The 288,358-nt window shown below is 44.8% G+C and overlaps 1 protein-coding gene across 1 annotated transcript; it reads right to left on the bottom strand.

The window, feature by feature from the left end:
• Nucleotides 1-82,101: 82,101 nt before the first annotated feature.
• On the bottom strand, nucleotides 82,102-285,631 carry SKI (SKI proto-oncogene). Its single transcript, XM_030185936.1, has 8 exons — nucleotides 284,249-285,631; nucleotides 102,553-102,675; nucleotides 100,856-100,971; nucleotides 99,161-99,241; nucleotides 96,436-96,701; nucleotides 94,310-94,611; nucleotides 89,191-89,421; nucleotides 82,102-82,869 (listed from the first exon to the last, which is right to left on the bottom strand). The coding sequence occupies exons 1-8, from the start codon at nucleotides 285,131-285,133 to the stop codon at nucleotides 82,681-82,683; spliced, it is 2,193 nt and encodes a 730-aa protein (XP_030041796.1). The 5' UTR covers nucleotides 285,134-285,631; the 3' UTR covers nucleotides 82,102-82,680.
• Between the last annotated feature and the right edge of the window lie 2,727 nt (nucleotides 285,632-288,358).

Genomic DNA, 288,358 nt, shown 5'->3' with positions numbered 1-288,358 from the left:
ATTGCGCCAGGGGGGTGTCATGCTGCACTCTGGGGGGACAGACACTGCTGCACCCGGGGGGTGTGCAGCGGCGATCCGCCCCGGGTGGCAGCCGACCAAGGATCATCACTGATGTCAGGAAGTATTTTTTCACAGAGAGGGTGGTGGATACATGGAATGCCCTCTCGCTGGATGTGGTGGAGTTGAAAACAGTAACACAATTCAAACATGCATGGGATAAACACAAAGGAATCCTGTTTAGAAGGAATGGATCCACAGAATGTTAGTGGAGATTGGGTGGCAACCCCTGTAATTTGGAAGCAAAACCAGTGCTGGGCAGACTTCTACGGTATGTGCCCTGATTGTGACTGCTTAGATATGGATGGGCTGGAATGTAAATTTTAAGGGGCTTCGACGTTAACTTCAGAAATTTTAGTACAAGAACAGTGCCGGGCAGACTTCTACAGTCTGTGCCCTGAAAATGGCAAGGACAAATCAAACTCGAGTATACATATAAAGTATCGCATACTATGTATAATAAGTTTATCTTTTTGGGCAGACGGGATGGTCCGTACAGGTCTTTATCTGCTGTCATTTACTATGTTTCCACGTTACTATCATATCACTCCATGGTGCGACTTCACCTTGAGTATTGGGTTTAGTTCTGGTCGCTGTATCTCAAAAAGGTATAGCAAAATTAGAAAAGGTTCAAAGAAGAGCAGCCAAAATGATAAAGGGGATGAAATTCCTCCCATATGAAGAAAGGCTAAAGAGGTTAGGACTCTTCAGCTTGGAAAAGAGAAGGCTGAGGAGGGATATGACTGAGGTCTATAAAATTCTGAGTTGTGTAGATCAGGTAAAAGTGAATCGATTTTTCACTCTTTCAAAATGAAGAAAGACCAGGGACACTCAATGAAATTACATGGAAATGCTTTTAAAACAAATAGGAGGAAATATTTTTTCACTCAAAGAATAGTTAAGCTCTGGAGCTCCCTGCCAGAGGACATAATAAGAGCAGTTAGCATATCGTGGTTTAAAAAAGATTTGGACGAGTTCCTGGAGGAAAAGTCCATAGTCTCTTATTGAGATAGACATGAGGAATCCTGCTTGTCCCAGGATTGATAGCAAGGAATGTTGCTACTAGTTGGGTACTTGTGACCTGTATTGGCCACTGTTGGAAACAGGATACTGGGCTAGATGGAGCATTGGTGTGATTCAGCATGGCTATTCTTATGTTCTTATGGTGAAATGAACAAAAATATCACAAGAGACCTGAACTTCCAGGAACTTATCCAAGGTCCATCAAATATGGTTTAATATAGCATCTCAATGCCCTCTCCTGGTTCTGGGGAAGGAGAGCCCCCCCCCCCCCAGTCTTTGCAGTGGCGTTCCTAGGGTGGCTGACACCCATGGAGGATCGCTGATGCGCCCCCCCCCCCCCCCGGCAAAAGGACACCCCCCGGGTGCATTTTTACCCGCTGAGGGGCTTGTTCCATGCTCCCTCTGCCCCGGAACAGGAAGTAACCTGTTCCAGGGCAGAGGGAACACGGAACGAGCGGAGCCGACAGGCGTATGGCACCCCCCCCCCCCCAGCGGCCTGCACCCGGGGCAGACCGCACCCACCGCCCCCCCCTAGGAACGCCACTGAGTCTTTGCATCATAGATCTGAATTGAAGCTAAAGGTCAATAGTGGAAATATTGACTGATAATCACAGAATATTGACTTCATCAATATCAGCAGAAGGCAATGCTGCTCTGAAAGTCGATATTTCTCTCCCAAGGGATCCCATTTCTTTTTCCATTGTTCAACATTTGGCATGTTTTCTCCTTCACTCTGGCTCCATAGAGTTGTCCCTGGCTCAAATTGTCTATTTTTTGTACATTTCTGTTTTACTTTCAAACATCTTGCAATGAACATAGCATTGACACGTGAGGAGAAATAATCAGTCTTCTGGACGACTTTATTCAATTGGGCAGGCTTTGACAGATCACGCCAACTGCAGTCATGGATGGAGAAGCTGGAAAGCTTCCCACCTAGTTGCGATGTGCGAGCCGTAAAGATGTTGCTAATGATAGCAGACTGTTCTTCCCATACACTTCCTTCACCACGTAAGCCGGTCCTCTTCACTTCCTTCAAAACAAAGCATAAGCCAGATGCCAGTTTATCAGTTTCCATGGTTACTGTTACTATCATGTGCTAAAGCTGTGACCTCTATAATTAAAGCAAAACCTAGGGAAAAAAAAAAAAAGCGAAAGTCATTTCCCAGTGCCCCACCCCCTCTCTTATCCCCACTAGAAACATGCACGATTCAGCTGATGAAATGCAAGAGGCATTTTTGGATCTGACAGACCAGGGCTGTAAAACATCCCTAAATAAGTTTCATCTGTGCAAATTCAATTAGAGCTGCAGACTGAGCCATTCCTGGTCTCGCCCCATTGCATGAATAGAAATGCCCAGTAGGCCCAGCTTCAAGACCATTCCTACTACATTGGGGTAAAATCAGGATTGGATGAACCTGTCTCACATGGTATGGAATTGCTGGCCATCCAGACATATTCTCTGTCTCTCTCAAAGCATATGTTGCTGGAAACCAAGAAATAATGGTGGCCTGAAGCAGAGATGGGGGACAAGCTTCCATAAGTACATAAGTATTGCCATACTGGGAAAGACCAAAGGTCCATCAAGCCCAGCATCCTGTTCCCAACAGTGGCCAATCCAGGTCACAAATACCTGGCAAGATCCCAAAAAAGTACAAAACATTCTATACTGCTTATCCCAGAAATGGTGGATTTTCCCCTAGTCCATTTAATAATGGTCTATGGACTTTTTCATTAGGAAGCTGTCCAAACCTTTTTAAAACTCCGCTAAGCTAACCGCCTTTACCACACTCTCTGGCAACGAATTCCAGAGTTTATAGGTTGAGTGAAGAAATATTTTCTCCTATTCGTTTTAAATTTACTCCCTTGTAGCTTCATTGCATGCCCCCTAGCCTTAGTATTTTTGGAAAGCGTAAACAGACGCTTCACATCTACCCGTTCAACTCCACTCATTATTTTATAGACCTCTATCATATCTCCCCTCAGCCGCCTTTTCTCCAAGCTGAAGAGCCCTAGCCGCTTTAGCCTTTCCCACTTAGCATTTCCTCTCACTTGCATTCTTTAAGAGGATTCCCAACCATTGGGTCTCCCTAGATACTCTCCCTCCATCCTACACCCACCACACCCAGGGCTGGATTTACATATAAACTAGACAAGCTACACCTTAGGGCCTCAAATTACAAAGTACCTCATGCTTCACTAAAAAAAAAAAAAAAAAATTAAATTAATGTATATGTAAATAATGAAAACGACAATATAAAATATTCATAATTATTCTTTTTATTATCTACTGTTCTTGGTTGTTTTATATATATATTTTTTACAATCATAAATGCTACCAATACACAACAATAGAGTAAAGCAGGTGATAAAAACTATTAAAATTAAAATTTACTTAATCGGGGGGGGGGGGGGGGGGGGAAGCTCTTAAACATTACAGCTTAGAGGCCACAGTGGACTAGATTCGATATATCACTCCTAAAAATTCTACGCCAAAATGAAATTCGCTTAGGTGTATTCTATAAAGTATGTTTTCATTTAGGCGTATTTTATAGAATACGCCGAGCGCTGGTCCACGTGACGAAATTTAGTCATAGTCAATTATGCCAAGTAAATCCCACTGCCTAAATTAGGTGTGGAGCAGGTGTATTCTATAACAATGTGCATAGATTTTAGAAATGCACATGACTCACTCATTCCACACCCACTTTTCAGCTATGCAACTTATATTTACTTGTACCACGTTACAGAATACGCTTAGCAAGTAGTGCGCGTAAATTCTAATTAATGCCAATTAGTGCTGATAATTGGTTGCTAACATCTAATTATCAGCACTGATTATTCAGTCCCCGGCACTTCCAAGCATCAGCACTGAATATCCAAGGCTAATTCTGGATGCCCTGGCCACCAGAGCTTATGCGGGTCCTGGCCAATTTTCAGCTGGGACCTGCATAAGACACTTATGCAGGTCCCAGCTGAATATCAAATGGACCCGCATAAATTTTAAAAAGCAGATCAGGCACACACACCCCCCTCATTCCAAACTCCCCTCCCACCCTCCTCCAAGGAAATAGAAGGCTGCCCCAGACCTCCCCCCACCTCTGTAGACCCCTCTCCCCCAAGGTCCTACCTGAAGATGTCCCTGATGGTCTAGGGGCAAATTGAACATGAGCAATACCCACTTGTTCCTGCCCAGTGACGGCTTGCAATCCAAAATGGTTGCCAAGACCTCAAATGGCAGCCTCGCAGTACTTCAAGTAAGGATGCTTTACATTCATTGTGTCATGCATTTGTAAGTTCCCAGTATGACTATTGCAATGAGGTTTATGCTGGTGCTTCCAGAGTGAATTTAAAATGATTACAAACATTACAGAATACAACAGCCGGGATATTATGTCAAGCAAAATAAAGACATCATATAACTCCTCTGTTATTACATTTGCATTGGTTGCTCCATTGAATATAGGGTCAAATTTAAAATTCTGATCATGGCCCATAAAGCGTTTTACAGTAATACTCCCAGTTATCTGATAATTCCTTATGTTCCAACACAGTATCTTCATTCTCTAAATGACTATAGACTTGTCCTTCCGAGTCCTGCACAGCCTAGCAGAGAATTTACTAGGAACAGTGCCTCCTTTGGAATGGTCTACCCTGCTATCTGGCAGAAAGTTCTTATAAAAGATTTCAAACAGCTTTAAAGACATATTTTTGGAGGCTGCATTTGGGGGCAACTAGTTTCCAGAAATGTACTGAATTTATAGTTCCTTGCCTAGATAGCTTCTTAATTTTGTTAAGGTCTGTGGCCAAAATGCACTCCATCAGTGTGTTTCAAAAATTTGTTGAAAAAACATTATTTGTTTGTTAGGGTGTATTATTGAAACAGAAGGCAGATGTTAGGATGTTAAGAAGGGGAGAATTCATTAAGCGCCAATATGGCCTTAACACATATTAAAGGAATTAGCACACATTAAATGCTAAAAGTCTATTCTATACCTATGAACATTTAACATTTAGCACACGCATTAAGGCCCTAATGCAGCTTAGTGATGGAAGTGGTTATTCTTATCTACCCTGGACTGCTGTTTATTGTATTTTATTGATGCTATATTTTTTATTATTTGGTTGTGTATTGTTAGTTGTTTTTATTGATTATGTATATTGTTGTATATTGATTATGTATATTGTTGTGTGGTCCACTTAGCTATAGGCAGAATATGACTTAATAAACTAAACTCCAAAACTCTTCTCACCATGCAAACAATCTACTGATGGTCCCTATGTGGAAGGCTTAAAATGTAATCTTAAATGATAGGCACAATACATTCAAAGGCAAAAGGTAACTGGGAGACTTAATTGTAATAAAATTCCCATTTATTGGGCTCTCCAATAATGTACCAGTATATACAAAAGTAAGAATAAGAAAACAATGATAGAAGTCGCTCATAAAAACAAACCACCCAATATTCTGCTGATGGCACTCAGTATGTCTTTAAACACTGACCACAACTAGCTAAATTAGACCTGAATATTAAGTGCCAGGCCTATCCGGGCACTGGCACTGAAAATCCATGCCTTTTGTGGTGCCCTGAAGTTACTGGGATGGTCCCAGGAAGCAAACAGGCATATGGTTTACAAGGGCCAGACCGGTGAGAAAAAAGAGCAGACTGACGAAACAGAGGACAGGAAGCTCAAACTGTAGTCCAAACAATTTATTAGCAACAACAGCAACGAAAGGGGTAAAAACAGCACTCAACCTGGCCAAGTTTCACCCAAAAGGCTGCTTCAGGGGCCTATCTCTATATATAAAAGGCACCACCAACGTTCTAAATGAAGCCTCCAGCCGGAAGTGTGAAGGGGGAGAGATATCCGGTTTCCCCATGAGTGTCTGCCCCACCCTCGCTCTCTCTGTAACACAAACAGTGAAGGAAAACACAGCAAAGCACGAAATCAAATCGCTCTCTCTGTAACAGTGAAGGACTCAGAGGGGGGAGGGGAGAGAGGGCAGAAGCCCTCACTATCTCTGTAACACAAACACAGCACAGCAGGAAACTTAACACTGAAGGACTGGACTCCGAGGGGGGAGGGGACAGAGAGCATAGGGGACAGACAGCACAGGGGAAGGGAGAGAGGGCAGAGGGCAGGGACACACACACTCCCACATGCACACAGAAGAAAACCTTGCTAGCCCCCGTTTCATTTGCATCAGAAACGGGGCTTTTTTACTAGTAGTACTATAAAACAGAAGTTCCACATTCAAGGCTAAAATCACAAAAAGCATAAATAATTACACAGATTAATTAATGAATACTTAAAAACAGAAATAAACATTTTACCCCTTTTGCTGCTGTTGTTGGTAATAAATTGTTTGGACTATAGTTTGAGCTTCCTATCTTCGGTTTCATTAGTCTGCTCTTTTTCCTTGCTGAAGTTACTGGATACAGCCAATATTCAGAGTTAGCCAAGCATACTTAAGTCTACTTTTTATGAGGTCCAATATGCCCAGCATTTAAAATCCAAACAATAAAACAATAAGAACCCATAAAAACCATCACCTGCCAATAGCTCCAACATACAGATCTGTTTCGTCCTACTGCCACCTTACTGCACACGTTCTTATCAATTACTCACTCAAGCAATAGAAAAGCCATGTCTTGATTATCTTCTGAAAACTTTTAGAATTAAGTTGATTTCAAAGAAAGAGACTCTTGTAGAGTTAGTCCTGTTTTGTTTTTTAAGCAATTTATTACAGCTCGGAGGCAAGTATGTGAACTCTAAGTGGGCAATTCTTTAACTTGATGCTACAACTTAGCTGCCCAAATTACAGGGGCTGTGAGCCTATTCTATAAGATCATTTGCACGCACAAGTGCTCTTATAGAATACTAGCATAAGTCGCCAACAGTGCATTAAATTTAGGCCTTCACTCTTATGCCATGTCAATTACAGCTGTAAATGCACATGCCTAAACATGACAGTCACCCATGTAACTTCTATAAGTTATGCATATAAATGTTGGATATTCCCAGATTCCCATGCCCCTCCCCCTTGCATTTCTACACTGAGGCAGTTGTGCGCATAAGTTATAGAGTACCATTAAGTGCACGGCTCTCACTTACTCAGGTAACTGTAATAGTCACATGAATGTTACTTGTATTCTTTAACTTACACGTGCAATTGCGCCTAACTTTAAACAACCTGTAGAAGAATGAAGGGTTAGTATTTTCCAGTTCTCTAAGACTAACAGGACTACAAGTCCATAGAAGCTGCCATTACAATCTGGAGCTACCAACTTGAGAGGCATGAGGAGAGATGTGAGGCCATATGCAGAGACCCATTTACAGGGCCGCCGAGAGGGGGGGACTGGGGGGACAAAAGTCCCCGGGCCTCCGGAGGGGGCCCAGCCACACCGCAGTCCGACCCGCCCTCCCTCCGTCGCTCCCAGCACTAACCTTAAATGCCTCCTTTCACCACGTTCGCAGCAAGCAGCAGCAGGGCAGGCCACTCCTTCCTTCCATGTCCAGTCCTCGCCTGACGTAACGTCCGCGAGGGCAGGGCACGGAAGGAAGGAGAGGTCTGCCCTGCTGCTGCTTGCTGCAAACGTGCTGAAAGGAGGCGTTTAAGGTTAGTGCAGGGCCCGGCCCGGTAGCGGGTGGAGGGGGGCCGGCGACCTCGGGTGGGGGGGGCCGGGGGCGACGACGACGACCTCGGGTGGTGGGGCGGCCTTGTCCCCGGCCCGGCTCTGACTCTCGGCGGCCCTGCCCATTTGCATATATCAGTAACGACTGAGATTAGTGCCATGTGCAGAAAATACAGTTGCTCAACAGAAGGGTAAGGGTCATTTGATGTACTGCCTTTCTGTGGTACAACAAAAGCAGTTTATATATGGGGGGGGGGGGGGTATGATCTTGAGTCTTGCTCCATCTCTAGCAATATTCATATCTAGACTAAAAGTCCACTTTTTTAAGACTGCTTTTGACTCTTAACCCCCTATTCACCTGTCCCACAATAAATAAGTCCCTTATTTGTCTGTCTTGAGTAGATTGTAAACGATTAGTAATAATAGTATGTTTATACATAGGTACTTTTGCTATCCCTAGTGGGCTCCCCCTCTAAGTTTTACATATGAAGCGATGCAGGGTTAAGTGACTTGTCCTGGGTCACAGGGAGCTGTAGTGGGACTTTGAACCCAGTTCTCCAAGTTCTCACTCCATTGCACCAACTATTAGACTCCTCCTCCACTCCAACAGTACTCTTGAGTTATATCCTACATAAGTACATAAGCACTGCCACGCTGGGAAAAGACCAAAGGTCCATCAAGCCCAGCACTCCGTCTCCAACAGCGGCCAATCCAGGCCTCAAGAACCTGGCAAAACCCCCAAATTTAATAACGATCAATGGACTTTTCCTTCAGGAATCTGTCCAGACCCCCTTTAAACTCAGCAAGGCCAGCTGCCGTCACTACCTTCTCTGGCAATGAGTTCCAGAGTCTAATCATGCGCTGAGTAAAGAAAAAGAAGGAATGGATCCTCAGGAGTTTAGTCAAGATCGGGAGGCAGGGCTGGTGGTAGGGAGGCGGGGATAGTGCTGGGAAGACTTATACGGTCTATGCCAGAGCCGGTGGTGGGAAGCGGGACTGGTGGTTGGGAGGCGGGGATAGTGCTGGGCAGACTTGTACGGTCTGTGCCAGAGCCGGTGGTTGGGAGGCGGGGCTGGTGGTTGGGAGGTGAGGATAGAGCTGGGCAGACTTATACGGTCTGTGCCAGAGCCAGTGGTTGGGAGGCGGGGCTGGTGGTTGGGAGGCGGGGATAGTGCTGGGCAGACTTATACGGTCTGTGCCCTGAAGAGCACAGGTACAAATCAAAGTAGGGTATACACAAAAAGTAGCACATATGAGTTATCTTGTTGGGCAGACTGGATGGACCGTGCAGGTCTTTTTCTGCCGTCATCTACTATGTATGTTACTGTGTTAATTTGTTTTAAACCTACCACATTCTAATTTCATCTTGTGTCCCCTGGTTCTATTATTGTTAGAAAACTTATCTTGCCAACCAGGAAGGACAATGAAGAACCAGCTTGCAGAGCCCAAAGCGACACAACGTTCAACTTCATTGTTTAAAGTTCTCAGGTCTTGGATATGTCTTCAGGCACCTTGCTGGATGCAAATATATCATTCTTGTGCATTTCGAAATTGCTTTAAGCTTAAATATGCACAGGAATAAAGTCTGTCCCTGCCAGCAGTTTGAGAGTTAATTGAAATATGGTTGAAGATTTGTGTGTGTGTGTGTGTGGGGGGGGGGGGGGTTCTGACAGATTTCGCCACAAGAGAAGCAGCAGTGCTTTACAAGTGTGTTCTTATCTTGGCTCTGCTATCTCATAAACAGACACAAAGATTCATTTCCAGCTGGCACAGATACAGCAGCCATAGTACACCATCTACTGCAGGCAACATTTTGCCCACAGTATGACTTTTGACAGGCCACCAGAGATACCCTGAAATCTGAATTCATTCAGAAATCGACCGAGGCTTTGGCATTGCAATCCTTGGATGAATTACTGTTCTATGAAGTGGTAGAATGCAAGAACAGAACACATCAGAGCCCCGGGGGGGGGGGGGGGGGGGGAGGAGTATAGAAGCTACTTAGAGGGGCATAATTGAACGAAAACGTCTATCTCCATGGGCGTTTATCTCCGAGAATGGGTCCGTGAAGGGGCGGACCGAACCGTATTTTCAAAAAAAAATAGATGTCCATGTTTTATTCGACAATTTGTGAGCTGGGCGTTTTTGTTTTTCAGTGATAATGGAAAATGAAAGCGCCCAGCTCAAAAATGAATAAATCCAAGGCATTTGTTCATGGGAGGGGCCAGGAGTCGTAGTGCACTGGTCCCCCTCACATGCCAGGACACCAACCGGGCACCCTAGGGGGCACTTTTACAAAAACAAAAAAAAAGGTAAAAGAGCTCCCAGGTGCATAGCACCCTTCCCTTGTGTGTTGAGCCCCCCAAATCCCCCTCAAAACCCACTGCCCACAAGTCTACACCATTACTATAGACCTAAGGGGTGAAGGGGGGGCACCTACATGTGGGTACAGTGGGTTTGGGGGGGTTGGACAACTAAGCATTAAGCAGCACAATTGTAACAGGTAGGGGGGGATGGGGCTGGGTCTACCTGCCTGAAGTCCACTGCACCCCCTAACAACTGCTCCAGGGACCTGCATACTGCTGCCAGGGAGGTGGGTATGACATCTGAGGGTGAAAATAAAAAGTTGTGAAACATCATTTTTTGTGGTGGGAGGGGGTTAGTGACCACTGGGGGAGTCAGGGGAGGTCATCCCCGATTCCCTCTGGGGGTAATCTGGTCATTTAGTGCACTTTTTGGGGCCTTATTCGTGGAAAAAACAGGGTCCAGGAAAAGTGCCCTAAATTCTAGCTACAAACGCATACTTTTTTTCCATTATTGGCGAAAGGCGTCCATCTCTCCTCGGCCGATAACCACGCCCCAGTTCCACCTTCGCCACGCCTCCGACATGCCCCCATCAACTTTGTACGCTTCCGCGATGGAGTGTAGTTGAAAACGTCCAAAATCGGCTTTCCATTATACCGATTTATTCGTTTTTGTAAGATAAACGTCTATCTCCCGATTTGGGTCGAAATCTAGGCGTTTTTCTCTTTCAATTATAAGGTGGTCAGCAAACCTGTGTTGCCTACTACACAATCCTTAATCCCCTTGACCTGAGATGGTTGAGGTTAATCTTGGGTCTAGCTCTTTCAGAAAACTAAAAATGAATGACAGCACCATAGCTGAGCCCTTTGATTCTTGCCACATTATCTGTACCACTGATGCTACTCAGAGGATTAAATCCCCAACACATGCCACCACCAAGCGCACTGTGGTGCAACCCATGAAGAAGCCCTCATCCTTGCTGTGTGCTTCGCAAACTTAATGATCTGTGTCCAAATGCAAAAGCTGGAAGCTATGTAATGCAGACCCTTTTCTTAACCTCATTCTCAAACCTGGTAGGTAGGTGTTGGTGTTTCCTCTTAGTGCTGTGCTTAGTTCTATTGACTTTGTTCTCTGGGGATGTTTTGTCAGACGGCTGGAAGCTCAGCTCTGGCTGGTTCTGCCTAATGGTGTTGCTTAGGGGATATTCAGTAGAAGCCAAAAGCCCTCAGACAGCTGTGAGCTGTTGTCACAGCAATCATTAATGCTACCTGAACGAATGCTTTCAGCTCCAAGGTATCGGAAGTTCAGTGCACCAGTCACACAGCATTAATGTAGTAAAGCAAAGCTTAGCTCTGTTTTTCCACAACACACTGTACAGTATATATTACAGGAACCTCCATTCCTTTAGTTCTTCCAAACCAGTTATTTTGTGCTCCACTTTGGCCCTTCGGACAAGTGGAAATACTACAGAAACACTCATTCCTGTGACAAAAAGTCATTGCAATTTCATATGGAGAAGGGAATTAGGACTTGAAATACGGCTTTTCTTTTTTTTTTTTTTTTTTTGCAACTACATTCAAAGTGGTTTACGTGGAGGGGCATAATTGAACGAAAACGTCTATCTCCATGGGCGTTTATCTCCGAGAACGGGTCCATGAAGGGGCGGACCGAACCGTATTTTCGAAAAAAAATAGACGTCCATGTTTTATTCGACAATTTGTGAGCTGGGCGTTTTTGTTTTTCAGTGATAATGGAAAATGAAAGGGCCCAGCTCAAAAACGAATAAATCCAAGGCATTTGTTCGTGGGAGGGGCCAGGAGTCGTAGTACACTGGTCCCCCTCACATGCCAGGACACCAACCGGGCACCCTAGGGGGCACTTTTACAAAAACAAAAAAAAAGGTAAAAGAGCTCCCAGGTGCATAGCACCCTTCCCTTGTGTGTTGAGCCCCCCAAATCCCCCTCAAAACCCACTGCCCACAAGTCTACACCATTACTATAGCCCTAAGGGGTGAAGGGGGGGCACCTACATGTGGGTACAGTGGGTTTGGGGGGGGTTGGACGACTAAGCATTAAGCATTGTAACAGGTAGGGGAGGGATGGGCCTGGGTCCACCTGCCTGAAGTCCACTGCACCCCCTAACAACTGCTCCAGGGACCTGCATACTGCTGCCAGAGAGGTGGGTATGACATTTGAGGGTGAAAATAAAAAGTTGTGAAACATCATGTTTTGTGGTGGGAGGGGGTTAGTGACCACTGGGGGAATCAGGGGAGGTCATCCCCGATTCCCTCTGGGGGTAATCTGGTCATTTAGGGCACTTTTTGGGGCCTTATTCGTGAAAAAACAGGGTCCAGGAAAAGTGCCCTAAATTCTAGCTACAAACGCATACTTTTTTTCCATTATCGGCGAAAGGCGCCCATCTCTCCTCGGCCGATAACCACGCCCCAGTTCCACCTTCGCCACGCCTGCGACATGCCCCCGTCAACTTTGTACGCTTCCGCGATGGAGTGCAGTTGAAAACGTCCAAAATCGGCTTTCCATTATACCGATTTATTCGTTTTTGTGAGATAAACGTCTATCTCCCGATTTGGGTCGAAATCTAGGCGTTTTTCTCTTTCAATTATAAGGTGGATAGTATGTACAGGTACTTATTTTGTACGTGTGGCAATGGAGGATTAAGTGACCTACCCAGAGTCACAAGGAGCTGTAGTGGGAACCAAACCCAGCTCCCTAGTGTAAAGGGTTAAAAAGTATATAAAATTAAAGTGTGTCCCCTTTAAAAGGGGCTTACTTGTGATCCTGGGCTGCTCCGGGGTCTGGGAGGCATTTTGGTTTTTTTTAAATGCTTCGTGTTCTTGTGACCCTTCTGTGGGTCCGACGATCTTTGGGCCATTTTGGGCCCATCCAGGGCTCTCTCATTGGTGGGCAGTGCTTTTCGAGTGGCCCCAGGCTTGCTCCGATGGTCTTGGGTCCCATTTCGGGACCGGAGCAAGTCCTGGGGCTGAAGAGGCAGAGGGAGCAGCTAAAATCGCGGGTGCACCGCGATGCCGCGATCGCGATCGGAGCCGGGAGGAAAAAAGACTGGCCGGCCTCGAGCTTGTTTCCCTGCATGTGCGCTGGTTCGGCGCATGCGCAAATGCAGGGAAACGCCGGTAGGCCGAAAAATGAAGCCTGGGCCTCGATTTTGAATTGTGGCCCGAAGAAAAGCAGAGGAGGCGTCGGAGGACCGTCGGGGCACCGGAAAAGCAGATTGACCCCAGGATGGACATTAGAGGGGTCGGGTAAGAGGTCCCATGGCCTTGTTTTGATTTAATTTAATTTAATTTTTAGCTTTTTAAGGTGTTTTGTTGTCGGGCCTTCCCTAAATTTTTTTAAATTATTATTTTAATGGTTGGGGGTCTGGGGGGTCTGTTTAGATAAGTTGTGTACTTTAAAATTTTGAAAAGTAATTTTAAAGGGATTTTTGAGGTTTTTCCAGTGCGGAGAGTCGTGCGCTGCTCTGGAAGTGTTTTTTAAAATTCCGATGACGGGGTTTGAGAGCGCACCTGTGACTTTATACATGTGGAAATTTTGGTAATTTTTGGTAAAACTTTTATGGGGTTTTTGGGTGAAAATATGTTAAAATGATGTATATTAATGGTTTAACAAAAAGAAAACATGGACTGGATTCAGAAAAATGTGACTGGGATGGTGGTACAATTTTTGTTAAAGTATAATGTGATTTATTATGTATTTTGTATGGAAATTCATTTTTCCCATATACTTTAATGGGAAAAATGTATTTCAAGATGGAGAATGTGCCTAGATTCTCAACTGAAAAAGTTAGCTGACATTCTGAAAGTCAGCAGCTGATTGGTCCGTTTGGGTCAGATGGCCAAGCTGTGATGCTGTTGCTAGGGGAGACGAGTCTGTAAGACAGTGAGAAGAGCTTGTGTCACTGAGAGAGTCAGACCTGTGTGCTAGGGGTGCTGCAGGTGTGTGAAAGGTTTGAGATTTAATGTGGGAGAAGAACTTGTGTCACTGGAAGAGACAGACCTGTATGCTAGGGGTGCTTCAGGTGTGTGGAGAATTGGGAGTTTAGAGTGTGAGAAGAGCTTGTGTCACTGAGGGAGTCAGACCTGTATGTCAGTGGTGCTGCAGGTGAGTGGAACTTGGGTGCTAGTGAGTGAGAGGGGTTACTGTATGGCAGGCGTGCTGCAGGGGTGTGGAAGATTTGAGTGCTAAAGGGTGAGAGAATCTGCAGACGTGGGTTGTGTAAGGGAGAGAAAGGTGTATGGTTTTGAGAGTGAGTGGATCTGGCTATGAGAGAGCAATTAAAGTCATCAATAGCCTTCTCATTATTAGTGAGGGAAAAACAGTGAGATCAGAGTAGAGAAAGGGAATAATACTTACCTGTTACTTTTAAATTAGTGAATTGGCCACCAGTTTTGACTTAAATTCCCAGAATTTCTGCTTATATTCATCAGGGAGCCAGGGTTTTTGTTCCTTTTTATTTAATTAAAGATCAGGTATCATCCACTCCATAATCACCTGGACCGGGAAAGCGAGCTCCAACGCAAGAAAGAGAAGAAGGCTGAGGAAGGTTTGCGGCTGTCTTGCAGCTAAGTACTTACCAACACGAGCTTTGGACAAAAGGTTTAATTCAATTAAAAGATTACATGCATACTTACCTTTGGGTTCTTGACTGTGAGACCTGGAAAGAAACAAAATAAACAACACAAAGAATCAGTCCTTTACATAGAAAAAATAATTTTAACATTATTGTTCAATATTTTAGGTAAAAAAAAGGTGAATACTTATCTGATGTATTGTTTGAAAGTAGTTCCAAGCTGTTATTGATTGCTATTAAAGAAAAGAAATAGAATTTCTGTTAACACCTGAAAGAAATTGAAATGCTGAAATAATTTGAAATTAGTTTAAATAAATTTTGATTTGTAACAATTTCCTTGGTTTGGCAAAGGCTCTGATCATTTTGCGGGGAAAACACTGTGACATCTTACAGAGCCTGTTCCTTCAAGTGAGCGCACTTATGACATCATAGTGCGGGTTTACACTAGGATCAAAGTCTACTGCACTAACTTCTAGGCTACTCCTCCATAACTATGAGAAGCCTGAGCCTTCTGTGGAGTCTTTACAGTTCTACAGCATATGGTAAATTTATCCAGACTGATCGTTAATGCCTTAAAATGGAAGAAACTCAGTTAAGAGGATGAGTGTTCAGACAGTACCACAAGTCTGCTGCTAGCTAGCAGTTAATTTGTAGAAGAGTTGAGATCCCTTAAGCGTAAACTCTTTGATGGTGCACAAATCCCGACACCCCTCTTGAAAAATGATTGACAGAGAGTAACACAGATGGGTACAGGTGTCTATGGTGTTGGCAGTTTGCAATCAGAAATGCAAAAAGCATAATTGTGTCCATAGGAGCCGACTCTGTGGATGCTATGGGTACTTGAGCACCCCCAATATTGAGAAAATTCCTTGTATGTGTCCAGGGAGGGGTTATTTCCACTGGGCTTAGCACCTCCAATAATTTTGAAAAGTTGACTCCTATGATTGTGTCTGATAGTTAACAAAAGTTGAGCTCCTAAATAGGAAGGCCCCATTTTATACAGAATGTCGAGATTGGAATTGAGACATCAAAGTCAGGACATATTCTATTCTGGTGGTATTTTATTATTATTATTATTATTATTTATTATTATTTGTTACATTTGTATCCCACATTTTCCCACACATTTGCAGGCTCAGTGTGGCTTACATAATACCGTGAAGGCATTCGCCAAGTCCGGTATGGGATTAGTACAAAATGTTATAGTGGGATTGGGAAGATAAAATTCAATCAAGTTGGGTTTGAGGTAAAAGGGTTTGTCAGTGTTCAATACGATATTTGATAATGAAGTGTTGCAGGGTTGAGTCACCTAAGTTGGGTCATTCGGATATGCCTTTCCGAATAGGTGAGTCTTTAATAATTTTCTGAATTTTAGGTGATCATAAGTTGTTTTCACCATTTGTGGCAGTGCGTTCCACAGGCGCTTGCTTATGAAAGAGAAGTTGGGCGCATGGGTTGTCTTGTATTTTAGTCCTTTGCAATTAGGGTAGTGGAGATTCAGATAAGACCGTGATGAACTGGTACTATTTCTGATTGGGAGATTGATTAGGTCAATCATGTAACCTGGGACTGCACCGTAGAGCCTTTTGCAAAATACCTATAAGAACCTGCAGAAGTGCACATATATTTGCTGGTTCACACAGCGGGAGCAGCCATTTTACAAATATGCATGTGGAAAAAATGAGCAGCACCAACCCGGCAGTTTCCATGTCTAGCTGTCCCATTTTACAAACCAATACAGATTAAGGCCACCAATTAAGTAGAGATGAGGCAATTTTTTTATTATTAATTTTATTTGGAGGTGGAAATAAACAGGGGATTATGAAGAATTACTCACTTAGGGTCCTGTTTACTTAGCCACGCTACAGGCACATTAGCATTTTTAGTGCACGCTAAGCATTAGCATGTGCTAACCGTATAGATGCCCATAATATTCCTATGGGCACCTACATGGTTAGTGCGCACTAATTTTTAGCATACGCTAAAAACTCTAGCGCACCTTAGTAAATAGGGCCCTTAATCTTTCAGGCAAAGCCCTAGTCTAAAGGAGCACTTGTTTAAAATCTGTGTGTCTCTGAGTTGGTGCGTATTTTATATATATGTGCATTCCCATTCCCATCCAAACCATGCCCAAGCCATGCCCCCTTTAAATCTGTATGGTATGAATCTTCACGTGTAAATAATTCTGAAATCACCACATGATGCTGGGTTTTATTTTGGATTCTACACTCTTTTGATCCCCAAGTTGTATTGTATCATGTTTAGGTACTTCTATTCCACCTTTAACATACGTTACAAAGCAGATTACAATAAGAACATTTCTACATTTAGAAGGAATTTACAACCAAACACGTACTCTCGACAGTAAAATCTATTTTAAAAAATACAAAATTGCAATTAAACAAAAATTACACACTCCGCCTAGAAAACAGAAAAAGTTTCAAAGACTTCCTAAACAAAAAATATGAATCAATCTGATGCTATTCCAAAACGTAATGCTTTGGAAATCAATAGAGCGTACTCTAATAAGTTTACAATTAACTTTCTTCGAAGATGGAAAATCTAACATTAATCTTTGTCTGCTTTTTAATCATATTGTTAAGACAGTATATTTTAAGCTTTGTCAGCTACATAATGAATGTCACCACGTTGATAATAAACATTTTTCAGTTTTGGTCCAACATTTGCCTTATCCCGTTTAGACTATTGCAATAGTTTATATTTTTCTATTACAGTCAAACTACATACTAAACTTCAGATTCTTCCAAATATGGTTGCTAAACTTATTTTTCATTTGAAAAAAATTGATAGCATTACTCCTGTTTTGATTTCTCTTCACTGGCTCCCTGTACATGCCAATTGTTGTTAGCATGTATAGTATTTAAGAAGTTTAATGGCTTAACTCCAGATTACTTACCAAATCTAGCTGTTTTTCCTCTTCTTAAGAGGTCATCAAGGTCTAGAGATCCTTGGAGAAAAGGATCTCTAGACCTTGATGACCTCTTAAGAAGAGAACAATAAGAAGGAGCAACACGTAAATCTACAGGTAGTGAAAGCCATGACTGTACTGCTTGATAGCCAAGAGAATTTTCTAGAATTTTCTTATATATGACTCTCACAAAAGATGGAAAAAGTAGATCTTTTGTGAGAGTCATATATAAGAAAATTCTAGAAAATTCTCTTGGCTATCAAACAGTACAGTCATGGCTTTCACTACCTGTAGATTTACGTGTTGCTCCTTCCAATTGTTCTTTTCATAAAGATAGAAAATTTTACACTTAACCTGCTTTTGACAAAGTTTTAGAAGTGCTGTGACCCGCTTTGAACCACCATGTGGCAGGAGTTAGTGGGATACAAGTGCCATATCATATCATCATATCATATCATATCATATCATGGTGATGCTTCTGAAATAACCACCTTGGGCTCTTAAGTTAGGTTCCTACATTTGCCCGCTATTTTCAGGCAAACATAGGAGCCAAAAAGCCCCATTTTTCATAGGACATCAAGAAAGGAATAGGAATGTTCAGATCAGGATGCTCACAATTCTCTCATTATTTTATAAAAGACTCTGCTAAACATGGAGCCTTTTGTAAAATACATACATAGAGGGGCAGGGGAGGGCCAAGATGGTGGCATGAAGTGAACCTTGAGAGGCAGCTCCATGAAAACTTCTACTGTTCCCTAATAAGTGGAATTGATTACTTTTACTTATACCTAAAACAAGAGGCAAACAGAGGGCTTAGCCTGCTGTTCCTCTGGTGCCTTTGAAAAGGCCAATGGACCGCTTTGCCATATCGAGGAATGAATCAAGACAGAAAGCCTTGCTGCAATTTGGTGCGGTGGGAGGTGACCCACACCATCTGCCTGAGGCTGACACCACCTTTAGTCTCAATAGCTGCAATGCCAGCAGTAAGAGACAGTATCCAGGCACTCTCTCCTCCCCAGAAGTTGGAGTATCAAGTTTGGCAGCAGGGATGGAAGTGGTAGCTGGAACACCGACAGTTGCCGTAGAGTCGGTCACAGAACGGAAAGAAGATCTTAGCAGATCCGATGGAACAAAGACTGAGGCAAGATTAGAGCAGGTTATACAACCGATGGATATTACAGTGCTTAGTAAGTCTTTTCTTCCTCCCAAACCCTCCAACGTTACTTTACAAACATTATGAGACGCCTTACTGATTTTGGAGACCTCATTTTCACAGAAATTTCAAAATTTAGCCACACCTATTCAGGGTTCCTTGGGATAAATTCCAAAGTTTGGAAATGCAATCAGATTTGGATGGTCAAAATAATGAAGGGATGGGATTTGATATACTGCCTTTCTGTGGTTACAATCAAAGTGGTTTTATATATTATATACAGCTGCTTATTTTGTACATGGAGCAGGCTTGCCCAGAGTCACAAGGAACTGCAGTGGGAACTAAACCCGGTCCTCAAGGAGGGAAGGTACGCTGGAGGACCGGATACGGGGAAAGTGAAAAGTGCTCGCTACGGACCCTGAGAAAGAATAGATACCTGAAACTCTGGCCATAGTCGGCCGTGGCGGTCTGGAGAAGATGAAGCAGCATACATAGATAAGTTACATTATTATCATGTTACGTTAAACAAAAAAGTTAAAACCACAAAGTACAGCAATTGAACGTGAGAATAGCTACTCTAGGGGGGACGGAGGTTTTATGCCTATGATGAGACAGTGATACTCCTTAGCAGAGTTTAAAAAGGGGTTGGACGGTTTCCTAAAGGACAAGTCCATAAACCGCTACTAAACGGACTTGGAAAAATCCAAAATTCCAGGAATAACATGTATAGAATGTTTGTACGTTTGGGAAGCTTGCCAGGTGCCCTTGGCCTGGATTGGCCGCTGTCGTGGACAGGATGCTGGGCTCCATGGACCCTTGATCTTTTCCCAGTGTGGCATTACTTATGTACTTATGTCCTCTACTTGGCTCACTTTTATTACATAGAGCAGTGATTTAACCTATTGTGATGTCATAGTGGCTCATTCCACCAATAAGAGCCAACCTCATTAGTGATGTCACAATGGCTTGATTGTATAGAATGTTTGTACGTTTGGGAAGCTTGCCAGGTGCCCTTGGCCTGGATTGGCCGCTGTCGTGGACAGGATGCTGGGCTCGATGGACCCTTGGTCTTGTCCCAGTATGGCATTACTTATGTACTTATGTACTTTGTACAGACGGCTGTAGTGCCATACTATACAGGAGTTGTCCCTTGAGGCTTTTCCCTCCTTAGTAACATTATACTTGGTTTTAAAATGTCCAAGTATATGCAATAGTCAAAGTGGGAAGAGGATTAGTATGTTTGATTAAGATATATTATATACCACCATTTTCATTTATTTATTTATGACATTTATATCCCACATTATCCCAAACGAGTTAGAATTCAATGTAGCTTACAATAAACAGTATAGGATACATAACAAAGAATAGAATCCAATTTTACAATACAGTATCATAAACATACTGGGATAACTATGGATATTAACATTTAGAAAATCTATTATGAATAAGAAATTGTACATGAAGCAAAGAGAAAGTTAATGGTAAATAGAGTAATAACTAAATCAGATAATAATTAGTTGTTTGAGATATGGTTGTTCTTTGTGAGGGTTTGTTTGAATAGGAACGATTTGAGGATTTTGCAGAATCTAGTATATTCCTGTATACTTTCTTATTTTGGGTGGTAAAGAGTTTGGTTCCTAGGTAAGTGAAGTATGCTGAGTGGACAGTTTTGTAGATCACTTTTTTGTAATTTGGGAGGTGTAGTCTGAGATAGTTTCTTGCCTCATATTTAGCATTTCTTTGAGGTAAGTTTATTAATGGAACCATATAGTCTGGAGCTGTGCCATTTAGGATTTGAAAGACATAATTTGAAGGTGATTCTTGCTTTGATGGGAAGCCAGTGTAATTTGATTAATAAAGGGGAGGCACTTTCAAAACGAGAGGTTTTGTATATGAACCTGGCTGCAGTGTTTTGAGCTGTTTGGAGTTTTTTTCAACAGGTACTCCTTACAGCCAGCATATATGGTATTACAATAATCGAGTTGGGATAATGTTAAAGATGTGTTGAAAATGCATCTTTAGATTGACAGAGGCAGGAAAATATTCACAGAAAGGCTCTGGAAAGCTTTCGTACAATATTGACTTTGGATAATTCTTCCATTGTTCCAATTAAAGATTTCATCTACACCTGCAAAATCAGTGTAGAGGGATAAAGAAAAAGTGTGTATGTCAGAGAGAGAGAGGTGAATGAAATGCTCTAGGATAATTTGTAAGGTTGACAAGCACCGAGGCAAACTTAACTGCCATTCTGTTCCTACTCAATCTGCTAAGGAAATTCTCAGAATTCTGGAACAGGAATTGCATTCGCAGACTCAGAACATCATGTTCTCTACAGGAATTAAAATTCATCATCCAAGCTGAGGCTATTCTCTGACATGGAGCTGCCTGATCACCTGAAATCAGGGAAATAATTGCCTCCCCATAAAGGGAAGAGTGCTCATTGCATGTACATTGTCCTATTGATTTTTTTCTTTTAAACAAATAAAGTTTTTTATTTCAATTATGCACACGGCCTCAAGGAGTCCAGTATAGGCAATCTTTGTGCACTGAAATACTTGTCTCAAAGTCAGGGCCACCGAGATGTGGGGCGGGGAGGGGGGGGGGTGTCAAGATTTCCTGGGCCTGGCCTCTAAGGCTGTGGACGGCAGAGCCAGTCTCTCTTGATCACCAGCGTCGGGCCCAGAGAATTTTGCCGCCACCCTTCTCAGTCGCCCTGCATAGAGCTGCAGTTGGAATTAAACCCGGGAGCGGCGAGGGCTCTGAAGATTGTTTGCCCCAGGTCTAGTTTTGTCTCTCAGCAACCATGCTCAAGATGTGTCATTTGTTCCTATTATAAAGACTGAATGTACCCTTAATGCATGCAGTCCAGCTGCCGATGTGACTAAAATGAAGACATATCTAAGAATTGTTAAAGGCAGAGAACTTTAAACATTGAAGTTGAATGTTGTGTCACTTTGGGCTTTGCAAGCTGTTTCTTCATTATCCTTCCTGGTTGGCAAGGGTCTATCTTTGTGGGTCCCTGATGGTCTGGGGGAAACAGGTAGGTGCGATGCCCATTCACTCCTGTTCAGCACAGCTTCCTCTCAAAATGGCTGCCATGACCTTTAGCAGCAGGCCTCATGGTACTTCCTAGGGCCACCTTACATTTTCTTCTGGAGGTAGGCAGGAGGGGGGATCAAAGGGAGAGGTTGGAAGTAGCCTGAATTTTTTAGGCAGGTCCCAGTCGATATTCAACCGGGACCTGCATAAGTGTCTTATGTGAGTCCCAGCTGAACATTGGCTGGTACCTGCATTAAGACCCGGCGGTTAGCACGTAATGAATTAGCTCTAGATATTCAATTCTTGTGCCTAGAAATGAACTGACATTAAATATCTGGGACTAATTCTCCTCATAGTGGTCAGCGTTTGTAAAACCACAGCAAAGCATGTGACATCTTCCTAGCCTGCTACATGTTCACCATCAACCACTGGATACCTGAACTGGAGGTACAGATGCAGGCAAACCAAGGCAATGATGAGGAGGGGGAGGTTGTATAGCTCAGGCATCTTACACCCCCACAGGCTCACCAGCATGCAATATATTTCTTGAGCATAAGTGAAAATTTTATTACAAGTGCCCACGGGAACATCACAAAAACCAAAATAGTGTGTATAACAGTGTCAGAATGCTTCTGATAAAACCCTTCCTCGTATGTCACTGTCCTCTAGTTTTTAAGCCACTGACAACTGCGGACAGCCTCCCCAACATAAAGAGCCTCCAAGTGATGAACCCTCCCCCTAGAAGTTCCCCCCCCACACTGGAAGTTCTCCCAGATCTTGATCCCCCTCCTCCCCCCCCCCCCCCCCCCACCAAGGCCTCTCCTACCCTCCCAAAAGCACCGTAGGCCTACCTTTGTAAAATCTCTGGTCCCTATAGGTCTAGGCAGCAGCAATTCTCCGGTTGCTCCCGCCTTTGTTGGCACTGTCATCCAAAATGATGCCAGTGACCTCTAGTGGTAGTCTCATAGTACCTACTACTAGGGGTCATGTTTCCATATAAGGGTTAATGGCACTGGTAAGGACAGGAGCAACTGGGGACCACTCCTGCATGGACCACTAGGTACAAGTGATTTTACAAACATAGGCCTAGGGGAGCCTTGGAGAGAGGGTTCAAGTCCTGGGGTTCCACAAGAGGGAGTTATGCTGAGGGCTCTTTCTGACCACAACTATATTGTAGGGATGCCGGCCTCTTTAAGATATGGCCCAAGAGCATCGAGCTGTGGCTTGGTGACCCGATGCTCCCAAGTGGTAAAGTATCCCCAATTTTTGCAGGGGTTATTTTACCGGTCATAACATAGCTTGTTGTATGCACCTAGAGTACACCACAATAAATGAAACCGTGTTTAACCAAGGACTGCAGTCCTTTGGTTTCTGAGAGCTTTTCTCCAATATTATAGAATAACAGCTTTTTTGAATGTTTCATACTAGTGCACTTTGTTGTTAGTATTAGATTTCCTGAATTAAGCACTAGCATTTACTGCATTCATTTGGTTTTATAAGAGAAATATGGCAGAAGCAGCATGGTGGTGCAAAACTTATTCAGAACCCTTATTTTATCATCCTCACTTTAATATTCCTTTATCTCTTGTTTGTCTGATTGTAAGCTCTGTCAAGCAGGGACTGTCTCTTCATGTTCAAGTGTACAGCGCTGCTTACATCTAGTTGCGCTATAGAAATGATAAGTAGTAGTAGTGTTTTGGATTCTGGAATCTTGCTACTCTTTGGGATTCTGCATGGAATCTTGCCATTCTTTGGGATTCTGGAATCTTGCTACTCTTTATCCTTATCCCTTATGTGTGCTGTTTGGCTGTCCTGATTAGATTGTAAGCTCTGTCGAGCAGGGACTGTCTCTTCATGTTCAAGTGTACAGCGCTGCGTACGTCTAGTAGCGCTTTAGAAATGATAAGTAGTAGTAGTAGTAAAACCAGGCACCACCGTTGGAAGGTCTGCAGAAGCTGGTGCAAGCCATGGAAGTGGCATGCTAGCTGGGAACCCTGACCCCACCACAAGATGGAGGAGCCGACATGGAACACCAAGATTCCTCTGTGTCTATCCTAGGCCACTTCTATGTTTCAGAACCCATGCTCAGAAGAGTGCTGGCATGTATCCTAGACTTTCTTTCCTACCTGTTCTAGTTTGTTTTCCTCTATTTTCTTGCAGCTTCCTAAAGCTACAGCATCTGTTTATGGCACACCTTCCTGGCATCTTGCCTCCTCTGAAGGTATGTTGAGATGTGAAGAGAAATTAGCAGAGGGTGTTAAATAAATGGACAACACTGTATAGGCGTAGGATAGTATTAATTAACTTGATTCTCTTAATTTAAACACAAAATTTTCATACTTGTTAAAGCAACTGAGATATTATCACTGTACTGAAAATCCACAAATCCATTTTTTTCTCCGATTCAGTTAGCTTGGTAAAAAGTGCTATCAGGTTGAAATTCGAAAGCATGTATGCAGTCATTGGAAGACCCAAGTACGTAAAAAAAAAAATTCAGATTACTTGAACAGTTCATTTTGAACATCTATTGAAAATCATTATACAGCCCAAATTGTTTGAAAATGGGAATGGACTTTGAGGAATTCTAGGAGGGATGACCAGGGCTAGATTGAAGCCAACTGATGCCTCTCAGCCCTTCCATTGCTTAACTAACAAAACATTAAGGGCCCTGTTTGCTAATATGTGCTAGCATTTTTAGAATGAGCTAAAATTAGCGTGTGCTAAACGCTAGAGACACCCATATATTCCTATGGACATCTCTAGCGTTAGCACACACTCATTTTAGCATGTACTAAAAATGCTAGCGCATCTATAGTGCAACAAACAGGGCCTAAAGGACCCTGTTTACTAAGCTGAACCAGGGGTGTAGCCAGACTTCGGTGGGAGGGGGGTTCAGAGCCCAAGGTGAGGGAGCACATTTTAGCCCCCCACTCCAGCGCCGCCGACCCCCCCCCCCCACCATTGCTGACTCTGCAGCCACCACCAACTTTGCCCCCGCCCCGCCAATGACCCTCTCAACCCCCCTCCTGCCGCCAACTCGCCGTCACCTGCCTTTGCTGGCGGGGGAGCCCAACCCCCACCAGCCGAGGTCCTCTTCTTCTTGCAAAAGGCTTCCGTGCAGGACGTCAGAAACAGAAGGAAGCCTTTTGCGAGAAGAAGAGGACCTCGGCTGGCGGGGGTTGGGGTCCCCCGCCAGCAAAGGCAGGCGACAGCAATGGCGGGTTGGCAGCGGGAGGAGGGGTTGAGAGGGTCGTCGGCAGGGGGGTCCAGGGCCAAATCTACGGGGGCCCTGGCCCCACGTAGCTATGCCACTGAGCTGTACTAAGGGCACATTAGCGTTTTTTAGTGCACGCTAATGATTAGCATGTGCTAAATGCTAAAGTCACCCATAGGAAACATATGGGCAACTCTAGTGTTTAGTGTGGACTAGTTTTAGCATGAGCTAAAAACGCTAGATCACCTTAGTAAACAGGGTTCAAAAGACTCAGTAAGCGCTGGAAATATCATATTGTACAAAACAAAGCATCATATGTACTTATCATGATTAGAAAAACACTGAAATTCACGTTGGATAATAGGTAAGGGAGACGGCAGTGAAAGAGTTAAGGGCAAAAAAAACTATGATGTCGTCCTTCCCTTGGTGCCCTAAGCATGTGCTTATTTTGCTTAATGGTTAATCCAGGGCTGGAAGTGACACATCTGTCTAACTTAGGGCTCCTTTTACTAAGCAGCAGTAAGCCCAATGCTAGCTTATGGCTCGCTATACAGAAAGTACCGCCGGGCTACCGTAGCGCACTGTCATTTCCAGCGCTATAAAAATGTATTTTTGTAGCGCCGGTGTGTACCCGGCGGTAATCCGGCAGTTCTGCATGCTGCCCAGTTACCGCCAAGTTAGCGCAGGAGCCCATACCGCCACCTACAGGTATGGGCTCCCCATGAAATGGCTACACAGCAGGTGCTTTACTTGCCGCACGGCCATTTCCTGTAGAAATGTAAAAGGGGGCCTCGGCGAGCATGAGAAACATGCACCGACACCAGCACAGGCCCCCTTTTGCCACAGCTTGGTAAAAGGGACCCTTATACTTGTAAGTGGCAGTATTCAGCCACTAAAGATGAAGTTCGAAGTCTAAGAAGCTCACTTTAATAGCAGGTATAACTTGGATATTCAGTTGTGGTAGTTATATGGATAATGTCGCTCAATATATGAACAATTAGAAACCACCTCATTTAGGGCCTCTTTTACCAATCCGCACTAGCGATCCCGGTGCAGCAATGCCGATAAAGCCCATTCACTTTGAATGGGCTTTGTCAGCATTGCTGCATGGGAATCTGACTCTGGGCAAGTCACTTAACCCTCCATTGCCCCAGGTACAAAAATAGATTATGAGCCCAGTAGGGACAAAGAAAGTACCTGCATAGAATATGTAAACCGCTATGGTTGTACCACAGAGAGGCGGTATAGCAAGTCCATGACCCTTTATCCCTTTACTTAGAGTGGAGGAGTAGCCTAGCGGTTAAAGCACTAGGCCAAAAAACAGGGAAGTCTGGTTCAAATCTCACTGCCGTTCCATATGATCTTGGGCAAACCACTTAACTCTCCATTGCCTCAGGTACAAGGCTTGGGGCCCTTTAACTAAACAGCACTGAAATCTGGGTTTAGCGCATTTTACAACAGGATTTTCCCGTGTACAAAGCCCAGATTTTATACAGCATGTTTTAGACTTTTAATTTTACTTTTTTTTTATGCAGGTCATGAACTATGGTAGGCATTAACCTCTGCACGACTTGCTGGGGTTAACGAGAGAGCACTTACCACCTCCCAGTGGCATAGCCACAGGTGGGCTGAGGCCCACCTAGTTAGGGCTCAGGCCCACCCAACAGTAGCACACGTTTAGCGGTAGCTTTTGGGGATCCCAAGCTCTGCCAGCTGAAGGCTTCTCCCTGAGGGTAACAAAAATGTTGCTCTCCATGATACTGGCACCTGTGCATGTTCTGTTTTCAGCGCAAGCCTGCTGCAGACTGCCAAGGTGGAGAGACGCATTTTCCCGCCAGCTTAGATATTTTTTGGGTGGTGGGGGAGAACACTTGGTGCCCACCCACTTCTTGCCTAGACCCACCCAAAATCTGCTGTCTGGCTATGCCCCTGCCACCTCCTATTTAGGAGGTGCGAAATACTCCAGAGTTGACTGCTTTATCCAGTTACACCCACTCTCCACCCATCACACAACCCTTGAAAAAAATTTATCGAATCAATATTCAGTGCTATTTAACCTGCCAGAAATGGCTCCTGGCTGGTTATATCTCCTGTTTGAGGTTAACCCAGTGCCATTCCCAAAATCCCCAAAGATTCCCAACCCTCACCCTGCCCAATATCATCCCCAAGTTCCTCGACCACTGTTCAGCCCAATGGCAACCCAAGACAGACAATCCCCTTCTGCCCAGTACCATTTCCAAAATCCCCAGTGGCCTCCCAAAGATTCCCAACCCCCACCCTGCCCACTGGCACTCCCAAGATCCCCACTTCACCCTACTCATACTGTACTCTATCTACCCTAGAAGCTTTCACTGCTGCAGGTTCAAAACACCATGGAGACAAAGACACAATGTTGGCGATTCAAGCTTATGGGACTAAGCAGCAGTCAAGCAGCAATGTTTTCAGCCTCAAGCTTCTTCTACAACTGTGCAGGATGAGTCACTGTAACAATTTCAACAGCCAGGCAAAAAAGGTGCTGGTTCTCAATACCAGCATTGAGCCACCAGGCAAAAAGCCTGTGGTTCTCAGCCCTGTCCTCGGGATACAAATAGCCAGTCAAGTTTCAGGACATCCACAATGAATATACATGAGATAGATTTGCATACCAAGAAAGCAGTTAGTGGGGTTCCTCAGGGGTCTGTGCTAGGACCGCTGCTTTTTAATATATTTATAAATGATTTAGAGATGGGAGTAACTAGCGAGGTAATTAAATTTGCTGATGACACAAAGTTATTCAAAGTTGTTAAATCGCGACAGGATTGTGAAAAATTACAAGAGGACCTTACGAGACTGGGAGACTGGGCGGCTAAATGGCAGATGACGTTTAATGTGAGCAAGTGCAAGGTGATGCATGTGGGAAAAAGGAACCCGAATTATAGCTACGTCATGCAAGGTTCCACGTTAGGAGTTATGGACCAAGAAAGGGATCTGGGTGTCGTCGTCGATAATACACTGAAACCTTCTGCGCAGTGTGCTGCTGTGGCTAGGAAAGCAAATAGAATGTTGGGTATTATTAGGAAAGGTATGGAAAACAGGTGTGAGGATGTTATAATGCCGTTGTATCGCTCCATGGTGCGACCGCACCTTGAGTATTGTGTTCAATTCTGGTCGCCGCATCTCAAGAAAGATATAGTAAAATTGGAAAAGGTGCAGCGAAGGGCGACTAAAATGATAGCGGGGATGGGACGACTTCCCTATGAAGAAAGATTAAGGAGGCTAGGGCTATTCAGCTTGGAGAAGAGACGGCTGAGGGGAGACATGATAGAGGTATATAAAATAATGAGTGGAGTGGAACAGGTGGATGTGAAGCATCTGTTCATGCTTTCCAAAAATACTATGACTAGGGGGCATGCGATGAAACTACAGTGTAGTAAATTTAAAACAAATTGGAGAAAATGTTTCTTCACCCAACATATAATTAAACTCTGGAATTCGTTGCCGGAGAAAGTGGTGAAGGCGGTTAGCTTAGCAGAGTTTAAAAAGGGGTTGGACGGTTTCCTAAAGGACAAGTCCATAAACCGCTACTAAATGGACTTGGGAAAAATCCACAATTCCAGGAATAACATGTATAGAATGTTTGTACGTTTGAGAAGCTTGCCAGGTGCCCTTGGCCTGGATTGGCCGCTGTCGTGGACAGGATGCTGGGCTCGATGGACCCTTGGTCTTTTCCCAGTATGGCATTACTTATGTACTTATATTTATCTCATACACATTAATTCTGGATATTCTGAAAACCTGACTGGCTAGCCTAAAACAGAGGACAACAGTGTACAACCTCTACAATCCACATTATCAGAGGTCAGCAGAGGTGGCCAGAGTTTAGGGTAAAGAAGGGATGAGACAATGGTCAGGTTGAGGGGGAGGGGACAAAGATGGGAGGAGGATGCTAAGTCCAGGCTGATCAAAGGAGCCAGTACAGCTGTTGACTTTTTCCTCATCATACTGTACGAAGAGCTTTTTGCTGTCCCAGTGGTGTCTCGCTGGTTTAAATGTTCACCAGTATTTTAAAGCAAGGGGATGCTGTTATAATAGATCGTGAACACCAGCATGATATGGGTTCTGCAATATTTCTCTGGAATTATTCTAGTTACTTCCTTTAAAGTTCCACTTCCCCTTTGAGATCCACTGACCTGGCCAGCAATCTCCCTTTCTACAGTGCTAAGCTAGTGAACACAGTAAGAGTGTACTTGTGGTTTCTGACCTACAGTTGTTGTCAAAAGTTATGGGCTTTCTTTAGCCTTCCAGAACAGCCTTGGCCGCAAATTGAGTAATCACATAGCAAAGATTTTGTTCTCAAGGGGCTAGACGTCTGCCACCTCAGCAGGAACACAGGCTGAAAAAAATCCCTCAGTTGTCAGTTAAGTGTCTACCTCACTCGCCTCAGTGATTAGAGAAGTGATGACAGGGTAAGTCCTGCTTTCAGGGCACAGAGCAGGTGACTTCCCCTTCCTTTTGCTAAACAGGTGTTCTTAGTGTCAATTGTAGAAGCCATGTCTACAGCTTGGAGCATCAGCAGAAGAAACTTTGCCTCTTCTGCAGTTCCAAATGTATGGGCTTTCTCCCATTTACGAGGTCATTTTAAAACTTTTTTTTTAATGCTGCAAAACCTTGTTTTACATGCATGTAACCCCAGATTCCATATATTGCACCCAGATTGGCACATCCAAATTTGGGCGCGAGCCAATGATGCACATGCAAATTAATTGTTTAACAAGCTAAATGACACCAATAATTGGGTACTAACAACCAATTACTGATGTTAATTGGCACTCATTAATATTTGTGTGCACCTAACTCCCATTCAATGTATCTCAAAAGGGGGTGTGACCATGGGAGGAGCATGGGCGTGTCAGGGGCGGGCTGACCATTGGAACAATAGGGCAGTTCCCAAGGGCCCACAGCAGTAAGGGGCCCACTGTCCCCTACCTTCCATCTAATTTAATCACTTGACAGGTGGTTAGGGGCCCTTGGCCCTTATTGCCCGAGGGCTCAGAACACTGTCAGTCCGTCCCTGGTCAGGAGCATTCCAAAAATGTGCACTGGGTCAGTGCAGCTAACTTGAGCACCAGCATTTACAGCAGGTTTCAGCAGGTGTAAGTCTGGTGCCCAAAGTTAGGTGCGAGATCTGCACTTCAACGCTATTCTTTGCAGGGCATGCACCCTTTACAGCATAGCACTTAGCGCTGATTCCAGCGCTTAATTTTGACCATCATTTATAGAATTCGGCCTCTTAGAGTTTTTAGAAAATGTGGTACAAACATAATGGACTTAGATACAAATCAACTTATACATCCAGCTTTTCTTACATAAGTACACACCTGTGGAACGCTTTGGCCAAAACCGTGAGATCTATCCATAACCATCTTAACTTCAGGAAACTATTGAAAACCAACTTGTTTAAGAAGGCCTACCCCCCCCCCCCCCCCACCCCGATCCAAATTAACTTCCTACTTCATGCGACACAACAAAATATGGACCGTACTAGATTTCTATAACTTCCCTCTTTTTATTTCCTTGTTGTTTTATACTGATGTTTGTTACATGCTTTCTACTGTACTATGTATTTGTATTATTGAACCGGAGTCTACCTCTATGGAATTGTGTAAGCCACATTGAGCCTGCAACTAAGTGGGATAATGTGGGATATAAATGTGTTAAATAAATAAATAAAAAGCATGAACAGTGCTAAGATGGTATGACCTTTCACCTGACATGCATGCTGTCAGCTTCAGAGCTAGAGAGAGAGAGAGATGCAGAAAGGCTCACGATACAGCCGCGCGCAGATGTCTGAGCATGTGGCATCTACCGCGAGTGTAATATCAGGGAATGCAGCAAGTTAATCATATGCAAATTTTATGTGTGGCAAATCTGCAGCAAAAATGGAGGAGGGGGTAAGTCAGACACATGCACACAAGGTTTCACAGTAAAAGTGCAGCTTCTTGTGTGCATGTCTGAACCAAAATCAAAAGTGTCAATACACATCGACACCTGTTCTTCAGCGCTTAAATATAAGCCTTTCAAAAATGATCTGCACTTGAAATTTTTAAAGGCTTATAGTTAGACACATTTAGCTTTGTTTAGACACATGCAAACATTTCTTACTCACTATCTGCCTTTAAACATTATACAAGCTCTTTTGGTTTGCATAAGACAAAAACCAACACCTAAATGTGAAAGATTGACAAGAAATCTCTGTAAAACTTTCTATGCTACCCCTGGACTCTCGTGGTAAATTTCTCACATTATGCGCACGTCAGCATTCACTTTAATACAACTTGCGGCTGTGTGTTTCTGTGTGAGTTAATACCCTCACACAAGTCCTCTCTGCATTGCTCAGCACATAGAACTGACATTCAGCCGTCAGTAATCCTGCGGCTAAGCCCATGGTTGGTTTCTGCTTCAGCTCCAGAGTTTGGGTGGAACGGAGGTGGAGTTGTGATTTAAGAGAGAGGTATTGGAGTTGCCTGTCCCATAGAGAAAGAAGTTTACCGCTGAATAACTGAATTATTTAACATCCGCACTGCAAGCACCTTATGTTATGCATTTATTTTATGTTATGTTTCTACCCTGTCTTTATTAGATGGGTTATTCTGTATTTGTTTTAGTTTTTTGCTGACTGCTGATTGGAATGGGAGGGGGGATGAGGGTGCAGTTTGGGTCGTTAAGGGGTTAGACTTAAAATAATACAAAAATTCGGTCAAACTATTTATTTATCTTTCAGAATGTTAATGTTCCTACTTTGATTGTTATGCATTTATGAGTATTCAAGTTTTTAACCTTCATATTACCTTGGATTTTGTATGGTCTATTATACGCTTATACATCTGTAACAGATTGCATGGCGTAATTCAATCAGATAGCGCAGATAAGAAACACTTCCCTATGAGGAAAGGCTGAGAAGGTTAAGGCTCTTCAGCTTGAAGAAAATGCGGCTGAGGGGGTGATATGATAGAAGTCTACAAGATAATGAACGGATTAGAGCGGACAGATGTGAAGCGATTGTTTACGCTTTCAAACAACAACAAAACCAGGGGACACAAGATGAAGCTAGAATATGGTAGATTTAAAACAAATATGAGAAAGTTTTTCTTTACTCAGCGTCTAGTTAGACCCTGGAACTCGTTGCCGGAGAATATAGTGACAGCAGCTGGCCTTACGAAGGGGGTTTGGACAGATTCCTGAGGGAAAAGTCCATTGAACATTATTAATTTTTTTTTTTTGGGGGGGGGGGGTTGCCGGGTTTTTGAAGCCTGGATTGGCCGCTGTCGGAGACAGGATGCTGGGCTTGATGGACCCTTGGTTTTTTCCCAGTATGGCGGTGCTTATGTACTTATGTACTTATTACCTTGCGTTGTGTTGTATTGTTCATGGTTATTCTTTAATTGCTTGTACTTGCATTTGGTTGATCTTGATAAAGATTTTTAAAAGCACATATGGAAATACTTTACACATTAACATTTATGCTTTCTCTTGAGCAGGTGTAAATGTCCACATTGTCAATCTAGCTGTGATTACTGCTTGTTTACCCCTAGTGCTTATTATTTGTTTGGATGTAGATGACATCATTTTCACCAGTGGCCAACAGTGAGTTGCATTCAGGTACATGGCTTACAAACTAAGGGGCCCTTTGACTACGGCTTAGCATGGCTAATGGATACTGGTGAAGGCGGTTAGCTTGACAGAGTTTAAAAAGGGGCTAGACGGTTTCCTAAAGGATAAACCACTACTAAATGGACTTGGGAAAAATCCACAATTCCAGGAATAACATGTATAGAATGTTTGTACGTTTGGGAAGCTTGCCAGGTGCCCTTGGCCTGTATTGGCCGCTGTCGTGGACAGGATGCTGGGCTCGATGGACCCTTGATCTTTTCCCAGTGTGGCATTACTTATGTACTTATGTACAATGCTGAAGGTGCCACGTGATCCACAGGTATAAAGTAAGACACAAAGCATTTAGTGTACACTAATGTCCATTAACACATGCTAAGCTTTAGTAAAAGGGCTTCTGCATTTGTACCTGAGGTAATGAAGAGTTAAGGACCTCTGTTGCTAAACCGTGTTAATGATTCTCAGTGTGGCAAATGCACCATAGCCCATTCAATTTGAATGGGCTGCATCGTATTTGCAGCACAGGAATTGCTAGTGTGGTTTAGTAAAAGAGGCCCTAAGAGGCTCCCTTTTTGAAGCCGCAATAGTGATTCCCGGTGCAGCAAATGCAATGAAACCCATTCAATTCCTACGGGCTTCATTGCATTTGCTGTGCAGGAATCACTACCATGGCTTAGTAAGGAGCCCTAATTGACTTGCTCAAGATCACCAGCAGCGGGATATGTGGTTGTCAGCCTGTCCAGTAACCCACTAAAAACTGCTCCAGGGACCTGCATAGTGCTGCGATGGAGCTGGGTATGACATTTGAGGCTGGCATAGAGGGTGGCAAAAATGTTTTACATTTTTGGAGGGGGTGGGAGGGGGTTGGTGACCACTGGGGGAGTAAGGGGAGGTGATCCCCGATTCCCTCCGGTGGTCATCTGGTCAGTTCGGGCACCTTTTCAAGGCTTGGTCCTGAACAAAAAGGGACCAAGTAAAGTCGGCCAAATGCTCATCAGGGCCGCCCTTCTTTTTTCCATTATCGGCCGAGGCCAGCCATCTCTTAACCACGCCCCCGTCCCGCCTTCGGTACACTGCCGACACGCCCCCTTGAACTTTGGCCGTCCCTGCGACGGAAAGCAGTTGAGGATGGCCAAAATCGGCTTTCGTTATACCGATTTGGCCGCCCTTAGGAGAAGGGCGCCCATCTCCCGATTTGTGTCGGAAGGTGGGCGTCCTTCTCCTTTGAAAATAAGCTGGATAGACACATATGTGTCTTTATAACCCCCCTCCCTTTTACAAAGCCACGTGGCAATGCCAACACAGCCCATTCACTTTGAATGGGCTATGTCAGCATTACCACACCAGCAGCCCCTAGCATGGCTTTGTAAAAGGGGGCCAAAGTACGCTAAAACTAGGTACACTTTGGTGACCTGTTCTAAAATTACTCTTTGTGTGTTTGGGAAGTATGCATAGGACACAGAGCCCATAAATGTTTCTGATCCTGGAAGGGGAAGGGATTTGCAAACTGTCCCCAATGGGACAAAGACTGAAGGTGCTTTTCACTCTCGGAGTCTCTACCAATTTTCAAAGAAACAATACTCACATATTTTCCCTTTAAAACTTGCTGCAGTTACAGAGTACCTGAAGATGTTTACACCCTGCTTTTTTTTACACAGATTTTCTTCAGACAATAACACACAGATATGAAAATACAATCCACACACATTACTTTTCTGTCCTGCGCAACAATGTGCATGAAACACCTCACCTAAATGCAGCTAAGCCTATGTCTCCATGTATTTGTAGCCCTATTGAGAGAAAGCAATTTTCAGACTTTGAAAACCATCTTTATAGTCTGTGGCACTCACTGCCGTGTTGATGCTGTGAATTCTGTGAATCCTGAAAGTTTAACTGTGTTCATTTATGGATTAGACAAGTTTATGGAAAGTAGGTCAATTACAGGATGTTACAAAAGAGTTAGGTGTCACCCTAGAATGAGTACATACCTAACTGATGACTGAGTATGATCACCCTGCAAATGTTCTTTAAAGTAGGGCCAGATTTACATATAAGCCAGACAAGCTATACCTCAGGGCTTATGTTACAAAGGGACTCTTGCTTCACTAGCATGAAAAACTATTAAACCTAAAAGGTACGTCCTATTTAATAGAGGGGGGCAGTGGCATAGTCAGACAGCAAATTTTGGGTACGCCAATAGGTAGCATGGATAGGCATGATACATTTCCTCTCCACCTTGCCGCTCAATCCTGCTCATCTTAAAAATTAAATACCTTAGCTGATAGGGGAACCCAAGCCCTGCTAGCTGAAGACATCAGCAGCCCGCCAAAACACACCTCAGCAGGCTCCTAACCACCTACACCAGTGCCCTGTGCATGCTCAGTTCAATCCACCTACACCAGTGCCCTGTGCATGCTCAGTTCAATTCAGTTCTCATGCATGAACTGAGCATGTGCAAGAATTAAGAATGCCTGGGGTGCTGGCATTGGCAGCTCAGGAGCGCTACCACTGACTGCTGAGCTTGAAGAGTTATGGTGGGCTGGGCTATTAAGAGGTTCCCAAATTTTTTTGGTTCACAGCACCCTTAGTGTCTGAGCAATTTTTCGCGGCACCTCCCCCCCCCCCCCCCCCCCCCCCAGCCACATGAGTCTCCGCACACATCCCCCCAGCCACATGGGTCTCCGCACCCTCCCGGCCACATAAGTCTCCACACATACCCCTGCCACATAGGTCTCCATTTCCCTGCCGCCCCCTCTTCCCAAAAGGTTATGTTGCGCAATTATAGCTGGTTAACGGCTAGTCCTTGAGGGGTCCTTTTACTAAGGTGCGCTGAAAAATGGGCTGTGCTAGTGTAGGCGTGTGTTTTGGACTTTTTAAATTTTTTGCCGAAAATGGACGTGCAGCAAAATAAAAATTGAGGCGCGTCCATTTTGGGTCTGAGACCTTACCACCGCCTATTGAATTAGCAGTAAGGTCTCACGCATCATCTACGTCCGTAGAATGATGATTATCGCCCGGTTTCTGCCGCGCGCAGGAAAATAAAAATTAGTTTCCGATGCGCGTAGCGGACGCATGTAAAAAAAATGAAATTACCTCCCGGGCTACTCAGTAGTCGGCTGGTAGCTCCAAATTGACGCTCATAGGACACACATATGCGCCTACGCAGCTAAAATATAAGACAATCTACGCCTCTTTCTTCTCATTCATCAGCCCGCGAACCTGGATTGCTTTGCCGAGATTCTTGAAAAAGGCATCAGATCATCAAACTTTTAAAAAACCGCTAAAAATTTATTTGTCTAACAAAGCCTACCCCGAAGCTCCCTTATTCTTTTCCCGTTTTGTTAGTTTATCTGCTCCTTTCCTTCTGTTAGCTTCTCTTGTCAATTTTTGCTATTGTATAATGTAATTTTATTGTAACTTTGTTAGCCACATTGAGCCCGCATAAGCTGGGAAAATGTGGGATACAAGTGGACCAATAAATAAATAAATAATAAAAAGGCCCCTAACTGCAAATATTCAGCAGGACATAACTGCCACACATTCAGTAACAGGACATGTTTATCCATTCCTATCCTAGTAATTGTCTGCCTCTCCATACATAACGCACGAATTAAAGGCTTTGGACCCAGAGTTGTATGTGCAGGTATCTGCTCCACTTCAGCTCATCACATGAGCCCCTCTAATCATTTCTATCCATTCTTTGATAACTAGTAAAAAAAGGCCAGTTTCTGGAGCCAATGAAACGGGCGCTAGCAAGGCTTTCCTGTGGCCCCCTGCCCCCCCCCCATCGTCGATGTTGGTGAATTGGTCCGCCTCCGCCCTCAACGTCATAACGTTTGACGCGAGGGCGGTGAATCGCTCCGCCTCCGCCCTCAACGTCATAACGTTTGACGTGAGGGCGGGGCCCAGAGACTGTGTTTTTCGACCCGTCGTCGATGTTGGTGAATTGGTCCGCCTCCGCCCTCAACGTCATAACGTTTGACGTGAGGGCGGTGAATTGCTCCGGCTCCGGCTCCGCCCTCAGCGTCATAACGTTTGACGCGAGGGCGGGGCCCAGAGACTGTGTTTTTCGAGGCTTCAGAGCTTTGAACATACAAACCTTGGCTTCAGTGACGTCAGAAGCCAATAGAACGTTGAGGGTGAGTTTTATAGGGAGCAGATGGGCGTGGCTGAGTACTGAGGGTGAGTAGTCCCAATAGTAGCCTAGCCTACCAGGAGGACAGGAGTTCAGGGCTTCACTGCCACAGATGGAGTGAGCTTCAGAACTCTGAGGGAGGATTTTATTTATATAGATTTGCAGTTTAACCGTTTCCTATAACTGCCTCTTCACCTACTGAGATGCTGCCTTTCAAACTGGATTTTGATGTAATGAATTGAAGGTACCACCAAACCCAGTTGTGTGCAGCGGCCTAGAGCTGCTGACTCTCCCAGCTCATTCCTCATGTCATATTTCCTCAGAAAAACGTACTTCTGTTTCTTCACGGGTCAAAAGACTTCTCTCCATCGGCAACCACAAAATGCACCAATGCATGTAAAGGCTTTTGGTTATGTGTTCCACAAACAACACGTTAGTTTTTCTTTTCAGTGGCATCTCTCAAATTTCTCCCATTGTGCTATGTCTGACTGGATGGTTGCCATTAATTGGTCTTACAGGCTAAATCAGATAGATCATATTTTTATTCTCTTTCCTTGTATGACATGCACAGCTGGAAATAATCCACAACGTTTCCTCATATAGAGCTTACTGTCACTTACTGCCTAAATTTAGAGGATGGTGACCTGAAGGACTTGATCATTTCTGTTAAGTCTACCTGAAAGATGTTTCTACTACTGGACAAATCAAACTCGGGTGTATATATATACTGTATAAAGTATCACATACCGTGTAAAATGAGTTTATCTTATTGGGCAGACTGGATGGACTACTTTTAAATGTATCTTCGGTTTTATTTAAATATCAAGATGCTATTAATACATTTTATTCAATTTCAAAATTATTTGTTGTACATGCACACCAATTATTCACTATGATTTTCAATATGATTTTTAAATATATTTTTCTTGTTATTTTCATATCTAAATGTATGTGATATTTTAATATATTGAAGAAATATACATTGTGTATGAACTTAAATATTCCAGTTTTTATATATTTCTCTTACTTTTTGATATTTATCTGTTATTTTGTGTACATGTTTTTAAATTTAATTTAAGTAAAATATAGGTATATTTAAAAACACATATATATATATAATTTAAAATTTTTTATGTATTTCAAATGCGTGTAACTTATTTGTGTATTTTTTTATTATTTATGTATTCAATTTTATTTTAGACCCCTGATGCAGGCCTAAAGGCCGAAACACAACGTTGTGTCGAATCTTTATACGTCAATAAACTTCTCTACTAATATACATCTTCTCAGTCTTTGGTATCCTTGGTCGTCCTGCCACTTTTACTCTATATTGTTGTTTTCCATGGGGTGTCTTGAGTTCTCCGTCTCTTGGTGGATTTTTTTTTCTTTTTTTCTTACATTTGTACCCTGCATTTTCCCACTCATAGCAGGTTCAATGCGGCTTACATATTATATACAGGTACTTATTTGTACCTGGGGCAATGGAGGGTTAAGTGACTTGCCCAGAGTCACAAGGAGCTGCCTGTGCCTGAAGTGGGAATTGAACCCAGTTCCCCAGGACCAAAGTCCACCACCCTACCCTAACCACTAGGCCACTCCTCCACTGTTGCTACTATTTGAGATTCTACATGGAATGTTGCTATTCCACTAGCAACATTCCATGTAGAAGTCAGCCCTTGCAGATCACCAATGTGGCCGCGCAAGCTTCTGCTTCTGTGAGTCTGACGTCCTGCACTCACAGAAACAGAAGCCTGCGCAGCCTTCTACATGGAATGTTGCTAGTGGAATAGCGCTCTTCACAAATCCAAAGACAAGAACCGTGTGTGTGCAAACAGCCTGTCTACAAAACAGATTTCTTAAATTTTTGATTGTGGTTTTTATAGAAGAAATATTAGTTATATATCTTTTAGGAGCCCTCGGTAGAAACCACTTTAAGGCAACTTCATTGTATTTTGCCTAGTGGCATAGTCTCTCTTCATTGGGTCATCCTTTAATTAAACTATTTAAAAGTGCTGTTGCAAACACTCGCTACAAGGTGCTAGAAAATATGTATACGTGCTCTCAGTGAAAAATAAATAAAATAAAAACTTAAACTTATCTTAAATGCTACTGCATATCTCTTGCTGTTGGAGTCCACTTAGGCTTCCCCTAAATTGCGCCCGACGCCGCGGGTTTCACTGCTTTCATCAGGGACTCGGGTTAGAATGGCCCGTTTTGAATTCTCAACAGACTATGCACGCCGCTTCTCATAGCGTTCTCTGTTGTTCTTCATAGGCGCTTTTTAATGACTGCGAAATACTGACGCATAGCGTCGACGTCACTGTGAGAATAAAAATCTGGCATTACTAAAATAAATTCCCTCAGTGCTTGTTACAAAGGCATGAAATGAATGCACATCTTACTATGTATACATGTTTATAACGTGCAACTAGACCAACTCTCTACTGCTTAGATCTAACATGTAACAGATAAAAGGGTAGTGCCAGCAATGTGGATAAATGACCTCTAGGAGTCCAATTAAATCATGGTATTCCATTCCACAGATTCATTCAGTCCATAAGGGTTGATTGTATGTAACCTGTGTATCCACCACTGTTCTCTCCTCGTTAATGCTGAAATCCTGTCACGTCCTCCGCTTGACTCTGGTACCTGTTCTATGATGAACCATTTAAGGTCCATAAAAGTATGATGATGTTGCAAACAATGTGATACTAGAGGAGCCGATAACGTTTTAGTTTTCAACTTGCTTTTATGTTCTATGAGTCTTACTCTCATGGTTCTCATGGTGCGCCCAACATACTGCAAAGGGCACGGACAATATATGATATACACCACATAAGATGACAGGCAAGTGGTGTGTTGTTCCATTTTGTACGTGCGTTGAGTATTGACATGAGTCCACTGAGTCATCGTGCTTGTTTGAGCACAAAATTGGCACTGTCCACATGGTTGATGACATCCAAATGTTGTTATTGGGGGCTCCAGGGAAAAATGTGTATGTACCAATTGATCTTTAAGATTTCTACCCCTAGTATAGGCAATACAGGGGTGTTCTTGAAACACTGGATGAAATGTAAGCACCTGCCAATGCTTGAAAATTAAATGAGCAACCGCTGGGGCCAAAGTGGAAAAACCCAATACACAAATAATTTTATCCATTTGTTCTTTTTCTTTATTCAATAACAGTAATGTACGCTGAGCATACCAAGCTCTTTTATATGCTTGTTGTATACACTTCTGAGTGTACCCTCTTGCTTGTAACTTCAAGGTGAGCATACGAGCTTGGTCTTTAAAGGCTTCATCTGTAGAGCAGATTCTACGAAGACGTAAAAACTGACCTATCGGGAGAGACCACTTCAATTTGTGTGGATGATGGCTATGCCATGACAACAAGGTATTACGGTCAGTGGGTTTGTGGTACACTGTAGCATGTAATTTGCCCGATGCCTTATAAATCCACGAGTCCAGAAAAGAGATATTGGTAAGACTACTATTGAGCGTAAATTTTAGATTACTATCTAAATTATTAAGCCATTGTAAAAAATGGTCTAGTTGTTCTTGGGTCCCAGTCCATAAGAAGAAGACATCATCAATAAAACGAAGCCAAATGGTGATATTATCCTTATACCATAATGACTGGTATAAGTTGTCTTCCTCAAATTGGCTGACGTACAAGTTGGCCACGCTAGGAGCAGCTGCAGTGCCCATTGCTACGCCCTTCTTCTGTAAGTAAAATGTCTGGTCAAATACAAAATAATTGTTCTTAAGTACCAACGCCGCAAAAGCCACCAATAAATCAGTGGAAATTCTATCATCTGCACCCCGATCACTGAGGGTCTTCCGTACTATCCCTAAGGCAGCCTCCTGAGGGATATTTGAATATAAAGCCTCAATGTCTAGCGTCACAAGGATAACTGTCGGGGATACATACCCTATACTCTCCACGTGCCTCAAAAAATGAGCTGTGTCTTGTATGTATGATCTTGCCAATTTAACATACGGCTGGAGAAAATGGTCCAACATCTTAGACAATGGTTCCAAGACTGTGCCCGTGAGAGACACTATCGGACGCCCCGGGGGTTGTGTTAGGCTTTTATGTACCTTAGGTACCGTGTAAAACACTGGAGTCCGTGGTTCGGATAGTTGTAAAAATCTTGCTTCAGCCTTTGTTAACATTGCCTGTTGGACTGCTTTTTCTACTAGCTCAGAAATGGTAGTTTGTAAAGTCTCTTTAGGGTCCATTGGTAACACATGGTAAACTGTTGAATCCTGAAGTTGTCGGCTTACTTCCTGAGCATAAGATTGTGTATTTTGAATAACAATCGATCCGCCTTTGTCTGCCGGACGTATGATGATGTCCGGATCTGTGGATAATTCCTGCAAAGCTGCTCGTTCTTCCCGGGATATATTGACAAAATGCTTGTGCCTACGTGTAGCCCCTACTTGATTAGATTCCAGCTGGTCCAGATCTCTTAAAACCAAAGCTTTAAACATGGCAATATGAGAATCCATCGGCCCCGGGGGGACCCATCGCGATTTAGGGCGAAAAATAGAGATATCCCTTGTAGTGCCCGTGCCCTGAGAAAAAAATAATTTGACTTGTAAATTTCGAAAAATACGGGCCAAATCAATTCGAGTGTTAAAGGGGTTATGTAACACCGTAGGTACAAAAGACAAGCCTCGTTCCAATACCCGAGCTTGTTCCACTGTCAATTGTTTATCGGATATATTAATCACATTTGACTGCGCGACTGGCCGGACCTTGTTACCGGACCTGTGCCCCCTAAAAAAGGTTGCGTGGGAGGTAAAGAAGACCCTCCTACACTACTCAAAGGTATACTTGACCTAATCGATGAAAACGATACTTGAGGTAATGTAGTAGATGGAAGTGGCAAAGAGAGGGATGGGGGTAACGATACAGAGGGGGCCACACCCGGAGCTTGAGGTCGAACATTAACCGAGCCCGTGTATATGGGCCCTTGTTGACCATAGGAAACTGGTGTCCACGTTGATGACTGATAATTTGGTTGTTGATAATACTGCTGAATATATTGTTGACTATCCCAATTACCTCTTCTACGGTTTCCCCTCCTACGTGATCGGCCCCCTCTTCCCCTCCTTCGGGTCTGAACACTGTACCCGCCGTCAGAATATTCTTCGGAGCTGCTCAACACCTCCGGTATATTCTTAATGGGACTCCGTTGTTGAACCTGTCCCTCTGGTTTAAGCCATTCATATATTGGGCCCAATGCATAATCATGTTGATCCCGCTGGAATTTTTTCAATTTATTTTGTCTCAATGAAAGATGATATTGATCTAAAGATGCCAGTTCAGTGCTCAAATATTCCTCTGGTCGGGACATGCTTTCAGAAACGTTTAGTGCCACCGTTTGTAATTGGGTAAGCACTTCGTCCAAATTCACTTGTAGTGCTTTCATATCTTCTTGGGCCGTTTCTACCACCAGAACCATGAGATCTCTAGAGCAACGATTAAGAATAGCTGCCCAATGTTCCAAAAATTCAGTCTTGTCCAGAAAAATCTTTGGTGCTTTATTGAGGCGCAAACCCCTAGGGATCAACTGATGTTTGATGTATTCTATCAGCAATTGTTCATGCAGTTGTAAACGGATCATATTGCGTCTGAGTTGGACATAGTGATTCTTTAAAGTATACAAATTCAAATCACCCTCCTGCTGGCCCCCTTGCCCGAGGAGGGAAGATCTTTGTAACATTGACGTCACATGTTCGTCTGAATACCCGAACATGGATTGCCATTTAGCTGCCATGGAGACAAAAAATCCCAAAACCTGAACCCACTTAAATCTCCACACTAAAGAATCTTTGGTAAATATAATCACGCTCTTCACAAATCCAAAGACAAGAACCGTGTGTGTGCAAACAGCCTGTCTACAAAACAGATTTCTTAAATTTTTGATTGTGGTTTTTATAGAAGAAATATTAGTTATATATCTTTTAGGAGCCCTCGGTAGAAACCACTTTAAGGCAACTTCATTGTATTTTGCCTAGTGGCATAGTCTCTCTTCATTGGGTCATCCTTTAATTAAACTATTTAAAAGTGCTGTTGCAAACACTCGCTACAAGGTGCTAGAAAATATGTATACGTGCTCTCAGTGAAAAATAAATAAAATAAAAACTTAAACTTATCTTAAATGCTACTGCATATCTCTTGCTGTTGGAGTCCACTTAGGCTTCCCCTAAATTGCGCCCGACGCCGCGGGTTTCACTGCTTTCATCAGGGACTCGGGTTAGAATGGCCCGTTTTGAATTCTCAACAGACTATGCACGCCGCTTCTCATAGCGTTCTCTGTTGTTCTTCATAGGACTGAATGAATCTGTGGAATGGAATACCATGATTTAATTGGACTCCTAGAGGTCATTTATCCACATTGCTGGCACTACCCTTTTATCTGTTACATGTTAGATCTAAGCAGTAGAGAGTTGGTCTAGTTGCACGTTATAAACATGTATACATAGTAAGATGTGCATTCATTTCATGCCTTTGTAACAAGCACTGAGGGAATTTATTTTAGTAATGCCAGATTTTTATTCTCACAGTGACGTCGACGCTATGCGTCAGTATTTCGCAGTCATTAAAAAGCGCCTATGAAGAACAACAGAGAACGCTATGAGAAGCGGCGTGCATAGTCTGTTGAGAATTCAAAACGGGCCATTCTAACCCGAGTCCCTGATGAAAGCAGTGAAACCCGCGGCGTCGGGCGCAATTTAGGGGAAGCCTAAGTGGACTCCAACAGCAAGAGATATGCAGTAGCATTTAAGATAAGTTTAAGTTTTTATTTTATTTATTTTTCACTGAGAGCACGTATACATATTTTCTAGCACCTTGTAGCGAGTGTTTGCAACAGCACTTTTAAATAGTTTAATTAAAGGATGACCCAATGAAGAGAGACTATGCCACTAGGCAAAATACAATGAAGTTGCCTTAAAGTGGTTTCTACCGAGGGCTCCTAAAAGATATATAACTAATATTTCTTCTATAAAAACCACAATCAAAAATTTAAGAAATCTGTTTTGTAGACAGGCTGTTTGCACACACACGGTTCTTGTCTTTGGATTTGTGAAGAGCGTGATTATATTTACCAAAGATTCTTTAGTGTGGAGATTTAAGTGGGTTCAGCTAGTGGAATAGCAACATTCCATGTAGAATCTCCAATAGTATCTATTTTATTTTTGTTACATTTGTACCCTGCGCTTTCCCACTCATGGCAAGCTCAATGCGGCTTACATGGGGCAATGGAGGGTTAAGTGACTTGCCCAGAGTCACAAGGAGCTGCCTGTGCCTAAAGTGGGAATTGAACCCAGTTCCCCAGGACCAAAGTCCACCACTCTAACCACTAGGCCACTCCTCCACTTTTCTTATTTAGACTGGATGGACCGTACAGGTCTTTATCTGCCGTCATTTACTATGTTACTATATAGTTATGTTACTACTATTTCTACAGAACTGCTAGTCATCCTCAGCATTCTATACAAATACACGATACAGTCCCTGCTACATGGAGCCTACACACAAGGCAGCCGGGGGGGGGGGGGGGCAAGGGAGGGGCAAAATTCCCCGGGCCTGGCCTCCAAGGGGCGCCGGCAAGCTTCTTCCTGCCTGCTTCTGGATCTGTCCTCTCCTGCTCCTGCGTGCCAACCAGGACCTGGATGATTGCATTAACACGATATCACATTAATGCAATCATCAGGGTCCCAACTCCCAGCACACACAGGAGCAGTGCAGGAGAGGACAGATCGAGCGAGCAGATAGAAAGGTGAGGGGGCGGCAGCCTGAGTATGGTGGCAGGGGCGCAGCGGCCCAGGTGGCGGGTGGTGGCACGCACGTGGCAGTCCAGTCCTGCCACAGTCCCAGACGTATCTCTCAGCAGCCCTGCCTATAAACAGACAGGACAAATAGAGGGTTGCAGGAAATGTATTTATTATAAAGATGGTTAAAAGATGCAGAAAATAGTCCTCTGGCATATCAATTCTATTCTTCCGAAACTATTTATGACCTTACCCCCATTATGGTGGACTTTTGTGGTTAAGATATAGAATTATTATATTATTTTATAATTTTTCCTTTTAAAGTATATCGGATTAACCTCTTTACAGTACAAGCGGATTGTGCTTGGTTATGAATTGTTTCTAATCATAATAATACAGCAAATAAAAATAAAAATTAAATGCACTGATGGTGGGCTGGCATTACTGGCTCAGATGGCACAGCGGGGCCCTGATTTGAATCCCAGAGTTGGGCTTCTGCTGTCTAACTCAGCTGGAATTGGGGATGCTGCAAGGACTATGTTCATAGCATTCTTCCATGGTGCTAATATTCCTTAAATCACTTTTTCTAATTCAGTAACATTTTAGCACATCTTGTTGCAAAGCCTTGAAAAAAGAAGGTAAGGAAATTATAATTTACTTCTAGACCAGGGGTCCCAAACTATGGCCAAGGGGTTGAATGCAGCCCAAAGACACATTTTCACTGATCCATTTTGTCAGATTGCATATTGAAGGGTCCTTTTACAAAGGCGCGGTAAAAAGTGGCCCGCGGTAGTGTAGGCGCAGGTTTTGGGCGCGCGTAGAATTATTTTTCAGCGCACCTACAAAAAATGCATTTTTAAAATTTTTGCCGAAAATGGACGTGCGGCAAAATCAAAATTGCCGTTTGTCCATTTTGGGTCTGAGACCTTACCGCCAGTCATAGACCTAATGGTAAAGAATTTGGGTGGTAATGACCTACGCACGTCAGATGCCACTTGGTGTGCGTCCGCTACGCATGTCCGAAAATAATATATTTTTCAGATGCGCATAGCGGACACACGCCAAAAATGAAATTACTGCAACAGCCACACGGTAGTCAGGCGGTAAGTCAATTTTGGCACACATTGAGTGCGCATAGAGCCTTACGCAGCTTAGTAAAAGATGCCCTGAGGTTCCTAAATTTTATGTTGATTTGTCATTCTCCGAGCTGGCATATAGAAGGGAGAGTGAGAAGATCGTCCAGCTTATAATTGAAAAAGAAAAACGTCTATATTGCGACCCAAATCGGGAGATAGACGTTTATCTCACAAAAACGAATAAAGCGGTATAATCGAAAGCCGAATTTGGACATTTTCAACTGCACTCCGTCGCCGATGCGGACAAAGTTGATGGGGGCGTGTCGAAGGCGTGGTGAAGGCAGAACTGGGGCGTGGTTATCGGGCGATCAGAGATGGGTGCCTTTCGCTGATAATGGAAGAAAAATATGCGTTTTTAGCGAGAATTTAGGGCACTTTTCCTGGACCTTGTTTTTCCACGAATAAGGCCCCAAAAAGTGCCCTAAATGACCAGATGACCACCAGAGGGAATCGGAGATAACCTCCCCTGACTCCCCCAGTGGTCACTAACCCCCTCCCACCACAAAAAATGATGTTTCACAACTTTTTATTTTCACCCTTAAATGTCATACCCACCTCCCTGGCAGCAGTATGCAGGTCCCTGGAGCAGTTGTTAGGGGGTGCAGTGGACTTCAGGCAGGTGGACCCAGGCCCATCCCCCCCTACCTGTTACAATTGTGCTGCTTAATGCTTAGTCATCCAACCCCCCCAAACCCACTGTACCCACATGTAGGTGCCCCCCCTTCACCCCTTAGGGCTATAGTAATGGTGTAGACTTGTGGGCAGTGGGTTTTGAGGGGGATTTGGGGGGCTCAACACACAAGGGAAGGGTGCTATGCACCTGGGAGCTCTTTTACCTTTTCTTTTGTTTTTGTAAAAGTGCCCCCTAGGGTGCCCGGTTGGTGTCCTGGCATGTGAGGGGGACCAGTGCACTACGAATCCTGGCCCCTCCCACGAACAAATGCCTTGGATTTATTCGTTTTTGAGCTGGGCGCTTTCATTTTCCATTATCACTGAAAAACAAAAACGCCCAGCTCACAAATTGTCAAATAAAACATGGACATCTATTTTTTTTCAAAAATACGGTTCGGTCCGCCCCTTCACGGACCCGTTCTCGGAAATAAACGCCCATGGAGATAGACGTTTTCGTTCAATTATGCCCCTCCATGTCTTCCTCACAAGAAGGACACATCAAAAAAGAAAAACTTGCACTTTTACTAAACATCCAGGACTTCAGAAAGTCCAAGCGCTCTACGAGGTGTTCTAGAAGACAAATAGTAAGACATTGAACTATACTTTCATCATTGTAGATTCAGCCTAATATCAACATACATCCAGTCAAAGAGACTCTTGAGGAAGGCTGAAACACGACTCGTGTCGAGTCCTAGATGTTTAACAAAGGTGCAAGTTTGTACATTGTCTGCTGCTCTCCCCCTTTTTTGTCACCCTTGTTGTGACTGATTTGTCTGTGTGCCTACAAAGATCATATCTTCACCATCATTACCACTGCCACTAGTGAAGCTTTAGCCCAGTCCCCACTCTCCTGTGGCAGTTCTGTGGAAAGGGTCGCTTCTGTGGCAAGGGGCAGAACCGTGGTAGACCAGCCAATCAGAATGTTTCCATGCTCATGTAATTCTACTCAGTATCTGCACAATGAAAACATTTGCTAAGGGCAGGCTGTGGATCAAGACCCGTAAAGCGATTTCTAATCAGTAACATAAGCAAATATTAGCAAAACATCTCAGGGCAGCCACGCTTACCAGCAACCAGTTTTGAATTTGTTTTTGTTTTGAAGCAAATTGAGGGACTCTTTTACCAAGCCGTGCTAAAACGTGGCCTGTAGTAATGTGGGTGCATGGGATTACTGCTCGCCATTCTTTACCACAGCGGGAAACCCTTATTTTTCAATTGAGGTCCTTAATGGCTGTACATAATTTTCCAATTGGCGCATGGCCATTTAATGCCTGAGCCCTTACTCCCACCTATTTCGCAGATGTAAGGGTTCACACACCTACTCCCACAGTAAGAAGGCTCCTAGGAATGTTATCAGCTCAGGGGAGAGGATCCTGCCCAAATCAGCCACGCTGAGTCAGTCACTGATATTCAGTGGCTCTTAACCAGACAGTATCACGCAGCACAATCTGGTTAGAGCTAGGATGGTCCAAATGCAGAGCTGGGGGCAACTCCAGAGTTATGCAGGCATTGGCGATGTTCTGTGCCAATGCCTGCACACGTAACCTGGCAGATAAGATTACATAAAACTTTGTCCAGTTAGGTAGGTGGGTACTGGAACTGAAAAGTGTCCAGCACCCAGATATTTTCCCGAGGTTACCAAAGACTCAGGCGTTCAATGTTGATTCCCAGAATGTGACCCAGTATTGAATATCTAGGTTTAATTTATTATTTTTTTTTTTTAGTCGCCATATTGGGTCAGACCAATGGTCCATCTAGCCCAGTATCCTGTTTTCCAAACAGTGGCCAAGCCAGGTCACAAGTACCTGGCAGAAACCCAAATTGTGGCAACATTCCATGTAGAACCCCAAAGAATAACAAGGTTCTGGAATCCTAAGTGACAAGATTCCATGCAGAACCTCAGAATAGCAGACTATAGACTTTTCCTACAGGAATTTGTCCAAACCTTTTTTAAACCCAGATACACTAAATGCTGTTACCACATCCTCCGGCAAAGAGTACCAGAGCTTATCTATTCATTGAGTGAAAAAATATTTCCTCCTATTTGTTTTAAACGTATGTCCATATAACTTCCTTGAGTGTCCCCTAGTCTTTGTACTTTTGGAATGCGTAAAAAACGATTTACTTCTACTCATTCTACAACACTCAGGATTTTGTAGACCTAAATCATATCTCCCCTTATCCGTCTCTTTTCCAAGCTGAAGAACCCTAACCTCTTTAGCCTTTCCTCATTTATCTGGCAGCGGTCAGAATAAAAAAACAAAAACAAAACACTGACTGCTACTGGCTGAATATCGGCCAATCATATTTACCTTTATTTGTATTTAAAGATTGCATGTGATGGTAGCCAGAGCCTATAGAACAGAGCATTAACTTTTGGCTACCTGCTAGTCACCCTATCTGAATGAATATTTATACAGTGTCCAACACACTCAGAATTATCTTCTCAGGCTGACAGTGACAGAGTGGCTTACACCAGACAAAATGTTCAGACCAGCTTCTGTCTGTTCCTATCTCTGTGAAATATCAGAGGAGAGCGCCAAGACAGCAGGTAGCTGCTTATATTGAACAAGAACGCTGACAGAATTCCAGGAAATGAAAATAAATGCATTTATTTTGTTTGTACGTAGGTTATCTGACCGGTAAGTTCTGTTTCTACTGAAAATTGCAAGCAGGTCAGAAGACTTCAGAAATATAAGAGTCCATTTACTAAGGTGCACTAATGGATTTAGCATGCACTAACAATTAGCACGCGCTAATTGCTAAGAAGCCCATAAAATGGGCTTTTTAGCATTTAGCACACACTAATCATTAATGCATGCTAAATCTGTTAGTGTACCTTAGTAAAAGGATCCTGTAGACTCTTGACCTGCAATCTTGGCAAGGTTGATGGCACACCTATTTTGCTTTGAATAAGATTTTCCATGCATTAATCAATCTAAATTATTTTTTATTTTTCAGGTTAGAACCAGAAACCCACAATATAAATGTACTTAATCCCTGTCAGAATGGGAAAGTGATTTTTTTTTATTATTATTATTATTTAACAAAAGCTAGGCCTTTATTCCACTGCCTCCTACACTCAGACTTGTTCCAACAAGCAACATAGCTGCTATTTACCTTTGTGCACTGTGCCCAAAATTTGTAACCCTGTCCCATCTGCAAAGCAACCACCTCGGGATTTAGCCATCCAGAATAAATGCAAAGATGTCCCTTCAGTAGCCACCCTATTCCTTTGTCCTTCATGACAAATAAATGATCTGGGGCCCGTTTTATAAAGCTGCGGCAATAAGCTCTTTCATAATGAATTGTCCTTCCCAAGCTCCCCCCAACCCCCACCCCAGGCCACCCTCTTTGTGTGTGTGTGTAAAAGCATGCATGCTATCATCCAGGGTACTTCCTTCTAGCTGCATGCACTGCACAAACCCATTTTTATGTGGGTAATCGCAAGTTTTGCTATTTTACCCTCCATTAGCCCAAAGAATAAACCAGACCTGGACAAGTGTAAATACAGTAACTCTGCCCCTGGCTTTTTGAAGATCTTTTGAATGTTTTTTTAAGACAGAAATGTCATTACCTGGCTTCCCGTAGAGCAAGCAGGTGAGAGAATAGAAAGAGCCTTCTCACTGAGAACACAGGTAGAATGAGGAAATAAAGAAAATGAAAGCGTTGTTCAGAATTCTGTGAAGATGAATGTAAGACAAGGTCAAGGATGGCAAAGGCAGAATATATCAGAAGCTTCCTGCAAAGGAAGATAAAAAAAATTGTCAACATCTTCTTTAGACAAATAAATACAAATGCACTAGGCTTTAACAACATTCATATCAATAGAGTGCAGGCAAGTGCCTCTGGACCGCTGTCTGCCAAGTGAGTCACCCATTTGACATCAGTAGCTGCAGTACGACGCCATCTTGTTGGCGAGAGGAATTAGTAACTAGTGAGTTAATTAAATTTGCTGAAGACACAAAGTTATTCAATGTAGTTAAATTGCAAGAGGATTGTGAAAAATTACAAGAGGACCTTAGGAGACTGGGCATCCATAAGTTTAATGTGAGCAAGTGCAAAGAGATGCATATGGGAAAGAGGAACCCTGAACTATAGGTACGTGATGCAAGGACCAACCAGGATAGGGATCGAGGTGTCATCGTTGATGATACGTTGAAACCCTCTGCTCAGTGTGCAGCAGTGGCTAAGAAAGCAAATAGAATGTAAAATTGTGCACTAAGCTAAGTGACATTTTTTTTAAAACACCGAGGGTTTCTTTTACTAAACTGTGGCAAAAAATGGCCTTAGCATGGCCTTATGCAAGTTTTTCCCACACATTAAGGTCATTTTTACTGCAGCTGTAAAAATGGCCTTTTTGTATTTTTGTATCAATAGAAATCAAACAAAATAAAACATGGAAAAGAAAATAAGATGATACCTTTTTTTATTGGACATAACTTAATACATTTCTTGATTAGCTTTCGAAGGTTGCCCTTCTTCCTCAGATCGGAAATAAGCAAATGTGCTAGCTGACAGTGTATATAAGTGAAAACATTCAAGCATTACTATGACAGTCTGACAGGGTGGGAGGAGGGGGGTGGGTAGGAAGTATGCATGGGGACATCAAAGCATATCATTGATATTCTAACAGGGTGTATTTTTGTAGTAATCACCGTGTTCTAATATTGCTAGTAACGCTTGGCCATTACAAGATTTTTCCCCATGAGCACTATAGGACTCCAGAGAACCTGCCTGTCCCTATTGATTCAAAACATCCATTTCAATATTGAAGCAGCACCCCCCCCCCCCCCCCCAACTGTAGTAATGCAATTGGAGGACTTCTGCTCAGCTTAGAGGGAACACTGGACAAGGTCCCTCAAAAAAATTGAAAATATGTTTAGCGCACAGTTAGCGTGTACTAATTTGGCAGTTCCCGCAAGATGCCCGAGCGCATCCCAGAGTGCAGCATTTTAATCTGCCTTAGAAGCAGCTTGGTAAAAGGGCCCCTGAATGCACTAGCATATCTTTAGCTTACTGGGCTGGGCATTAATTTTTCCATACATGGCTTAAGGAAAAGGTATGCAAAAAAAATTAACACATTTTAACTGACATTCTTGTCACATAAAGACAGAATACAATGGGTCACTGTGATCCCCCCCCCCCCCCCCCCCCCCCCCCCCCCCCCCCCCCGTCACACACCCTACGCCTGACCCCACTTTTTAAATATTTTAAACTGAGAGTAATCGCTGTCAGGAAACCTTTGATGTCAGTCAGAAAGACCTGTCTGCTTTTCACATTTCCTCCAAAGCTGTTTCACAGCTTTTATCTATCCATCTATATACATCCTTTTCATTCTAATTTTCCACTTTGTCCTTTTCTTGTTGGGGGCGGGCAGGAAAGGGAGGCGGGCAAAGGAAGGGGAAAGAGGAGCCGAAAGATTTCATTGCTTTAGCAGAAGAGCAGTTTGTCTCCTTCCTGCAGTTCCAATACCTGAATAGCAGATCTGCCAAACACAGAAATTACGACGAGAGTACTAATGTCATATGCCCACTCAGTTGAACCTACATTATAAGACACTGACAGGGGCATTATCGAAAGAGAAGGACGCCCATCTTCCGACACAAATCGGGAGATGGGCGTCCTTCTCTCAGGGTCGCCCAAATAGGCATAATCGAAAGCCGATTTTAGGCGACCTTAATTGCTTTCCGGTGCAGGGATGACCAAAGTTCACGGGGGCGTGTCGGCAGCGTACGAAAGTGGGATGGGGGCGTGGTTAAGAGATGGGCATCCTCGGCCGATAATGTTAAAAAGAAGGGCGTCCCTGACAAGCATTTGGCTGACTTTACTTGGTCCCTTTTTTTTCACGACCAAGCCTTGAAAAGATGCCCGAACTGACCAGATGACCACCGAAGGGAATCTGGGATGACCTCCCTTTACTCCCCCAGTGGTCACCAACCTCCTCCCACCCAAAAAAACAAACAAACATTTTTTCCAGCAACTATGCCAGCCTCATAACCAGCTCCATCACAGCAGTATGCAGTATGCAGGTCCCTGGAGCAGTTTTTAGTGGGTGAAATGCACTACAGGCAGGCGGACCCAGGCCCATCCCCCCCCCACACCTGTTACACTTGTGGTGGTAAATGGGAGCCCTCCAAAACCCACCCGAAACCCACTGTACCCACATGTAGGTAACCCCCTTCACCTCTTAGGGCTATGGTAGTGGTGTAAAGTTGTGGGGAGTGGGGTTTGGGGGGGGGGTTGGGGGGCTCAGCACCGAAGGTAAGGAAGCTATGCAGCTGGGAGCAATTTGTGAAGTCCACTGCAGTGCCCCCTAGAGTGCCCAGTTGGTGTCCTGGCATGTGAGGGGGACCAGTGCACTACAAATGCTGGCTCCTCCCATGACCAAATGCCTTCGATTTGGTCATTTTTGAGATGGGCGTCCTCGGTTTTCATTATCAGCGAAAACCGGGGATGACCATCTCTAAGGTTGATCATCTCAACATTTAGGTCAACCATCTCTAAGGTTGACCTAAATATTGAGATTTGGGCGTCCCCAACTGTATTGTCGAAATGAAAGATGGACGTCCATCTTGTTTCGATAATACGGGTTTCCCTGCCCCTTCGCCGGGACATCCTTAGAGATGGATGCCCTTAGAGATGGTTGTCCCCTTTCGATTATGCCCCTCTGAGCCTCCATCTAACCTCAATGACCAAAAAACAGCATGTTAAAGGATTAGGGGCCCTGTTTACTAAGCCGTGTTATAGGTGTGTTAGCATTTTTAACGCATGTTAATCATGTGCATGCCTACAATACCCTATAGGCGCCTACATGGTTACCACACACGCTAATTGTAGGCGCATTCAAAATGCTAATGCGCCTTAGTAAACAGGGCCCTAGGAATGAAATGTGTGGAGGGGCATTTTCGAAAGAAACATCCAAGTTGCGATTTGGACATCTTTGCAAAACGTCGAAATCCAGGGGTGAGGAAACTCGTATTTTTAAAAAAAAAAAGATGGATGTCCATCTTTCATTTCGAAAATACCATCAGAGATGTCCAAATCCTTAAATTGGACGTCCCTAGATTTGGACGTCCTTGGATCTGGACATTTCTGACTTTCGGTGATTTTCTAAACCAAAGACGTCCATGTCAAAAACGTCCAAATACAAGCCATTTGGATGTGGGAGGAGCCAGCATTTGTATTGCACAGGTCCCCCTGACATGCCTAGGGGGCACTGCAGTGGACTTCGTAAATTGCTCCCAGGAACATAGCTCCCTTATCTTGCTGAGCCCCCAAAAACCCACCACCCACAACTGTACACCACTACCATAGCCCTTACGAGTGAAGGAGAGCACCTATATACGGGTACAGTGGGTTTGTGGTGGGTTTTGGAGAGCTCGCTGTTTCCTCCACAAATGTAACAGGTAGGGGGGGTATGGGCCTTGGTCCGCATGTCTGAAGTGCAGTGCAGTACCCACTAAAACTGCTCCAGGGACCTGCATGCGCTGTCATGGACCTGAGTATGACATCTGAAGCTGGCATAGAGGCTGGCAATCAATATTTTTAAAGATGTTTTTTGAGGGTGGAAAGGGGTTAGTGACCACTGGGGGAGTAACGGGAGGTCATCCCCGATTCCCTCCGGTGGTCATCTGGTCATTTCGGGCACCTTTTTATGCCTTATTCGTAAAAAAAAAACACATCCGGGTGAAAACATCCAAGTGTTCGTCAGGGATGTCCTTGCTTTTTTCGATTATGGGTCAAAGATGTCCAAGTGTTAGGCTCGCCCAAGTCCCACCTTCGCTATGCCTCCGACACGCCCCCTTGAAATTTGGACGTCCTTGCGATGGACTGCAGTTGGAGACATCCAAATCAGGTTTCGATTATACCGATTTGGACGTCTCTATGAGAAGGACGTCCATCTTCCGTTTTACGTCGAAAGATGGACGCCCTTCTCTTTCGAAAATAAGCCTGAAAGTCTTACTGTCAGTTTAAGAGTAAGTGTGATAAATGATTGTGTGACCACCATCATATCTATGTCTTATGCATTGCAGTTATTTCCAAACCCTTCTGCAGAAACCAGTGGGACTTTCAGACTACTTGCAATGAATGAAATTTATATGTGAGCTATATTTACATTATAATAAGCACCCTGTATATTTCACTCAAGAAACTTCAAAAAGTTCAGAATACTGCTGTTCATATTCTCTCCTGGGCCAGACGATTTGACCATGTATTTCCTCTCCTGAAACAGCATCACTTGCTCCAGATCAAATCCCGGATTATCCATAAGGTCTTTGCTATTACTTTTCATGCTCTTCACTCAAGTTCCCCTCCTTATCTTACGAGTCTGATCACACCCTACTGCCCTTCGCGTGCACTGCAGTCCACACTTGAGTCCCGTCTCTCTATCCCGCCTGTTCATTGTACAAGATTAGACTCTACTCAGCACGTGGCCTTCTTTTGCCTGGCTTCGTTTTTATGGAACTCTGTTCCTACAGATTTGAGGTCTGAGCTTTCTTATCCCTGCTTCTGCTTTCGCTGTCTTCTGAAACCCCATTTATTTTCATTATTTATTTATTTAGATTTTGCTCACACTTTTTTCAGTAGTAGCTCAAGGTGAGTTCCATTCAGGTACTCTGGATATTTCTCTGTCCCAGGAGGGCTCACAATCTAAGTTTGTACCTGAGGCAATGGAGGATTAAGTGACTTTGCCCAAGATCACAAGGAGCAGCAGTGGGATTTGAATTGGCCATCTCTGGATTGCAAGACCAGTGCTCTAACCACTAGGCCATTCCTCCACTAGCAACATTCCATCTAGAATCTCAAATAGTAGCAACAGAATCTCAAATAATTTATTTGGATTTTGCTCACACCTTTTTCAGTGGTAGCTCAAGGTGAGTTCCATTCAGGTACTCTGGATATTTCTCTATTCCAGGAGGGCTCACAATCTAAGTTTGTACCTGAGGCAATGGAGGGTTAAGTGACTTGCCCAAGATCACAAGGAGCAGCAGCAGCGGGATTTGACCGGCCACCTCTGGATTGCAAGACCGGTGCTCTAACCACTAGGCCACTCCTCCACTCCATTTACTGCCGGATTTATTGCCGGATTACTCCACTCCACTCCATTTACTGCCAGATTCTATATAGTGCACCTAGAGATCCGCGCTGAAATCCAGGCCTATTCTATAACAATGCAGGTAACTTAATTGGCTTAACAAGCTAATCAGCATTGACAGCAGCACTTAAAAAGCAATAACGAGCAAAAATTGGCAATAATTAGAATTTACACGTACAACTCGCTAAGCATATTCTGTATTGAACAGCGCCTAAATTCTACAGTTCGAAAGGGGTGTGGCTATGGGCAGGGAAATGGGCATTTCGTGGGTGTTCCAAAATTTACATGCATAGTTATAGAATATGGCAATGCATGTAAACCTATGCACCGGAATTTACGCCATGTTTTCATTGGTGTAAATGGACATAGATAGTTTTATTTATTTATTTATTTATTTATTGCATTTGTATCCCACATTTTCCCACCTTTTTGCGGGCTCAGTGTGGCTTACAATATGATATGAATAATGGAAATACAATATGTTACAACTTGGTTATGGATTACATTGTGCAGAGTTATGCGAGACAATCGAAGTATCGTTAAGAATGTAACAATGGGACATTAGGCACTGGGATATCAACGAAGCGTATTCTATATACCCAGCCTAAATCTAGGCACCGCTTATAGAATACACTTAGGCGTAAATGTTTACCGCACGGATTTTTTAGGCACCTTATATAGAATCTGGCTCTTAATGACTCCTTGTGAGTCTCTACACACACTAGCATCTACATATAAAGGGAGGGTGCCTGGGCTTGGGCCCAGTAGACAGTCTTTCTTCTTGTAAGTATGAATACAGTGAAATGGGCCCTTGCATTTGTAAGTTAGCACATTTCTGCTCTTTACATTCCCATTTTTGTCTAAAGTGGTTTTCAAGGGACTTACAAATGAGGTTTCAAGAGAAACAGGAATTTTTAGGTTTGTTGGCCAGGGGAGTAGCAGTTGATCACAACTAATCACCTTTTCTCTGCTTGCCATATTCTCTTGTTTGATTCCTTGGCATTCTGTGCATTATCATATACCATGTCAATAAACTCATCTTGTTGGGCAGACTGGATGGACCGTACAGGTCTTTATCTGCCGTCATTTACTATGTTACTATGTTACTATGTTTCTTGGTCTTCTTCTGTCTTTTCTTTCTTTGTTCTTTGCTTATTTCATACTCTATTTTTTTCCTCTGTCCTATTGTGCAATGGAATTCCTTTCACTTTCTATTTTAGTATTGTAAACCGCTTTGCTGTTGTGTGCTGAAAGGCAGTACAGCAAGTTCCCAATAAACATAAACATATGTAAATTTATATCACACATACTCAGTGTGATTGCGTGCAGCTTTTTGGATGCCCCATCTCATAAAGGATATAGCGCAGCTAGAGAATGTTCAGAGAAGGGCAAAGTAAAGAATAAAATGGATAAGACACCTCCCTCAGTAAGAGAGGCTAAACAGGTTAGGGCAGTTCCACTTGGCAAGGCCACAGAGAGAGTGAGCCGGGTTAAGGGTAGGGCTGTCGCTGCTGCCCCCCCCCCCCCAGGACTGCCGCGGAACCAGAACACAAAATTGGGGGTGGGCCAGAGCCCAAAGTGTGTGTGGGGGGGGCATATTTTGCTTCACCTTCCCCCGCTGCAACTCCACACACCTTGACTGGCGGGCATCCCCGAATCCCGCCAACAGAAGCCTTCTTCCAGCACTGTTCTCCGCCGCATTGCCTGCCCTGTGGCTACTTTTCCCTTCGTGTTGCGCAGCCACAGGGCAGGCAATGCGGCGGAGAACAGCGCTGGAGGAAGACTTCTGCTTGAGGGACTAGCGGGTGATAAGCCCAACACTCTGTAAAAGGGCTCCGTCAGTGACTTGTCCAGAGCCACAAGAGTGGAGGAGTGGCCTAGTGGTTAGGGTGGTGGACTCTGGTCCTGGGGAACTGAGGAACTGAGTTTGATTCCCACTTCAGGCACAGGCAGCTCCTTGTGACTCTGGGCAAGTCACTTAACCCTCCTCCATTGCCCCATGTAAGCCACATTGAGCCTGCCATGAGTGGGAAAGCGCAGGGTACAAATGTAACAAAAATAAAATAGATACTATTTGAGATTCTACATGGAATGTTGCTACTATTGGAGATTCTACATGGAATGTTGCTATTCCACTAGCAACATTCCACGTAGAAGGCTGCGCAGGCTTCTGTTTCTGTGAGTCTGATGTCCTGCACGTACGTGCAGGACGTCAGACTCACAGAAGCAGAAGCCTGTGCGGCCACATTGGTGATCTGCAAGGGCCGACTTCTACATGGAATGCTGCTAGTGGAATAGCAACATTCCATGTAGAATCTCAAATAGTAGCAACAGTGGAGGAGGAGTGACCTAGTGGTTAGGGTGGTGGACTTTGGTCCTGGGGAACTGAGGAACTGAGTTTGATTCCCACTTCAGGCACAGGCAGCTCCTTGTGACTCTGGGCAAGTCACTTAACCCTCCATTGCCCCATGTAAGCCGCATTGAGCCTACCATGAGTGGGAAAGCGCGGGGTACAAATGTAACAAAAAAGACTACAGTGGGAAGCAAACCCAGCTCCCCAGGTTCTCAGCCCACTACACTAACCGCTAGGGTACTCCTCCACTTCTGCTTGGTGTTTGCTCAGTGGCTATTCTATAACTTCAGAAAACAAGCCGCACAGATCTCAAATGCAAACATGTGCAAAGGGGGAGGCGTATGGTCAGCGCATGGGTGTGTCAAACATTTGCAAGCGTAGATTATAGAGTGCTGTCATTGACACGCTAAAGTGCTACAGTTAGGTAATATTGATGTGGCATACAGTAAGTGGTCACTCCTACATGTTAGTGCGTGAATACCAACTTAATAGTATTCTATTAAGTGCCCGGATTCCATTATAGAATTCACACTCAGCGCATTGCATTTTGGTGCCTCAGATTTAGTGCACTTTATAGAACTGACCCCATAAGATATTCTTTTATACTTTGTAGAACTCGTATCAACCATTGTACTGCCACGATGATACGATTAATTAATAACCTAAAACAGAGGTAGGGTACGGGCTTCACATGGTGCGTAACCCTCTATTGCCAATGCAGGAAAAGCAATTTGGGTTCCCTGTGCAAAAAAAAAAAATTAATTCTCTGCTGAGTCTACCTCTTCTTCTGCAGCTGGGCATGAAAAGACCCTCAAGTCACATTGGATTTACAGGGGTTTTATGAACTAAAACAGCAAGCAATAAACTCAGCTTTTCAGCTTGTACATTACCTGCCTTCATTTTTTAAGCATGAGAGACCCATAAAGAACATGTGCAGTTGAACCAATGGCACCCCAGAGGCCTATTATCCTCTTATTCTTAAAGAGGACAAAAAAAAAGGTCTTACGTAACTCTATCTCAAACAGAAAAATAAATGCTGAAGTCTTCTGCATCTAAAGCACCAGGGGCGTGTGAAAAAAATCTCTGTCCATAGCAAAAAGAAGGAGAGGTCTAGTTCTGCAAGTTGCTTATTTAGCTATGTATTTATTTATATTTTATTTATTTGCACAGATTTGGTAAACCGCCCTTGGAAACACATCAAGAGTTGTACATGTTCCCAGTGCTCATCACCACACTTACGATATTGTGAACCAATAGACGATTACTTCAGCGTGAAACCTATTGGATATACCACCTGGACACAATTGAGCCCCATGGTTTTAAACAAGTACACCCATTGGGGCTGCTACATTTTTATTTATTTTTTTTTTTTTGTTACATTTGTACCCCGCGATTTCCCACTCATGGTAGGCTCAATGCGGCTTACATGGGGCAATGGAGGGTTAAGTGACTTGCCCAGAGTCACAAGGAGCTGCCTGTGCCTGAGGTGGGAATGGAACTCAGTTCCTCAGTTCCCCAGGACCAAAGTCCACCACCCTAACCACTAGGCCACTCCTCCACTGTTGCTACTATGCTACTATTTGAGATTCTACATGGAATGTTGCTATTCCACTAGCAACATTCCATGTAGGAGTCGGCCCTTGCAGATCACCAATGTGGCTGCGCAGGCTTCTGCTTCTGTGAGTCTGACGTCCTGCACGTACGTGCAGGACGTCAGACTCACAGAAACAGAAGCCTGCGCAGCCTTCTACATGGAATGTTGCTAGTGGAATAGCAACATTCCATGTAGAATGTCCAATAGTAGCAACATTCCATGTAGAATCTCCAATAGTATCTATTTTATTTTTGTTACATTTGTATCCCGCGCTTTCCCACTCATGGCAGGCTCAATGCGTCTTACATGGGGCAATGGAGGGTTAAGTGACTTGCCCAGAGTCACAAGGAGCTGCCTGTGCCTGAAGTGGGAATCGAACTCAGTTCCCCAGGACCAAAGTCCACCACCCTAACCACTAGGCCACTCCTCCTCCTCCTCAGCTGATCGTTGCGCACGCCCATGTAGGGGTGGAGCTTCCTGGTTTAAAAAGAACGATAGCGCCATTTTAAAGTTCCCAGTCTGAATCTGATGTCAATGGAGTGAAGACCGCAAGCCATGAGTTGGATTTAGGCTATCAGGAGTGGTATACGTAAGGAGTGTTTTGAACAAGTTTTGCATTGTTCTCACTGGTATATGAAGAGTATTCCCTTGGCAAAGCTGTCAACGCGAAACAGGCTCCTGTCGGGACCATGAGTATCTCCGAGACTCAGTACAGATAAGTGACACAGATTTATCTTCAATACTGTTTACTGAGTGTACAACCGCAGTCAGTTCGTTAACGCACAATACTGAGAGAGATGTGCCTGACACTGTGAAGACTGTGGCTACATATAGGTAGAAGACGCTGAATCGCTTCCTGCATTCAAGAGGAATTAAAGTACTAGTACTGTAGCTATGGCAAGCGGTTGAGCCTCTAGTGCATGCAAAAACAAAAAAAGAAAGTGAAAAAAAAAGAAAAGAAAGATAAAAGTAAAATAAGAATTAAGTGTAGAACACTTGACACTTTTGTACGTTGAAATTGCACTGGGGAAGGCTGGGGGCAGTCGATGATTATACATGGAGGGGCATAATTGAACAAAAACGTCTATCTCCATGGGCGTTTATCTCCGAGAACGGGTCCGTGAAGGGGCGGACCGAACCGTATTTTCGAAAAAAATAGACGTCCATGTTTTATTCGACAATTTGTGAGCTGGGCGTTTTTGTTTTACAGTGATAATGGAAAATGAAAGCGCCCAGCTCAAAAACGAATAAATCCAAGGCATTTGTTCGTGGGAGGGGCCAGGAGTCATAGTGCACTGGTCCCCCTCACATGCCAGGACACCAACCGGGCACCCTAGGGGGCACTTTTACAAAAAAAAAAAAAAAAGGTAAAAGAGCTCCCAGGTGCATAGCACCCTTCCCTTGGGTGTTGAGCCCCCCAAATCCCCCTCAAAACCCACCGCCCACAAGTCTACACCATTACTATAGCCTTAAGGGGTGAAGGGGGGCACCTACATGTGGGTACAGTGGGTTTGGGGGGCGGTGTGGAGGGCTCCCATTTACCAGTACAAGTGTAACAGGTGGGGGGGATGGGCCTGGGTCTACCTGCCTGACGTCCACTGCACCCCCTAATAACTGCTCCAGTGACCTGCATACTGCTGCCAGGGAGGTGGGTATGACATTTGAGGGTGAACATAAAAAGTTGTGAAACGGCATATTTTTGTGGTGGGAGGGGGTTTGTGACCACTGGGGAGTCAGGGGAGGTCATCCCCGACTCCCTCCAGTGGTCATCTGGTCATTTAGGGCACTTTTTGGGGCCCTATTCGTGGAAAAACAGGGTCCAGGAAAAGTGCCCTAAATTCTCGCTAAAAACGCATATTTTTTTCCATTATCGGCGAAAGGCGCCTATCTCTGATCGGCCGACAACCACGCCCCAGTTCCGCCTTCACCACGCCTTTGACACGCCCCCATCAACTTTGTCCGCAACCGCGACGGAGTGCAGTTGAAAACGTCCAAATTCGGCTTTCGATTATACCGCTTTATTCGTTTTTGTGAGATAAACGTCTATCTCCCGATTTTGGTCGCAATATAGGCGTTTTTCTTTTTCAATTATAAGCTGGATAGTCACGAAGTACAGGCTCACCTTTTGGTGATAAAAACGTTGCCCAAGTGACAGTATGAGACTTCCCCATCACAAATTAGTAATTAGAAGCACAGAGTACGGAATGTCCTCCCGCGGGAGGTGGTGGAGATGAAAATGGTAGCAGAATTCATGCATGCGTGGGATAAACATAAAGGAATCCTGTGCAGAAGGAATGGATCCTCAGAAGCTTAGCCGAGATTGGGAGGTGGGGCTGGTGTTTGGGTGGTGGGGCTAGTTCTGGGCAAGACTTCTATGGTCTGTGTCCTGAAAATGGCAGATACAAATCAAGGTAAGGTATTCACAAGAAGTAGCACATATGAGTTTATCTTGTTGGGCAGACTGGATGGACCATGAAGGTCTTTTTCTGCCGTCATCTACTATGCTACTATGTTACTATGATCTACCACTACTTGGTTGTGTATTATTTACGATATATTGGTGGAACATTGCCATACATATTTTTTGACAGTTATTTCTAGGATAAGCAGCATAAAATGTATTGTACTGTTTTAGGATCTTACCAGGTACGTATAACCAGTGGTGTTCATGGGGGGGGGGGGGGCTGTGGGTGCGGTCCGCCCCAGGTGCATGCCGCTGGGGGTGGTGCCGCGTGCGCCTGTCTATCGTTCGTTCCATGCTCCCTCTGCCCCGGAACAGGTTACTTCCTGTTCCGGGGCAGAGCGGGAGCATGGAACAAACGAAGGACAGGCGTGCGTGGCACCCCTCCAGCGGCGTGCACCTGGGGGGGGTGTTCTTTCGCAGGGGGTGTCCTTTTGCGGGGGGGGGGGGTCACGCTGCATCCAGGGGGGCGGGGCGCATCGGCGATCCGCCCCGGGTGTCAGCCCCCCTAGGAACGCCACTGCGTATAACCTGGATTGGCTACTGTTGGAGATAGGATGCTGGGCTTGATGGACCTTCAGTCTGTCCCAGTATGGCAAGATTATATTCTTATGTTCAGCGACAGTACTGGCTTTCTGAAGAACCATGGTCTGTGCCCCTGGCCAAAACCTGTTACATAATGGCTGAGCTGGTGGGAGAAGTCTGCCTGGCTCCTGGTCTGCCTTCAAATAAAAGGCCAGGGAAGGCAGACATGGCAGAAAAATTGCATGGATTAAAAAAAAAAAAAAACAGCGTCCCACCATCTCAGGACATACTTAAAGGCACTGGTTCTGAACCTTTTTCTGTTGGGGCAAACATGATGGATGATGCTCGCATATATGACACACCACAAACATGTGTGACACATGGCACACATGATCGTAGAGTAAAACATAAAAATATAGTCTACATCCACAAAACCCCCAATAATGGATGCACAGCAGAACTATGACATTTCCAGGTACTGGTGTTCTCTCAACAACACACGCTTTCTTCACTACCAGGCACATTGTGAAACAGCACACCAGGGGCGTAGCCAGACACCCAATTTTGGGTGGGCCTGGGCCCAAGATGGGTGGGCAGAAGAACCTCGCCTCATCCCACAGGTGATTTGGTCTCTCCTTCTCTCGCCTGCATGCCATATGGTCTTTCAAACATCCCCCCTCTCCCGCATACCTTGTAAATAGCAGATCTTTGCCTGCAGCAAGCATCAACTAATACACACTGCTCATGTTGGCTCCACAGCCTTCCCACTTATCCAACTTCCTGTTTCGCACAGGTGGGAATACGTTAGAGGGAAGGCTGTGGGGCCAGTGTGAGCAGTGTGTATCACTTGCTGCAGGCAAAGATCTGCTATTTACAAGGTATGAAGGAGGAACAGTTGTTGGGAGTTTTCAGCTGGTGGGGCTTGGGAATCCCTGCCAGTCACATCATAGGTGTACTGCTACTGGGTGGGCCTAAGCAGGTTACTGACGTCAGACAGGGGCGGGCGCAGCAGGAGAAAGACGCGCCATCGAAGCTGGGCGAAGGCAGGCATCAGCTTTCTTCTTGCCCGTGCAGCGCCTTCGGACAGAGGAGAGAGGCGCTGCACGGGCCCGGTAAGAGGGAGGGGGGCCCGATGGAGGAGGGGAATGGCGGCGACGACCCCAAAAGGGGGCGGGGCACAGGACGGAGGATGTTGGGAGGCGGAGCTGAGGTGAGAGAGTAGTGAGGAAGGGAGGGGGCAGGGGCTGCTTGAATTTTGCTTTTTCGGGGTGGGGGGAGCGGCGGAAAGTGGGGAGCAGCGGGGGGGGGGGGGGCAAGGCCGTCCGTACAGGACGCTCCTGATGAGCGCCCTTGCCCCCTCCCGATCCTTTTTTTATTTTTATTTATTTATGTGTTTTCTGACGTCCTTTGGACCAATCACAGCGCTTTTAGCTCTGCTAATGCGCTGGGATTGGCTCAAAGTTTGTTTATTTTTTCACTTAATGATTTTTCCTGGCACAGAGCTGTCCTAACGAGTGGTCCAGACCTCTCGTTAGATTTCCTGCCTTTTTCCTGCGTAAAGGCAATCGGAAAAGGTTAGTGCATGTCGTTTCAATGGGGTTTTCACACTAATTGCTCATCTCCATTCCGTTTTCGTTAGCTGCTGGCTTCCTCGGTAAAAGCCCTTTGATGCATGCAACGGATCAAATTTTCCTCGTTGGAGAGTCATTAAAGGCTCATTTAGCTTTAGTGCATCTGCCTCTAAGACTGCTGCAGATCCCTGTGCTCTAGTAAAATATCTTACGAGGGTTACACACAGAGGGTACAATCAGACCTTCACCATGTACAGAATAGTTGACCACGTTATAAATGTGCAGACAAAAACTGAAATGAAAACATCAATACTTTGTATCCCGCACTGCACTTTCCCACTCATGGCAGGCTCAATGCGGCAGGCAATGGAGGGTTAAGTGACTTGCCCAGAGTCACAAGGAGCTGCCTGTGCCTGAAGTGGGAATCAAACTCAGTTCCTCAGGACCAAAGTCCACCACCCTAACCACTAGGCCACTCCTCCAATGCAAAGCCAGAGCACTAGAGATGAAATACATTCTCTCCTATACTAAGCACTGTACAAGGATAGAAGAAATGCGGTCACCTCATCAACCCCCTGTTTGTGCCCCCCATTGTCCCCCGATTGACGCTCTCCCTCCTTCCTCTCAGTTCTTCCATTTATTTTTTTAATCTTTCCCCTGCCCCAAATTCCTCATGTCCCCCACTTCTTTCCCTTCCAGCAGGCCCTTGATGCCCTCTCCTACCCTATAGACAAGCAACCCCTCTTTCACCTACTCCCAGCAGCCTGGTAGCCCTCTCTCTCCCTTTCCCTGCCCAGGAAACCCCTGATCACCTCCTCCACTCCATCCTGACCAGTAGCCCCTGTTCCCCTCTCCCCATTAACTCCTGTCTAGCAGCACTCACATTTTCTCCTCCTCTTATCTCCCAGACATTAAAACAAAAACTTCCATTCCAGGCCCTCCCTCCATCCTTATCAGCAGCAATGCAGCCCTGGCCTCTTTGTTCCCAGGCTGCCAGATAAAATGAGAGTAGGGTGGCAATTTTCATTTTCAATGAGGTGGCTGATGTTGTGATTGTGAAAGGAGGAGGAGATTACGACAGCTCTATCCCTCATGCTCCTGTTCCCCCTCTAACTTCTAGGTCCTGCACAGTGAATAAAGCATTCATGGGTGTCACTTTTGGACCCAGAAGGTGCACCACGGGACCAGAAGAAAAGGAGGAACCAGCATTTTCTGTGAGGCATCCTGCTGAACCCAGCAAGGAAAGATGAGGTGTCAGCACTGGTTGGGGATGAGGAGGAGTCGGCTGCATCTTGCTGGCCCACAACATAAGCAGAGGAAGCTGCAGCATCTTGTAGGATTGACGAGAGATAAGTACAATCAGTGGTGGCCCTACCATTAGGCCAACTAAGGCGGGGGCCTCAGGTGGCACTCATCATGGAGCGGCATCCTTCCCCCTTCTTTCCTTAACTCCCCTCCACAGCCTACCTTCTTTTTTTGTTTTTCAAAAATTGTTGGTGGAAGCAGTGATCCCCATATGCTGCCCTGCTTATGGCACCAGCGTCTCCTCTGTACTGTGGCCCGCCTCTCTGATGTAACTTCCTGTTTCCTCAGAGGTGGGCCGCATTATAGAGGAGACGCTGGTGTCTGTGGCAGGGCAGTGTATGGGGATCGCTGCCACCTCTGACTTTTGAAAACAACAACAAAATAAAAGAAGGTAGGCTTGGGGGAGGGGGGAGAGATGCTAGACCGCGCGGCTGGGGGGGGGGGGTGAGAAAGCGGGGGTTAGCTGTGATGCTGGGGGGCCAGGGGGCCATTTCATCCCTGCCTCAGGTGGCAGCTTGCCTTGGGCCACCGCTGAGTACAATCCAATCCAGCAGTCTAGGAGGCAGCACTCGGTCTGCACTGGTGAGGAGGAGTCGGCAGCATTCCTGTTAGGCCCCAGAAGAAACAGAAAGAATGATAGGCTGCTAGGCAGGGGCGTAGCCAGACTTTGGCAGGAGGGGGGTCCAGAGCCCGAGGTGAGGGGACACATTTTAGCCCCCCCCCCCGGTGCCGCCGACCCCTCCCCTGCCATTGCCGACCCCCCCCCACGCCATTGCTGACCCCCCCCACCACCGCTGCCACCATCAACAACTTTGCCCCCCTGCCGACGACCCTCTCGACCCCCCTCCCGCTGCCAACCCTCCACCGCCACCACCGTCGCCTACCTTTGCTGGCGGGGGACCCCAACCCCCGCCAGCCGTGGTCCTCTTCTTCTGGCGCAAGGCTTCGTTCTGTTTCTGTGAGTCTGACGTCCTGCACATTGTACATGCAGGAAGTCAGACTCACAGAAACAGAACGAAGCCTTGCGCCGGAAGAAGAGGACCTCGGCTGGCGGGGGGTTGGGGTCCCCCCGCCAGCAAAGGTAGTCGGCGGCGGGAGGGCGGGTCGAGAGGGTCATCGGCAGGGGGGTCCGGGGCCAAATCTATGGAGGCCTAGGCCCCCCTGGCCCCACATAGCTATGTCACTGTTGCCAGGTACAGCAATAAACCACCTTGTGCTTCACGATACATTGTGTGTCCAGAGTCACATAGTCGAATACAGAGGTGATCATTTTTGCCCTGTAAGAAGATCTCTCAGTGATTCTATAAAACAGAAACTGTCACATTCATTTAGAAAACTATCAGGCATGTTAGTCTTTTTGTCTCTGGGAAGCTATAGCTCTGGAGCACCTCAGCACTGTAGCCACCAGGTTCTCAACATTTTCTTTCTATGTACACTTCCTGATGCTATCTAAGGTACAATCAGACAACGTATTCAGGTGCTATGATAAAATCATTATGTGGCTCACCTAACTTACTTGTTCACATACAAGGAACCGAAGAAGCAACCTGTCAGGTGTCTTCTAATACAATGTACTATCCTCTCATTCATACACATCACAGGTGAGTGAGCTTTCTATTCTTTTTGGGGAGGAGGAAAGTGGGAAATTTCATCATGAAGACTAAAAAACTTTCTCAGACGTTGTTATGTAACACTAGCTCAACTTGCTCAAATAAACATTTTCCTACAAATCATTAGATAATAAAAACTTAAAACATTTCGAGGTCAATATTCAACCACAAGAACATGTAGGGCCCTGTTTACTAAAGTGTGTTAAGTGTTTTTAGCGTGCCCGCATTTAGCGTGCGCACTAAACGTGTAGGTGCCTATAGGGGTATTGTAGACTAGTACACAGTTAATGCACGTACATGGTTAATGTTCGTTAAAAATGTTAACCTGCCTATAACGCTGCTTAGTAAAGAAAGCTCATACTTTGCAGTGTATAAGGGGGTCTTTTACAAAGAAATGCAGCGTTTTTAGCGCATGCTAAATAGAATATATGGGCGTCACTAGCATATTTAGGGCAGGTATATTTAATGTATTTATTAAAAATACTAGTGTGCCTTTTTTATTTATTTAGATTTTGCTCACACCTTTTTCAGTGGTAGCTCAAGGTGAGTCACATTCAGGTACACTGGGTCTCTCTCTGTCCCTGGTGGGCTCACAATCTAAGTTTGTGCCTGAGGCAATGGAGGGTTAAGTGACTTTCTCAAGATCACAAGGAGCAGCAGTGGGATTTGAACCAGGTACTTCTGGATGTCAAGACTGGTGATCTAACCACTAGGCTACTCCTCCTCTCCAAAGCCAAACCATTCCTCCCACAACACCCAAGCACACCATATACATTCTAAGCTAACAGACAGCCCCCTTCCCCCCCCCCAGCAGCCACAGGGAAAGCCCCCTCCCCCACCCTCTGTCACAGGAGACCCCCTCCTCCCCACCCCAACTACCAGCAGACCCTATCTCCGGTCATAGGCCCCTCCCACTCCTATGAACAGCAGACTATATCCCCAATGACAGGCAGAGCCCCTCCCCCACCTCAAATATCAGCATACCATATCCCCAGTCACAATAGCCCCCCCCCTTCCCACAACTTACTTTGTAAAAGAACCCCTACCTTAGATGGTGTCAAATCATTTTTAGTATGCCACTTTTTCAGATTGCAAAATCCACTTACCTCTACCAGTTTACATAAGTACATAAGTAATGCCACACCGGGAAAAGACCAAGGGTCCATCGAGCCCAGCATCCTGTCCACGACAGCAGCCAATCCAGGCCAAGGCACCTGGCGAGCTTCCCAAACGTACAAACATTCTATACACGTTATTCCTGGAATTGTGGATTTTTCCCAAGTCCATTTAGTAGCGGTTTATGGACTTGCTCTTTAGGAAACCGTCTAACCCCTTTTTAAACTCTGCTAAGCTAACCGCCTTCACCATGTTCTCCGACAACTAGTTCCAGAGTTTAATTATGCGTTGGGTGAAGAAAAATTTTAGGAACCTTTAACTGAATTGATTATTCCTTGTGCGTTCTGGTTAAACAATCTTCCTGGAAATAATTGCTGTGCAATTCGCTTCCCTTTCCTTTTTGTTTTACATGTTTGTTTGTTAAGTGCTGTTGTTGTTGGGGTTTTTTTTAATGTTCTGGGTATTTATTAATTTATTGTAAACCACTTTGGTATTCATTTCAAAGGCGGTGTAACAAATGCAAAAGTGGCATTTAATATGCTCAGGTGGCACGTGATTGTGGGCATCCAGTTAAAGAACTGCCCGTATTAGGGATCAGAGTGATCTCACAAACGCTAGATTGATGCCAAGACTTAAAGCTGAATCATAGAATTTCATTATCATATTACTGATTGATTCATTCCATGTCTGTTTTCTAACTAGCTTAAAATTTAAACACAAATGTTATTGGCAGATTGGCTCCAAGCTAAAATCTCTATCATTGTGCAAGAGGAGCAGTGAACTGAGCTAGTAGGTGGTACTAGCCAACCACCTGGCTGCTTATTGCTTTCTCCTGTCCCTTTACTGTTCAACTTCTCCTCAATGGGATACATCGTTTTGCTTTCTTTAATCTCTTTGTTTATCTACCCAGATCAAGGTCAGGTACTACCACTGTATATGAGGGCTTCTATAGGGCTACCCAATAAGAAGTATTATGGGGGGACACACAATGATCCTGCCTGTATCTTAACGCCTTCCTATGGCTGCATTACAACTCCCACTAACATATTTTTTCGGAGTTGTTTTTCTGATGAAGCTTTCACAGCTAAATCTGTGGATGGAACAGGACAACCTGAGGATATAAATCCTCACTTAGATACATGATGGATCCCCAGGTGTAACTGAGGCCTTGACGAAGCATTAATAGGTACATCTCTCGCTCCCAGGATCATCTTACTCGTAACCTTTTACTTTAAAAGCACACACAAGGTGCCCCAGTGATTACCCAGGGAGAACAGTTTTGCATAGATAGGTCGGCTTGACAGAACACTTCTGTAGGGTTTTGTTTCCCCTCTCACTAAAAAGTTAACATGTTCTTCAAAACGAAACACACCAAATTGGAACTAGACCCCTGTTTCTGTATGCAAAACCAGAGGAGGAGCGAGGGTCAGGCAAAAAAGTACCCCAAGTGGTAACGGGCACCTAAAATAAATACCAACCATTTGAAATCAGTAACATTGGCAACACTAATACACCTGAATATTATTTTTTGCTGAGCCAGTGCCATAGCCACAGGGGGGGCCCTTGGGGTCCTGGATTCCCCCCCCCCCCCCACCACCACACACACACTTTGGGCTTGAGTTCTCCCCCAGAACTGCATGACCCCTTTACATTTGCTGATGGGGATGCCAAAGTGCTAAACCCCTAAGGGTAAAATTACACTGGCTTCCACTCAAAGAACGTATCGCATTCAAGGTATGCTCTCTAATTCATAAAATCATTCACGGAGATGCCCCAGCCTACATGTCAGACCTGGTAGACTTGCCACCCAGAAACGCCAAAAGATCATCCCGCACATTCCTTAATCTTCACTTCCCCGTCTGTAAAGGTCTCAAATACAAACTAACGCATGCGCCAAACTTTTCTTACCTGGGTACACAGTTATGGAACGCATTGCCGCGCAAATTAAAAACTAGTTGGGAACTAACTAACTTTCGTAAATCCTTGAAGACCCACCTCTTCAACAAGGCATACCACAAAGATCAGCAGCTGTAAATGTCTTCTTTATTATAAACTAGTAAAAAAGGCCTGTTTCTGACACAAATGAAACGGGCGCTAGCAAAGTTTTCCTCAGAGTGTGTATGTTTGAGAGAGTGTATGTGCGAGTGTGTGTGTGTGTGTGTGTGTGTGTGTGTGTGTGTGTGAGAGAGAGAGTGAGTCTGGGTGCAAGTGTGTCTGTGAGAGAGAGTGTGTGTGTGAGAATGAGAGTGTGTGCAAGTGCGTATGTGAGACACAGTGTGTGAGAGAGAGTGTGTTTCACACAGATACAATGTGTGCGAGAATGTGTGAGACACAAACTTTCTGTGAGACTGAGTGCATGAGACCAAGAGAGTGTGTGAGTGACTGTGTGACACATAGAGAGTGAATGTGATACAGTGTGAGAGACAGTGTGTGAGAGTGAGAAAGACATTGACTGTGAGAGAGTGTGTGTATGACAGAGATACCTCCCCCCCTCCCCTCTCTGGTGTCAGGCCCCCCCTCCCTCCCTCTCTCTGGTGTCAGGCCCCCCTATCTCTCTCTCTGGTGTCTGAGCGTTACTGTGCAGGACGCTGAGCTCTGGCTGTGCTTCAAGGAACTGACCAATCCTATTTAATAGAATGCACCTCCAACATTCTGAAGCCGAGAAACCTCATGTGGTTGGTCACTTCTGCTTGTGACGAACCCTGAAGTACTCGAGGGCGGAGCTTACAGAGATGGAGCCTGAGCTTCAAAAGCTTCAAACCCTTCACTGAAGCCAGGGAGTCAGCTTCAGAACGTTGAGGTTGGTTTTTATTATATAGGATGCTTGTTTAAACTCTTTATTATGCTATTCACGCACTTTATGCAACACTGATTGTTATCTTCCAATCTCTATCTACCAATAACGATACATTGTAAGCCACATTGAGCCTGCAAATAGGTGGGAAAATGTGGGATACAAATGCAATAAATAAATACATATGGGAAGTTTTCAAATAAATTAAAAAGCTGTTCAATAAGTAAAAAAAGAAAGAAAGAAACAGCTTTAGACTTGTTACAGATGGACCAACAATAAATAATGACAACGTGGATGCAGCAGCTTATAGGTTTGCTTGCTTTGTTTCAAGTTTACTACAGATGACAGCTGCGCAGGGAATGGAAACAAAGATTAACCTAATTGGCTTCCTTGCTTACTGTGGACTAGATAGGCTCACTTCCACTCATTGGCGTTCCTAGGGGGGGCGGTGGGTGCGGTCCGCCCCGGGTGTACGCCGCTGGGGGGGTGCCCCGCGCGCCTGTCCTTCCTTCGTTCCATGCTCCCTCTGCCCCGTGACAGGTTACTTCCTGTTCTGGGGCAGAGGGAGCATGGAACGAAGGAAGGACAGGCACGCGCGGCACCCCCCAGCGGCATGCACCCGAGGGGGGGGTTCTTTCACGTGGGGGGGTCATGCTGCATCCGGGGGATGCTGCACCCGGGGGGTGGGGCGCATCGACGATCCGCCCCGGGTGTCAGCCCCCCTAGGAACGCCACTGCTTCCACTCCTGTCTATTAAACTTCCTTGGCTGACACTGCCAGCAACTGCAGAAGGGAAAGAAGAGGAAGGAAAGAGAGGTGCAGAATTGCGGAAGGGTGTGGTGAAGGCCAAAGAGGGAGAGAGGTACTGAATCAATGGGGGGGGGGCAAGGAGGGAAAGAGATGCTGAACAGGTCAGATAGGGAAGCGAGAGGCCCAGTGAGGGGGGTGAGGAACAAAGAGTACACGGAGAAGAAAAGAGGTGCTGGACTTGGGGGGAAGGAGAAAAAAAAGGAAAGAGAGAGGTGCCAGGCTCCATGGGGAAAAAAGGAAGAGGGAGAGGTGCTGGCCTGGTACTGCAAAGAAAAGACAGAACAGGAGCAAGGGAAGAGAGGGGAACACTTGCTGGACCCCTGGGGGAGCAGTGGGAGGGAAGAGAGGGAGAAATGCTGTCCAGGAGACGGAGATAGGAGGGGAGAGCAATCAGAAGGCTCGGAGGCAAAGACAGAAGAGAGAGAGAGAGAGATGCTGGCACATGGTGAGGGGAGAGGGGCACAGTACAGTTATGTTGGACAGGGCAAGAATAGGGAAACAGAGATGGGAGATGCTCAACATAGCAGAAAGTCAGGGTTGATGCTGGGTCAGATAGGGATGCCGAGAGAAAATGGATGGTGAACATGGAGAGAAAAGAAATACCAAATGGACAAGGAGACTCTGGCAAGACAGTTAAGAGAAGAAAGAGGAAAGCAGAAACCAGAGACTAGAACCAACACAATAAGAAAAATAAAATGACCAGACAAAAAAGTAGAAAAAAATGAATTTTATTTTCTATTTATTGATTGGAATATATCAGTTTTTGGAATGTGCATCTGCCAGAACTTGTTTTACACATGTCTGGGACTCGCAAGAAAAACCTTATTCATTGGCCTTCAGCATTGTAGTAGTGGTAAATCTCCAGCTTTGGGATGGGCCTCCTTGGCATCTCTGATATTCTTAGCCACTTTCAAGCCTGGTGCCTTATCCTCCGATGGACCTATGCAACCTTTCAAAGCAATATATGCAGGTTAGAAGCGTTTTATTCATGCTAGGTGGATGTTTTAACATTGTTCTCCCTTAAACGTTTCCATGTTCTTCCATGTGTACCTTTATCCACACTTAGAGGGAGCCTTCTTATTAGGAGGTAGACAAATGTGTGCATAGATGGCATTTTCAAATTTTCAGATGCACTTTTCTAGCAAAATCTATCAGCAAAAACAGCTGCAAATGATCACGTCTCCTTTTACCTGACAGCCATTTTCAATTCCTTTGAAAAGTAGTGCAAAGTTTGTGAGTAAACAGCTGCGGGCATGGACTGTACCCCTAGTCAGAGCATTTGAAAATTGCTCCATTAATTTCACATCTTTAAATGCATTAGGGTCATCTTTCATTAATACAGCAGCACTTCTTACCCTAATCCTGTGCATACCAAGTAAAAGCCACCATTGTCGCAGTTCAAATGTGGCTCCACTCTAGGGCTGGAGGTATGGAAAGGCAGAACGACTTCACTGTCAATATTCAGAAAAGCTCTTCTAGAACTGAGCCAGGGAAAAATAGAATTAGGGTGGAGCCCCACAGCCTCCCATGTAAATTGGGGTCAATATTTAAACCCAGTGGCGCACATTTTTTTTCCAACGCCAGCTATGGCATTTTTAACATTAAAAAAACCCCAACAAATTCTACGTGGACAGGCAATAAATATACATAGAAAGCGCCCGCCACCAGCAGCTACACATACAGCATTAATATTCAGTCCAGGGAAGCAAGGGTTCAAATCCTACCAATGCTCCTTGTGATCTTGGATAAGCTGCTTATCCCTCCATTGCCACAAATACACACCTAGGTGCAGATGCAGTGTACTAAGACTCAAGTGTGATGCAAACATTTTGCTTTTCAATGCTTTAAGCAAAACATGCACTAATGTATGAGAAACACCAGATAAACGTGCACATTGGTCTGGGCTAGTGGCAACCAGAGTGGACAGACAATGAGCTGGCAATAAAGAGCTATCCAGCCCTGGATTAACCATGAAGCAAAATAAGCACCTGCTTAGGGCACCAAGAGAAGGGGGCACCACAGAGCTTTTTTCCCCTAGCTATCAAGCTCTTAACTCCTTCACTGCCATCTGCCACAAGCATAATCCAACGTGAATTTCCATGTTTTTCTAATCATTATAAATATATATGATGTTTTATTTCATACAATGATGATTTCTCAGCACTTGTCTTTTCAGTTAAGCAATGGAAGGGCCAAGGGGCATCATTGTTGGGCTTTGCTGAAGGCATCCGGTAGACTTCATTTGGCCCTGGGGCTATCAAAAGTTGATTAACTTAGATGGGGTTCTATTAGACCAGTGATGGGCAACCTTTTGAGCTTGGTGTGTCAAAATTCGCGAAAAAACCGAGCATAACTCGGGTGGTGTGTCACTTCGAGAAAAATCTACTAGGACCGCCCCCGGGCCCCCCCTACCCGAAATCGCTGCCCACCCGAGGTCGCTGGGCCCCCCCTCCACCTGCTACCGGGCCCAGAACTAACCTTAAAGCCTCCTTTCACGTCGCAGCAAGCAGCAGCAGGGCAGACCTCTCCTCCTTCCTTCTGTGCTCTGCCCTCGCGGACGTTACGTCAGGCGAGGGCGGGACACGGAAGGAGTGGCCTGCCCTGCTGCTGCTTGCTGCGACATGAAAGGAGGCTTTAAGGTTAGTTTCCAGGAGTGAGGGAGGGCGGACCACACTGCGGCGGTGGCGCGTGTCATCAAAAATGGCTACGCGTGTCAGTGCTGACACGCGTGTCATAGGTTCGCCATCAGGGTATTAGACTCTAAAGAGCCTTTTTAGTAAGCAGAAAAGGCGCTTACACGCGCCCAACATGTGTAAAATTGGAGTTACTGCCCGGTTACCGTATGACCTTTCCAGTAATTTCAATTTCGGGGTGCGTCTAAAAAATATTTTTTATTTTCTGGCATGCGGCAGCTACGCGCATCAAGTGGCATTTCATGCACATAGACCATTACTGCCCAGTTACCGCGTGAGTCTTTACCACTAGGTCAATAGCTTGCGGTAAAGTCTCAGACCCAAAATGGCCGCGCAGCAATTTTCGTTTGGCTGCACATCCGGTTTTGGCAAAAAAAGGGCATTTTTTTTGTAGGTGCGCTAAAAAATAATTCTGTGCGCACCCAAAACATGCGTCTACACTACCGTAGGCCATTTTCAGCGCACTTTAGTAAAAGGACCCCTAAGTTAACTTTCAAATTTCAAATTAGGAATATTATCAGGAAGACCTTCTTCGGGTTGAGATTATTAAAGCATTTGAAGAAATTGTTATCTGAAATGGATTTCAAGACAGTTTTGCAAGCTGTGTTATTATTGGTGCTAGATTATTTTAATTCATGTACTTGGGTCTTTCTAAATCGATGATTCAATCTCTTCAGCTTGTGCAAAATGCTCTGCTAGGCTTCTGACAGGATTGTTGAAATTTGATCACATTACTTTGTCTTTGAAGGAATTGCACTGGCTTCCTGTATTTTGGCAAATCAGGTTTAAGGTGTTGCCCTTGATTTTTAAGGGTTTGAGCAATGATGCACCCCTGGCTATAGCTTCATCTTTAAGATTGCATCAGCCATCTCGTACTCTGTGTTCTTTGCGTAAACTTTTATTGGACAATCCTTCAAGTGCGTTAGGCTTGAAGCTGACTGTTCAGTAACAGGGGGATGAACAGAAGCAAATGCTGGCGCTAGAGGCTGTTAGCGCCATACTAGCGCCGGCGTTTGCTACCGCCCCATGATCAGAGCCCTCGAGCGCGTGAAATAATGCGCTCTAGGGCTCTGAATGCAACTAGCATGCAAATGCATGCTAAACAGAGTTAAACATATTCGTCCCTAATGATCAGCGACCAGCGCGCCAAAGATTGGCGCGCTGGCTGCAGCAAACCCTATGCCAGCTCAGAGAAAGAAGAGCAGGGAACAAGCTTTGAACGCTGCAGCACCGAGGACCCCCGCCAGCCAAACCAGGGGCCCGGATGAAATTTGCGGAGGCCCAGGCCCCCATGACCCCCCCACCCCCGTAGCTATGCCCCTGGTGTGTGCACTTATAATAAGTACATATCTATTTGTTTAAACAGAGAGAAAGATAACAGCAAAAATTACTATCAAGGTTTGTACGGTTTTCTGGACAAACATTTTATTTTAAGTAATGCATTCTATACACTGTACAGTGACTGTGATATATAAGCATAGCTATTTTCATACATTTTACTCTCATAAAGTCCTTTATTTTACAATAGCATTTGTATCAGGGGTCAGGGATGTGGAAAAAAAGGAACGGGGTTACCAATGAACTAACAAGGTACACAGCGAAATAGATAAATATGCCAAGCCTTTTTTTTTTTTTCTTTTAAATCAGGCATTTATAAACAAGAAAGCATACATTAATTACATAAAAATAGTTCTAGAATAGTAGAGTAAGTCATAATATTGTTTTTTTAGCAGCAGCATAGGAAAAAAAGAATAAAAACTGTGTTGAAATGATATTGGCTGTTATAAATTTTTTCCTTTTCTGAAAATATCGCCCTGTTTTCTTTGTGTGTGTGTGTGAAATTCGTTGACTAAACATAAAAACTGTCCCATCCCACCCTCACCCCTCCCTGCCCCCAATACACAAAGGAGGAAAATAATCAAGACACGTAGGGCTTTTTGTTAATAACAAAATACTTTACAATGAAAATAATAATAATAATAAAAAAAATCCTGTATACATGAACTGTAGTTGAGGGGGTCGGGGGAGCAAACCCACATTTATTTATAACCTGTAAAATGATTTTCTAACAGATTGCAAAGATTTGTCTTAGTCAAAAACACAACTCATTAAAATAAGACAACTACAAGTAAGAAAGTTTCTGAAAAAGTAAACTCCATATACACGTATAATACAAGTGTAAAATAAAAATAAAAATAAAAAAAAAAGTATTTACATGTTGAATTTACTTTGTTTTCTGTTTGTACATTGGCTAATTTTTTTTATGAAAAGCAGAATGGCATGTATATTAATAGCTGCTCTAGAGATATATTATTGCTGTTTTTTTTTTCCAGTACAGAAACATTGATCGAGTGATATTAGGCTTGCAGCGGTCAGCATTTTCTGAAATGCTAATTGCTGCAGGCATTTTTGTACCCGGATGTTCATCAACAGGCCTTACCGAGACACCGGTGCCGAATATCCAAGTCTCCCGAGGCTGCCAGAAGTTATCCCAGTCCAGCTGATATTCAGAGCCACTTATCCAGGACAACTTGCCTGGACAGTGATCCAGGCACAAGCACTGAATATTCGTGATGCCTGGAAAACTTTTGGGTCTGCCCGACTCCACCCTGGACCACCCCAACACCAACCGGATAGCGTTACGTTGGTCAGACAGGATACTCAGTGGCAATATCTGGTTAAGGGCCCTGTGTACTAAAGCGTGTTAGCATTTTTAATGAGCCTACAATTAGCGCGCACGCTGTGTAGGCACCAATAGGGAGATTGTAGGTGTGTACACCGTTAATGCGTGTATATGGTTAACGCGCATTAAAAATGTTAACGCACCTATAACGCGGATAGTAAACAGGGCCCTAAGTGTTGCTGAATATCCTGTGGGGTTCATGGTCAGCGAGAGATAAGCAGATAGAAGCCACTCCTACCCGGACATCTCCCGCTGAATATTGACCCCTGCGTATTTAAATTAGTCCCTTACATAATATATTTGTATGAAGAGAGTCAACAGCTTGCTTAATATGTCTGTAAATAACGCGTCTCTTTTATTTATCTTATAAAGGGTGCTAGGAATTGTCCTGCCCAATGTTCCCTCTAAGTTGCGCAGGAGTTGTCCAACCACATTCTCGCCAGAGGAAAGTGGTGCATCAACATTGTGTTTTCAATTACTAGGGACAAGCAGGTTCCCTGGAGAACTTGCCTGTCTCTCACTATTTAAAATGTGATACTGAGATACCACCCCCTATTGACAGGAATGTGTGTGGAGGACTCTCAAACAGCTTAAAGGGAACATTGGTCCTCCCAGCACACCCCTCGTTCAGCTGCTGGAGGACAGATGTGCAGTTTTGCATAAGGGGCAAGTGTCCAACTTTAAGCAGCTCTGATTTTCAGACTCATCAAAAGAGGCAACTCAATCTGGTACCCAGACCTAGAAAGTGTAAGTGCATCTTGTGAATCTTCATTGTGCCTAATATCCTGAAAAACAGACCTGTTTATGACCATCAACCACCAACCCCATTTAAAAGGAACACAGGTTCCTATAAACACAAGCTTGGTGTGAAACCCACATAGCTTATTTACTATTTTGGATATCTATAGAAACCCAGATTTCAGTGCATTCTCTGGTAAAAGCACCATGCACGCTCTGAGGTGGATGCCCTGGCCGTCAATTTTTCCACCTAGACTACCATGTCTTACACACTCTTTAGGAAATCGCTATTAGCAAAGATCAGAGTAAAGAAAAATGTAATGACGGATAAGGATTTAAAGGGCTTCTTTACTAGCGCAGAGGTTATCATGCACATGAGCTAATAGCTACCGCTTGCTAAAACCAACCAGCATGGTTAAAATCCCACGTTGTTTAATGAGGATCGGGGTGGGGATAGAGCGTGACCTGAACGAACAGCATGTGCTGAAGACAGTGTGGGTGTCTTGAAAGCCATCTGAAAAGATGGTATTAAATGCCCCAAAAAAAGGCAAACGCCAATATCTTGAAGCAATAACCCCCCCAGATCAAGACATCCCCACCGAACAAGACCACCCCCTAAGCAAAACCCCCCGCTGATGCAAGCCCCCCCCCCAAGGATGGAAACTCAACCCTTCCCCGCCGTCCACTCCCCAAAAACTTACTTGGGGGTATCCTTGGTAGTCTAATGGACAGGTTGGGACCAATCATATCTCCACTTCCATCTGAATTCAAAATTGTGTCTATCACCCCTAGGAATAGTTTTGTGATACTACCACTAGAGGTCAGTTTGCCAAATAAGGAGCGATCAGATCCATGTGGTGGTGGGGGGAGCTTGCATTGGGGGCATTCTGCTTAAGGGGGTCTTGATCATGAGGGTTATTGCTTGTGATTGATCGGTAGGAAGCTTGTACTGGGTGGTCTTTATTAGAAGCAGTATTGGGAAGATCTTGAACAAGGTGACTTGCACCGGGCATCTTGATTCCTTAGGGACTGTCTTGATCAGTTTGGAGGGGGGGGTCTTGATCGGGGAGAGATTATTGCTTAGGGGAAGTCTTGATTAGTTGGGAGCCTGGCATCTAGCAAGTTTTGAGTGTGTGTGGGGAGGTCTTGATCAGAGGGATTATTGCTCGAGGGGGAGGGGTCTTGCATAAGAAGGATCAAATTGCATAAAATTTGTGTTTTTAGTGTGTGTGTGTGGGGGGGGGGGGGGGCTTGCATCAAATGCTTCAGGAGATAGTACAGGTGCATCATCCACTACCTGGCGAAGCATCTGACACGGGCTTCCTGCGTTATAAATAGTAGGCAGGTACAGACCATACTCCCAATATTTACTGTACAAGCTCTGCATTTACCACACCTTAAGTATTACTACTAAAGTGTAGTAAAATGCAAAAATTTGGCTCCTTTAGTAAACATCTCTCAAGGTCCTATCGTACCAAATGCCATAGAGAGATGGAGCTCTTGTGTGTATGTGATATGAATTCTGCTTTGCAACCCATGTGTCTGAGTGATTTAGGGGCCCTTTCACTAAGCCGCACTAGGGCTCACACTCAGGTAGTGCGTGCTAAATCGACACTACTGCCGGGGTAGCGTGGGTGCCCTGCAGTAGTTTCGAAGTTAGAACATGCTCTTTCCCGCACTAGAAATATTTTTTCTATTTTCTACCGCGGGGGGGGGGGGGGGGGGGGGGAGTGTTCATGGCGGTAATTGGCAGCATGGTCACATGATTACCGCAGGAGTAGCGCGTGAGCCCTTACCGCCAAGTAAATAGGTGGCATTAAGGGCTCAGGCAGCAAACTGCCATGTGCTACTTTTAATATTAGCACACGGCCAAGGCCTTTTTACCCACTGCTGAAAAAATGGCCCGGCAGGCGCTAATTTAACGCGCCCAAACTAGCACAGGCCACTTTTACCGCAGCTTAGTAAAAGGACCCCTTAGTGTTTTGCTTTTGGAGACATCCATAGACCAGAATCCATGGATGGGCACACTGGCGTGACAGAGAAACTCTCAGCAGGCTTACTAAGAAAAAAACTGACATTGAGAACCCTGGCTCCAATTAGTTTTAGCCAATTATGCTTCTTATGGGGAGTTCCAACTGACAGACTGTACAGCTCATGCAGCAACACCCGAGTTTGACTGGATGAACTCTTTAGCACTGAGAAATACCAGTTTATGTGTAGGGGAGCTTGCTTAAGTCATATCTTGCATATTAAAGAGACATAAGACCAGTAATAGGACATCAGACATGCCAAAAAAATCTGAACTGTAGTGGTCAATTTTCATTCTGCAAAGCAATTTTCCAGGCCAGACTAAAACTGAAAAGAGAATCTATAAGGCATCATTGCGTAAGTACAGGGCTGTTCTCTGTGTAATTCTTTAGAACTGGCAATACCAGAACAGCAAGACAGTACTGAAAGGTTACCTAAAATCTTCCAGAGAGAAAAAAAAATGCACTGTTTAGCGTCCACTGAAGAAATGAATGCAAAACGTATCTCCTGAAATAAGGTGGAAACCGGCTTTATGCATATCATGTAACAAATAATAAAAAACTGTTTATAATACAGTAATAATGCCCATTAATGAATATCTATCTATCTATATATATATATATATATATATATATATATATATATATATATATATGGCAGAGATTTTTTACCTTTCATGCATATGAATTTCTTTTTAAACAACTGCAGAAAAAACTACAGAAAAGCAAAAATGAAGAAAAACTTTCTGGGTGGGGTATTAAACCGTAATTTGTCATGAATGTTCCTTTGACTTTCCTAGTGAGAAGGGGACATGGTAGTTTGGAGGTTCCCAAAATCCTACAAAAAGCTGTACCCTGACCCAAAAAAGATTTTTCCTTCCAATCTCTTCAATGGCTTTCATCTTCCCCCATTTTTGAGATGTCACAAACACTGTGTGTTTGTGATGTGTTTATGTACCTCACTGTAAAATAATTTTGCGTTGTTCCCTGCTGATTAACGGTCCCTGTTATAGCCAGGGCTAGGACACTGGACTCAGGCAAGTACGTCTTACGATATTTTCTCACACTCTACTGTAAATAAATATTGTAATGTGAAGATCAGATTGGTGCCACTGGTTTAGGCTCCATCGGAAACTTTACAGGGGTCACATAAATAAGCTCTTACAATGCTGAACAAGGCAATTATTTTCATGTGCATGTACTGTTCACATGTTTGGTGGAAAGAAAAGGTGATTTTGAGGAACAAAAATGAACATAATACCACAACTAGAAAACTGGACAGCTTTCAAGCAGTTTAGCAAAGTCTGATTAAGCACAAAAAAATTGTCCATTTGTTAGTACTTGTATGTCTATAAAGTTTCCCTTGTTGAATAAGCACCAGATTGACTTGGTAACCACATTTATTAGAACTCCGATATTCACCAACATTTTTTTTTTGTTGTTTCTTTTTTTTTCCTTTCTTTTTTTTTTAAGAACATGTTTAAGTCTAACAAACTGGGTTGGGGGGGGGGGGGTAAGAGTGGGGCTGGTGAGGAGAGCAAAACTGCGGAGAAACTGGTTTTTACAAAGTGCAAAGTCTAAAACAAAAACAACAGTTAACTAATGAACTAAATGACACAAGAATTGTAACGTTGCTTTGTTTTTCCAGTGCTGTGGCTTCTATCCCAAAATTAAAGTAATTTTAGTTCTTAAAATGACACCCCCTACCCCCAACACCGAATCCCCGTAGTAGCTGATGTCAGATGAACAGATGTATGAGCACACAAAGTTGAGGCAGGCAGAAATCGATGAGAAGGTAAATACTGTGTTTTGAGAATAAAGACTAAACAAAGCTACAAAAACCTTTTCCAGAGGACCACATTAAAGATTTCAAAATGATTTCAAGATGGTTGTCTTCTTTTCACATCTTTCAACCAACTTGACTTTCCTTCTCTCTCACATCTATCGGCATTCATTATTTTGTTCACTGCTTCTCTTCTAATTTTTTTTATCTGAAATGCTCTCAGGTGACATGCGATTAGAACACATCGGTTGAATCATAGCTAGTCATCTGTAGGCTACGGACAATTTTGGAACACCACCATTGATGAGGCTGAAAAGGTGTTCCTTTCTCTTACTTGTAGACATGTTGCTGGACCAGCATTTCTTCCGTGCTCTCTCATGATTTAGCAAGCGACTGGAAAATAAAACCGAATTACCAAAAAAAACAAAACAAAAATCTTCAAAAATTCTCATATGACTATATCCAAAATTAACTGTAGCGTTGGCTTCCTAGTGCGTTGCATGGAACAGAACATGAAACCCTCCCCTGCCCCCCCCAAAACCAAAAAATGGTATATATATATATATATATATATATATATATATATATATATACATCTCCTCAAATGGGTTCACACAAGAGCTTCCCAAAGTCACTAAAACTGGGCCATCAAGGTTTTCAGGTTCGTTATATATATGTATATAAAAAAAAACAGCAACTTGTTTTATTGTTATTAATACCAAGTCTTTATAATGTCTTTTTAAATTTTAAATAGCTTATTATAAAACTTTATATCCAAAAGTTTCCCAGCAGGCACAGGAGTCAAACCCTGGTCTCCATGCCTGCTATCCTCCAACCTTGATTCTGTCACTTGTTGGAGGCGGGTCAAGTAGAAAAAAAAAAAAAAAAGAAAAGGGTTCTTTTCGTGGTGGATCCAAAATAGTTTTTGTTTTATAAACAGTTGGTGTGTGACAGGCACAGTCAGATGCTTGTGCTACGTAGACTGAAAAGAGACATACTGTCAGTGCTTCATTTGTAAAGAGTAACATTTTCTCTCCAACGAATAGCGTCCATGTTTCTTTATGCATCTCTGACGCATGCTCCGCTACGATCATCCAGGCACATTCACGCATTCTTCCTTACTGTGCAGACATGGGAACTCTGTTTAGGCAAAGACACTGTAAAAACAAGTTTTTGCTTAATTTTTGCAGTTTTTTGTGGCATGTTCACTGCTGGACTGGTTGCCCGATTTAGGCCACAGCTGGTCCTGGAGTTCTTTGATGACCTTTTCTAAGTGTTTACAAGCCTCTCGCTCATGGAGAAGGTCGGCACAGAGCTGTTCCCTGTCTGTCTCTGCCTGCTGAAGCTTTGCTTGGAGATCCTCAATCTGAAAGAACAAAAGAAAGACATGTAGATATTTAAGCAAAGAAGGAGATACTCAGCCTGCACTGAAAGCTACTTGACTGAAGACAAACTCTGTAACTTTGGTTTCATTATCATCACCATCTGTTCAGCTCTCCTAGGAGTACGTACTATGTAGCACTTTACAGGGATCTACAAATTTTTTTTTTAGTATAAACAAACTATGGATATGAGCCTGACCCCTACCCCATATATATGTACATGTATCAGATGAATATTCATTCTGGATATATTGTAGACCTGTGTTGAGGGGCCCTTTTACTAAGCTGCGTAGGCGCCGATGTGCACCCAATGTGCGTCAATTTGGAATTACCGCCCTGCTACCACGTGGCCTGGGCGGCAATTTCATTCTGTATGCGCATCCCAGTAGGCGCGCCGGAAACGTGCCAGCGCGCGGCACTAACCGGGCGACAATCGGCATTGTACGCGCACTGATGATTACCGCCCGGTTAATGTGTGAGACCTTACCACTAAGCCAATGGGTGGCGGTAAGGTCTCAGACCCAAAATGGACATGCACCAATTTTCATTTTGGCGAACGTCCATTTTCGTCCCCCAAAAAAGGCCTTTTTTGCAGGTGCGCTGAAAAATGAACCTGTGCACGTTCTATACATGCATCTACACCAGCGCAGGCCACTTTTTGGGCGCACTTTAGTAAAAGGACCCCTGAGTTCAGTGAATTAAGACCCTTCATTCTTTTAATGCATGCTTTAATACCAATCTACTACTACTACTTATCATTTCTATAGCGCTACAAGGCATATGCAGCGCTGTACACCATACACAAAAAAGACAGTCCCTGCTCAAAGAGCTTACAATCTAGATAAGACAGGTAAACAGACAGAACAGTTAAGGGTAAGGGAATAAAGAGGTGAGGATAAAAGGACAGGACAGATGAGCAGTGGTTAGGAGTCAAAAGCAGTGGTAAAGAGGTGGGCTTTAAGTTTAGACTTGAAAACGGCCAAAGAGGGGGCTAGACGTATAGGCTCGGGAAGTTTATTCCAGGCGTGAGGTGCAGCAAGATAAAAGGAACAGTCTGGAATTAGCAGTAGAGGAGAAGGGGACAGATAAGAGAGATTTATCAACAGAACGGAGTACCCGAGGGGGGTGTAGGGAGACACGACTGGAGAGGTACTGGGGAGCTAAAAGATTTGGAAACTAAAAGTTTTGGAAGCCAAGCAAAATAGCGAGAAGCAGCAACACAAACCAAACACCACCAGATGAAAAGTGTAGTGGGCCCAGGATTGAGCAATCAAGACAGCGGAGCCACAAATCAGAGTAAGCAGAGTTTATTAAAGGACCTGGCATGGCACAATTTGTCATTATTGATTGTTTGAGTTCACTGGGTTCAGCAAAGGCATTTTTTCCCTCTCTGCCCCAGTGTTTGCTTGTTTAGTTTTTTCCATTATATCAGCCAGAGGTTTTACCGACTCCTGATGCAGGCTTTTTTAGCCGAAACACAGTGACTGTGTCAGGTCCCTTTAATAAAAAGGCTGATTTTATGTGCATGCCTCCTTTATGTGTTTTTACTCCACACTTTGCTTGCTGCTTTTGGATTAGTTGGGGCAGAGTTGCCCCTTTTACTAAGCTGCGTAGGCGCCTACGCGTGCCGAATGCACGCCAAATTGGAGTTACCGCCTGGTTACCGAGTGGCCCTTGTGGTCATTTCAATTTTGGCGCGTGTCTGCTACATGCGTCTGAAAAATATATTTTTTATTTTCTGGCATGCATAACGGACGTGCGTCAAGTGGAATTTGACGCGTGTAGGTCATTACCGCCCAGATTCTTTACCGCTAGGTCAATGGCTGGCGGTAAGGTCTCAGACCCAAAATGGACACATGGCAATTTTGATTTTAACGCACGTCCATTTTCGGCAAAAAAAAAGAGGCCTTTTTTTTACAGGCACACTAGAAAATGGATTGGTGCGCACCCAAAACCCGCGCCTACACTACCGCAAGCCATTTTTCAGCGTGTCTTTGTAAAAGGAGCCCCTAGTGCCTTACGACCCCTGACGCAGGCAGGTAGCCGAAACATGAGCCTGTAATAAGCTTCCCCTGATCTGTGGCTTCACCACCTTGGTTGTTCCATCCTGGGCCCACTACGCTTTTCATTTGGTGGTAAAAGTTTTGTAAGCCTGGGTACAAGCATAAGGTACGAGTTAGGGTCCCCACTTTGCTTCTAAATTCTCCAACACTCGCTGGAGCTCAACTTTATGTTGAGTTTTCTGTGAAATGAGAGGAACTATGCTCTCATTAAAGCGAGCAAGTATATGGGATGGATGTTTAAGTGATGCTCAGGTGGGTCAGATGTGAGATAAGTTGGCAGGTCTACTACAAGGTGGGAGGGGGGTAGGGAGAGGGTTGAGAGGGCCGATTAAGGATAGAGTTGCTAAGGTAAGGTTTGTTTTGTTATTATAAGCTGTAATTTGTTGGATTATTCCAGAGGATTTGCTTGAATTGTGAGAATGCATTATGATATTAAAGTTTGTGATATGCCCAGCTTTTTATTAACAACAGAAAGAAAATAAAATTATTTTTAAAAGTACGCTCTTATAAGGTTTCCATATTATTGCTCTGCTTCTCATTCTCGTGTGAGACATTTCCATATTCCCTCTAATTTGGTCCCCGTCTTCCTATTTTACATTCTCAGCTCTTTTTCCCATTTTGAATCCTATGAACCTCTAATTTACTTCACCTCCTTATATACATAACCAGTGTGACCCTTCATGTGACCTAATCCAAGACTGCTTTCTCTGACACTGAAAGGGGCCTGTGCTACTGTCTGATGTACTTCCCTCCCCATTACCTCATCCCTCAGCTGAAAGAACACAAACACTCTGTGAAACTCCAGTTGACAGACTGAACTCCTCTCTAACACCCTGCCATGTGCAGAAGACCTCATTCTCAAACAGCTGTTCGAACATCCGTAGACTTCAGTTTTGGATCAACTCCCGTAATTTGCCACTTCATGACATCACAAAATCTGGGCATGCTAACATGGGCCTTACCACAGAAATGCGCTAGACACTACTGGCCTTTGTAAAAGCCCCCTCCCCCACCCCATTTCTTAGTAGTCACATCCCATCCACTGAGCTTGTTCCCTCCCCGGTCTCTTACACTCAGTCTAGGGTTTGCACCAGGTCAGGATCATTCTAGTCCAGGTAATACCTAGGCGGACTGCAATAAATTCATACACAATCTAAGAAATAACATAACCCAAGGCACAGAACATTAATAATATCCCCAAACTCTTTCCATTTTGCAATATAGTTAACATAGTAGGTGATGGCAGATAAAGAAGACCTGTACGGTCCAGCCAGTCTACCCAACAAGATAAACTCAAAGCATAAGGTATGATGCGATACTACATATGTATATTTGATTTATTCTTGCCATTTTCAGGGCACAGACCGTAGATGTCTGCCTGGCAATAACCGTATTCGCTAACTACTGAAGCCGTCACCAAAGCCCACTCCAGCCCATCCAAATCTCTCCAGCTATGATTGAAGCACTGACCATAGAACTCTGCCTGGCACTGGTCTTGTTCTCCAGCTACTGAAGCTGAATCTGTCCGGCCATGATTAGGGCACAGACCGTAGAAGTCTGACCAGTACTGGCTTTGCTTCTTAATTACTGGTATTGCCATCAAATCACCACCAAGCTTGTTTGGTTCAATGCCTTCCATATAGGATTCCTTTATGTTTGTCCCACACATTTTTTAAATTCTGTTACTGTTTTCATCTCAACCACCTCGCACGGGAGAGCATTTCAGGCGTTGATGTTGAGGAGAAGCCTGTGATAGGTATTGATGGGACAGATAAAGTATTCCTTCAGAGAGCAATCCTTCTGGGGTGAACAACTGGGGTCCTTTTTACATACCATCCTTTCTAAGCACACTGACATACATACATTAAGCAAGAGGGTGAGTAAGTGAAAAGCAAGCTGTGAGAAAGCCAAAATAAAGTCACCCTCATGATAGAGAGTGTTCTGTCCTTAACTAATCAGAATGGCAAAAGAACGGAGGAAAGGAGAGAGACAGAGAAGAAGACTGATATTACCACAAGCTGCAGGAATGTACTACAGGGAGTGTTTAGGGGGGGAAAGAATTACAATTTATCTGCTAAAATGCAATGTTACTGTTTGTCCTGAGCCACAGCAAAACAAAAAAAAAACTGAGAGAGACTTGTGAAGTCTGAACCTCATATGAGATCAGCATTGCCTGCCACCCAGCTTTACTGAAGTGGAAACCAACAGCAGGCAACACCCATCGCCCAGTCTCGTTGTGGCTATGTTTAGTCTGGCTGGCCTCTTATCAGACCGACATCCCATGAAGCTGGGGAGGAAGTCTGCATCACTTCCTGCCTGTCGTCTCCTGGGGTGCCGCAACTCAGATCTCTGCAAATCGAGACACTCCCCTTCCTCTTACTAACAGGACTGGAAAGAAATTATGTTATTTTAAAACTGTTCCTGAACCGTTAGCTTTTGAAGCAACCTTGTCATAAGAATTTCAGTTAAAATTCTTAAAGCATTACGAAGGGGCGTAGCCAGAATCAGGGAACAGACTTGGACAATCTGATCCTGATGGAAGAGACACAGAAGATTCCCCAGGCCTCCATTGCTATATTCTATTTTCTTACGTATCAACAAAACAGGTGGCAGGTGATTCCTTCTTACTGGAATGACTTGCTTCACCTACAACTGTTTTGTAGAAATTTACATGGCCTAACAGAGCAACCACACTACACCATTCTTTACAGAAATTCTGGGGAGTGTCTGTACCTTCAAAAACAAGAGCTATTTAATGGAGCATAATCATTAGACTTGTGAAACCTACAGACAAGAGGCCCAGTGCAAACACCATCGTTAAATGCATGCACTCAACCTCATTTGTTGCAATTTTAAGACAACATGCATCTTGGCTAGAGAATGACACGGGGATAAAATTTGTCCCAGTCCCCATGGGTTCTGTCCCCACCCCATCCCCGCAGGCCCCTTTCTCCATCCCTGTCCTGTCCCCTCAGGCCCTGTCCCTGTCCCCGCCCCCGTGGGCTCTGTTCTCATCTGCAGAAGCCTCGAACACTTATGATTTTATATTTAAATCTTTTTATTAAAGTATAAAAAGAAACAATATGCTGTGCAACTATTGTGTATAAGTTACAAATACAAAACAATAATAACAATGAGCAACTATAATAAACCCTCCCACCACCACCATCACTCTTCCAACCCCAATCCTAAGGGTGGATTAGGATTCCTTGGGTAGTAGCTGACTTCTACTACCCAAGAAATCCTAATCCACCCTGTTAAAATGCAACCCATTCTGTATGCCGTAGAGGAAAGAAATATGCCCTGTGAAGCACTGTTATGATTTTTTGATCTGTGGATGAATATGAAGTCATCAATAATCTCAGAATTCAGTCTAGCTCTCCTGTCTTTCACAGTCCCTCCTGCAATAGAAGATGTCTTCTTAGAAGATGTGCTGGTAGCAGGATGTACAGGATCCCCCAAGCAAATTTTGCTAGCTGTGGCCAGCATGTTTGCTTGTTTTTCCAAAAATACTGTCGCCTGCATCAATCAAACATAAATAACAGTCCAGTAGATTAAGAGGTTTCAAAACAGAAAGTGACACAGGGACAAACTCCCCGTCCTCACGGGCTCTGTCTCCATCCCCACCCCATTGGATCTATTCCTGCCCTGTCCCTGAGGGCTCTGTCCCCATCCCCAACCCCGGGGTCCCCATCCCCATGTCATTTTCTGATCTTGGCACCAGCTTTCAGGGGCCCTTTTAATAAGCCGTGCAAGTGCCTATGCATGCCCAAGGTGCACCAATTCCAAGTTACCGCCCGGCTACCATGTGGCCCTTGCGGTAATTTCATTTTTGGCGCACGTCCACTACGCGCTTCTGAATATTTTTTATTTTCTGGCACGCGTCAGCTATGCGCTTCAAGTGGCATTTGACGCGCGTAGGTCATTACCGCCCAGTTAACGCGTGAGACTTTACCTCTAGGTCAATGGCTGGCGGTAAGGTCTCTGACCCAAAATGGATGCGCCGCACTTCCATTTTCGGCAAAAATTTAAAAAAGGCATTTTTTACAGGTGCGCTAAAAAAATGATTCTGCTCGTGCCCAAAACACGCGTCTACACTACCGCAGGCCATTTTTCAGAGCACTTTTGTAAAAGGACCCCTTAGTAACTGTAGGTATTTAATTATTGACTACACATATTCATATTAGGAGAAAGCTTGCCACAAGGCAGCACCCTTGAACGGCAGCAGGAAAGGAGGCTGACCTGAGCTGTATACTTGGCTCGCACCCTGCCAGCTTCACATCCCTTATCGCAAACTCGGATCTGCCTGGCCTGTTCCAGCTCCCGTTTTAGCCGTATCCGTGACTCATTGGCATCTTTCATCTTCTTCTCATTTTCGGCACGGAGGCGTTCAATCTCCTTCCGCAGGTTGCGCTTGGCTTCGGTCGCCTCCCTCAGTTTCTCCTTCTTGGCCACACGTAAGAACTCCAGCTCCTGGAATAAAGAGATGAATGAGAGTTATCACAGGTGTCCTTGCCTTCATGCACCCCATAATCAGGTTGAAAAAAATCACTCACATAGTAATTGCCAACATTAGTGATGTCCCCCTTCCTCTCCCCTGAATATGAAACCAGCAAGGGATACCAGGTTCTATAGCAGCTTCAGGTACTATGGACATTCTTACCAGAGCACCGTACAGATGAGAGGAGTAGCCTAATGGTTTGTGAGCCAAGGGACCCAAGTTCAAATCCCTCCTCAGCTCTTGGCTCAGGTACAGTAAGCATTTTTCGGTTCCTGGAGGGCTCACAATTAAAAATATAAATCACAAACAGCTAAATTGGGATTTGAACCTGGGTTTCCTGATTCCCAACCCAGTGCTCTAACCATTAGGCTACCCCTCTGCTCTACATGGATGTATATGTGGCCTATTAATAAGATTGGCATTCCCAGCACATGGCGTTCATCTCCATCGCTTCAACTGTTCCTGCCTTGTTTGGTACACCAATTAATCCAGCTACCCAATTTAAATATCTGGGAGTTATTTTGGATTCCAATCTAAAATTCACTGCCTAAGTCTCCTCAGTTTTGAAATTTGGGTTCTTTGACCTACGTAGACTTACGTCGGTACAGAGTCTTCTTGATTTTGATGTCCTGCAAACGTTATATCATGCTTTCAGTTGGTTCTCGATTAGATTATTGTAATGCCATCTATGCTGGGCTCCAGCTTCTGAACTTAAATGTCTACAGGCGTAGCTACTCTGCTTGGTTAGTCGAAGGGACCACTTTACCCCATTACTTCAGAGACTTCATTGGCTCTCGGTTCGTTTTAGAATTCAGTATAAGATTCTTACATTGGCTTTTAAGGCGATCCATACTGGTCTACCCAACTATTTATCAAACCTCACTACTACTTAGGACCTTGTGCACAATTTGCGTTCACTGAATGACTTTAGACTGGTTCTACCTAGTCCCTGACAGGCATACTTGGGAGGTTACTCGACATAGTGAGTTTTATTTTACGACCCCATTTTTGTGGAACAGTCTAGCATTTTGTATTAGAACAGAACAATCGCTCAAGAAATTTAATTGCCCTAATGCATATTCTTGATCTAGGACAGGTACTTTGAGAACGGGTTGATACCTTGCAATCAGGTGTGCTGCTGCTCAGTGCCGTTTTGCTTTGTTGTTACAATTTGAGGTACATTTTATATGACGTGTATGTCCAGAGTGTGACCTTTTCAATCAGATTTTGACATTCCTTTTCCATTGACGATTGTATTTTTATTGTATATCTCTGACTTACGCATTGAAAAAGCGATTCAAAAATTTTAATAAATATAAACATCTCGCATGTATGTTGTGGGATGGATGTGCTTTTGTGAGGTACTGACTTGGACATCCATCTTCTGAGTTGGATGTCCTTTCTAAAATGCTGCTCATAACTTTTAAGCTCCTGAATTTAGGTGAATTTTCAGCTGAAAACTTAGGCTCCTATGTTTGGCTGAAAACGATGTACCTATCTTAGGAGCTCATTTTTTAAATATCAGGTGCTATGGGCCAAATTCTATAAATGGCACCTTAAAAACTGGCGCTGTAAAACCATGCGATTAGTGTGATTCTATAAACTACGCCTAAAATTAGGTGTAGTTTATAGAATACGCTCACGTGCCATCCTTGTGATGAAAATTTAGGCACACCCATTTAGGCCACCTAAAACCAAGCCTAAATTCCTGCGCCTAAGTTAGGCCCAGATCAGGTGTATTCCATAATAGTGCGCATAGTTTTTCTGAGATGCCCACAACCCATCCATTCCACACCCCCTCTTCGACTACACACATTAGAATTTAGGCACATCACGTTGTACAATATGCCTAGAAATTGGTGCGTGCAAATTCTAATTAAAACCAACTGGTGTTGCTAATTGGTTGTTCAGTGCCAACTATCGGCGCAGATTGGCTTGTTAATCAATTAAGTTGTGCATGCAATTTGGCCACGCAAATTAGCGCATACAAATTCAAGCGCCTTATACAGAATTTGGGGGTATGTGTTTCTTTAAACCTAAAGTTTCATTATTTTGATAAGCCACATCACCAGGGTAAGCTTGCGAGTCTACCAATGATTAGCAAATTTTCCTTTACAAGCAACAAAACTCCCAGAATAAGGAATGGGGGATACTGCATGAAAACTCACTAAAGAAAATAAATTGCTAGGGGGAGATATTACCATTATTTGAAGGGATGAGGGTAAAAAAAAAAAAAGAGAGAGAAAAATCAAAAAGGCAGAAGCAGAGCTTTTTTTGAGGAAGTACTGAGTACCGGCACCTTTTCCACTGTCTGTTAAAATTGAGCCATGGCAGGAGCGCAGCCAGACACCCAAATTTGGGTGGGCCTGGGCCCAAGATGGGTGGGCAGAACTCCGCCTTGTCCCACAAGTGATTTCTTGTCTGCATTCATATGGTCTCTCAAACATCCACCCTTCCCTGAATACCTTTTAAACAGCAGATTTTCACCAACAGTGAGCAGCAACTAATACACACACTGCTCATGCTGGCCCCACAGCCTTTCCTCGGATGCAACTTCCTGTTTCCGCATAGGCGGGAATACATAAGAGGGAAGGCTGCGGGGCCGGTGCAAACAGTATGTATCAGTCGCTGCTTGCTGCAGGCAAAGATCTGCTATTTAAAAGGTATGCAGGAGGGACAGTTGGGAGTTTTCAGCTGGTGGGGCTTGGGAATCCCTGCCAGCCACATTATAGATGTGTTGCTACTGGGTGGGCCTGAACCCAAAGTGGATGGGCCTGGGCCCACCCGAGCCCACCCTTGGCTACGCCACTGAGCCATGGTCCCCAAGTTTTAATGAAAGAGCTCAGGCTCTACAGAACAATTCTGCCTTGTCATAGATTCTGTGACTGGTTGCAGGGGGACCTGGCTGTTGTGGGGTGGGTCCCTCAGTAATCACCTCACCCCTGAAGGGTGGCCTGGAATTTGAGTACCGGCACCTTTTCCATTGTCTGCTAAGATTGACCCATGGTCCCCAAGTTTTAATGAAAGAGCTCAAGCTCTACACACCAATTCTGCCTTGTCATAGATTCTGTGACTGGTTGCAGGGGGCCTGGCTGTTATGGGGTGGGTCCCTCAGTAATCACCTCACCCCTGAAGGGTGGCCTGGAATTTGAGTACCGGCACCTTTTCCATTGTCTGCTAAGATTGACCCATGGTCCCCAAGTTTTAATGAAAGAGCTCAGGCTCTACAGAACAATTCTGCCTTGTCATAGATTCTGTGACTGGTTGCAGAGGGCCTGGCTAAAATGTGGGGTGGGTCCCTCAGTGATCACCCCACCCCTGAAGGCTGGCCTGGCTTTCTAGAACAGCACGTCTGCGCAAAGCACTCCCTATGGTTTACAAAGATGAGGATGGGCCTTAGTAACTTTCTACAGGGTTAAAAAGCTCAAAATACAGAAATGATGGGGAGAAAAAAAAACTTCCTTCTGCCAGAAGTGGCACTTCCTCTCTTCCTGAAACTGAGCCACACGGTCAGATTTCTGCTTCTGTTACAGCAGGACATGGGAAATCCTTTTCCCCCTTAAATAATCTCATTCCCCAGTCATACCATTGTTCAGATCAGCCCAGCAGGGACTTTCACTTTGCTTGGAATTAGAAACCCCGCACCAGTGGGAAGGAAATGGCTATTATTTATCCTATAAGCAGCAGACAGGACAGTCTATCACCATTTGAAATATCGTTTGTTTGTTATTCATTTCTAAGTCCACAACAATTTTTGTCCAAGATCAAGGAAATTAAATAAAATAAAAAATAGATTTTTTATTTTGTTACATTTGTACCCCGCGCTTTCCCACTCATGGCAGGCTCAATGCAGCTTACATGGGGCAATGGAGGGTTAAGTGACTTGCCCAGAGTCACAAGGAGCTGCCTGTGCCTGAAGTGGGAATCGAACTCAGTTCCTCAGGACCAAAGTCCACCACCCTAACCACTAGGCCACTCCTCCACTGTTGCTACTATTTGAGATTCTACATGGAATGTTGCTATTCCACTAGTAACATTCCATGTAGAAGTCGGCCCTTGCAGATCACCAATGTGGCCGCGCAGGCTTCTGCTTCTGTGAGTCTGACGTCCTGCACGTATGTGCAGGACGTCAGACTCACAGAAACAGAAGCCTGCGCAACCTTCTACATGAAATGTTGCTAGTGGAATAGCAACATTCCATGTAGAATCTCCAATAGTAGCAACATTCCATGTAGAATCTCCAATAGTATCTATTTTATTTTTGTTACATTTGTACCCTGCGCTTTCCCACTCATGGCAGGCTCAATGCGGCTTACATGGGGCAATGGAGGGTTAAGTGACTTGCCCAGAGTCAAAAGGAGCTGCCTGTGCCCTGAAGTGGGAATCAAACTCAGTTCCTCAGCTCCCCAGGACCAAAGTCCACCAACCTAACCACTAGGCCACTCCTCCTGCTTCAGATATGATGGCCATTCCTATTAGAGCAGCAACCAGGTCCCTGGAGTAGCCAAGTGGTCGGTGCACTGGACTGTAGAGAAGGGGACCCAGGCTCATATCCCACTCCAACTGGTACACTTGTGATGAAATGTGTGAGCCAGGGGCATAGCCAGACCTCGTGGTGGGAGGGGGCTAGAGACTGTAAAAGAGTTGAAAGAAATTTAGCACGTACATGCTAAATTTATTTCAACTCTTTTACAGTTTTTTCATGTGATTAATCGTGCAATTAAGGGTTCTAATCACGATTAATTGTGCGATCACAGCTTCTAATCAATAGACAGCCCTATTACAAATGTAAAGTTCATTCTCCACAGAGAACCAACAAAAGGCATAAAAAAAGTGTAAGACTCTATTTTCCATTATTACCTGCTGCAGGCTTCTCTTGGCCTGCAGGGCAGCAGTCAGTTTCTCTTCCTGTTTCACTCGCATTTTGACCACCTCGTGTAGGAACTTCTCTTTGGCATCCTTCGAATCCAGCCCATTGTCCAGCACCTGTCTCAGATGCTCAAGTTCTGCCTCCAGCCCATTGCTGTGCGACTCAGAATGAGCCAAGGCATCAAAGGATGCGGCAATTGCGATTGTAGAAGGCATCCCGGGTGAACTCAGATCTTTCGCAGAGCTCGTGGAGGTGAAGGATGGAGAAGAAAGCGAAGACAAGGAGGAAGTGACTGAAGAAAGCAAACAAGGGAACTAACCGTTAAAACCCATGCTAAACGGCATCTTACTGTTTTGTACTGTTTTTAATTGTAACAATTTTCTTGAGCTTATGTTTAATGCTCAATGTTATTGTTGAAACTTTTAGGGCATATTAACCTGGATGTTAATTGTTTTATATATATTAAGAGTTAACCGTTGACCTTGTCTGTGAGCTGTTAAACCTGCATATCAGAATCAGCAGATTCACTGCAACAGGATGCTGTCATGCTGCCGCTTTGTTAGAAAGTATTGGTAAGTACAATTCTTCGATGCTATCTGGTTTCTACATTAGTTTTTGTACTGTTTGTATCTTTCTTGTTTTTATTTATAAGTTCCTTTTGTTCTTACTTTTAGACAAGTAGATGATGATGACTGAATACCGCCCCCCCCCCCCCCCCCCCCCCCCCCCCCGCTTGGTTAGCTTTTGCTTCCTTCTCCAGCACTTTTATCAAATAATATTTATGATTTATTTTTACATTAACATTTATGTACTAACTATTTAGATTGGTTTATGATTTAGATTTGATTGTTTTTATCTTTATTTAAATGACCATGGCCGGTGGTAGTTATATCACGTGGGTTTCTCGTGCACTCCAGCCACTTTATAGTGAAGCTTGAAATGAGCCGAATTTCAATTTGTGCCATTAATGGCCATGTGCTAATTTCCAAATTAGCATGCAGCCATTACCACCTGAGCCCTTATCGCCTCCTATTTACTGGGCAGTAAGGGCTCAAACACAACTCGTGCAGTAACCAGACCGTGCACGACAACGTGCCCGCGCTGCCTGATTACCGCCAGGAACGCCTACTCCCTGCCCCCCGCGCTAGAAAATAAAAATTATTTTCTAGCACAGGAAACAGCGTGCGGCAAAACCAAAACTACCGCAGGGCAGTAGTGCTGTTTTACTGTGTTTTGATAAAAGGGCCCCTACGAATGTACGTATTTTTAGCAGGGGCGTATCTGCGTGGGGCCACAGGGGCCTGGGCCCCCGCAGATTTCGCCCCGGACCCCCCTACCGCCATCACCTACCCCCGAGGTCCGCTTCCTCCTGCCGGCTTTTTAAAATATTGCTTCAGCTGGCGGGGGACCTCAACCCCCCGCCAGCCCAGCCGCGGTCTTCTTTAACTTCTTCATCCTCGTCGTGCTGTGAAAGCTGCATAGCTTGCATGCATCCTTAGTTCCAGTTGGACGGAGTCTGACGTCGCAGTACGTTGACGTTACAACGTGCTGCGACGTCAGACTCCGTCCAACTGGAACTAAGGATGCATGCAGCTTTCAGCACGACGAGGATGAAGAAGTTAAAGAAGACCGCGGCTGGGCTGGCGGGGGGGTTGGGGTCCCCCGCCAGCTGAAGCAATATTTTAAAAAGCCGGCAGGAGGAAACGGACCTCGGGGGTAGGTGACGGCGGTAGGCGGGAGGGGGGGGGAGGGAGGGTTAACGGCGGTAGGGTTGACGGCAGTAGGGGGGGGCTATAATGTGCCCCCTCACTCTAGCCCCTGCCCCCCCTACCGCCGAACCCCAGATACGCCCCTGATTTTTAGTTGTCTGTTTTATTTATTATTAACATGTTCTTTATGCCTGAATGATTATTATTATGATTTATACTAACATTTGTATGTTTTATTTGTTACTAGTTCTGTACGTCACTTAAGCAGGACTTGTACGGGTGAAACATGGCCTTGGTCAATTACGGTATTAGAAGTTGTGGTGAATAGAATTCTTTGGACTTTCTCGTTGATCTGTTCCTTGTGTTTGCACCAGTATATATATTTTAAAACATTGGCTCACGCTTACACTCTTCTCTGCTTTCCACTTCAATCTCAGCCTCTGATTCCTTGTCTTCCTCCATGGCAGTGACGACTGTGCACCGAGGCTCAGGAACTGCTAAATTTTCTGCAGTCAGTCTTTTCCGTGAAGAGACCGGGCTGCCCATGGTCTCACAGCTACGTGGCATTACAGTGGCACAGGGTGAATTGCTGATAACTTTCTGCTGGGCAGGAGGAGGTGCCAAAGCCACATTAGGTGCCACAGAATTTTCAAAGCTTTTGTAGTTGTAAAACCTGTTGATTAAAAAACAAACCAGAAGAGCAAACTATTATCTTCAATAATCGCTTAACCGTTAAGAAAACATTCAAGGCACTAGCAGTTTCCAAAACTGTGCTTTGGTCCCTTTCGTTTCTGCCTGGATTAACAATCTTCTCGCAGAAGTATCAAAACTTATGACTAAAGGATGTCCAGAAAGAAATCAACTGGCATATGTGAGCCAGCCCTGAAGCAAATCTGGGCTCTAATTCACAAGTGGGGTCCTTTTTTTCTCACTTTTTTTTCTTACTTCCCTCTTCCTGTACTCTCTCTCCATCTCCACTTGCCCTCTCGACTTCAATCTTATTCTTTCTCATGCTGGAATAGCCTAATGGTTAAAGCAGTGGGCTCAGAACCAGGGAAGGCCAGTTCAAATCCCACTGTAGTTCCCTTGAGCAAATCACTCAACTCTCCATTGCCTCAGGTACAAACTCAAATTGTGAGCCCTTCAGGGACATAAAAATACCTACCCTACCTAAATGTACACGGCTTCAATAGTTTGCAGGTGGTACATAAAAGAATAACATTAAAAAAATAACAAGTTGTAAACCGCTTTGATTGAAACCCAGAAAGGCAGTGTATCAAGTACTCAGCTTACGTTGCGTTGGAATAGGAATAAAAAGTTTTAAAATATATATATATATTTTTTTTTTAATTTTAGAGGTTTGCAACTGCCATTTCAAGTTCTATATTAGGCTAATGTTTTTAATTCTTGTTCACTGTGGAGCACAACATTGTGATTGTATTAGGACTAGTTCTAATAACATAGTAACATAGTAGATGACGGCAGAAAAAGACCTACACGGTCCATCCAGTCTGCCCAAGATAAACTCATATGTGTATACCTTACCTTACCTTGATTTGTACCTGTCTTTTTCAGGGCACAGACCGTATAAGTCTGCCCAGCAGTATTCCCCGCCTCCCAACCACCAGTCCCGTCTCCCATCACCGGCTCTGGCACAGACCGTATAAGTCACACCTCCCAACCACCAACCCCTCTTCCCCCCACCTGCTCCGCCACCCAATAGGAATGCTTGCAGTATTAGTGTTGTCTGTTCTTAATTGTATCTTTGCTGCAGTAATTCATAACAAACATCTATTATAAATTTTTAAAAAATGAGGGGCCCATCATATAACTTTCAATCGGGGTGGGCAACCTTTATACACAGAGGGTCGTATGAATGCGAGTACTATCCCTAGCAGGCTGCACACAGGAAATTAACAAATGCACCATATAACTGATTGCCAATAAAACTCAGTGCGATATCTGAACATAAATTATTACCAGAATGGTCTGTTACCCTATACTCTGTCTTTGCAAACAGCTGCTAACACTGTCAAACAAGTCTTGTCACACTGCTGTATCCTTCAATAGTTCAACTGACAACAAAACTCTGGTTAAAATGATTGTGGACTAGAGAGTTGCACAAAAATTTCACCCATTCCCAATGGAATCTAACCCATACCCACTATGATCCATTCCATCCCCACAATTAATTTCCTGCATTCCCACTTGTACCCACAGGAGTCAACTCTATTATTTGCTTGCTCGCAGCCCTCTGGTTTCTTCCCAATCCCAACAACCTTCCATGGTTTTCTGGATGGTATTCACTATTCAAAAAATGAGTGTTCCAAGCCTCAGCCTGGTGTCCCAGCTGCCTCTCTGGGTTTTTCCAAGCCTCATTCTGGTGCTCCAATTGACTCTCTCAGTGCATTCCAAGCCTCATTCTGGAGTCACCAGAGATTTTGACTACACTCCTGCGGGAATCCCACAGCAACATTTTCCATCCCCACAGGAATCCCACAGGTTCAACAATCCCCATTTCGGTGCAGCTCTCCATTGTAGATAAGTCATCCATTTAAAGTTATACTTGCTATTTGGCACAGGGATAAGTTATACACAGAGTGGGTAATTTCATCACTCTCACTGTAAGTTGAAGCCCTGTCCCTGATAGAGTCACTTACATGGTCTATATTATCTGTATAAGTGCCCCAGTTTTAAAATAAAAAAGCAATCCAGCTGTCAGTGCCACTGCCAACCAATGTAAGTGTTTTATAGTATCAGACCCTGAGAGATCAAATACCTTCTTACAGCTACTAATGATCATTTCACTACTGAACTGTGACTCAAAGTATAAATAAATACATTTTTCTCCTAATCTGTTTGCTACTGGCAAAGCTCCCCAGGGGATTGCAGCCTCCCCTCCCCAATGTGTGAATGTAGGTAAATCTACGTACAAGGATGTCAGTAATTTAAGACTGTTTGTACACCCAAAACCAAAATGAACTGCTTTTCTGGAGAAAAATCCGTCTACTTTTTAGCTGCAGACTAGTCTTACTTTCAAATATTTTAATACAAGTCATACTCTGCATGGAAAACCCACACAAGCACACACAAATCATACAAGTGAGAAAAAGAAGACAAATTCAGACGTACGCAGCCAAGTTGGAATGATTGATGGGGTGTTGAGGGATCTGTAGGATGGGCGTGTCCGTGCTAAGCATTGATGGAACCTCCCTGAGAAAAGTGAAAAATAAAAAGAAGTAAAACATGAAATGAGCAGAGCAACAAGAGGTAAACGCTGGAACAATCGGATTGCTCAGTTTGCCACCATATGAAAAGATGGGGTGGTGAGAACTCTACCATTAAGTTTAGGGCTGTCACTGAAATGATGAGCACAAAAAGGCATGACTAATGCTATGGGATGAAGCCACAATTTGGAAAAGGCCTAGTAGACTTAGACTACTTGTATTCAACTACAAAACCTGGCAGTTATGTGTGAATTCTCAGTGTCCCAACCAAGGTTCTTTAATGCCACGCAGTGGCGGTAGCCACAGGTGGGACTGGGTGGGCCGGGGCCCACCCACATAGGGCTCAGGCCCACCCAACAGTAGTATACGTTTAGCGGTAGCTGGTGGGGATCCCAATCTCTGCCAGCTGAAGACTTCCCCCTGACGGTAACGCAAATGCTGCTCTCCACAATACTAGCACCTATGCATGCTCAGTTTTCAGCGCATGTCTGCTGCAGACTGCCAAGGTGGAGAGAAGCATTTTTCCACCAGCTGAGATATTTTTTTGGTGCGGTGGAGAACACTTGGTGCCCACCCACTTCTTGCCTAGGCCCACCCAAAATCTGCTGTCTGGCTACGCCCCTGATGCCACGTGATTTAAAAAATTAAAATTAGCTACGAGACAAGAAGGCAAAGGAAACTAAAATGTTAGAAGCCTAGAAATAATACCAAAATCAATGCAGAGTGTAAAATTGGTTCTCAAAACGGATCCATGCTTGGGGTTTCCAACCCAGTCCTCGGGGACCACCTGGCCAGTCGGGTTTTCAGGATATCCACAATGAATATGAATGAGGAGTATTAGCAGGCACTTTCTCCACTGCATGCAAACATCTCTCCTGCGTATTCATTGTGGGTATCCGGAAAACCCAACTGGCCAGCCAGGTGGTCCCTGAGGACTGGGTTGAAAACCACTGGTCTAGGACATTGTTTCTCAAGCGTCCAGGAGTGCCCCTCCTTAGCCCACCAGTCCGTGGGGCACACTCAGTCAATTGGGGTTTTCAGGATATGCCCACTGATTCAATGGGGATATCCTGAAAACCCAGACTGGCTGGGTATGCCCCAAGGATTGGGCTGAAAACCTCAGTGTTAGCCAGTCTCATTTTTAAGCCTAACGCAATGACTATATATTGCATGGAGTGCTCTTTGTAGAACAGTGCAGAGTGCAAATTTTTCCCGGTGTCTACATTTTGGCACCATTTACTGAATCCGACCCTTAGAATGCCACTTGCGCGCCCTACTAAACATTTATCCCAGAAACTATGCATCTGTTGCAAACAATCTATGGAAGAGCGGCCTAATGGTTAAGTCAGTGGGCTGGGAACTTAAGGAAATGGGTTCAATTCCCACTATAGCTCCTTGTGACCTTGGGCAAGTTACTTAACCCTCCATTGCCCCAGGTACAAATACTTAGAGAAAGTACCTGTGTATAATATACGTAAACCACTTTGGCTGTACTAGAGAAAGGCAGTATATCAAATCCATGGCCCCTTTATAAGCTATACCAAGGGGAAAGGATGAAGGTGACACCCCAGGGTTTTTTTTTTTTGCAAGTTGCTTTTACCTGTCACGAATCAGAGCAGGAAGGTGCACAGAGAGCTCTTTGTCGCTTGATGAAATGGCGGGGGACCAGGGCCGGAAAGCAGAGAGACGCTGCCGTGGATGCACACAGCCAATGCTCTGCAGGGAGAATGACAAGAAGGAATTAAACACCAGTTAACAGCATAAACGGCACAGGCAGAAAGAAGAAAACAGCAGTTAAGTTTATTCTAGGGATTTTTTTTGTTTTGTCTAAGTGTTCAGAGTAAGACTATCTAATGCTTGTTGGGGTTGGATGGTTCACTCCCTGCGTAGCAACTTTTCCTGGAAAATACAAACTGAACTAGATTTAAACTCTCATTCAGTTCCTGCTTTCCAAGGAACACTGTAAGGTCTGCAATGGGCTAAATCAGAGCTTCCCAAAGTCCCCATATAGGTTCATGACCTGCGTGGGCTCTCTATAGGTGCATCAGTATTCAGCACCTTGGGGGAGTTCACATACAATTTTATTTGGCCATGGTCATGGGGTCACAGCTACAAAAAGATTGATAAGCACTGGTCTAAATAAAGTTTTTATGGCCAGCTTATCATAGAGTTTCTGTGTTTTGGGTGGGGTGGGGTGGGGTGGGGGAAGCATGGGAATATTATTTGCATCATTACTGGCCGCAACAGAATTGTAGGCTGGCAGAAAGGGGCGAAAGTGAATGACATTAATTCTCCAAGAAGTACGGTGTATCTAGAAGCCATATGCTGAAAACAGCAGGTTGTGATACCTTTACTTGGACCAAGGTAAGAATCACCTCATTAGGTAGCGCAGTCTCTGTTACCAGTTAGACTACAGTCACCGCTCTAGCTCTGAGACTGCGGTCTTATCCCCGGTTCTCCCCAATTCTTCATTTATTGTTCCTGCACAGATCTTCCTTAACTCACCTAAGGGCTGATTTCTCACAGACTCTCAAGAGGCCGCACTACTCTCCCACCCCCACGTTCTGCCTGTGCTTATTCTCTGTCTTTAATGGATTGTAAATCTGAGGAAGCAAGGACTATTCCACGTTTGTAAAGTGCTATGTACGTCTGGTAACGCTATCCAAATTAGAATACTGAAGATGATAACATGCATGAGATTCTATGACCATACAGATCCCCTTCGTAGCTGACCAGTGTTCCAAAGGAGACCTATGTAACCTCGTAAGATCATGCACAAAATTTTCATATTCATCTTTTTCCAGCTCTATAAAAGATATTACAATCTAAGATTCAGTATGACTGCCAGGTGGGGTCTTCTGCTCCTTGGGCTGTCCAGAGTTAAGGATGTGGAGACAGAGGCCCTTGAGGAAAGAGATGGGATGAATCACAGTCATCATGTAACAGCGGCACCTAGTGGATGGAGGCAGGACCCAAAATTGAAATGTTCTGGAAGGAGACCTGGTGCACAACCCCCCTCCCCTCCTCTCCCTTCCAATGACTTTCACTGCTAGGGGAACTAGGAAGGATATATTATGTTATATTAGCCCTGTAAACTGCCCGGATCTGCAAGTTAGCTTGGCTGCTGTAGTAAGTGCAAATAAACTGTATAAAACAGGAGGAAAAATCCCTGTGTAGCTATGAATGAAGGCTCATGACACCAGAAGCCAGTTCTGATTCTGATCTGAATCAAAAGGCCAAGTCAAAATAGAAAGGTAATATAGGACGCTTTGAAAACTCCACTCATTTAATATTTACCTTATTGGATGTGCTAGACAGGCTCCGTAACCAGCTGTGCTGCTTTTCCTTCTCAGCAGAGCCAGGGGACTGGCTAAAGGAGTCATCTGTTCTAGACTTTTTGGCAGCTGGTTCAGAGGAAATCTGAAATTAAAGAAAGATAAAGAAAAAAGATGCAAAAATTAAACAAACAGAAGAAAACAGCCTCTTTCCCCTTTCATATAATTGCAACGCTGCAAGGCACAGCAAGTTTGGCCTTCCTGCAGCTCCTAGTCCAGTACCACATTGCATATTACGCCAAGCTTCCGCGCAGGGTTAATAGACGCTCTCGCAAAGACAGCAGCATGCACATTCTGCGACGCCAAGCTCATTTCCCTAATCATCTGCAAAAATAATCCGGAAGCATGAAGTTGTAAAGGCTTCCAGCGGAACTGGAGTATAAATGAAATCACTTGACCCGAAATGGAGAAAATATGTTGGCTTCTTAGTGCTAAAGGCTAAAGCGGTATCTTATGTGGCTCCAAACTGGAATGCTTCCTTTACATAAGAACAGTGCTGGCTTTGTTTTATTTACTTGCTACGGTTGTTAAGTTGATGACTTCACTACACCACAGCTGCAGCATATTCTGGGTGTACTGCCAAACCTTGCTTTGTCTTTTCCATAAGGGGCTCCGCTTGGCCTATATATCACCCCTGTAGCACGTTTAAGTCCCCCTGGCAAGCTAGGCCTTCCGCGCCACAATTTCCTACAAGTAAAAAATAAAAATAAAAAAAAAGAATCTAACGGGTACCCTGGAGTTACTGGGAAAGGCCCTTTTTGTCTGGACAGAGAAAATGGAAACAAGAGCACGCTTCTAGTTATAAGTCATATAAATGGCAGTATTAAAAAGTTATCAAAATTTTTTTTTTGCCTGCTGGCTCTCTGTCTGGCCTATTCATCACTTCTTCCAGCCCGGGCTCGATGTGCACATCAACCCCAGCATGACAACAATTCTGATGTCAACGCCAAGATCATTATCTCGGTTTCATTTTTTTATGGGGTGGTAGAACTGTCTGGAAATGACCGGCCACATTCCAGCTAATGCTAGCGCAGTTGGCACCTTGAAGCACCAAGTGACCTGTTCCCAGAATGATCAGAGGACAAACAATACTATTATGAATGAGGCAGAAGGGTCATTATCCCACTCGAGGGCAAGGGAAGTGATTTTTTTTTAATGATTACACAGCAGATCAACTATCGGTAAGGGAGAGGGGTTCACTACGGCAAGAGCTCATCTTTCGCAGCAGAATTTAACATCACCTCTGTGCAGCTCGTTCCTGTATCTTAAATATACAGAGCTGGATTTCCAGCCAGCATGATCAGAAGATGCATAACTGAATTTATATATTCAGCGATGCTATGTTTAGAGATACAGGCGCTGAACATACAGACAAATTGGCGCATGCGCCAGCATCATCCACTAGCCCCCGGATTCTAAATAGCGAGACTTACGTTGCGTGCGCAAATCTGGTCATATTCTGAATTCGCGTGTGCAACTTAATTAGTTAACAAGCTGATCAGCACCGATAACTGCAAATTAACAATTACTGACACTAATTGGTATTAATTAGAAGTTATGCGCACATCTAAGAGTATTCTGTAAAGAAATGCGCAAAAATTCTAAGGTACATAGTTGAAAAAGGGACGTGACCGTGGGCGTAGAATGGGTGGGTTGTGGGAGTTTCTAAAAACTATGCGCATTGTTACAGCTTACAGAACTGCCCCCATGGTATCGAGCTACTTAGTAATGCAAATGACCCGATTCTATCCCTATAATTTCTAACAGTCTACAGATAAGGGAGTTACCTTTGTCCGGCCGGCAACCAGTGCAAAACTCATTTTGAATATCAGTCCGGTACATACTATAATAAAGAAACTAACCATTTATCAGTGCCACAGCTCCCAAGGACCTGCCCGATTTACCACTTTACACACATCTCCTCCGTTTTTTCTACTTGTTTACTTTTCCAATATATTGAAGGAGAGGGCTATTCCTTACTAAAGTCTGACAAAGAGACTGTTTTGTTCTTGAGAGAAGAAAAATGAAAACAAACAAAAAAAAAAACCTGAGCGTCTCTGGACATGGTTCACTTTTTCCAGAGACGCTGTCTGTGCAGCAGCAGTGAAGCGTAAGATAGGTATTTGCCATGTGTCTGCTGCTCCCTGCCCTATCCACTAGGGAAAGATGGGGTGCGGAGGAGCGGAAGGGAAGCAAGGAGAAGGTTAAAATGAATAATGCAACAGGTGGCTGGTGTCTGCAGAGAACCATCCTTTCTGTGTCATCCGGAAGGGAAGCGCCATGTCCAGGCAGGCTCGGAGACCAAAGTTCTGGGACGCAAATGTCACACAACAAACTAGGCTCTTCCTGTGTATTTAAAGAGGGAGAATCTTCTTGGGTTTTATTTTTAAAGAGGCGACATTAATGTCAGCAGAAGAAATTTAGTGCTCACCCAGAAAAGGAATCTGTAATTCTCTCAGTGCCAAATGCCTTGAAGAGAAGTATTTATTTCATGCACAATTACACCGGCTGAGAAGGGGGGCCTGACGGCTGCCACCATAGAAATTATATTCCTTACTGGAACTGATAAACAGCAAGGGGAACCTTTCCAGTCCAGGTTGCACCAATTAGGGAGGTAGACACAGGCAAGGGATATAGCACCTGTCTTTTCCTCAAGAATTTGGGAATATATTCTCCGCCAGACTCAGGAGTGCACCTGAGGGTGTCTGCCTGAACTGTGCACTGAACTGTATTTAAATCAGAAATCATGCAAAACTCACTCTCTGGAAGAATACTTGGGCTGTCCAATGTGAGCAAGTGCAAAGTGATGCATGTGGGAAAGAGGAACCCAAACTATAGCTACGTAATGCAAGATTCCACATTAGGAGTCACCGACCGGGAAAGGGATCTAGGCCGTTGATGATACGTTGAAACCCTCTGCTCAGTGTGCTGCGGTGGCTAAGAAAGCAAATACAATGTTAGGTATTATTAGGAAAGGAATGGAAAACAAAAATGAGGACGTTATAATGCCTTTGTATTGCTCAATGATGAGACCGCACCTCGACTATTGTGTTCAATTCTGGTCACTGCATCTCAAAAAAGATGTATAGTGGAATTAGAAAATGATAAAGGGGATGGGACGACTTCCCTATGAGGAAAGGCTAAAGGCTGGGGCTCTTCAGCTTGGAGAAAAGATGGCTGAGGGGAGATATGATAGAGGTCTATAAAAGAATGAGTGGAGTGGAACAGGTAGACGTGAATCGTTTGTTTACTCTTTCCAAAAATACTAAGGCTAGGGGGCATGCAATGAAGCTACAAGGGAGTAAATTTAAAACGAATTGGAGACAATATTTCTTCACTCAACGTGTAATTAAACTCTAGAATCCGTTGCCAAAGAATGTGGTAAAGGTGGTTAGCTTAGTGGCGTTTTAAAAAGGTCTGGACGGCTTTCTAAACGAAAAGTCCATAGACCATTATTAAATTGACTTGGGGAAAATCCACTGCTATTTCTGGGATAAGCAGCATAAAATGTATTGAACCTTTTTGGGATCTTGCCAGGTATTTGTGACCTGGATTGGCCACTGTTGCAAACAGGATGCTGGGCTTGATGGACCTTTGGTCTGTCCTAGTGTGGCTGTACTTATGTACTTAAGAAAATTACCCAGGGAGGTAATAGAAACCTTCCGCCAATAGTACATATTAGACAGACAGCTGTCTGGGTGATGGCTTAAGCAAAGATCCTAATCAGATGAAGGGGAAAAAAGACTAGATGACATCTTGAGATTCCTCCCCCCACCCCAAAAGGATAAAGCCTCTCAAAAATAAATAACATTTTTGCTTAAGATGTCAAATTGTTACATACATTCAATGCAGATATTCTAGTTTACAGACCTTGAGAACCAGAGCTCCGGCACCCATATTCCCCTTTCACTCCTGCACCGCCAACATCCAGTTCTCTTATTGACTAGCGTTTTCTGAAATGTAGTCTTTCCTTTTATGCTCCACATTTTTATACTTTGCTTTCTAACATTTCAAAGCTTTGAAAAGTACCAAAATATTGAAAAGTTTAATAAAGGGCCCCCTCCCCAATCAATAAATATGGTCAATGAATATAACCCAAAAGGGTTGAAATGTGTTCCTTAGCATTTTAGCCAGAAAACATTAACTGTACTAATTTCAAATCTACTAGAATATATACCAATTAACAGATGCTCAAATAAATCAGAAATAACAAGAGGCTCACCAGTGCCTGAACCATGAATCAAAATATTAAGAAAACACAGAACGCTCAACACATAGTTCGTTAATTAAAACTAATTCACTATACATGACGTCTTGTAACCCTTGGAGGAACTCAACCATCTTTCTCCTTTAGCACAATTTTTCTCCAAGTCCTGAGCTGCCTAATCCAATGCTGTTCTGGATTTAACGCAAATTGGGGAGGGAAATGAAAAGAGGAGTTATTTTCTGCACTAATCTCATGTCTTAAGGACTTTCTTTTTCATGAAAAGGAGGCCGGAGTATTTGAATAAGCAACTCAGTGGTGCAAACGAGCATTTGATCCAGAGACGTTTAGGCCATGGCAAAGAACAGGATGTTTCCATTCACATCTAGGTGGGGGGACTGAAGAGGAAGAGGGAAGCAAAGAGCTAGATTAGGGCTTCCAAAAACCTGTCCTGAAGACCCCAGTCAGGTTTTCAGGAAATCTGCATGCACTGGAGATCCTGCACATAGGGGAGGATTAATGTACAGGCAAACTAGCATACATAGACCCCAAAGTCAAGAGTGGGCCAAAACACCTCCCTGAGAACATTAAACTTCTAACAGATGAGAAGCCTTAGGCCCAGGAACAGTTACCAACAAATTAAGGGAAGCCAATGCCTAGGTAGACATGCACCACTACCCTCACCCACCCTCCTCTATATGGTTCTAATCCCTCCCCAGCTCCCTTGTACCCACATCTCTCACTACCTGCCGGTCACTATTTCCTCTCCTTCCATTCTTGCACAGACTTCCAACTTTTTCTCAGGCCTCCCTCCCCAAGCTCATCTCTCCAAAGTAGCACAGGAACTGGTTGAGAGTATGGCAGCAGGCTGTAAGTCCAAGGATTAAATCAAAGTGTCTCCTTCTATGCCTCTGTTCTGGAGAAAAATGGGTCTAAGCGCATGCACTTGCTCAGTCCCTCCAATCACTCTCGGCCTGCTGCTTCTACCAACCTTCCTTCTAAGGTGTGCAAGACTCCTTCGCCTGCATTCTTATCTTCAGGGTGGTGCATCAATATCATAATTTCAATTGTTTAGGGTAGCCAAGTTTTATGGGACTCTCAGGGGACCTACCTACTCTGTGTGACTGAAACTGCAATAATGATACACCCAGAATCATTCCCTGATACAATTCAGGAGGGGGAAGGCAACTTGGAGACGGAGGATGAAATAGCCATTAAAGGAAATCTCCTGATGGTAGGGTCCCACAAATGTATGCTTCCCTAAGACTCAAGATATTGTTAATCCAGCCCAAGGAGGTATAATTGACAGGAGATGGTGGGAGCATGCTTGACCCATTATCTAGCCTGAAGCCAGTAGGCGGAGCTTGCCGCCATTTTGAGTCACCAAAAACAATAGCAGACACTTATTAGAAATAAGAACTGCCTATGCATGGCTTGGCGTGGACCAGCAGTTTGCTTTGGTGTCAGCGTATCAAGATGACAGCTATGGTTCAGCCTTGTCACATGATGCTGTCTCCTGTCAATCAAACCTCCGTGATCCAGCCCAACCAACATATGCAAATCTGCATCATAGTAACATAGTGACATAGTAGATGATGGCAGAAAAAGACCTGCACGGTCCATCCAGTCTGCCCAACAAGATAACTCATATGTGCTACTTTTTGTGTATACCCTACTTTGATTTGTACCTGTGCTCTTCAAGGCACAGACCGTATAAGTCTGCCCAGCACTATCCTCGCCTCCCAACCACCAGCCCCGCCTCCCAACCACCGGCTCTGGCACAGACTGTATAAGTCTGCCCAGCACTATCCCCGCCTCCCAACCACCAGCCCTGCTTCCCACCACCGGTTCTGGCACAGACCGTAAAATTCTGCCCAGCACTATCCCTGCCTCCCAACCACCAGTCCCGCTTCCCACCACCGGCTCTGGCACAGACCGTATAAGTCTGCCCAGCACTATCCCCGCCTCCCAACCACCAGCCCTGCTTCCCACCACCGGTTCTGGCACAGACCGTATAAGTCTGCCCAGCACTATCCCCGCCTCCCAACCACCAGCCCCGCCTCCCACCACCGGCTCTGGCACAGACCGTATAAGTCTGCCCAGCACTATCCCCGCCTCCCAACCACCAGCCCTGCTTCCCACCACCGGCTCTGGCACAGACCGTATAAGTCTGCCCAGGACTATCCCCGCCTCCCAACCACCAGCCTCGCCTCCCACCATCGGCTCTGGCACAGACCGTATAAGTCTGCCCAGCACTATCCCCGCCTCCCAACAACCAGCCCCGCCTCCCAACCACCGGCTCTGGCACAGACCGTATAAGTCTGCCCAGCACTATCCCCGCCTCCCAACCACCAGCCCCGCCTCCCACCACCGGCTCTGGCACAGACCGTATAAGTCTGCCCAGCACTATCCCCGCCTCCCATGAGTATTCATTGTAGATGTTGAAAACTCAACAGGTTGTGGGGTCCTCAGAACAAGTTTGGGAAGCCCTGTGCTAGAACCATCCATTACATTTATTTGACCAACCTGGACTAGGGTTAAAGACCATATTTCAGATTTATCTCCATGACAGAAAGAGTCTGGCAATTTGATCTGAACGCAAAAGGCAAGAGAAGCTGCATTTTTAAGTGGAAAAAGTTAGATCAGTGGTGTGGTTTAATACAGAGCTAAGTAAACGAGTTCTTGGAACCGTACGATTTCTTAAACTGTTGTGAGCTCTCTTGAGAGGTTTGAATGGGAAGACATAAGTGCAGGGGAAGAGAAGAATAGTCAAGTCCGACCCGGAATTAGAGAAGCTACTTTGGATTAGCTTTAGTTACTTGAAATACTGTCTTTAGTGTAAACGTCAAATCGGTAGACGAAAAAAGTAGGTACATAAGACTGTAAATACTGACAGTTACAAATAACTTATAGAGCAGTTACAGTGTCCATCTATACAAAACAACCAAGGTGAATTATTTCATAAGACACAATTAACAGGTCACATAAAATAATTATCAATGGTAATTAAAATACTCAATTTAACAGCTGTTATGAACCAAAGGCTTGCATAAACTGCCAGGCTTTATCTTCAGCACAAAACTCAGAATATTCTTAAATCCTTGGGAAGAGAGTTCCACAACACTGGAGCTTGACAGCTAAAGGCAGGAATGCCCCAAGCTGAAATTATATCCTGTGCAACATGCCCTCTAGTGTCCCCTCCTACCCACTGCGCAACGGCCATCGCAAGGAAGACAAAGGACCAGGAACGATTTCTGAACTCCCATCTCCCTTGCACCTTGTGTGGTTGTTCCGCTCACACAGCCCTTCTTTACTTTCCATGTTTTATACATGCCAGTGCCTGCAGTCCACACATATGCGTGGATTACAAAAAAAGAAAAGAAGACACTCATATCAGAATCCTCAGGTCCTTCCTGCCATGTGCTGAAAATCTGGTGTGGTCAGGAACACCTTCGCCCAGCTAGAGCAGTTTCCTGGGCCTTCATTTTCTTTGTAAAGCTGGCTAAAGTCCACAAGCTCTTAAAACATGATTTAACTATGACAGATTTCAGGGGAGGGAATGCTGCCACATTGCCAGCAGGATCTGAAGAACTCCCCTGATTTCACTATGCCACCAGCACACTTCAAGAGTTGGGTTTCAGCAGCTAGTTGAGGAGAACTAAAGTGAGGGGTTTTCTTGTTTGAAGGCACTGAAACACAGCCCACGGGTACTGTAGCTATTATTGGAGCCCTGAGAACTTCTGACAGGCCAAATGTTTGTGCAGTGACCCACAGCACACAGAGGTTACCAATTATCTACAGATGTAAGAACTCAGATAAGTTAAAGGAACTGCACAGATTGTGCCTACAGAACAGCAAGGCTCAGAGCAAGAGGCAGTTTTCCCAAAATTGGCTCAAAGGTTTTAGCAACCAGGGGCACAGCCACGAATGGGCCTGGGCCCACCCAGCAGCAGTGCACCCTTGCCAGTGCCGGCATTGGGGAGCAGGCTGGACTCCCGCGGTTCTGCATTTCCCTCTCTTATGATTCCACATGCTGCCTGCCGCTGACCTGGACACCTCCCCTCTGCTGCATCCCGTCCCCTCTGTCGCAACTTCCTTTTTCTTTCTGGGCAGGCCGCAGCAGAGGGAAGGCTTCCGGGTTAGCGGCAGGCAGAGGGAAGGAGAGATGCAGCACGATGGGGGAAGGGGATGAGAGACAGGGAGACTTGTTGGACAAGGGGTGGAGGAGGAAGAAGGGAGCGATGCAGCAAAGGGGTGGAGAGAGGGGAGAAATGTTGGATATGCTGCTAGAGGGAAGGAAGGAAGGAAGAGGTGCTGCATGGAGGGGGGGGGGGATGTTGGACCTGGGGCACAAGGGAGGGAGAGAGGCATAAATATTGGGACATGGCAGTGGAAGGAAGGAAGGGAGAAAATACTGCATGGAGGGAGGGGGAAGAGAGATGTTAGACCCGGGACACGAGGGAGGGAGGGAGGGAGGGAGGGAGGGAGGGAGGGATAAATGGTGGGCAATGGGAGACAGAAAGAGATGTTGGAGATGGGGTAGAGGAGAGGGAGGGAGAGATACACAGGAGGTGGAGAGGGGAGAAAGAGGGAAATATTGGATACAGGAGCAGAAGGGAGTGATCGGATGGACAGATGCCGGACAACGGGAGTGAAGGAAGAGAGAGGAAAAAATGCTGGACCGTGGGGGAGAGGGCAGGAGGGAAGGGACAGGGAGATGTCAGGCTACTAGAGTGGGGAGAGGAGAAAGAGGGAGCAGATGCTGGGCTAGAAGAGTGGAGGAAATGGCTAGAGGGCCGAAGAACAAAAGTCCCCAGAAAGAACCGCTCGCTATTTCCACTTCGGTAAAAAATTCTAAGCTGGAAATAGAGAGCGATTCTAAGAAGAAATCACATCCAAATGCGCTGCGCAGACTTTTACCATGCAGCTCGATAATGGGAAAGCACCAGGGCGTACGCACAGCAGCATGGTAAAACTCTGTGCAGCTCATTTGCATGCGATTTCTTCTGAGAATTGCTCGCTATTTCCACCTCGGAGCCTTGTGTAGCTATTTTTTTTTTCAAAACTTTCATGGTTCCAAGGCAAGCCAAAGAGCACGGGGCAGGGAATATAAATGCAAGAGGTGCTGGGAGGCATGCAACAGGCCCAGGCAAGATCCAAGTGCCGAATGACTGCCCGGGAACAGCAGGAGCTGAGCTGATCCTGCAGACTCTCTGAAGCGCTTGGCATGGACGGAATGAGCAGGGTGGTCCGGACTAGCTGCCTGAGTTCTGCTCTGCCCCAGAAATTGGGGATCCTCATTAGCTAATGTATTTATATTTTGAGGTGGGGGTAGGGCGAGGCAGAGAAAAGTTTTGTGCCCACCCACTTTGGGCTCAGGCCCACCCAAAATTGGCTGTCTGGCTACACCACTGTTAGCAACTGGATCAATGTAGAGGAGGAAACTGGCTAACAAGGGCTGAAGAGTCTCCTTGTGAATATATTTTGGAATATTTATTTTTGGGGAGAGGGGTCTACAGACATGATAGAAACACAGTACAGGGCAGATGTGTCAACAAATGCAAAGAAACCAATAATTGCATTGTTTCTCCTAACAAGTTTCGATGGTAAAATAAAAGGTCTCTTGAAACAGGTTACATTGCATTTTTTTTTTTTTACAGAAAGCAGGTCTTCATTAGATTATAACACAATCGTTTGGAAAGCTCCAATGTGAGAAACAGAACTCATATATATAAATAAAGCCTGAGTTGGGTTCTGTTCCTTTTGCAGCTGTGGTATCTATGCAAAAACATTGGTTCGGTTATGCTGTGGAAAGGGTGGAACTTCCTGTTTCAGTAGATACTCAATCGGGGTGTGAAAATTAAGAAAACTTCTCACCAAGAGCAAAAACCACAAGACCAGGCGCCGGTCTGATATTGATTTTACAAAACCTCAATGACATATTTCATAGGGAGGGGAGGGGGAAGAGTAGTAGAAGTGACAGACATATATATATATATATATATATATATATATATATATATATATATATATATATAATAAAACGCACCTCCAACATTCTGAAGCTGACTGCATGGCTGAGGCATTCCTGCTCTCTGTATCCATCTCCTGAATTGACATCACTTACTTCCGGGTTCGTCACAAGCAGAAGTGACCAACCACATGAGGTTTCTCGGCTTCAGAATGTTGGAGGTGCATTCTATTAAATAGGATTGGTCAGTTCCTGGCAGCACAGCCAGAGCTCAGTGTCCTGCACAGTAAGGTTCAGACACCAGAGAGAGGGGGAGGGGCTGACACCAGAGAGAGGGAGGGAGTGGGGGCCTGACACCAGAGAGGGGGGGAGGTAGCTCTGTCACACACACACACTCTCTCTCTCTCTCACACACACACACACACTCTCTCGCAGTCAATGTCTTTCTCTCACTCTCACACACTGTCTCTCACACACTCTATGTCTCACACTGTATCACATTCACTCTCTATGTGTCACACAGTCACTCACACACTCTCTTGGTCTCATACACTCAGTCTCACAGAGAGTCTGTGTCTCACACACACTCTCTCTCTCGCACACACTGTATCTGTGTGAAACACACTCTCACACTTTGTCTCACATACGCACTTGCACACACTCTCATTCATTCACAAGCACACACTCTCTCTCTCACAGACACACTCGCACCCAGACTCACTCTCTCTCTCACACACACACACATTCACTCTCTCTCTCTCACACACAGTCACTCTCACATACACTCTCTCAAACATACACACTCTGAGGAAAACCTTGCTAGCGCCCGTTTCATTTGTGTAAGAAACGGGCCTTTTTTACTAGTATATATATATAAACTAAAAAAACACTCCTCTGGCTACTATATACAGAAAACTGACCAGTCCTGAATTTCTGTCAACCTCATCCTGTTGCATTATGGGACCTGCAGCACAGATTTCAATAGACTACAAATACTACACTGCTTTGGAACGGGTAACTTGGCAGCTTTGCTTATGTGGCTCAGCCAAGGGCGTAGCCAGACAGCAGATTTTAGGTGGGCCTAGGCAAGAAGTGGGTGGGCACCAAATGTTCTCTTCCCCGCCCCCACATCAAAAAAATATCTCAGCTGGTGGGAAAATGCTTCTCTCCAGTCTCCACCTTGGTAGTCTGCAGCAGGCATGCGCTGAAAACTGAGCATACGAAGGTGCCAATATTGTGGAGAGCAGCATTTTCATTTCCATGTGCTACTGTTGGATGGGCCTGAGCCCTAAGTGGGTGGGCCCCAGCCCACCTGTGGCTATGCCACTGGGCTCAGCAGGACTGCCCTGTATACAGAGAGGCATATTAGATACCTCTTCCAGACCTCCAGGGATGAAAAGCTATGCCTTAAAGAGTGGAAGGGTGTGGTGGGGTCAGAGAGGACAAGGCACACAAACACGCAGCGCTGCTCCAGGAAAGTAATATCTGAATGCCATTATGCTAGACAAAACAGAGCTTACCGCTAACCTTTATGAGACAACATATGTAATCAAGGGTCACCAGGTGTTTTGAAATGTGCAGCAGAAGCAAAGGAGGAAATCAATCTCCAAAAGCTTTTTTAAAGAGACAGCGCGCTCCACCCATCACATGCAGCAGGAAACCCAAAATTGCTTAAGACTGTATGGGCAATTCTGCAGAGTTGTCAAGTTACCCAGTTCCAGGCTGAAGACTTTTTGGACAGTCCTGCTTTTCAGCTTAAATCCCAAAGCAGTGTGGGATTTGTAATGTCTGATCCTAGTGACGATCCTAGGTCGGCTGCCACCCGGGGCGGATCGCCGATACGACACCCCCGGGTGCATTTTTAGCCGCTGGGAGCAGCCGCGTGGCTCTCGGCTCCGCTGGCTCCCTCTGCCCCGGAACAGGAAGTCACCTGCTCTCTGAACCCCTCCAGCGGTGTGCACCCGGGGCGGGCCGCCTCCACTGCTCCACCCTTGGTACGCCGCTGCCTGATCCTGCCCTGTGAAATCAGTGCTACAGGTCCCATAATGCACCAGGATGGGTGGTCAGAAATCCAGGACCATCCCAAAATCTCCAGCCTGGGTAACTTGACATTTATGAATTCTGTCCCTTTCAGCCTTCTTTGAGATGACGAATTAGGGGTGATGCAGGGAAGCGGCATATCTGGTCACCACTGCCTGTGCCATGTAGGGGGAAAAGAAGGGATGTTAGATTTAGCTCATACCTTTTTCAGTTGTAGCTCAAACCAAGTTACATTCAGCTACAGTAGGCATTTTTCTGTCCCCGGAGGGCTTACAAGATAGGAAAATATCTCCTGTACCTGAATGTAACTTACCTTGACCTACAACTGAACAAGGCCTGAGTTAAATCCAAATCTAAGTTTGTGTCTGAGGCAACAGCACTATGCCAAGATGGCAAGCAGCCACAGTGGGATTTGAACGGTTGAATCCTGCTGCCCTGGCTGCTGCTCTGACTCTAGTCCACTCCTACACGGAAGCTTTGCCAGGGCTCCAGATTTTAAATGTCTTCAGGGACAAAGACTGAGAGTAGCCTGGAGCTGGGCACACTAGCATTATTCTGCCACTCTCCAATACTGAAAGCAGTAATTTTAAACACCTGACATCCTATCAGTCAGCACTGATGTATAGTGGAGAACCTAGCTTCCTTCCAACTAGTTGATCCAGCTTTGATTTCTGGTCAGTACAGATTTACCTTCTTTCCCCTCCTGTTCCCAGGAAAGATAGTGGCCTGGTGGTTACAAAGGGACTGGGAAGCTAGGTGTCAAATCCCATCACAGACATACCAAAGTATTTTATCTCACACTGCTCCAACACTTATCGTAGTTGTAGCACTGTGTATATCTAGAATCACTTTAAAAATGTTAATATTATATTGTTATCTAACTGTCCCACCATTTTTAATCCAACAAGGAAAGGAACCCTCTGACAGCCAGAGACTGCGCAGGGTCTGTGTGGAGACGAAGAGGCAAACCAGGGAAAACGTCTAAAAAAAAAACAAAAAACAGTTGTCTGTAGCAGCGTTTTATTGAGTATTGAAAAAGTATTGTCTGCTTGTTTTACTTCAATTTGAATTGTGGTTTTAGTTGATGAGCTGTGATTGTATGTTAAATTTGTTTCTTCTATTCTGTATGTCATCCTGGAAACCATCTAGTTAATTAGGTGGTATATCAGTTTTTGAAATAAATATGTTTGTAAGCCCTTAGTGTCCCTGGAAATCTCACCCCCACTTGTACAGGATTCATCTAATGCCAGGATAAAGGACAGCAAGTGCAAGACAGCAGCGGTGGGTCACATTTAAAGCAATTTCTTTTCAAACGCTGTTTCATTTTGGCATTAAGGGTAGAAAAATCCAAGCAGGCTAGAGTGTGAGATGCTGCTTCTACATTGAAACTCCCCACCCCGGCACCAGAAAAGAAAATGTAAAACCCCCCACCTGAAATTCTCACAGTGCCTTCAGCACAAAAGCTTCCCTAACGAAAGTTCTGCAGTGTTGTCTGCACTCTGCTTCCTCTTTTGTCATGAGGCTCGGGGGGGGGGGGTCACTCTGTGCATAGAGTGGGTGGAGGATGAAGATGTTGGGAGGAGATGGGTAGCCAAAATTAGATTCACATCATAGAACGTTTCAGTTAATTTTGTGTCATACTGAGGGGTCCTTTTACTAAGCTGCCCTGAAAAATGGCCTGCGGTAGTGTAGACGTGTGTTTTGGGCGCACGCAGAGTTATATTTTAGCGAATCTACAAAAAATGCCTTTTTTGTTTTGCTAAAAACGGACGTGCGTCAAAATGAAAATCGCCGCGCGTCCATTTTGGGTCTGAGACCTTCCCCCAAGCCATTGACCTAGTGGTAAGGTTTCACGAGGTAACCAGGCGGTAATGGTTTATGTGTATCAAATGCCACTTGACACGCGTAGCTGCCACGCGCCAGAAAAGAAAAAATATTTTTCAGACGCAAGCCAAAATTGAAATTACTGCGAAGGCCACGCGGTAACCGGGCGGTAACTCCAATTTGGCATGCGTTGGGCGCGCATAGGCCCCTATGTGGCTTCGTAAAAGGGTCCCTCAGTCCTGAATTCCTACTGGCATATCACATTTCACTGGAAAACAAAGAACAAAAAAAGTAGGCCTAGAAACTTTATTAAGAAAAACAAGCCTTGGAATTATGAAGTTTTGAGCCTTCATAGATCCTAGGAATTCTAAGAGATATCAACGCTATGTAACAAAACGTTTAGACATTCAGCAATCAAATAACCCACAGCTTCTTGCAAAATACACTATATGATATGAGGTTTCTTGATTTCTTTATGAAATGTGCTTCTGATTGTTAAAGGCAGATTTAACAGTGGTGGTGGTGATATCACAAAAACCCAGTCAGACCAGAGCAATATAAACTAAGCAGTCCTGCTAGATTCTGGAGTTAATCACTTAGGCATGTCAGGGGCAGGAAGTGGGTGTTCCTGTGCTAACCAGTTAGAGCATCTACATTACCGTATGCTAACTGGTGAGTGCAGGGATAATGTGAGAGCCCTTACCATCTGCAAAATAGGTGGCGATAAGTGCTCCCATGGTAATTTCTAGAAACGGCAACATTAGCACACGATAGCAAAACAAAGAAGTGGGGGTTCCTTTTGGTGCAGTTTTTATTGAGCACCACAGCTGTAAACTGACCCGACACAGGGCCATGTTTCATCAGATATACTGCCTGCTTCAGGGGTCACAACTAAGTATTGCAGATGGTTAATTCTTACTGTATTCATTTTTATTGAATTATTTTTTACTGTTTTATTCTTAAATGCTACTTTTATCTTATTTTATACTTGTTAGTTGATATTTAATTTAATTTAAGCATTTATAATCCACTTAACCATTAAGCCCTAGGCGGAGAACAGGTTTAAATATGGATTAACAGTTACAGAATACACAAAATATCAAATATACAGTTATAGAATAAGCCGTTACCTAATAAACAATTAAAGAGTAACAGTGAAAGAATAAACAAATCAGACTGAGCAATGTAGGATAATTTAAATCGGATTAATGTTTGCAATAAACTTGGTTTACGTAGCATCAGCCATCACAGGGTCTATTATTTAACAGAACGAGTTGGAGATTAGGGAGAATTTGGCAGGGTTTTGGCCTTACAGTTCTAAGAACATAAAGGAATAGCGTTTTCTTTGGTCTAAAATAGTGTTCCTCTCGTGTCTTTATCTGGTCCTATATGTTGGAGGGAATGGGTAGTTTTCATTGTGGATGAGGTTGATTTCTTATGTAAGGCTGCCGATGTCACAAGAGTGGATGGTGCAGACATCTAAGGCTGGAATTCTGAATCGGTTTGAATGCCAACAAGTCTTTGGAACCAAATCTGATTTCTAGTGGCAGAATGTTCCATAGTTCTGCCCCTCTTCCTAGTAGAGTGTGTTGGAGGTCTTTTTTACCCAGAACATTTTACGATTAGGAGGCGATAGTCTTACGTCTTGTGATGATCTAAGGGCTCCTGTAGGTTGATATACTTGAACATATTTTTGTAAATATTCTGGTAATTATTCTAATGACACACACGATGACACAATGTTTGTTTTTGTGATATGTATTTAAAATCATTCTGTTTTATTTGTTGGGACCCCTGAAGCAGGTGGTACACCCGCCGAAACACGGGCCACGTGTCGGGTCAGTTTACAGCTATGGTGCTCAATAAAGACCGTGTTTTCAACCCTATTTGGTAGCAGGGTTCCTTTTGGTCCAAGCCCACTTCTTTTTGCTATGGTTTGCACGTAGGGGGTTCGTTCCTTTTGGCTTGTATCTTGTAACATTAGCACCCGGCCATTAATGGAAAAATAGAAAATCGGGGGGTTTTACAGCCATGGTAAAAATGGCCTTAGCGTAAGAGCTCGCTATGGCCACTTTTTACTGCAGGTTGGTAAAAGGACCCCTTAAATGTTATGAGCAAGAAACCAAGTTAAAATAAATAAATTGATATCGATATGCAGATCAATATTTATCTCCACAGTCAGAGTTTGTTTTAACCAGCCGTGACATTTAAATTAATCACAGATATTCAAGTGCTGGGTACATAAGTACATAAGTAATGCCACACTGGGAAAAGACCAAGGGTCCATCGAGCCCAGCATCCTGTCCACAACAGCGGCCAATCCAGGCCAAGGGTACCTGGCAAGCTTCCCAAACGTACAAACATTCTATACATGTTATTCCTGGAATTGTGGATCTTTCCCAAGTCCATTTAGTAGTGGTTTATGGACTTGTCCTTTAGGAAACCGTCTAACCCCTTTTTAAACTCTGCCAAGCTAACCGCCTTCACCACTTTCTCCGGCAACGAATTCCAAAGTTTAATTATGCGTTGGGTAACAAAAGATTTTCTCCGATTTGTTTTAAATTTGCTACACTGTAGTTTCATCGCATACCCCCTAGTCCTAATATTTTTGGAAAGCGTGAACAGACGCTTCACATCCACCTGTTCCACTCCACTCATTATTTTATATACTTCTATCATGTCTCCCCTCAGCCGTCTCTTTTCCAAGCTGAAAAGCCCTAGCCTCCTTAGCCTTTCCTCATAGGGATGTCTATCCCCGCTATCATTTTAGTCGCCTCAAGTGTCACTACTACCCAGACAATGGTGATATTCAAATCACCATCCAGAGAGCTAACTAGATAAAAGTCAGGACAGCAATTTTTCTGTCATAACTTTGTCCAGGTAGTTATCCAAATAGCAGACTGCATATTGCTCTGCTCCAGTTCCATCCTTGCACCACCCCCGTACTATTGGAAAGGTGAAAAAACAGGCTACTGCAAAACACATTAAAGTATTTTGCAGTATTTTGCCAGATAGCGTGCGTTAAGCGTGCAGTAACCATTTAAAAAAATATTGTTTATAGGCAGCATGTCTTGGACAAAGAATGAGTGTGGAAGCGTTAGCCAGCAAGTGAGTTTCCATTAGCGTGCCCCAACTGGCTAAAGTCGAGTGAACACAAGAACACTTAGGGGTGAATTCTATAAATCACTCCTAAAAAATCAGCACAGAAAGAAAACTCTTACGTGCTATTCTATAAGCTGTGTCTAAAGTTAGCCGCCTTTTATAGAATAACGCTTAAGAACAGGGGTCACGCATAAATTTAGGTGCGTCCGTTTGCACCAATGAAACCGTGGTTCAAATGCCCTGCCTAAATTTACGCACATAACCCCCCTTATTCTATAATTGCACGCGTAACTCGAATCAACGCCCATGCTCGGCCCTGAAATGCCTGCGACCTTCCCATTTCCATGCCCCCTTTTCCAGAATGTGCCTACATTTATGCATGCACGCGTTAACTGATTTCAATTAGCACCAAAAATTGCTTGTTAAAAAGCCAATTATTAGCACTAATTGGCTCATTATTCAGCTAAATTGCACATGTGAATTGGGCGCATGCCCAAATTTTTGCATGTAATTTTGGCAACTTTTATAGAATTAGAGGGTTAGCGCTTCTTAAGCAGGAAGCAGTAAGTGCGCCCGCATTGTTTTACAAGTCCTAAGTGCTAATGGAAAAATTAGCGCAGGATCTGCAAAAAAAAGAAAAAAGAAAAAGCCCTATTTTGCTACATTAAAAATAGGCTTAGCGCATGGGAAAGTCCTGTGTTAAAATGCGCTAAGCCCATTTTTTAACGCAATTCAGTAAAAGGGCCCCTCAGCTGGGTAATGGTGGCCATTATCCTGAAAAAAATGGCTTTGGATATTGATCCCATGGTGCTTAATAGGTTATTATTTTCTGAAAAGATCTGCAGAAAAACAAACTGCAAAAACGTCCAGTCAAATACCAGAAAAAGGGGGTCTGATTTGCTTATGCCTAGCTCGCAGCCACCAGTGCTTAGCCAGTGGCCTGAATTTAACAGAGAAAGGGGAAATACGAGAATAAGGAAGGAAGCTGCGGGGCCTCTGGTTCAGCTGTAGACGCAAAAGGCAAGGAGAGGCCAGAGCACAGAAGGGGCTTCAAAGAAAAGTCACGGCCAAGAGGTCAAACCACAAAATCAGTGCATTCAAGCAATCTGAAGTGCACCCATTATGCACTTAGAGAAACAGAAAAGGAAGGAGGGGGCAGCAGAGTGAAAAAAATAAATACACAACAAAGTATACTGTTATACTTTTATAGTGGATGTCCATAATTTTTAGCATCTAATTTTCATACTGGATTAATCCATTCTGGTCCAGCTGTCCTCCTGAAACATTCAAGTGTGAACTAAGCTTAAGGGGAGAAAATTCCTCCCTGAAAGGCTTCAAGTTAAGGCTTGAAAACTCCTCTCAGTGCCAGAGGCAACGCTAAACTAGCCAACTGACTCCCTTTTATTCCCAGCATTGTCTGATCCAGTTCTGGTTCTGCCACTCTACAGGCAGGGGCACGCAGGCCTGCTTTTCTTAGGGAACTCAAAACTAAAGCTCCTTCTATGCAGCGAGATAAAACCAGAAGGGGAAGGGTCCCATCCAGAGCTAGTTGGTCATGACCTTGGCTTAATGTTCTTTTGAAGCATTTTTGCAGAGAAACCCCACAGTAAACTGGACCTTTTCTTTTTTTTTTTTTTTTTGAGACATCTGAGCTCACTAGTTTCTAGAAACTTTGAGCTAGACATAACAGTCCCCAATCCTGAGAAGCCACTCCCAGATAGCCACAAGGCTCACCAAAACAGACTAAATCTGGGGATGATTTAAGGCATGTAACCTCGGGCTCCACACCCATGGGATTCTCGCTCATCAACACATCAAGCAAACTCTGCAGCTGGGATGGAGAGCTTGGAACTACAAAACAAAACAAAAAAAAATCATACACAGAACAGACATTAGAGCCTAGTTGGACCCAGCTGGGAAACCGCCTCTATGTGCCTTCATTTATTTATTTCCAGAAGTCTTACTCTAGACAAGCTTAAAAACAAACAAAAAAAAAAACCCTGCTCCCCTCTCAAGAGAATCAATTTTGCTTGTGTATTTGCCACAAGATAATGCCTTAAAGTCACTGTTCTCTCTTTCCTTTTGGGAAAGAAAATGCCTTTTATTATGATAAGGGGCTATTTAAATGCCTGCTGGTTCACTAGTTTCAGAGAGGGGATGAGGCCCTGCAGGGGTCACTGATCTCTGAAAGAGACACAGAACTCAGCCCCAAGGATGTCCCTTTGGGAATAAGCCTCACTCAGCAATATGAAGAGTTCTGACAGCACACCACAGGGTGAAACCTATTCCAACGTTCTGACTATGCCCCTGTGAAACCACACTGGATGGGGGACTTAATGCATGCTGTTGTATTTCATTTGCATATGCAGCCTCCTTGCTAGAATGCCCAAAGAGAAGAGTGACAATGGGGGCTTTGGACAAAGATGGCCAACCCAAGTCAGGTCTTGAGAGGAGGAGTGGGGAGCTGCAAACACCTCATTTTCCAAAGCAAGGAAAGCATGCATGCGAACAGATCGCCATTGTATGGAAATGTTCCCTAGGGTTATTTACTGGGGAGATTATAGATACCCGACCTCTCACTAGCCTGAAATGACCACAGCTACCCAGCCAGGGCTTAAATAGAACTAAGCATGTTGCAGGTTTTTTTTAAAAAATGAATTCGAACATTGGAAAACCTTTGTATTTATTTATTTATTTATTTTTAAAAAATGTAATCCACTGTATCCTCAGCTCTAAACGGGGCACAAGTCCGTATGCATAACCATAACATAATCTCTTCCCTAAGAAGAAGAGGCGCCTTAAAACAGTTCCAACAAAAGCCCCCCCCCCCCTCAAAATGACATCCCTGCCCAAGTGAATCGAGCTGCGGTTTTGTCATGTACAATGGGCAGAGCAGCTGGGGACTGTAAAATAAATCCCAAAGAATTCCTCACCCTGAGGTATACATATTATATACACATATATAAAAAGAAATCCCAGCGCTGGAGCGCAGCCAAGGACTCAGGCTAGCCTAAACCAGGTCAGAGAGGCTGAGCAGGAAAAAAAGCCTTTTTTTTTTCATTTGGTCGTTTTCTTTGGCAGCGGTTGTGTGGGAACTCAGAATACAGTGTTGATATTGAGAGGGTGGGGGTGCATTTGTGTGTGTGTGTGTGTTGACTGCTGCTGCTTTCTACTGGGTTGTGCAGGAGTGAAGTTATCTCCTGCTGTAGCTTCCCCTGCACATTCCCAGCTGAAAGCAGCGTTTGCTGCTCTCTGTGAGCTACATCCTGCAATGTCCTGGAGAGGTTTGATCAAGTTGGCTTTTTATTCCCCCCTCCCACTCCTGTTTTTTTCACACAGATTCTTCAGGCTACAACACGCTCTACCTTCCACAAGAATCACTGTAGCTGATGTAGGTTTGTAATCCTGTTGCATTTCACACCCTCTATGAAAGGGGAAGAAGAGAAAAGGGCAAATCTTACCCCCTTATCTCAGAAGCTGAAAGAAAATTCTTGTTTATATTACCTGGAAAAAAAAAACCCCTCCCTTGGACTGTGCGCTAATGGACACTAGAAGTGAATCGATTTGGGGTTTGGCTCTTTTCCCCTGGAGCCGGAATTTCCCGAAAGCATCCTGAGACTCTCCACGTAGCACGTCTAAACCACGCGCCTGACACTGGAAGCGAAGCAGAGCTGGCTTACGATGGCATGAACTGCTGCAGGGTGTGAGGAGATATATGTGTAACTTAATGCTTTATCACCAGCCTGTGCTATTAATAACGTGGACCCTGCATATGCATTAGAAGAAATATTATCCTCCAGGGTTTCATAACCCCTTCTATTTTCACAGATTCTCTCGTGATCTCGCTAAGGTTTTAGATACAGAAAGGTTCCTTCTACTTTGTACACTCTTATGGTTTTACTGATGTAGTAGTACTGATATACAAGTTGATATATCAAACATATAAATGGCGAGTGACCGAACTCACTCGCAAATGCGCAGTAAAGACCCTCTCTGTCCCGCCCCCGCGTCAATACGGGACAGAGAGGGTCTCTACTGCGCAAGGGGAGGGACGAAACCGCCGTCGCTACCGCTTCCCCCCCCCCCCCAAGGTCGCCGCCACCACTCCCCCCCACCCGGAGTCACCGCCGCCACCCACCCTCCACCCAGGCCGGGCTCTCGCTCCGCTATAGAAACAGCGTCAACGCAGCACACAGCTCAGCTGAGCTGCCATCGGCCTTCCTTCCCTGCCTGTGTCCTGCCCTCGCCCACGAGGGCGGGACACAAGCAGAGAAGAAGGACGGCAGCTTATCTGAGCTGTGTGCTGCGTTCCCGCGCTGTTTCAATAGCAAAGCGAGGGCCCGGCCCGGGTGGAGGGGTGGCAGCAACTCCGGGGGGGGGGCCGTAGCGGTGACCTCTGAGGGGCAGCGGCGAGCTCGGCGGCGGGGGGGCCTTGCAGCGGCGAGGAGAAGGGGCCTTTCAACCCCCTCCCCCCCGTCCTATACTAGCCCGTTTTTACGGGCTCAACGGCTAGAATATATATATATATATATATATATATATATATATATATATATATAATACGGTTTTTGTAAGAAAGCAAAAGTCTAATATAAAGAAAAAAAAAGAATCGTCAGAGATATATCAAATCTTGGAAGAGCAAATACTTAACTAGTATAATAAACTTCCTGAGCCCCTACGTCTTGCCCCATCCTTGGCCACCTTTAAATCTAGACTGAAAGCCCACCTCTTTAACATTGCTTTTGACTCGTAACCACTTGTAACCACTCACCTCCACCTACCCTCCTCTCTTCCTTCCCGTTCACATTAATTGATTTGATTTGCTTACTTTATTTTTTGTCTATTAGATTGTAAGCTCTTTGAGCAGGGACTGTCTTTCTTCTATGTTTGTGCAGTGCTGCGTACGCCTTGTAGCGCTATAGAAATGCTAAATAGTAGTAGTATCTCAGCATGCAGGCAGTGTTTTCTGTTTAAAACAACACAAAGATCTGTGTCCTCACGCACCTGGAGGCTGTTTATGTCACACACATGAAAAGAAAATTATATTTTCGAGTAACCATTTTGCAATTTCCTTCAGTGATCTGACTGGAGGGCAGACTGCAGATAAACACTTCTGGCTTCTCTCCCTTACTCTCCCAAAAGCATCTACGCCCTACAGTTTTTGCATGGCTTTCCTACCAATAGCCATGAGTTTTCTAACTGAAGTTAATTTTAATTTAATACAAGCTTGTATAGACCACAGCTTTCAATATAATGATTGTACAGAGTGGGACACAATGTTAAACCCCCAAATTATCAATAACATACAATTACAATCCTAAAATTCCATCTACAATCTTACCTTTAAGTATACATCCTGCAGTCCCAATCATATTGAAAATGTACAGTAACATTCTGTAAAAATCCAGAGGCCCAAAATTCAAAATGATTTAAATGGCCAGGAGAGGTTCCAGGCCGTTTGAATCATTTGGTCGGGACTAACCAGCAATGTTCAGCAGCACAAAACCAGACAGTGCTGCTGAATATTGCCGCTAAGGGCTACTTTCTATTTATGACACCTAAAAAATCAGCGCTGAAATAAATACGCCTAGGCATAGTCTATAAACTACACCTAAAGTTAGGTGCGGTTTATATGCCTAAATTTAGGAGTAGTTTATACAATATGCTCAGCGTCCATTTCCTGTAACTATATTTAGTTGCGGCCATTTATACAAATTAAAACCTGGTAACATAGTAGATGACGGCAGAAAAAGACCTGCATGGTCCATCCAGTCTGCCCAAGACAAACTCACATGTGTATACCTTACCTTGAATTGAATTTGTACCTGTCCTTTTCAGGGCACAGACCATATAAGTCTGCCCAGCAGTATTTCCCGCCTCCCAACCACCAGTCCCGCCTCCCATCACCAGCTCTGGTACAGACCGTATAAGTCTGCCCTCCCCTATCCTCGCCTCCCAACCACCACCCCCTCTTCCCCCCAACTGCTCCGCCACCCAATAAATGCCAATGCCTACCTTATGCACATAACGAGCACGTTCTATAATACGTCAATGCAAGGAATGCCCATGATCCACCTATGCCCCCTCCTGTGGGCACGCCCCTTTTCAGATCTGTGTCTTAGAATTTACACGCATCACTTTATAGAATACGCTTAGAAAGTTATGTGCATAAATTCTATTTAAAGCCAAGTAGTGGCAATAATTGCTTGGTAAGTGGCAATTATCGGCGTTGATTGGCTTGTTAAGTCAATTAAGTTGTGAACGTAAAACAGAATATGATCAGATTTGTGCGAACAACTTAGGTTGCACTATATGTAGAATTTCAGGGTAAATGGCTAACCCCTAACCAGCAAGGTTAGGGGCAGGCTGGGGCAGGGAGTAGGCGGAACAAGGCCCTAGCCGGTTAGCGCTAACCGGCTAGGGGACCCTTTTACTAACGTGTGCCGAAAAATGGCCTGCGCTGGTGTAGGCATGTGTATTGGGCATGTGCAGGTCCATTTTTCAGTGCACCTGCAAAAAAGGCCCATTTTCTGGCCAAAAATTTATGTGTGGCAAAATAAAAATTGGTGCACATCCATTTTGGGCCTGAGACCTTACCGCCACCCTGTAAGGACTCACGCTTTAACCGGGAGGTAATTGTCAAGTGTGCATACACTGACGATTACCGCTCCGTTAGCGCCACGCGGTAGAAAATAGAAATTATTTTCTGCGGCACGTTTTGGACACGTGTCAAAATTAGAATTACCACCCAGGGCACGCGGTAGCTGGGTGGCAGTTCTAATATGATGAATGTAGGCACCTACACACCTTAGTAAAAGCGCCTCTAGGTAAGCACATAAAGTTAGGACAGAAAAAGAAATGTCCACACTTTATGCGTCGTGATCAACTGGACACCGGTCTGAATATCAGCCAGGACTTGCACAAGCTCTGGTGGCCAAGACATCCATAATTATTCCCAGATGTTCAGCGCCAGTGCCTCAGCACCAAATATCCTGGGCTAATTTAGCCGGTGACAATCAACGTTAAAAAAAACTCTCTGATCATGAATCGGGGGAACCAAGATGGCATCAGAGTAAGACACTAGTGCTGGGTGCTCCCGCGTTGGTGATTTTTTACCTTTTTGTTGTAATTCCGCAATGCCTGAGCGCAGGGGGAAGCTGCGAGGAGTTCCTTCCTCTCCACTGGCTCCCAGCCCTATGCAACAAGTCGCTATTACAGCTTATGCGGTACCCTCTCTATTGTCATGAGTTTCTGCTGCTGGGGCAGGGAAGAGCCCCAGTTTGGACAGCGAAATTTCGCTGAGCCCAGGAGGACCTACTATTCCCCCACACACACACTCCCCGAAAGCACCGCTCAACATTTCTTACCGCGAGGCGTGGAGGACGCCAGTAATTCTGGCATTGCGGAGGCGGTTCAGCAGGTGAGCTCTGGTGGAATGGATCCCGTTGTGACGCGAATAGAATCTTTTGCACTGCTATTGGGGGAGGGGGAGAAGTAAACCAGAGAGTCCAGTGGAACAGGAGGAGATCAGTCTGGAGCTGTCATTACAGGTAAGTGATCTGCCTCTGCATCGACGCCACTGGTAAAGCCTGGACACCATGTGGATGCCATCACGAGTTTGCCCCAGGTTGCCTCTTCTGTTAAACCGCCTCTTTCCTTTACTGTGGCAGCCTGAGCAAAACAGGAAGTTACTTAAGGCGGCTGCAGTAAAGGGAAGAGGTGGGTGCCAGCAGTGGCATGGCAGTGCATGGGAATTGCTGTCGCTGCCGGGTTTCGAATGTCACCGTGATGAGGTAAAACACCGTGAAGCCGCCCCCCCCCCTCTCCAAGATGCTGCCTGAGGGCTCCGCCTCTGGTGGCCCAATGGTCGGGCTGCCCCTGACTATTGCACACTGACTGACTTGCCCTCCTTTCTTCCTAACAGTCCTCCACCTGGATACAAACTCTGCTTCTGTGGAATCCTTCCACTACCTGGGGATCAGAAGCTAGGTCTGGAACTCTAATTCAGGTCCTCTTTAAGAAATGCAAAATCAGGGCTCAGTTATAAACCGGTCCTTCCTTGGCAGACCAGCGAATAACAATTCTATCACTGAATTAAAGGCTCTTGAGAGTTTCAGGCACACTGGAGTCATCAGAAACATAACAGGCAACAATCTCGACCCTTTTACTACAAGGAAATGGACTGATTTCACCCAAAATAATTCTTAATAAAGATCGAAACAATGAACCAGAGCAACATAACTTTCTTTAATTGGTTGAAATACGAAATAAAATCTTTTTTGAATAGATGCCAAGGTCATGACTTTTAAAAGCATTTTAAATATTTTATTGCTAACTGAAAGCTGAAGCATTTTTACAAGAAGGATAAAAATAATTGTTGTGATCACCAAGAGAAGTAAACGGCATTAGTGGATCTTCTTTTAACTCCTTCCTTTTGGACAGCTGGTTCTCTATTAATACCTCTTGGCAAATTTATGGGCCTGAACATGAGGGTATGCGACATCACTTATTTATTGGAATTTATTAGCTGTCTTTTGGGGCCCTTTTACCAAGCTGCGGTAAAAGGAGCGCTGTGCTAGTGGCAGCCATTTTTGCCGTGCGCTGAGGCACTTTTTACCGCAGTGGGTAAAAAGGCCAAAAAAAAAAAAAAAGAAATAGCCGTGTGATAAGTTCACACTTGCCGTGTGGCCATTTCAGGGGGAGCACTCAAAATGCGGTACTGCCCAGGGTAGTTCCATGCGCTGGAAAATCAGACCTAATTTTCTGCAGCGCCAGAAATGGCACATGCTGGGGGGGGGGGGGCAGGACTACCACCCATGTTACTCCTTGGTAGTTCCGGTTTGGTGCACGGCAAGCCTTTAGTAAAAGCCTCACTACAGCTCAAATGCATTGAGACAATTCTCTAACTTGGTGCCAAGATGGAGGCGCCACAATGGGGCACATGTTGCACCAATTCCACAACAGCGTCTAGGCGAGCCTGAGCCATTGCGGAATGATAGTGCAAAGCCGTGTTTGGCCTGCCAAAATGCAGATGTGCTCACTTACAGCAGCTCGATGGTTGGTGGAAGTTGTCATGCCTAAGTGTGCCATGCAATGCACGCAACGGACAGTATTCTCTGAGTTGTGCATGTCGCTTGGCAACACGCCCAAGCCCCTCCTATGCATACACTTCCCTTGCAGTTGCTAAGCAACACTGGTGCATAATTTATAGAGTAGCGCCTAGCACTTATGCACGTAAAAGGCGATTATTGGTGCCTCGGCACACATAAATGCTAGTATTCTATAAACCTCTCCCCCTCCCCGATATTCAAAAGCATTTAACCGGCCAGGATCGGCACCTGGCTGGTTAAATACCCGTAACCGGCTATCCGGCGATATTAAGCCGGGAATAGTCGGCTATCTCCCGCTCAATATCACCGGTTGGCAGCTAGCAGATAGCTGGTTATATCGACCGATTTTCAGCCTTACTTTAGCGGCTATACTTGGCCGCGTGAACACCTGGGATATCTTTGGCCAGTTAGAGGATAACCACCTAAGTCTGAATATCAACATAGCCAGTTATCTTCTAACTGGCCAAAAATAGACAAGATATTCAATGCCAGTCACTGGAAACGGCCCATCATTGAATATCCAGGTTTAGCAGTGGCTGCGGGAGTTTGAAAGGTTTCTGAAAGGGTAGTTTATAAACTGTACTGTATTAGATGTGTACATTTTATTTTATTTTTTTTAATTTTTACTATACTATTGTATTTTTGCACATTTGTCTTATGACTTTTTAATTGTACACCGCTTAGGACTGCAAGGATCGAGCGGTGTATAAATTCTTGGATTAGATTACATTAGAACAGACACTTTGTAGCCAGGCTTCTGTTGCAGAAACACTATGCTTAACACTGACTTGCATGTGATATGCAGGCTGAACACACAGCAGACATTTCTCTAAAGATTAGGTATTATTAGGAAAGGAATGGAAATCAAAAATGAGGACGTTATAATGCCTTTGTATCGCTCCATGGTGCGACCGCACCTCAAATATTGTGTTCAATTCTGGTTGTCGCATCTCAAAAAAGATATACTGGAATTAGAAAAGGTGCAGAGAAGGGCGGCAAAAATGATAAAGAAGATGGGACAACTTCCCTATGAGGAAAGCCTAAAGCGGCTGGGGCTCTTCAGCTTGGAGAAAAGGCGGCCGAGGGAAGATATGATAGAGGTCTGTAAAATAATGAGTGGAGTTGAACGGGTAGATGTGAAGCGTCTGTTTATGCTTTCCAAAAATACTAGGACTAGGGGGCATGCGATGAAGCTGCAAAGTAGTAAATTTAATATCAATCGGAGAAAATTTTTTCTTTACGAATTCGTTGCCAGAGAATGTGGTAAAGGCGGTTAGCTTAGTGGAGTTTAAAAAAGGTTTGGACAAGTTCCTAAAGGAAAAGTCCATAGGCCGTTATTAAATTGGACTTGGGGAAAATCCACTAATTCTGGGATAAGCAGTATAAAATGTTTTGTACTTTTTTGGGATCTTGCCAGGTATTTGTGGCCTGGATTGGCCACTGTTGGAAACAGGATGCTGGGCTCGATGGACCTTTGGTCTGTCCGAGTATGGCAATACTTATGTACTTATGATTTCTTAAAAGGACTGTCTTTTTCACATAGAACTGAACCCAGACAACCTACACCAGAGTTTCTCACTTTGCCCTCGATCCTCTCAGCCAAGCCATCAAGATTTGAAAAACTTAATCTGGCTTGTACACCAAAACTATGCACACACAGCTTATGAATGTTAATCTGGACAACTGGAGAAATAGCTTTGGCTCGGAGTTCCAAAGTAGGAGTCTGGGGGACCCTGCAGGAAAGGAAAACTAGAAACTCTAAAGTTCTTCAAACCAAGGAGCCATCAGATTTCAAAACGTTGCATCTCCTTCTAAGTCAGTGATTCCCAAACATGCCCTGGGGGAACCCAGCCAGTCAGGTTTTTAGGATATCCACAATGAATATTTGCATACACTGTCTCCATAGAAGCAAATCTATCTCAAGCATATTTATCATATTGTGGATATCCTGAAAACCTGTCTGGATGGCAGCCCCTGTTCTAAGCAATAACGAGAGCAAAAGATTTAAATTTAAATTAAGCACAATTTTTCAAAGTTCCCCTCTTCCTGAAAGTTAACAAATCTGCTTATACACCACTCGACTCACCCCAGTCCAGTCAGGGCAGAGTTCACTTTCATTTTCAATTACTCACGAATGGCTGGTGGGAAATGCCAGCACTAGGTCTAAAGGTTCCTTGTGGACTAAGAGGCAAGGCTCATCACTTTGAGATCCATAGAAACAGGGCCCCCGAGAGACTTAGCCGGGCCCAGGCCAGGGCCACTGCCGCCCCCCCCCCCCCCAAGATCATCGCCGCTGCTGCCCCCCTCCCCCCAGGATCGCCGCTGCAACTGAGATACCTTGGGGCAAATTGATCTCATGCATAATCATTGGAAAAATCCTGAAAACCCGACTGGGTTGCAGCCCTCGAGGACTAAGGTTGCCCACCCCGGTCTAGAATCTGCCAATATGTACGCCTACCTTCAAAACTGCACACCATCACATTTTTCACAAGAACACGTAGCCAGAATATTGGCATTAATGCACATATACACACCTATGTGCCTGAATTCTGATCATTTAGGCACATCCTTGGTATCTAAATGTTGAAGCCCTCTTTACACAATACCTCTTATTCACATAGGTCCCGATGCTCAGAAGCAAATGTGGGCATTAGAGGCCATTAGAACTGGACTAGCACCCATATTTGCAAGCGCACTAAGCTCAGAGGGAAACAGTGCAAGAAACAATGCGTGAACCGAGGAACAGTGCAATAAGCATGCTAATGCGTTCAAAAGAACGCAGACGGAGTCATTTCATTTTCTCTCTGATGTTCAACAAACAGCACTGTTGAAGAAGGGCTCCGTTAACATTGGAAACCCTATGCCAGCTCGGAGCTGATGTTAGGGTGTTGTGCCAAGCCTGCACCGGGGTGTCTGTACAGCCTGAAACCGGAAAGAACTGAATCTCCGGCCCTGGAGTAGCAGCAGTGAGCAGCGGGCAGACACTGCTCTAATTGGGTGAGAGGGAGAAGCTTGGTTCTGTTAGCCAGAGGAGGGGATGTGTTGCTGATCCGAATGGCACTTCGGATCAGGGGCGTAGCCAGACAACAGATTTTGGGGATCCCCACCAGCTACCACTAAACGTGTGCTACTGTTGGGTGGGCCTGAAGCCTAAGTGGGTGGGCCCTGGCCCACCCAGGCCCACCTGTGGCCACGCCACTGCTTCGGTTGGGACGTGGTGGACTTTGTTACAGGGGCGGAGAACAGCGATGCCCTCACTGCAGTGAAACAAGTTGCTTGCAGTATTTTCCAATCGATCAGTTCTTTTATGCTCTATTGTCCAGACGCACGGTAATGGTGCTCACTATGCAATAGATCTATAAATCCCGTTAGTAATTTCAGCCCTAACAGTTTTGTAAAGCTTCAGAACTATGAGAAGCAGCAACTGTGTTTTCATCCATTTTTTTCTTATTTGGTTGTCATACTGGTTTTGTTGTCTGTCCCAAATGAAAAGACCCCAGCCTCCTGACATCTTTTGTGCATGTGTGCTGGGCACGTCCCCCCCCCCCCCCCCCACAAACACACACACTTTCCAATGCTCGGCGCTAACAGCACATATAAAATTTGCACGCCATTAACACTGGGCACTGGGAAGTTCTTTTTCGGCGCTTGCTGGAAGGGTGGCATTTTCTGGCGCTGTTTTGTACAGCACCACAGTTTTGAGCATTGGGGGGGCCACAGTTGCCACTGAATCTACCAGTAACTGTTGCCGTTACCCACAGTTCCCTCTTCAACCCAACTGTCTTTTATTTTGTGAAATTCCCCTATGGCTATTAGAAACCCATTGTTTTTCAAATGGCAAAACACACATGAACAAGCAGGGACAAGAGCAAATTCCGCAAAAAAAAAAGAAAAAAAAGATGGAAAACCTGCCAGTTTCCGTAGCAAGCTACTGAGAGCTCAGGACCAAATATGAAGTTAAACAAGAGTGGTGCCAGTCAAATAGAGACTTGTGTGCCAAGGTTAGATGATATAAAAGACCAATTTCCATCAAAAGAATAATAAGTGGTTTGTCTGAAAGATTTTTCACTTAGTTGCAAACCACCAGAGAGTAAAGAGCTTTTTATTGTACCCAAACAATATGAAAATAAAAAAAAAATTCAAGCTATGGGATTACAAAACAAAACAACAAAATGAGAAGCCCCCCCCCCCCCCGCCCCCAAAACCCTTTTATTTGACACTGAGAATTTAATAATCTGAGACCACAATGTTGTATCCAGATTAAACTGACAAACCCACAGAGAAATGCACGATCTGAAATATTTTGTTTTCCTCCCGTGATTTGGCCTGTGCCTGGAGGAAGGTGCTGAATGAACATCAATGTCCCTTTCCCGACCTCCATCTGGTCTGCTGAAGTTGGAACAAAAGGTTGTGTAGGCTGTCAGAGGAGCCTAAGAGGCATATTTTCAAAGCACTTTGGGAGGCTAAGTTCCATAGGTTTCTATGGAACTTTGGGAGGCTAAGTGCTTTGAAAATGAGCCTCTAAAAGATACTTTTAACAAGCATCAAACCTAAAGGAAAGGGTCAGTGAAAAAAAAAAAAAAAACGCTCAGGCTGAGAAAATAAAACTGAAACTCAGATGAGGTGGGACTTTCCAGTTCTCTTTAGGTCATAATACAATGGGACAGAGTGAGTCAGGACAGAAAACCTGGGGCGGAGAGGTGGGGAGGGAAGCAGGCAGGAGTAAGACATTTCTAAGGACGAAGAAAAGGGGGAAACGAAAATGAACAAAGAAAATCTAAGCAATTAGAACGTTAATGAGGCCAGAATGCACATAAGGCTTAGCAGATCAAAAGGATAAAAAGTCAAGTTTTTTCTGTGAAGGGATGACAACATTATTTAGCCCAATAGGGTAAGAAAATTAGCATTGGGAAGGGGTTTTGCAACATGGCGTGAGAAAACACCATGATGAAAAGAGAAAAATCGGAATTGAAACCCTGCAAATCTGGAATTTCCTGAACGTGTGATTTATTAATGCAACACAAGGTAGCGATGGGATGCCACAAACACAACATTTGGCTCCACTGTTCTTGTGGCAGGTGTCTCCAAACCACTGCTGCTGTAGCCTAGAGGTCACTGGAAGCCCTCATTATGCAAAAGGCAAGTGGGGAGGGGGGAGGGGAAACAATAGGCCTGAAAGCCGCCTGTCTTTCCTACCCTCACAAACCTCCTCAGTTTCATCCATCCCCCCATCCATTTTTTTTCCTGTGGTCTTTGTTCTGTTGAACAATTGCCTCAATATTCTCCTTCTATGCACTGCCTCTCCCTCAGTTTTCCTTATATTAGCCACAGAAAGCATCCAAAGTGGTACCTCTCCTTGTCTTGAGAGTATTTCATTGCCACCATTCCAAGGGAGTACCACAAATCCTCACTGGTCACCCACTTTGCCATCTATTCCCCCTTCAGTCCGTTTAGAACTCTGCTGCACGTCTTATCTTCTGCCTGGACCGATATACTCATATCACCCCTGTCCTCAAGTCACTTCACTGGCTTCCGATCAGGTACCGCATACAGTTCAAGCTTCTCCTACTAACCTACAAATACACTCGATCTGCAGCCCCTCCTTACCTCTCTACCCTCATCTCCCCTTACGTTCCTACCCGTAACCTCCACTCTCAAGACAAATCCCTCCTCTCAGTACCCTTCTCCACCACGGCCAACTCCATGCTCCGCCCTTTCTGCCTCGCCTCACCCCATGCCTGGAATGCACTCCCTGCGCCCATCCGCCAGGCCCCCTCCCTGCCCATCTTCAAATCTTTGCTCAAAGCCCACCTTTTCAGTGTCGCCTTCGGCACCTAACCACCATACCTTTATTCAGGAAATCTAGACTGCCTCAACTTGACGTTTCGCCCATTAGATTGTAAGCTCCTTAGAGCAGGGACTGTCCTTTTTGTTAATCTGTACAGCGCTGCGTAACCCTAGTAGCGCTCTAGAAATGCTAAGTAGTAGTAAATCAAATTCAGTGTTCCTGTTTGCTCTCACTTTCAACATGGCCATGTTGAATGAGCGAGAGCAAAGTGAACACTGAATTTGATTTATGGTTTGGAATACGATAAACAAAACCTTACTACAACTCTTGAGTGACACAATTTTGAAGGATTGTACCACTCCTGACGTAGGTATCATCACCGAAATCGTTGAGCCTTATCCTTTACGCCACTGTAATCAGAAGTTGAGTGAACTGTGAATCAGTATGGTTTCCTGCTGGATTTGAATAAAGGAACTTTTTAGAGTGCAAGGCTGTTCGGTTCTCACCTCTTTTTTTTGGTATGTTTCTTCACTATTCTGTTTTCCAGAAGATATCATGAGGATTCTTTCCTTCTTTCTCCTGTGTGCCTGTTTGTGGTTACCAGGAAGTATTATGGGAAAGAAGAATTAGGACCCAAAAGTCGTCCATAGTTCAGCCTTGTGTGGATATAAGAATGCGTAATGACATTGTTGACATTTCCTAGAGTTTTAATTTAAAAATCTAATCCTTACTTCGGCCCACAACAAAAGATTTTCACACTGAATGTTGTCCGAATCCATTTAGGGATGTAGTTTTCAACATAGGCTAGCGTTGGGACATGTTATTTTACCACTAACATGCTATTTTAGTCCAGGTCTCATTTTATCCAATGAGACCTAGTTACTAACAGTAAGATAACACATCTTAACATAGCCCATGTTAATAACCTTCCCTCAACTGGATACATGCTCATCCTCTGTTAAAAAAAAAAAAAAAGAGGCTCGCATGTAGATCACAGCCACTGACTTACAAGGAGATCAAAGGCTAATGAAAGGGCAGAAGAACTGAATGAAGATCTTAAAAAGTCCATCAGATCCCAAAGTGTCTGGCCAAACACAGGGGATCCCAGACAACCACAGTCCATAACACAAGCTCAAGGTATACCTGGCGAGCTCAGCAACACTCAACAAGCGGAGTGGCCTAGTGGTTAGGGTGGTGGACTCTGGTCCTGGGGAACTGAGTTCGGTTCCCACTTCAGGCACAGGCAGCTCCTTGTGACTCTGGGCAAGTCACTTAACCCTCCATTGCCCCAGGTACAAATAAGTACCTGTATATAATATGTAAGCCGCATTGAGCCTGCCATGAGTGGGAAAGCACAGGGTACAAATGTAACAAAAATAAAATAGATACTATTTGAGATTCTACATGGAATGTTAATGTTGCTATTCCACTAGCAACATTCCATGTAGAAGCCTGCCCTTGCTTCTACATGGAATGTTGCTAGTGGAAGAGTGGCCTAGTGGTTAGGGTGGTGGACTCTGGTCCTGGGCAACTGGGTTCGATTCCCACTGCAGGCACAGGCAGCTCCTTGTGATTCTGGGCAAGTCACTTAACCCTCCATTGCCCCAGGTACTAATAAGTACCTGTATATAATATGTAAGCCGCATTGAGCCTGCCATGAGTGGGAAAGTGCGGGGTACAAATGTAAGAAAACAAAACATCGCCACTTCTGGGAGAAGACTGAAGAATCTCTACCTCCTGGGCAATATGTACATGGCCAAAGTAAAGAGTCCTGGCAAAAGAGAGAAGGGTGGAGACTGGTCTGAGATTTCCTGCTTTGAGCCTATCACACTAACAATTTTGCCTCCTGTCTTAGGCCTGTGGTAACTCTTTGGAAAAAAGGAACCCTGGTGGCCTTCCTGAAGCTTCAGGCAGTTCCACATTTTGAACCAACATTTTCTGGCTCAAGTCCTACACACATACAAAAAGCGTAAAAACCCTCATCAGTTTAATCACACAGTAATTGGAAAAGGAAAACATTCCACCAAAAAAATATGATGGTTGCATGATTCTTACATTTAGCCTCGCTGGGCAAACATCTCACAGGGCTTTTTATGTTAAGAGTTTGCTTGCATCGTTTGCTAAATTAAATCCTTCAGGGGGAAGCGTGCTAGTTTAAAATTCTACCAGCAAACCTGGTTATGTGTTCTTTGTATGGTCTTCTGTCACCAAACTTTATTATCTGGTTCAATGTATATGCTGTTCACTCCGGGTTTCAAGATTCAAAGGCCTAGGCACGTTAACTTTGTCCAGTTGGTACAAGGTCAGCAAAATACCGTACAGACATGGCAGAGGGGATCAATGCTTCCATTTACGATGCCCTCCACAGTAATGCAAAAAGCGGCATCATTTTCACTCTGATCCAGGATCCTTGCTTATTTTCACCATCCCATTTCACCAGTTTAACCATTTTCAATCCGATCTGGGTTCATGTCTAATGGGATTAGATGCTGCTCTATCTATCTATCTATGGGGATTTATTAACCACCTTTATGAAAAGATTCACCCTAAACTCTTGCCATCTGAGTCCCTATATATTCTTGCATGAAAACCTTTTAGATTACATAGTAACATAGTAGATGACGGCAGAAAAAGACCTGCACGGTCCATCCAGTCTGCCCAACAAGATAACTCATATTTGCTGCTTTTTGTGTATACCCTACTTTGATTAGTACCTGTGCTCTTCAGGGCACAGACCGTATAAGTCTGCCCAGCACTATCCCCGCCTCCCAACCACCAGCCCCACCTCCCAACCACCGGCTCTGGCACAAACCGTATAAGTCTGCCCAGCACTATCCTCACCTCCCAACCACCGGCTCTGGCACAAACCGTATAAGTCTGCCCAGCACTATCCCCGCCTCCCAACCACCAGCCCTGCCTCCCAACCACCGGCTCTGGCACAGACCATACAAGTCTGTCCAGCACTATCCCCACCTCCCAACCACCAGTCCCGCTTCCCACCACCAGCTCTGGCACAGACCGTATAAGTCTGCCCAGCCCTATCCCCGCCTCCCAACCACCAGCCCCGCCTCCCGATCTTGACTAAGCTCCTGAGGATCCATTCCTTCGGCACAGGATTCCTTTATGCTTATCCCACGCATGTTTGAATTCCGTTACCATTTTCATTTCCACCACCTCCCGCGGGAGGGCATTCCAAGCATCCACTACTCTCTCCGTGAAAAAATACTTCCTGACATTTTTCTTGAGTCTACCTCTCATGATGGCAATTTGTTTTTCACCCTTTATGTACTTAAATGGAATTGCTGTCAGGACTGAAAAAGCACAGAAAGACCCCCCCCCCCCCCCCCCCCCCCCCCCCCCGGGACACTTCCTCCAACAGGCCTTATTTTTAATGGTGTTTGCGAAAAGATCAGTTACTGATGCAGTGCACATGCTGTACGGCCATTCTAGGATGTGACTAAATGTTTTCTAATTTTGTCTAGCAAGGTCTAGGGGACATGTTTCCACACGTGCTAGGGCACTAGGAACAGTCCACCCGTCCTCACTCTTGCACACACCATTATACTAGGACACCTAGTTCCTACCAGCGTAAACTATCCAACCTCCCTCTAAACCAAACAAATATTTCTGTTCTGAGATAAAAGCGCCAGTAATCGATTTTAAGGTCATTCCAGTGCCACATTTACCGGACCCCGATCCATTTGATTTGAGCTACACTATGCTTAAAGGTCATATGACTTCCAGACACTAGAGACTTCTCAAATGGGTCAAGTCAGCCAAGATCCACTCGCTTCAGCGCGAACCTTCTGCCAACGGGGCACCGTTGCATGCGAGCAGCTTGCCGAAACCAACCAAGAACTTTTAAAATTCCCCTTTACATACTTCAAAAGTCTATCTCTCTCTCTCTCTTTGGTGCACTAGCAGAAAATCAAAGTGGCCCATGACTTTTATTTTTGTGGGCCAGGGTCTTTGGTTTCAGGACACAATTAGAAAAAGAAAAAAAAAAGATGATGCCTTTTTTATTGGACTAACTTAATACATTTTTTTTGAATAGCTTTCAAAGGCAGTACCTTCTTCAGATCAGAAATGAGCAAAATTTCAGGACATGAATCTCAAACAACAACAATACATTGGCCTCCTGGCTGTTGAATACTTTTTAATTTTGGGGGTCCTTTTACTAAACTGTAGCAGAAGGGGACCCTGCATGTCTTTTTGACGCGCGCTGAAGCCCCCTTTTGCCACAGTGGGTAAAAGGGTGTTTTGTTTTTTTGTTTTTTTTTTTAAAGAAATGGCCATGAAGCAAGTGAAGCAATTGCCGCGCGACCAATTCAGGGGGGAGCACTTACTGCCACCCATTAAGGTAGTAAGGGCTCCCGTGCTGACCGGACAGTGCGCGGCACTGCCCGATTACCGCCGGGTAAACACTGGCGCTACAAAAACAAAAACTTTTTGTAGCGCTGGAAATGGCGCAGCTTGGGGTGGGAACTGCCGCTGGACTGCTGCGGTAGCCCAGCAGTACTTGTATTTTAGCTTGTGGTAAGCCCGCATTGGGCTTCCTGTCGCTTACTAAAAGACCCCCTTAGTGCATTACTTCCTATACAACAACAACTGGTAACTTCAAAGAAAATAAATTCATGAGTGGAGTTGAACGGGTAGATGTGAAGCGTCTGTTCACGCTTTCCAAAAATACTAGGACTAGGGGGCATGCGAAGAAGCTACAATGTAGTAAATTTAAAATGAATCGGAGAAAATGTTTCTTCACTCAACGTGTAATTAAACTCTGGAATTCGTTGCCACAGAAGGTGGTAAAGGCGGTTAGCATAGCGGAGTTTTAAAAAGGTTTGGACAGCTTCCTAAAGGAAAAGCCCATGGACAGTTATTAAATGGACTTGGGGAAAATCCACTATTTCTGGGATAAGCAGTATAAAATGTTTTGTACTTTTTTGGGATCTTGCCGGGTATTTGTGACCTGGATGGGCCACCGTTGGAAACAGGATGCTGGACTCGATGGACCTTTGGTCTTTCCCAGTATGGCAATGCTTATGCACTTACGTACTTCAGATGTACAGTAATATCTTGACCTAGGTACTAATTGGGTATTACACTGTGTATAAAAATAGAATAAGGTATTTGTCCACTTTCCTTCTAATTATACACCTGAGGATTTAAACTGCCTTTCCCTTCTCTGACACAGAAAATCTCCCTGTTCCCAAGCTCTTTGACAGGGTTCATTACTTTCCAGCCTAACACTCTGGCCTATCTTGCACAACCTGTATTAAAAGCTGGAGGAAATTTTTATTTCCGTGCTGGCTAACTCTGCCGACCCAGCCTGGCTGACATGGAAGAACAATGAAGAAAGCCTGGCTGCACAAAATGCTCTTTCAGGGAGAGTTTTTCCACTTGGACAGCCACAAAGTATTTTGGAGTTCAAAACCGTGAGTAAACAACATACATTTCACTCTAAGTAAGTGAAGACCTCAGAACGCACAAGCGCTTCCTTTGCAAATCCTCGGAGGCAGCCAAAAAAAATCGGAGGCTGGAATTAGCTGGAGCTGCATTTGACTGATAACAGAAAGACAAAAAGAACGAAAAAATACTGCAGTTATGGTTGTTCTGGTTTCGGCCAGACAGCTACTGTTCACAACTGGATTACTGTCCTAATTACAGCAACTTGACAGGTTTATTTATCATCTTAATAAAGGAGAATTATTTTATTTTGTCCTCCAATCAGGGTCTGGGATATCTTAAGACTCTTACAGCCAGCCAAATACACACAACAGTCCTTACTATACAAAATCTACACGGCTCCCACAGACAGAGGCATCATTCATGCCATCCTTACTGTGCTAGAAGAGATTGAGAAGTTTGTCTCATAAATCCTCTAAATCAGAAAGATGTAGCGATGCAGTGGAGAAAGGCTGTGGCTTTTCCCTGTCCTGTTCTTCCACTTTCCCCGATGTCAGATCACATTAAAAGCACAATCAATTTTTCTGTCTGGCTATGTGTGGCTTTTTTTTTTTTTTTCATTCAATCACGCTGAGGCCAGAGTTACTTGGCTGTTAGCCAGAGATTCATCAGTAAACCGGCTCCACGTCTGGTGGAATAACCTGGCGACGCCGTGTCCTCTCTCTTCTTTAGGTTGGCTGGAGCTCAAGCCTCACACCTGCTCAGTCCGCTTACAGCACAGTTTCATATTTGCATAGGTGCGAGACGAAAATAGCTGGAAGGCGCTGAGAAAGGACTCTGAATCCTTTTAGAACCTCGGGATTAACCCTGCGTGCTGCTCATTCTCCACGCGGAGCTGTGTTGACAGCAACAGGGGCAGAAGACAAGAAGGTATCAAGTTTATAGACGCAGTCACTCAATACAGTGTGGGCCCTTTAATTATTCTTATTATTCTCATTAATACAGCTTTATCAGATCTGTGCAGCACTTTACAGAGGTACGTAAAGGGCCATTCTAAAACTAAGCACCAGCGTTTTGCACCCCCTTTGAATGAATAAATGCACAGAAAGACAGCACACACATAACCAGCCTAAGGACTACTCCATAAGGGTGTGTAATAACCCCCAAATTTTATATATCGTGCCTAGCGTTTCATGCCAAAATCCAAGCGGATTCTATAACAGGGTGTGTAACTTAATTGGCTTAACAAGCCAATCAGCGTTGTTTAACAGCACTTAACAAGCAATAATGAGCACTAATTGACAATAATTAGAATTTATGAGGACAAATCGCTAAGCGTATTTTGTAATGCAGAGCACCTAAATTTTAAAGCGCGCAGGCAAAAAGGGGTGTTTTAATAGGCGGTGAAATGGGTGATTTGTGGGTGTCCTAAACTTTGCATGCATAGATATAAAATGGCTTAGTGTGCCTAAATCTACACGCCGGGAGTTACACCATGTTTTCGTTGGTGTAAATGGACGTGCGTAGTTTTAGGCACTGGGATATCAACTAAGAGTATTCTAAATCTAGGTGCTGCTTATACAACATGCTTAGGTGGAAACGTTTTCCGTGCGGATTTTTTAGGCACCGTATATAGGCTCTCCCACTAAGTGCTACAGCACCTAAGAGCAAAGGGGGCGATCACATGAGCAGAACCTCAGCAGGACTTGGCTGTGTCTCCCAGTTACGTGCATTAACTTTCAGAATACTGTAAGTTACACATGTTCCAGCCACATTTAGGGGCCCCCAGTTACACCAGGTCATAAGTACATAAGTATTGCCATACTGGGACAGACCAAGGGTCCATCAAGCCCAGCATCCTGTTTCCAACAGTGGCCAATCCAGGTCACAAATACCTGGCAAGATCCCAAAAAAGTACAAAACATTTTATACTGCTTATCCCAGAAATAGTGGATTTTCTCCAAGTCCATTTAATAATAGTCTATGAACTTTTCCTTTAGGAAGCTGTCCAAAACCTTTTTTAAACTCTACTAAGCTAACCGCCCTTACCACATTTTCTGGCAACAAATTCCAGAGTTGAATTACACATTCAGTGAAGAAAACTTTCTCCGATTCATTTTAAATTTACTACTTTGTAGCTTCATCGCATGCCCCCTAGTCCTAGTATTTTTGGAAAGCGTAAACAGATGCTTCACATCTACCCGTTCCACTCCACTCATTATTTTACAGACCTCTATCATATCTCCCCTCAGCCGCCTTTTCTCCAAGCTGAAGAGCCCTAACCGCTTTAGCCTTTCTTCATAGGGAAGTCGTCCCATCCCCTTTATCATTTTCGTCGCCCTTCTCTTCACTTTTTCTAATTCCACTATATCTTTTTTGAGATGCGGCGATGCAAGATGTGTTGATAACAGGTTATTCCAGTATTCTATACCCGAATCTGGGCACCCATTTGCCAGTGCAGAATAGGATCTCACAGGGGAAGACTGACTATTCGGGCAACCGGGCAGTGCCCGAGGGCCCAAAGGCTCTATGGGGCCCAGAGGATCTGCCCGGATGTCCGGTGCACCACTGGTGCTCTAGTAGCCTCAGCGGGAAGGAACGTGTTTTTTCCTGCCCGGCGCCACCGTATTTTAAAACGATGGCCAAGACTCCCTGAGGAACTTTTGTGAGACTGTCGAGACCTGTGAGACTACCACACGGCACCCCCACAGGGGGTTACCGTGGGAGCCCTTACCGCCACCTCAATGGGTGGCAGTAAGTGCAACCTCCCCCCACCCCCCCATCCCCCCCACAAGGCCATGCAGTAAGAGCAATCTTACCGATGGCCATGTCTTTTTCAGCCTTTTTACCAGTTGCAGTAAAAAGGACCTCAGCACACAGAAAAATGCCCCCCGCCGCTAATGCAGGTCCCTTTTTATTGCAACTTAGTAAAAGGGCCCCTTACTGTTTAGTGTACAGTACTGTGAATGTCTAGTAGCACTACAGAAATGGTAAACAGTAGTAGTAGTAACAGTACCTAGGCTTCAAACCAATACACAGCATATAATTTGTAACTAACCACAGTATAAAATAACAACTTTGTAGCAAGGCTGCGTTCCTCACAGTACTCTAGTTACAAATTTGCTAAAAAGTGTTTCTCTGTGACAGGGTGTATCTTAACCAATGCTCATACAAATTTATAGCTTGCAAATTATTGAAATCTTCCTCCAGTTAAATCTCTCCGTCCCCTACTATTTCTGGTATATGTGGTCCCACATGTGGAAGAAATGGGGGGAGGGGGGTTATCATGATTTAGGCTGACTAGGCTGAGAAGCGTTTAGGACCCAACAGTTAAACTACTCATTTGCTTTCTGTCTCCCGAGCCCAAAGATATTGCATAGCAGGTGTCTTGTCAGAAAATAAACAAAACCCCCTTAGTGCCCAGGGAGATGGGCGTGAGGGAAGGGAATGCAAGAATTACTGTGGTCTGTGGGAAAAAAAAAACCCCTATAAAACACACCATGACAGACAGAGGTGAGGAGGCGATTGATTCCCTTTCAATACTGCTCTTGTTTGGCAAGAGGGAGCGTAAACGGGAGACTCAGGCCATGTCCATGGCAGGAGTTCAATCTGAGGTAAAAACCAAGATAAGGGGCAATAAAATGGGACACTGTTTAGCTGGAGTTTTGCAATGGAAAGGATTATGGGTTGGGGAGGGGAGTGGCATGGGAATCTTCCCTAGAGCCCAATCATAAACCAGGATCTTCGGTTTCTGCTGACACCGAATCTGTGACATGAAATTGGCTGATTGGTTTTAGCAGAAACCGAAAACAAAAATGAACCTGCCCCTCCCTAACAGCTCCCACTGGAGGCTGCTGTGGGAGTCTCCTGCCCATGCTGGTCTAAATCTCAGAATGGTTGCCGGGACCTCCCACAAGGCTGCCACGGGAAGTCTTGGCAGCCATTTCTACTGAGCAGGAATGAGTGGGGTCTGTTCCTGGCCCAGAAGAAGCAACTAAACCCATCAGGGTTTCTTCAGGTAGGCCCAGGAAGGGCCTATGGGCAGTTGGGTGGGATGGAGAGGTGGAGCGTGATCGCTTGGGGGGCGGGGCGTTGTTTTGGCTGAAACAAAACCAGGATTTCGGGCCACTTTCAGTGCCAAATCCGAAAACTCAGTGGTTCTCTAATTCTCCCTAACTTCTGCTGCACTGGTATCACAATTCTGGGTAAAAGCAGGAAGCTGACGCACATCGTTACAGAATACACTTAGCGAGTTCTGCACCTAAATTCTAATCAGTGCCGATTAGTTGTCATTTGCCTGTTAAGCCAATTAAGTTATGCGTGGTGTTAGAGAATCCACAACAATTTCGGTGCCTAAATCTAAGCACACCATATAGAATCTGTGGGTAAGTGGCCAGGTTTACCACATAAACAAGACCGCATAAAAGTCTGTCCTATTTCAATGCAGTAAAATATTGACTTAAGCGGCTATGTTTTTAGCCAGCTTAAAAATAACCGCTGAAGCCCACACAAGTTCTAGCTTTGAGTATCTGGAAATACTGCCGATACCTGAATACTGACCCTCTTATCTCCCCTCACCACTCCACTCCTTGCACTATGCTAAACTTTTTATGGCAGAACAACTTAAAGCACTCTTAGTCTGCTGGTGGTTCCGTGCTAGGTCCAACTAGGGTTACCATATTTTGTCCCCCAAAAAGGAGGGCACATGCCCTGCCCCCTTTCACGCCCTCGCTTCGCCCCCTGTCACATTTTCCCCTCCCCCCGTCACACATCCCATCACTCCCCCTCCCCCCACCTTACTACTGCCCTGGTGGTCTAGTGACCTCTTCGGGGTAGAAAAGAGCCCCCCTCTTTCCTGCCCGGAGCACTGCCCTGCATGCATCCTTCCCGTTCGTGATCTCGGCGCCGATTCAAAATGGTCACCGGAGTTGAAGTCTCGCAAGGTCACTCCAACTCTCGGCGGCCATTTTGATTCGGCACCAAGATCACAAACAGGAAGGATGCATGCAGGGCAGGGCTCTGGGCAGGAAAGAAGGGGCTCTTTCCTGCCCCGAAGGCGGAAGAGGTCACTAGACCACCAGGGCAGTAGTAAGTAAGGGGAGGGGAGGCTAGAAATCTGCCCGTTTGTCCAGAAATCCGGACAAACGGGCAGACTGGCAAAATCCGCCTGGTTGCCCGGACATGTCCTCAAAAAGAGGACATGTCCGGGTAAATCCGGACATATGGTAACCCTAGGCCCAGCTGGAATCTAGAAGTCCTTTCTCACGTCACGTTACAGAATGCTGGGAACGGCACAGTTCTGTTTATATGAACACGGACACCATCTTTTACAGGTGATGTTTCGAGGGACCCTTTTATCAAGTTGTGGCAGGACAAACAATTGTGCGGCAAAACAGCTCTATCATCAGGTGTGCCGTTACTCGTGCTAGAAAATAATTTTTATTTTCTAGCATGGGGGGGGGGCAGGAAGTAGGCGTTCCAGGCAGTAAGCGGCCAGTGCTGGCACACTGCCGAGCGCGCTGCCCAATTACCACTGGGTCATGTGAACCCTTACTGCCTTCTAAATAGGTGGCGGTAAGGGCTCAGGCAGTTAAGTGGTTGCACGCTAATTTTGATATCAGCCCACGGCCATCAATGACTCAAAAATGTCTTTATCCTACCACGGTAAAAAGTGGCCTTGCACGCAGCAATCCCACGCACCAACACTACCACAGGCTAGGGAGAAGCTCAGAGGACGCCAGTCCATGAGGGGTAAAAAAAAAAAAGAGAGAGAGGAAACAGGGTCTATGGTATTGGAGGGAAAACTGAGCAGACCTGATGGGGCCCTTGTGGTCTTTGTCCACCATCATGGATTCTATGTCTGAAAAAACTGTTGAAGGCTGGATTCTGCGACTCTGGCTCCAGCCCATAATAATGCACCTACCCAATTCACGTCCGTCCTACTACAGTTCAGTTCTCAGTCTGTAATTCACTGCTGGGTTATTTTAATAATTTAAGAGCTGAAACAAGATTGCAATGCACTGACCATCAGCCTGCATCTTCTTATCCTTACACTTATAATCTCTGAAGCTTTAAACCAGACAATCTCTCTCACTTCCTCCAGAACAGCAGATTTTGCATACATCACAGAAAAATGCTCAGAATCCAAGAACAAGCAGGAATCTTTATTTAACCAGAAAAAAAAAAAAAAGAAAAACCAAGGCAGACAGAACACAGGGCAAGATATGTTTTTTCTTTCTTGAGATCAAAGAGATAAAGAAAGGAAAAAAATCTGTTTTTCTTTCTGAACTTCACTAAAAATGAGACCTCCGGAGCATGTGCTGGACTATTCCACAGCAAACATTCCTGTGACATTACTTGTCACTGTTGGGGGAGTTGAGTTTTGGGGGGTTTTTTTTCTTCAGCTAACGGCTTTCTGTCCATTTGTCACAATGGATCAATATAAGATGAGTGAACTTTTCCATCCAGGACTGGAAGGAAATGGTTGTTGAAAAGAGAAAAGAAAGTGAGCATGAAACACACAGGATGTTGTGGTTACAGAGCCTGGAAGATTTATTTACTAGGAATCTGAGTTAATTAAATGGGAATGTTTCAGTAAGAACACTGAGGAATAGTGGCTATGTTTAAAGCCTCCTGGCTCCACAATTTGATGTTACAAAATGGATTCTTTTCACAATCTCTTTGCTGTTATACAACGCAGGACAAGGTTAGCATACCCGGGGCTGGCTCAACCACTAGGCATGACTGGGCGGCAGCCTAGGGCAGCGGCTTCTTAGGGGCAGCAAAGAGCAGCAGCAGTCAATGCAAAACAGGTCCTGACACCCACGCAAAGGACCTTCAGCACATCAAAATAGTTGAGTCCCGTTATCAAAATCTTGGGGGGGGGCAGTAGGGAAGCCCCCCGATATTCAGCGCCATTTAACCGGCCAGGAATGGATCCTAGCTGGTTAAACAGCCTTAAGCTGGCTAAGCGCTAAGATTCAACGTGAGGTAGTCTGCTATCTCGGCTAAATATTAGTGCTCAGCGGCTAGCCCAGTCACCGGCTATGTCACGTGACGTAGCCAGTTAGCGCCAATGTTCAATCGGCTGACTGGCTAAGATTAGCGGCCAGACAAATCAGGATAATTAGCAGGTTTATTTTTGGCTGCTATAACTTAGCCGGTCAGCTAATGAATACTGGCTTAACTGGCTATGTTCGTACTGGCCTAAAAAAAAACCCCTGGAAATTCTATGTTGGGCGCCGGATATGGTTCACTGCCGACGGCGGGAGATAGAATGGCTGCCTCCCGCAGTCTGACTATCGGCCCCACGAAGCCTAGATGTTAATTGAAGGGAGGTGGAAGGCTGAAAGTTGCGTAGGGCACCCACCGCCCTTACATCGGTTCTGAGCATACCCGTCTGCATCCTTCAGCCTATCTGGGCTTGTGGTTCAAATGAAACTTATCCCAGGTTTCAGTTATAATGCTCTGAGTCTTTATTCACAACTACTTAGTCCCCCCCCCCCCCCCCCATACAAATACACTTTTATTCTCAGGTGAAAGATTGTGGCTCCTATTGAGATGACTGGCGCTGAGAACTCATAGTAACATAGTAGATGGTGGCAGAAAAAGACCTGCACGGTCCATCCAGTCTGCCCAACAAGATAAACTCATATGTACTACTTTTGTGTATACCTTACCTTGATTTGTACCTGTCCTTTTCAGGGCACAGACCGTATAAGTCTGCCCAGCACTATCCCCGCCTCCCAACCACCAGCCCCGCCTCCCACCACCGGCTCTGGCACAGACCGTATAAGTCTGCCCAGCACTATCCCCGCCTCCCAACCACCAGCCCCGCCTCCCACCACCGGCTCTGGCACAGACCGTATAAGTCTGCCCAGCACTATCCCCGCCTCCCAACCACCAGCCCCGCCTCCCACCACCGGCTCTGGCACAGACCGTATAAGTCTGCCCAGCACCATCTCCACCTCCCGCCACCGGTTCTGCCACCCAATCTCGGCTAAGCTCCTTAGGATCCATTCCTTCCGAACAGGATTCCTTTATGTTTATCCCACGCGTGTTTGAATTCCGTTACCGTTTCCACCACCTCCCGCGGGAGGGCATTCCAAGCATCCACTCACTACTCTCTCCGTGAAAAAATACTTCCTGACATTTTTCTTCAGCTCAACTCCGACTGCAGCTCTAGATGGCTAATCTTAGAAGAACATGAACACGGTGACTGGTTTACAGACTGGTCAATGACGTTAGCATTGCCTCAGGTAAGCTCCCTTCTTGCAGTTTTATTAAAGCTCATATGCTTGACTAGTAATTAGTACATAGAAACAGACACCGATGGTAGATAAGGGCAGTAAGGCCGTCCCACCCTGCCCGTCTAGACGATCTTTCATGGCTGCCATGATGTTGCATAAAGCCGAGAATACAGTTGTTCAGTAACGGATCCCACCTTTAGCACAAAATGAAAGTACAGCATAGAATTTAATTTACAGCCGGACAAGCCATAACCAGACAGTCGTACCCAAAATCATTAAAGGGCAAAGCTATCACTGAGGGCCCTGTTTATTTATTTATTTATTGTTTGCATTTGTATCCCACATTTTCCCACTTCTTTGCGGGCTCAGTGTGGCTTACAATAAGATATGAATAATGAAAATACAGTTGTTACAACTTGGTTATGGGTTACATTGTACAAGTTATGCGAGATATTCGAATTATCATTAGGAATATCACAATGGGACATCAACATTGAGACATTGGGAGGAGACAATGGGAAGCTTAAGGGCAGTGTTAAGACACAAAGGCACATGGTGTACATATTTCTGTGAGTAAATGTATGAGTAATGTGGAATTATGGGGGATGAGGGATCATAAGTGGATGTGTGATGCATTGATGAACAGTGAGTGTGGACTCTATGTGTTTTGGTTACTAAGCTTACTAAGCTGCGGTGTAGGCGCGCAAATGTTTTAGTGCAAGCTAAAAATCAGCGCGCGCTAATGCTAGAGACACCCATAGGGATATAATGGGTATCTCTATCATTAGCACACACCAATTTTTACTGCACACTAAAGGCTCAGTAAACAGGGTGCTAAGTTATTTACCATAAGTCGAGCTATTTTAGCATAGGGTCTCATTGCATAAAATGGAACCCTGTGGTTAAAAAAAAAACCCCCATCTTAATGGTAGCCCATGTTGATAACTTCCCCCATAAATGCTCCAAACCTGGGGCGTAGCTACGTGGGGCCACGGGGGCCTGGGCCCCCCATAGATTTGGCCCTGGACCCCCCTTCCGACAACCCTCTCAACCCCCCTCCCGCCGACAACCCCCGTCAACCCGCCGTCTGCTACCTTTGCTTGCGGGGGACCCCAACCCCCGCTAGCCGAGGTCCTCTTCTTCCTTCGTTCTGTTTCTGAGTCTGACGTCGGCTGGCTGGGGTTGGGGTCCCCGCCAGCAAAGGTAGGCGACGGCGGGGGAGGGTTGGCGGCGGGAGGGGGGTCAAGAGGGTCGGCGGCGGGGGGGGGTCAAAGTTGTTGGTGGTGGCGGCAGCGGGGGGGAGGTCGGCGGGCCAGTAGGAGGGGGCTAAAATGTGCCCCATCACCACCTTGGGCTCTGGACCCCCCTCCTGCCCCTGCTCCAAACCAAAGGGTATGCCCCCCACCCACCCAATCCGTATATTCTGCTTTCACCCGAGATCGCTTGAGGTGTTTTCTGGCTTACCCATCTGAACCCGGAGTCCTGTGGCTTTCCCCCTTTCAAAAGAACTACGACACAACATTGGCCCACTGAGGAGACATTGTGGGGTTCCTCTCCTCTTATGCTACCCCCAGCCCCCAAGAAAGAGGCTGCCATCTACATGTTCAGAAATTCACATTATGATGAAAAGCATTTGCTTTCCGTCAGTGCCCAGGTGAACACATTCACAAATACATGCAAAGAGCATATTGGGTTTGCACTCAAAAGATTTCTTAAACCATACACGGAAGAAGTATTAGATGCATCTGGGAAGACTGCAGGCCACAACCTGCCAAGTTTCCAGACAGAATAAGACCTTTCATTTGTTCAATAGTCTCCCTCTATATATACACAAAAGCTTTATGGTTCAATGCAGTATGATAAATTATACATTGCAGCTCGATTATGATGAAATGTGCCAAGGAGAAACCAGAATCCACGGATGAAAAAAGAATTACAAAAACACAAGGTAAGGGGAAGGCAAAATAAAGAATCCTAATAAAAGAAATGAAACAAAAAAATTATAAGTGAACAGAAAGCGCTTTTACTGATTTGCAGATAAAGGCAGGGAAGGACGTGCCACCACCACTCACAGTTTTGGGAAGAACAGCCAAATTAAACAGAAGGAGGGACGAAAGAGCTCAGAGACATCCCCTGAACAACACACTACAACACAGCTGAACAAAGCACATTCTTTCTTACTCAACAGACGGCTGTAGATACCACAAACCAAAAGGAAAGTGAGTTATCATCTCAGGCAGGTACAACCCTGTGACCCAAGTCTTTTGACTTGGAGATGATAGTTCTTACAGTGCTCCGTGGCATGGACCAACAAACATTCCAGCAGCCACATGTGTTGTTCACAGGAGGATACTTTTAGGGTCCCTTCAAGCTGCGTTAAGCAGCTAGTGCTAATGTTTAAAATGTGGTACAATCAATGGTAATAAGTCATCTGGACTACTGTAATGCACTGTACGCTGGCTGCAAAGAACAAACCATCAAAAAACTCCAAACAGCCCAGAATACCGCCGCCAGACTCATATTTGGAAAAAATAAATATGAAAGTGCAAAACCCCTAAGAGAGAAACTTCACTGGCTCCCACTTAAGGAACGAGTTGCGTTCAAGATCTGCACAATTGTACACAAAATCATTCACGCAGATGCCCCATTCTACATGCTAAACCTCGTGGACTTGCCTCCCAGAAACGCCATGAGATCATCCCGCAAATTTCTCAATTTGCACTTCCCCAGCTGCAAAGGACTAAAATACAAGCTGATACACGCCACCACCTTCTCTTACATGAGCACGCAGCTGTGGAATGCACTACCTACAGCCCTGAAAGCTATCGATGAAATAACTAATTTCCGCAAATCTCTGAAGACACATCTATTCAACAAGGCCTGCAAAGAGAATCCATAGCCTTACAAACTACCTCACCAACTCACCCAACCACTACAGTCCACCTATATCTTGCCTAACACATTCCTTCTCTCTTCCCTCACCTAAGTCTTGGTACTTTACTAATTGTATCTGATTTCATGGAATGATTATGTCATAATCAAACTCTGTAAGCCACATTGAGCCTGCAAATAAGTGGGAAAATGTGGGATCCAAATGCAATAAGTATAAATATAAATGTGATTTTTTTTAAAAATAGGGAATGGGAAACTGAGGGATGTTGGACCACAGGAAAGAAAATCTGATACCGGGGGAGGGGGTTGGCCAGTGGGGGTGTTGGGAGGTGAGATCAGATGTCAGGGGTGTCAAGGAGGTTTGGACGATGAGGGGGGGGGGGATCAGATCAGGGTGACAGATGTCGTGGGGTTCCACCACAGAAGTTCTTTTATTTTTTTTTTTTTACATTTATTTTTGACTGGGCCCACATCACATTACATGCAGGTGCAGACAGCGTGGGTGCCTATCTGGTTAGTGCTGACCTGTGCGGCGATGTACGGCCGATGTTGAGTAGGTCCCCTGCATCGAACATACAGTTTGCAGTTACCATAAGCTAGTTCTAATGCATGGTAAGTGCAAAAACGTACCGCACTCGGTAACAGGGCCCCTTAGCATCATGAGAGCACCTTGTAGGTACAGTGGCAATGAAAGTGAAGCAAAAAAAGCCAGCTAGGATCTTATGCTTGGTTCATGCTGGTAATGACTGGTAAGGTAGACGGTGGGGGGGGGGGGGGGGGGGGAGGAAGTTTATAAAGGATTTCTCACAAGTAAAATGTTGTTCTAAAATTACCTAGGGATTACAAGTGTAAAAATATAAGCAGTGCCCAGAAGGCAGATACTTTTCCATGATCCATGCGTAGACATGTTCAGGGGCAGAATCAAGATTTACACACATTGGGACAGATTCTATATATGGCGGCAAAAAAAAAAAGCGCCGAAAAAAAATGCGTTAAATTGTATCCTATAAGTTAGGCACAGTTATAGAGTATGTGTAGTGGTCGTCCCGCAACTAAGGCGTAGTTATTTATGCCAACTAAAACCTGGTGTAAATACCCACATCTTACTTAAGCACAGATCAGGCATATTCTGTTAACAGTGCGCATAATTTTCAGGAACCCCCGTGACCACGTCCACCCCCCCTTTGTGATCCACACATTAGAATTTACGCAGGCCACTTTAAGAATATACTTAGAAGGTTACGAGCATAAATCCTAATTTGTGCCAATTTATACTGATAATTTGCTTGTTACTGGCCAATTATTGGCACTGATTAGCTTGTTAAACAAATTGTGCACGGAAATCAACTACGCTTGCAGATTTGCACGTGCAATTTAGTTGTTGTTTATAGAATCTGGGGGATTGTTTATAGTGAGTGGAGGAGTGGCCTAGTGGTTAGGGTGATGGACTTTGGTTCTGAGGAACTGAGTTCAATTCCCACTTCAGGCACAGGCAGCTCCTTGTGACTCTGGGCAAGTCACTTAACCCTCCATTGCCCCATGTAAGCTGCATTGAGCCTGCCATGAGTGGGAAAGCGCACGGTACAAATGTAACAAAATTAAAATAGATACTATTGGAGATTCTACATGGAATGCCTGCCTACCAGACTCTTGCACATAAGCAACCTGTTGTAACATTGTTTTGTAAAGTTACAAAATTTATAGAGCTGATCCTCAAGCCTCATTATCAACCCAGTGCAAGTTTTTGGTCACTTTTAAAAAAAGCATTTAGGGCCGTAGTTACCAATGTGGGCTGCTGTTAAGACATGTTATTTTAGCACTAACTCATGCTATTTGAGCACAGATCCCATTTTACGCAATGAGACCTAGTTACTAATAACTGGAGTTAACAGTAAAATAACACGTCTTAACAGTAGCCCATGTTGATAACTTCTCTATTTAATGAAAGAAAAAAGAAATGCCTCTAGAAATCAAAATCACTGCTATATGTAATAAAAGTGAGCCAAGTATAGGGCAATCAAACCACTGTGACATCACTGATGAGACTGGCTCTTAGGCATTGGTGGAATGAGGCATTATGACATCACAACATGAGCTCTGGTTACCAGACACTGATACTCTTCACAATAAGGGAGTCTTTTACTAAGGCGCACTCACATTTTTAGCGTGCGCTAAAATTGCGGGTGCGCTAAATGTTAGATGCACCCATAGGAATGCATTGGCATCTCTAACATTTAACGCGCCTACAATTTTAGAGCGAGCCAAAAATGTGAGCGCACCTTAGTAAAAGACCCCCTAAGGGGGGAAGTTATCAATGTGGGCTACTTTTAAGACTTGGTTTTTTTTTTAATCACTAACTTGTGTTATTTTAGCATAGGTCCCATTTTATGCAATGAGACCTAGATAATAAATGTTCAAACTTCTTCTACTAACCTATAAATGTACTCACTCTGCTGCTCCCCAGTATCTCTCCACACTCGTCCTTCCCTACACCCCTTCCCGTGCACTCCGCTCCATGGATAAATCCTTCTTATCTGTTCCCTTCTCCACTACTGCCAACTCCAGACTTCGCGCCTTCTGTCTCGCTGCACCCTACGCCTGGAATAAACTTCCTGAGCCCCTACGTCTTGCCCCATCCTTGGCCACCTTTAAATCTAGACTGAAAGCCCACCTCTTTAACATTGCTTTTGACTCGTAACCACTTGTAACCACTCGCCTCCACCTACCCTCCTCTCTTCCTTCCCGTTCACATTAATTGATTTGATTTGCTTACTTTATTTATTTTTTGTCTATTAGATTGTAAGCTCTTGAGCAGGGACTGTCTTTCTTCTATGTTTGTGCAGCGCTGCGTATGCCTTGCAGCGCTATAGAAATGCTAAATAGTAGTAGTAGTAGTCTCTTGTAACCAGAGCTAATATTGTGATGTCATAATGCCTCAGGCCACCAATAAGAGCCAACCTCATCAGTGATGTCACAATGGCTTGATTGTCCTATACTTGGCTTACTTTTATTACATAGCTCTTTGAGCAGGGACTGTCTTTCTTCTATGTTTGTGCAGCGCTGCATACGCCTTGTAGCGCTATAGAAATGCTAAATAGTAGTAGTAGTAGGTTAAGAGTAAAATAATGACACATCTTAATAGTATACCACATTCATAACTGTTCTTCTAAATCTGAAGAAAATGTTTCATTCAGTCCCAAATCAATTTCATTTCACTCAAATGTTATATTTAAAAAAGAAGAAAAAAAACTTCTCTCATTAGGAAGGTTCTCCGTCAGGCTGCTCTGTGGTGTATACCAGATATATTACATGCAGTGGCTATTACTCATCTGTGCATCAGAGTCTGGGCGTCCGAGACTCCCCATGGCTAATAAAATCACCCACAGTGTTATCTCATGATAATCTAATGCTGTTTACTCTTCCACAGTCACTGAGCCTCACCTCATGGCTACCCGCTTGGACCACTGTGACTAACCCATGACTCATACCTACCTCTTTTCTAAAAAGTTATTTTTACTGGAAATATTAACCTTTTATTTGTTTGACCAAATATTTCTAAGTAGCTTACACAACCTTAAGTAACACCATTATTCCCACAAGGGAATGGAAATCTGACTGCATTCCAGTGCACACAGAGCTATGAGGCAAATGTTTCTGAAAATCATGCTACATGAAGTTATGTCGGAACCTTTATTTTAATAAAAACATAGTCGGGCCTGTGATAACCCTTAACCTATGATCAATTGGTATATTTCTTGTCCAAAAAAAATAAATAACCTCATCTACTGTCCTCAGCCACCAATGGGTTTTTTTTTTGTTTGTTTGTTTTTTCTGGTGGTTAACAGATGATTCATGGATATCATCCATGGTCCATTCAAAGCATGACCTGTGAAACATTAACCACTCTAGGAAGAGACACGCCATCTGGTTCCCCTTCCAGACCATTACATCACCAAGGTTATTTTTACCGAGAAGAACATTTTAAAAAGATCAAGCCTGAACCTCAACTTCTAACACTAGCGAATCACAAAGATGAACCAGCCCATGTAACACGGACAAGAGCAACAACTTACTGCAAGTCTGGACTCCAGGCAGCTGCAATTCAACTCAGTTACTATCCAAAGGCCAATGTCCAGCATCATATTACAACACAGTGCTCAGCTCATGTAGTCACAAAACTAGGATGGTGCTACCGGTAATACGAACATAAGAATAGCCATACTAGGTCATACCAATGGTCCATCTAGCCCAGTATCCTGTTTCCAACGGTGGCCAATCCAGGTCACAAGTACCTGGCAGAAACCCAAATAGTAACAACATTCCAGAATCCCAAGAGTAACATGATTACAGAACCCCCAAAGAGTTGCAAGATTCCGGAATCCCAAAGAGTAACAACATTCCATGCTATGAATCCCAGGGCAAGCAGTGGCTTCCCCATGTCTGTCTCAATAGCAGACTATGGACCTTTCCTCCAGGAACTTGTCCAAACCTTTTTTTAAACCCAGATACACTAACTGCTGTTATTACATCCTCCGGCAAAGACATTGGTGACCATAAAAAAAAACCCAAATCTGATTTAGTCGTTGCTAGGTGGTCAAAAAGTCCTCATGGTTCAGAACAATTTTACCACTTGGAAACACCAAGCGTGTACAAACCACACACTGTGAATACGGCTTGCGCATCAGACTAGTTATAGTGAGATGTGTTACACAACAGAGCTGAACTGGTGAACTGAAAGCATTCCACTAGATTTATTTTTGTCAGTATAATTAAGGATGACTATTCAGGTGGCTTTCTAATTACTGACTTCCAAACCAAAATTGACTTTCTCTTCTGACAATAAGCTCCAGCGTCTCAAACCACAAAATTAAACTTAATCCCTCGAATAGAGAGCTGCTCTCCTTGGAAGACAATATTCACTATTGGTATACCAGCTCTCTTCAATAAATGTGTGTAATTCCTTCTGATGGCAGAATCACCCCCAACCCATTAAACACCTGCTCACCCCTGAGAAAAAATATCATGGTTTTTCCACCGATGCTTCAGAATAGCAGAGAATCTTAATTCTGTATGTTGCTTAATTTGCACCCTGCAATGAAAGTAACTGTCTTCCACAGTCATGTGATGTCTCTGTAATTGACGAGGAAACTACGAGACCAGACTTAAACCCTGGCGAAATGTAGTCAAGCAAGGAAGGCGCCAAATGCTGAATCATGTTTAATACAGGTGTTTGAGCCACCCCCATCTAATACCATCCGCCAAGGACTCTCAGACCAGAGAGGGTTGTGTGCATGATTTTAAATACTACTAATTCCTAAAGTACACTCGGGGGGGGGGGGGGGGTGAAAAGCTGAGTCAATATTATTCTCTGTGTTAAGATTTTTGTATGTCAAAGTTTGCTTGAACCAACTTCTGGTACTCAGCACAGAGCCTGAAGTTGAAGGGTGAATAACTCACTGCTCCTGACAAAATAAATTGACGAACATGATCCAAACTTCCGCCACAATTAGGCAAATATGCTAATGGTTTCAACAGGTAGAGAATAACATTGCTTAATTGCAGAGGTGAATCACAAAAGCTGTATGGCAGCCATTTTATACAAGGAAAATGCCTTTTGGCATATCAAAGATTAGAACTAAGGGCTGAAGCTCACCTACAGCAGACTGAATCAGTCACTATTCCAGGGCAGATGGACCTGGTTTTATTTCATCCTCGTTGCTACTTAAAGCACTAGGGATGGCAGCCAAAAAATGTGCGTGTATTTTTTTATCGGGGGGGGTCTTTCATTCCAGAATGAATGTAGTCAAGAGTGCACACTCTTTGCAAAGGAGTGCACACTACATGTAAAAAGGGCACCTTCTTCTTAAAGACTGCGCACTCTCTTCCCGATAGTACGCACCTGTGCAATGGTTCACGCATGCGTGATGGTTCACACATGCATGCACTAATCGGAAAAGTGTGCGTCCTCTCTGCACCTAGTGTGTACTCTTTATAAACAGTGTGAGCTCTTCTTAAAGACTGTGCACTCTCTTCCCAATAGTGCACACGTGTGCAATGGTTCATACACGAATACACTATCAGAAAAAAGTGTGCCCTCTTTGCACATAGTGTGCACTCTTTACCGATAGTAGTGTGAGCTCTTCTTAAAGACTATTAACAAATACTACTAACAATTTTCTGGCAGAGGAACCTCTCGTCTGCTTGGAATATGAGATATGGGGGTCCCTCGGAGATCTCCACTTTCCCCTTTTTTTTTTTTAACTTAAGTGTATTTATTTATTTATTTTCAGTGCTTGCTATACCGCAAGTGATCCCTGAGGTGACTATGCAGTTTACAATTTATCACAGGTACTTTGCACCAGGGGCGTAGCCAGACTTTGGCGGGAGGGGGGGTCCAGAGCCCAAGATGAGGGGCACATTTTAGCCCCCTTGGCGCTGCCGACCCCCCCTCCCACCGCAAACCCTTTTGACCCCCCCTTCCCGCCGCCACCAACCCTCCCTCGCCGCCACTGTCAGGCCAGACTCACAGAAACAGAAGCCTGCCCTTGCAGATCAGCAACGCGGCCGCGCCAGAGAAGAGGACTTCGGCTGGCAGGGGTTGGGGAGCACCGCCAGCAAAAGTACCCGCCGGCGGCGGGGGAGGTATGGTGGCGAGAGGGGGGTCAAAGGGGGGCCAGGGCCAAATCTATGGGGGCCCATGCCCCCGTGGCCCCACATAGCTACGCCCCTGCTTTGCACTGTCCCTAATGGACTCACAATCTGTTATATATTGTACCATGGAACAATGGAGGGCTAACGTCTATGTTTACTAAGGTGCGTAATGGGCGCGTTAGTGATTTTAACGCATGTAAATGGTTTACATGCATTAAACGCTAACACACCCATAAAAATATACAGGCGCATTAGCGTTTAATGCACCTTAAATTTAAGGATGTGTTAGAAACTCTAATGCACCTTAGCAAACATACCCCTAAGTGACTAAAGGATTAAAGAATATGGGAAAAATTTTGAAACCTTGGGTTATTAAATACTTTTCTTATGCAGATGATATTGATCTTTTGTTTCTGATTTGAATTAGGTGTATGCTTGTATCAGTAGGGTTTTGGATGATTTATATGTACGGATGTGCTCATTAGATTTTTAAAAAATCAATTCTAATAAGACTAACATCTAATGAGCTGGATGCTCACTGAATTGTAAACCGCAGGTGTTACCACAGTTTGCTGATGGGGAGATTTGTGTTAGTGATAAAATTAAATTGTTAAGTATTTTGATAGATTCAGGGTTAACAATGTCTGCACAAGAAAACAGAGTGATTCATAAATCATTTTTTAAGTTGAATCTGTTGTGCCCAATCAAATGTTTGCTGGACCCTTCTCTCTTTTGGGTAGTTATTCAGTCTATGGTTTTAGCAACTAATGTTGACAGTGTATATTTGGGGATCCCAGTTAAACAACTGAAAAGACTGCAAATTATTCAAAATGTGGCAGCTAAATTGATATTTGGCGGGGCTAGATTTGTCCACGAACACCAGAGAAGTCTGCAATGTGCTTCCAGCCCAGTAGCGTAGCCAGAGTTCAATTTTTAGATGAGCCTGGAGGTGGACTGGGTGGGCACGGGCCTCGCATTTCCTCTCCACCCGCTACCCTCCTCCCCTCCCCCACACTGAACTGTTTCAAACCCAGGGCATTTGGCAGTGTTCTTCCAGATGTCGACAGCCCCCTGCACATGGTCAGTTCTGGTCATTTTTACTGCCCTGAAGCGCCGTTCTCCCTCCAGCACCAGCGATTCCTATAGTCAGCCTTCTGCCAGTGTGCGTCGTTGGGGCCTCTCCTCAGGCATGCATCCCACCTTGCAGAGTAGGCGGGACTCGCCTGAGAAGAGGCCCGACGACGCACGCTGGCAGAAGGCTGGCTATGGGAATCGCCGGTGCTGGAGGGAGAACGGTGCTTCAGTGCAGTAAAAGTGAGCAGACCACGCGGACGGGGAGAGCGGGCAGAAGAGACAGGAAAAGATTGGAGCCTCGCTTGGAAGAGCTACGCCACTGGTTGGGTTGGGGCTAGTTAGGGTGGGCGGGACTGGAGCAAAAGTGGCTGGACCTGGGCCCGTCCAGGCCTGCCCGTGGCTACGCCCCTGTTTCAGCCGCTATGTCAGCATCATCCATGCATGCTCAGACCTAAGCATTATTCTGCAAATACCCATGTAACTTACTTAGCGGATATTTGCAAGGTGGTGGGGGTATGCAGTGGAGGAGCATGAGGACTTAGGCAGGGTTCCCAATTACATGAGAAATTACACTTACACACGTCCCTGTCGCATTTCAGCACCTGCATTTATACCAGCTCTAGTACTGGTTTAACTGTGGGCACCTAAATGTTAGGTGCCCTGATACTGGGCTATGCCTAGGTTCCCTTATAGAATAAGTACCGACTATATGGCCTCAGTGTATTTGGAAGTGCCCACTTACCGATTTGCCTCCTAAGTGCATAACTCACATTATCACACTTTAATACATGCTGGTAAATGAGATTCTAAGTTTGTACCTGAGGCAATGGAGGACCAGCAATAGGTAGTGAACAAAATATCAAGGATGATTATGATGTCAAGTCCGCTGTGGAAGGTCCTTCGCTTCCTGGGAACTGGAATTTATAGACTTAACCTGAAATGTTTAAAGTTCCAGAGACAAGCAGATTTAAATATCTTCCTTAGCACCGGGCCTGTGAGTTAATCTTACAATGACTTTCGGTCAACTAACTGCCTTCCAACCGCAGCACCAGTTAAAATAAAGGGCAGCCTTGCTCACTGTCACCCGAAAACACTCCTCTCGATGCCCGCCTGACCTGATTTTTCCAATATCTGCCAGAAATCAAGACCAGGAGTTCAGTGGTTAAGCAAGGGGAGGGGAGAAAAAAAGCCTAAGGTCTGTAAAAAGCAGATGGTATCCAAAAGCCATCTAAAATGTCTGTTTTTCATAATCCCTTCTCGCACTTTTTTTTTTCTTACCCACTGTGGTACAGAATGCTGATGCATGCGTCTTTTAGAAAGTTAGCATTTAACAGAGATTTCAAGTCCACTGTATTCCAAGGACTATAAAATAAACTCGTCTCCCCCAGCCTGGCTGCCAGTGGAGGCCACTGTTTACCAAAGGAAATGTTTGGCAGTCTCTGGTGACTGCCCTGCTCTCCAGGGCACGATGCCCGTTACCTGCCATGCTCTGTTATCCCTGCGGTCAAGTCAGGATGTTGGATCTCTCAGCTATGTGCTGAGCTAGTGCTATAGAGACGTATTTTCAAAGCACTTAAGACTTACAAAGTTCCATAGGCACGTAACTTTGTAAGTCTAAGTGCTTTGAAAATGAGCCCCATACTCTCTCTTGCTTGCTACGTATCTTTCCCTTTGCACTATCCTTTTCTTTATCATTTCCATCCATTCCCCTTTCATCAGGGAATCATCGGGCTTTAGTCTTGGATACTGACTGGGGACCTATCATGCACAACCTCCTTCTTTATGCCTTGCCAACTTCTCACCAGGGAGCAAGCAAGCGGGGCTTCTGACTACACACCTTTCCCATTCAACTTTTCATTCAGAAGTAATTATATATGGCCATCACTCATGCTTTTCTTTCTCTCTCTCATCAGGGAGTCATCATGTACAGCCTCTCTCCTAACCCTTTCCTGTCGAACTTATAGATTATGGAGAACAATGATGAGGTACAGGAATGACCCCCTTTATGTTCTCTGATACCAAATCAATGCTGCACATCTACTATAATAAAACTCACCCTCAACGTTCTGAGGACACTGACGTCAGTGAAGCCAAGCCCTGACTTCCTTCAAAAAGGTTCCAAGGTTCGTGGTGGTGAAGCCACCAAAATTGCTCTGGGTCCCGCCCTCGAGGGCGGAGCAATGGCAGAACAACGAAAGGGTTGGCAGGGAGGGAGGCGGGGGGGTGGTAAATTGCTCCGGGCCCCGCCCTCGCGTCAAACGTCATGACATTGGGGGCGGAGCAATGCCAGAACAACGAAGGGGTTGGCCAGGGAGGGAGGGAGGAGGGTGTTGGCGACGAAAACCTTGCTAGCGCCCGTTTCATTTGCTCTGAAACGGGCTTCTTTTACTAGTTTTCAATCATTTTGTGCAGGAGAGGTACAGAAATTCACCTGTTTTTGAAGTCCTGTTCCTGCCAACAGCTTAAAAAAAAAAAAGACAGACCTACAGGTAAAGTATCCGAAATCATAACGCATTTTTCTTTTTCAAATTCTCAAATTCTCTTTTCTTATTTTTCAGGCTGCTGAAAAAAGAACTTCTCTTCTTCAACACGGGGCAACGGAAAGTGAGGTGCCACATCCAGTTCAAACAAACAGAGTTAGAGGTTCACTTCCTCAGCGCACTGGAATTATCTTCTTGCCTTTTTCTCTGCTTTCCCACACACACATACATACACACACACACACACACACACATATTTCTTTTTCACTCTCCCAGGTCTGGCGGCCAGTGCCGTTATTTTTTCTCCATAGAAACCGACAAAACAGACCTGAGCCAAACCTCCAGCTCAGCAAACACTGGCTGGGCCCAGATCAGTGATCTGATGCCTGCCAGCACATGTGACCAAATGAGGCACTTTTCTACAATTAGCTTTGTTCCCCCTACACCCCCCCCCCCCCCTCCCAACAGCCCTCCCTCATTTTCACACTAATACGTGATGAACTTGAATTTCAGGGAAAACCCCCAAAGCCCTCTCTCATTCTTCTTCGTGTTTTTTTATTTTCCACAAGGAACATCGTTTCTCAAGGCCCCACGTTCTTTCTTTAAACTGCAGAACCTTGAAGGCAAGACCTGAAAGCGCCGTGCGATCGCCGTGAAAGAAAAGAGCCAGAGAAACAAAAAAAACCCTCGCCACATTTTCCTGCATCCTAGCACAGCCACATGGTTCTGTTCCAGCTTTTTTGTTCTTTCACAAAATATTCCAGTTATTGCTTACTTTGTTTCACCATTGCCTCTCAGACATTTCACCAGACCCAGTACCAGAGAGGTGCGCAGTCCCTTACATCACCTTCACCCTGGGTAACCCTGACAACATGCCGCCTTAAAAGTAAGAACATTTAAAAACAGAGGAAAAGTCTTTGCTGAAATACTGGAGAAGATTTTCTAATACCTGAGCCCATAAGCCAGGCCCCCTCCCTGCCCATCTTCAAAGCCTTGCTCAAAACCCACCTCTTCAATGTCGCCTTCGGCACCTAACCATCATACCTCTATTCAGGAAACCTGGACTGTCCCTACGTGACATTTCGCCCTTTAGATTGTAAGCTCCTTGGAGCAGGGACTGTCCTTTATGTCAATTTATGTTAATCTGTACAGCGCTGCGTAACCCTAGTAGCGCTCTAGAAATGTTAAGTAGTAGTAGTAGTAATACTAAAACGCTGAGAGATTCACCCACCACCCAAAACAGTGTGCTAAGGCTCTCTTCAACCACTCCAGCAGAAGAAAAAGAGCAAAAACTATCAGATAAATCACTTTAAGCTAAGTATCTAAAAGGACATATTAAATCATCCCCAATAAGTTTTATCTGGGCTGCATCCTTCCAACCCAGCTTAGGAAAAGCTTTATTCTGTGGCTAACAGTTGGGTGATTTTTAAATTTTATTTCTTCTTCTTCTCAAAGCAAACATCATTAAAAACTATATAACAGTCAGATCCCAAATGGCTCACTTCAGTGGGAAGAAGGGGGATAAAACAATCAGAATAAATGAATCTATTTTGATTTTGACCTGACTTCAAGTAACAAAATAAATAAATAAATAAAAATAAATACATACATAAAAAAATATAAATAAAAAATAAATAAATATAAAAAAATACATACATAAAAAATAAATAAATATAAATAAATAAATAAATAAAAAAAAGCTTTTAAGAAAGCTCCGACATGGATGCAAAAAATAAACTAAACAATACTTATTATACGTGGTTCCCCAGACAGTCCACTGCGTTTCCACACTGGGTTTCACTCTTCCTCCCGTGCTCATTGGCTGAAGAATTATGAGCCCCCCACCCCCACCCGCACCAGCAGAGATTCCTGGTGGCACAAGTCAAAGGGACCCTTTTACTAAGCCGCAGTAAAACGTGGCCTGCGCTAGTTTGGATGCATGAACATACTGCCTGCTGGGCCATTTTTTACCGCAGCGGGTAAAAAGGCCTTTTTTTTAATGGGACGGTAAATGGCCGTGCACTAATATTAACAGTAGCACGCTGCAATTTACTGCCTGAGCCCTTAATGCCACCTATTGACTTGGCGGTAAGGGCTCAAGCGCTACTCCTGCGGTAATCAGACAGTGTGCGTTAATGAGGCTGAACTGCTGATTACTACTACTACTACTACTATTTAGCATTTCTATAGCGCTACAAGGCATACGCAGCGCTGCACAAACATAGAAGAAAGACAGTCCCTGTTCAAAGAGCTTACAATCTAATAGACAAAAAAATACATAAAGTAAGCAAATCAAATCAAATTAATGTGAACGGGAAGGAAGAGAGGAGGGTAGGTGGAGGCGAGTGGTTACAAGTGGTTACGAGTCAAAAGCAATGTTAAAGAGGTGGGCTTTCAGTCTAGATTTAAAGGTGGCCAAGGATGGGGCAAGACGATGGGATGGGGCTCAGGAAGGTTATTCCAGGCGTAGGGTGCAGCGAGACAGAAGGCGCGAAGTCTGGAGTTGGCAGTAGTGGAGAAGGGAACAGATAAGAAGGATTTATCCATGGAGCGGAGTGCACGGGAAGGGGTGTAGGGAAGGACGAGTGTGGAGAGATACTAGGGAGCAGCAGAGTGAGTACATTTATAGGTTAGTAGAAGAAGTTTGAACAGGATGCGAAAACGGATAGGGAGCCAGTGAAGGGTCTTGAGGAGAGGGGTAGTATGAGTAAAGCGACCCTGGCGGAAGATTAGCGCAGGGAATGCCCCTAGTGGTAGAAAACAGAAAATTATTTTCTAGCGCGGGAAACAGCGAGCGCTAACTTTGAAACTACTGCGGGTTGCTGGCACTACCCTGGCAGCAGTGTCAATTTAATGCATGCTACCTGCACGACAGTCCTACTACGGCTTAGTAAAAGGGCCCCAAAGAGAGAAAAGGATGGCAGATTTGGATCACAAGGCTTCCCCCACTCCTGTTTGGGCTGGAATAATTCACCAACCCCTGGCTGTATGAATACATGTGAAAGCATGTTGGCATGTGGCCCGTGCTGCCACTGTAGATCCCAGCCCGCACCACCACAAACAAAGTGGAAAAGTGAAAGGAATTCTCTTATCTCAAGAACCAACACAAATGCGCAATTCCTCCTCTTCGTTCAAACGCTCTTGAGAAATCCAAAGAGGTTAACACAGCTGGAAGCAGGTGAGTCAAGACTCAGGGTGCCTGACCAATCGCCCAAGTTTACAGATGGCAGGAAGGAATGCTTTACTTACTCGTCAAACCAATCAAATTGTTTCTTTTATGTACACTTCCACAGTGCATCCCTAAAGCAAATGAAATGCAACTTGTGGGGAAAAGACCGGATACATTTGTGCAGTACCACAGCTCGACAGAGAGAAGAAACTTTTACCACTGCTGATGGATCATGGGCCATATCAGGCTACGACTAATCAAGACAATGAGTCAGCCTCAGATGCAAGGAGATTGCAACATCTTTCCCCTCCGGCCCTCACCTCCTTCCCTCCTCCTTCCACCTCCACAACAGCAGCTGGCCGTAGGCAAGTAGTAATTTTGCCTGGGCAAAGCTGACATTTGCCTTCCCACCTCATTCTGCCAAGCTGCGCCAACAATAACTACCAGCAGATATAGAGGAATAAATAGCCTTGGAGGAGAGAAAACAATAAAAACCTTCAAAATTGAAACGGTGAACCTTCGGGAGGACCGCACACCACTCAGTGCTTCAGTTGCATGCTTTCTAATATGGTCTAAATGAATTGCGTTCAAAACCTGCACCCTGGTTCATAAAATTATTCACGGCGAGGCCCCGGTATACATGGCAGACCTCATAGACTTACCAACCAGAAACACAAAAAGGTCAGTACGCACATACCTAAATCTCCACCACCCAAGCTGCAAAGGACTAAAATATAAATCAACATACGCATCCAACTCTCGTACATAAGCACGCAACTATGGAATGCACTACCAAACGTCATGAAAACAATGAACGACCTAACAAACTTCCGGAAATCATTAAAAACCAATTTGTTCAAAAAGGCATAAACCTAAACACCTGAACCCTGCAACACAACGAAACCTATACCAGAACTGGACAAAACTTAACTCTCCCCCCTTGACTACCTAATTTAATCTGTCACTCATGAACTTTAACGCAATACCACTCTGTATTTCTCATACCGAAATTGGCGATCGCCATCACGGTACTATGTAAGCCACATTGAGCCTGCAAATAGGTGGGAAAATGTGGGATACAAATGCAACAAATAAAATAAATAAATAAAATACCAGAGGTGATTCTTACCCCCCCCCCCCCACCTCCCCTCAGTGTGCCTCGAGTGCCCCCACCACTTCTGTAAGTATGAACTCAACCTTTCCCTGTTTTCTGTTGCGACCCCTCTCCGAGTTGCATACTTGGTTTAGGTCCCTGATCAGACTGGAGCTCTGAGTGATAAACAAATATCTTAGTATCTTCCCTGCCCCTCCCGTCCGGCATAGACTGTTTTGTCTGAGGCCAAGGCTCAAGAATTCCAGACAGAATGATCATCGCCCCATCTCTTATGTACTGTGCAGTCTCCACAGCAGGATACCTCTTTAATAAGTATACTGAACAGACACCAGAACGGCTTGTGGCTAATTCTCATAATCTCCCCCTAGACTGTTGGGGGCAAAAGGGGAGATGAAGTTATTGTTGTGACTATTATAAGTCACTTCAGAGTGTCCTCATGTCCCTTTATGAACAAATAGAGTGAACTGCTGCTTTTTTAACAAACAGAACCAGAAGGCATAGCACCTATAACCTGATTACATCACTAATTCTATCACCCTCCCTCCCCGATTCAAATGTAACAGAGTTCAATTCTGGATCTGACTTGCGATCTTTGGGAAGGTACAGGCTGAGGATCCTGCAAAGGCATCAGGCCAAATTTCGGAGCCACAGGAGAATTTTTGATACAAATAAAAATATGAGACAAAAATGGTAAACACCTCAAGAGCAGTGAATAAAATCCCTAGCATTATAGTCCTAGGTTCCAACTGAGGGCTGATGCAAAAAGCTACCATGAGCCAAAGCGCACAGTTACTGTGGGGCACTCGAAAATACATTATGAGCTGCAGAATGCAGGAAGGGTTGAATGCATGATTTAACTTGAGAGGTAACCTGGCTGCACACTGTATTAAAATGCCATATTTTGTATTGTTACTTGAATATTTTTACTGCTGTAATTGCCTATTGCTCATGTTTGATCTATTCTTACTGTACACCACCTTGAGTGAATTCCTTCAAAAAGGCGGTAAATAAATCCTAATAAATAAATAAATAAAATATATGGTAATGAGGCCATTAGTATTCCTCCGCAATGCAAAAAAGGAAACAGCGGCTTTTAAGGTGTGCTTAATACAAGACGTTTTTTTGCCATGTCCGGGCCAGTGTAAAAGGGTTGGTCGAAAGGATTTAGTGCCAGTTTGGAGGGGGGTTAGATAACAGTTTTGTGGTTTTCTTAAGTGACCAGAACAAGTGCCTGGAACTTTAAAAGATCGACAAAAGCTAACAGCTCATGTGTACGAACAAAATTGAAAGCGCCAGCGCACATCTGCGCCAGTTGTTCTGCGCATAAAAATCAGCCTCACAAAAATTTTATGTGCAAGAAATTTCATGAAACTAATATGCGTGCCGAACAGCAGGCTTGGATGTGTGCTGGTACATTCATTTTGTCTGGACGTGTGCAAAGTGAACCGCCCTCCATGCAGAACCTTTGAATGTATGTATCTGCCACCCCCCTCCCCCTCTGCATGCTTGAAGTTAACATCTCACCCCCTTACCTCATCCCACTGTTTAAATTTTGTGGCAGGAGCCGCGTGGCTCAACTGCATGGCTTTCTACAGTGACCCCAAGTCAGCTGGAAGTTAAGCCTAGGATGTCAACGTCCTTTAACTGATTTAAAGACATCTAATCAAAAAAGGCAACATTTCTTGGGTTCTTGAACAGAGACTGCTCTCACTTATACGTTATGTATTATTTATTTATTTACCCTAATTTACCTGATATTCTTGGCACCTTAATTGCAACAATATACTGGACTTCTTATTCTGTTAATGGTGATCGCCATTGCGGCATAATGTAAGCCACACTGAGCCTGCAAATAGGTGGGATAATGTGAGATACAAATGCAGCAAATAAATAAATAAATAAATAGATAGATAAAAGGAGCTTCAAGATCAGTTTTGACCATACTTGAATGTTCTCTCAAAGGGGTGGGGTTGGAGTTAATAATGAAAGTGCTTTCTAATTACGTTAATTCATTTACATACAGGACTAAAGATAAAGACGTTTTCTAAATTTTTACCCTTTCTAGTAGCCCTAATGCAACTGTCCCTCTAACTTCTCAGGACAAGAGGCCATTGATTTATGTATTACAAAAGTCCAGTTTGTTTGAACTCCGCAAACAGCGTATAAATCAACGGCCTGGGATCCCAGGAAGCTAGAGGGGCTTCTTACTACGCAATCTGGGCTACTAAAAAGGATGACATTTTTAAAAGACTTCTTTATCTTTAAATCAATTATACTTAAAATTTACAACAATTTAACCCCATGCGCAAATAAATTAAAAAGCGATGTCATTATTAATTGCTCCCCCACCCCTTTTTGAGAGAACATTCAAATATAGCCAAAAGTGAACATAAAAAGCCTCTTCTGTCTGCAAAGCTGAGATGCACCAGTTAAGAATTGGCAGAATAACTTTCCACTGACGTGGCTCCTCCCCCTCACCCAATTCTCCCATCCAACTGCAGCTGGAGATGTCGTTAAAAGGAAAGACGAGGCATTTCCTGTGGGCTGCTTTTTTTTTTTCCCCTACATTCTTGGCATGTAGGGAAAGAAAGCAAGGGAAAAGCTAGCAGAGGAAGCCTGGCAAGTCATAGACAACACTAACAGAGGGAGGGCTTGTAGAACTTGAAAACGGGTGTCCCTAAGGTGCTGGAGAACAGCCTTCCTCTCATATAACTCCATCATAGGAGCCAGCTCTGTGGATGCTCTGGGTGCTTTAGCACCCCCAATATTGAGCAAACTCCTTGACTCTGTCCAGGGATGAGGTGATTTCCACCGGGCTTAGCACCCCCAATCATTTTGAAAAGTTAGCTCCTACGAACCCTATAATGATGAAAAGCATCAGGGGACTAACAGTTTTCACTGTAAAATGATAGCCACCTGGTGACAACTTTAGTTGAGATTACTTCAAAACCAACGAACCACTCTACAAAAAAAATAAATGGAAATCTTTCATGAAAAAAAGCTTTGAAATGACGAATGGCATTTTGGCACAGTTCTTCCCTTGAAAAAGCAACAGGCAAAACAAGACCTGGTTGGGATAAAGAAGATAAGTGTGCTTTGTTGTCCATATTATCTGCTAAGAGGTCGTCTTTTATTTTACATTTAAAAAGTTTAAGAAGATTAAATTGAAATTTATATGGTGTTGAATAAAGAAGAAAATTGACTGTGCGATTTTTTGGCCAATGATGAGTTCTGCAGGATACTGTACCTTTGTGAAGACTGTGAAATTACACACTTTTTGAGGCCTTTCTCCTCCATCTTTTAAAATATAATCAGACAGGTTGTTTGTAACAAAGCGTGTTTTGAGCCATAATATTTGATTTTTTTTTGAAAGAGAACTTTGATGGAAACAGGGAATATATTGATTGCGACTGTAGTGATCTTGCAGAAAGAAAGCGAGCAGGTTGCGGTCTCCACCATCCGGTGGGTAAAGGAAACAACTTGCCACAGTTAAAACCAGCACTGGAAGACAGATATGGACTGGTCCACTGTATGCCTTACTTCCTTCATGGGTCATGAACGTTCCTATCCTACCTCCCCATGCAGTTTATTTATTAATTCAGGTTTCTTTGTTATACCGTTCTTCAACTTCGTGTCAGAACAGTTTACAGAAAGGTTTTGGTGTTGGACTAGCAGTGGCTCCAAACTGGCTATCTGCTCATTTTCGGCGCATCGCTGCTTTAGTGGCCATATTAGGCCGCAAGCAAGACAGTCCTATCGTCGCCTGGTTTGACTTTCACCAGCCAGCCCTTGGCTGGTCAAAGTCAAACCGGTCAAAAGTAAACTAGATATTCAATGCCAGTCACCGGAAAAATGGTTTCAGTGTCAACCGCATGAGTTAGCCTAGATAGCTCCCAGGAGCTGAATATCGGCCTCAATTTGCTTTGTGATCTTGGGTAAGTCAGTTGACCCTCCACTACCTTGAGGACAGATTGTAAGCCCTCTGGGGACAGGAAAATGTCTTCTGTACCTGAACGTAATTCACTTGGAGCTACTACTGAAAAAAAAAGGTGTGCGCTAAATGCAAAACCCTATCTGTCCTGGGATATTTAGCAAATCTACTTTCCTGGATAATCTCCTCCTAGGAGGTTCTCTTATCCTCCACGTTTGTTTTGGTCAAGGCAAAGGATCTTTTGCATGGGCCCTGAGGTTCTGCAAACCAGATTAAATGATATTTCTCCAGAGAAAAAGCGGAGGGAACCATTTTTATGGACTCTCTCCCTCCCCTCTAAGACTCAGAAGTTTCAAAGCAATCAGAAGCCCTAACCAGGTTTTTGACCTTAAAGCAAAGCATGGTAAGGGGGGGATTACCAGAAACAGAGGTCTCCACTTCATCCAGATAGGGGAGCTGCTATCTCGGTTCAGCAGTAGAGTCCCTGGCCAAATGATGGTGCATTACAAGCTCAAACCCGAGACCTCATTAGCTGAGAGGACAGTTACCTTAACAATTTTTATTCTTTACAACAGTATGATCTATCCCACAGATGGAGTGCTGCTATCAAGAACTAAGGAAAAAAGTCATCTTCAGTGGCAGGGATCAACACCAACGAGCTTCCTGCACGGAAGTCTGAAAGGCTGTCTGTTAAGGCAGTCCTGTTGGCATGCTAAATATGAAATAGGAAAAAAATAATTCAAATCCTAAAAAAAAAAAAAAAGCCCTTTGCAATCTGTCTTTAAAAAAATGACACTCTGGTTTGTGGGAGAATTGTTTTTCATGACAGACCATTTTGAGTCAGGCGACAGAAGGCTGTAGCACACAGGAAGTTAACGTCGTCATATTTAAGCTGTCAAAACGCACAGATTTCTCCCCCCAAATATGTTCTGTACAGTACACTCACCCACAGTGCACTGCTTTTCTGGAAAAGGTGCAGAACACAATAGAGAGAGAGAATAAGGATGCGGAAGGGCGCCATGTGGAAATGACCCCATGTGCAATCACAGTGGTTTATGGTAGATTAAGTACCATCAACCTAGCCATTTTTGTTCATCATCTACATCACATATGCTGCAATGAAAGCTTGAAGGTCTCTGAAAAACATGTACAAGGCAAACCATTTGGCAGCGAGGCTTCCCCGCACTCCCCATACAGCATGCTGAGGAACCACAGTCAGAGGTGTAATGTTAGAGGCCTATCTCCATGTCTGTTTGAATCTTGGGGCCCCATTTACTAAGCCGCGCTAGAGACGTGTTAGTGCTTTTAGCACGCACTGTGTAGGCGCCCACAATATTCCTACGGGCTCCTACACAGTTCACGCGCGCTAATTTTGTGCACGTGCTAAAAACGCTAGAACACCTTAGTAAACAGAGCCCATGGTGTTTTTCATGTGATTAGCAACTGGGTTAACGGTCTCTGTAACATGAACGCCAGTCCACAGAGAACTGAACTGAGGGCGCCACAAAGGCAGGTGTGAGACGCTAATGACCTGCTGTGTATGAGGAGGTGTATTCCCGGCTCATTCTCCAATGCTACACACTTCTGAAGTGACAGCTATGGTCAGATGACAAAGCCTCTTCTATTCCAGATAATAATTATAACTATCTGACACTGATTCCACATAAATAGTAGTTCTTAGTAGGTGAGGTAGAGCAACACCAGTTATCAAGAGCCAAAACCAAGTCTACTCTTTAGGACAGCCAAAACATGCAGGTCAGTTTTGTCATGTTCGAATCTATGCAGCTACAGGTAACGAATCCTGAAATTTAAGCCCTCTTAGATCTCAAGAACCTTGTTCTGTGTTAATAAGTAACTTTTATACTATTCTACAAAATATTTATTTATGAAACTTGATGACATGTCTGCCAAATAATCTAAAGTGTGTTACATCTCAACCTTAAACAATACTCCCCGCCTAACTAACCCCGTCCATTTACACAACCCATCCCCAACCATCCCCCACCACTAATGTCATTCCCTACCCAATTAACACAACAATATTCCCCTTTCCCCCACCCATTTACATATCCCATCCCCAACTCACCCTCCCCCCACCACCAATCCCTACCCCAATTAGCAAAACACCTCAATGTCAAAAGCATCAGGGTCAACAGGGTCAATTTTATAAACAGTTATTGCCACAGGCTAATTTAGACCCAGACATTCAATGCTGGATCATGTCCGGACACCAGCATTGAACATCCGGTTATCATGGTGTGGCCGAGGTACAGTGCCACACCCATACAGCTAACGGGGCAAAGATAAGATGACTATTTACGTTAATCCCACAATCAATATTAAGGGTTTAAGGGGACATGGGGTTGACTTGAAAGACATTTGAAAGTTCCACTTTGATCGCGAAGCAGCAGAACAGGGGCCATTGTCGGCAGGCTGGACCAAAAGGTTGAAAAGTGTTTCATATGACAAACTGAGCCCCCCCTTTTCTTTTGAAATCTAAGCATTTTAAAAGACCATGCTTTATTTGATTTATTGCACAGATGATTACAGATGTTAATGGAGGGGTTTTTTTATGCCGGTGACTGAACTCGGGAGCACTAATAATTATTGGTGGCCATATAAGCTCTGGGGTTTTCCCTCCGTTAATATAAATAGTAGCGCACAACACGTACTGGAGTTAATTTAATACGATGTGAAGAACACGTTAAGTTTTATTTTATCTTATTGGGGAAGTAGTCGTACTTTGGATGCGTATTTACGTAGTCCTACTTGTCTGGTTAGCTATGTGGGCACTGGTGCCCACATGGCTCCTAGCTCCACCCAGACTCTGCCCTCAAACCACCCTGGTGCCATGGTGGTCAAATGGAATTTTCTAGGCACTACTGAGTTAAGTGCCACTGAATATCCCTTCCCGAGCCTCTCGGTGCAATTTAACCATGCAGGAACCTCTCGTGTCCTATTAAATCATTTTTAATATCCGGCCCCCATGTTTTTAACTTCTTCCTAAGACCTCAAATAATGCCTCTCAAATCAAGTTCCTGTTGTAATAAATCCTTTGAACAGGCTGTCTCACATTATCTCAAGAGACCGACTGTTAAAGAGAAATACATCGGCTGCTCTGACATGTCCTCATTTTCTCCCTATAGTGGGAAACAGGGACTGAGATTTCAAGGATGGCTGCCAATCCTACACAAGGGTAGATGGCATCCAGATGGAATCAGGGGATTTGAAACTTACTCTAGTCTCTACTGACTCTGCACTGAGTCTGTCCGCTGAGTTGCCATAAGTTCCAATGCAATCCCATGGATTCTATATAGCACGACTTAAGTTGAATGCACAAATCCGGTCGTATTCTGGATTTGAGCATGCAACAAGCCAATCAGTGCTGATAAGTGCCACTTAACAAGCAATTATTGACACTAATTGGCATTAGCTAGAATTTACACGCACAACTGTTTAAGCGTATTCTGCAATGTGACGCGCATAAATCCTAAGTTGCATGGCTGAAAAGGAGGCATGGAATGAGCGGGTCATGAGCATTTCTAAAATCTATGTGTGTTGTTATAGAATGCCCGCAACTAAATTTAGTTACATGGACGGGCGCTCAGCGTATTCTATAATCTGTGCAGAAATTTAGGCTTATTCTATAAAGTACGTCTAAATTTAGGCAAACTTTATAAAATACACCTAGGTATGTTTTTTCAGCACGGATTTTTCAGGCATCATATATAGAATCTAGCCCAATGCTGGCTACATCAGTCAAGACCCTTCTTGCAAAAAATATTTTTTTAAAACTTTATAGACCATCTCTCTCAATACAGATTTTGATCATATCACTGTTTTACCGTACACAAGAGGTACCTAAATTTTTCTCTAAATTCTACAGACATTAAAAACAGAAACTGTAATCTGAACTTGGAAGCGAGTTCATTCTTTGCAGTGTTCAGGCAAGGACATGCGAGTACGTGAGAGAGACAGAAGAACAAAAATTCTTCTCGTGCGTAACCATCCAAGATTGCTCAACAAGCAAGAAAGAACATCACTCAATTTTCAAGCACAAGGGGAAAATGGGTTATAATTCTGGTAAAAGACGATTGAACCTGAAGACCACAGAAAGCCTTGAAGACAAGAAATGGGATTATTATAACTATTCGCAGTTTAGAAGTTAGTCAGCCCCATTAACACGAATGATAAAAATAGCGAAAGTCTTTGAGAGTCTTAAAAGTTAAAAAAAAAAAATACAGATACATTCTGACATTTCATCTGTGAAATTTTATAATGAAATTTTACATCTACACAAAATTGCAGAGAGATCAGCTAAAACATGTACATACACAAACAAAAATATATATACATATACTTATACAATATAGATAGGTATGGACATACACAAAAAAAGTCATTTCCTGGCTCTGTCCCCTCTTCTAGTGCACTGTGCCTGGAAGAATTCCTGTGTGCTATTTGCAGGCAAGGTCACTGTGAAAGGGCATGGCTCTGAGCCAGGGAGTTTGCAGAGTGGGGAGGCACTGCTCAGCAACTCAATTATAAGTTTCTGCTGTCTAGCCAGGAGGCTGGAAGCCCAGACTAGAGCTGTTCTGTTCTCCGTGCGCACTCCCTCCCCTCTCTGCCTTCCTCCTCCCTCAGTCTGCCAGGTTTGTCTGCCGCCTGAGTCTCTCTGACGCACTTCTGCACTCAATATCTTTAAAGCCACAGAGAAACATTTCTTCCGGATGAACTGCTGTTTCCACTTTGAAAGCATTAGCATACAGGATTGGGATTTCTTTTTCTTTTTTTCCTTGTTGCTTGAAAATCTTGAATAATATACCGGGCCCCCCAAATATATTAAATGCATGTATTTTATTTCCATGAAATCATTGCACCTTTAAAAAAAAATAAATAAATTGTTTTCATAATCTAGCACCATCTGGGAAACAAGCAGCATCAAAGATTTGTTAACTTCTGAACAGTATGAGGAAAATTGTACAAGGCTTTTTCCAAGTTAAGCACGTTTTACATGCCAAAACAGGCTCTAATAAAATTATTCAGCAGAATACCAGTGAATAATAAGCATGTGTGCTGACAAGGTGGCATGGACTCCTACACATGCCACACGCAGGTGTCCCTGGGGGCATGGACTGGACAGAGCTGGAGCAAATTAGCGATATGCACCTGCATTTTAGAAAATTACATCTGTACATGCACAAATGAACACTTTCTTAGGAACAGATATATATTTGTGTGAGAACATTTGTACAATACTGGGAATCAATGTACAAGCGTGTTTTCTAAAGGCACAAGGGGACAGGTTCAATAAACGGCACTTGAGAGGATGATGCTTAAACAGTATTTTCAGCCTCATTACGTACTAAAGACTTTTTGTTTCTGAGTAATCAGAAGAACTAAAGGTTTTCTCCTTCCAAGTACCGAGGTAGGAAGCCCAAGCAGACTGGATGGATCGTTCAGGTCTTTATCTGCCGTCATTTACTATGTTGTACGTTTTGAAGTTAGGTGCTAGGATGACCTATGCTAAGCTAGTATTCTGTAAAGGGCCTGCCAAAGACTGGTGTAGATGCTCAGGCCCAACTGATGGCAGGTAGGTATGCAAATGCAGCTATTCTATAACATCGTGCCTAACTTCTGGGAGTGCCCCTAACCCACCCAAGCCCCTCCCATAGCCACGCCCCCTTTGGAATTGCACCCTATGAACCTGAGGCATACATGTTATAGAATAAGGCATGATGTATGAATACAGCAGTGTGTTTTTCTAGCAAAAAAAAGTGCCGGTACTCAAATGCCAGGCCACCCTTCAGGGGTGATCACTGAGGGACCCACCCTATAACGGCCTGGTCCCCTGCAACCAGTCACAGAATCTATGACAAGGCAGAATTGGTGTATAAAGCCTGAGCTCTTTCATTAAAACTTGGGACCATGGGTCAATTTTAGCAGACAATGGAAAAGGTGCCGGTACTGAGTACCCCCAAGTACCCCCTCAAAAAAGCCCTGGCGTACAGTAACTCCTAGCGACTGCTGAGTAAGGGGCCCTTTTACAAGGCGGCCGTAGGGCTACCGTGCGTGTAGCACGTTGACACTACTGCTCGGTAAGTGCACTCACCCAGCGTGAATTTCGAAGGTGGCACGTGTTGTTTCCCACAGTAGAAAATATTCTTCTATTTTCTACTGTGGGGGAGGCGTTCCCGACAGTAATCAGCAGAACGACCGGGATGATGCTCAAACAGTATTTTCAGCCTCACTACGTACTCAAGACTTTTTGTTTCTGTGTGGTCAGAAGAACTAAAGGTTTTCTCCTTCCAAGCACCGAGGTAGAAAGCCCAAGCGCTCTATTCCCATGACAAGTATTTTTCCAACACACTTTGTGTCCCCAGGAGAAAGTCACATTCTAAGAACTGGAACTTTGCTCCCCCGTGACCAACACCTGACAACTACAGCACTGCTCTGATGCCGCATCCTTCATGTTTCTAAGGTGAATATCCTTCCCTTCCCTACAGCTGAGGCAACAAATTCTACAGCTTCCACAAAGTACTGGAAAGCTTAATAGTGAACACAACGAAACCAAAGCTTGTAACGGACGCTGCATCCTCTCTACGATTCCCCAATGTGTCTATAACACATGAACCTTATTCGACCACAACATCACTTTGTATCTGTTTCTCTACTGGAGGTGGCGAACACCTTTACGGTATTATGTAAGCCACATTGAGCCTGCAAAATGGGTGGGAAAATGTGGGATACAAATGCAATAAATAAATAAATAAAATACATAGCCTACCAATTAGATACTACTAGAGCAGAGAGAGCTGTCACATTGTTAGAAGACAATCAGCTCTGCACAGGACAACCCTATGTGTCTGCCTGCTTCCGACACAAGCTCACAGGGCCACAGTGAGGCTCAGCAACTCTTAAGATACTTTTTATGGATTTAAGAATTAGGCAGAAGGGAAATGTGCAGGACGAGAGGGGAATTTCAAGGGATGGAGGAACTCTCTTGCTCTGTTTCCCTAGTCATTTATGGGGAGGATGGCAAGTATGGTAATAGGGAAGGAAGCATAAATTTGCATGGCAATTCCATTCCTGGGGACTGAGCAGCTGTGCTAGTCCTGAGTACAGCTGGATTCTCTATGGGATGTGATTATGGCTATCCTCAACCCAGGTCAGCCAAACAAGCCCGATCCAGTCCTGGTTTTCTTCCATTTCATACGCAGGTGTGTAGCTTTGATTTCCTTAGAGAAATCAATGGGGAAATGAGAACCACAAACCTATGCACGCAATATGGCAAAAACCTGGGCTGGATCAGCTACTGTGGCTGGCCTGGAGGAGAGAAGGCAGCCCTAGTAGAATAAAAGTGGAGGGTGTTTCCACACAAAGTAATACATAGATGACTTGACCAAACAAAAAAAAAAAAAAGGAAGACAGCACACTGAGGTATAACCTGCCCACTTTTCTGGGTACTGGATGAACCATGCTGGTCTTCATCTGCCGTCATTTACTAAGTTACTATAGGAACTGCATTAAGCGCTAATGTACCCTTTACATGGGATAAAAGGCTTATCACCAATTGGTCCTTTTACCAAGCCATGCTAGAAAGGGGCCGGTGCTACGATTAGTGCGTGGGTTTGCCGTGTGCTCCAGCACAAATATACTGGAATTGTAATTTGTGTAATGGCCGTGAACTAATTTCACAACTGGCGCACAGCCATCCCCGCCTGAGCTCTTACCACCACCTATTTAGCTGGTGGTAAGGGCTCATGCGCTAATCCTGAGGTAATTGGGCAGAATGCAGTGACGGCCTTGCGCTGGGTATGCCTACTCCCCGCCCCTGCACTAGAAAATAATTTCTATATTCTAGCGCAGGGATCGGAGCACGCTGATTGCAGCAATACCACGGGATGCCTCAGCGCGCCCCCTGGTGGTGCTGTTTTGCCATGCAAAACCTGTGTGGTAGTTCTACCATCAAACATATAAATGGCGAGTGACCGTACTCACTCGCAAATGCGCAGTAGAGACTTCCCTCTCTGTCCCGCCCCTGCGTCAATATGTGATGACGGCGGCGGGACAGAGAGGGAAACTGCGCTCCCCCCCCCACGAGGTCGCCGCCACCGGTAACCCCCCCCACCTCGAGTCACCGCCGCCACCCCTCCACCCGAGGTCGCCGCCACCGGTAACCCCCCCACCTCGAGTCACCGCCGCCACCCCTCCACCTGAGGTCGCCGCCACCGGTAACCCCCCCACCTCGAGTCACCGCCGCCACCCCTCCACCCAAGGTCGCTGCCACTGGTGCCCCCCCACCCGCAGTTGCCGCTGCCGCCACCCCTCCACCCGCCCCGTCTCATCGCTATTCAACTTACATCTCCGCAGCAGGCAGATCAGCTGAGCTGTGGTTGGCCTTCCTTCCCTGCCTGTGTCCCGCCCTCGCCGACGTTACGTCACATGGGGGCGGGACACAGGCAGAGATCGAAGGCCAACGGCAGCTCAGCTGATCTGCCTGCTGCGGAGATGTAAGTTGAATAGCGATGAGACGGGGTGGCGAACTCGGGGGGGGGGTACCGGCAGCGGCAAACTCGGAGGGGGGGAGCGGACAGCGGTGACCCACCAGCCCGTTTTAACGGGCTCAACGGCTAGTCCTTTAATAAAAGGGCACCCAAACGCGCTAAAACATTTTGCGATGGTTTGCCTATCAGTACGCACTAACTCACGATTAACTTTTTTTTTCTTTTGCTGGGGGTGTGTCATGGCCGGAGAATTGATGTTAACCAGTTCGGACGTTTACATTAGCGCATGCTAACTGGTTAACGCAGAGACAATGTGATAGGGAACAACCTAAGAGAAGGCGGTAACTGCTCCCGTGTTAACTTTTTTTTTTCCAGGTAACGCACACTAGTGCAAACAGTGCACGACCTGAAAAAATTTTTGAAAAATTCCTACAATACTGCCGGGTTAGATACGGCCTTAGCAGGTGGGAAAGGCCCACATTAAAATGCGCTACGCCCATATTCTAATGCGGCTTAATAAAAAAGCCACGTTAACTGTGATACTTTTCAGTGGAGCCACACAGGAATTCGCCAAAGGGAATACTGAACATGAAATTTTGCATGTGCTCAAAAGAAAGAGGAGGTGTTCTGGAAAAAAGGAAAACATTTAAAAAAAAACAAGATCCCCGATATATCCCGCTTATAATTAGGCCTAGGAACACTAGTTTTCTAAAGACGTTCAGAGAAAACACAGGCGTAGCAGCAAGGCTCTAAAGTCATACTATGGGGCCCGGCTGGAGGAAGCGATTAAATCCAGAAACCTGTGAGGGTGTGCCCATGAAACAACATGCTTTTTTGCAACCTGCCCTGTCAGCACTTCTCCCTGGCTGACTTTTGACAATCTCAGTCTGTGGGGAAGCGGTTAAGGGCATGAACTCACAGAAGAGAAGCAGAGCAGCAGGAGCTGCTCAAGACACCAGAAAGGGTTTTTATTTTGTTTTGTTTTTTTTAGTTCCTTGCTGGCAGGAGGAGGGCAGTGCGGGGGCGGATAGGTACAAGGTGGAAAGTGGTCATAACAACTGAATAGGCGTGTAAATCTTTCCTAACTCTGCAAACTTCTGGGATTTTTTTTTTAAAAGAGGTTTCCTCTTCCTCCAATTCATGTCTTTATAAACACTCAATTGCACACATAAAATACACAATTAAGTGGCATACTGAGGGTGTTTTTCAGTCAAGTTTTATACTGTTTTCATTTCAATGCAAACTGAAGTCAGGCTACATTCCTGCACTTCCCAGGTTCCCCCCACTTTGCCTACAACGGGCTGGCTTTGTGTTCACACTGGCGCTCGAGTTCTAGGAGGGAGAGAGGGAGGGAGGGAGAGGACCCTCATCTACCCGGTTAGTTATGGGTCTCCATTCAACGTAACCCGGAGCATACAAAATATCACGCACAGGCCTAAATTTCCGCAGGTAATAGCAACTTCGTAAAGATGAAAATCAAACCTTCAACTAAAGTGGATATCAAAACTGATATCAAGCCACCTATTGAACCTTTAAAAAGGAGTAAAAAAAGAAAGGGAAAAGGGCCTCAGAAGTCTGTGGTAAAACAGCACCCTACGGACCACACCATAGAATGCTGAAATAGTGCTCAAACTGCGTTAAAGATTCTATTTTTATATGGTAGGTTAAAGTAACAATGAAAGTTTCTGAAAGGGATTTTGGCCGATGATCAATTGAGGTCTAGTGGACACAGCTCATGTTAAGCGCAATTTGAGCACTATTTGAGCATTGCACGGTCCAAGGTTGTTCAATACGTGGGTTTGATATCAGTTTTGATATCCACTTTGGTTGGAGGTTTGATCTTATGGTCTGTGGATTGACAATCAGCCATATCAATACTCAAAGGGACTTATATGTCCAGGGACAGCTGCTAAACACACACATCTCCTGTCCATGAATTTTCACAGACGCTTGCCAAAAATGCCCTCTAAATGCTCCAGCACTATGGGAGTAATTCTATAAGTACTACTACTAATAATAATCATTTCTACAGTGCTACTAGACATGTGCAGTGCTGTAGGCAGTGTCGGCCCAAGGCAAGATGCCGCTTGAGGCGGAGCTAAGATGCCCCCACCCCCCATTCGCGGTGTTTAGATGTTTCATCATGTTCCAAACCCAGCAGTGATTCCCATATGCTAACCTTCCACCAGCACCCGCCTCTTCCCTTTACTGCGGCTGCCTGAGCCTCTGATGAAACAGGAAGTTACATCAGAGAGGCAGCTACAGTAAAGGGAAGAGGCGGGTGCTGGTGACATCAGGGGACTTAAAAGGGGGCACCTACAGCCAGGGGCAGCACTCTTTGCGGCGAACAGGGTGGCTGCTCCCCGAAGAGTAGAGAGATACAGACCCTGAAGAGTGCCGCCCCTGGCTGTAGATGCCCCCCTTTTAAGTCCCCTGATGCCATGGGTGACAGCCTAGTCTATAACTGCATCTGGATACTATTGTAATGACATCAGCATACCTACATGTACTTGACCGCAGTTATACCAGCCACAGACCTGGCATAACTATGGCTGCGTAAATGCAGCAGGGGCTTTCTGTAAGTTGCGCATGTGACAGCCACATCCATGACAACGCCCCCATGACATTTACAAATTATGTCACTTACATGCACTGTTACAGAATACCATTAGTCTCCTTGCTGACATGTCAACATGGAAGTGGACATTTACTCATGACAGTGCTGGCATTCTGTACCAGTGGCGTAGCTACGTGGGGCCAGGGGGGGGCCTGGGCCCCCATAGATTTGGCCTTGGGCCCCCTGCCAACAAGCCGCCCGACCCCCCTCCCGCCGCCAACCCGCCGTCGCCTGCCTTTGCTGGCGGGGGACCCCAACTCCCACCAGCCAAGGTCCTCTTCTTCTCGCAAAAGGCTTCCTTCTGTTTCTGACGTCCTGCACGTACAACGTGCAGGACGTCAGACTCACAGAATGAAACCTTGCAGATCAGCTGATCTGCAAGGCTTTGTTCTGTGATTCTGATGTCCTGCATGTAAAACTACTACTACTACTACTACTACTTATCATTTTCTATAGCGCTACGTGCAGGACGTCAGAAACAGAAGGAAGCCTTTTGCGAGAAGAAGAGGACCTCAGCTGGCGGGGGTTGGGGTCCCCCGCTAGCAAAGGCAGGCGACGGCGACTTGGCGGTGGGAGGGGGGTCAAGAGGGTAGGCGGCGGGGGGCAAAGTCGGCAATGGCGGGCAGGCGGGCAGGGTGTTGGCAATGGCGGGGGGGGGGGGGGTTGGCGGTGTCGGGGGGAGCTAAAATGTGCCCCCTCACTTTGGGCTCTGTACCCCCATCCCGCCGAAGTCTGGCTACGCCCCTGTAATCTGTACTACTGCGTGTGAAGTGGTGTGCAAATACGGGCACCAGTTACAGAGTTGCTCTTGACCTGATTAGCGCCAGGAAAGTGCATGGGTGTTTTGTCTAGCCATAAGCATAGTAACAATATTTAGGTAGATAGCAATTTCATTTAGGGGGAAAAAAACAGTTGTTCTAAATTAAACTGTGCAGCAAGACAGTGGACAAACATCGCTACTCAGTGCCTGGGAGGAGTGCAGGGTTTTGCCTACCCACGAACATTCTAGGTAACAGTGGCAATGCTACAAGGGGCCAAAGGGGCCTGGACCCCCACACAAATGGATCCAGGGCCCCTGGTTTGGCTGCTCTGCCTGCCCTGCTTCCCTCTCGTCGCGTACATGTTCAGCTTTAGCGAAACTGAGCATGTGCAACGCTTTGCACCTGCTCAGTTTCATTTTAAAATCAAGCATGCCCAACATGAGGGGACGCAGGGCAGGCAATGCAAGGAGAGCATCGCTGGAGAAACGTTTCAGCTGGCGAGGGTTGAGGACCCCCGCCAGCCAAGGTATGTGGCATTGCGGCAGGGAGGCAGGTCAAAATGTGGCCCCTCACTTTGGGCTCTGGACCTCCCCCCCCTACTTTGAGGTCTGGCTACACCTCTGCTAGATAAAGAGCTACACTGACCCCATTGTTTCTTAGTTTCATTTAAGAAGCTTTGCTGCACTATTCCAGGACGTACAAGCGTAGGCGGCAGTATAACTTTTCATTAGTGGCGACCCCCCTGCACCCCATATAGCAGATTCACTAAAAAGGCAGTCATTCCAGTGAAAGGTGATGACCTGTGATCTTTGCCCTTTAGAATCTTCTTCCACATTCTATCCTCATCCCCAGGACCTCAGTTTTACTGCTCTGGTCACATTCCTACCAATAACAATTTTTTTTTTTCCAAATAAAACAGAGAGCAGAACGGAGAGCGCTGTGCTGCACTTCCAGTGCTATAAAGAGGAAAACCATGGTAATAGATTGACAAAAGAGTATCCTCTCACCATCCAGGCAGTGTTGTGTCAGGGCCTGTTGAAAGTATACTATACCTGCCATTCTTAAGACCACCGTGATGCAAGCAAAACCAATACGGATATTAAATGTCGGAATCCGGACATGACCTGGCACTTACTCTCCGGGGTTATTTCAGCCTGCATGCGAACGGAATACAAGCTGCTTACCACTGAAGACTGAATATTGGCCCAAAAAGAGCATAAAAATGGATGGCAACAGAGCAGATTTAAGGTGGAAAAAAAAGCTTTTCAGCGCTAACCCCCAGATTCTATATAGCGCGACTTAAGTTGCATGCACAAATCCAGTCATATTCCGAATTTCTGCATGCAACTTAATTAGTTAACAAGCCAATCAGCAATGATAATTGCCAATTAACAAGCAATTATCGACACTTATTAGTATTAATTAGAATTTACACGCTGAACTGTAAGCATATTCTATAACGTGATGCACGTAAATTCTAAGTCCATGGGTGTTTCTAAAATCTTTACACATTGTTATAGAATATACCCGGTCCGCGCCTAATTTAGGAATCAGCATTTACACCAAGTTTTACTTGGCGTAATTGCCCGTGACTAAATTTATTCACACGGACAGGCACTCAGCATATTCTAGTACCTAGTAGAGAATGACACGGGGACGGGGAACCGCAGTAACTGCGGGGATGGGGATGGGCACAGAGCTCGAGGGGTGGGGCGGGGATGGGGACGGGCACAGAGCTCGAGTGGTGGGGATGGGGCGGGGATGGGGACAGAGCCCACAGGGACGGGGATAAACTTTGTCCCCATGTCATTTTCTAGTGGGAAGAGTAGAGGGTCTTGGTGGGAAGAAGGGTTATTATAGCTGCTCATTGTTATTATTGTTTTCTGTTTGTAATTTATATACAACAGTTGCACAGCATATTGTTCCTTTTTATACTTTAATAAAAAGATTTAAATATAAAATCATAAGTGCTCAAGGCTTCTGTAGATGAGGACACAGCCCACGGTGACAGGGCAGGGACGTCAACAGAACCTGCGTGGACGGGGCGGGGATGGAGACAGGGCCTGCGGGGATGGGACGGGGACGGACACAGAACCTGTGGGGACGGGGTGGGGACGAAGACAGAACCCACAGGGGCGGGGACAGGGATAAACTTTGTCCCCGTGTTATTCTCTAGTACCTACTCCAAATCCCACTGCTGCACCTTGTGACCTTGGGCAAATCACTTAACCCTCCATTGCCTCTGGTACAAAAATTCGATTGTGAGTCCTCCAGGGAGAGGGAAATACCTAGAGTTCCTAAACATAACTCACCTTTTGAGCTACTACTGAAAAGGTGCGAGCAAAATCCAAATAAATAACAATAATACAGAAGGAAACAAGACCAGCATGCCATGCCCCAACCTCAAAAAGTGAGAGAACACTATTTAAGTGCCTGTACGAACAGGAACATTTTAAGGGCGTGTTTAAAATGGATGTGATTGGCCTCACGTCTTAATGATGAGGGTAAGGAATTTCATGGGCCTAGAAAAAAAAGAATCACTTTTTCCACAGCTATAGGGGGGAAACTGTATTTCATTTGGGAATTTAGTTTTTTTATAGTACCCTCTTATTCTGAGTTTAAAAAAAAAAAAAGAGGAGGAAAACGGCAAAGATAAACTAGAGGGGAGATTTCAGCCACCCTTGAGTGAACTTGTAATCATAGTTGTGACTTCCTCTGTCAACAGAGCTGAAAGTGCTTCAAGGATTCTGTGCCACCTAATTAATTGAAAGGATTAATGAATCATAGAACTTTAAACCCTGGCTTTTAAAGCAGCCTAAAGCAGTTGATAAGGGACACGTTTCTAGGAGAGGCACTCCTTTTTCGAAAGAAATCTCTCGCTCTCTTTTTTTTAAGTAGTCCATAAACCCCGTTCTTCCTTTCTCCCTCCTCAACAAGCTGCAGAAAGAGCTTCAAGACAGTTACAGGCTGGCAAGAAGTGGGTGGACACACTGAAAGCCTTTTATAAAGCAGACAACTATGCAACATGACATCAAAATTACAACTCGATGACTGCAGCAGTACAGAATCCAGCAACTGTGGTGCGATCAAGAACCCTGCTGTATAATAAGGGTCGGTGTCAAGATCGTGCGCTAAGCGGCTGAAATTATAAATAGCCACAGTTTGCATCTGCTGTACACGCCCTATACCTCCCCCACCCCCCTAATGAGACCTAACTCCTTTATCAAGCTTATCTCCTCCTCATATGTACAGAGGTGATGTTACCTGACCTCGGAAGGCGGTGGCAGCCTTCTCAAGAGTTCATTCAAGTCAATCTCCAGCCTCTATGTTGCAGCTGCCCTTATCCCAAGGGACTATCTTTGCTGTCTCATGGCTTGAGTTCATAGTCCTTTGCATTTTCTAAGATATAATATGCAGCACCTCTGTTTCTGAAGCACACCAATTGTCTCCAGCAATACATAATGTGAATGATTACAGGGACAATAGTGACCACATTAACAGTATGTTTGCATATTTTATTGCCAATTCACAGACAGGAACTCTTAAAGAGATATGACAGAAAATAAACAAAAGGGCCTTTTTTTACTAAGGTGTGGTGAAAGCTGGGCTTGGCGCAATCTAACGTGGGACCTTCCCACACGCTAAGCCCAGATTTACCGTGGCATTGAAGTCAGGCATTTTTTAATCTTTTTTGTTTGTTTGTTTTGCACGTTGTATGCTAATGTTCCCATTAGTGCACTGCACCAGCAAAAAAAAAAAATAACACAGGAGCAGCACGTATTTAGGAATCACTAAGGGCCAGATACGACATATAGCACAGCGAGTGGCACATGTTAAATTGTGCGAATGGCCAATTTACGCACACTACTCAATTGAGTAATAATGAGCCCGTTATGATTACTGACCGATAATTGCACTTCCTTAATTCTCCAGAAACATTTTTAAACTAATAAACCACGCCCACTTTTGAAAATGCGTAAAGCTCCTGTATTATTTCAGTCCCCCGTGATCAGGAGAGCTCTCCCCTCCCCAAATGCAGGTTAAAGAATATCTGTTGTTAAAGGGCAATGGATTTGATATTCTGATTTTCTGCAGTACAATCAAAACAATTTCATATTTATTATATGAATGCCCTCCCACAGGAGGTGGTGGAGAGGAAAACGGTAACGGAATTCAAAGATGCGTGGGATAAACATAAAGGAATCCTGTTCAGAAGGAAAGGATCCTCAGGAGCTTAACCGAGATTGGATAGCAGAGCCGGTAGTGGGAGGCGGGGCTGGAGGTTGGGAGGCAGGGATAGCGCTGGGCAGACTTATACGGTCTGTGCCAGAGCCAGTGGTGGGAGGCGGGACTGGAGGTTGGGAGGCGGGGCTAGAGCTGGGCAGACTTATATGGTCTATGCCAGAGCCGGTGATGGAAGGCGGGGCTAGAGCTGGGCAGACTTATACGGTCTATGCCCTGAAGAGCACAGGTACAAATCAAAGTAGGGTATACACAAAAGTAGCACACATGAGTTGTCTTGTTGGGCAGACTGGATGGACCGTGCAGGTCTTTTTCTGCCGTCATCTACTATGTTACTTTCTCTATCCCTAGTGGGCTCACAATTTGAAGTTTTTATACTGCAGTAGGAACTGAACCCAGTTCCCCAGCCCATGGTACAATGACTAGGCCTGCTCCTCCACTTCCCTCCACTGTTGTTGCTCTGTATATGTACTTTTACTTGCAAACAGGGTGGGCAATATTCAGATGGCCAATTTATGAGGCAAAATGCTTTGAAAATTGCTCTGCCAAAAGAAAGTGCATAGCAAGGAAGCCAGACAAAAAAAAAAAAAAACAAGAGAAAAAAAATGTAAAATAAAATAAAAATCGCATAAATGATTTTTGAACTAGAAATGTCTTTTCATCAGCTTATTCGTGTGCATCGATGCATTCTTGGAGGCCCTTTTACTAAGGTGCATACCGCACACTAATGGTAACATTAATGCAAGACCTGCAATAAAAAAAAAGAGGGAATGCCCCCAAAAGTTTCTTCATGAAATCTGGGCTTAGCACACAGTAAAATCCTGCAGATTCTATCACACTTTAGTAAAAAGGCCCCTTGGTTTCATACATTTTGAGCCACACAAGTAAACATACGCTTTCTTTTACTGACCAAATGAGCAGATTTTTTAAATGGTGCGAGCCACCTACTAGAGCATTCATGTCCTTACAGGGAATTCCCTAGAGATGCTCTACTTATTTAAAATTCAACTACCAGTGGGCAAGGAGGACAAGGAAACAAAAGGACAGATTCAAATTGCCTTTTCCTACACAACTACTTCCCAGAAGAAGCTATCTATCTCCCTTTTACTGGTAGCACTGAGGCCGTTCTTATTATCACTTACCGCAAATGGTAACAAGGTACAAAGTTAACTGCTGCTAGTCATTTATACTCATTCTTTGACTTAAGGAGCCCAAGATACAAGATATAAGTCAACATATATAACACAATATGAGGCTTAGGGCCCCGTTTACTAAGCTGCGCTAGAGGCACGTTTGCGATTTTAGCGCGCACAAAGTGGGTAGGCGCCTACACAGTAAGCGCATGCTAATTTTGTGCACACACTAAAAACGCTAGCGTACCTTAGTAAACAGGGCCCTTTGGGAGGAAGGTATCAATGTGGGCTACCATTAAGATGGGTTAAGACATAAGACCTACGCATCGCCACACTGGGACAGACTAAAGGTCCATCTAGCCCAGCACCCTGTCTCCGACAGCGGCCCATCCAAGTCCCAATCACCCGACAAGATCCACGGAGCAAAGCATTTTGTACTGCTTGTCCCAGGAATAGTGGATTTTTCCCTACGTTCCTTTAATAACATTCTATGGCCTTTTCCTTCAGGAAGCCGTCCAAACCTTTCTTAAACTCTGCTAAGCTAACCGCCTTAACCACATTCTCTGGCAACGAATTCCAGATTCGAATTACGTGCTGAGTAAAGAAAAATGTTCTCTTATTGTTTTAAACTTACTGCACTCCAGCTTCATCGCATGCCCCCTTGTCCTAGTATTTTTGGAAAGCGTAAACAGACGCTCCATATCTATCTTTTCCACTCCACTCATTATTTTATATACCTCTATCATATCACCCCTCATCCGCCTTTTCTCCAAGCTGAAGAGCCCTAGCCGCATAAGCCTTTCCTCATATTTTACTACCAGAGACTGAAACTCTTCACACTAAGGGGGCAAGGTATCAATGTGGGCTACTGTTATTTTACCACCAACTCATGCTATTTTAGCATAGGTTCCCTTTTATGCAATGAGACTTACTTACTAATAACTGAGGTTAACAGTATAATAGCATGTCTTAACGGTATCCCACATTAATAACTTCAACCCTTAATTAAAATAAATAAATAAATGTCTCTAGAAATCAAAATCACTGTTATCTAATATAATAATTCACGCCTCCAACGTTCTGAAGCTGACTCCGTGGCAGTGTGGCAGTGAAGCCGTGTAGTGTTCGTAGGATTCGTAATCGCACTCCCGATCACTGCCCCGCCCTCGAGGGAACTCTGCATAGTTGCCAGGGAAAGAAACACGACGTCAGAAGGAGAAGGGACCAACCACAGGCAATCGCAATCGCTCTCAGTTTCCACAAACAGGAAATGAGGGCGGGACCAGAGGAACAGCTGAAACCACAGCCTGTCTGAAGCGGCATCTGTACTTGTTGCACTTCAGTGTTGGCGGCTGAGCAGGAGGTAAAACTTTTTAAACAGCACACGTCCTCCTTGCACTCGCAGGCCACAGACACAGAGGGAGGGAGGCGATGGGCGGCGGAAATCTGAGCAGAGGGGGGGCACAGATAGAGGGGGGTCCTGAAAAGAGAGAGGGGGGAGGGGTGGGGGTCCTGAGATGAGAGAGGGGGAGAGGGGGGTCCTGAGACGAGAGGAGGACGGGGTCCTGAGATGAGAGGGAGGGGTAGGGGGGTCCTGAGACGAGAGAGGGTGGGGGTCCTGAGATGAGAGGGGAGAGGGGGAGGGGGAGGAGGAAGGGAGGAGAGGGGTCAGAGGAGGAGGGGGGGTCGGGAGGGGGGAGGGGTGGCATAGGAGGAAGGGGAAGGGGGAGGAGGAGGGAGGGAGAAGAGGGGATGGGGAGGGAGAAGAGGGGGTGGGGGAGGGGAGGAGGAGGAGAGGAGAGGGGAGGGGAGTGAGGGGAGGAGGTGAGGGGGAACAGGAGAGGGGAGGGGGCCCTGGAACCTTGCTAGCACCCGTTTCCTTTCTGTTCGAAATGGGCCTCTTTTACTAGTATGTAATAAAAGTGAGCCAAGTATAGGGCAATCAAGCCATTGTGATATCACTGATGAGGTTGGCTCTTACGCATTGGTGGAATGAGGAATTATGACATCACAATATCAGCTCTGGTTACCAGAGACTAAAACTCTTTCCTATGAAGAGAGGCTGAGAAGGCTAGGGCTTTTCAGCTTGGAGAAGAGACGGCTGAGGGGAGATATGATAGAAGTGTATAAAATAATGAGTGGAATGGATCGGGTGGATGTGAAGCGACTGTTCACGCTATCCAAAAATACTAGGACTAGAGGGCATGAGTTGAAGCTACAGTGTGGTAAATTTAAAACGAATTGGAGAAAATTTTTCTTCACCCAACGTGTAATTAGACTCTGGAATTCGTTGCCGGAGAACGTGGTACGGGCGGTTAGCTTGACGGAGTTTAAAAAGGGGTTAGATAGATTCCTAAAGGACAAGTCCATAGATCGCTATTAAATGGACTTGGAAAAATTCCGCATTTTTAGGTATAACTTGTCTGGAATGTTTTTACGTTTGGGGAGCGTGCCAGGTGCCCTTGACCTGGATTGGCCACTGTCGGTGACAGGATGCTGGGCTAGATGGACCTTTGGTCTTTCCCAGTATGGCACTACTTATGTACTTATGTACTTATGTACTTCACACTAAGGGAGGAAGTCATCAATGTGGGCTACCGTTAAGATGGGTTATTTTACCACAAGTTGTGCTATCTTAGCTCAGGGTCCCATTTTATGCAAGATAAGACTGACTTTTATACGGTTAAGCCGACCAGTTAAGTGCTGAATAACGGCACTTAACCAGCCAAGTGCTAACTCTGCCCCCAGAATGTCCCCAAAATAGCCAGTTTTCAGATCAGCGCTAACTAGTTATTGTCAGCGGCACTAACTGGTTAAGAACCATTTATGGCCAGTTAAATCGCTTTGAATATTGATCCCAACAATGGAATCCTGGCGCCCAGAAGCCATTATAAAATTAGCGCTCACTGTACAACATCAAGGCACCTAACTTTAGCACCAAGTTATAGAACTGATATAGGTTTAAGGCTGAACAGACCTTAGACTTGCCAGTTTCTTCCCAAGTTTTTTCTTCAGACCAGCAAGTAAATATTCAAGAAGAAAAAGCAGCCTTGTTTCCACTTCTTTTCCCCCCACCCTACACTGAAGTAGAGGAACAAGCAGAAAATATTAAGCACAGGGACAGTCTGCTAAAACTGTTTACAAAAAGAGCCTTGACCCAGCCAGACTTAGCATTTCATAATGAAGCATGTTTTCCAGTCGGCAGTTCAGTTCAAGCTCTTCTCCCTTCTGGCTGCCTTGTTAATTGTTGCCACACAGCTGCAGAAGACAGTCTGTGCCTGAGGTTCTGGTGATGTCAGCCTTGCCTGCGAGGGGGGGGGGGGGGTACAGATGGGGAGAGGATACTGGTGGAGCCAGTGTGCATTGACTGGCTCTTCATTTAGCCTCCCGTCCAGGCTATGAGTTCCAACCATTTGCAACTGCAGACTTAGCATCATAAACAGACCGCAGTAACAGCAATATAGATTAATAAAATTAAAGTCCTAATCAAAGCTTAAGCCTTGTCATGTGTCCCAGAACTCCCCTTTGTTCTACATCCCCAGATTCTCAGCTGGGAGGCAAATTAAAAAAAAATGCTAAATTTTGTTTTTAATGTTTGATTGCTTAAAATTCCACCCCAACAGACATGTTAGCTCTCGGTCCTGTTATGCAACTGTCTGTCTCTCTGTAAATTCCCAAAGAACTTTTTAAGCATTGCTAATTCTTGGCTCGCTGGTGCCTTCCCACAGTAAGCATACACAGAAACATCAGGAACATCTTACAGGAAATAGGGGGGAGGGAAGGGGGGAGGGGGTTACGCTTGAAGTAGGCATTACACCAAAAATCTATTCTTTTAATGTGCTGCATCTCTTGTTTGCTTTCTTTCCCCCCCCCCCAAAAAAAAAAGAGATAACAGACATTCTTTCAACATAATGAAAGCTGAAAGAAGGTACGCTTTAAAATTATTTTTTTTTAAATAACATCCAGGCAAAATGCCAACTATTCCTTATAATAACACTTGAAACCATTTATTTGAAGTTTTGGAGAATACATAAAAATCTACCCTGGTTTCTGGAAATCAGCTAGAGCACTCTTGCATGAGTTAAGGGGGAGATGGAGCATGTGTCAGTGTATCATTTGTGTGTCCTGGTAGGGGAAAACACACCCGTGTAAAAATCAAGGACAACCTCCACCCCACTCCTGACTACCCCCAGCCAACTTGATTTCATAAATGCCCCCCTTTCTATTTCAGGAAGAGGGAGGATTCCTCCTTCGCTCACAGCATCACAAGACTGGGTCTAATTTACTAACAGGCAGATGATCAAAAGCCCCACGCTGTTCCAAACAGCGCTCTAAAATAGCGCTGGAACAGCGCGGGGCACTATTAGACCTATGATCAGAGATAATGCATGCAAATTTAAGCAGCACAATTATCTCTGATCATGGGGTAGAAGTGCGGAAGAATTGAGCCTGAGCATGCGCTCAGCACAATCCTCCTGCACTTGTTTGACAGGTCTGGTCTGGAGACCAATGAAAAGAGAAGGACGCCCATCTTTAAAGCGGAAGATGGATGTCCTCAACTGCCCTGTTGCAGGGACGGCCCAATTTCAAGGGAGTGTCGGAGGTATAGCGACGGGGCAGTTGAGGACGTCCAAAATTTGGACGTTTCTGTGACGGGGCAGTTGAGGACGTCCAAATTTTGGACGTTTCTGCAATGGGCAGTTAAGGACGTCCAAAATTGGATGTTTCTACGAGAAAGACATCTTTCTCGTAGAAACATCCAATTTTGGACATCCTTAACTGCCCACTGCAGAAGCGTCCAAAATTTGGACGTCCTCAACTGCCCCGTCGCAGAAACGTCCAAATTTTGGACGTCCTCAACTGCCCTCGCTGGCAGATTTGCTGTAGGGGGGAATGGGGGCCTGCCAGCATGCAAATGCATGCTGGACAGGGTTCACCATTCCTCCCCAATGATCTGCAAACCCTAACACCAGCTCACAGCTGGCGTAGGGTTTGTCGCGGCCAGCGACCCAATCTTTGGCGCGCTGGAAGCTGATCATTGGAGATGAATGCGCTAAGCGCTGATTAGCATCCATTGTAGGCTACTTGCGCTAAGAGCCCTTGAGCACGGTTTCACATGCTCGAGGGCTCTGGTCATGGGGCAGTAGCAAACGCCGGCGCTAGTATGGCGCTAACAGCCTCTAGCGCCAGCGTTTGCTTTTGATCATCTGCCTGTCAGTAAAAATGAGAAATGACCCAGGAGACGCCCAATAAACGGCAACTTGTGCAGTACACGGTAGCATCTAATTTGCTTGTCTGAACTAGCAGGTCCCAGATTGCATATGTGATTCTGGAGCGTCTACTCCACGTGGCTCACTTTAATTTCTACAAAAGTGTTCAGCCTTGCAGGAAATTTTCCCTTTTCTGCTTACTTAGGCACACTTACGGGACTGTTTTAACATAGACAAGCGCACTGTGGATGAATTAACTCACAACAAATGCTGGGACGGCGCAAAGTGCTCACGAACTGGCGTCTTAAATATACCCTGCATTTTTCTTTAGGTTCTTTAGCTTTAGCTTAGGGTGGTGGGACTGCCACGGACAGGTGCACCTCACAGCCAAACCGTGCCTTTTCAGCCAGAGGCTGCAGAAAAAAAAAAAAAAGATCTGTTCTGTTAAACTGATGCACTTCAGAAGACATGTCTAAAAAAAAAAAAGAGTCTTTACACAGACGCAAAAAAAATCAAAACCTAGCATACTAGTGGTAAACCAAGAAAAAGCCCTTATTACAAGCTCCGTAGCCTCAAGACAACCAAAGAAAGACAAGTAAAAAAAAAAAACCAAAGACCACAGCAACCTACAGTCTACATTCTCAGTATGTGGGCTGTAACTGGCCTAGCAATAGCCACCTGACTCCTCCCAGAGGTTCTCAACTCAGTCTAGTCTGCAGGACACTCCTAGCCAGACAGGTTTTCAGGAGACTCACAATGAAAATGTATGACATAATTTTTTGGATTTCCATTTATCATATGCAGGTATTTTCTCCGTCCCTAGTGAGATCGTAATAAATTGGGTTTTGTTTTGTTACCTGGGGCAACAGACGGTTAAGTGACTTGCCCAGAGTTTGGCCACTGTTGGAAGCAGGATACTAGGCTAGTTGGACCATTGGTCTGACCCAGTATGGCTATTCTTATGTTATCAGTCACAAGGAGCTGCAGTGGGAATTGAATCCCGTTCCGTAGGTTCTCAGCCGACTACACTAACCATTGGGTTACTCCTACCACTACCTCCATAACATGCAAATCAATTTCATGCATATTTATTGTGAATATCCAAAATTCTGACTGGCTAAGTGTGTCCCGAGGACTGGGTTGAGAATCCCTGGTTTAAACACTCGATTCAACTATATTCTGCCACCTGTCCTGGGTTTAGAGGGAAGAGAAGTTTTAACCCTGTTCTTCCTGTTCTTTTGGCTTTCCAGCTTACTTGAAAGTAGGAATGGAGTCTTCATTTGAAACTACTCAGGAATTTTCTCTCGTCCCTCCCCCCCCCCCCCCCCCCCCCCCCAATTTATTTTGGACCAGTAATTTTACAGCAACAGTTCTTGGCTTTTTCTAGAGCCCTGTAATCATAAGCCCCACATCTGACCCCTAGGTGTCACCACTGAGCAGTGACTAATCTCCTCCCAGCAAAGGCATTGTGAGCGCCATCTTTGCAGCATCCCCAGCCAGGAATCTGCACATTAGGCCAGACTACAGCCAAAGTTTTTAATAGGAAAAATTCTACAACTTCTTTGTAACAGTTACCATTTAACATTCCCACAAAATTGATTCAAATTAGTTCTGACCATTCATTTTGAGAAGTTGATTTGAATAACCGTCTCCCTGTCTGCACGGGGAATAGACTCTAGAAAACCAAAATAACGTTCTCCTGACAAGGAAGGTGTACACCAAGTCAATTATTTTTGGAAAGGAACGGTATCTACAGAAGCGCAGCCAGGTTGACGGCGCATGGGGGAGCGAGAGCGGACTTGCGCCGGCACACGTTTTCAGTGCTACGCAACGAAAAAAAAATAGGCGCCGGCACCAGCAGAACTCCATTTTGAGGGAGCAGCCACTCGCCTGGCGCCCCACCTAGCTACGCCACTGAGTATCGAGGACCAACTCAGCACAATTCTTGCACCATTTCAACTTCCTAATCTTTTATTTCTTTCCCATATTTCTAGCAGAGAAACAAGCAACATTCTGCTTTCAATAGCAGACTAATAAGCACCACCAGCGGTCCGGACCGCTCATTCTCCACAAGTAGACAAAAACAAGGTATGCCCAAAAGACATAACTTGATACTCCAAAAAAGCAAGAAAGAAAAAAAAGCAAGATACAAATCACACACACATAGATAGATAGATAGATAGATAGATAGATAGATAGATAGATAGATAGATAGATAGATAGATACACAGAGAGAGAGAGAGAGAGAGAGAGAGAGATACACAGAGTCTTATTTTGTTTTTGGAATAGCAAATTTTATCAATTGGGTGTTTACATATACATACAAGTACATAACACACACCCAACTACAATCACTTTCTCCAAGGCAAGTCCACTGGTCCCAATACATAATTTATACAGAAAATGTGGCATCATTTTGCATTAAAGACACAAAAAAAAGGCATAGTCAGAGCCCAGGTGCCTGGATCAGCATTTGATTATTTTTATGACTGCTGAAAAAGTTTTGCTGTTTAAGAGGCCAGAGGAACCGAAACCACATGTCAGCTCCCCTGTGAGGGATAACGCCATTAACATCTAAAGGTCAGCAGATCCGCTCCATCAAATCAATCTAAGAGTCATACCCAGCCTGAAAAATTGTCTCTCTGCAAGATTAAAATGCATTTACCCAGAGAGCTGCATTTACCCAGAAACACAAGGGCTCCGCACCCCACATCTACAAAAGGGGACTTTTTTGTTAAGAAAAATGACACTAAGGGGAGTAATTAGTAACATACGTTAAGAGAATAACACACAATATTTGCTCCTTAAGGCATGTTAGATGTCAATATTGTGGATTATTTTTCCGTAGCGCATATTAGTTGAACTCATCACAGGTTACATAACAATGAAATACAAAGCATGCAAGGCCATTATTATGCAAATTGAGTAACACAGCTTGCACTGAACTCCATAAGCTCTGTTACTCATGGAAAAATAATGACAGCTCAAAGCTGACACAGTTTTTCCTACCCGAGAGTATCGAGCTACTAATGCATGGATTGATGCTCCTGGGGTCAGAGCACTAAAAATAGCAATAGCAGAGGATCCCTTTTCCCTTCATCCCCCCCCCCCCAGCTCCCCCTGGATCCCCGGTCAATGACCCACCCAAAAATCTTCTTTCCACCAAAGATGTTCCAATCACTGTAGGCCCTCTCTAGGCCTACCTGACTTAATCCCTGGTGGTTAGTGGAAATGGATAGGAGCAATTGATCCCCAGTCGCCCCTACCCTTTGCAGATTTGGCTTCAAAATGGCCACCGTGGCCTGGTGCCACGCAACTTGACCCCTAACCATAGTACTATGACTCTACCATTACAAGTTGCGGACACCATTTGAAACTGGAACCACAAGAGGTAGGAATGACTGGGAATCTAACCTACCCTGTTCCACTACACCACTGAGTCAGGTAGGCCTGGGGAGGGCCTACAGAGTGTGAAGAGTCATTGACCAGAGGTCTGGGGGGTGGAGGAGGCTTAGACTAAGGTTACACCAGGGGCGTATCTGTAATGGGGCCAACGGGTTCCTGGCCCCCGTACATTTGGCCCTGGCCCCTGCTACCACCGCCAACCCTCCCGTGCTGCCAATGGAAGCCTATGGGAGGGGGGCGAAAAATGGCCCCCGCACTTCGGGCTGTGGCCCCCCCTACCAGGGAAAGTCAGATACGCCCCTGGGTTACACAGAGTGACTTTGGGAGCAGGGAGGTCTGCCTGGATGGGGAGATGCTTTTTCTGAGGGGATAGGGTGATGGATGAGAGAGGGTCTTTCTACTGCTATTTCTAGTGGTTCAGCCCCTTTAAGATGGGTCCCTGGATTATTTTATAAAAGAGCTAGTGAAATTAGAAAAGGTACAGAGAAGGGCAACGAAAATGATAAAAAGGATGGGATGACTTCCCTATGAGGAAAGGCTAAAGCGGCTAGGGCTCTTCAGGTTGGAGAAAAGAAGGCTGAGGGGAGATATGATAGAGGTCTATAAAATGAGTGGAGTGGAATGGGTAGACATGAATCGCTTGCTTACTCTTTCCAAAAATACTGGGACTAGGGGGCACGCAATTAAGCTACAAGTAGTAAATTTAAAACAAATAGGAGAAAATACACTCAATGTGTAATTAAACTCTGGAATTCATTGCCAGAAAATGTGGTAAAAGCAGTTAGCTTAGTGGAGTTTAAAAAAAGGTTTGGATAGCTCCCTAAAAGAAAAGTGCATAAGCCATGGACTTTGGGAAAATCCACTACTGATTTCTGGGATAAGCAGTATAAAATGTATTGTACTGTTTTAGGATCTTGCCAGGTACTTGTAACCTGGGTTGGCCACTGAATAGGGCAGGAGGAACAGCAGTCATTTTGAGATTGGAGCCAACATGGGCAGGAATGACTGGGGATCGCTCCTGCCTCAACAAGGCCCCTAGACCACCAGGATTTGTAAAGTAGGCCTGGGGGGGGGGGGGGAGAGTGAAATTAGATAAATACGTAAAGCTGCTGTACTAAAAATCCTGCATTAGCTGCCAACATGGGGATCGGGGAATAACATGGGCAGGCAGAGGTGTAGCTGGCTGTAAATAAACCTTTATTTGAATAAAACTTGGAATCTGCTGTTTGTTGCACAAGGGGAATTGGGAAGGCAGAATGTTTTTGGAGGATATGGTGTGCCACTGTGGCTGCTTGCTGATTTATTTACTTACTTATTTCTTGTCTGGACCCACACCACAAATGCTACACAGGCCCCCTGTATTTACCGCAAAGGTTTTGCAGTTAATACTTACTGATTTTTGCATTAAACTTGCATTTACATTTTTAGGCCCACCCTTGTTCCACCCAAAACATGCCTAGACCACACCCCCTTGCCATACGCGCATTTCAGAGGTTTAAACGGTTTAAACATATATACACTGGCTTTGCAAAACTGGGCGTTAGACGTTTAAGAAACATTTGTTGCACATCTTAACATTTGACTATAAGGAAAGAGTATACATGCAATGCCACGCAGAAACAAAAAAATTACATATACGTGTATACACTATGGGAGAATTTTATAAAATTCTATGCTGCAATTGGAAAACAGTGCCCATAGGTGCGTACCAAGAATCAGCCCCAGTGGTGAACAAATTTACTTGTCTAAGAACAGTTATACATTTAAGGGTGGATACAAGTATCTTAACCCCCAAAGAATATTCCAGGATCGTCAGTATACTGTCCCCCAAATTCTATAAATTATGTTAAAAATTGGGCATGCACAGGGGTCATTTATGCATATAACTACCGTGTTTCCCCGAAAATAAGACAGTGTCATATTAATGTTTGCTCCCAAAGATGCACTAGGTCTTATTTTCAGGGGATGTCTTATTTTCGGCGAAACACGGTACAAGCCATACCCAAATGCACCACACTAGAGAACCAAACGATTACACATACAAAAAAAAAATCCCAACGATGGCCCCTGATAGAGGAAGAACTAGGAAAAGAATGCGTTGCTTTGTGTTATAGACGTCCGGCTCTCACAAGGACACAAAAAAACAACCTCCCCTAATAAACCACAACATAGTACCATATCGCCATCACTACCTCCACACTAATGGGAACTGGGCTGGGTGGCTAGTTGCCAAATAGTGAGCTTCTGGTGGGAGAGAGTGGGCACCCATCGGGGCCAAACAAAAACTTTGCTAGGTCTTACTTTCGGGGGAGGCCTTATATTTAGCAATTCAGCAAAACCTCTACTAGGTCTTATTTTCGGGGAAACAGGGTAGGAGCTCCTTTTACTACTACTATAAATCATTTCTAGCACTACTGATTAGCGTGCACTGAATACGAAGAAGCCCATGGGAATTCATATTCAGCGCGCCCCGAAAAGGAGCCCTAATTTAGCATTAAGTACCAGTAATTGACAATTTGTAATCACGTGTGTAAATCACTTACACCCCTTTTCTATGAACATAGGGGGCCGATATTCAGACCATGGGAGTAAGCCCGGCTAACTCCACGGTCGACGGTGAGGCCAGCTATTCAATGCCGGGCTGTTTCCGGTGACCGACATTGAATATCCAGTCAATTTTTGGACAGTTTAAACTTAACTGGCCAAGCCGATATTCAGGCGCTGGCCGTTAAAAGTTTAAACCGGCCAAAGATAGGCCTGCTATTTCGGCGGCCCAATCTGGCTGCCAAACAGCCAGCAATGCGCTGAATATCAGTGGATAGTCAGTTATATCACGCTACGTAGCTGGTTATCCGCTAAGAGCTGACCGCGAATATTCAGTGGGAGATAACTGGCTATTTCCCGTGGAATATTCGCAGATAGCCGGTTAAGCACTATTTAACTAGCCAGGAGTCACTCATGGCCAGTTAAATAGCGCTGATTATCGGGAGGATGGTGTGTAATTTATATAGTGCGCTACTCTAAAGGGGTGTGGTCATGGGAGGGGCATGGGTGGGTCAGGGCCGCACCAAGCAATTAGGCGCTTAGTTAATGAATACTGTCAATTGTGCACATAACTGACAGTATTTGAGCACAAACATTTTCACCAGCCATTGACATGGCATAAGAGCTCGCGCCTAGAGTCAGGCGCTAAAATGCAGACTTACACTAGTATTCTATAACACGAACTATAGTCAATATTGCCATTACAGAATTGGTGCTAAGAACTAGATTCTATATATCACGCGTAACAAAATCTGCACCGGAAAAAATACACCTAGGCATATTCTATAAAGTACGCCTACATTCAGGCGTACTTTATAGAATACATATAAATTTCCGTGCAGCTTATAGAATACGCCGAGTGCCTGTCTGTGCAACTAAATTTAGTCCCAAGCAGTTACACCAACTAAAACTTGGTGTAAATTCTGACATCTAAATTAGGCGTGGACTGGGTGTATGCTATAACAATGCACATAGATTTTAGAAATGCCCGTGACCCACTCATTCCATGCCCGTGGCCACGCCCCCATTTCAACTATGCGACTTAGAATTTATGTGCATCGCCTTACAGAATACGCTTAGAAAGTTGCGTGCATAAATTCAAATTAATGGCAATTAGTGTCAGTAATTGCTTGTTAATCAGCAATTATCAGCGCCGATTGGCTTAACTAAGTTGTGCGCGCAAATCCATAATACGACCAGATTTACATGTGCAACTTAAGTCACGCTATACAGAATCCAGGGGTTAGTGCCCCAATTTTTGGCACCTAAATTTTAGTGCCCTTTACTGAATTAAGCCCTGTGTGCATAAAACAAACAATGCACAATCTATTCAGCATGTATAATTGAATGCACACAGCTGAACATGGAATTTTATCAGTCACATTCCACATATGAATTGTGCTTTGCATACAAAAAAATATTTTATAAAATTACCCAACTCAGGGGGTCTTTTACTTAGGCATGCTGGCATGTTTAGCGCGTGTTAAAAATAGGCGCGCGCTAAACGCTAAAGACACCAACTTATTCCTACGGGCTTCTTTAGCGTGCGCCTATTTTTAACGTGTGCTAAAAACGCCTGTGAGCCTAAGCAAAAGACTCCCTCACACTGCACAACTAGACAGAATCTCTCACACACTCAGACATAAAATTCTGCATACTTAAAATTCAGTCTTACCTGAGTCCCAGATCCAACGTAGAAGAAGCGACAAAGCATAAAAGAAAGAAAAGAAAAAAAAGAGTACAATTTAATTACAATTACAGCACTGTGCTTTATCAAAGAGAATGTCAAAAACACTGAACCTAGAATTTAGATTAAAATCAGACTTTGTATCTGCAGCACGTCTGACGTGGAAATCTCTGTTCCGACTGCTTGCGAGAAAACGTTTTCACTGCAGCTAAAACAGAAAGCATACATTTTAAATATAAATGTTTTAGTTGATGAACACAGGGATGCCCTTGTACCTCCAATCCCAAGGTGGTGGAGAACAGGACTCTTAAGCTACCTGATCACATTGCCCCCTGCACACAACCGGGCCTACGCACACTTGGGCCTGTGTGTCAGAATTTAACTAGTCTGAATGGACAGAATGAGGTTTAGGGAACGTTCACTAATGAAGATACCAAAATCAATTAAAAAAAAAAAAAAAGAGACTACAGCAAGCTGAAAAATTAATTTCTATTCTACAGCCAACATTGGAACTGTAAACTTTTACTTCATAGACACTGTTATCTTAAAAATTTCACCCATGTCAGCATATGTTTTGAAAGCAGTAGCAACATCTCCAAATGGGTCAGCCTATTTCCCTCTTCTTGACAGGGACCTGGGGAACGAGGGCAATGGAATGGAAAGGGACTCTGGTTTTGGGGGGTTTTTTATTGGCCTTTTGCTGGTGTGAGACAAGTATCAACTGTCAAAGTGATTTTCTGCATTAAAGGCCTAGTTGGGAGTATTTTACAGACATTTGAAAAGCAGGCCTCAAAATAAAGTAAAGGGTGAGGGGGGGGGGGGCTCATATGGAAGATGCCCAGTGCCTATAAAGTCAGCTAACACCCCTGACCTCTTCAATACCCTGCAGGGACTGGTGGTGATGGTCAGATGGGGGTCATGAGAACTGAACTGCAGATAATGAAAAAAGGGCTGTGACCTTTTCAACCCTAGATCTCTTTACAATGCTGCGCCAGCTGAGGTGAGGGATTGAGGGATCTCTGGAACAGGCCAGCCACAGCCTATTAAAAACTCAGTCACCAATGAACTCAAAGTTAAGCTGGCTGTAACAGAACACTCTCTGGCACAAAGGATTGCTGTGACATTCAAATTTTGCAAATGCAGTGGGCAAGACAAATGCCCAGTTGGCAACACACACAAAAAAAAAAAAAGCAAAGAAAATAAACCCTGAAGTTCATCGGGTCCAGCACAGGCTGGTACAAATGTAATTTTCTTTCTGGAGCTTTGGATGGCAGCAGGGGCGTAGCCAGACTTCGGCGGGAGGGGGGTCCAGAGCCCGAGGTGAGGGGGCACATTTTAGCCCCCCCCCCCCCCCCCCGCCGCCACCACCAACTTTGCCCCCCCTGCCAACGACCCTCTCGACCCCCCCTCCTGCCGCCAACCCGCCGTCGCCTACCTTTGCTGGTGGCGGACCCCAACCCCCGCCAGCCGAGGTCCTCTTCTTCCCGCAAAAGGCTTCCTTCTGTTTCTGATGTCCTGCACAGGAAGAAGAGGACCTCAGCTGGTGGGGGTTGGGGTCCCCTGCCAGCAAAGGCAGGTGACAGCGACAGCGGGTTGTCGGCGGGAGAGGGGGTTGAGAGGGTCGCCGGCAGGGGGGTCCAGGGCCAAATCTATGGGAGCCCAGGCCCCCCAGGCCCCACGTAGCTATGTCACTGGTTGGCAGGGCTCAGTAGTGAAAGTGACTGTAGTGACGGGAACACAGGACCACTAATAACAACATCACTCTCACAGCTTTCCCATGCTAAGGAGGTTCAGCAATATTATTATTATTACTCGTTGCATTTGTATCCCACATTTTCCCACCTATTTGCAGGCTCAATGTGGCTTACATGGTTCCGTCATGGCGATCGCCATATCTGGAGTGAGAGATACAAGTGGCATTACATTAAAGATCATGATTGACGTGGAGGGGCATAATTGAACAAAAACGTCTATCTCCGAGAACGGGTCCGTGAAGGGGCGGACCGAACCGTATTTAAAAAAAAAATAGACGTCCATGTTTATTCGACAATTTGTGAGCTGGGCGTTTTTTTCAGTGATAATGGAAAATGAAAGTGCCCAGCTCAAAAACGAATAAATCCAAGGCATTTGTTCGTGGGAGGGGCCAGGAGTCGTAGTGCACTGGTCCCCCTCACATGCCAGGACACCAACCGGGCACCCTAGGGGGCACTTTTACAAAAACAAAAAAAAAGGTAAAAGAGCTCCCAGGTGCATAGCACCCTTCCCTTGTGTGTTGAGCCCCCCCAAATCCCCCTCAAAACCCACTGCCTACAAGTCTACACCATTGCTATAGTCATAAGGGGTGAAGGGGGGCACCTACATGTGGGTACAGTGGGTTTGGGGGGGTTGGACGACTAAGCATTAAGCAGCACAAGTGTAACAGGTAGGGGGGGATGGGCCTGGGTCCACCTGCCTGAAGTCCACTGTACCCCCTAATAACTGCTTCAGTGACCTGCATACTGCTGCCAGGGAGGTGGGTATGACATTTGAGGGTGAAAATAAAAAGTTGTGAAACGGCACATTTTGTGGTGGGAGGGGGTTAGTGACCACTGGGGGAGTCAGGGGAGGTCATCCCCGATTCCCTCCAGTGGTCATCTGGTCATTTAGGGCACTTTTTGGGGCCTTATTCGTGGAAAAACAGGGTCCAGGAAAAGTGCCCTAAATTCTCGCTAAAAACACATATTTTTCTTCCATTATCGGCGAAAGGCACCCATCTCTGATCGCCCGATAACCACGCCCCAGTTCCGCCTTCACCACGCCTTCGACACGCCCCCATCAACTTTGTCCGCATCCGCGACGGAGTGCAGTTGAAAACGTCCAAGTTCGGCTTTCGATTATACCACTTTATTCGTTTTTGTGAGATAAACGTCTATCTCCCGATTTGGGTCGCAATATAGGCGTTTTTCTTTTTCAATTATAAGCTGGATAGTAGATTAAGCAGTCAAGTATAAAGAGTTAATATTCAGAATGAGAGATAAAGTGGTATTGCATTAAAGTTCATTCGTGGTAGAGTAGACCTTGGTGGTCGCGTACAGAGAGTTAAGTTTTATCCAGTTCTGGATTGAGTTTCATTGTCTGGTATTAGGATGGATCATTGTGGTATGCCTTGTTTGAACAGGCTGGTCTTCAGTGATCTCCGAAAGTGAGTTAGGTCGCGCATTTTTTTCACGGCGAGTGGTAATGCATTCCATAGCTGCGTGCTTATGTAGGAGAAGCTAGATGCATATGTTAATTATCTGTACATTAAGAGTGTTTTGTACTCAGAAAAGGGAGAAATCTGCCTCAGAAGATACAGGCATGGCTATAAGTGGGTCTCCTCCTTCCCTGGGGCCCCCTATACTGCAGGGTTGCTTGGGTGGAATTTATGTCACTATCTCAAGGGGATGTGCGCATGGGCTTGGAGAAGTCGGCTCAAAGCTACAATGTGGTGATAGCAAAGAGCTAGGAAAGTTCTGAGGTCTCTTTTCTCATTTTATTCACATAAACTCTACAATGCAGGTGCACATCTGGACTAGCGTTACAGTCTATTCGCAACCACAGTTCTCAAGGGCCACAAAAACTAGTTGGGTTTTCAAGATTTCTACAAAGGATATGCATGAAATTGATTTGCATGTACTGCTTCCATTGTATGCATAGTCAATCTCATTGTGGAAATCTTAAAAACCTAACTGGGTTATGGTCCTCAAGGCCCATGGTTGCCCACCCCTCGTCTCGCGCCTCAGCAGAACCAAGATAGTTTTGGTCAGTTTGCAAAACCTGGCGTGCACGGTTTACAGATCCCATCCGTACACGATCCTCAGATCTATTCCCAGAGCCCTCCAAACAGGTCTGGTTTGCAAGGTAGTCAAATATGCAAAAGCAACATAGCCCTGAACTGCAAAAACATTTTGTAAATGTATCTCACATTCACTGTGAATATCCTGAAAGCCACAGCTAACGGGGGCTCATAACTCTCCCAGACTATTTTGACATTTCATAACCATTTAATTTTTCTTTTCTAGTTTCCATGTGCCTGCCAGAACAGGCCATACTTATGCAAACTCACCACTGGCTCCTGGATCACTCATCAAGTGCCCTCCAGGAATGGGGTGAGGTGTCTGTGAACATTAAGATGGGGTTCTCACAGCTTCTGAACACACACACACAAAATTAAATGATGACATTTCACTAACAATAAACTCACCATTCTCAAGACACTTATATAGACCTTCTTAAAGCAGTATGCTCAGTTGAAGGTATTTCATCCATCTGCCAGGAAGCCAAAATTGAGACTATGCAATACTGCTCTGGTTAATTTGAGCACCATTTCCAAATCCCCGTCTGAAGGAAGACTGATCGCGTCCTTCCATACCAGCCCATTGAGCAATGACTTTCCTAATCCACAGACACTTATTCCTAATGACGGATAATGAGTCTGCAGGCATTATACAGCCTTCTGGGCTCCTGAGCAAGACCACACGCTGCAGTATTAAACTGGTGGATTGTTTTATAAAATGGCTTGGCAATCGTGCTCGAACAGAATGCAAACATTTCTCCATCTCAAAAAGAGAGGGAGAAAAAAAACCCATGAAGGATAAGCGCCGTATGTTCATGGCAGTCCCTGAGTCTAGGACAGGAACACAGGAGAAATCTGTGCTCTACATTAATGAAAACATGTCACTTGGAGGGTTTACAAAATCTGAATTTAAAGAAAATATATGGGGGGAGGGGGGTTAAACGCTTTAAACTACATCAGATCTGACCACATATTTTAAAAAAACACATCAAACTGAGAATAGATTTACATCTATAAATATAGATATTCAGATGCACACAATCATTTTAGAAATCTATCAAGACTCTTTACAAAGTAAATTGATTTATCTTGTCAGCTCAGTAAAAATTTGCCATTCTAAATTAGGTTCATAGTCATTCCACCATTTGCAGTTGGCTGCTTTGTATATTCACTTTATGGGATGATTTAAATACAACTCATTGCTTTTTCATCTGCACACCCAGTTCAATGTATTCATCGGGGAAGCTGCCTCCCTCACTCTTCATAAAACTTCCCCCTACACTCCTAACACAATGCAACTAAATATACCATTTCTGCATTCATGGAGAATGATTTTTTTTTTTGTTACATTTGTACCCCGCGCTTTCCCACTCATGGCAGGCTCAAAGCGGCTTACATATTGTATACAGGTACTTATTTGTACCTGGGGCAATGGAGGGTGTAAGGCTTACATATTGTATACAGGTACTTATTTGTACCTGGGGCAATGGAGGGTGTAAGTGACTTGCCCAGAGTCACAAGGAGCTGCCTGTGCCTGAAGTGGGAATCAAACTCAGTTCTTCAGTTCCCCAGGACCAAAGTCCACCACCCTAACCACTAGGCCACTCCTCCACTGTTGCTACTATTTGAGATTCTACATGGAATGTTGCTATTCCACTAGCAACATTCCATGTAGAAGTCGGCCCTTGCAGATCACCAATGTGGCCGTGCAGGCTTCTGCTTCTGTGAGTCTGACGTCCTGCACGTACGTGCAGGACGTCAGACTCACAGAAACAGAAGCCTGCGCAGCCTTCTACATGGAATGTTGCTAGTGGAATAGCAACATTCCATGTAGAATCTCCAATAGTAGCAACATTCCATGTAGAATCTCCAATAGTATCTATTTTATTTTTGTTACATTTGTTCCCTGCGCTTTCCCACTCATGGCAGGCTCAATGCGGCTTACATGGGGCAATGGAGGGGTTAAGTGACTTGACTTGCCCAGAGTCACAAGGAGCTGCCTGTGCCTGAAGTGGGAATCAAACTCAGTTCTTCAGTTCCCCAGGACCAAAGTCCACCACCCTAACCACTAGGCCACTCCTCCACTGTTGCTACTATTTGAGATTCTACATGGAATGTTGCTATTCCACTAGCAACATTCCATGTAGAAGTCGGCCCTTGCAGATCAGCAATGTGGCCGCGCAGGCTTCTGCTTCTGTGAGTCTGACGTCCTGCACGTACGTGCAGGACGTCAGACTCACAGAAACAGAAGCCTGCGCAGCCTTCTACATGGAATGTTGCTAGTGGAATAGCAACATTCCATGTAGAATCTCCAATAGTAGCAACATTCCATGTAGAATCTCCAATAGTAGCAACATTCCATGTAGAATCTCCAATAGTATCTATTTTATTTTTGTTACATTTGTTCCCTGCGCTTTCCCACTCATGGCAGGCTCAATGCGGCTTACATGGGGCAATGGAGGGGTTAAGTGACTTGACTTGCCCAGAGTCACAAGGAGCTGCCTGTGCCTGAAGTGGGAATCAAACTCAGTTCTTCAGTTCCCCAGGACCAAAGTCCACCAACTTAACCACTAGGCCACTCCTCCACTCCATTTTGCCACCAAAATGCCAGCACAGCCTTGTATTTCATAGGGTAAGGCCCAGGTAGAGGAAAAGAAGAAGAAACGCAGGGTCTGAACTTGCCAGTTCATGGGAAGGCAGACTGCCCTGCTGCTGCTTCTTCTAGACAGAAGGCTCTGCAAAGTTCAAGCCCCTATCTCTGGGGTCTCTTGTGCAAGGGTCCCCACAAGTCAGACTCTGCCCCACCCATGCAAGAAGCTGCCAGTTTGTGAAAAGGAGGGACAGAGACAGAAGGACCAGAGGAGACAGAATTGTGGCATTCCAGGCCCCCTGCCTGCCTCCTTTCTTTGGTTGGGGAAGGTGGGGAGCAATGGAGGAGAGAGGAACTGGACAGACTGAACTCCTGACCCTGGTTAAGTATCCAACCAGAGCTGTGTCTGCCCAGGGAGAATGAACCCCCCCCCCCTAACAACAGTCTGCAGTTTATTTCAACACCACCCCTCAAAAATGTTTATTACCCATTTTATGATTGCCAGATGGTGGACTCTTCCATCAACCACAGTGACCGTCTGACCTCACATAAAACTGGAAGCTAAACCAGAAAGCCCTATTCTGTCTGCCGAGGTAATACACATAATACCACACACTACCAAAATACGGACTTTTTAATCAAAGAAGAAAGTGGGAAAAAAATTAAGTGCTAAATCTGTTTTGTCAGATGAAGATTCACAGCTTTGTATAATGTGAAAGTTTGATTTTTTTTTTTTATTTACAATTTTGTAGCAGTATCAGCAAAACACAGAAGTTTAGTTATTTATTTTAAATATATGACCAAACTAAACACGAGCAATGTCTAGGGGACACTCAATGAAGTTACATGGAAATATTTTTTAAAACTGTGGAACTCATTAAACTAAACTTGCTGAACTAAACATGTACACCCTGGAGGAAAGGAGAAACAGGGGTGATATGATACAGACGTTCAAATATTTGAAAGGTATTAATCCGCAAACGAACCTTTTCCGGAGATGGGAAGGCGGTAGAACTAGAGGGCATGAAATGAGATTGAAGGGGGGCAGACTCAAGAAAAATGTCAGGAAGTATTTTTTCACGGAGAGAGTAGTGGATGCTTGGAATGCCCTCCCGCGGGAGGTGGTGGAAATGAAAACGGTAACGGAATTCAAACATGCATGGGATAAGCATAAAGGAATCCTGTGCCGAAGGAATGGATCCTCAGGAGCTTAGTCAAGATCGGGAGGCGGGGCTGGAGGTTGGGAGGCGGGGATAGGGCTGGGCAGACTTATACGGTCTGTGCCAGAGCCGGTGGTGGGAAGCGGGACTGGTGGTTGGGAGGCGGGGATAGTGCTGGACAGACTTGTACGGTCTGTACCAGAACCGGGGTTGGGAGGCAGGACAGACTTGTACGGTCTGTGCCAGAGCCGGGGTTGGGAGGCAGGGCTGGGGAGGTGAGGATAGTGCTGGGCAGACTTATACGGTCTGTGCCTGTGCCAGAGCCGGTGGGTGGGAGGTGGGGCTGGTGGTTGGGAGGCGGGGATAGTGCGGGGCAGACTTATACGGTCTGTGCCCTGAAGAGCATAGGTACAAATCAAAGTAGGGTATACACAAAAAGCAGCAAATATGAGTTATCTTGTTGAGCAGACTGGATGGACCGTGCAGGTCTTTTTCTGCCATCATCTACTATGTTACTATGTTACATTGCCAGATGATGTTAACAGTGGTTTACATATCTGGGTTTAAAAAAAAGTTTGGACAAGTTCCTGGAGGAAAAGTCTATAGTCTACTATTGAAATAGACATGGGGAAGCCACTGCTTGCCCTGGGATTGGTAACACGAAATGTTGCTACTATTTGGGTTTCTGCCAGGTACCTGTGACCTGGATTGGCCACTGTTGGAAGCAGGATACTGGGCTAGATGGACCATTGGTCTGACCCAGTATGGCTATTCTTATATTCTTATGTCAGCAGCAAGTGCTTTAAGGAACAAAACTGACAGCTGTACTTCAGAATGAATCGTTTGAAATCAGCCACTTCCAGCCCAGATTCTTGTGGTGCAAGTTAAAAACTTCCTTCTGTGGAGGTTAACCAGTGATGGTTCATAAATGTTCTTTTTCATCATACAAAGGTTCTGTTATGTTCATGCTATAAGTTGTACTATGACTGACTTCATACATCAATAAAAATATTTTTTTTTAAATTCCTTCTGCTGCTCTTCTCCCTCTCTCCAAATACTCCTTCCATTGAGTACCAAAATGGGTACGCTTGACTAGTATCCAAACTGTTCACAATATTCTGTGAAAACAGCATATGAAAGACTGCAAGGTCCAGCCAGTCTGTCCATTTTCACATTACAGACCCTTCTCCTCATTTCTCTATCAGTAAGAATCCAAAATCAAAGCCGGTGCTCTCTTTTAGCTGGACAGGTCACCAAGTAAACAGCCTAGACTTACACCAACTGATCCAGGGACACAGAGTTTGCCATTACGGTCTTGAAGGGCCTATCATTCCAGATGCAGGCTTATAATTATTACGGGTTCTGATTTAGATGATCTTTATTCTCACTGCCATTCCTAAAACTTCCAATGATGAGGCGAGCAAAGAATCGCCTACTGCAGGAGACACAAGTACGCTGGTGACCTCTTATAACGAGTCTCATTACTGGAGGATACGTAAATTGCTAAACCTCTACTGTTCCTCAAATGGTGTTCCATTTCATATCCAACTCCATAAAAGAGATGATTTTTTACCCCGCGCTTTCCCACTCATGGCAGGCTCAATGCGGTGGGCAATGGAGGGTGAAGTGACTTGCCCAGAGTCACAAGGAGCTGCCTGTGCCAGAAGTGGGAATCGAACTCAGTTTCTCAGGACCAAAGTCCACAACCCTAACCACTAGGCCACTCCTCCACTGTTGCTACTATTTGAGATTCTACATGGAATGTTGCTATTCCACTAGCAACATTCCATGTAGAAGTCGGCCTTTGCAGATCACCAATGTGGCCGCGCAGGCTTCTGCTTCTGTGAGTCTGACGTCCTGCACGTACGTGCAGGACGTCAGACTCACAGAAACAGAAGCCTGTGCAGCCTTCTACATGGAATGTTGCTAGTGGAATAGCAACATTCCATGTAGAATCTCCAATAGTAGCAACATTCCATGTAGAATCTCCAATAGTATCTATTTTATTTTTGTTACATTTGTACCCTGCGCTTTCCCACTCATGGCAGGCTCAATGCGGCTTACATGGGGCAATGGAGGGTTAAGTGACTTGCCCAGAGTCACAAGGAGCTGCCTGTACCTGAAGTGGGAATCCAACTCAGTTCCTCAGTTCCCCAGGACCAAAGTCCACCACCCTAACCACTAGGCCACTCCTCCTGATGATGGTGAAACAAGTTATTATTGGGTGAGTCACATTTTCATATGAAAAGCCCTTCCTATTTGCAGGCCCGAAAATGAACCCCAACTGATGGTGCACCTTCAAACTCACCTGTATCACAGAAGTTCTTTGATAAAATTCTAAAGCACATCTAGACACAACTATAGGTCTTAAGCCCTTTGATCTGTTAGGCTTCTAGAAACTCCTATGGCCCTCACAAGTATGCTTATGGTTCATCTCACTTTCACTTATTTATCTTGCAATATGCTTCAAAACTGCATCCTACCAAAAGCTTCACAGCCTAAAAGTTATTTCCCCATTCTCTTCTGTTTAGAAGAGTTGCTGACCTCCTTGGCCAGCCCTACGAGATTTACAGCTTGTCCCCCTTTCCCTCTGCCCAATACACAAACATACCAACTAGCTGTAAAGTTAGTCTGGCCAGAGGGGCAGGGGGAGGGTTGGTTTGTTTACTATGAAGTCGGGCTTTAGTTTCTGTCTTGAAGAGTGATCCAGCCGGGTAGTTAAGACTTAATTACTCTGAAGACCTCCTAATGATCAGTCACAGCCTTTCTTTATTTTTAATGGCTGCTGCCTTCTGAGTGACCTCAGGGAAGAAAAGGAACAAAAAAAAAAAACAGAAGACCAGACTTGACTTCCCTGGGAGAAAATAATCTTCTCAGTATATAAGCATCAGACCACTTTCTCACTAGTAACTTAGTAGTGGGGACTGTGGAAGTGGCTGACTTTAGGGCCAAAGAATCTGTCTATGGGACAGTGCTGGAAATCAGTAGGGTACCAAGGGTGGGGCTGTGGGGGTGGTCCGCCTTGGGCGCAGGTAGCAAGGGGACGCACGGAGCAGGCGTGTGGCTGACGGATCTGCCGGTCTCCTGCCCCTTCTAAGGTTACTTCCTGTTCCAGGGCAGGGGACCGGCAGCGCTGACAGCCGAGTGCCTGCTCCGCACACCCCTTTGCTGGGAGAAAAGGTCTGGTGATGCACTTTGGGGGAGAGTGTGATGTGCTTCAGGGGAGTGAAGTGCCGGGGGGGGGGGGGTGTGATGCGATTTGGGGGGTGACACACCGGGGAGCAGGAGCAGCAGCGACCCACCCCAGGTGGTAAACAGGCTAGGAACGTCACTACTGGGAATGCATGCTGGGAAATACAGAGAAACACAGAACATGACGGCAGATAAAAGGACAGATGGCCCCTCCAGCCTGCCCATCCATACCATTCACTATCTCTTCCTCCCCCTAACAGATCCTACATGCCTGTCCCAGCTTTTTTGAACTCAAATACAATCCTCGTCTCCACCACCTCCACCGTGAGCTCATTCCAGGCATCTACCACCCTTTTCCTAACAAAGTATTTCCTTAGATTACTTTTTATTCTATCCCCCTTCAATGTCATCTTATGCCCTCCCACTCCAGAGCTTCCTTTCAGTTGAAAGAGACCTGCTTCCTGTGCATTTATGCCATGGATATATTTAAATGTCTCAATCATATCTCCTCTCTCTCATCTTTCTTCCAAAGTAAACATATTGCGTCTGTCTCTATATGCTTTATGATGAAGACCACTGACCATTCTAGCAGCCACCTTCTGGACCAAATCCATCTGGTTGTATCTTTTCGAAGGTGCAGTCTCCAGAACAGTGCTCTAAATGAGGCCTCACCAGAGACTTATACAGAGGCACTATCACCTCCTTTTTCCTGCTGGTCATTCTATTCTATCACAGTCTGATATATTGCTTATTGTTCCAACACGGATTCACATCGGTTAACAAAGAGAAGAGATCCTCTACAGTGGAGGGAATTACAAAGATTATCTCGTACAATTTAACATCAATTACCTCAACTTACTTATCAAATAGAAAGGTTTTTAAAGCCTTCCTAAAAAGCACATAAGATGGCAAACTCTTCAAAGATAAAGGGAAATGGGACTTGATATACTGCCTTTCTGTGGTATTTTGCAACTACATTCAAAGTGGTTTACATATATTCAGGTACTTATTTTGTACCAGGGGCAATGGAGGATTAAGTGACTTGCCCACAGTCACAAGGAGCTGTAGTGGGAATTGAACCCAGTGTCCCAGGATCAAAGTCTGCTGCACTAACCACTAGGCTACTCCTCCACTGCAGGCAACTTATTCCAGAATCCTGCCCACAGAAAAGGAAAAGAACCTTCAAGAATTGATATTAGCCGCACATCTTTTATGGTTCGATAGTGTAAACACAAATTCCTACCAAAAGAAGAAATCTCAAGCAATTTTCCAAATCCTTCTGAATTTAGACCAAAAATTGATTTAAAGACTAAACAACCTATTTTAAATCTGATTCACTGATGAACCGTTAGCCAATGAAGATCCTTCATAAAAGGTGATATACTATCAAAACAACCCAATCCAAATATCAGCCTGGCTGCAGTATTTTGTAATAACTGTAAGCAACTGCATAACTTGCCAGAAATCTAACAATATAAGGAATTACAATAATCAAGTTGAGGAAGAAGACCCAAGACCCTAAAATCATCTTGTTGTAAAGATGACCTTATCGCCCGCAACTGTCTTAAGTCTAAAAAAGAATCTCTTAATTAAAACGTTAACCTGCTTATCATATGACAGTTTGGAATCCAGAATTATCCCCAATACTCTAGAGTTAATCTCAATTTACAACTTCTCACCCAAGGTCAGTGTCAGTGACTTAACTGGAACTTAGTCCATATCTCCAAACCACAAATTGTTGGGTTTTTTATTTTGCTTATTTAATTTCAAGAAATGCTCAGTAGCCCATGCATCTATAAAAGAGATATAACTGTTGATAGATTAAGTATCCTCAAAGTTTTCTAGAGCTGGACATAAAAGAAAGATATCATCTGTGTGGGACAGAACAAAAGCTCCAATATTCGACAAAAAAACTACCAAGTGAGCTTAGATAGACATTAAACAGTGATGGAGAAAGTGGTGAGACCTGCAGCACACCACTGCCATGGCTCCACCCAGATGACCTCCCATTTCTTCCTTTCACACCATATAGGACTTACTAATCTAAAAATGTTCTAATCAGTCGAGCACTTTTTCCTATGGACCCAACTGCGAATAACTCCAAAGGGAAGAACTAGCAATGCATGCTGGGAAATAGAAATGTGAATAAGTCCACAGGGCAACACTGACAATGCAATGAGACCAATACAGACCACGAGGATTCTGTATTGCTATAAAGCACTACGTATATCTTGTAGCGCTATACAAATAAATATAGCAATATAGACACGCACGTGTGTAACATGACTGAGAAGTTTGAATTGCCTGAGACATCTCAGCTTGATGTAATCTGGTCTGCCATGATGGTTTCAAGTTGGGGTTTTTTTTTTTTTTTGTCCACTGAACACATACATATACGCACTTTATATATCAAACTAAAGCAATATTCAAAACAAAGCTGTAAGCATACATCTCATCACTACCAGTATCTTACACATCTAGGTTCAGAGTTACCACAGATCTCCATGGGGCCTTGGTTTTTCATCCTAAAGTCTGCTTCTTCTTTTCTATTTTTTTTTTTTAATGTATTGACTGATTGATTTGAGACACTAGGAACGCCAACCTTAGAACATTCTGAAATGGATTCTAACAAGAACTCTGAGCTAGCTAATGCGGTCTCCCAAATTTGTGTTTTCAGGAAACGTCTACTCTTGGCCCACAAGTCTTGCATTTTCTTTCTGTCTGAACATGTGTTTACAGCACTTCTTTGTCTCAGGATAGCCTTCATTTAGGTACGTTACACAAGAATAAATTGCACACACTGCCTTTTCCAACAGGCTTGTGGCTATAATTCATACTCCCTTCTGTGAAAGCAATCCTTAATTGCGAATACGTATCCCTTCCACAAGGATCTATTTTCCTAATAAGTTCTGTATCACATGATTTTCAGGGGTAGTAGCAATGAGGCCAATGGTAGAAGGCACGATTGTTATTCAAAAGAGGCCACAAGATCATCTTTATTTTTTCTATTCAGAGGGTTAAGTATTCCTAGTCCCTAAGGATCCCGTCTTCGACATTGAATACTTGTGAGATATATCTGCATGGATCTGGGCCTCAGAAACAGGTTCGTTTACAGAATTTCGTAACGCTGAACACCAGAGCTGTTTATGGCTCCTAAAGGATTGAGTTGCTTACTTCTTCCTACCTGTGGCATTTTAATTCTTTTCCAATGTGGATTTTCTGGGTTATTACCCTATGAGCGTTTCTATCCATTTCCTCCTTCCCCAGGCCAAAGTACTTTTGCTGTAATAATCTTATATACTGCTCCTGCTATAAACCCGCTTGAGGCCTAGCAGTAAATTCTTTGCACAAATGGATTTGTTCCTGATTTTTTTTTTTGCCTCCTTCCCTCCAACATCTGGTTAACAGACGGACAGATCCATCCTCTTTTTAATGTGCTGACGTAATTTACGTCCAAATGCTGAACAGAAACCAGATGAATGAATCTAATAGAGCCAGAGACCTACTACTCAGAAGTGCTCATTAAAAGCATTGAAACATAGTAGATGACAGCAGATAACGATCTTTACGGTCCATCCAGTCTGCCCAACAAGATAAACCCATAGCATAAGGTATGATGTGATACTGCATATGTAAACTTGATCTTGATTTGTCGATTTTCCGGGCACAGACCATAGAAGTCTGCCTGGCATTAGCTCTCCAACTATTGAAACTGTCATCGAAACCCTCTCTAGCCCATCCAAATTTCTCCAGCCACTATCTGGGCGCAGACCGTAGAAATCTGCCTGGCGGCACTGGCCTTGTTCTCCAACTACGGAAGCTGAAATCTGTCCAGACATGATTAGGGCACAGACCGTAGAAGTCTGCCCAGCACTGGCTTTGCTTCTCAATTACTGGTGTTGCCATCTAATCACCTCTAAGCCTGTTTGGTTCCATGCCTTCCACACAGTATTCCTTCGTGTTTATCCCACATATTTTTGAATTGCTACTGTTTTCACCTCCACTACCTCCCATCCACAACCCTCTCCATGACAAAGTACATCCTGACGTTATTCCTGAGTCAACCCCCTGAAATCTAAATTCATGCCCTCTAGTCTTATCACCTTTCCTCCTCTGGAAAAGGCTTGTTTGTATATTAATACCGTTCAAATATTTCAATGTCTGTATCATACCTCCACTGTCTCTCCTTTCCTTTAGGGTGTATATCTTCAGGTCATCAAGTCTCTCATACGACTTGTGACACAAACCCCATACCATTTCGTCGCTTTTCTCTAAACCACTTCAAGTCTTTTTACATCCTTAGCAACATGCAGACTCCAAAACTGAACATAATACTCCGTGGGGCCTCACTAGCGACTTGTACAGGGGCATCAACACCTCTTTTCTTCTGCTGGTTATACCCCTTCTCTTTGCAGCCTAGCATCCTTCTGACCATGGCCACTACCCTGTCACATTGTTTTGCCACCTTGAGAGCCTCAGACACCATCACCCCCAAGTTCCCTCTCTGGAGCTGTGCTTATCAATCTCCTCCTCCAATCTCGTACATCTCCTTCGAATTTCTGCACCCCAAATACATCACTCTGCACTTCTCCACATTACATTTTAACTGCCAAACCTTTGAACATTCTTCTAACTTTTGTAGATATCTTCTCATGGTTTTTACTCCCTCTGGAGTATTCACTCTATAGGCTATCTTTGTGTCATCCACAAAAAGGCAAAGAATGAAGCTATTTGGTAAACTGAACATGCACAACCTATAAATACATTCATTTTAGAAAAATCAAAGGTGTCATTCACTAATGAACGCTGGCAAAAAAACAATCCCCTTCATTCTATAACCTGGCGTCTAAGAGTTAGGCAATCAGCAAAAAGAACAGACCATGTAGAAGGTGAAATTAGGGCTTACCTGATCATTTTCTTTCCATTAGTCTTTCCCTACGGTATGGACAGAGACCTAAAATCGCCAACTACCCATAAATCTAGACCAGTGCATCTCAGCCCAGTCCTTGAGGCACTCCTAGTTCCATCATGTTTTCAGGATATCCACAATGAATAAACATGAGATACATTTACATACCAAGAGAAAGTGCATGCAAATTTACCTCATGCATATTCTTTGTGGATATCCTGAAAACCTGATGAAAGTAGGTGTGCCTCAAGGCCAAGGTGAGAAGCCCTGATCTATACAAAACACCCACGCTCTGCTCCATCACTATTCAGATAGTGCTAGGGTGATCTGTAAGAATTTATTTGTATAGGGCATTTATTCATATAGTGGCTGCCACTATGGGCTAGATTCTATATATGGCACCTGAAAAATGCACGCTGAAAAGAAATGCGTCTAGGCATATTCTATAAAGTACGCCTAAATTTTGGCATACTTTATAAAATAAGTCTAAATTTCCAAGCGGATTATAGAATACATTGAGCATCTGTCCACATGACTAAATTTATTCATGGAAATTACGCCAAGTAAATCCCAACGCTTAGATTAGGCGCAGACCAGGTGTATTCTATAACCACGCACACAGATTTGAGAAACGCCCGTTCCAAGCCCCTTTTCAACTATGCGACTTAGAATTTAAGCGCATCACGTTATAGAATACGTTTAGACAGTTCTGCACGTAAATTCTAATTAATACCAATTAGTGTCAGTAATTGCTTGTTAAGTGACAATTATCAGCACTGGCTTGTTAATTAAGTTGCACAGGCAAATCCAGAATATGACTGCATTTGTGCGCACAACTTAAGCTGCACTATAGAGAATCTTGGGTTATACAGATATGTGCTTTTGAATACTGGGTCATTCAATTTTAGTTTTACCAAGAGTCACCACAGCAACAGTCTTTTAGAAGGGATTGTTTTTCCACCTAATATATATTGTCAAATTTCCTTCTCAGCTAACACGCTTATGTGATCATTTCACCTATCCCATACCATGTGCTACACCAAAATAATATTGCGGCCTCTCTATTACTGACACCCCAGAAAAATGTGAAGCTGACTGGCTCAGGAGAATGAGGCCCCACCCATCATCTCACACACCCCAGAAGAATGTGAAGCTGACTGGCTCAGGGGAATGAAGCCCCACCCATCATCTCACACTAAGACCAAGCAGCCCGACTCAGGGTCCAAGATACCTCCCTCTGGACAGTTCACAGAATACTATCCAGAGATAAGCATGAACTGTGGATACTGGTCAAAGACTTTCACCATGATGACAGGACAAAAGGCCTGATTTACAAAGGCTTTTCACCCATACTGTGTTTGTGGAGAAAAATCACCTCTTAAATCAGACCATAAGTTGAAAAAAACATTTTAAAATTCTAGGCAGGCTGGGAGGAACTATGGGTTTCTGTAAATGAAGGCTCAGGGGAACTGCGGTCCAAACAAGGCTGGTTTTGACTGAGCAGGAGGTTCAAAGTTGCAGGAGAAAACTTCACATTCACAGAAGTAAACAAAAAAAATGTCATTTTTTGTGGAAAGTGTATAATCTACTGGAGTCAAACCAGCAACTTTTGGACAATGACTCCATCCCTATACTATTGGACCAGGCTAAGATTTCGGGAAGGCAGGTTTCGGTTGAATAAAGAGCAAAATACCCAAGGAGTGGCCTAGTGGTTAGGGTGGTGGACTTTGGTCCTGGGGAACTGAGGAACTGAGTTCAATTCCCACTTCAGGCACAGGCAGCTCCTTGTGACTCTGGGCAAGTCACTTAACCCTCCATTGCCCCATGTAAGCCGCATTGAGCCTGCCATGAGTGGGAAAGCGCAGGGTACAAATGTAACAAAAATAAAATAGATACTATTGGAGATTCTACATGGAATGTTGCTACTATTCTACATTCCATGTAGAAGGCTGCGCAGGCTTCTGTTTCTGTGAGTCTGACGTCCTGCACTCACAGAAGCAGAAGCCTGCGTGGCCACGGCCACATTGGTGATCTGCAAGGGCCGATTTCTACATGGAATGTTGCTAGTGGAATAGCAACATTCCATGTAGAATCTCAAATAGTAGCAATAGTGGAGGAGTGGCCTAGTGGTTAGGGTGGTGGACTCTGGTCCTGGGGAACTGAGTTCAATTCCCACTTCAGGCACAGGCAGCTCCTTGTGACTCTGGGCAAGTCACTTAACTCCTCCATTGCCCCATGTAAGCCGCATTGAGCCTGCCATGAGTGGGAAAGTGCGGGGTGCAAATGTAACCAAAAATAAAAATTTCCCCCGCTTTCCTCCTTTTCTCATTGAGTGGACACAGAGAGGAAGGGATTAGAAATAAATTCTTGCCGGCGCCTTACAAATAAAGCCTGAAGCAGAAGCAGCAGCAGCAGGCTTAGAGTGTGTGTCACAAAAACTTGGCTTTCTTAAATGTATTTTACTTCTGTTCCTATCCTCTTCCTGCCACAGATCGAAATGAGAAACCTTGAAGTGGGTGAGGAGTCAGTTGTCAGTGGGAGGATTTTCATTTCATGCGTCAGACCAGGCCAGATAAAACCAAAGTGTAAAAAAAAACCCTGCACAAATTGTAAAAGTTCTGGCTGATGGTACGTCTTGTTGTGCCCAGACTCAGTTATTAAGCAATGTAAGATTCAATTTATGTATTTTTTTTTTAAATTTGTGTAGGAGGTCAGTGAACAAAACCTGTTAGCAAATATTCAGTTTTGTGTTTTGAGGCTATGTAGTGCACATCTAACCCTATATCGATGCTGTGTGCGTTAACAGAGAAGTACTGTGGTTAGATAAGCAAAGACCTATTCATTTGGGGGTTTATTTACTAAGCTGCGGTAAAATGTGGCCTGCGGTAGCATAGACTTGTGTATTGTGTGCACTCAGGGCCAGCTTTTACCACTTTTACAAAAAAAAACGGCATTTTTTAATGGTTCGGGAAAAGGGCGTGCGGTAAAACTGAAACCGGCATGCATCCAAAATTGGCCTAAGCCCTTAACGCCACCCACTGATCTAGCAGTAAGGGTTGACGCGCTACACGCGCTGTGACCGGTCGACCCGCACCAACTGCAGATTACCGCTGGAAACGACGTGAGTGGGAGGAAATAAACAAATAAATCGTGTAGGCGTTGTGGGTGCACACCAAATCTAAAATTACCGCCAGGGGGGTGCAGTATCCTAGCGGTAGTCTCGTTTAGGCATGTGCTGCACGCACGTAGCACGTAACGCACCTTTGTAAAAGGATCCCTTGGTTAAAAGTGAAAAAGCATTTATAGGTTTGTTTTTGACCAATAGTTTTACGTTGAAATGTTTTGGCTCCTTCCTATTCCGTCTTGAATGGTACAGGGTTTCTTGTCACGAGAACGAGAAGAATATTAGTTTACCTAAAGGGCCTGGATGTTATAGTTTAGTGCAATTGAGTACTATGTCATTGTATAGTTTATAGATTTTATTTATGTGTTCACATGTACTTTTTTTGTAAGCCGCCTTGGATAAAGGCAGATTAAAAAATAATAAATCCAATCCAAATCCAAAATAGAAAGGGACACCCTGAACCATAGTTACAGGCAGCGCACAGAACAGTAAATGGGATGCCTTGCCCGGTACCTGGTGGTTGGTTTCTATTACCCAAAGGAAGAAAAACAGGAAAGCACCTCTACCAGAAACCAAATGCAGCCAAAAAAAAAAAAAGAGGGAAGCCAACAAAAGTAACAGCTCTGGGAGTGCGTGCAAGCAGGGTGCAGACAGACTTCGGCGGGAGGGAGGTCCAGAGCCCGAGGTAAGGGGGCACATTTTAGCCCCCTCCCGGCGCCGCCAACCACCCCCACCACTTTTGACCCCCCCCCGGCGCCGGCGCCCCTCCCCCATCCCTTTTGACCCCCTCCCCCCTCCCTCCCCCACCACCGGGAGCGCCGGTCTCCGAGTCTGTGCAAGACATCAGGACTCACAGAAACGGAATCCAGACAGATCAGCAACGCGCCGGAGACCGGCGCTGAAGAGGACTTCAGCTAGTGGGGGTTGGGAACCCCTGCCAGCAAAGGTACCTGATGGCAGCGGCGGGGGAGGGTTGGCAGCGGCAGGAGGGGGGGTTGAATGTTTCGGGGGAGGGTCGGAGACAGGGGGTGAAAGCAGTGGGGCCAGGGCTAAATCTGCGGGAGCCCATCCCCACCTAGCTACGCCCCTGTATGCAAGAAGGTCCTACACAAGTAGCTATCCAGAAGAAACCTTTATTGGCACCAGTATGAACCTGACACAGGACCGTGTTTTAGAGGGACCCCTGCCTGCCTCAGGGGTCGTAGAAACACTGGTAAGTGTTGGATAGCGGTACAAACATATAATCCTGCAGCGAATATCATATATAAATGTAGACAAACGCAGCTCACAGAGTAGTGTAGGGAAAAAAAACAAAGCTTATAAAAGCCCCAAAAAGCAACGGAGTCTCGACAAGACGCCAGGGCAAGAATCAATTGTTGGATTCTCTACTTTTTTTTTTTTTTGCAGCATTTGGTCTCTATTACCCAACACAAGTCATTAATTAAACATTTCTTCTTAAGCGCTGCTCTCCTAATCCCACAAGATGATGCCATTATATGTGATTGAGTTCTCCAAGGTGAGTCTTTAATCCTTCTATCCACTCCAGAATGAGCAATAAAGCTGCAGGGAAAAACCGCAGCCAGGAAAAGTTCAAAGGAGCTTCATATACCTCCAGGTTCTTTGCTGAGGGCTGGTCCTCCTGTCGCTGGACCTCCATTCTGAGAGTTAATGTGGCCATTGAAAGTCCTAGAGAGGGGCCTCCAAGTCCTCCTCCTCCCATAGGCTGCTCTAAGCCAATCAATGGGGTCCCCAAGAGAACGGTTTTACTGATCCCACAAAAATGCAAAGAATAAAGTGGATTTTTAAAGGAGTAAATTGTCACGGACTTGATATTCAGCCTTTCTGTGGTACAACCGAAGTGGTTTACATTTTATTATACGCAGATACTTTCTCTGTCCCTAGTGAGCTCACAATCAGTTTTTTGTACCTGGGGCAATGGAGGGTTAAGTGACTTATCCAAGATCACAAGGAGCTACAGTGAGAACTGAACCCAGTTCCCCCAGTTTTCAGTCCACTGCACTACCTATTAGGTTACTCTGTCTCAGTGGTTCCTCCTCGGTGGATTAGGTTCAAACCCTATCTTTGCTTTCTTTTATCTGTCAGATCTACCTCTCCACACCATAAATCTCAGCAGGAATCCAGGCCAAAGTATTAGCCTGCCTGTCATCTGAAACTAAACATGACCAAGACTGAGCTTCTACTACTACTACTTAACATTTCTAGAGCGCTACTAGGGTTACGCAGCGCTGTACAGTTTAACAAAGAAGGGCAGTCCCTGCTCAAAGGAGCTTACAAGTTGGGGCAGTCTAGATTTCCTGAATAGAGGTAAAGTGGTTAGGTGCCTAAGGCGACATTGAAGAGGTGGGCTTTGAGAAAGGATTTGAAGATGGGCAGGGAGGGGGCCTGGCATATGGGCTCAGGGAGTTTATTCCAAGCATGGGGTGAGGCGAGGCAGAAAGGACGGAGCCTGGAGTTAGCGGTGGTGGAGAAGGGTACTGAAAGGAGGGATTTGTCTTGAGAGTGGAGGTTACGGGTAGGAACGTAAGGGGAGATGAGGGTAGAGAGTTAAGAAGGGGCTGCAGATCGAGTGCATTTGTAGGTTAGTAGGAGAAGCTTGAACTGTATGCGGTACCTGATCGGAAGCTTCTCATCTTTCCCCCTAAACCAACCTCTCCTTTTCCCCCATTCTCTATTTCTGTGGATAACACTCTCATCCTTCCTGTCTCATCAGCTCATAACCTTGGGGTCATCTTCGACTCCTCCCTCTCCTTCTCTGCACATATTCAGAACCTCATCCACACTCTTATCACCTCTCGCTTATTTGCTTATTTATTTATTTATTTATTTATTGCACTTGTATCCCACATTTTCCCACCTATTTGCAGGCTCAATGTGGCTTACAGAGATCTGTTATGGCATCGCCGTAACAGAGAAGAAATACAATTGGTGTCGCAAAGGATAAACAAGATAAGAGGATTAGGTTGTGTAGCTATACAGTGAGACGATCTGGATAAAGAAGTGTAGGGTTGAGTTCTAGTCATTATTGGTTCTCGTGGTAAGCTTTATTAAAGAGAAAGGTTTTCAAAGCTTTGCGGAAGTTAGTTAGTTAGACTATTGCAACTTGCTTCTTACAGGTCTCCCACTTAGCCATCTCTTCAATCTTTTCAAAATTCACGACTAATATTCCGCCAGTGTCGTTATGCTCATACTAGCCCTCTCCTTGAGTCACTTCACTGGCTTCCTATCTGTTTCCGCATACAGTTCAAACTCCTCTTATTGACCTACAAGTGCATTCACTCTGCAGCTCCTCAGTACCTCTCCACTCTCATCTCTCCCTACATTCCTCCCCGGGAACTCCATTCACTGGGTAAATCTCTCTTATCTGCACCCTTCTCCTCCACTGCTAACTCCAGACTCCGTTCCTTTTATCTTGCTGCACCATATGCCTGGAATAGACTTCCTGAGCCGGTAGTACGTCAAGCTCCATCTCTGGCTACCTTCAAATCTAAGCTAAAGGTCCACCTTTTTGATGCTGCTTTTAACTCCTAACCCTTATTCACTTGTTCAGAACCCTTATTTTATCATCCTCACTTTAATATTCCCTTATCTCTTGTTTGTCCTGTTTGTCTGTCCTAATTAGATTGTAAGCTCTGTCGAGCAGGGACTGTCTCTTCATGTTCAAGTGTACAGCGCTGCGTACGTCTAGTAGCGCTATAGAAATGATAAGTAGTAGTAGTCTTTGGGATTCCAGAATCTTGCTACTCTTTGGGATTCTGTATGGAATCTTGCTACTTTGGGATTCCGGAATCTTGCACCTCTTTATCCTTATCCCTTATTTGTCCTATTTGTCTGTCCTAATTAGATTGTAAGCTCTGTCGAGCAGGGACTGTCTCTTCATGTTCAAGTATACAGCGCTGCATACATCTAGTAGCGTTTTAGAAATGAAATTTTGATTGTGGAAATATGGATCAACAACCAAATGCAGACGATACCTTTCCATTGGACTAACTTCATATATCTTTGACAAGCCTCTGAGAGATATCCTGTGTCCATTAGGTCAGAGAAGAAACAATGCAGTTACAGTACACTGCATTTCATTTTATTTGAAACAGTACGTCAATTTAAAATAATTCCATCTAATCTTAACAGTAGGCAGTGCTAAGGATGAAGTCACTTGATAGTTTACAAACTATTATATTTTGGCAAGGAAAGCTAGTCATGCTCAGTCAAGTCTCTCCTCCTACCCTGCCCCCTCCCTCTTTGCAATTTACACTTCTAGACAAGCTTCTAATGGAAAGACAGTAAAAACTGCTCTGAGCGCTTTGATATTCATCCAGACTTATCTTTGTGAATCAGAAACACAGACATGGATGACTGGCGTCTCATATCTTCTGAAAAGCAAATACTGTAGGGACATGAGATGTCTTGTCTAGCCTCAAGGAAACTCCCCCAGGCTTCCAGTCCTTCTTCCACTGCAGCTGTCAAAATCCCCACTCCTCTTTGAAAAATCAAGCCCCTTGTATGCATAAGAGTGGGGCTGACAGCATGACCACATTCCTGTGAATTGCATTTTTTAAAAATTTTGCTGAGTAGTGTATTAGAAACAGATAGAGACCGACAACCAGGACTGAGTTCCATTACTCAGTGACAGTCTTGGTACGTATTGCTGAGATGTGGGCTGGGAATCAGGCAAAGAAATACGAAAACTGCAAGGAAGGGACAGAGACCAGCAGTACTACAAGAAAGAAAAAAACAAACAAACATGCAAACATCCGAGTGTGTCTCGAAAAAGCCTTGTGAATATCCTTTACAAAACGGACCACAACAGCAAAGGTGATGAACAGACAGTCCCAAATCAGGAGGTGTGGCACAGATTCTCTACTGGTTGGTAAAACAAGACTCAACATGAATTGTGTTTCGGCCGCTAGGCCTTCAGAAGTCTGTACCAAACAGTTCCTTAAACTCTAAGTAGTGTGGCTGGTAAAAACACACTGGCCACAGTTGGACAAGAATCTCATACACTGAACACCGTAAAGGTTATGGAGCAAAAATACAACAGTATCACACGTGTAGCACTTCGTATTGTTTACTTAACAACCATGCAGGTGATGATTCTCGTCCAGCTGTGGTACAGACTCCTGATGAAGGCCTAGTGGCTGAAACACGGATTCATGTTGAGTCTTGTTTTACCAACCAATAAAGAATCGATGTCTTTGGACTACCTTTGCTTAATGTCAGAGTTAACAGCGATAAAGGATGGACAACTTGCCAAATTTCCTAAGATCTGGGACAGTTATCAAGCATGGAGATCCAAGCCACAGCATTGAGATTGCTTGCGGCCCTATTTCTCTGGACTGCATAACCTGCAGTTATATATTCAGCTTTTGAATGCTTTTGTTTTGGGAGCGAGACCTTATTGGGAAATTGTGGGGCGGAGAGAGTGGAGACGGGGGATCTGGTTTTGTATGGATGTTGTTCTTTAGACCCTTTTAGATTATCTTTCAATAAAGTTGTTTGAAAATTAAAAAAAAAAAAAAAAAATCTACACCACAACTCCTGATTTAGGACTGTCTGTTCAACACCTTTGCTGTTGTTGTTTTCAATATCCTTGACAAGGTGTTTCTCATAATCCCCCATATTCTAGAGCATGAGCATCTAAAGGTAGGCATTATTTATGTGCTCTGATTGTAGAATACTAGCACTTACACCTGTGGACATTACAGATTTACGCGTAAGTCCTAATTGGGCGCTAAGCGGCATTCTATCATCTTAGCAACAACTTGCATGGTGCACAAATGCCAGTGGGTGTTCACATGGGTGGGACATGAGCCTCTCCCACAATTACATGCACGTTACGGAATAATGTCATTTGCATGCTGGGGTGCCGCATTCAAAGGTGCTCACATTTACGCCTGCCGTAGGCATGGTATAAAATGGTGCTGGAACAACTAAATGTTGGCACACAAATGATTTAGTATTCTATAATGGAATCTGGACACCCAGATCCCGTTATGGAATTTATTTATTTATTTATTTATAGCATTTATATCCCACATATTCCCACCCGCAGACAGGCCCAATGTGGCTTACAACAGTAAAGGGCTGAACAGGCATACATTAATTTGGCATAAACAATCAAGTACATGGAAGTAGGAGTGATCAGTAAGTAATTACAGAGAAGGGGAGGGGGTAAGAAAGTGGAGGACGTCATTAAGATAGGTACAGTTCAACAATTTGTGCTTAGAGTCCAGCATTCTGGCACCTAACCATGGGCAAACCTTAATAGAACAGCCCCAAAGGTGACTTGCTGGGCCAGAGAATAAACTAGATTCTTTTCTCCCAGACAGTTCTTAGGGGGGGGGAGGGGTTCATCTTTTATGGACTTGTACAGGGATACTGGAGAAATAATCTTGTAAATTGAAGGGCAAAAGTCATTTAATTCACAAACTTTCACATTCACGCTCTGATTTCTTTGTTCTTGCTAACACTTAGCAAATCTGTGAATTAAACAAGTCCATGAAAGATGGAAAAAAAAAAAAAAAACAAGAAACTGTCTGTAGAAAAAGAAAACCAGTTGATAATTTGTTTTTGTTATTATTATTATGTGGCCCAGAAAAGTGGAGGAGTGGCTTAGTGGTTAGGGTGGTGGACTTTGGTCCTGGGGAACTGAGGAACTGAGTTTGATTCCCACTTCAGGCACAGGCAGCTCCTTGTGACTCTGGGCAAGTCACTTAACCCTCCATTGCCCCATGTAAGCTGCATTGAGCCTGCCATGAGTGGGAAAGCGCGGGGTACAAATGTAACAAAAATAAAATAGATACTATTGGAGATTCTACATGGAATGCTGCTACTATTGGAGATTCTACATGGAATGTTGCTAGCAACATTCCATGTAGAAGGCTGCGCAGGCTTCTGTTTCTGTGAGTCTGACGTCCTGCACGTACGTGCACGTCGTCAGACTCACAGAAGCAGAAGCCTGCGCGGCCACATTGGTGATCTGCAAGGGCCGACTTCTACATGGAATGTTGCTAGTGGAATAGCAACATTCCATGTAGAATCTCAAATAGTAGCAACAGTGGAGGAGTGGCCTAGTGGTTAGGGTTGTGGACTTTGGTCCTGAGGAACTGAGTTCGATTCCCACTTCAGGCACAGGCAGCTCCTTGTGACTCTGGGCAAGTCACTTAACCCTCCATTGCCCCAGGTACAAATAAGTACCTGTATACAATATGTAAGCCGCATTGAGCCTGCCATGAGTGGGAAAGTGCGGGGTACAAATGTAATAAAAAAACTAAAAAAATATATATATAGGAGGTTGGTTTCTATAACAGTAGTGCCTGTGTATAAAGCAAAGTAGGCACCTACTTTCCTTTCTAAAATACTAGTGTAACAGGTGAAATAAGCACCTATAATTAGGCCCAAATACTTATGCCTGCCATAGAACTGGTGTAAGTGCTGTGCTACACGCCAGGGACACGCACACAGGGCTAGATTAAATAAATTGTGCCCAAAGTTAGGCGCTAAGGGGGTCCTTTTACTAAGCCACGGCAAAAAGTGGCCTGCGGTAGTATGGGCTTGTGTTTTTGGTGCACTCCTTGCCAGTTTTTACCACATCTGGGGAAAGGGGCTTTTTCTCAATGGGCCGAGAAAAGGCCTGCGGTAAAACCGAAACCAGCGAGCAACTATTTACGGCCTGAGCCCTTAACGCCACCCGCTGATCTAGTGGTAAGGGCTCACGCGCCACACACGCGGTGACCGGTCGGCGAGCGCCAACTGCCGATTAGCGCCGGAAATGCCGCACACGGTAGGAAATTTAAAAAAAAAAGAATTTGTCCCGGCGCATAATCAGCAGATAAACGTTAGCGCTCATTATACAGAATTACCTCCATGATGACTAATGCCTTAGTTTCAAATGGGTTGGCCGCACAGGAGGAAGTAAAGTGATTTATCCGAGGTTCTATACAGAGTCACCAACAGAGACCCAAGGAGGTACAGTCGTTCACATAAGGTCATGCAGCCTTGAATGCACGTCTCAAGGCTATCTCATGACTCGAGTCCAATGGTCTGGCCACTAGATCATGCCTCCTACTCTTCTGTCTGCAGTGTTCTCATCTCCTTCCTTACATGGGAGGAAGCCAGACTTGAAAGTACTAAGCCTACCCATTACTGGAAGGACAAAAATGACCATGATATGAAGAAACAGCTTTTGTTCATATAGTGCTCGTTATCCCATTCTCTCGATTTCAGGATTAAAGGTCAAACCTTGAACCTATGGCCTGGTTAATATTAGCTCTTTGCCATACAGAGAAATAAGTGCGTTAGGGCTTAATCCAAACACATATGCTCAGTCAGAGTGAAACTCAAATGCTGATATGCTCAATACACTTGTGTTCTCTGGCGATACAAAAGTTCAGTTTTCAGTGCTTTTCAGCTAGGCACAGTTGAAATCATGTCTGCACATGACCCATACAGCAAATAGGGCCTTTACAGCTCAGCGATCTTCTGAAGAAATGATTCACAATTGTTCCAGCTTCATTCTTTTTTTTTTCCAGCTCCGCCCTTACAAGCTCACAGTTTCAAAACAATGTTCCAATGAGTCCCACCAGGAAGACCACGACAAACATCATTGGAAAGGATTTTTTCAGCTTCCAACATAAACTATACTCAGCATCACCACTGACCCCCCTCTGTGTATCCTACATCAAGAATCTGGGTCTGTAACCATACTTTCAACACAAGCAATCTTTTAACTTACAGGATCAGGTCAGATTTTCCTTAAATTGTCTACAAATGTTGCAGGGCCTACTATCCAGCCCATTACCTCCAGAACCGGGCAAATACCCTGATGAAATGAAGTTGGAAACTAAGAACTGCTTAGTGGCCTCATCCTCAGTACATGAATCGAATGTCTTGTTAGATCATTTTTCACAAATAAGACCATTAGGAAGCAGACAGGAAAACTGTGTAGAAAGCAGATTTGCAGATTAGCATGGCCTACCACCCAACTGTCACTGCCTCTGAGATTTAAACTCATTAAGAAATAGGTGGGGGGAGGGGAACCCGCCTCACCAAAGTGATTAGCACTAGAGTGATCTCTGAGGGTCTGGTGGGGAACCGTGATGTGCAACTGCACGTAAATTCACATCTGGCAAGAATTTAAGAGCTCTGATTGCTCCGCGGTGGCAGTCATCCTGGCTTTTATTAGGAGTTAAAATCACCCTATCCTTAGTACCATTAATGCAGGAAACCATGTCATGTGGAATCAATTTAACAGATGCAAGTGACCCCATATGACCTTGGGAAGGTCACCTTTGTTCCAAATGCCTCTGATTATGCAACTGTAATACAGTATTATAATTACCAATCTCATTGTTCCATATGTCTTCGTTTCTTCACTCTAGAAGCTTCCATGCATGCTGCAGAAGCCAGACGTTACTATAGTATTAAGAGGTTTTGCTTGGCCTACAGATCTACGTTATCAAGTTATAAGTTATCAATAGAAATCAAACAAAATAAAACCGGTGCCAGTCAAGCCCCCCCCCCCCCCCCAGGTGGGCCAACACTTTACAAGACCAGAACACAGTGATTTCACAGTAAGAATACTGAAAGGTAATTTTAAAACAATACAGGAACGTAAGACCTTTGAAGTAAGAATGATTTAATATTTTGACACCCAACAGACAAGACTTAATAAGGATCTGGGTTTTCTAGCCCATTATAAACCATAAAGTTCTATTTCTCTGTTTATCACCCTCCTCTCACCTACCAACACCCATCCTGTTAGAATATCAATGAAATGCTTTGATGTCCCCATGCATACCCTCCACCCTCCCATTCTGTCAGACAAAAGTAATGCTTTGATGTTTCTCTTATATATACTATCTGCTACCACATTTGCTTATTTCCGATCTGACAAAGAAGGGCAACCTTCGAAAGCTAATCAAGAAATGTATTAAGTTATGTCCAATAAAAAAGGTATCATCTTATTTTCTTTTCCATGTTTTATTTTGTTTGATTTCTATTGATAACCTTTAAGAGTGGACTAACACGGCTACCACACCTCTCAAGTTATAAGTAAAAGTTCGAATGGCCACATAGTAGTGAAATGGAAAAAGACTTGCAAATTCTCTTCAGCACATCTCTGGTACTATGTAAGCCACATTGAGCCTACAAATAGGCGGGGAAATGTGGGATACAAATGTAACAAATAAATAAATAAAATATAAATATATAACATCTAAAGGCGTGGCTAATAAACAAACCAAATATTTTGTATTTACTTAATCCAATAAAAAATACCAGTTGAGTTATAATGCTCTGAGGTCTAGGAACCTAAAGATCCTAAAAGGTACCAGAGACATCCTGGGTGTGCAAAGATTTGACCAAAAAAAACCTTGTGGTGACAAGCTCAGTAGACCTGGTACTGAATTAAAGTTCTAGCGTTATGCAAAGAGAGCACCAGACTCATGAGGGCGCCATCCATCAGATAAGAGAGTACACTGAGTGCACTGCACTGTTCTGGGAGCCAATTCCAAACTCCAATATAGGGTAAAAAAGCTGTAGCCTACTGACACATTCCCTTTGGAGACTATTTATTTTTGTTACATTTGTACCCCGCGCTTTCCCACTCATGGCAGGCTCAATGCAGCAGGCAATGGAGGGTTAAGTGACTTGCCCAGAGTCACAAAGAGCTGCCTGTGCCGGGAATCAAACTCAGTTCCTCAGGACCAAAGTCCACCACCCTAACCACTAGGCCACTCCTCCACTACTAAATCATACCTAGGGAATGTCTTCTACTCTTGTATGTGTCCACTGTTCATTTGGGCAGAAGTTCTACACAAATGAATTCATTATTAGGTTGCTGGTTATGAGAGCCTGTGTGAAAGTCCATTACCTACGGTGAATGTGAATGGGATGGGGGGGAAAAAAACAAACAGAAAGAAAAGTTTGATACAAGAAAAACAAAATGCAAAAGAACAAATGCTAACAGACTAAAATCATGAAAACAAGTCTAGTGTGGAACAAAAGTTACTTTAGAAACGCTAGAAGGAAGTTTTAGCAATCCATGCCAAATGCCAGAGAATAAAATGGGCTTGGTTTTAAAAGTGGTAATTCTGAGAACTGCATCCCTGGAAACAGCAGAAAACAAATCCTTCCAGAAAGCCTCTGAAAGAAGAAGAGCCTTGTGCACGATACAAACATACGCCTCGGGAAGTGTTCGACAACGGTGGCCCCTAGAAATCTTTGGAATGGCCCCCATTGTCATTCAGGGCTTTCGAGGAAGGGGCTTTTTTTTTTTTTTTTTTTTGCTACCCTCAGCCTCTCTGCTCAAGCTTATGATAGAAAGAAGGAAGAAGATGAGGGGGGAAAGCCCTATGCTTGAAGGACAAGGCATTTCTCAAGAAAGAAGAGAATGCATTTGGAAACACCCACCTCCTTGAGAAACCCCCAAGTTAAAGTTTCAAGGGGAAGCTGGAAGGTATGAATGAAAATGACACATGCTGGTCAGTAGTGTTGCAGCCCCACATGGGAAAATACTTGCCAGGTCCTCCTTCAGCTTGTTTGGATCCATAGTGGCCCCAATTTAAAGTATTACTAAAGACCACTGACCTTGGGTGACCTATTCAAGAAATACTGCCATAATCTTTGTACAGCAGTGAAAGGCAAGAGGATAGGCCACAAAGCAAGCACGTACCAACAGTGGCGTTCCTTGGTTGGCTGCCACCCGGGGCGGATCGCCACCGTGCGCCCCCACCGGGTGCAGCGTTATCGTCATCCCCTCCCGGGTGTAGCATGACACCCCCAGAGTGCAACGACACTTCCCCAGGTGCAGCGTTCCCCCCCTCTGGCGCATCACCTCCAAGCCCCCACCCCCCAGATGCATTCTTCATACCTGCCTACCACCCAGCTGGGAGCAGTAGTTAGATGGCTGCTGGTATGCAGTGGCATACCGAGGGTGGGACGGTTCGCTCCGGGTGCACGCTGCAGAAGCGGTGCAGGGAACAGATGCGCAGCTGTCGGCTCTGCTGGTTCCCTGCTTCCTCTGCTGTTACTTCCTGTTCCGGGGAAGAGGACGCAGGGAACAAGCACAGCTGACAGTCGCACGGCTGCTTCCTGCACCTCTTCTGCAGCGTGCACCCGGGGCAAACCGTCCCACCCTCGGTATGCCACTGCATACCAGCAGCCATCTAACCAGGGGCGTAGCTATGGGTGGGCCCAGGCCCGCCCAGTTTCGTCTCAGGCCCATCCTCACCTTCTCCCACCCCCGCCGTAGCGCTGCCTCCTCTCCTGCACTTCGCGGTGTCTGTCTCCCACCCTCACGGCAGCGCTTTGCAGCGCTTTCAATTTGCTATCAGCGCTGCCTGCCTGACAGCTGACAGATGCGACGCGACGTCCTCCTGCTCCGGGGCCTTCCCTCTGCCGCGTTGATTCAACTTCCTGTTTACGCAGGGTGGATTGCACGCGGCAGAGGGAAGGTCCCGGAGCAGGACGTCGTCGCACCGCGTCTGTCAGCTGTCAGGCAGGCAGCGCCGATAGAGCGCTGCCGCGGCAGTGGGAGACGGAGACCATGAAGTGCAGGAGACGAGTCAGCGCCACGGTGGGAGAAGGTGAGTGGAGGCAGCGTCGATAACTTTAAAGGTGCTGTGCGCTGCGTGTGTGTGGTGGGGGGGGGTTGGGGTTGTAGTGCCCACCCATCCAACCCGCTGGCCCACCCAAAAATTGTCTTCTGGCTACGCCACTGCATCTAACTACTGCCATGTACCAAGCTCCTCAAACACCTGTCCATATGAGCAACAATTTAGGTGACAAAAATCAATCAAACAAAAATCTTTTTGTCAATTGTCCAATACAACTGAACACATGCAAAGATATTTAACCAGAGACAGAGATCTAGAGAGACAAAAGATCAGAGGAAAAAATTAGGCCTTCAAAATCAAAATTATATTTTAACTAAAATTATACTACAGCAAAATTCTTCAAGAGCAACATGTGGAAATCCAGCAGATAATTCTGAAACTTTGCTGGGCATTAGGCCAGCCCAATGGCTCAGTAGCAGTACTGTACTGTACGTTGTTATTCCTAGATCAGATCTTCCAATGCTAGGGATAACGCAAAGTCAGTCCTGGTAGAGGAGTAGACTAGTGGTTAAAACACTGGGATAACAACCAGGAAAACCTGGTTGAACTTAAGAACATAAGCACTGCCATACTGGGCCAGATCGAAGGTCCATCATGCCCAGCATCCTGTTTCCAACAGTGGCCAGTTCAGGTTACAAGTATCTGGCAAGAACCCAAAACAGTTTTATGCTGCTTATCCTAGATATAAACAGTGGATTTTCCCCAAGTCCATCTTAATAACGGCTTATGGACTTTTCTTTCAGGAAGTTATCAAACCTTTTTTAAACCCCGCTAGGCTAACTGCTTTTACCACATTCACTGGCAACGAATTCCAGAGTTTAATTACACATTGAGTGAAGAAATAACAGTTGAGTTATAATGCTTTGTTTTAAATGTACTACTTAGTAGCTTCATTGTGTGCTCCTTAGACCTAGTATGTTTGGAAAGAGTAAGCAAGCAATTCAAATCCTACTGCTGCTCCTTGCGATCTTAGGCAAGTCACTTAACCCTCCATTACCTCAGGTACAAATTTAGGGCCCCTCTTACTGAACTGCACTAAAGGGGGCCATTCGTTATAATTAGCACATGGGTTTCCCCGCGCACTGAGGCCACTTTTAACGTAGCTGTAAAATGGTCGAGTTTCCATTTTTCCTGTGAATTGTGTGTAGTCATTAGCATGTGAGCTCTTACCGACAGTAGGCAGAAAGGACTCACACGCTACCCATGCGCTAATCGGTTGATGTGCGGCACTGTAACTGCGCTGGGAATGCCTACTCTCCACCCCCTAGCTCCCGGCGCTACAAAATACAAATAGTTCTTGTGCTCCACGTTTTTCCAGTAACACACCCTGCTGATGGCAAGCACTTTATCTTGTTTGGACATTCTTAACTTCATTGTGTTGTCCTGTTAATAGACTGTAATTCTGACTTACAGATTTGATGCATGTTGCCAGGTGGCCCTTCATCTCCCACTGCAAGTTGATCAGTTCATAAGCTATGTTTAAAGAACTCAACACAAGAAAGAATGAATTAAGCATAAAGGAAGCCTAGCTGAGTGGAAGAGAGGGATAAGTGGGGTCTGAGGTACTGAAACAGGAAGGGACCGAAAGCCACTCTCATATGCTACATTTCAAATAACACCACTGTTTTAAAAGCACAGTCACCGGCCTTGTCAATACATTTTTAATGCAAGGCCACCTCCCTATTAAGAACACGTTCAATATTATACAAAAAAAAATTGTCTGATTCTTTCACAGTTCCCTATACAAAACTCCCATCTCAGTGTAAAACATATTCCACCTCTTTCTTCCTACAGTCCTTAAAATCACCGTATGTCTGAGGTTGTTTAGGGAGTTAAATGGCAGGGGGCGTGGGGGTTGACTTAGAGATATTCTCAGTCTCTGCAAACACAAGTTTCAGATTCTCTTCCTAGAATCTGTGGTATTAAACTCTCCAGAAGAACAATGACCTGCAAAAGCACCATCAGAACATCTCATTACGAAGGCCGGCACAAGTCAACAGACACCCTCCTTCCTTGAATTTATATGCGTATTGATTTGTTCTTCTCTCTCCAGGGAAATTGATAGCTCTGGGCAAAAAAAAAAGAGAGAGAGAGACAGAGAGAAGCCAATATTGTGTAAGAGGAATGTCTGGATTGTTCAAAGAGTAGGTCTGAATTTCAGGGGGTGGCTGCATGTCAGCTGATCTCAATGTTGCTTTGGCTTACACTGAGAGCTATGGTCAGACGAGGCCTGTTGACTTCAGTTAGCAATTAAGCTCAAACTCTGTCACACATACAACCCACAAGGTGACCTTTTACTTATGCTGATATGATGATCATTTTAATTAAACAGAGACACCTAGAAAAGACAGCGGAAAAAGACCATATGGCCTATCCAGTCTATCCATTCACAGCAACAGTCCAACCACTTTTTCATCCTCAGAGATCCTCTGTGTTTGTCCCATGCTTTCCTGAATTCAGATACCGTATCATCTCCACCAACTCCACTGGAATTCTGCTCCATGCATCCACCGCCCTTTCCATAGCAGAATATTTCCTTAGATTACTCCCGAGTCTATCCCCTTTTACCTTCATCCTATAACCAGGGGAGGGCAACCTGTATACAAAGAGGGCCACATGAATGTCAGTTCTACCCTAGCAGGTCGTTCCCATGTGTCTCAGCTCTGCCTCTGGTCCCGCCGCTCACCTTCACTGCAAACGCCGGACCCGGAGGTAAGAATTTTTAAATTAGAGCTGGCACGCAGGAAGTGGAGGAGTGGCCTAGTGGTTAGGGTGGTGGACTTTGGTCCTGGCGAACTGAGGAACTGAGTTCGATTCCCGGCACAAGCAGCTCCTTGTGACTCTGGGCAAGTCACTTAACCCTCTTTTGCCTGCCGCATTGAGCCTGCCATGAGTGGGAAAAAGCGCGGGGGTACAAAAATAATAAATAAATAAATAAGGCGAGGGGCTACTGGAGGACAGGTCGTGCTTGCACTCGGAGGGGAGAGAGAGAGCGGGAGGGAGGCGAGGGGCCGTGGAACTCGGAGGAGAGGGGGGGTGTGGAACTCAGAGGGGAGGAAGGGAGGGACGTCCTGCAACTCAAAGGGGAGGGGAGAATCCTGCAAATCGAAGGGGAGGGGGGCCTGTAACTCAGAGGGGAGGGGGCTGGAACTCTGAGGAGAGGGAGAGGAGGCGAGGGGCCGTGGAACTCAGAGGGAAGAGAGGGAGGGACGTCCTGCAACTCGAAGGGGAGGGGGGCATCCTGCAAATTGAAGGGGAGGGGGGCCTGTAACTCAGAGGGGAGGGGGCTAGAACTCTGAGGAGCGGGAGAGGAGGCGAGGGGGCCTGCAACTCAGAGGGAGGGGGCCGATTCTCTCCACTAGTCCTTGGATAGCCCCTAATCCATTTCCCATTGTTTTTGACAGTTTATGTATTGTGAGATTTTTGTTCTTCCACTCTGGTCAATCTCCTTTTTCCCACATCTCCTCCACAATATACATGTTTAGATTAATCCTTCCCCATCCCTTCCCCAACTAGGGCAAATAATTTCAAATCTATTATCAAGCCTTGGCTTTTCTTTCACTGGGCGTGGCTGGGTGGGTTCCAAGATCTACCATTTTCATTCAAACCCTTCTGTATATATTTGTCTGGAATTTCAAACACCCTCAACCACTCACAGCTTAACCAATATGTCCCATTCACCAGCTAACACCAAAGATCTCCAGCACGTTTCTAAGGGGTCCCAAGACACATGATGATGTCCCTGGAATGCTGAAGCAGATTTCAACTTTCCCCTAACTACAACAGAAGGTCACTGCTCTTTCACCTTCTTCTAGTTCTGATAAATAGAGCTGTAACACGTTAAGAAGTGCTAACCTTCTGGTGGTGCTTGTTCTCTCCTTGGCTCATAGTCAAGACAAACCATTTAGCACCAAGTTAGTGGGAGATAAGCTTTTGCAGTCCTAGAGGCAGATGCAGCAACCAAACGTAAAAAAATCTAAATCGTTAAAGTCCCTAACGATTTTAAAATAACGAAAAATGCACCAAAAAAAAAAGTCACACATGCTGAGATCGGTAGTGAAACGTACAATGTATCAAAGAATCACAATACACATCGGTCTGGACCTCTCGTTAGGACAGCTCCGTGGTAGGAAAAAGTGTTAAGTGAAAAAATAAACAAACTTTGAGCCAATCCCAGCGCATTAGCAGAGCTAAAAGCGCTGTGATTGGTCCAAAGGACCTCAGAAAACACATATAAAAAATAAAACTAAAAAAAGGATCGGGAGGGGGCAAGGGCGCTCATCAGGAGCGTCCTGTACGGACGGCCTTGCCCCCCCCCCCGCCGCTGCTCCCCACTTTCCGCCGCTCCCCCCACCCCGAAAAAGCAAAATTGTAGCAGCCCCTGCCCCCCTCCCTTCCTCACTACTCTCAGCTCCGCCTCCCGACATCCTCCGTCTGTGCCCCGCCCCCTTTGGGGGTCGTCGCCGCCATTCCCCTTCTCCATCGGGCCCCCCTCCCTCTTACCGGGCCCGTGCAGCGCCTCTCTCCTCTGTCCGAAGGCGCTGCACGGGCAAGAAGAACGCTGAATCAGCTGATGCCTGCCTTCGCGATAGAGCGTCTTTCTCCTCCTGGGCCCGCCCCTGTCTGACGTCAGTAACCTACGTAGGTTACTGACGTCAGACAGGGGCGGGCGCAGCAGGAGAAAGACGCTCTATCGCGAAGGCAGGCATCAGCTGATTCAGCGTTCTTCTTGCCCGTGCAGCGCCTTCGGACAGAGGAGAGAGGCGCTGCACGGGCCCGGTAAGAGGGAGGGGGGCCCGATGGAGAAGGGGAATGGCGGCGACGACCCCCAAAGGGGGCGGGGCACAGACGGAGGATGTCGGGAGGCGGAGCTGAGAGTAGTGAGGAAGGGAGGGGGGCAGGGGCTGCTACAATTTTGCTTTTTCGGGGTGGGGGAGCGGCGGCGGGGGGGGGGGGGGAGCAGCGGCGGGGGGGGGGCAAGGCCGTCCGTACAGGACGCTCCTGATGAGCGCCCTTGCCCCCTCCCGATCCTTTTTTAGTTTTATTTTTGATATGTGTTTTCTGAGGTCCTTTGGACCAATCACAGCGCTTTTAGCTCTGCTAATGCGCTGGGATTGGCTCAAAGTTTGTTTATTTTTTCACTTAACACTTTTTCCTGCCACGGAGCTGTCCTAACGAGAGGTCCAGACCTCTCGTTAGTTTTCCTGCCTTTTTCCTGCGTAAAGGCAATCGGAAAAGGTTAGTGCATGTCGTTTCAATGGGGTTTTCACACTAATTGCTCATCTCCATTCCGTTTTCGTTAGCTGCTACTACCGTCGAAAAATAGGCTTTAGTGCATGGAAAGGATCGGAAATTCTTCCCCGAGGGCTCATTTAACGATGAAAAACGTTTAGTGCATCTGCCTCCTAGTCTTACACCTCTGCTTGAATGGAGGCATCATTACAACATTTATAAGAACCATTACGGGTTAAACTTGCAAGTGCATCAGCCTGTCTTTTGTGACATGAAGCTTATTTGGTCATCCTAATTAATTGATCACTTTTGCCCAAGAGAAAAGAAAGAATGAGAATCACATAAGCATAAACCTTGGTCATTTACAGACCTCAGCAGAAAGTTTAGACTACGCCGGAATCTCAGTCAAGTCTGGTAAGATCTGAAATACTTGTTACGCCAGTCTGTCCTCATGGTTGGGCGGATGTTGGGAATTAATTTGACAAAACACACATTTCAGTGTGCATTGAGTTCCCTGACCTACAGGTCACATTAATTGCCAGCATTTCAGTTTTCAGCAGGGCAGCCATGAAACCTCTAGTCAAGAGGATAATATTATCAGTCTTCTCTGGAAGCCCCTTTCCTTTGCATTTTCAAGGGAACAGAATTTTCGAAGCGGATCTGTGGGCTTAAAGAGGAGAGGCCAAAGCAACTGCCCTCTCTTTAAAAGGTTTGCACCATCTGCCAGTCCAGTGTGACCACATGACCCTCAGAGGGACAGAAGTGAAGCAGGGATTAAAAAAAAATGCCACACCATAGGGCGAGGTTTAAGAGAACATAAACCTCTCCTCGGCTCAGGCAGCAGCCCATTCCGCTTTTTTGCACTGCGCCCCACTCATTTTCATGGGCCACCCTCAGAACTCACCACTCTCCTTTCTGCTCACTAAACCAAACCTTGGCAAACTGTCTTAGAATTCAGACATCAGTCCAAAAAATTTAGAAGCCAGCCCCTAAGACCTCTCTTGCCACTCCCTACTCCCCACTGTTGTCTCCACTGAAGTTACAGGGGAGGAGGGTGGGGAATCTCCTCCATGTTCTGCCACAACTTATCAGAGCCTGGTTAACTAAAGCTGTTTTCCCATTCACTGTCTATGTGAATGACTGTAGTAAATCTGACCCTTCATGTGGCAGGAAACAAAATCCCTCCCCCCAAAGCAGGCTGTCAACAACATACCAGCATTCTTATGTCAGCTGTACCTCTTGGCTTCACCCCTCAATATAGCTTGGACCCCTCTCTCCCTCCCACCACCATCCGATGCACCTTCCAGACTATAGCTAACTATACTTCTCCCCCCCCCACCCCACCCCCCTTCAACTCGCTGTTTGCTTTCCTCTGCCCTTGCAGAAAATGCGCTTTCCTGCTAGCTGTCAGTAAGTTTGAGGCACATGGTGCAGGAACAGACGGCTGATCTCACTGTCTCAAATCTCGCGTGACTGATGACAGCAAATTCAGTCGGCTGTTCCCGCACCAGACCTCTCAAACTTATTGGGAGCCAAGCTGTGCAAGTGCAGATGGCAAGATAATGCGTTTCTACAGCAGAAGCAACCAGAACTAATAATCTGGTGGGGGGGGGGGGGGAACCCTGGACTCCAGGGTCCAATTTCTCAGTGCCATGGCAATCTGTCACCTGAGATCTGTCGAGCTCTGACAAATTATTTTTCCAAAGTACAATGTCAAGAACTTAGATTTGGATTTTAGATTTATTACTGGTCTTTTTGAAACCAGAACTCAAGGGAAATTGCTGTCACGGCTCACTATGAAGTTGCACCTGAGGAAACAAGAGTGAAGTGTTGTGAAGTGTCGGTGAAAGAAGCAAAACATGGCTTCCCTACCTCACAAGCTGCTTCTCTAACTACCAAGCTACTCCTCCACTTACGTAACACACCCAAGCAAAATGCCATAGGAAAAAATTATGTAATTATGCAAAAAGACCAATTATTAGCAAGACTGTTTAGGGAACATATATGCTTGTCGTTGAAATAAATCTTTACAGAACATTTGCTGTGTGCCTGTGCAATCAGGATAACCTAGTGACGTTAAAAAATAAACTTCCAGAAATGTAATATCTCGTTTTTGAGCCTTTGGGTCGGTTTTTCATCAGTTAATATCACTGCTCTGGGCCAATTGGTGACTTCCAAACTAGTTCTATACGCACACCTCTGTGGGCAGGTGGAAGAAGAAATCTTGTGTCCATCCACCTCTCATAACCTGAAGTCTTGTGTTTGGCATCTGATAAGGAGGCATTTCTATGAATCACATACTATTGATCCACTCTCTGTTTAAACATGGCAAACGCTTCAGACTAGCCCGAGGTACACACGCTGGGAGAGGTCAAGAGGCAGTTGTAGATAAAAATTAAACCGTAAGTTCAACCCCAAATAGGAGTTTCCAAGAGCTCAGAATTGCACAAACATCCAACCCTTTACAACATAATCATGTTTACCTGCCCAGTTCAAGCTACAGTCTCATCAGGCACAAGTACAAAGCCCTGGACTCCTCCCCCGCACACACACTAAAAAAGCTGATCTTTCCAGACAGGAGCAAGTTCAAGCATCAGGGTCTCAAGTTTACTGTGTTATCTGTATTTACAACCACTCATGTGCATTTCAGCTGAAATCCTTTTCAGAGGTTATATTGATCTGCACTTTCTCAGGACAGTTCTTTGTGAATGAAAAAAACAAAATAGCTACTCCAAACTAAAAATCAGTAAAACAAAAACAACAACAGATCAGTAAATGGCATTTCAGAAACACTTAAGGCATGCCAGAAGGCCTGTAAGGTCTGCTGACAATAAAGGTAAGGCCTCTATCAAGACACACGCTGACCCACTGAGATTTCTTCTTGGGTAGCCCTGACAGTCTCTGCCATAGGAAGAGCTTGGACTTCAGTTAACTCCTTAACCTTGTGTATCCTTTGACACAAAACCAGAGTAGTTGGTCAGCAATATTAATGTAAAGAGGAAGTTTGCATTGATACAACAGGAGACTTTCTGGAGACAGCTCTCTCAGTGCCCCCCTTCTCTGCACAGTGCTAGATTAGCCCTCTGCCAAACTGGGATGTAAAAGCACCAGTCATGTCACTGTTTCCTGACTGCCATCCCTCCCCCACAGAAAACCACTGTCATATCATAACCTCTCACTTGTGTTACAAAACAGTACTTTTCAGAAACAAATATCCAAAAAAAATCATGAATTAAGGTACTAGCCATCTGTCCACTCCTTGGTGCAACAGATATTAGGGGTCACTTAGCCTTTAAAAGTGGAGCATTGCTTGCTGCATCACAGACCTGTGGGAACATCACCTGAACACCACAGACTGGCTATTCACCTGTTTACAGCTGCTCGTCTGGCTTTGGCCGCAGCATGGAAGAGCTCTAGGATTCCACCTCGCTCTATTTGCATAAAATGGATTATTTCTGCTTGATGGCTCAGCTAACGGCCATTAGAAAAGGACGGACTGCCACATTCTATAAAGTCTGGGATTGTTATCATACGTGGAAATCTAATCCACATATTTAAGACTGATGACTATTTTGGATCCCCTTCATTTTTCCCTAAAGCTGCACTACACAACTGTGAGTGTTTATAGAGACCCCATTGGAGAGTATTTGGGCAGGGGAAGGGACGGAGGGGGGGTTGTTCTTCATTGTAGATGTTTATTGACCAGTTGCTTGTACTTCTGAGTATCATCAATAAAACTTAATTTAAAAAAAATGGAATTTAGGCTGTGACTAGCAGAAAAAGAGAAACGTTACACATGTTACTATCTCTGCTTCTCTTAGGTCAAGGGCTCCAAACACGATCCTGGAGCATGAGCCAACAGGTTCATGATATTCACAGTGAATGCATCAGATACATCCAGAAGAAAGTACCGAAGAGACAGTCAAAAGGAATATCACCTGGAGTGGCGGCTCCAAAAAGACCAGGCGTAAAGACACCAACAAACACCAGTATGACAAACAGGATACAATTTATTTTCACATCAACCCAACACGGCCGTGTTTCGGCATCAGCCTTCATCGGGAGTACAACCTTACTAGGCAAAAAGCAAGGGCTTTTTTTGGTTTTTTGGTTGATTGAATCAGAGCCATACACTTTACGTATCTGTGCAGAACTACTTGAGATTAAAAGAGATTTAGTGGGCAAGGCTTATGTAGTCAGTGGTGCATCTTGCCTTTGCATGGGTCCACCACAACTAGCATTCTGGAAGAGGGACCATCAGTCCGTGGCTGTAGGAGGGGCAGAAAGTTGTCCCAATGCCTAGAGGCAAGTGGAGGATTAAATCTGGCACTGGATATATCTGCATTCACTGGAGATCCCATATAAGCAAATCTCCCTCATAAGCATTCATGATGGTCATGCTGAAAATCAATGGCAGGGCTAACTTTACACAGATAAATTGGTCATACAAAGTTAGGCGAACATTTTCAGCCATCGTACAATTTTCAGCCTGGATCAAAATTATTTATCTGTATGCATTCACTCAGAGGCTGAATACTGACGTCTACGTACATCTGGAGACAGAACCAGGGGTGCGCTGAACTATCTGACACGTGCTCTTAGAAAACTAGAAACGCAGTCCCAGAAACGACACTGCCAGGCAACAAGAAAAATGACACCTGGAGATGCACAAGAGGAAAAAAGTTAGGGGCAGAGGCAGAAGGATGGGCTCGACCACTGGAACTATAGCACCACCAATATTTTGAACTATTGGGCATCAGCAACTAGACAGTTTAGGGGTGAGGCTAGAGATTGGTTTGTTTGGCCCTTCCACCTAAAAAAAAGTCCTAGTTAGAGGTGACCCAGAGAAGGAAGAAAAGAGTACTGGGGAGAGGGGTGGACCAAATATTCTACGATGAATTTTTATCACGTTGTATATAGTCTTTATATAATGCCACAATTCAATTTATTAGCAATTATCATGCAATTGCCACTCTGATGCCAAGGTTGCTCAAAACTGTGAGCGCTACTGAATTCAATCATGTTGCATTACACTGTGGTTTAGGCATACACATGAGATACTGCTTGTAACATCCATTTGACCAGATAAAAGTGTTCCTGTAACATGAGTCAGATCCATAGGAAGGAAACGTACAGAGATATCTTTCTGACAGCTGTATTTGTAAGCAAGGTCAGTTTATATGGGAGCTTCTCTCTGACTAACTGCTATGCCAAAACAGCTTATGTCAGCCTCGACAGACTGGCACCATGATGGCATGACGGCAGTTGCCTTGTGTGTCTAAAGAAGAATCAAATGACTAATCACAAGCTACACGGTTTGCAGTGCTACTGTGCGAAAGCCCCAAGTACAAATGTGACCCTGCGAACTTGTCATTTGCCAGGAAAGCAGCAACATGTCCTCATTCAGAAAGGAATGTCCACTTCCACAACTGTGGGTCCTAGAAGAGTAGGCCAATTTAGACAAGCCTAGCCTGGCACATTATGGCGTCGACAATCATAGGCAGACATGGACAGGCACACATCCTAACAAGTTAATTCATGCCATAGACTTCTACTTCAGGAATATAGAGAATGCTAATCACAGGAGGAACAGCCATTGGGGTAACGACGATGCACAATGAAGAACAGTGAAACTCAAATCAAGGGAAGATTGATCCTAGTGACCCACATAGCGCAAGGAATTGGTAGGCACAAGTGCCAAACATGTGATAGGGCCTAGAATGATGAAAAAACAGGAAAGAGAATATTTTGGCCCACATTCATGCATTTCTGGATTATGTCATCAAGCCCAAAACATTCAAATAAACTGAAGAAAATTATTTCAGTTGGTACTACTAAGAATACTACCAACTGCAACCATAAAGAAAAGAAAAAAATGGAGGTACTTCTGTAGGAATTTTACACTGGCGTAGTCTTTCCTTTGCGAGCTACATCTCTGAATTCTCCTCTGCTACCTGGCAGAGGGAGGAAAAGGCAGACAGAGCTGACCACCCTTCTTGCTTCCGTCTCTGTGCAGTTCTCAGCTGCTTGAGTTACAGTTCTGGACCAGGCTGCACCTTCAAGTGAAGTCTTCCTTCCTCTTATCTTTCACAACTGCTTGGTTCAGCCTCCTCTGGCACTCAGAACTGATCCCCAAATACTGTCATTCTGTCAGCAGAAAGTCTAGCAAATCGGATCTTGGTCTTATCCCTCTGGCCACTTTGCTGCAGGACTTCTGGCAACAGGAGTAGTCTTAATAATAGCATCTCTTTACAGGGCCTTGAAACAACTCACGCCAGCCTCCCTTCTAAAGCCTGAACCCTTTGGTCCCATGCCATCCCTGGGTAGTGGGAAGGGAGGAGGGAGAGGGCAAGCCAACTTTGCATTTAGTTTGGAGAACCAGTTGAGAACTTGGACAAAATACTTTCCTTAATACGTACAAATGGGGAAAGCATGCAGAGCATGGCTCATGGAATTCTTTCCAACCTCTCTACATGTAAATACATGTTTGTATGTGAATGAATCAGCGTATGTACACTGCTGTTGAAACTGTTCATTTATCTTCTGCCTCCCACAGCATGCAGAAACTTCATTTCTACAGTACAGAAACTTCCTCCACCTCCTCTCTTCCAATCCTCCGCCCTACTTACAATCTCTCCAATGAAAGCATACCGGACAGGTGAAGGGGGAGGGGGACTAGACAACATCAGATAGAGGTTTGAAACTCTTAAAATGCCCCTTAGATAGATAAGATAGTGAAACATGTTCCTACCTACTAATTTCCTTTCGAGTCCTGCTAGACCAGTACATAAGAGTGGGTTATGCTCCCCAACCAGCGCATGGATGCAGAGAGTACTAAGAATTCAGTGACATCATACAAAATAAACTGATATCCTGCTACATATTTCAATAATTCTAACAATTAGACTCATATCATGCTACACTGCTACTACTATCAATCATTTCTATATTGCTACTAGATGTGCACAGTGCTGTACACCAGTGGCGTACCAAGAGGGGGGCGGTGGGGGCGGTCCGTCCCGGGTGCACGCCGCTGGGGGGGGGTGCCGTGTGCCTGTCGGCTCCGCTCGTTCCGTGCTCCCTCTGCCCCGGAACAGGTTACTTCCTGTTCCGAGGCAGAGGGAGCATGGAACGAGCGAAGCCGAGAGGCACGCGGCACCCCCCCCCCCCCCCCACAGTAGGTAAAAATGCACCCGAGGGGGTGTACTTTCGCTGGGGGGGGGAGGAGGTGTCCTTTCACCTGGGGTGGGGGGTCGCGCTGCACCCGGGGGGGGGGGGGCGCATCGGCGATGCGCCACGGGTGTCAGCCACCCTAGGAACTGCTGTACACATTATATGCAGGTACTTTCTCTGTCCCTAGAGGGCTCACAATCGAAGTCTTTGTACCTGGGGCAATGGAGGGTTAAGTGACTTGCCCAAGGTCACAAGAAGCTGCAGTGGGAATCAAACCCAGGTTACCAGGATCAAAGCCCACTGCATTAACCATTAGGCCACTCCTCCTGTCACTCAATGGTATGGTGTTTTCTTTTCTTTTTATATATTTGTGAAATTTTGTAAATGACTTAGATATGGGATTTCCCAGGATTTGGCAATTCATCAAATCATTAATAAGCATGAAACATAAGCCAATGCAGATACAGAAGAGCAAAAGCCCCCGTAGTGGAAAAGACAAACACAACAAAGGCGACAAAAATAATGGCCAGATGATGAGCTTAAAATTCAAACGTCCTGGATGTTAATAAATGAAAGTTTGAATTTTAAGCACATCATCTAGCCATTATTTTTGGCGCCTTTGTTGTGATCTGTTTGTTTAAACATAAACCTTATACATCTGACTGACTCGGAGGTAGAAAAACCAGGAATAACTTGGGCCAACTGAGCCAAATGTATAACTTATAATGCCAATATTCAGAGTCTTGTACATATATTTTATATGTAGAGGCCCTAATATTCAGATATTCTATGTATACGCCTATGTACATTTACATGTCTAATTTAAATATTCAGCAAAGCTACCTGTATATAGTCCCTCTAATCTTATAACCTCGCGCGCACAACCTTACACTTAGCATGCAAAGGTGCACGTGCAAGTTAAGAGAATAATGCCAGTTACGCGTCAATTAATCAATAATAGCTATAATTAGTGTTTATTTGGCACTAATAGAAATTACGCATGTAACTCTCCTAAATTGGTATTCTATAAACTGTGTGCATAAAATCTAAAGCATATAAGTGAAAGGGGGGTGGCGGCCTGGGCGGGGCATGGGTGGGTCAGAGGTGTGCCCAGGACTTGCACCCACAGGTTCTAGAATACCAGCTGTTACGCACCTACCTGCCAACAGTTCAACGCAAGCATTTTACATCAGCCATCGAGCTAGCGTTAAGTGCTCACACCTGAAGCCACACATGTAACTTTAAACTTAGGCTAATATTCTTCTATAACACCATTTCATGCTTAGCGCGTATCTTCTCGGTGCTCAACTTTAGGCGAGCTATAGAGAATTACCTCTGTCGTGCCACTGAATGCACACCTACACACTTAAATATCCTTCAAAAAATCTATGCTCCTGATAACATAAGTACATATTATACAGTATGCGTGACACGTGATGGACACTGGAACGTCTGGAATTTCAAAACATAAGACCACAGAAGTCCTATAATAAAGTGCAAGATTTGGTACTGAGGGATAATCCTCTTATTTATTTATTTATTTATTTATTGCATTTGTATCCCACATTTCCCACCTCTTTGCAGGCTCAATGTGGCTTACAATACATCATGAATGTTGGAAATGTATAAGAGAATATACATTTAGGATCTTGTTTAACATGATAATGATGAAATAAGATAGTAGAGTGACAAACAAATGTTGTAAGACAATTCTGTGTATACTTGTAGGAGTTCACATTTGTTGATCTTTGTGGTATGCCTTGTTAAAGAGAAATTAACCATGTGCTGTGCTCTACTATCTAATACCAGATCAGTGCATTCTAAGGGCCTATTCTGGACGGCTCTTGGCCGGTTCAAGATTTCCAGCCGTGAATTTTAAAACCGTTAAGACTCTACATAAAGCAGGACAGATATTCTCATGATGCACAACCTTTGTTGTTTCCTCATCTGTTCGGAAAGAAAAAAAAAATAGTGAAAAGGCTAGAAGACTCCTAGTCTGGGGCCACAGAGCTAAAAAGAAAGCATTATCCCTTTAAAATGCATCCAGCAGGCTTCTCCAGCTGACATCTGCATGACATCCAAAAGACCAGCCAGGATCCTGGCAACCAGGCAGGATGCTCCCTCAACAATATTTGCAAAACAAAACCTTAAAAAAAAGAGAGCCCCTCCTTTCTAAAACACTAGAAATCTAACTAGACTTTGCACCCTCCCCCACCTCTGACCCCCCCCCCCCCACCCCCTTCACCCCACCATTAATATTCAACGGCTTAAAACAAAGAGAAACAAAGGGATGGTAACCCCAGCACCCAAAGAATTCATTAATCCCTTCTATATTTCACTTCACCATCCACCCACATCTAATCAACTCAGCCTGGAAATAAAGTCCTTGGTTTGCCTTCAGCATCAGCCCAGGTCAGAGGGAACTCCTAGGGTGATCGCATGCTGGATTTGGAGAGAGGGAAAGAGGGGTGAGAAAGACAAACCAACCCAACACACAGATCTGGATTTGCGAAGAACTATTTTCTGGTTAGTCCTGGATGGGGCGGGCAGATGGCCATGATAAAATCTTTTTCACAAAGCTAAGCCTCACAATCTTAGATGTGAACATGTCCGCAAGTCAGTGTTGCTTTGGAAGACGTTTCTCCTTCACTGTGGTTTTTACTGGTGTAGAGAATCACATGCCAGAAGCCTGTCCTAACACTGTCTTCCAATTTGTTCCAGGATTAAGAACAATTTTGAGTGGAAGTAAGTTTAGTCATTTCTTTTTGGGCCAAAAAAAACAAGAAAACCAGCCGTGAAAACAGGAGGTAGGAACTATCTCTAGATTTACGTGCTGAGTTTAAGAGCTCTCTCTCTCTCTTTCTTGTCCAACAAGCTAAACTTTATTAAAGTACTAGCCAAAATGGGGGGGGGGGGGGGGGGAGGAAACGGGAATGGAGAACAGAACTGGAAAGACACAAAACACACAAAAGAGAAATAAGAAAGGAACAGATTTATTTTCACCTCCTGCTAGTATTTACCATCTGCGAGTCAGAAAAGGACTGATGTGTATGTGTGTGTGAGAGACAGGCTCGGATAGGGGGGAGGGGAGATATTTAGTATTTTTGTGTGGGAAGGTCATGTGTCAGTGACCTTGCAGCGCATGAGAACACAACCTCCCCCCAAGCATTCTTGAATGAAAGGCAGCCGTAGCTGACCCAGCACAACCTGCCATGAAGAAAGCCCATGGGACATCTCCCCTTCAGCAACACAAAATGGAGGATTTAGAATAAAAGAACTTTATTTGGCAGGGACGGAGGGAAGGATAGTACCCACGGAAATCTGAAAAAAATAAATAAATCTTACAAACCTTTATGTTCAAACACGCGTGGGATAAACATAAAGGAATCCTGCTCAGAAGGAATGGATCCTAAGGAGCTTAGACGAGATTGGGTGGCGGGAGACGGAGATGGTGCTGGGCAGACTTATACGGTCTGTGCCAGAGCCGGTGGTGGGAGGCGGGGCTGGTGGTTTGGAGGCGGGGATAGTACTGGACAGACTTATACGGTCTGTGCCAGAACCGGTGGTGGGAGGCGGGGCTGGTGGTTGGGAGGCGGGGATAGTGCTGGGCAGACTTATACGGTCTGTGCCCGGAAAAGGACAGGTACAAATCAAGGTAAGGTATACACAAAAAGTAGCACATGGGAGTTTATCTTGTTGGGCAGACTGGATGGACCGTGCAGGTCTTTTTCTGCCGTCATCTACTATGTTACTATGTTCATAGTACGTAAGACAAATTATATAAGAAGTCGCTTAATATTTGGCAGTAAGAACATACGTAAAAGTCAGCACTGTAGGTTTAGACTTTGATTTAGGATTAGGTTTAAGTATACTATACTTGATATATTGTCTTCTAGTCATTTATATACGCATGTGAACAGGTCTCAAATTTAAGGAAATTTTTTCTACTCTCTTTTCATACCAGGAAGACAAACTTTGGAGGAATACTCTGCCTGTATGTGCAGTTTGGACGATTCACTATGGGGTCCTTTTCCTAAAACGCATAGGCGATTACGGACGTACAATGTGCATCAAATTAGAACTACCACCCAGCTACCGCGTGCCCCGGGCGGAAATTCTAATTTTGACGCACATCCAAAACACCCGGCAGAAAATAATTTCTATTTTCTACCGTGTGGCGCTAACCGGGCGGTAATCGGCAGTGTACGCACGCTGACGATTACTGCCCAATTAACGCACGAGACCTTACCGCTAACTCAATGGGTGGCGCTAAGGTCTCAGGCCCAAAATGGACGCGTGCTGATTTTCATTTTGCCACACGTCCATTTTAGGCAAAAAAAATAAAAGGGCCTTTTTGCAGGCACGCTGAAAAATGGACCTGCGCGCATCCAATACACTTGCCTACACCAGCACAGGCCATTTTTTGGCACGCCTTAGTAAAAGGACCCCTAGGTTTCCTTCTGTAAGTCTATTTAAGATTGATGTACTTTCTAAATAACATGTTTATTGTAGGTATTTCCCAGATGTTATTGCTAGTTCTCTTTGCACTGTGTAATCTACGACTCGGTGTAGGTGGATTATAAGTGACGGGTAATTTAATATAATATAATACATGCAATGGCGTGTACTTTGCACATGGGGGTTTACAGGGGTGGCGTCTGGATAGGGCATATACTTGTGGACATACATGATAAAATCTTATAATTCTACGTGTGGTCCTTTTCAATCTATGATAGCAATTCTAGAAATTGGTTCCAAGATTTAGGTGCCCTAATACCATGCACTTAGCGTCAATTCTATAAGGGTTTCTTGGTGCTAAGATTCTGTTACAGAATGTCAACATTAATACACCTAAAATTAGACGCCAATAGTGCACCAAGTCAATGGTAGCTGTAGCAGCTGGTGCCTGATTGTGCCCTGAAGTGCGCATAACTTATAGAACCCAATATTGAGACCGCCGAAGCTAGCCAAGCTGACTCTCGTGGTTATTCAATGCCAGGCCATTTCCAGTGACTGGCATTCAAGCTGGTGTTTGCCATATGATGGCGTTGAATTCTGACTTTAGCTATCGGCTGGATCCTTTCCTTTTTGTCCATCTTAGGCAGATGCGTGTACTCGGTTTCACATTTAGGGCCCGATTTACTGGTTTTTTTCACTGTAAAGGAGAGAATTTTATAAAGTCATTTTCACACATACGGTCACGGATGCGTGTAAATGGCCAGTTATGAAATCCTGACTGATGTAAACGCACACACGTTGACGTGTTGGCATGTACAGGACAAGCACAGATTATAAAATACACTAATTTATGAATGTTCTAAAATAATCTAGGTGCAGATTTTTTACACTTGCTCTGCACTTCATCCACGTGGTTGTAATTGTGGAGCAACTATAAATGTCAGCACCTACAACGTAGACACAATTTCTGCCACTTACAGTATTTTACAAAGACGCTAAGGCACCATGTCTATCTAAAACGTCCTGCTTAAACTAAATGTCTCCTTATAAAAACTATCTTTGGAATGGGCAAAAAAGGCCTTGGTAAAAATCAGACTCAGTGTGGAGATGCTCTAACCATAACAAAAACCTTTCAATTCGATGACATGATGGAGTATTGACTTTGCTAGCGCCTCCCTAGCTTCTTGCCCAGACTGGCTGGCTGCTGACAGAAGTATTCCTAACAATGTTGCCTCTGTAGACATCCCTCCCTGCACTTGTTCAATTATTCACAATCCTTGCCCTGCGAGACACAGAGACGTGAGAAGCAGCCACCATTACTAATGCAGTAGCTTTCATTATTATCTACCTCGCTCCCTCTCTATGGCCATGGAAACCGCGTCTCCCACGCCACAACTTTTAAGCCAAGGGTGCCAGCCATCTACTACACGTCATTATGAATGGACGCCCATTACAGACGCATCGTGTATGCAGCTGTTAATTCAGAGCTTGAGCTGAATACAGGACAGAACATCTGGAAAAAAAATAATTAACTCTGTATTCTTTGCCCTCATCTGCTATATGCCCAGAAGAGTATATTCTAGAATTTGTATACCTACGGTTTCAATGGTCACAGATCTCCGCAAAAGACTCAAGTTTAGTGAGCCAGATTTCATTCCCTCCTAGAACGGGTTAAAAACATCATAAAACTGGAGTCAATCAGCAGACGGAGTCAGTACTGAATTACACTCAAATGGATCAAGTGCAGTGCAGAAAATGCATATCAGCCCACTGCGATCAGTGGTTTTTAAGCCACGAGCTGAACTGAACCTGGATATTCACCCGGAAGCTAACTACATACCGGCTGATATTGAGACTTGGTGTCTAATTTTAGGTGTGTATTAATGTTGACATACTAGTATTCTGTAACGGAATCTTAGCACCAAGAAACCCTTATAGAATTGACACTAAGTGCATGGTATTAGGGCACCTAAATCTTGACATCAATTTCTAGAACTGCTATCATAGATTGCAAAGGACCACACGTAGAATTGGCTTGGAAGATGAATTAGGATAGCTTTTTTGCTGGTTAGAAGACAGCTGCCTACTGGTTTAAGTCCCAGCTCCACCTAAGCTTCGCCTTTGGACCACCTCAGCACTAACCACGCAACGCCTTGGCGTTCAGAGCCAATATTCAGAGGCACTGCCTGTTTAAGTGCAACTGAATATAGGTAGCCAGGGGACTGGGCATCATTTAACCAACTAGGAGCCTCTCCTGCCTGGTTAAATGGCTTTACTGGGCCCTCTGCTTTCTCTTCAAAACTAAGGACTTATCCATATGCCCCCAGATTCTATAAACGGCAACTAAAGTTCCGCATGCAAATCGGCATGTGTGGCCAATTTGTGGGCGGAACTTAGGGGCCCTTTTACTAAGCCACGGTAGGCTCTATGCGCGTGCAGCATATACAAAAATGAGACTAGCGCCAGGCCAGCGCGCCCTCCTGGCTGTAATTTCAGATTTGGCGCATGCCCATAACGCGTGGATGAACTATTTATTTATTTCCTCCTACACGCGCCACTTCTGGCGGTAATCGGCACTTGGCGCGCACCAACTGGTCACCGTGCATGTAACGTGTGAGCCTTTACCACTACATCAATGGGTGGCGTTAAGGCCTCAGGTCGGTTTTGGGCACTGGCGGTTTTCATTTTTACTGCAGGCTCTCTTCCTGTCCCATTAAAGAAAAGCGATTTTTGGTAGGTGCGATAAAAATTGGCCCGGCGCGCACCCAATACATGCATTACCGCAGGCCACTTTTTACCACGGCTTAGTAAAAGGCTGAATATCACCGACTATCCAGAGAAGTGGCGGCGGTCAGGGGTTTCTTCGTATATTTAGCACCGACTATTCAGATAAAAGCACTGTATATATGTGTGTGGGGGGGGGGGGGGGGGGGGTGGGGGTTAATGGTACAGCTGAAAATACACCGCTTGCCACACCTGCTCAATACTGACTCCTAAATATATTAACTTTCTTGTCTGAACTTTATCCACTCTCGTCACCTGACATATTATCTAGTTCTTTAGACAACTGTGTTTGGGTTTGGCAGCTGTTGAGTACACTGCTTTCCCTGCATTGCGTAAGTGTGTAACCTACACAATCAGAGCTTTATGGATGTTTTTATTGGCTTGTTGCCCCAATCTGATCCTCCTAAACACAAAAACCAATCTCAGTAGTCACACTTTGACAACCCTAAACATCATTAGCACAACCGCATCGGGCCCTAGAGGTAAACTGCAGCAGGTACAACCTATAAAGCTTTGGTAGTGTCTGGGGGAGGGGAGATCAGAGTTGAGAGACTGCGTAGAAGATATAGTGGGGGGGATGAAGAGTTTTTAAAAGATAGAAACGGTATGTTTTCCCCCGGATTCTATATAGGTTGCTAAGGTTTGACACCCAAATTTGAGCACACAGGGCAGATATGTGTGCAAATTAATTAGAGCATCAACAATCAATTATTGACGTTAATTAGCACAGGGATCTGCCTGTCTGCTATTCTATGATACTGCCCACCTAAACTGTCTCGTGCGCAACCCAAAGGAGGCAAGGCCTTGGGAGGGGCATGGGAGGGTCAGGGGCTTTCCCAAAATTTAGGCAGTATTATAGAATACTGTGGTTAGCAGCCCAACTTGTATGCCAAGAATTATACCAGGTTTCAACAGGCATAAGCCCTCGTGCCCAAAGTTGCGTGCAGGAATCTGCTTTAAGGGCATATTTCATCTAGATCAGACTCTTAAGTAACTTCCTTTGGGCTGGGTGCTTGGGAAGGGAGACGAGGGAAAGGGGGCTAAATTATTTATTCCAAAAACAAGAGCGATTGCTTTAAAACGTACACTGGGATCAAGTGCTATTCCAGCCTGGAGTACCCTTTACAGACCAGACCTTAGTGCAGATTTTTCCCAGTACCATTTAGTGAATCTGATCATGCCCTTCTACCCAAAGTGGATGAACCTCAACCGAGTAAACAGAATGGGCCCATTTGATCTTTGTCATCATTTACAATGATACTATTCCAGAATCTCTGCTTCTCCCAAGTACCAACAAGCCTGCTCCAATGAGCTCCGCTGGTATGGTGGAGCCTCACGTGCACCTCGATTATTATCTAACCTTTCAGAGTGAGGTATCTCCATTTACACTTGTTGGATAACACTGGCATAATTACCTTCTAATTTGTATGCATGATCCCGCCTTGGGTTATTTTGCATTCTCTATCCCTCTCCTTGCTAATGCCAGACTATCACGCACAAGACAGTGCTACCTTAATTTACACTTGTTGGGGGAATAATTGAATAATTAAATTCAAAGTTGCGTGTAATTTTTTTAGATAAATGTATTTCCCCTAGGAGGCTGTATTTTTTTTTTTTTTATCTCCCTCTTCTCAAGTGCCAGACACTCTACCCTGAATATACTGAACACTATACGTTTCATTTCTTTTCTTTTTCACTACTCATTTGTTCTCTGGGATATTTCCTGGTAGCTCTTGGTATTTTTCTATGTGCAAAATTCATTTCAATCCATCCAGTCAAAGCTATCTCTGGCTTAGTTAGCCCTTCCACAGATGTGGATTCTGCAGAATGTTACAGCTGAGAAAGACTGGTCAGTGTTTTTCTTTTTCTTTTGGGGGGGGGGGGGGGAAGAACCCAACACGACCTAAGGGGGTCTTTTACTAAAGATTAGCTCAAGTTATCTGCAGCAAGGCCCACAGGAATAAAATGGGCCCTGATGCAGATAACTCGAGTTAATCTTTAGTAAAAGACCCCCCTGAATTTCTTATGCCTCCAAATCTCCTATCCTGCACCAATCTCCATATATTCAGAGACTGGCAAGGGATTCCTCCCTGTTCCTGTGAAGATACTGTGTTGAAATCCTCTTCAGAAGAGCTCTGCCTAGTCAGCAGCAAGCCTGGAAATGGCTGGGAGTTTATAATATTCACGGGGGGGGGGGGGGGGGGGGGAGCTTCCTTGTTAACATTCTTCACTAAAATTAGAAGTGCACACTACAGCACTGGGAATATGAAACTGAAAGCCTCCATCAGCTAAGGGGCTACCCAAGTCTAAACCAGGAAAATGCACACACACACACTCACACACAAAATTATTTCTGCTCTTCAGTGAGTTCCAGAAAAACAAAAATGTCTTTAAGTATGCAACAATCATGATTTATCACCAAGTACTACCTATCCCAAAATAGTTATCCAAAACAGGTGGCCAAACCCAGTCCGTATAGAATTTCACTGACTGACACCAGAAATTACACCCGTAGCACTCAAAGGCACAGAAGAAAGACATAAGAATAGCCGTACTGGGTCAGACCAATGGTCCATCTAGTCCAGTATCCTGCTTCCAACAGTGGCCAATCCAGGTCACAGGTACCTGGCAGAAACCCAATTAGTAGCAACATTCCATGCTACCAATCCCAGGGCAAGCAGTGGCTTCCCCATGTCTATCTCAAATAACAGACTATGAACTTTTCCTCCAGGAACTTCTCCAAACGCTAACCGTTGTTACCACATCCTCCGGCAGCAAGTTCCAGAGTTTGACTATTTTTTGAGTGAAAAATTATTTCAGCGAAAGCAGAAAGAGCGGCCTCGCTCTTGTGTGCAAAAATAAAAATATAAAGACAGAAGTATAAACAACTTGGTGCCCAGGAAAACCTAATTATTTTGATTAAGATATGTGGAAGTAATATATTCTCATTTTCTGAGGCTCCTGATTTATGACACTGTCGTCTCCTTGTTGGGGGGGGGGGGGTTCTACTAGGGTACTGTTATTCTAGCTGTTTCCCCAGCCTGTTTGCAGCATTGTCTCTTACCACACAGCACCACAGGATCTAGACATGTCACTGCCCATTGGGCAGTAAGTCTGCAACTGTTCTCAATTTATTTTATTTTTCTTACATTTGTACCCCGCACTTTCCCACTCATGGCAGGTTCAATGCGGCTTACATGGGGCAATGGAGGGTTAAGTGACTTGCCCAGAGTCACAAGGAGCTGCCTGTGACTGCAGTGGGAATCGAACCCAGTTCCCCAGGACCAAAGTCCACCACCCTAACCACTAGGCCACTCCTCCACTGTTGCTACTATTTGACATTCTACATGGAATGTTGCTATTCCACTAGCAACATTCCATGTAGTAGTCGGCCCTTGCAGATCACCAATGTGGCCGCGCAGGCTTCTGCTTCTGTGAGTCTAATGTCCTGCACGTACGTGCAGGACGTCAGAGTCACAAGGAGCTGCCTGTGGCTACAGTGGGAATCAAACTCAGTTCCTCAGTTCCCCAGGATCAAAGTCCACCACCCTAACCACTAGGCCACTCCTCCACTGTTGCTACTATTTGAGATTCTACATGGAATGTTGCTATTCCACTAGCAACATTCCATGTAGAAGTCGGCTCTTGCAGATCACTAATGTGGCCGCGCAGGCTTCTGCTTCTGTGAGTCTGACGTCCTGCACGTACGTGCAGGACGTCAGACTCACAGAAACAGAAGCCTGCGCGGCTGCAAGGGCAGGCTTCAACATGGAATGTTGCTAGTGGAATAGCAACATTAACATTCCATGTAGAATGTCAAATAGTAGCAACATTCCATGTAGAATCTGAAATAGGGAAAGGGAACTGGGACTTGATATGCTGCCTTTCTGTGGGGTTTACATAGTATATACAGGTACTTATTTGTACCTGGGGCAATGGAGGGTTAAGTGACTTGCCCAGAGTCACAAGGAGCTGCCTGTGGCTACAGTGGGAATCAAACTCAGTTCCTCAGTTCCCCAGGATCAAAGTCCACCACCCTAACCACTAGGCCACTCCTCCACTGTTGCTACTATTTGACATTCTACATGGAATGTTGCTATTCCACTAGCAACATTCCATGTAGTAGTCGGCCCTTGCAGATCACCAATGTGGCCGCGCAGGCTTCTGCTTCTGTGAGTCTGACGTCCTGCACGTACGTGCAGGACGTCAGACTCACAGAAACAGAAGCCTGCGCGGCTGCAAGGGCAGGCTTCAACATGGAATGTTGCTAGTGGAATAGCAACATTAACATTCCATGTAGAATGTCAAATAGTAGCAACATTCCATGTAGAATCTGAAATAGGGAAAGGGAACTGGGACTTGATATGCTGCCTTTCTGTGGGGTTTACATAGTATATACAGGTACTTATTTGTACCTGGGGCAATGGAGGGTTAAGTGACTTGCCCAGAGTCACAAGGAGCTGCCTGTGGCTACAGTGGGAATCAAACCCAGTTCCCCAGGACCAAAGTCCACCACTCTAACCACTAGGCCACTCAATCTATCAGGGCGTCTAAATTTAAAGGCCATTTCCCCACTTAAATTTATAGCTTAGCGCCATCCACATGGGTGTGTAATTATGTACTGAATGGCTAAGGCGCCTAAAAAATATGTGTGGTAAACATTTCCACCTAAGCGTATTCTATAAGTGGCGCCTAGATTTAGGCGCGGTACATAGAATACGCTTAGTCCATATCCCAGCGCCTAAATCTACGCGTCTCCATTTAAGCCAATGAAAACGTGGCATAATCCTGGTGCGTAGATTTAGGCGCAGAGGGCCATATTTTATAACTATGTATGTAAGTTTTGGAACGCCTAGGAAATGCCCATTTCCCCCCATAATCACATCCCTTTTGGCCTGCGCACATTAGAAGTTAGGTACACTGCATTACAGAATACGCTTAGCGAGTTGTGTGCGTAAGTTCTAATTACTGCCAATTAGTGCTCATTATTACTTGTTAAATGCTGTTATCAATTACCTTAAGTCAATTAAGTTACACACGTTGTTACAGAATACACCTGGATTTCGGCGCGGATCTCTAGGCATGCTCTATAGAATCCTGAGGCTAGCGCTTAATTGTCAGAGGGACCGTTCAGAGGTAAAGGGAATGGGCAAAGGCGGGGCTGACATTTACCTGCTTAACTTACAGAATTACTGGAGTTTGAGCGTATAAATGACACATTTATGCCAGCCAAAGACCTGGCAGCAATCTGTGTGCCTATATTTAGGCATACCAATGCTGACTTACACACAAGCCTCCTTATAGACCGGGCTCACTGACTGTAGGCTTCTTTTACTATTCTTTGTTAAATTCTACAGCGCTGCGTAACCCTAGTAGCGCTCTAGAAATGTTAAGTAGTAGTAGTAGTAGTGCGCTCATGTTTTTTTGCGCGCGCTAAAATTGTGGGCGGCTGGGCGCGCTAAACGTTAGAGACGCCCAAGGCATCGCTAACGTTTAGCGTGCCCACAATTTTAGTGCACGCCAAAAACGTGAGCGCACCTTCGTAAAAGACCCTCTGTGTTATTTGGGTGCCTATGTGGTATCTACTCTATAAAGGAAAGCTGGTGCCTACAGGTTACTTCCTGTTCCGGGACAGAGGAAGCAGGGAGCCAGCGGAGCCGAGAGCCACACGGCTGCTCCCAGCAGCCAAGAATGCACCACGGGGGGGTGTCACTGCGCCGGGGGGGGGGGGGTGCGCATCGGCGATCTGCCCCGGGTGGCAGCCGACCTAGGATCGTCACTGTCTCAAATGCGCCCTCCCTGCTATGCTCCTATTACGGTTTATGGAAAAAAATATATATATCTCTGATATTAATGTATCCCAGGTCCAAGCACACACAACTACAGACGCTTAATTCAACACCACAGCCGGCACAACACCACGGCTCTTTCTATCTCTTCTCTCTGTCCACCAGAAGCCTTATTCTAATTGCCCACCAGCGTTTTCCGTATCAGGGTGAACGCTTTAGCACTCAAGGGTCACCAACTGGTCAGCTTCTCTGGAAAACCCCAATAAATATGCATGAGATAGATTTGCATATATTGGATACAGTGCATGCAAATCTGTCTCATGCATTCATATTCATTAGGGTTAACTGAAAAAAAAAAAAAAAACCTGGCCAGATGGTAGCCCTCACAGACCAAAGAGTTCACCCCTGCTCTACATAGTAATCCAGGGAAAGTGAAAATAATGCATGATGCACGCCCGTAGCCCAATTTCCAGTGACAGGAATAACATTTGTTCCTAACCTCAAATATAGTAATTTATTCCAAAGGTGGAAACATTTAGAAAAAGAAGGGCAACAATCAACATCTTTTTAGGAGCCAGGGCATTTTTTTTGTTTGTTTTTTGCTCCATATATTTTCTTAATATTTGTCCTTTACTGCTTCTTTTCCTTCATTGTTGCCTCTCTGATCTCCCTTTCTCCTCACCTTCCAGTGGGCCCTTCTTCCCCTGCTGCATTCAATGCCTCAGCCTCTCCTTCCATGAAGAGAAGAGAGGACCAGGCTCACATCACTGGGAAGCTCGGGAGGCATTGGGAACTCTAGCTGACTGAGAGGGGGACTGGAAGATTGACGTGCCTAAAAGTGGAACTTCTGGTCATATTGCTGATGACCAGGCTGGTACCTTCTACCGTTTCAAAATCGAGATCAGGAGCCCCCTTAAGACAGACGACCAGTGGCTTTCAGCTTATCCTCCGGCAACTGCTGTGGCTTAATTTCCCCCAGTTCTTTCACCAAGTTACTGAGATTTTCTCCAAACAGTCACTTGCCCCCAAAAGGGCAGTTGAACTAGATGTGACTTTGACAGTGCATCCGCTGCTGAATGCTGCAACCAGAGTTGCCGATGTGCCATGACAACCAAAGACATACTGCAGGCCATAACCCATAATGAGGGGCATTTTCGAAAGAATTTGGACATTTTACAAAGACATCCCAATTCCGAGGCAGGGAGAATGTCATTTTCGAAAAAGATAGATGTCCATCTTTTGTGTTCGAAAATACCATGGACGTCCTTGAATTTGGATGGTTTGCGATTTAGAAGTCTTTGATTTTCTGCCATTTTGGAAACAAAGACGCCCAAGTCTAAAACATCCAAAGTCAACCCATTTGGATGTGGGAGGAGCCAGCATTTTTAGTAGACTGGTCCCCCTGACATGCCAGGACAGCAATTGGGCACCCTAGGGGGCACTGCATTTAACTTCATAAAATGCTCCCAGGTACACAGCTCCCTTACCTTGTGTGCTCAGCCCCCCACACCCCCCCCAAAACCCACCACCCCCAACTGTACACCACTACCATAGCCCTTATGGGTGAAGGGGGCACCTATATGTAGGTACAGTGAGTTTCTCGTGGGTTTTGGAGGGCTCACAGTTTCCTGCACAAGTATAACAGGAAGTGGAAGGATGGGCCTAGGTCCACCTGTCTGAAGTGCACTAAACTACTCCAGGAACCTGCATACTGCTGTCAAGGACCTGAATATGACATCTGAGGCTGGCACAGAGGCTGGTAAGTAATGTTCTTCACCACACGTTTGGGGGGTGGGAGGGGGTTAGTGACTACTGGGGGAGTAAGGGGAAGTCAACCCTGATTCCCTCCAGTAGTCATCTGGTCATTTGGGACTCCTTTTTGTGCCTTATTCGTAACAAAAACAAGTCCAGCTCAAACTGTCCTAGTGCTGGACGTTTTTGCTTTGTTCCATTATGGCTCAAAGATGTCCAAGTCTTAGGAACACCCAAGTCCCACCATGAACACACCTCCGATACGCCCCCCTTGAGATTTGGAAGTCTTTCCAATGGGCTTCCAAGAAAGACGTCCAAAATGCAGTTTTGATTATACCGATTTGGACGTTTCTGTGAGATGGATGTCCAAGTGCCGATTTATGTCACTTTTTGGACGTCCATCTCTTTCGAAAATGAGCCTGAAAGTGTCATAAATAGCATCTGCCAAGTAGGCCAACTCTGTCAACTTGTGTTGCAGACAGCTGATGTCACTTCAGGAATGCTCTAGCCATGAACGAGCTGTACACTGTTGCTTGAAGGCCCAAAAACTCAATTTCAAAGGATTGTTTCAGAAAGCCTTCTAGCTTCCTGTCCTGTAGGTCATCCAACGGTAAGTTGGTCTTCTTAGTCATAGCCATAACAATGGACTCCACTCTGGAAAGCTGCAATTTCTCTTTCTCCTCCGGAACCAAATGGGTAGAGGCAAGCCATGGCTCTTCCTACTCTCAGCCCTGTGTCTAGTGAGACGCATTCTCCTGTAATCAGGTCTTGAATGTCTGGATACATCAGGAAGGCCCAGCACCTCAGGGAAGGCTCAATGGGCTACATCCAGATTTTCAGAATAATGTGTTTCACTAACATTACCAGCTACCTAGACAAATCTGTGCTTAACCTCTGGTATTTGACCCACCTCTAATGCCTCCTTATCCCCCTAAAGCAACAAGCTATAGTCCCATGCTATGAGAGTCTGTACAACCATTTCAATGGCCTGTGGGGCAGTAGGATAAATGGAGAGGAGTGAATGAGGTGAGAAAATGTAGGTAAAAAAAAAGTACATGCTGAACAGGAACAGCAATGATAACATGTCTGTCGGGGAACTGAAGAACTGACCCGGAGACTAATAAAGAAAAAAGTTGCATAGGAAATATTTTCACAATGCAGATGAAAGGGGAGATAAGATAAAAATGTATAAATACCTCCGTGGCTGAAATGCACAGGAGGCAAGTCTCTTTCAACTGAAAGGAAGCTCTGGAATGAGGGGGCATAGGACGAAGGTGAAAGGGGACAGACTCAAAAGAAACCCGAGGAAATACTTCTTCATGGAAAGGGTGGTAGATAAATGGCCTCTCAGTGGAGGTGGCGGAGATGAAGACTGTATCAGAATTCAAGAAAGATTGGGGCAAGTACATAGGATCTCTAAGAGAGAGGAAGGAGATGGCATGGATGGGTAGGCTGGATAGGCCATATGGTCTTTATCTGCCTTCATTTTCGATGTTTCCATGGTGTACGATGGTTGTGATCGGAGACTGCTGTTTGCTTGTTTTGGGGTATTCTATACTGGACTACGTTTGTGAAGTCCTAAATGTATGTTCCTCTTGAGTGAAATTTAAAAAAGTAAAAAAAAAAAAAAGACAAAAATGAATAAAGGTTTACGCAATTGAGTCTTACCCATCCTTCAGAATGTTAACCAGAAAAGAAAGATCACAGTTTTGATAGTTCAGAGGAAAAAAAAACCTTAGCAAATTAACAACAAAACTGTCAAGTAATTAAGGCAAGGCACTTCGCACATGAACTTAAACTGCTAATTAAAAACCTCTCGCTTAATTGACTACATTTGCATATCATTCGACTCACAGCATAATTATAGGAAAAAAATGGTTGGGCCCAAATGTGCCTCCCCTGCCTGTGGTGAAGTTGACAGGTAAATTAAACCAAGACCCCTGAAGGCTTCCTACGGGATGGGGGCACAACTCCAGACCTCAAGAGGCTGCCAAATTTTTATGGAGATCGTAATATGCCCGTTAGCCTGTTTCTAACACCAGATGCAGATGAAATGTGCTACACAAAAGATGATTCTGGGTATTTTTAAAATCAGGATGGCTGGGTTTGGAGGAAAATTAGATACCATCTCAACTCTGTTCTGGGTGGAGGGGTCTGTGGAACAGCTTTTACTGGAAAAGTTGGGGACCTACCGTAGTAGACACAAGGGTCATATTTTGTTATTTCGCAAAATGTGACTGATGGTGCGCAAATGTATTCTCCAATAATGGGTGAAACCAGAGCCTTCACATTATTGGCACTGGAGAAATCACTTAAACTTGTCGATGACTTGGGAGGCCAGGGAGGCGAAGGGCTCACCCAAGTGTAAGAAACAGTTTTTACTGGTTTGGGAGCCTTATGTACAAACCCTTTATCCACAGGGACATGGCCTGATTCCCAACAACCTATAGACCCCAGTATTGTTTAACTTTCCTTTGCTCCTGGTGTCCTGCATTTCTGTTGGGATGGGGAAGGAGGGGGGTGGTGAGAGGAATACTTGATTTTGCGATGCAGGCTCAGAGGGCTAAAAGAGCACAGGCCTTCTGGAGCCATTCAGTGGGTGATCATTTGATTGGGGAATGGAGGGTTTGGGAGACGGGAGGAAGAGGGGGGGAAGGGGTACCTAAGTTTCTCTAGCGTATCGTTGTACAACAAAAAAAAACCCAAAAATGATATTTATGGTTTGATTCCTCTCAATAAAAATTGTTTAAAAGTAAAATAAGGATGGCTTTCTACAGGACTGGATCTGCATGCCCTGGCAGTTCTAAAACGGAAGCATGATATCTGCCTAAAAACCTGGATACCTATTCCACAGAAAGCTGACGGAAGGACATATTCACAGTAGACGAAGGTAGAAAACAATCGACCAACCCAGCCAACCTTCTCCATTATTCCTGGTCACACTGCCAAGGATGCATCGAAACAGCCAGTGGAACATGACTGCCCATACAATAATCACTCCTTACCCAGGACATTTTTTGTCCTTTTCCTCATATATACTTTGCCACCTTTGATACCCCGTTTACTTCACACCACACCCTTGTCCTTCCTCGTCCAATGTCTAATCAAAGATCTGAAGCCATCTAACTGGCTCCTGATACCAAAGTGGTTGATTCCTGAGCACTACATCATCAGTGTGTATTACTGTTATTTTACCTCAAGTCCCATTTTATGTTTGAAGATTGTTATTGAAAAACAGGTAAACCATTGTCCTAGATTACACTGACACAAATTTGGTCACAACAAACCATGAAGTTGAACAGAAATTATTATTATCAAACATTACAGTACAACTGTAGTATATTTCTAAATACTCATTTTAACAGTCACTAACAGACCTACTACTACTACTACTTATCATTTCTATAGCGCTACAAGGCATACGCAGCGCTGTACACCATACACAAAAAAAAGACAGTCCCTGTTCAAAGAGCTTACAATCTAGATAAGGCAGGCAGGCAGAAAGACCTCATTTGGAACCATTTCCCCCATCCTCTAACATGCTCTACCCCTCCCCCTCTTTCCCCGCTACCGAAGGCTGTAAAATTTAATACAGTGTCATTTCCAAACATGTATGCTGAGGATTCTATTACATGTCACGTGTTAGTGAGTTTCCAAATCAGCTCCCAGACTAATTGGAGTTCCAACCCCTTACGTAAGTCTAGATCACCTACTTCTAATTTTTTGTTTTTTGTTACATTTGTACCCCGCGCTTTCCCACTCATGGCAGGCTTACATGGGGCAATGGAGGGTTAAGTGGTTTGCCCAGTCACAAGGAGCTGCCTGTGCCTGAAGTGGGAATCAAACTCAGTTCCCCAGGACCAAAGTCCACCACCCTAACCACTAGGCCACTCCTCCACTGTTGCTACTATTTGAGATTCTACATGGAATATTGCTATTCCACTAGCAACATTCCATGTAGAAGTCGGCCCTTGCGGATCACCAATGTGGCCGTGCAGGACGTCAGACTCACAGAAACAGAAGCCTGCGCAGCCTTCTACATGGAATGTTGCTAGTGGAATAGCAACATTCCATGTAGAATCTCCAATAGTATCTATTTTATTTTTGTTACATTTGTACCCTGCGCTTTCCCACTCATGGCAGGCTCAATGCGGCTTACATGGGGCAATGGAGGGTTAAGTGACTTGCCCAGAGTCACAAGGAGCTGCCTGTGCCTGAAGTGGGAATCGAACTCAGTTCCTCAGTTCCCCAGGACCAAAGTCCACCACCCTAACCACTAAGCCACTCCTCCACTTTTCTGGGGCCACATAATAATAATAACAAAAACAAATTATCAACTGGTTTTCTTTTTCTACAGACAGTTTCTTGTTTTTTTTTTTATTTTTTCCATCTTTCATGGACTTGTTTAATTCACAGATTTGCTAAGTGTTAGCAAGAACAAAGAAATCAGAGCGTGAATGTGAAAGTTTGTGAATTAAATGACTTTTGCCCTTCAATTTACAAGATTATTTCTCCAGTATCCCTGTACAAGTCCATAAAAGACGAACCCCTCCCCCCCCCCCCCAAGAACTGTCTGGGAGAAAAAGAATCTAGTTTATTCTCTGGCCCAGAAAGTTACCTTTGGGGCTGTTCTATTAAGGTTTGCCCATGGTTAGGTGCCAGAATGCTGGACTCTAAGCACAAATAGTTGAACTGTACCTATCTTAATGACGTCCTCCACTTTCTTACCCCCTAGCAACATTCCATGTAGAATTCAGCCCTTGCAGATCACCAATGTGGCCGCGCAGGCTTCTACATGGAATGTTGCTAGTGGAATAGCAACATTCCATGTAGAATCTCCAATAGTAGCAACATTCCATGTAGAATCTTCAATAGTATCTATTTTATTTTTGTTGCATTTGTACCCCGCACTTTCCCACTCATGGCAGGCTCAATGCGGCTTACATGGGGCAATGGAGGGTTAAGTGACTTGCCCAGAGTCACAAGGAGCTGCCTGTGCCTGAAGTGGGAATCGAACTCAGTTCCCCAGGACCAAAGTCCACCACCCTAACCACTAGGCCACTCCTCCACTCCTAACAATGATATCATCTGTGATCTCTGTGACGCAATGGACAGGGCATCTGCTGATTGCCATTTTTAACAGAATATGTTTCGAACTAAAAGCTCCGAACATTTCAGGTCCCTCTTTTTACAATGGGGCCCAATTACTAATTATGAAAATAAATTGCTGCCTGACTCCAGTTATTTCTCTCACATTTTGGACCTACAGGAGAACAATGGCCATGAACCAGCAATAGCAAGCAAGGAACACAGCTTCTAGCCAAAATTAAGTCCTGCTACCAAGCATTACATCATTTTCATTCCATGAATCTACACCAGTGTTTCCCAAATCTGGTCCTGGAGTGCCCTTGCCAGTCAGGTTTTCAGGATATCCATAATGAATATGCATGAAAGAGATTTGCGTATAATGGAGGCAGTGTATGCAACTCAAGTTCATGCATAATCATTGAAGATATCTTGAAAACCTGACTGGCAAGGGATACTCCAGGACTGGACTTGGGAAACACTGCACTACACAACCTCGAATTGCATGGGGTCCCTATCACAGACCCCAAACTGTAGCTGAATGGGCTTGCAATTAGATAATTAGATAGCTCATGCCATGGAACAGAGAGAAATATTTTTTTTATTATTGTTATTTAGATTTGACTCGCATCTTTTTTTCAGTTGTAGCTCAAGGCAAGTTACATTTAGGTACAGTAACTCTTCCTAGAGGGCCCACAATTTTGGTTTTAATGTTACATTTGATTTAATCCATTCTGCAAACGAGATAAACATGCATAAAACATGCTAACGCCAATCAGTTCAGTGCAAGTGAAGTTCCGAATCGGAAGGGGAAAAAAATCCCAACCAAACTAGGGACCCTGTTTACTAAGCTTCGCTAGAGGCGATTTAGCGTTTTTAGTGCACGCTAACTGTGTAGATGCCCATAATATTTCTATGGGTATCTACACGGTTAGCGCACGCTAATTTTTAGCATGCGCTTAAAACACTAGTGTACCTCAGTAAACATGGGCCTGGGGTTTCTCCAGCTCTTTCCCATCTGCGTTAATGCATTGTGGTAATACTACACAACCAGCAAGGGAGGAATAGCCTAATGGTTAAAGCAGTGGACCAAGACCAGGGGAGATGAATTCAAATCCCACTGCTGCTCCTTATAAACTCGGGTAAGTCACTTAACCCTTTACTGTCCCAGGTACAAATTGCGAGCCCTGCAGGGACAGAAAAATATCTAACGTACCTGAATCTAAATTGCTTCAATAGCTTGCAAGCAGTATATAAAGAATTAATTCAATACATAAAATATAGTTGAGGCTGAAGACTTCAACTCACCACTTTTTAAAAACAATATACAGAAATGAATACCTAAAAGAAATGCATCCCCCTCCCCCAATAAAACTTTTTTAATAGTCCATCACAAAGCCAGTATCTGCTGCCTCAGGCTATGGCAGGACAAGGTTTTGTATTTAAAAATGTCTCCTTTTTTTTTTTTTTTTTTTTTTTAGTTCTCTGTGCTTTGCATTTGAAACAGAACATTCCCTTCTACCCCACCACCAATCTCATTCCTACTCCACCCCTTCTCTCTTCCCCCTCCCCCTTTAAATCCTACTGGGAACTCACTTCCTCACCCTTAAACAAGGTGCTCATTCAGCAAAAGGGAAATCGCAGCATGCATGAGGGCCGGATGGATACAGGAGGAGCTTGCAAAAAATAATAATAACAATAATAATAATTAATCGTGGAATGATTTCAGCAAATTAGACAGATAGAAATGTTCTTTCCAATATGTCTGTGCATTTATACACCTATCTATATACTGTATCTGTAACCAAATATCTAAATATTTATCTATAGGTGTGACAAAGGGGCACATTTAACCCCCAGATTCTATATATCACGCCTAGTGTTCCACGCCAAAATCCAAGCGTATTCTATAACGACGCACGTAACTTAATTGGCGTAACAACCTAAGCAGCATTGACAACAGCACTTAACAACCACTACTGAGCACTAATTGGCAAAAATTAGAATTTACGCGCACAACTCACTCAGTGTATTCTTTAACACAGAGCACCTAAATTCTAAAGTGCGCAGTCAAAAAGGGGTGTGATTATGGGCGGGGGAAATGGACGTTTAGTGGGCATTCCAAAATTTTTCGTGCACTGTTATAGAATATGGCCCTCTCCGCCTAAACCTACACCACGCTTTCCTTGGTGTAAATAGGTGCACGTAGTACTAGGCACTAAGATACGAGCTAAGCGTATTCTAAATATCGCACCTAAATCTAGGCACTGCTTATAGAATACGCCTGGGCGGAAATTTGTTCCGTGCGGATTTTTCAGGCACCACATATAGAATCTAGCCCTTAGTGCCAATTCTATAACAGCTTAAGGGTGCACACAGTGGCAAACCTAGGTCAGCTGCCACCTTGGGCAGATCGTCGCTGTGCACCCCCCCCCCCCCAGGTGCAGCAGAGTCCAACCCCCAGGGTGCAGCACAACCGCCCCCCCCCCCCCCCCGCCACAATGACACCCCCTCCCCAGTACATCAATGCCCCCCCCGCGCATCAAGCCCCCCCCCCCAGTGCATTCTTGGCAGCTGGAGGGTGCAGAGAGCAGCTGCGCGCCTGTCGGCTCCACTGGCTCCCTGCTCCCTCTGCCCTGGAACAGGAAGTAACCTGTTCCGGGGCAGAGGGAGCAGGGAACCAGCAGAGCTGACAGGTGCGCGGCTGCTCTCTGCACCCTCCAGCAGCATGCACCCGGGGCGGACCACCCCCACCCCCACCACCCCACCCTTGCTACATCACTATGTGCACATAAACCATCGCAAAATACTAACTCAAAGCTGCTTTGCTGCGTCAACTTGACCTGCACCACTCAACGTGCACAACTGATAATATTCTAAAAGTTCCACTGTCACTTGGCAACACACCCATGACGTGCCCATGCTTTGCCTATGGTAACACCCCCCTTGTCCTTACACACTATGGGCTAGATTCAATATATGGCACTCAAAAACCGGCACTCAATGCTATTCTATAACGGACACTCCAAGATGAGTACCGCCCTGCAATGGCAAAAGGAAGCAAGTGCCTATTTTTACCAAAGCACTTGCTTCCTTTTGCCACTGCAGGTCAAAATAACACCGAGGCCCCGATACACAACACTTCCCGGGGTAGCAATGTGCGATTCTGACCGGTTCTAGCCGGTTTAGCGTGCACGGTAGCCAGCGAGTAATGCACAAAGGGGTTCTGCGAGCTCTTTTACATTCACCGTAGCGGCCAACGTGAATCATATGCTAAAATATTACAATGAGTTAAATAGTACGTAAACGTGCATTCTGAGGGATGCACAGCCATTTCCGAGCGATGCACAGAAAAGCCCGCCTACCTTTAAGGACAGAAATTTTGCAGGAGGTCTGGAGCAGCCGGAGCTTGTCGGAGGAGCAGTCTGCAGTGTTTACATGCATGTGTTGTGTGTGTCCCGCACGTAACAACAAGTTATGGAACCCCCCCCCCCACAAAAAAAAAAGGGGGATGCAGCACGTTGTGAATCACATCCATTGTACCTGCAGTTAAAGTGCGAGATGGCCGAAGTTTTTTGTTTGTTTGTTTTTTTTTGTTACATTTGTACCCCGCGCTTTCCCACTCATGGCAGCCTCAATGCGGCTTACATGGGGCAATGGAGGGTTAAGTGACTTGCCCAGAGTCACACCAATGTGGCCGTGCAGGCTTCTGCTTCTGTGAGTCTGACGTCCTGCGTGCAGGACGTCAGACTCACAGAAACAGAAGCCTGTGCAGCCTTCTACATGGAATGTTGCTAGTGGAATAGCAACATTCCATGTAGAATCTCCAATAGTAGCAACATTCCATGTAGAATCACCAATGGTATCTATTTTATTTTTGTTACATTTGAATCCCGCGCTTTCCCACTCATGGCAGGCTCAATGCGGCTTACATGGGGCAATGGAGGGTTAAGTGACTTGCCCAGAGTCACACTAGCAACATTCCATGTAGAAGTCGGCCCTTGCAGATCACCAATGTGGCCACGCAGGCTTCTGCTTCTGTGAGTCTGACGTCCTGCACATACGTGCAGGATGTCAGCCTCACAGAAACAGAAGCCTGCGCAGCCTACATGGAATGTTGCTAGTGGAATAGCAACATTCCATGTAGAATCTCCAATGGTATCTATTTTATTTTTGTTACATTTGTACCCCGCGCTTTCCCACTCATGGCAGGCTCAATGCGGCTTACGTGGGGCAATGGAGGGTTAAGTGACTTGCCCAGAGTCACACCAATGTGGCCGCGCAGGCTCCTGCTTCTGTGAGTCTGACGTCCTGCGTGCAGGACGTCAGACTCACAGAAACAGAAGCCTGTGCAGCCTTCTACATGGAATGTTGCTAGTGGAATAGCAACATTCCATGTAGAATCTCCAATAGTAGCAACATTCCATGTAGAATCTCCAATGGTATCTATTTTATTTTTGTTACATTTGAATCCCGCGCTTTCCCACTCATGGCAGGCTCAATGCGGCTTACATGGGGCAATGGAGGGTTAAGTGACTTGCCCAGAGTCACACTAGCAACATTCCATGTAGAAGTCGGCCCTTGCAGATCACCAATGTGGCCACGCAGGCTTCTGCTTCTGTGAGTCTGACGTCCTGCACATACGTGCAGGACGTCAGACTCACAGAAACAGAAGCCTGCGCAGCCTACATGGAATGTTGCTAGTGGAATAGCAACATTCCATGTAGAATCTCCAATGGTATCTATTTTATTTTTGTTACATTTGAATCCCGCGCTTTCCCACTCATGGCAGGCTCAATGCGGCTTACATGGGGCAATGGAGGGTTAAGTGACTTGCCCAGAGTCACAAGGAGCTGCCTGTGCCTGAAGTGGGAACCGAACTCAGTTCCCCAGGATCAGAGTCCACCACCCTAACCACTAGGCCACTCCAGTTCAAAAAGTAGATGAGATGTACCGCTCCCATGCACCTCTCCTGCCTGCTGGGGAGTACGGTGGCACAAGATCTCCGGGACTCTCAGGAAAGGCCGGAGTTATTTCCCATAGTGAGCCCAATGGATTTTCCTTTTATTATTTTCTTTTGTTCTTCAGCACTTCTCTGGCTGGTATGGGTCACAGAGTCATTTGTGTTACACTGCGATTTCCATAGTACCGACTTTGGCAAAAAAAAAAAAAAAAAAGGCTACATGCTTAGATGCAGCACGTGCTCCTTCTGAGTCTGCGCAGAGCAGCCACGCTTAGCGATTGGCTGTCCTGCGCATGTGCAGCTTAGCGAGTGGCTGCTGTACGCATGTGCCGGCTCTTTCCCTAACGAGCTGCTCACTGTTTTTGCAATCAGCTGATGTGCTTGCAATTTCCTTTGGGAATCCCTCGCTATTTCCACCTCGGTAACTTTTACCGAGGCGGAATAGCGAGCAGTTCCCTCCAGTGACTTTTGTGCATCAGACTTGACTGCCGATTTCATCGCCCAAATTTGGGTGCAAAGACTTCCGTCTCCTGAAAAAACAGGTGTTAATTCCCGGTGCCCAATTTGGGTGCACATCCCCGATATTCTATAACAGTGCGTGCAAATTTTAGGAACCCCCCCTGACCCTCCCATTGCCACCCGCTGCATGCTATGGGATTTGGGCGCACATTGTTATAGAATAGCACACAAATTAAATTAGCACCCAATCATTGGCACTAACTGGCTCATTAGACAATTTAGTTGGGTGCCTGATTTTGGCCACCAAAATCTTGGGGTATGCAAATTAGGCACAGTGTTACCGAATAGCACCCAGAACTTATGCACGTAACTGCCAATCACTAATATTGTATACATTTGGCACATCTATTGTCATTGATATTTACAGAATGAAGGAGAGGGCCCTGGTTTTTTTTTTTGTATAATGGGAAGGGAAATGAGACTTGATATACCGTATTTCTGAGGTTCTTGCAACTACATTCAAAGCGGTTTACATATATTCAGGTACTTATTTTGTACCAGGAGCAATGGAGGGTTAAGTGACTTGCCCAGAGTCACAAGGAGCTGTAGTGGGAATTGAACCCAGCTCCCCAGGATCAAAGTCTACTGCACTAACCACTGGGCTACTCCTCCACTAGCAACATTCCATGTAGAAGCCTGCCCTTGCAGATCAGCAACGCGGCCGCGCAGGCTTCTGTTTCTGTGAGTCTGACGTCCTGCAAGGGCAAACTTCTACATGGAATGTTGCTAGTGGAACAGCAACATTCCATTTAGAATCTTCAAATAGTAGCAACATTCCAGAATCTCAAATAGTAGCAACAGCAACATTCCACGTAGAATTTAGAATCTCAAATAGGGAAAGGGAAATGGGACTTATACCGCCTTTCTGAGGTTTTTGCAACTATATTCAAAGCGGTTTACTACTACTACTACTACCAGGGGCAATGGAGGGTTAAGTGACTTGCCCAGAGTCACAAGGAGCTGCAGTGGGAATCCAACTCAGTTCCCCAGGATCAAAGTCCACTGCACTAACCACTAGGCTACTCCATAATGGCCATCTTACATGACTTTTTGCACTTATTGATTTTAACCAAAGCCTCTCTTTTGTCTTGTCTGGTTGTCTTGACCAGACTGTAAGTTATACAGGGCAAGGTCTGCTGCATACATTTGGTAGTGCTTTAGAAATTGATATACACACACGCATTGTATAAACATGTATCTTACAGAAGTACTATTGCCAAACTGGGAAAGACCAAAGGTCCATCAAGCCCAGCATCCTGTTTCCAACAGTGGCCAATCCAGGTCACAAATACCTGGCAAGATCCCAAAAAAGTACAAAACATTTTATACTGCATATCCCAGAAATAGTGGATTTTCCCCAAGTCCATTTAATAATGGTCTATGGACTTTTCCTTTAGAAAGCCGTCCAAACCTTTTTTTAAACTCCGCTAAGCTAACCGCCTTCACCACATTCTCTGGCAACGTTTCTCCTATGACTACTCTCCAGCCTTCATGCACTATTTTAACAGCAGGCCTACAGTGCAGGGTGAGGCTAACTTAAGCCTTACTTATTTCTCAGGCCTAAAAGGTCTTGGGTCCACCAGGGACAGAGAAGGTACCTGCATTTGCTGCTGGGATTCTATATATCACGCCTTAAATTTCTGTGTGGAATTTGAAGTGTATTCTATTAACAATGCGCGTAACTTAACTGGTTAATTAGCTAATCATTGCTGTCAACTGGGTGTTAATAACCAATTAGCACTAACTGGCAATAAGATTTACATGCGCAACTCGCTAAGCGTATTCTGTAACGAGGTGCACGTAAATTCCAAGTTGCATAATTGAAAAGGGAGCATGGCCATGGGCGCAGCACGGTCATTTGTAAAATCTATGCACACTGTTATAGAATACACCCGCTCTGCACCTAATTTAAGCGTCGGGATTTACACCAAGTAAAACGTGGCATAAATGGCAGCGACTAAATTTGGTCATGTGGAGAGGCACTTGGCATATTCTATATATCGCGTAGAAATTTAAGCCTATTCTATAAAATATAGGCGTACTTTAGAGAATACGCCTAAGCGTATTTTTTTCCCATGCAGAATTTTCAGGCGTCATATATAGAATCTAGTCAATAATGAGTACAGCGCTGTTTACGTATCGTAAAGCTATAGAAATAATTAGTAGTAGCAGTAGTTTTCATAGACTGCTAATTCCCCACCCCCTACCCCCCCCCCTTTTTTTTTTTTTGTTGGAACAGGAATCATGCTGGGGCATGAATGAAAGGTACCAGCACACCTGCATAATATTCAAATCAATCATTCACTGCTCTCTGGCTTCAGCCTGAAATTCAAGTTCCTTTTGTCATATCTAGGCTTTTGTTTGGGTGGAAGAAAAAAGAGGAGCCCTAATAAACAGCCCAGAGCAAAGAAGTGAAAGAGATGAATGAACTTTGGAGAAAAAAAAAGAAACTTGGCATTTATTGCCTTATGTTAAGTAAAGTCTTCGCAATGTTCCTTATTTCCTTTGGATTTCTGCAATCCCATTTCTTAAGCTTAAAGAATTAAGATGGGGTATTTTTACAAATATTCACTTCGGAGGAATGAACAAAAGAAAAAAACTTTGGTGGTGCACTTTTTTTTTCCGCTATTGTCAGGAAGAGCCTCTACCCTATCCCAATTATCCCGTGAATTGCTCTTACTGGTCCCAGTCTACTACATTAGTCCCTAAACAGGCACAGATTTCTCAAAACTTAATTTATCACAATCTGGAATTAGACTGATAAATCCCACCCGTGAGAACAATCGCTGAATTTGGGACGGAGTTTCTGACCACAGACTGAATCATGGGAGTTTTTTTTAGAGCACCTCTGTTTTATTTCTCCTGTGTGCACAAACCCCCAAATTCTATATATGGTGTCTTAAGTTGTGCACGCTAATTTGGCTGCATGGCCAAATAGCACACACAACTTAATTGATTAACAAGCCAATCAGTGCCAATAATTGGTACTTAACAACCAATTAGTGGCACTAATTGGCTTTAATTAGAATTTACGTGCACAACTTTCTAAGTGTAGGTGCGTATAAATTCTAATGCATGCAGTCAAAAAGAGGGCATGGTCATGAGCGTGGAATGGGTGGGTTGTGAGTGTTTCAAATAATTAATTCGATAATTACACACATTTGTATGCACAAATTTTTAGAATTATATTCTTGTATATTTACGTTGCGTTTTTTAATTTATAAAAATGTATTTCTTTAACTCTTTAGACTCCTGAGGCAGGCCTGTGGCCGAAACACAGTACTGTGTAGAGTCTACAATAAAGTTTACTCCTTTATATACCACCATAGTCTCAGCGTCCTGAAATCATTGGTCCACTTCCCACTTTGTTTCTCTGTGTCAAAAAAACTATGCTCATTATATTGGAATACACCTGATCTGTGCCTAACTTAGGCGCAGGTATTTAGGCCTGGTTTTAGGTGGACTAAATGGATGTCCTTAAATTTTAGTCCCAAGAACGGTACATAGGCATATTCGATAAACTACATGTGGTTTTTCGGCGCCAATTTTTAAAGGCGCCATTTATAGCATTTGGCCCAAAATGTATTAAGTGCAGTCCCTACTATAATGAATCAACACAAAGTCTGCTGGTCCTTTGCATCTCATACACACAATCAAGATTTAGGGCTACATCCCCCAAAATTCACACTTTACTCTAAAGTAATAGAACAAAAGTGAAAAGGAAGGCTGAGGGGAGACATGATAGAGGTATATAAAATAATGAGTGGAGTGGAACAGGTGGATGTGAAGCGTCTGTTCACGCTTTCCAAAAATACTAGGACTAGGGGGCATGCGATGAAACTACAGTGTAGTAAATTTAAAACAAATCGGAGAAACTTTTTCTTCACCCAACGCATAATTAAACTCTGGAATTCATTGCCAGAGAACGTGGTGAAGGCAGTTAGCTTAGCAGAGTTTAAAAAGGGGTTAGACGGTTTCCTAAAGGACAAGTCCATAAACCGCTACTAAATGGACTTGGGAAGAATCCACAATTCCAGGAATAACATGTATAGAATGTTTGTACGTTTGGGAAGCTCGCCAGGTGCCCTTGGCCTGGATTGGCCGCTGTCGTGGACAGGATGCTGGGCTTGATGGACCCTTGGTCTTTTCCCAGTGTGGCATTACTTATATACTTATGAAGAAAATGAAATTACCAAACGTATTTCTTTACTACTTTGGGGTCCTTTTACTAAGCTGCGGTAAGCACTAGCGTGGGACGCACTCAGATATCCCAGGTAGTTTTGGAATTGGCACACGCTTCCATGCACTAAACAATAGATTTTAATTTTTAGTGTGGGGGGGGGCGTGTTTAGAAGCGGAGAGTACATGTGCCTTGCGTTAATTGGTTAGAACGTGGGCGTTGGCTCACGCTGATTTGCGCAGGATTAGCATGAGAGCCCCTGCCGCCTACACAACACAAATGGCCGTGTGCTCATTGGGAAATTAGCGCGTGGCCAATGGAAAAAAAAAAAGAAATTGCAGCCATTTTACAATAGCGCTAAAAGTGGCCTCAGTGTATGGGAAACACACATGCTAAAAATTGCACAGGCCACTTTTTAGCACAGCTTAGTAAAAAGGGCTGCTTTGCACATTTTTAAAGAAAAGTCCACATCAACTGATCTTTCCGTCAAAACGTTGCATACACAACACTTGACCAGTTACAGCAACCAATTAGTCTTTCACAATCTGACCACCCCACAAAAAATCCTAATATTTCCATATAAAATGTTTTTAAAAACTGATGCAGCATCATTTTAACCCTTTAATTATCCTCAGTGGACTTCCTTCCAGAAGGGGTTTGTACTGTGGCAGTAATATAACAAACCACACGTAATTGTGCCTATATGCAGAGGTGAGAAATACATTTAGAAAACTTGGGGATCCTGTTACTAAGCGGAGGTAAGCCCAACGCGAGCTTACCGGTCGCTATAACGGAAGTACTGCCAGGCTACCTCAACACCTCAGTGGTACTTCCCACCCGTACCGTGCTGTCATTTCCAAAAGTAATCGGGCAGAGCCACAAGCTGCTCAGTTACTGCAGGGTTAGCGCAGAAGCCCTTACCGCACCCCAATGGTAAAAGGGGCCCTTGGTTGCCAGTCAAAAAGGTTTAGGAACCAGGAAAATTTGTTTCTGTACTTTTATTTTTTTTTTGCTCTTTTTTGTTGTAATTTTCCTTGTTTTATTTTCCTCTTTTATGGGAGTAAAAAGTGGCCTGTGCTAGTTTTGGCACCTGAAATTGGCACGCACTAGGCCATTTTTTACCACGGTGGGTAAAAGGCCTTTTTTAAAAATGGGAGAGTAAATGGTCATGTGCTAATATTTAAGTCAGCCTGCGACTGCTTTTACTGCCTGGGCCCTTACCGCCACCTATTTAGAAAGCGGAAAGGGCTCACGCACTACTCATGCGGTAATCAGGCAGCGAGCGGCAATGTGGCCATGCTTACCGCCGGTAACGTCCCCTACGATAGAAAATATAAAATTATTTTCTTTGGACTGCCAGCTCTGCTAATTACTTTGGGATGGGGTGGGTTGGTTGGGATTTATTGTAAAAATGACGACCTTGTTGACAGTCTTACTTTGCCTTGTATTGCTTGCTCTTGTTTGTCATGAATAAAACCAACTTAAACATAAAATTAATTTTCTACCACAGGAAACTGTGCACGCCAACTTCAGAACTACTGCCGGGCGCCCGCACTACCCCGGAAGTAGGGTTGATACGACGAGCATTGGCTACGCCGTAGTCCTACTACGGCTTAGTAAGAGGGCCCCTTAGTTCTTTTTTTCTTTTCACTTTTTTTTTTCTTGTTTTTGCTTTGCTGGATTTTGGGCCCCAGTTGCTAAACTGAAAAACCCAAGTGACCTGGTTCTCAGGATCTTTCCAGGTTTCCATGTACGTACAGAGACCTATACGTCACCATCTCAATTCTGCAAAGCAGCGACACCTGGAACTACTTGGCATCCCACATTTATTCTCATGTGGTCATATAAAGATATTCTATCTGGCTCAAGGGATATTCTATTCAATCCCAAACACCTGTGTGTGGTTTTCTGCATGCCCCAGAATTTCAAAGCCAGGGCACCACTACATCCTGCATTCCCACAGTCTTACAGCTATGCATTCAAAGGAGCAAGCTCTCAAAGACAGTATACATATATGAGTGATATTGGATGGATAGTTTTTGGAAGGGAATTGTTCCTTAAGCACATGCTATAATTGGTTTGCGCATGAAGTGACCTAGTGGTTAGGGTGGTGGACTTTGGTCCTGGGGAACTGAGGAACTGAGTTCAATTCCCACTTCAGGCACAGGCAGCTCCTTGTGACTCTGGGCAAGTCACTTAACCCTCCATTGCCCCATGTAAGCCGCATTGAGCCTGCCATGAGTGGGAAAGCGTGGGGTACGAATGTAACAAAAATAAAATAGATACTATTGGAGATTCTACATGGAATGTTGCTACTATTGGAGATTCTACATGGAATGTTAATGTTGCTATTCCACTAGCAACATTCCATGTAGAAGCCTGCCCTTGCAGCTGCGCAGGCTTCTGTTTCTGTGAGTCTGACGTCCTGCACGTACATGCAGGACATCAGACTCGCAGAAGCAGAAGCCTGCGCGGCCACATTGGTGATCTGCAAGGGCCGACTTCTACATGGAATGTTGGAACAGCAACATTCCATGTAGAATCTCAAATAGTAGCAACAGTGGAGGAGTGGCCTAGTGGTTAGGGTGGTGGACTTTGGTCCTGGGGAACTGAGGAACTGAGTTCGATTCCCACTTCAGGCACAGGCAGCTCCTTGTGACTCTGGGCAAGTCACTTAACCCTCCATTGCCCCATGTAAGCCGCATTGAGCCTACCATGAGTGGGAAAGCGCGGGGTACAAATGTAACAAAAAAACAATTACTGTGGGATTAGGGGGGATTGAGTTGGGAGGGTATATGGGGCATTTTATAAGTAGAGAAACGGTGAGGTGTAAATCTTACTTAGGGTCCCTTTTACCAAACAGCAATAAAATGTGGCCTTAGCACACCCTTACGTGGCTCTTTGCTGTGTGCTAAGGCCATTTTTTCTGTTGGGGTAAAATGGCCAAATTTCCTATTTTTTTTTTGTATCACTGACCACACACTAATTTTGTCATTTGTGCGTGAGCCCTTACCCCACCCATTATGTAGGCGGTAAAGCCTCACGCACTAAGCACATGCTATAATTGGTTTGCGCATGGCAATGTATCTGCACTGATTAGCTCAGAATGCATCCACACTTGTTTTTATAAAATACTCTCGCACATCACCTAATGCATGCCTACACTGCAGGCGCGGAAATTTCTGTGCCAATATTTTGCAAGTTTCCATGTAAATGAAAGCATTTTATAATCTACATGTGCAGTTGCATGCTATCGCCCACGCTCTGCCCAAATTCCAGCCATGTACACACCCACCAGCTTGATGCCAAAGCACACATTTTGATATAATCAGTATTCTATCAGACATCACTGAAGTGCATCGGTGACAAGTGAGTGGAAATGATGTTACACAATTACGTCCTTAGTAACCAGTGACAAAATTGGAACAAATAAAGACAAAGACTTGAGAACATACTTCTCATCTTGTTTCAATGTATCACTTTTAGCACTCCCTGAGAATGTTTCATCCTGCAACTGGTGTATTAAAGAGGGCAGGAAATATGAGTCTTGCAGTGTAATGGGTGCATGAAAGCCTCCCTCAAGCAATCTTACAAGTACATCAACTTTCACCTTCCTAGTGCTTAACAATACAATGGATGTGATGATTTTCTTACAAAGAAAAGAATAATCCAGAAAAGAATGTTTGAGGTCACAGGAGCTCTGCCAAAGGAATCAACTTCTACAACATTCTATTATTTACCATCAGGCCAGTCTGACAAAGTCTCACAACTTATTAACACTTTGGACAGGATAGCAAAAAGGTGATAATTTGAACTTCCTTCCCAATGACCCTATGGTGAACCCTAAGGGCCCCTTTTACAAAGCTGCACTAGTGTTCTTAGCGCACGCTAAACGCTAAAGATGCCCATATATTCCTATAGGCGTCTCTAGCGTTTAGCACATGCTAATCATTAGAACACGCTATAAATACTAGCACGCCTTTGTAAAAAAAAAAAACCTAAATGAACAGAGAAGCCAAAGAGAGGCCAAATCTATGCAGACCTATGGTTTTGTTACATCAGCTGGACTACATCACCTTCAGCTGGAAGATTTTCCCTGAGCATAAGAGGTCGCTCTCATGACTAACAAATGTTCCACTCTTTGCCTTGGCTATAAAGACCAAGGGGTCCTTTTACTAAGGTGCGCTGAAAAATGGCCTGCGGCAGTGTAGACGCGTATTTTGGGCGTGCGCGCAGAATTATTTTTTAGTGCACCTACAAAAAAATGCCATTTTTCGTTTTGCCGAAAATGGACGTGCGGCAAAATGAAAATTGCTGCGCGTCCATTTTAGGTCTGAGACCTTACCGCAAGCCACTGACCTAGCGGTAAGGTCTCACGCAGTAACCGGGCGGTAATGGTCTACGCACGTCAAATTCCACTTGATGCGTGTAGCTGCCGCGTATCAGAAAATAAAAAAAATATTTTTTCAGGCGCGCGCCAAAATTGAAATTACCGCAAGGGCCACGCGGTAACTGGGCGGTAACTCTGATTTGGCGCGCGTAGGCGCCTACGCGGCTTAGTAAAAGGGCCCCCAAGTTCATGGTCATCCAAGGGTAAGCAACTGTCTCCCCCTCCCAAAGCATTCTGGGATTCCTAGTACTTGTTTTGTCTGGTTAGCCTACAAGACTACAAAAGTTATTCACAGGATATCAGGTAGCAGAAAAAACCCTGGTTGATGAAACCATCAGAATACACCAGATGAGTGGTGCCCCAGGCAGACATATCATATCTCTACCTAAACTACTGAAAGATAGAATGGCCAGTTTTGTGGCTTTCAGAATATATTTCAGTTTGAGCTTGCTCAATGCTTGCAGTGAAGAAATCATCTGTATCTTACACAACTCTCATTGTAAAAGTAACATTATTAAATCTTGTGTAATGCTTTCAGCACTACATAAAGGTCGACATTTCAGCCCCAGCAGAGCCAAGTATACACAAAATTAATTATTGGGGAGAAAACTGTACTGGGGCTGAACGGGAATCTCAGCTTCCAGAACAGACTCTACAAATATGCGAAAGGAGCCACCCAGCTGTTCCAGCCAGACTTCCTAGCACTTGATATCCTGTCTGCTATTTCAATGCCTTTACTCAACACTTCAGACAGACATTACACAAACCGGCCACTGAAAAGGTTGGGAAACCAAGGAGTAATCCCCGTCAATGACATTATTCTTCAAAACCATACCACAAAATAGGCAGAACTAAGAGTGAAGATGCAAGTCTTTGGAGCATGTCACTGTTACATTTTTAAATTGTGGCTCACAGTCACATCCCATCAAATGGGTGCAGTTCCACACCAGACAGTGCTCAACTCAACCTCTCAAACACCTTTTAAAACAGATGGGGGGGGGGGGGGGGATGGAGAAAAAAAAAAAAAAAAAGGAAAATTCAGCAGTGATAACATTTTCAACTATTGCTGCCTGCAAGTAAACTGCCTCATGAATCACTAGACAAGACAGCCAGGGGCAATGAAGAATCGATCAACTTGCTTTTTTTTTTAATTCCCAAGTTTACTTTACAGAAAATGCAATTACTGCATTATGAAGGTTTTCAGCTGAGAAACCCGCTCTCAGAATGAACAGCAAGCACTGCACTCGGCCCCAGACTGTGCACTGATACAAAATGTTTCCATTACAAGTACACAGACTTGAATGCAAGACAGATTTCTTTTGGATAGAGGGGAGTGGGAAAATTCCAAAGACTGTTCCCCATCCCCTATATGATGATAATCTCTTAAAAATAATACGCCGGGCATTCCTTTAGAACACAAAAACCAATGGTGACAGCTGTCAAATTCAAATTTCTTGGAAGGATGCCACAGACTGGGTGGAGATGCAATTTTTCTCCATATTTTGCAGTATTTTCCAAGGCAATCCAATTCAAAGATAATTACTATCCCAAAATGCAAAAAAAAAAACTCTTCCACAAGGTTTTAATGAAACACTTGTAACAGCTCATAAAGGTCCCTATTTCCTAAGCTGCATTAGCTATTTCATGCGCTAAGTTTGAATGGCATTGTGTTAACTGTTAGCATGAACCAACAACCAAACCAAACTGCTAACATGAAAAAATGTAAGTTTGGCTCAGGAAGGGAGCACAGACTACCCCATGCAAAGGACCTTAGCGTGCATCCTCTGCAAATGTTTCTTATACACTTGTGTCCACCATATTTACCACTTTTTCAATTTATTCAATTTTTTGCCTCAGTAGTGCTCATTTACCAATGATTATTTTGGGCAATTTATTTAGCACTAGATTCTTCATCGGCTTTTATGCAATCATTTTGGTTGTATTTTAATACTTTAGACACTTACCTTTATAGATAGTCAGACTGGGGGCTCAAAACTGTCCGACATGCATGTTTCGCCAGCTAGGCTGTGTCAAGGACTTCCCCCTTTGCCGTTTTCAGCGCCAGCTTCGCTACATTGTTTTTGGGATTACCCCTGCAACTTACCCCAGCCTAGCTGGCGAAACATGCATGTCGGACAGTTTTGAGCCCCCAGTCTGACTATCTATAAAGGTAAGTGTCTAAAGTATTAAAATACAACCAAAATGATTGCATAAAAGCCGATGAAGAATCTAGTGCTAAATAAATTGCCCAAAATAATCATTGGTAAATGAGCACTACTGAGGCAAAAAATTGAATAAATTGAAAAAGTGGTAAATATGGTGGACACAAGTGTATAAGAAATAATTGCATATATCTAGGACCGATTAAGCTTGAAGTATTTATATATCTAGGGCTCCTAGTAAGATAAATAGAAGATAACTGCCCAATATATCAGTAAGTCCTCTGCAAATGTGGCAGGTAATACATTATCCCCCAGATTCTATACAGTGCGACTTGAGTCGCGCGTGGAAATCAGGTTGTATTCTAAATAACGCGCGCCACTTAGTTATTTTAACAAGCCAATCAGCCCCAATAATTGCCACTTAACAAGCAATTATTGACACTAATTGGCTTTAATTAGAATTTACACACACAACTTGCTAAGCATATTCTGTAAAGTGATGCACGTAAATTCTAATGCGTGCAGCTGAAAAGGGGGCGTGGAATGGACAGTTTGTGGGCCTTTCTAAAAATGATGCGCGCTGTTACAGAATATACCTGCTCCGCACATAAATTCCTGCTACTAGATTTATTCGCGCAGACTGGGCCCTAAGCGTATTCTACAAACCCCAAAAGTGCTCGCAACACCCACAATAGTTGCTGCAGAGGTTTTGCATTTAGCGCACCTTACTTAATTATTTCACTCCGTGCAAAACATCCATGTATTTTATTTAGAAAACAGCAGCCATAATATTTTCCAGATGACAGTGTTTTCCTACAGAAGAACCACCAAAGTGCAGATAGCCAAACCTAGAATCTGGCATGAGGAACACCATGAAATTACAGTTTGGGGATGAATAAAACATCAGCTGCTCTGCAATCTGACTGGCTCTCGGTGAAGTAATGGCAAATGATTGGAAGGCAGGTTCATATGCAAATTATATTCCATTATTCGGTGTTTTTCTTTCTTAAAATGGTCAGCTAGGCATCAACTTCATTCTGCAAGCTTTGTTGATAATTCCCAGACTGTAGTTTTGTACCATCCACTTAAATTTACCCCGTGACCATTGCTTTTGCATTCTTATTTGGTGACTTTACTTTGCCGAAGCTGAGGGAAACCTTTCAACCACAAATTGTAAAACCACCCAAGACTAAAACAAAACAAAACAAAAAAAATCTTTCCCACTAACAAACTTATTTTTCCACCAACCAAAGTAAATTTCTGCAATCCAAGAAAGACTAGCAAATGGAACAAAAACCTATAAAGTGATACCTCTTAATTACACTAATTTAATACATTTCTTGACTAGCTTTTGGGTCCCAGGAGGAAATGGTAAGGAAGCAGTACTCTAGGGCACAAGAACCCCCCCCCCCCCCCCCATTTCCTCATGCTGAACTAGTCATACAGAAACCATTTTCAGACATTAAATTCCATTCACACCGCTCACCAGTACAATCACAACTTCTTGCACTTAATTTTACAGGCGGGGGGCCGTTTACAACAGAGTTCTAATTTAATCTATATGGCTTGATTAAAACAAAAAGGAAGGGAAACTTGGGGACAGAAGAGAGACAGAGAATTCCTTAACACCAGAACCTTGCAAAACACAGCCCAGGAAGGATGAAGAGGTTAAATGCCAAGGCAAGCTGGGAAGAAAAAGAACTGTGGGAAAGAATAAAGGGGGTGTGAGAAGAATGAAGACAGATGGAGTTTAAAGAAAATCAGCACAAGCTGAAGGTTACAGCCTGGATAAAGGTGAAAGAGTTAACCTAGCTGCTTTACAAGAGTGGAGCGGAGGAGTAGCCTCTAATGGTTGGTGCAGCAGCCTGAAAACCTGGGGTGCCAGGTTCAATTCCCACTGCAGCTCCTTGTAACTCTGGGCAAGTCACTTAACCCCCCCCCCCCCCCCCCCACATTGCCTCATTTACAAAATAAGTACCTGTATATAATAAGTAAACCTCTTTGATTTCAACCATAGAAAGGAATTATATCTAACCCCCTTACTACTACTACTACTACTTAACATTTCTAGAGCGCTACTAGGGTTACGCAGCGCTGTACAAATTAACAAAGAAGGACGGTCCCTGCTCAGAAGAGCTTACAATCTAAAGGACGAAATGTCAAGTTGGGGTAGTCTAGATTTCCTGAGTAGAGGTGTTGTGATTAGGTGCCGAAAGCGACACTAAAGAGGTGGGCTTTGAGCAATGATTTGAAGATGGGTAGGGAGGGGGCCTGGCGTATGGGCTCAGGGAGTTTGTTCCAAGCATGGGGTGAGGCGAGGCAGAAAGGGCGGAGCCCGGATTTGGCGGTGGTGGAGAAGGGTACTGAAAGGAGGGATTTGTCTTGAGAGCGGAGGTTACGGGTAGGGACGTAAGGGGAGATGAGGGTAGAGAGGTAAGGAGGGGCTGCAGATCGAGTGCATTTGTAGGTTAGTAGGAGAAGCTTGAACTGTATGTGGTATCTAACCCCCTTCCCCTTCTAAGAGAAAAACATTAAACTGAGTCAAAAGTATTGAAGGTATGCCAGACTGTTGTGCCAGACTGCAGGGCTAAGGTCTCCCTTTAAATTCTGTGGCCTTAACTTTATGAGCTGTGCAATACCTGCAGACCCTGCCTCAAAAAAGCAACACACAGACAGAAAACAAAATAAATAAATACAACAGTACATCCAGAGATTCAGCAGCAGCATACCCAGGCAGATACAGGATCATCAGTGCATCCAGACAGACACAAGGGTGGCAGCAGTGCACCCAGACAGACAGACACAAGGGTGGCAGTTGCACCAGACACAAGGCACAAACACAGCAGCAGCCTACCCAGCCACAGATACAGGATCAACAGCGCACCGCCAGGCAGACACAAGGACAGCAGCATCAGCTCAACCATAAGCAGGCACAGACAGCAGCAGTATTAGCAGGGCACCAGACAGAGAGAGGTAAGAGAAGCAGCAGCAGCACAAACAGAGAAACAAGGTCAGACAGGCTCAGCAGTGGCATTAACAGCACACCCAGCCACAGGCACAGACAAATGCAAACTCAGCAGCAGCACACCCAACCACAGGCACAGACAGGCTCAGCAACACGGTAGCAGCACATACAGACAAAGGGCACAGACAGGTTCTGCAGTAATAGCTAAATCAAACCAGCCAGGGGAAGTGAAGTGAAAGGAGATAATGGTCTGCTGGCCACAGACTCCAGCAAATTAAAGCCTCTCCTCAGATCCCATCTGGGGAAAAGTGGTCCAGGTACCTAGCATCAAGAGTGCATCCTTTGCCTCTCCTCTGCCTAATGCAAACAAAGAGAAATATTCATAAAAATGCAAGACAGTGCTATCCGACTGTACTAGAATCCCCCCCACCCCCCAGATTTCCTGGCAGTGGTGAGAGTCCTTTAAATAGCTGAATTTCCACTGTAGCAAAAAAAATACATTACACTATCAAAAATTCCCACTCTGAAAAAAAAAAAAAAAAAAAAACAGAATCCCTAGCAAAATTAAGTCTGCCTCCTTCCCCCATCCGAGTTGATGGGCCACCCCCAAATCTAGCACCTCAGTCCTTGATTAGCAGGGGCCAGACAAGCCATTAAAAACACATCCACCTCCAAGGACGGCAGATAAAGCGCCTCATTACACTTAACGCTGGCAACAATGGCTCCAAGATTCAGTTGTAAGGAACTCCTGGGGAAAAGTGGGAAGGAATCTATTCACCGATAATAAGAAAAAAGGGTTTAAGCAATAATAACTGAATTAATTGGCCTCCCAAGCAGCGCTGAGTAAATGCAGCTTTATTATACGCTGCTAATAATAAGCCCTGTTACAGCCCAGAGGGATGAAAAAAAAAGTTACAACTACTTTTCAAAGAGAGACTGAAAGGTGAAGGGGGTCTTTAAAAAGCCCGAGAATCCTTAGCAATAGGAGAGGGGGGGGGGGGTGAAGCAGCGAAGCAGGCCAGGGCTTTTTCTTTCCTAAAGAAAGGCTTCGGGCTGAATAAAAGCACATCCCGGCCAGCATCCACACAGACACACGACCAACAAAGGGTTAAGCACTTCGGTCCTGCACTTTCTTCAGGGATGAAGGCAGGAGATGCCCCGGTGTCGGTGAACAGCACTTCAATGATGCCTCCACCTGGGATCCATTGACAAGACGGGATAAATGCAACACCCCCATCCCTGGGTAGTCATTTTTAGGATTTCCCGAGTTAGACTATCGTATAAGAGAAACACTGCATGATTTGGGATTTCTTTTCTTTTAAATAAGTTTTCTACCCCCGTCACCCCATTCCTGACCCAGGCACCATTGCCCAGGTGCCCCCCACCCCGTTCTGGTCCAAGCCCCCCAACACTCACCCTGCCTCCACCTGGGATCCATTGACAAGACGGGATAAATGCAAGAGCCCCCCCCCCCCCTTCTGAGCAGTCATTTTTAGGATTTCCCGAGTTAGACCACGTATAAGAGAAACACTACATGATTTGGGATTTATTTGCTTTTGAGCAAGTTTTCTACCCTATTCCTGCACAATACCCCGCCCCGTGCACTCACCCCATTCCTGACCCAGGCATCCTCCCCCCACCCCGTTCCGGTCCAAGCCCCCCAACACTCACCCTGGCAGATTTCCTCTTGTACTTGCTGTTGTAGTCAAACTTGTCCTTCATGTCGTCCAGCAGCTGCTCGAGCCTGCCCTTCTCTTCCTTGGCCGTGTAATCCTGGCCCAGGAGGACGTAGGCTCGCCAGTTGGCCGAGTCGAAGCCCCAGTGGCAAGTCCGGTTCTCCAGGGGCTTGTGCGAGTGCACCACGAACTTGTGCGGCGGGTACATCAGGCGGCAGTCCAGGCACTGGATGCAGGCGGCGCTGGGGCTGGAGTAGAGCTCGGGCACGAAGAGCCCCCGGCCCTCGCCGAAGCACTCGTGGTAGACGGCGAAGCTGCGCTCGCTCAGCTCCAGCGCCAGCGGCTCCTTCCTGGGGCGCCCGGGCGGCAGGGCGCCGCCGTAGAGCAGCGCGTTGCACAAGCGCTCGGCGTCCGTCTTGGTGATCAGGCCGCACGAGGGCGCCGAGAAGGGCAGGATGCCCATGACCTTCAGGATCTCCAGCTGCTCGGCCGTGCAACGCGAGCAGTACACGTGCAACTCGTCGCACACGCCGTTGATCTGCTGCAGGGTGAAGTCGCGCAGCACCGAGTTCAGGATCTGCGGCAGGCACAGGCGCTTCTCGCCGCCCACCACGAAGCACGAGATGGTCTCGCCCTCCAGGATGGTCTCGCAGCGCTCCGTCGAGCGGTCGCACGGGATGAAGAGGGGGCCGGGCAGCGGCAGCGCCGGCTCGGCCGCTTCCTTGGCCCCCGGCTCGGGCTTCTTGTACGGGTCCTGTGCCCAGCGCGCCGAGAAAGCCGCCGGGCCGCCCAGCGAGCTCATGGAGCTCAGGTGGAACTGCTCCAGGGTCTTCTGCAGTCCGGGATGGGGCTGGAAGCCGCTCCTGCCCACCGCCTCCATGGCTTCTGAGAGAGAGAGGAGAGAGAGGTGCCCGCTCCGATGCTGCCGATCTCCTAAGGGCGCCCGGGCAAGTCCAAAGCCCGCGCTCCGCTGCCCATCGCCCCGGCCAAAGCAACCCCCCAAAAAGCAAAGTACAGCAGCCCAGAAGAAGTTGCAGCGCCCGGGGCTTCCTTCAACAGTTCCTTCTAGGACAGAGGACCATCCTCGCTCTTAGGCTTCCGAGGCAGAGTGGCTGCTGCCCGCTGCTCCCTCCCTTCCTCCCTCTTTCCCTCCTCCTCCTCCTCTTCCCTCCCTCTCTCTCTGTTTGTTGCTGTCTGCCTCAGTCATTGAATTCCAGCCAAGAATGTGACCAACTCCCCAGGCTGGCTCTTCCAGGAACCGCCTGCCCTCCCCCTCCCCGCTCGCCTTCTTGCTGCCTCTGCAAAGCCGAGCAGAAAAAAATACTCAGCCCTGTGTGGCAAGAAGAAAATTTCCTGGTTCGTAGTCTAGCAAGGTAGAAAAGAGACCGAGAGGGAGGGCAAAATCTGCTTTTCCCCTATTCTGTCCATTTCTTCCACTCGCCTTTTCTGATTCTGCCTCATTCTTTCCGTTTCACACTTTTTTCTCTCTCTCTGTTTTCCTCTTTCCTTTAATTTGTTAAAGACGTCTGTTTTTGCTAGAGTTGGGCAAAATGCTTAGAGATGAATACACTAGTTCAGCACCATACAACCGGATCCGCTTTTCAGTTCTGGTCTAGATTTTACACCGAATCGCAGCAACTTTCCGTGAGCCCTCAGTAAAATCATTTACAACATGCAGAAGATTGTGGTTAATTGCTGTTTTACTATTTAATCAAGTATAACCTCAGACTGGGTATAGGTAAAAAGCATATATATAATATGCAATATTTTTTTTATCATATATCGTAGCAACAAGATATTTTTTTCTGCACGTCAAATTTCTTGTATACAATTTCTATTTTAATTTTTATTTCTTGGAATTATAAATACACAAGCCACTAACACTTGACACAACAAATAACTTTGACCTAAGAAATAATAATTAATTGAAAAATAAATACAAGAAATGAATATAACTATTACATCTAATCTCTAACTTAAACACAAATATTAGACAAGGAGGCAAGAATTCAGAAATTCAGTTGCTCCTAAGGAAGAGCACTGAAAATCAGGAACAAAAATAGAATATTTCCTAAGATATACAACAGGAAATATGTTCTGAATGGAGGATAAACAGAATTACTTCTACATGTGATAGCGTTACAAATTAGTCAACTAAACAGAAATATTGGAAGGAGTAGAGGACCTGAGGTTGCCTGGATGTTATAACATTTTTCAAATGTTCTGGATCCAGAAAAATTAGCTTTTATCAGAAACTTTTACCATACATTTCCATGAAAACTGAAGGAAAAAAAAAGTCCCTCCCAAGGCCACCAGTTCAGATTTCAATGCTAAAATAGCTTTCCATCGCATCTGAGAAGCTCGGCAAAGGTCAGGAAATATTAACACACTTTGTCCCAGAAACTCAACACCTTCCTGAATACAATTTTACAGGTGTACATACAACGTTGTAGGAATTCAAAATAGATAAAGGAGGGTGGTCTAGCTTTTTCTCTCAGTGCTGAGAGTTTTGCTTGCATTTTGCAAGAGGCCTGATGTTTCTACACTCTGGATCAGTGGTTCTCAAGGGAGACCCTAGTCACCAAGAGGTGGAAGTGTTTGGTATAGACAGCAAGGTTAACTATCTGTGCCTGGAAAGCTAAAAAGAACAAAGGGGCCCTTTTACCAAGCCGCATAAGCATCTATGCGTGCCCAACATGCGCCAAAATGGAGTTACGTCATGGCTACCATGTGGCTCTTGTGGTAATTTCATTTTTGGCGTGCATCCGATACGCACATCCAAAAAAATAATTTTTATTTTCGGCCACCCATATCGGACACACGCCGAGTGGAATTTGGAACATGTAGGTCATTACCGCCCAGTTACGTGAGTCTTTACCACTAGGTCAGCAGCTGGCATTAAGGTCTCAGACCCAAAATGGACACGCGGCAATTTTGATTTTGCCGCATGTCCATTTTCGGCAAAAATTTTAAAAAGGGCATTTTTTACAGGTGCGCTGAGAAATGATTCTGCGCACGCCTGAAACCCACATCTACACTACCGTAGGCCATTTTTCAGCGTACCTTTGTAAAAGTACCCCAAAGTGCAATAAGTACTTAGGGACTGATGCACAACGCTTACCGTACTAGCAACATCCAATTTAGACTGGTTCTAGCCAGTTTAGCATTCACGTTATTCAGCAAGCAATGCACAAAGGGGTTCTGGTCAATCTTCCCGTTCACAGTAGCAGCCAATGATAATCCTATACAAATGTATTACAACGAGATGACTAGTATTAAAATGAGCATTCCAAGCGATACACAGCTGTTTCTGAGCGACGCAGAGAAAGGAGCGCCTAATTTTATGTGTAAATTTTTCTGGGAGGTCTGGAGCTGTTGTAGCATGATGGTGACTTCTCGGCAGAGCAGTCTGTTGTCATATTTTAATAGTATTTGCACGTGTGTGTTAAATATGCCATGTGCGTGTTTTCCGCATGTAAAAGCACTGTGATAAAGTTGTCATGGAACTAAAAAAAAAAGGCCGAAGTACATAGAGGAGGAGTGTCCACGGCACACACTTTTTTTTCTTGGGCACGCGTATAGCATCTATGCTTACTAACTGACTGTTCTACACATGCACTAGGCGCTTTCCCTACCGAGCTGCTTGCTTAAATTGTGTGCAGTTCATTTGCATGAGATTTCCTTTGAGCATCGCTTTCTATTTCAAAATCGGTAATTTCAACCGCAGATCTAAACAGTGATTTTTTGAGCACCGGCCCCTTAGGGGGTAATTCTCTATAGCTCGCCTAAAGTTGTACACCAGGATAGCGTACACTGAGTGCAAATTCTATATTGCCAATTCTCCATGGGCAAGCAGGATGAGTCAGCCACACGCAATGGCGTTCCTAGGGCGGCTGACACCCGGGGCGGATCGCCGATGCGCCCCCCCCCCCAGTGAAATGACACCTCCCCCCGGTGAAACGACACCCCCCCCCCCCCCGGGTGCATTTTTACCTGCTGGAGGGGTGCCGCGCGCCTGTCGGCTTCGTTCATTCCGTGCTCCCTCTGCCCCGGAACAGGAAGTAACCTGTTCCGGGGCAGAGGGAGCACGGAATGAGTGGAGCAG

Source organism: Microcaecilia unicolor, chromosome 13 (assembly GCF_901765095.1).
Source record: "Microcaecilia unicolor chromosome 13, aMicUni1.1, whole genome shotgun sequence".
NCBI classification, from domain to species: Eukaryota; Metazoa; Chordata; class Amphibia; order Gymnophiona; family Siphonopidae; genus Microcaecilia; species Microcaecilia unicolor.
Note: the sequence above shows the minus strand (reverse complement) of the source record. Positions and strands in the feature narration are given on the sequence as shown.

What these genes read in the sequence shown, in the direction of transcription:
- SKI (XM_030185936.1), bottom strand. Translation starts at nt 285,133, where the DNA reads ATGGAGGCGGTGGGCAGGAGCGGCTTCCAGCCCCATCCCGGACTGCAG. An exon ending in AGTGGAAAGCAGAGAAGAGT is followed by an intron (nt 94,612 to 96,435) that starts GTAAGCGTGAGC and finishes TGCTTTCTTCAG; the next exon opens with TCACTTCCTCCTTGTCTTCG. An exon ending in CCAAGAGAAGCCTGCAGCAG is followed by an intron (nt 89,422 to 94,309) that starts GTAATAATGGAA and finishes TCTTTATTCCAG; the next exon opens with GAGCTGGAGTTCTTACGTGT.